Source organism: Prionailurus viverrinus, chromosome B4 (genome assembly GCF_022837055.1).
Source record: "Prionailurus viverrinus isolate Anna chromosome B4, UM_Priviv_1.0, whole genome shotgun sequence".
Classification (NCBI taxonomy): Eukaryota; Metazoa; Chordata; class Mammalia; order Carnivora; family Felidae; genus Prionailurus; species Prionailurus viverrinus.
In genome coordinates this window covers 83,600,554-83,888,911 of record NC_062567.1, presented here as the reverse complement: position 1 = coordinate 83,888,911, position 288,358 = coordinate 83,600,554, and the positions used below count along the sequence as shown (strand labels likewise).

The following is a 288,358-nucleotide window of genomic DNA, read 5'->3' as shown; positions in this document are numbered from 1 at the left end:
TTAATATATTTTGAGACAAACCAAAATAAACTTAAAAAACTCTCATGTTCCTGATTCATGTCATTTATGTAGAACTATATTAGGGAGTAGTGATTAAGTGCATATTGCTTTGAACTACAATCCTTGGTTCGAATCTTGGCTCAACTCTTGCTAGTGGAATGGCTTCAAATTATATAACTTCTTTATATCCCAGTTTTCTCATCTATAAATGATATACGAATTGTACATATTAGGAGGGAGGAACCAAGATGGCAGAACAGCATGGAAGTTTTTTTGCATCTCCCATCCCTGAAATGCAGCCAGATCAACACTAAACCATCTTGCACACCTAGAAAACTGATTTGAGGATTGACACAACAATCTGCACAACCTGAACCACAGAACTTGTCAGGTACACAGTACAGAGAAGTGAACTGGAGGAGGGAGAAGCTGCAGAGGGCAGGGAGCTGTTTTGGCTTATGGAGAGAGGACAGAGATGGGGGTAGAATATGGGAAAAGCACCCCCCCCCCAACCAAAAGCAGCTGGAGAGAAAGTAGAAAAGTGGAAACAGCCACAGGGACTCAACAAAAAATGGAGAAAGGAGAAAGGAGAGGGTTTAAATTCCATTAAGACTCTATAAACAGGGGGAGCAGAGAGTATGAAACTCCATAGCTGGATACCTAACAGTGCTTTGGTGGGAAGGGTGAATCCCCAGGAGTAGAGAGCGAGGTCTGAGGGGTCCACAGGCCACACGAGGAGTGGTAGTTTCTCTGCTGGTAGGACATTTGATAGAGGCTGTATGGTCTCCCCAGAGGCAAAGGTCTCAGCAGACCCTGGAGAACAACCACATTGGCTGGTGTTGGAACAGGTATGTTAAGGGGGAAGCCTGGTGCCAGATGTGTGTTGTAATTTTCCATAAACCCTGAAACGCTGCAACAACAAGATCCTGCAAACTTTTTCTGGGGCGGGTTGGCATCTTGCCACAGTCTGTGGGCATCTGCAGGAGCACAGTCTTGTGAACATTCCTGGGGGCCACCCAGCACCTGGCCATTGCTCAGCAAGACTCTCCCCCAGAGGGTCTGAGCGGGTCAAAGCCACAGTCCCTCAAGTGAGAGGTTGGGAAACACAGCTGTATCTGAGATAAAGCTCAGGAGGGAGGTGCCACCTGGTAGTCTAATGCCTTGGTCACAGAGCTTGTAGAAGTGGGGAGTGGATGGAAGCCAGAGACAAAAGAAGGGTGCTTGATTGACAGTTTGGGAGAAAACAGAGTTCCTTCTAGAGACTGGGTAGCTGGATGACACCATTTTCACCCCTCCTATGCATGCACATACATGCCTACATGCACCACAACAATCCATCCCAGTAAGCTAAGCAGCGCCATCTAGTGGAGAATGGAGCCATTACACTAAGCCCTGCCCAACTGGGCGAACAGCACTCTTGACTAACACAAGTCTCTCCCTCTGCTTAGTTTAAGGACTGTAAAGTGCTCCATAGCTTGATGTCTACAGGCAACCAGATGTAATTTCAATTGTATTTCATTCTGTTTGGTGGTCCTTTTATTCATTTTTTTTCCTTTTCCTTTTCTTATTCTTGAATACAGAAAGAGAAAAATTCATTTTTATTTTCCATTTTTATTAAAAAATTTTTTTCTTTAATTTCTTCTACTATTTTTTTTAATTCTTTGTAAATTTTTTTAAATGCTATTTTATTTTCATCATTTATTTCATTCTATTTTATTGTGTTCATTTTTTTCAGATTTTCAAACGTTTTCCTTTTTTTCTTTTTTCTTTTCTTATCTTTCCTTCTTTTTTTCTCTAATCTATCAAATTTCTTTCAACAACCAGACCTTGGGGCGCCTGGGTGGCGCAGTCGGTTAAGCGTCCGACTTCAGCCAGGTCACGATCTCGCGGTCCGTGAGTTTGAGCCCCACGTCGGGCTCTGGGCTGATGGCTCAGAGCCTGGAGCCTGTTTCCGATTCTGTGTCTCCTTCTCTCTCTGCCCCTCCCCCGTTCATGCTCTGTCTCTCTCTGTCCCAAAAATAAATAAACGTTGAAAAAAAAAATTAAAAAAAAAAAAGATAAAAACAACCAGACCAAAACACATCTAGGACCTAACATCTTTTATCTGATTTTTTTGTGTTTTTAATTTTTTAATTTTAATTTTTTTGTTTTTACTTATTCCTTTTCTTCCTTCAAAATGACAAAACGAAGGAATTCTCCCCAAAAGAAAGAACAGGAAAAATGATAGCCAGGGACTTAACACAGATACAAGCAACATGTCTGACCCAGAATTTAGAATCACTGGGGTTGAAAGTAGATTAAAATCCCTTTCTGTGGAGATAAAACAAATAAAAGCTAGTCAGGATGAAATTAAAAAAATGCTAAAACTGAACTGCAGTCTTGAACAGATGCCATGCTGGCAAGGATGGATGAGGCAGAGCAGCAAATCAGTGATACTGAGAACAAACTTACAGAGAATAATGAAGCAGAAAACAAGAGGGAGACTAAGGTAAAAGAGCATGAAATAAAAATTAGAGTACTCAGTGACTCATTGTAAAGGAATAACATCAGAATCATAGGGGTCTCAGAAGTTGAAGAGAGAGAGAGGGGTAGAAAATTCATGTGAGCAAATCATAGAGGAAAACTTTCCTAACCTGTGGAAAGACACAGACATCAAAATCCATGAAGCACAGAGAACTCCCATTAGATTCAACAAAAACTGACCAACAACAAGGCATATCATAGTTAAATTCATAAAATTCTCAGGCAAGGAAAGAAAGAAAAAAGTCCTTAACCTACAAGGGAAGACAGACCAGGTTCACAGCAGACCTATCCACACAGAAACTTGGCAGGCCAGAAAGGAGTGGCAGGATATATTCAGTGTGCTGGATCAGAAAAAATATGCAGCTAAGAATTCTTTATCCAGAAAGGCTGTCATTCAAAATAGAAGGAGAGATAAAAAGTTTCCCAGACAAATAAAAAGTAAAGGAGCTCATGACCATTAAACCAGCCCTGCAAGAATTTTAAGGGTGACTCTCTGAGGGGAGAAGTGATGAAAAAAAAAAGAAACCAAAAGACCAAAAGCAACAAAGACTAGATAGGACCAGAGAACACTACTAGAAACTCTAACCCTACAGGCAACATAATGGCAATTCATATCTTTCAGTACTCACTGTAAACATTTTGACAAATGTTGACTGTAAACATTTTGACAAAATACAGCATCTTTTCTTGATAAAAACCCTCAAGAAAGTAGGGATAGAAGGATCATACCTCAAGATCATAAAAGCCATATATGAAAGACCCACTGCTAATATCATCCACACTGGGGAGAAACTTAGAGCTTTACCCCTAAGGTCAGAAACACAACAGGGATGTCCACTCTCACCACTGTTATTTGCCATAGTATTTGAAGTCTTAGCTTGAGCAATCAGACAACACAAAGGAATAAAAGCCATCCATATTGGTCAGGAGGAAGTCAAACTTTCCCTCTTCACAGTTGACATGATACTGTATATGGAAAACTCAAAAGATTCCACCAAAAACCTGCTAGAATTGATTCATGGATTCAGCAAAGTCGCAGGATATAAAATCAATGAATAGAAATTGGTTGCATTCCTATACACCAATAATGAATTGACAGAAAGATAAATCAAGGAATTGATCCCATTTACAGTTGCACAAAAACCTGTAAACTACCTACGAAGAAACATAATCAAAGATGTGAAAAAATGACACTGAAAACTATAGAAAGCTTATGAAAAAAATTGAAGAAGACACAAAAAAATGGAAAAAGATTCCATGTTCATGGATTGGAAGAACACATATTGTTAAAATGTCGCTACTACCCAAAGCAATCTACATATTCAATGTAATCCCTATCAAAATAACACCAGCATTCTTCACAGAGCTAGAACAAGCAATCCTAACATTTGTACAGAACCAGAAAATACCCCGAATAGCCAAAACAATCTTGAAAAACAAAACCAAAGATGGAGGCATCACACTCCTAGACTTCAAGACACATTACAAAGCTGTAATCATCAAGACAGTATGGTACTGGCACAAAAACAGATACGCAGATCAATGGAACAGAATAGAGAACCCAGAAATGGACCCACAAACATATGGCTAACTAATCTTTGACAAAGCAGGAAAAAATATCCAATGGAATAAAGACAATCTCTTCAGCAAATGGTGCTGGGAAAACTGGACAGCGACACGCAGAAAAATAAACCTGGTCCACTTCTTATACCATACACAAAAATAAACTCAAAATGGATGCAAGACCTAAATGCAAGACCAAAATGGAAGTCATCAAAATCCTAGAGGAGAAAGCAGGCAAAAACCTCTTTGACCTCAGCCACAGCAACTTCTTACTCAACATGTCTCCAGAGGGAAGGGAAACAAAAGCAAAAATGAATTATTGGGACCTCAACAAAATAAAAAGCTTCTGCACAGGTAAGGAAACAATGAACAAAACTGAAAGGCAACCGACGGAATGAGAGAAGATATATGCAAATGACATCAGATAAAGGGTTGGTATCTAAAATCTATAAAGAACTTATCAAACTCGACACCTAAAAAACAAATAATCAGGTGACGAAATGGGCAAAAGACATGAGTAGACACTTCTCCAAAGAAGACATCCAGATGGTGAACAGACACATAAAAAAAATGCTCAACATCACTCATCATCAGAGTAATACAAATCAAAACCACAGGGGCGCCTGGGTGGCTTAGTCGGTTAAGCGTCCAACTTCGGCTCAGGTCATGATCTCACGGTCCGTGAGTTCGAGCCCCGCGTCGGGCTCTGTGCTGACAGCTCAGAGCCTGGAGCCTGTTTCAGATTCTGTGTCTCCCTCTCTCTCTGACCCTCCCCTGTTCACGCTCTGTCTCTCTCTGTCTCGAAAATAAATAAACGTTAAAAAAAATAAAAAAAAAACACAATTAGATACCACCTCACACCTGTCAGAATGGCTAACATTAACAACTCAGGCAACAACAGATGCCTGGCAAGAATGCAGAGAAAGAGGATCTCTTTTGCATTGTCGGTGGGAATGCAAACTGATGCAGCCACTCTGGAAAACAGTATGGAAGTTCCTCAAAAAATTAAAAATAGAATTACCTTATGACCCAGCAATTGCACTAGTAGGTATTTACTCAAGGGATAAGGTGTGCCGTTTCAAAGGAGCACATGCACTCCAATGTTTATAGTAGTGCTATCGACAAAAGCCAAAGTATGGAAAGAGCCCAAATGTCCATCGATGGATGAATGGATAAAGAAAATGTGGTATATATACAATGGAGTATCACTCAGCAATCAAAAAGAATGAAATCTTGCCATTTGTAACTATGTGAATGGAACTGGAGGGTATTATGCTAAGTGAAATTAGTCAGTCAGGGAAAGAGAAATATCATATGACTCCACTCATATGAGGAATTTAAGATACTAAACAGATGAACATAAGGGAGGAAAAGCAAAAAGAATATAAAAGCAGGGAGGAGGACAAAATATAAAAGACTCTGAAATATGGAGAACAAACAGAGGTCTGCTGGAGGGCTTGTGGGGGATGGGTGGGCTAAAATAGGTAAGGGGCATGAAGGAATCTACTCCTGAAACCATTGCTGCACTATATGCTAACTAACTTGGATGTAAATTAAACAATAAATTAAAAAAAAGAATTGTACAAATTATATATGATTATTATGAAAGCAAAAGGAGTTAATATGAGTAAACTACTAATAATAGTAAGCACCTAATACATGCTATATGAGTATTTGTTATTATACATCAATGCTACACATATTTCAAAATTAAAATTGCAAGATATGTGCATACATTTTGATAACAGTAGGACTTCTAGGGATCAAATGCTGAATTTGACTCATTTACAAATCTCCCAGTCCATTAGAAAATTGAGAGATAAAATCTTCTCAAATATAAAAGGAAATTAATTCAGGACCTTATAAGCAATAATATTAATTTTATATAGTGTTAAAACTTCAAATAATCTTATTAACCATTAATCACATAAATAACTTAGTATCACCTTTAATTATTCAGAAATAGATTTCTGATCTTTAAATGAGCTATTAGCTTATTGTCTACAAGTTAACATACTCTTAAATAATCTGTTTGTACCAAAATTTAATTTATTGTACATACAAGTCAAATGTGCAGAATTTATTTTTTTTAATTTTTTAATGTTTTATTTATTTTTGGGAGAAAGAGACAGAGAGAGAGAGAGAGAGAGAGAGCGGGAGTGAGAGAGAGGGAGACACAGAATGGTAAGCAGGCTCCAGGCCCTGAGCTGTCACTACGGAGCCCGACGTGGGGCTCAAACTCACAAAGTGTGAGATCCTGACTTGAGCCCAAGACGGTCGCTCAACTGACTGAGCCACTCAGGCACCCCCAAATGTGCAGAATTTAAAATTTTGGTCTCACTTTGTTGAGCAAAAGGCTCAGTTGCATTTACCGTTATCTGAAGCTATAAATATAAACCTGTACACATGGAAGACTACTTAACACACTTCCCTAAAGAAGGGCTTCCTTAAACATCTGGGTTTTTAAATTCAGAGGAACATCCCTTGAATTATTTTGTATACCTCTCAGGGTTTGCTCTTTTTTCATACATACAGGAAAAATATTAGGAAACAGCTGGAAATGATGAAAGCAGAAAACAGAAACCAGACGTGGAAAAGGCCCACTGAAGCAGTGCTTTGTTCCCCTGCCGCTGCAGGGAACATAACCGATCATAAATGAAGAGCAGGAAGAGAAGTAAGACAGGGTAGAGATAATAAAGGTTTACACAAAGCCTAGTCAGCTGGTAGAGTATTGACTGCGGCACACTCCAGAGCAGAAACCCATGTACATATAGGCTCATTGGCATAATAGACACTAGGGATCTGAACCACCATTTGACACGGGATCAGAGAAAACGTTAGCCGTAGGTTTTTAAGACATACTGGTTTCACTTGCAGGCAGAAATAAGTCCTATGTAACCCTACTGGAGGAGATGATTAGTGTGTTAATTCACTCACTTATACTCATGCGTTTATTTTCAAAGATCTGGCCAAAGAAGGGAGCTTGAAAGTTAGTAAATCTTTATTGTTCCGGTATTTTATGAAAGTGAGGCATTTTAACAATGATTTTCTTGTTTTTATTCTTTAAAATTATTCAAATTGCACACATTTTAAAGGGTCACAACAGGATTCATTAATACCACCTAATTATTTCCTTAACTTAGAGTTCTTGAAGACGAACGTACTAATTTTCTAACTGCTAACGCAAACCTCTCTTCATTATATAACCCAATAAATTGTTTTAAATATCTGTTATGAATATAGCAATGTGTTGTGAGCTGAGCATACGTGATGACTAGAACAGACACTGTAGCTACTCACGCCGTATTTAAAATGTAAGGGTAAAGGAAACAAAACCAGTGTTAAAAGCAAAGTGTTATGAATATAATGACATACAGGGAAGGAGAACACTGTAACCAGGGAACCTGGTCTAGTCAAAAGTAGGTCTCCGTAAGTGAGTTATTAACCATCACTAGGTTTATTTTTAAGATTATGTTTGATAAGTAATGTACTTAAAACAGTTTCTGGAATATATTAAGAGTTCAATAAACATTTCTTTGTATTAGTTTTACTATTTGTCAAGCTCTGAAGCTTTTATAAAAATGGAAGTTTCTGCAAGGCATATTAGAACAGTGTTAAGAAGGAAACTCTCTGATATTTTAACTTGGTTCCCAGAAGTAGTATGTAAGAAAACGTTGTAACTTCACTTAGAAAATAAGAAGGGCAGGGGCACCTGGGTGGCTCAGTCCGTTAAGCATTGGACTTTGGCTCAGGTCATGATCTCGTGGTTTATGAGTTCAAGCCCCGTGTAGGCCTCTGTACTGACAGCTCAGGGCCTGGGCCCTGCTTTGGATTCTGTGCCTCCCTCTCTCTCTGCTTCTTCCATTCACACTCTGTCTCTCTCAAAAATAAATAAACATTAAAAAGAAGAAGAAAATAGGAAGGGCATATGCAGTGTTTGGTGCCAAACTTACCACTTTGCTATATATAGATAACCACATATTTCTTAGCACAAGTTTATTGCTGGGGTTCCTGAGTTATACTTTTGTAATGTGATGCTCTCATACATCTTAACTCACTTCCTACAGGTCTCTTTGAAAGTTTATAGATGAAGTAGTCTCATTAAGCCACTTTCTGAATCTCTTCCTAATTCTTAGTGAATTGGCTCAACATTTCATTTCAGCGAACATGGCTACAAACTTCAGTGATGTTGAATCTGGCCAGGCAGCTTTTAATATGGGTTTTGTCTTAACTTCAGCAATCAGAAAGCTACACGCATAAATCCTAAATTGCCAGAGCAAGCAGAACCAATATTGTATTTAGAAATTAAATTCAAAATATCAATTGTAGAAAACTATGGCTTGATTTTATTAATTTAATATCCACATGAGGAGGAATATCTTTTTTTTTCTTAAAGACTAAAACCTCAAATATAGACAGAGCTGAATTGTCTAGGAATGCCATAGGCAAAATGTGTATTACATGCTTGGATCAGTTATTAAAATTAAGGAGTGGGCCCATTGGGTTTGATCTCAGGGATAAATGGAAACCAATGTTTAAGTTTCACCATAATTCTACTTCTCATATCTAATTCAGAAGGCTTATTCTATGAAAATGAAACAACTATGTTTTAAAAGGGAAAAATGTTGAATCAGATAGCTCCAATTATGGAAATGAACCAATTAAATCTCATATCTTACTAGGGCCCAATCGTGTTTGTTATCTAAGACTAATTATATTAATGAGACTGTTAAAACATAATTTAAATTATCACAATATATTCTTTGATGATTTAATTGAATTATTATTTTATGATTTAATGGAATGTTCAGCAATAAACTATAAAATTATATCACTAGGTACTACAAAAAGAAATACCTCCAAATTGGTTCCAAAACATCTGTATGCAATAAAATGGTTCAACTCAATCTGCTTTGTATGCTGCATACATTTGATTGTACCATTAAAATATCAAAATGGATTTTTCATATTCAGATGCATGAATGATTAAGCATGGAGAATAGGAAGGTTTTTGTTCATTAGATTAAATTATAGATACGGAAAAAATTCCATTGAATTAGTTGTAAAAGTTTTATATTGCTGACAGTTTTCTTAGAACTGTATTTAGATAATTACAAAAATTAATTTGCTTCAAAATATTGCCTTTTTAATAGTGTTAAAGATTTTCTGAATTATTTTTTTGGTCAATAAATTAATTCAATCTCCTGCAAGAAATTCTAGAAATCATGTGTTTTAATAAAAAGTTCAGCTTCTCAGAGACTTTGCTGCTTATTGTAGGCTATTGTCTCTTGATGGGCTTAATAATTACCTTCTGGTATTCATGCATCTTACTATGTGGAAGCTGCTTTCTTGCTCTACAAGTTCTGTAGGCTGTTCCTTTGGTGGGCTAGAAGTGGTAATTTCCACTACAAGGAAGGAAATGCTTTTTGTTTTCTTTTTTCCAGGTAAAATGTAGTAAAGACTGCATTCTGGAGCAAGAGAAACTGAGTACAAAATGTTTTGGAGGTGTTTTGAAGTCCAGGATGCTTAGAGTTTCCTAAAATACATGAAAGTGGAAACTTAACATCATATTTTATCTCAAAAAAGGTGTCATTATCTTTTGTAGACATATGTCTTTGCAGTCAATCTTAATAACAGACTCATTATTGTTGTTGTTTTTGTTACTTTATCCCCATTGTGATCATGGTGATGCATCCTACAACATATTTTGATATATCATTTTATATTTTCTTACTGATGCACTGAATTACTTATGACGGCTTTTAAATTTTGGAGATATTTTTCAAAATTCTTCTATTATTATGGTTATTTTCAAATGTAAAGAGAACAGAATATCCAGGAACTGTGAGAAAATTTCAATATGTGTAATGACAATACCAGAAGCAGAAAAAAAGAACAGAGCTAAGAAATACCTGAAATATTAATGGTCAGGAACTTTTCAAAAATAATCACAGACATAAAATGATAGAGCCAGGAATCTTAAAGAATACCAAGCCGAAAACATAAAAACCAAAACAAAACCAACTAACAACTGACTAACCAACCAATTAAACAAACAAAAAAACCCCGACCTACTCCTAGGTATATCATATTCAAACTGTAAAACTCAAAGATATAAAGAACATCTTGAAAGAAGTAAGAGAGAAAAAAATCATGCTACCTCTAGAGGAACAAAAATCAGGATTACATAGGACTTATAGTCAGACACCATACCAGGAAGAAGATGCTTCAATAAAATATTTAAAGTATTGAAAAGAATTTTAAAAATGCTTACCTATTATTCTGTATCTAACAAGATCTTCCATCAAAAGTAAAGAAGAAATGCTTTCTCAGATGAACCAAAACTGATGGAATTCATTGATAGCAGAATTTCTCTGGGAAAAAAATTCTTTTCAATACTTTAAATAAACAAACTAAAACAGGCTCTTGAGGGAAAAAGAAAATAATCTAATTTAGGACCTACATAAAGACGGGAAAACTCTTTGTCAATAGTGTTCTATACTGATATAAATAAATGATCAAAAAATTTAATAAGTGAAGAGACAAATCTTCAGTGCAAAAGAATTACAAATAATTTACATAGATACTCCATCATAAGGGAAAGGGAGACTAACTTCTCACTTCTTAAGTGTGGGTAATGCTTAGTGATGTCCGTCCAAGAGTATAGTATGGGAAATGGTAATGAGTAACTTTAAAGCAGAGAAACCTGGCAAATCTTACGTCATCCAGGTGATCAAGGTCAACATCAGTAGTTATAAATCATGTTGATAGAATATTCTCTTGATATAATGTGATAAAAGTGGCACTTTGCTTCTGTGATCCTTCTCCCTACATTCCCAAAACTCAGCCTAATAATGAGAATAATACTAGAAAATTCCAATAGAGGGTCATCCTATAAAATTCTGACCAATAAGCCTCAAAACTGTCAAAATCATGAAAAAAAAGGAAAATTTGTGCAAAATATTACAGCCTAAAGTAGTCTAAGGAGACATGAAAATTAAATATATTGTGCATTCCTGAATGAGTGTCCTGGAACAGAAAAAGGGCATTAGGTAAAAAAAAAAAAAAAAAAAAAAAAAGACATCTGAATAAAAAATGAATTTTGTTAATAATGTATCAATGTTGGCTCATTAATTAAAATATAGGTACTATGCTAATGTAAGATATCAACAATAATTGAAATTACCTGGGTATGGAGTAGATAGGAACCATTTGTATTATCTTCATTTTTTTCCCTGGAAACATAAAAGTGTTCTAAAAATAAATTCTTTTTTTTTTTTTTAATTTTTTTAATGTTTATTTATTTTTGAGACAGAGAGAGACAGAGCATGAACGGGGGAGGGGCAGAGAGAGAGGCAGACACAGAATCTGAAACAGGCTCCAGGCTCTGAGCAGTCAGCACAGAGCCCGACGCGGGGCTCCAACTCACATACCGCAAGATCGTGACCTGAGCCGAAGTCGGACGCTTAACTGACTGAGCCACCCAGGCGCCCCAAAATAAATTCTTTTAAAAAATAAAACCCACTTCTGACCGTGTCATTTTCTATGTAAAATAAAAATTTGGAAGTTATCAGGTACTCTAAGAAATATTGATGTCAATTACCATAGACTATGGTTGTCATGCACTCTGGTCTATATTTTCAATAAGTTGTTTCCTGTGTTGTTGATTTTAGTCATTCTTACAGGTGTGAGGTGATATCTCATTGTAGTTTTGATTTGTATTTCTCTGATAATAAGTGATGTTGAGCATCTTTCCATGTGTCTGTTAGCCATGTAGATGTCTTCTTTGGAAAATGTCTATTCATGTCTTCTGCCCATTTTTTAATTGGATTATTTGTTTTTTTGGTGTTGAGTTTGATAAGTTCTTTATATATTTTGGATACTAACCCTATATCAGATATGTCATTTGCAAGTTCTTCTCCCATTCCATAGGTTGTCTCTTAGTTTTGTTGATTCTTTCCTTCTCCATGCAGAAACATTTTATTTTGATGAAGTCCCCATAGCTTATTTTTCCTTTTGTTTCCCTTGCCTCAGGAGATGTATCTAGCAAGAAGCTGCTATGGCCAATGTCAAAGATATTGCTGCCTGTGTTTTTTCTAGGATTTTAATGGTTTCATGTCTTACATTTAGGTTTTTCATCCATTTTGAGTTTATGTTTGCATATGGTATAAAAAAGTGGTCCAATTTCACTCATTTGCATGTTGCTGTCCAGTTTTCCCAACACCATTTGTTGAAGACTCTTTCCCACTGCACATTCTTTCCTGCTTTGTTGAAGATTAACAGACCATATAGTTGTGGGTTCATTTCTGGATTTTTCCATTCTTTCCCATTTATATATGTCTATTTTTATGTCAGTAGCATATTGTTTTATCACTATAGCTTTGTAATATACCTTGAAATCCAGAGATGTGATGCCTCCAGCTTTGATATTCTTTTTCAAGTATGCTTTGGCTATTTGGTGTCTTTTTTTTATGTTTATTTTTGAGAGAGGGAGAGAGAGAGAGAGAGAGAGAGAGAGAGAGCACGCAAATGGGGGAAAGGCAGAGAGAGAGGAGACCCAGAATCTGAAGCATGTTCTAGGCTCTGAGCTGTCAGTACAGAGCCTGACACAGGGCTCAAGCCCAGGAGCCATGAGATCATAACCTGAGCCAAAGTCGGATACTTAATGGACTGAGCCACCTAGCACTATATCTTATGAGATATTATCTCACACCTGTCAGAATGGCTAAAATCAACAACACAAGGATGTGGAGAAAGGAGAACCCTCCTGTACTGTTGGTGGGAATGCAAACTGGTACAGCCACTCTACAAAATAGCATGGAGATTCCTCAAAAAGTCAAAAATAGAACTACTCTATGATCCAGCAATTGTACTGCTAGGTATTTACCCAAAGAATACAAAAATACTAATTCAAAGGGATACATGCACCCCAATGTTTATAGCAGCATTATTTATAATACTCAAACTGTAGAAATAGCTCAATGTCCATCCATTGATAAATGCATAAAGAAGATGTGGTGTGTGTGTGTGTGTGTGTGTGTGTGTGTGTGTGTGTGTATACCATCCTTGATTCAATCAATTCTTCTGGCTTTGTTGTTTCCCAGAGTTGGCTCAAAATAAATCCTGGGTGTATGAGGAGGTAACATTGTAAAATGGTCAAGATTCTAATCTCTGGATTTCAATTGTCTGCATTTAAATTCTAGCTTCACTTCTAACTTGTGACTGAAGTAAACTGTTGAATATACCAGAGCCTAGTTTTCTAATCTGTACAATGGGGGTAATAATAGTACCTACTTAATAAGCTGATGGGATTTAATAGTATGATGCATGTAAAGCATTTAGAACTATTCCTAAAACAGATTCTATGTTACTTATGAACATTAATCCTCATCTAATGCTTCATTGTTCTAAAAACTGTGCCTAAGTTATCTCAGATTAGTAAATGTTGTTTTTAACCATATTTTCCTTCAAACACCTTGACTATGACTACCCTACACCCCAAATGCCTGTTTTATTGGACTGTTTCTATGTTTCTTATCGCTGAACTGCTATCATTGCAGATAATGATATGTATATTTTTTCTTATATACTTGGCTTTTGGCTTCTGTCAGTGTTCTAAAACTCACCATACTCTCATGTACTCTGGTGATGACACCTTCAAACATTCAACAAATCAAGTCTCAACTATGTGCCAGGCACTGTATCAGATATTTAACTACATGTGCCTTAAATCATTAAAAAAAAAAAAAAAACAATTCATGACCTGAGGACAAAGTCAATCTCATTAATCATACACTTTTATCCTGAATAGTCTACTTCATAGACAGCATATAAAATCTCTTGCCATTCAATACTTTCCTCTCATGTAAAATTCACAGAAAGTGTTTGTGAGTTTTTTTAACTAAAGTTTCAAAATTTATTTGAAATCTATTTATTTGGAATCTGTATCCATTCTTTTTTTTTCCTAATTACCTTGGCCTGATTCTTTATCATTTTATTTGTTGCCTAGGTCATCAAACAAATTTAAATGTGGTAATAAACTCAAAGAGGCATTAAATAAACAAACATATGCACACTCACCATTTCATCAAGTCAAACCTAGACTGTGAAATATTATTTTGGTTTTCAGATAAAAATAAAATAAATTCATTCAGTTAAGGCTGTTAAACACCCATTTGATTCTTGTATAAATATATTTTAGGGGCTTCTGGGTGGCTCAGTTGATTGAGCATCAGACTCTTGACTTCAGCTAAATTTATGGTCTCACGGTTTGTGGGATCAAGTCCCATGTCAGGCCCTAGGCAGACAGCATGGGGCCTACTTAGGATTCTTTCTCTCTCCCTCTCTCTCTGTTCCCTCCTCCCCTGCTCATACACTGTCTCTCTCTCTCTCTCAAAAAATAAACTTTTAGTAAGTAAGTAAGTAAATAAATAAATAAATAAATAAATAAATAGTACTTTATATTTAAAGCATACATTCATATAAATAGCTAATAATTGGGGGGCCTGGGTGGCTCAGTCGGTCGGGCTTCTGACCTCGACTCAGGTTATGATCTCACAATGCGTGGGTTTGAGCCCCTATTCAGCTTCTGTGCTGACAGCTCAGAGCCTGGGGCCTGCTTTAGATTGTGTGTCTCCCTCTCTCTCTGCCCCTCCCCTGCTCATGCTCTGTCTCTCTCTGTCTCTCTCTCTCTCTCTCTCAAAAATAAGTAAACATTAAAAAAAAGTTCTACATAGCTAATAATTTATAATGTATATTAATTTTTGTATAATTTGTTCAACTGAAGACAAAATTCACCTCACATCTTTATCCTGTCTATTATTTTCATTTTTATTTGGAATATCATTTTCTCCATTCATATAAGTAGGCTTATTTCGTAATTTGCTAAGACAAGATAATCTTGTCATGGGATCAAGTTTTGTCACATTTTTGTCCTTTCAGTGCCTCGTGACTCTTCTGGCACCTAACAGTTACACCAGTAGGATATTCTTTAATTAATTAATTAATTTTTTATTTTTACTCTTCACTTATAGTGACTCAACCTTCGTCTGTGGCTTTTTGTTCTTAAAAATAAATATTAAACGACACTAGGGGGACTTGGGTGGCTCTGTCAGCTGAGCGCCCAACTTTGGCTCAGGTCATGATCTCACGGTTCGTGAGTTCAAGCCCCGCATTGCGCTTGCTGCTGTCAGTGCGGTGGCTGCTTCAGATCCTCTGTCTCTCTCTCTGCCTCTCCCCTTATCGTGCCCTCCCGCAAAAAAAGTACTGCTTTTAAACAAACAAGAGACAAAATCGTGAATTGCTTATGCAGCCAAAGTAAGTTGCATTTTGCCAGTGTCTGAAGTTTATGATTTTTGACATACCATTTATGCTAAACTCCAGTCATAACTGTTCGTGGTAAAAACCATGATCCCATTCTGGTTGTTTTTTTTTTTTAACATTTATTTATTTTTGGGACAGAGAGAGACAGAGCATGAACGGGGGAGGGGCAGAGAGAGAGGGAGACACAGAATCGGAAACAGGCTCCAGACTCTGAGCCATCAGCCCAGAGCCCGACGCGGGGCTCGAACTCACTGACCGCGAGATCGTGACCTGGCTGAAGTCCGACGCCCAACCGACTGCGCCACCCAGGCGCCCCCCATTCTGGTTTTAATGGATGCTCCAGGAGAATTAAGTTGTGGTTTAAAATGTCCAACAACTGAAAATTTTAGGTGGAGGTGAATTCTTTTTCTCTTAACCTTTAAAATCAACTTGAGTTATAATTTATATAAAATCTATTTTTAGTATAAACTTTGATGAGTTTTGATAAAAGTATACCCTCAAGTAACCATCACTGTTATCAAGACATAAATATTTCCATTATCTCCCAAATCCCCTTGTGTTCCTTTGCGGTCAAACAGCTTCAGGCAATAATCTGTTTTCTGTCACTATATATTAGTTTGCTTGCTTGATAATTTCAGATTTATTCTGACTGTTACATGTATCAATAGGTTACTTCTTTCTGAGTAGTATTCTCTTGTATCAAGGTACCGTTATCTGTTTATTTAATCACCTATCGATGAGTGTTTTGGTGGTTACCAATTTGAGGCTATTATGAATAAAGCTGCTTTGAATATTCATATAGAAGTATATCTGACAGTATATGGTTTCATTTCTCTTGGGTAAATACCAAGGTATGATATTGCTGGATCATACTGGAAATGTATATTTAACTTTACAAAATAACAAGCTTTACAGAATAACAGCATGTCACATTCAAACCGGTGATGTATGAAAGTTTTAACTGATCCATCTACATCCTTGCTGAAACTTAGTGTTGTCCATTACTTAAATTTAGCTATTATAATGGGTTTATATCTAGTTGTAGTTTTAATTTGCATTTCCCTAATGACTGATTATATTGAGGGTAGCCTAATTTGCTTATTGGCTAGTTGTATATTGTCTTTGAGAAGTTTTTTTTTTTTTTTCCCAAATATTTTGCACATTTGTAATTGGGTTTTTAAATTGAGACTGAGTTATAGAAGGTCTCAAAATACCCTGGATATAAGTCCTTTCTCAGATATATGCAGTTGAATTTTCGATCTAAGTCTGAGAATTGGCTTTTCATTTTTAGAAAATTGTCCTTAAAGAACAGGGGTACTTTATTTGATTAAGTTCAATTCATCAATTTCATCTTTCTTGAACTTTGCTTTTCCTTTTATCATCTCTAAGAAATCTGTGTGTGTACTCCAAGGCCATGAAGATTTTTTCTTATATTATTTTTCAATATATTTTATAGATTTAATTTTATATGTAGGTCTATGAACCATCTCAAGATTTTGTGTGTGTGCTAAGAGTCAAGAATTACTTTTTCTTAAAGATAGCTAATTGTTTCAGGGAGCCTAGGTGGCTCAGTTGGTTCTCATGGTTTGTGGGTTGGATCCCCATGTGGGGCTCTGTGATGACAGCTCGGAGCCTGGAGCCTGCTTCGGATTCTTTGTCTCCCTCTCTCTCTGCCCATCCCCAACTTGTGCTCTGTCTCTGTCTCTGTCTCTGTCTCTGTCTCTCTCAAGAATAAATAAACATTAAAAAAAAATTAGAAAAGAAAAAGAGAGCTAATTGTTTCAGCACTATCCGATGAAAAGACGATCTCTCCCCCCCCACCCTCCACCCCCACCCCCCGTCCCCCACATTGAATTGTCTTGCTGTGTTTATAAAAAAAGGAATTAAGCAGGGGCACCTGGGTGGCTCAGTCAGTTAAGTGTCCTACTTTGGCTCAGGTCATGATCTCACAGCTTGTGAGTTCAAGCCCCACATTGACTCTGTGCTGACAGCTCAGAACTCAGAGCCCAGAGAGTGCTTCAAATTCTGTTTCCCTCTCTCTCTCTCTGCCCCTACCCTGCTTGCACTCTGTCTCTGTCTCTGTCTCTGTCTCTGTCTCTGTATCTCTCTCTCTCTCCAAAACAAATAAACATTAAAAAAAAAGAATGCATTAAATGTATAGATCAATTTGGGGATATTTGACATTTTAATATTGAAATTTTCAATTCATAAACATAGGATATCTCTTAATATATTTAGGTCTTTAGTCTCATCAATGTTTTATAATTTCCAGTGTTTTATTCTTCATATATTTTGTTAAATAAGTTCATAATATCTTTTTTTTACTTTTCTGACACTATTATAATTGGCATTTTTATAAATTATTTTGATTGTTTTTACTTTTTATAGATATACAGCCAAATTTACTCATTAGCTCTTATAGCTCTGAGTTTTCTTGTGATATTCTATGTAAATAACTGCAAATTCGCTTGTTCCTTACCAATTTGTATAGATCTTATTTCCTTTTCTTAACCCATTGTCTTTTTTTTTTTTTTAGGACTTCTAGTACAATGTTGAATAAAAGTGATCAGAAAGTATTTTGTCTTATTTCTGGTCTTAGAAGAAAAACATCTTACCTATAATCATTAAGTTGGATATTAGCTATGTTCTGTATAGATGCTCTTCACCAGGTTGAGGAAGTTCCTTATGAATGGATGCTGAATTCTGATGAAATGTTTGTCCTGTATCTAATGATATAATCATAATTTTTCTCCTTTATTCTGTTAATATAAGAAGTCACAGTGATTATTTTTTGAATATTAAACAAACCTTGCATTCTCTCAATCTCTGGATTCTCTCTCATCAGAATTCATGTATCTCCTTGTCTTGATGAGCTCCAGAAACTATTCCTTTGCCTAGTTTTGTGGAGTCTCAAGCCACCCATCTGTAGTTTAGCACCTAAAGACCTAAGGAATTCCCTATCAAGAGTTCTTTCCTGATGTGGCTTCCTCCTCTCTAGTACTCTACCAACAAATTTCCGCTTCCATGGGCTCCCCAAGTTCTCAACTCTGTCTCCTCAATTCAGTGACAGCATCATGCTCAGCTTGGGTTCTCTCTCTACAAGAAGGGAAACCATATTTGTTTCCCTTCTCTCAGAGAAGAAAAGTCCTGGGCCTCTTGTTGACCAATGTATAAAACAGTTAGTTTGTTCATTTAGTGTATCTATTTTTGTAGTAGTATATGATTGGAATGCAAATACAGTACTAGTTACCTCAGCCTGTCCAGAAACCTAATTTCATTGTAACATTTAAAGAGACTGTTTTTGTTTTTCTCTGTGTTAGGTTTATTTTTATTTTTTTTAAATATGAAATTTATTGTCAAATTGATTTCCCTATAACACCCAGTGCTCATCCCAACAGGTGCCCTCCTCAATACCCATTGCCCACCCTCCCCTCCCTCCCACCCCCCCATCAACCCTCAGTTTGTTCTCAGTTTTTAAGAGTCTCTTAGGTTTGGCTCCCTCCCTCTCTAACTTCTTTTATTTTTTTCCTTCCCCTCCCCCATGGTCTTCTGTTAAGTTTCTCAGGATCCACATAAGAGTGAAACCATATGGTATCTGTCTTTCTCTGTATGACTTATTTCACTTATCACAACACTCTCCAGTTCCATCCACGTTGCTACAAAAGGCCATATTTTATTCTTTCTCATTGCCACGTAGTATTCCATTGTGTATATAAACCACAATTTCTTTATCCATTCATCAGTTGATGGACATTTAGGCTTAAAGAGGCTGTTTTTAAATGGAAAATGTACTCCTTTTGGGAAACTTTTTCTCACCTTATAGAAAAAATAAGCCCAGACTAATAAATGAACTATTGTTAGAGTTCCTATTCTGATCTACCAAATTGTATTCCTCTGATATTTCAAAAAGGCTAGTTAAGAAAATTTACATATGTTCAACTGACTCCTCAAATCTTACTAGGTGTTTATTTGGAGAGTTGTTCCAACTCTAGTTTGACTAAAACAAGTAAAAAGTGAAACATATCAAATGACTAGATATCATTCCTACCAAAATACTTAGAATTTTAACTGTATTTCATGGAATATATATTTGTTGGCCTATTTCCTTCATAATCTAAGTGCATGTGTCACGACATGTCATTCATTTAATACATGCTCATTACTGTCTTTTTTTTTCTTTAAAGAGTTGCAGACACACCTTGGATATTTACTATTGGAAGATGAGAGTAAGATTTGTCTTACTATAAATGTTTATTTTGAGGGAGGGTGCCTGGGTGGCTCAGTTAGTTGAGCGTCCAACTTCGGCTAAGGTTATGATCTCACTGTCCATGGGTTTGAGCCCTATGTTGGGCTCTGTGCTGACAGCTCAGAGCCTGGAATCTGCTTCAGATTCTGTGTCTCCCTCTCTCTCTGCCCCTCCCCTGCTCATGCTCTGTCTGTCTCTGTCTCTCAAAAATGAATAAACATTAAACAAAAATTAAAAATGTATATATAACCATAAAACTCCCTTAAAAATGTTTATTTTTTTATTTTTTTATAGAAATGACAACAATTTCAATGGTGGAAAAGTAAACTCTATGGTTTTATCTTTCTTCTATCAGGAAAATGAACTTCATTTTACCACTGTAAAAAACTAAATAGGATGAAAATGAAATTGAATTATTAGGGTAATACCATTTTCAAAATAATATGCTATCTAAAATGTAATATATTTTAGTAGAAAGACAATTTAATGAATAAAGCATTCATCCTTTAATGAAATTGGTAAATCTACCAAATATTTGTGATTTCCATTCAAGAAGATTCCATCTGAGGTAACATAAAAGCCTCTCTATCTCAATGTACTCATTACTAATTTTTAAGAAAAAAAATACTTCTCATGTTTATAATTGGAATGTAATTTTCTTTTGTGAGGTAAAAGTCATTTTACTACATAAAAGTTTGACACAAGTTTACAAGCAGGTGTGTTTAATATTTATTTTGGAATTGTTTGAATTTATGAAAAATTACAGAAATGACAAATTTTTATTAGATAATTTAATAAGGAAGATTACTAAATATCTTTTGGTAGAGATTTTTTAAATAAAACATAGTATGATATACAGCTGCAAAAATTGATGCACTCTGACAATAGATTTTCAAAAATACCATTAATTTAAAAAGGGGTTGCAAAAAGATATTTGCAGTGTGGTATAATTATATAATTTATCAGATATCACACAACCATGTCATATCTTAGTATATGTACTTACATATACTATATGTGTATATTACACATAAGAATGCTATGATGGCTAGTCACCAAATTAATGGTAGTGGTTGCCTCTTGGGAGGGACAAGGTTATGTGGATGAATAAAAGCAACCACGTCTTTATCAGTTATATTTTATTTCTCAAAAATTAAAATAAATAATTAAACATATATCTTAAAATTATACAGGTAGATATACAAATGTTTATTATAAACTGTTCTACTTTTATGGTGATTCAAAAGTGTTCCTATAACATCTGCTTTTAGATAAGTAGATATTAAAGAAATTAAGTCATTTTTTTTCAAAATTGTTTTAAATTAAAATTTGAGATTGTAATACTTGCTGGTTTATGAAATACCTTTTAATACATCAAAATTGTGGATAGTTATTGTTATTTGTAAGACTATGATAAAAGAATTTCTATGGCAATATGTTTTAAATTATATATAATACATACTTAATATTTTAATTATGCTGGTGAAAATAAATTTTTGATAGGGAAAGATTCTGTTAATATATCAGAAGATATATGTAATTTGAGAAAGATTTTAAATTAAAACAAGGAAAAAGCACTCCAAATAACTTCAAATGCAGTCTCCAAAAGAGACACTTAGAATTACAACTTCCTAATAATTATCAAACGTTACATTTACTATCAGTTATTTCTTAATGCCATGTTTTAGGAACTATATCTATAACATATATAATTATCTCATTCTCTCAACAACTCTACGAAGTATTCCCAATTGACAGCCCAGAGAGGAAACTGGGGCAGAAAGACTTTAACTAATTAGCTGTGAGTTAGAAGTTATTATGTAGTAGAACCAGTATTTTATTTAAGTCTTTTAGAAACTGATATCATGCTCTCAAATACTATACTCTATTGCCCATTAAAATCCATTCAAACAAACAAACAAAAAACCAACACATATTCAACACGTACCGAGCCTAACTGAGAGAAACCATTTATTATGGTCTTCCATGTTTCCTCTTTTCTCAAACCTCAGGAGGAAAATACTGCTTGTGGTAACTATTCCCTTGATTTTCCTTACAGTATTATTGCATTTGTTTCCCTAAACCTTAAATAGCTTAGCCTTATTTGATATTTTGCATGAATTAAGACATTCCTATGTGTTCCTCTATGATTTGTTTACTTAGGGTTCAATTTTATATTCAATCATAATGATGCATGAATCTACAATTAATTTTCAATAGACAAAAATTATATATTTTCACTTTAAAAATTGTTGCTAATGTTAAAAACATTTTTATATATATCTCCTATTCATGTGTACAATTTTTTATAGTGTACTTATCCAGGAGTAGAATTTCTATCATCATATAGGGATATTCAACTTTAAAAGATAATGCCAACCAATTTTCTATTGTAGTAGAATCATTTTCACTCAAAACACAATTTTTAACCTTACAGCTGATCTTCATAAAAATTAGGAACATAAAGAAATTTATTCAAGTGACTTATCCTCTGACCTATTATCTACTTCTGTTTCTCTTGATGTAAACTATAATTTATTGTGGCTTTTATATAACCCATGTTTAATATGAATGTTGATGTCCTCTGAATTATCTTAGTCCAGTCTAGCAAGTACCCTGGAATGTTCATTGCTTATTTACCTCAATGCATGAATTAAGTACATAATTTTCTATATGGATAACTTCAGAGATATAAGAAACATGCTGGTATTTCCTAGATTCCCTCTATTCCAATGGCTGAAGTCTAAAATTATAATATCTATAACTGAAACTTTGATTAATATTAGTACAGAAACCCAGAGATGTTGAATGAAATATAATATTAGCATTAAAAGGAAAGAGCTGTAAGTGCTTGTCTTTGGAAATGCAAGCAGTAGAAAATTAGTGTCCATAGAAGGAAAATTGACAACACCTTGAGGATGAGTTTTGAGAAATTAACATGGACTTAGCTTATGTTTATGCTCAATATCTGTACTGAGATTGAGGGTGTTAAAAATCAATATTTGTCCCTGTATTTTATTATATGACATGTCTTATTACTAAAATTTATATATTTCCCCATGTTCTCTCCATTGCTGGTCTGTTCAGGAAGCAATGTGATATATAATCTCTTAAAATGGAAAAAAAAAACACACTGAAAAAAGATTTCCTGGATTTAATTTTCATGGGGGCAAGCAACTATGGGACTGAAAAATGTTATATCTTGCAATGCATTAAACAAAAATAATGACTTATAAATGAATAATTTAGGAACAAAAGCTGACAAGAAAAAGGAATTATTTGAAGGGAGAAGAGACTTGCTTACTTTTCACAAATGATTGAAAAAAGTTTTTAAATTATTTATGCTTACAAAAATAAATATAATTATATTTGAATACTTCCATAAACTATAATTGTTTCTTTTATTATCATTATCATGTCTTTTTTTTCCTGTTTGCCTTTAACATTTTCATTATATCATTGATTTGTAGCAATTTGATTACGATGTGCTCTGGTGTTATTTTCTATCTTTATTCTGCTTGACATTCAATGAGTTTCTTGAAACTCTGGGACTACAGTTTTATAAAGGGAATTTTCAACTATTAGTTCTTCACATGTTTATGACCCAATCACTCTGTTCACTTACTTTGGCACTTGGGTTCCATGTACATTCAACTGCTTGACATTGTCCCATGGATCATGTTGTTCATTTATTTCAATTTCTTTTCTCTTTATGTTCAATGTGTTTAATTGCCACTACCCTCTCTTCAAATTTACTCATCTTTTCATTTGAAGTGTCTAATATGCTGTTAGGTACATCCAGTGAATTTGTCATTTAAAAAATTATACTTTTCATCTCTAGAATTTCTCATTGACCATCTCAGCTTCTATTTCTCTGTTTATATCCTGTTAGTTCCTTCATTGTGTTTGGCTTTACATCCTTAAATATATTTTCAATAGGTGTTTTAAATTTGGTAATTCTAAAATTTCTGGCATTTCTAGCATCTTTGTACTTACTGAGTTTTTTCTTTTTTTCCTGGTTATGGGTCACATTTTCTTCTTCTTTCATTCTCTAATAATTTTTATGGACATTAAGGATGTTATAGTTTTTGTTTTTCAAAATTTTGCTTTCTTGTTAGAGTATTAAATTAATTTACCTCCAGATCACTTTGATCCTTTATAGGCTTCTTTTTAAGCTGGGTTAGGATGAATCTAGAGTAGTCTTTATCCTAGGACTAGATTCGACTTTTTCTCAAAGTATTTACCTTTCTGTGGCATATTCAAACTTCTTATCATGCCCAAGACATCTCTCCACTTTCATTAATTGAAGATCAAATATCTCACAACCTCATGTGAGCTTTGGCATTTGTCCAATTTACAGTTTTCCAATAGTTGTTCTTTCTGCAGCAAATGTTGTTTTAATGGCAAGTTGTTCTCTGGCCTCTTGAAGCCTTGACCTGAGCATGAGCAGCTTAGTATATTATGGGAGATTCAAGGGAATCCCTATAAAATTTCTGGAACTTTAAAAAAAGAAATATCCTCTCTCTGTCTCTAGTACTCTATTTCACAAATCCCAACTGATTCAAAGCCTCAAACTCCAATATCTTTCTCTCATCATAAAACCATCATGTTCTGAACTTGCCTTTCTTATATGACAGTTTGGATGTGGTAAGGTCCCCTCCCTAAGGAGAGAAAAAAAAAAAAGAACCTCAAGGCAACCTGGCTATTCGCACGTCCATGACAACATCCCTCATGGTCTTGTAACGTGAGACCACTTAATCAGACTGAATGTTTGTGTGTTACCATATGTGAAAGACAAAGAAATAGAAAATGTATAAAAAACTATGACACATGGCATTCAGGGCTCAGTTCTTCAGGTACAAACCCGACTGAGCAGTGCCGGCAAGAATAAAGTTGCTTCCTGGGCAGAAAAGCCTTGGTGTCACCACTCTCTGTGTGAGAATCCTGCTATACAGACAGCACTACAGAAAGCCAGAACAACTGTCTGACTTCATGTCAAAAACTGTGATGAGTCTGGGATTCACCCTACTTGCAGGCTAATCAGTTAACTTGCCATAGTGGGTGCTGGCAGAAGAGACTAGTCCCCCTAGGTCAGAGACAAAAGACTGTTACTCATGGTATAGCAGGGATAATGATTTTAATGTTCATGTGTCTCTTATCCTGCACACTAATGGGTATAACCCAGAGGTAGGCCAAGGTGGTCACTACACATGCAGTGAGTTTGTGCTAGAACCAAAGAACTATGAGCCCTCAAACCTCAATCTTTTTTTTTTTTTTGAAGATTTATTTATTTCTGAGAGAGTAGAAGCAGGGGAGGGGCAGAGAAGTGGACAGAGTATCCGAAGTGGGCTCTGTGCTGACAGGCTGACAGCAGCAAGCCCGACGTGGGGCTTCAACTCATGAACAGTGAAATCATGACCTAAGCTGAAGTCGGATGCACAACTGACTGAGCCACCCAGGTGTCCTGAAAACCTCGATCTTTTATATGGGGTTGTAAGCAAACTTGCACAATCTTTGCCCAGATAGGAGAAAGGGTATTTGTTACACAAGTATACTTGAAAAGGATTGAGACCAAAGCTGTTAATATCTTTGTTGATGACATGTGCAGTATTGTGAGACACCCATGGGGGACTAACTCCCAACATTTGCCTTGTTTTGTTTTTATTAGGCAACACCATCCCGTGCTGCCTGTTGATCAAATCTGAAAACCATATTTCATAAGTCATAATTTATCCACTTTTATAACTGTTTATACAGAGAAACCAGTCAGGAAATAGTCACATCAAAGAGGAAGTCCGGTTAATATTGCTTTGAGGTTAGCATTTTAAAATAAGGTTAAATGTGGTTCCGATAATAAGTCTTTTGAAAAATATAACAGGTTGCAAGATATCCCAGCTGTAGTCTTCTCACATGAATTAAAAGTTTAAATCTATTTCTTTTTTTTTTAATATGGAATGTATTGTCAAATTGGTTTCCATACAACACCCAGTGCTCATCCCAAAAGGTGCCCTCCTCAATACCCATCACCCACTCTCCCCTCCCTCCCACCCCCCATCAACCCTCAGTTTGTTCTGTTTTTAAGAGTCTCTTATGCTTTGGCTCCCTCCCTCTCTAACCTCTTTTTTTTTAATTTTAAAAATAAATACAAATGTAACGTATGTACACACACACATATATATGTACACATATATTATTCTTTATTAGATGTTTGCTAATTATGGTTAGAGGCAGGAGGTCTGTTATAGATCCACTAAAATTCTAATTAAAACAAAAAACTCTTTCCTTTCACAGAATATGCCTAATGCCCAGAATTTCTTACCTTTTCTAAACAGTTTAGCCTATCTGTACTTTAAAGCCAAACTTAAATGTGACTTTCTTTTTACAACCCATAGCTTTGAATCTTCAGTTTAAGCCAGACTATAAAATCCTCAGGTGAATCTCATAGATGCTACATCTGAAAATTACAGATCTTTGTGATAAAGAATCTCTACTAGATGCTAAAGAGCAATATTGCATTTTAGAAGTAATACAGAGAATGTGTGGAGAGATGATTAAGGGCAGTGAGAGATCTGAAGGCATGAGTTGATAAGGAACTGCAGTGCTGGAATTAGGTCAACAGTCATGAAAATGTAGTTAGAGGTGAGTGACAATGTGAATGGATATTTAATAAAGGAGAATCAACCGGGCCTAAGGGTTGCTTATATGTAGGCAATAAGTGAGAGAAAAGACTATACGGTGACTATGAGGTTTTACCAGGGTCCCTAGGCAGATACTACTTTGTCCAGCCATAATCCCTTCCCAATGTCTATTACAAATTAATATTTTAATTTGATGTATTTGATGTTTTCTTTTTCCCATTTAATTTTAAATGATGATAATCCTAGGTACATGCTGAAGCAACCTCCACACATTACTGAGTGGGAATAAATAGGGCAGAGACAACTTAGTAACATTTTGACTCCCTCTTTATTCCCAATGAATAATCATGCCAGCTGAAGGAAGTTGATATGGTCAAGCACCACCGAGTTACTCACAAATATAATGGAGCTATCAGCTTTCATCCCAGTACCCTTATTTATAAACTCCTAAAACCCAGCCCTATACCTTTCCTCTTTTTCCTTTTGTCCCTCAATGTTCACTTCTCAGCATTTCTCCCATTAACATTCACAGGATAATAGACTAAATTAAATTGTGTTAATCCTGCTCTCCATAAAAAAAAAAATCAATCTTATTTGCATTCCTTGAACTGGTTGTAGAGATTCTGAATTAATGTCGCCTGTTAGAAATTTCTAGAAGCCTTATATAGCATATATGAAATCACAAGGAACAGGTTGACAAGCAAGTTCTTATAATGACAGGCTGCTGAATATAATTCCCAGAAAGTTAAATATTCCCCACACATTATATCACTTCTAATCCCCTTTAAACACCCACCATACTTCCCATACTCTCTTGCCCTTGAACAATTAAAAAGCAAAAATATTTCTAGTTGCCACAAAGATTTTGGTCAGATGACCAGTTTTACCTTAAGCCTTACGCACAGTGTAAAGACCAAACAAGTGCCTAAAGTTAGTGATTTTCAAAAGACTTTAAGCCAGAAACTACCTATTTGAATTACATAAAATATGAAAGTCCTAAATGAAAAAAAAATATGAAATAGGCAAATGGAGAATATTTGGAATAGTTTTGAAAACAATGTTCTTATTACACAGCTCATGCCAACTATTCAAGCTTCACTGTAAAGTAAAATATCTAGGCAGCTTTAGGAAAATCACTTCCTAAATACCTCGAGAAAAGTACCTGTACTGTTGCCCAACATCCTCCAGAGTGTATGTTTTCAAGAAATTAAGTACAAAAGCAGTGTTAGGGCAGAGAGGCTTTTCTGAAACCTGTAATCAGTAGGCTCTTTGGCCACAGAGCCCAGGCACCAACTCTGTAGTAGTCAAAAATTATCTGTGCTTAGGAGAAAAAAGAAACAACTATTTAGTCTTCTCCCAGTTGTATAGATAATACTACAAAAATTGCATTAGAATCAAAAATAAACTTAATTGTATGCCTAAATCTTATGTCTTGTCTAAGAACCAAAACACCAATTTTCTTGACACTATTACAGAACCAAAAGGAAAAAAATAACATCTAAGGGTGACTAACAAATGACAAAAAAAAAATAAAGAAACAATAAAAGCGGTACTAAACTTTCAAAAGGTTAAAAGTTAGTCAACAATTGTATAGCATGAGTAGCTTACTTTTACTCCTTAATACTTTAGTGAAGGGTTTATCCAGATAATCCCTATTTTCTCTTTACGCTCTAAAATGCTTTGACATTGCATAACTAGGAAAATTGCATTTCAGCTAGGAAATAAATTCAGAATAAGGCATGATTTTGGCTACAAGTTCATTTTAACTTGACTCAATAAAATTTTGACAGTCTTGTATCAGTGATACTAATTAATGCTCTTATTCTCAGTTAAAATATTTTCTTTAAGTAATATATGACAGGAATAAAGTAATTAATCATTTTAATTTGATATATGATATTAAATTTAAACTATAATCTTGTTTGTTTTTTTTTTTTAATTTTTTTCAACGTTTATTTATTTTTGGGACAGAGAGAGACAGAGCATGAACAGGGGAGGGGCAGAGAGAGAGGGAGACACAGAATCGGAAACAGGCTCCAGGCTCTGAGCCATCAGCCCAAGAGCCCGACGCGGGGCTCGAACTCTCGGACCGCGAGTTCGTGACCTGGCTGAAGTCGGATGCTTAACCGACTGCGCCACCCAGGCGCCCCTATAATCTTGTTTTCAACAAAACTCCTTAAGTGCCACCTCTTCTATTCTTTTCTATTGCCACTTGAGTTCATTTTCTAAGAATAGACACTATGACATAGAACCACATTACTTTATAAACAACTTTAACACAGTTTTCAAAATATATTGCTTTGACTCAAACATAAAGCTAGCTTTACACATGTACACATAAAGCTAGCTTTGTTTTATGATGAAGTGTCAAATTCAAGGGCTCCCTGCAGAAATGTAAATAAATGTTATAAGGGAAGTATTACTTAATCATTGTGAATATATAATATTCTTCCCTTTATGTTTCCTTGGATATAAGAATTATTTCAAACAGTTGTCATTTCTAACTTAAGTAAGCATACAGTCCTGGAAGACAAGGAATGGAAAATTTTTCTTATAACTGAAAGGTGCCGTTGAAAAGTATACATGAATCACAAAAAGAGATAAAGTAATTTGCACTGTTTTACTGATTAACAAGTAGATTTGTTGCTATATTGGTTTATCTAAAGTTTTCTCAACGTTTTTTTTTTTTTTTTTTTTTTTTTTTTTATTTTTGGGACAGAGAGAGACAGAGCATGAACGGGGGAGGGGCAGAGAGAGAGGGAGACACAGAATTGGAAACAGGCTCCAGGCTCCGAGCCATGGGCCCAGAGCCTGACGCGGGGCTCGAACTCCCGGACCGCGAGATCGTGACCTGGCTGAAGTCGGACACTTAACCGACTGCGCCACCCAGGCGCCCCGATTTATCTAAAGTTTTCTAGAAAAATTATGATCTGGCATAATTAATTTTCTAAGAAACATTGTTTTGAAAATATCAGTAAGTGTACATCCTACAAAATATATTACTGTTAGATAATAGTATAAATAACTAAAAGTATTATATATATATATATATACATATATATATAGTTTTATCACTACTAATATATATACATATGTGTATATAAAAGTTTAGAAGCAGGTGGCTAAGGCTCAAGAATCAGATACATGTAAAGAAATGAACAAGATTGGAGTCTATAGTGCATGGAGTCCCAGAAAAAACAAAAAAGAAAGAAAACTTGAAAAGGAAAACTTCAAAAGAAAGTAGTTAATATTGAAGAGAGATGGGATTAAAAATCTAGAATGTTTAGATGGTCAGACTCTTCATAGTAAAGCTATCCATGCAACACATTAAGGCTCTTTTAAAAGCTATCCATGTAACACATTAAGGCTCTTTTAAAAAGGCTAAGCAACTGAAAAAAAAAAATGTTTACAAGGTAAAGTTCTGGGTAAAGTTCTGTATAATACATACTTGCAACCAAAGAAGTTGGTAACAAGTTGGTAAAAAGTACCAATGAACCCTTTTCTCCATTTGTTATAAAAACAAACAAAACAAGACTCAGAAAATCCTCAACAGATAAATTCATAATAACATTGAATAAAGAGACTAGTCTCTTAGTAATTGTTATGAGACTAGTTTTAGAAAATAGGGAACAAAAGAGAAATATACATCTACATAAATATTTGGATTTTTGTGTGAAAAAGTAGATAGAAACATCTTCAATGGCCGGTTGGAGAGGCAATATTTATAATGCTGTTTATTAAATGCTTAAATGATGCTAATATATGCAAACACATGTGTATTAGCTTAGACTAGAGAAGTCCACATAAACAAATAACCCCAAGTCCCAGTAGCTTAACCCAACAAAGATTTATTTTTTGCTCACATAATATGTCTTTCTTGAATCAATGTGGCCTCTGCTATACATAGTGATCCAGATATATAGGATAAAATCGTTTTGTTATCTTGACATTGCACTATCTAAAATATGCAGCCTCTGTGGCTGCTGGAGGCTCTTGTATTAGCATTAAACACTTTGTCCCAGAAGGGCATACTTTATTTACACATACATTTCACTGACCAGAACTGATTATTTGATCCTACATTAACAAAAACAAACAAGTATAATCTCCCCATGTACTCAAGAGAGAACAATGGACATAGGTATGTATTAAGGTCTCTAACATGATAACCACACTGACATTAATTCATTAACAGTGGGGAAAAGAATATCCAATCCCAGCAGTTGTGTATGTGGGCTGATAAATTCAGAAGCTGGAAATCCAATTTGTTTTGGATCATGGTTTCAAACATAGCCACTTTTTAAGGGCAATAAGAAACATATAGAACACATTATTTTTTAAACACAGAAAAGATTAATATTCTCTAACTATAAATGTCATTACTTTCAGGAATACTGCATCTCATCAGGTCTTTTTCTTTTTTTCTTTCTTTCTTTCTTTCTTTCTTTCTTTCTTTCTTTCTTTCTTTCTTTCTTTCCTTCTTTCCTTCCTTCCTTCCTTCCTTCCTTCCTTCCTTCCTTCCTTCCTTTTCTTGTAATCATCTACACTCACTGATAGCTCAAACTCATGACCCTCATATCAAGAGTCACACGCTCTACCAATTGAGCCAGTCAGGTGTCTTTTTCAAGTTGGAATATTACAATACATGTGTTTCTATATATAACTAATGCTTTAGGTTTTCTAATGTCATTTTGAATGGACATGATTTATAATGCCTGGCTTAAACATACAGTTTTGACACTATAGTGAATAGTTCAGTTAGAATAACTTATTAGAAACAACTACCAAAAACAAAACACAAAACAGAAAAAAACAAGAAGGAGCAGGAGGAGGAGAAGAAGAAGAACAAGAAGGAGAAAAAAGAAAAAGAAAGAGATTTTAATAAAATCAGGCACTTTGGACAATGGCTCTTAGATCTTGGGGGAAAAAAAAACTGACTAAGAGCAACCAAGACAAATGTTGTTAAGCAATTTAAAAAGCCAAATAAAAAATATATGTATATTTTATTACCACTATCTCTCAATGTAACTCAATCCAATCTGGATATTAGACATACTTTTTAATGTTATACTAATGAAAAATATAAACCAAATAATTCCTTAATCTTCCATAGGCAAAGAGAAATTTAATAATTTAACATATTTTTTTTTAATTTTTTGACTTCTTTCCAGTTCATAAACATAATTTTGACTAAATACTTAAAACTAAATGTTTATATGGTTACACTTCACATATATACTGCAAAAATAAAGTTCTCTGAAAGTAAAACAGAACTAATCTAATGTTTCTACGAAACAGGTGTATTTTCAGATTCAAATTTTGCTTTGCTAAGTTTATAGGATAATTGTTCTAACTTGTTCCCTCTAATGTCGACTTCAAGATTACAGTTCACATTGTCATAAAATTTCCTTCTTCATATTAAGGAATTCTCTTAGATGAACATATTTGTTTGGATATATAAACTCTTATTCTGACCTGATACTTTCAGTAGGAGATGATCTGTGTCCACTTTTCTTTCTTCATTTTCCCTGGAGCATCTGAGCAGAAAGGGTGTTGCTACTGTTCGCGGATTGTTGGTTTTTGATGGGAGTTCTTGCTGTCCATAATCTAATTGAAGAATTTGAAAATCCCCCTGGACATAAGTCCTGGAAGGGACCATGGGTGGTAGATACTTGCAAGATACACATAGATATGACCAAGTTAAGTCCTGGAACCTTCAAGTAAACGTTTACAAGATTTCTATCAGAGTTGCCAAAAACTGTTAACTGGCTGTTAACCAAACAGGCCTTAAGCAGCAGTATGATTAACACTACCGCATTTGTGAAGGTTGGCTGGCAACACTGTTCAGAGATTTGGCTGATAAGGCTACAGCAAGGCCAAATGGGTACAGAAATTTTACTATTTCCACATTAGGTATAACTTACTAATTTACTGTTTACTCCCTAACTAGCACTCAATCTCCTTGAGAATTGAGATTTAGCCCGAAAAACTGTTGGGCACTTGAAGTTTATTACCAATTTCATCTCTAACATTTTATGAATTTGTGACCTCTGGATTATGCCTGTTATAATGGTGAATTTTATGGTGTCCACACATTTAGTCAAACATTTTACTCTTGGTGTACTGTATGGGTCATTTCTGGAAAAGATCACCATTTACAGACTGAATAAAGCAGATTGCTATTCCTAGTATGAGTAAGTCTAATCCAGTCAATCAAGGAGTTGGAAAGAAAAAAAAAAAGGGTGAGAAGAAACTTCTGCCTGCTTGCTTTAGGTGGGACATTGGTATCTTTCTGCCTTTGTATACAAACTGAAAAGTCAGCTCTTCTTGGGTTTTAAGTCTTCCAGCTTTCAGGTTAGAATTTACACCATTATCTATCCTGGGTCTCCAGCTCACCACCTGCAGATTTGGAGATTTCTCAGCTTCCATATTTGCATGAGCCATATCCTCATAATAAATCTCTTTGCATATATATTGGTTCTGTGTCTTTGGAGAACCTGAGGAACACACCCATATATTACATTACAAAAAATATAATGGCAGTATATGGACTCTGAACAACAACAGTGCAAATGTTCATATGAAATATAGAGGCATGCTCACTCTCTTTTTTTTTTTTAAGTTTATTTATTTTTGACAGAGAGAGAGGCAGAGAATGAGCAGGGGAGAGGCAGAGAGAGATGGAGACACAGACTCCAAAGCAGTCTCCAGGCTCTGAGTTGTCAGCACAGAGCCTGACACGGGGCTCGAACTCACAGACTGCGAGGTCATGACCTGACCTGAATGAAGTCGGATGCTCAACCAACTGAGCCACCCAGGCGCCCCTATCTTTTGATTCTTAACAAGTAGGAGCGTAGACTAAAAAGCACAGTTACATGATAATCTCCAAATGTGGTCTTTTCTGTGCAAAACATCCTTGTATGGAAATATGTGCTGAAATGTTTGAAAACTTTGTACCAAACATGGATTTTGCACATTGATCATAGGTCAATGATTTCTGTAATTATTTGCGTCAAGCTTAAGTCTAATTTTTAAGTTTATTTTCCAGACTATGAATCAAGAAGTAAGGGTCTCTTCTGGAGGATTTCCATTATTGTTTATCATAAGTCTCAAGGAGAGCTGAGAGATAGGCTCTGATGTGATTATTGGCTGCTCTGTCAACATAGAAAGATCTGATATGGCAGAGGAGCAAAGGGATGAAGTGTTCACCATTGATCATGAAGATCATATCTAAGGAACCAGGTATGGCCCAGAATAAGATCATGAAGAGTGTACCAGGTGTACCAAGACTTATTTTTGTACTCTGGGAATTACTACCCTTGTCCTATATTAATTTAAATGTTTGCTTTTTATGTATGTATGTATGTATTTACAGAGACAGCACATATGAGTGGCAGAGAGGCAGAGAGGAGAGAGAGAATCCTAAAAAGCCTCCATGCTGCTAATGTAGAGCATGATGCAGGGCTCAAACTCGTGACCTTGGTAGATCACGACCTTAAGTGAAATCAAGAGTAGTATGCTTAACCGACTGAGATCCAGGCGCCTCCTTCCTTGTCGTATATTTATGTTCTGATCATCAGAACTGGTTTCCCTAATGTGTAGGGTTCTTTCTTACTCAAGGGCTTAAAGTTCATACGTCAGAATTTTGAAAAATAGCATGTATAAGGGACTAGTTGAAGCAGGTAGTCATAGAAAAGCAAAACTCTTAATGGAGTCACTTGCATTTAACAAGTAGGGAAGCTTAGTTTGTATACATTCAAACATGATCTGAGCTACTACTAAAATAGTAAAAGAAAAAAAGAAGGAGCATGGAGAGGAGATGAATCAAAGGTGGGTAATGTAATCCATTGTTACTTAAATTAAAAATGTAACCTCTCATTCACTTCCGTGTGTCTCTCCCGTGACCAAATGATCTGACTCCCTGTTGTCAGGTGCTGAGGAAAAGAAGAATGTGTGGGCTTCCATTTATTTCCTCCTTTCATCACTCAAAAGCTGCTCTTTCTGGTTCCTCTATTGTTGGGCAGAAGGTAGAGGGAAAAGTAAAGTAAAAGGGCACAATATTACATGAAAAGTATTATTTGCTCTTTCATCAGGGGTCTCTGTGTATCATGGATTCAGATATTTGTTCTTTTGTAGGTATTTTAATAATGACATTTCCATTATAAAGCCTCCCATTTGCTCTTCCCTTCTCTGGATGGCTATTTATAACTCCTTATCAGGGCCTAGCATCTTATAATGAAACCTGTATAATTTCTTTTAATAGGATCATTCACAACTCATTACATTGTCCCGAACAAGGCTAACCTGAAGAGTCATCCAGTAATACTGCAAAGTCATAAATTAGTGTGCAATTGTTAAATCAATGGTGAAATTAAGTATAAATGGAAGGCAATTGATAGATTTTGAAACACAAAGAGTATTAATACAGGAATTTCACATGCCGGTCAATTTTATATAACATACGATATTTTCTTTGGGGTTTATTTCTTATGTAGCTGATTTTGTTGAAATTGGTGCCTAAAAAAATTAAGACATAAAATGATAACATTAGTTAAGTAAGAAGTAGTTCTGCAATCTGTACTGTAATAAGACACCCCACTAAACAACACTTTTCCACAGGAATATTTGAGAGATGCCATTAGGCAAAACATAACTATGATTGTGGGAATAGTAAACCACAATTACAAGTCCAATGTGTAATTTGCTAATTGAAAGAATGTTCAACAATTGTTGATAACAATTAAAAGTCATCAATTCGATTCTAACAAACACTCAAGAAAATAATTACAGAAAGGAAGGATGGTGTGATAAATTGATACAATACATTTTGGGTACAGAAAAATTAGGTCAAAATTAGACCTTTCATAGCTCTGCCAAGATCAAACATGTCTGGGTCCTGAGTATTAAAAATGACCATCACTTGGCACCACCTCAACTATTTCTTTGAAAATATATACCTTTATACAAAGTTACACTAATTAGATTTTTTCTGCTAGGAAATGGGATTTAAGGACAAAACTTGAATCTGTCAAACTCTGATGAGCACTGGACCCATAAAGTTATATAGTTCTGAGACAAAAGTCTACCTCATGACAATTCAAACAAGGTATATAAAAAAATCTATGGAAAACTAAAGACTTGCACCTTAAAGAAGGAGGGTGGTCTACAGAAAGGAGGATGGAGCATCCTCAGAAAAGAGAAGGAGACTGAGAGACTTCTTGTATGGATTTCTAGTTCCTGTGAAATCTAAATATGATTTTTTAATAGGTTTGATATTCTTAAATTAGGTATTCCTTTTCTTCAGTAAGTTTCAGTATATTTCTTGCAGGTAATATACCCTATGACATCTCAAAAGATAATGAAAACAGGAGACTGAGGAATTAGGTAAAGAATTAAAGAAGTAGTTTTCACAGATTTTATGTAAAGTAATAATAAAATGAATTTCATAAGAGTAGTCTCACCAAAGCCTCATTCAATATGACTTCTCCTTCATTGACATTGAGTTTGACATCTTTGAATAAAGATTTTGTAATTGAACACTCTGGAACTGATAATACATCTATAATCATTTCAAATAAAATGCTATTTTTAAATCATTAAGATTTTTGAATATTCTGTACTTTGGTGCTTTGTTACAAGAAAATTCCATAAGGCCTTACCTTTTTTTTTTTGAGAGAAAAAAATTGTCTTTGTAATTTGACCCTTTAATGTGCTACATTTTCTTATTTAACTGAGTTAAAATCTGTTTGTAGAATAAAGTCATGCTAAAAGACTTGGTATTTAGAGCCTATATGAAATGCTCATGGGTCACTTTTAAATTTTCTAATGAAACTTACATATGTGGATGTGTTCTATCTGTCTGCTATCAATCATTTTATGTATAGTCATGTGATTTAACACAATGTGACTGATGAAATCTCTCAAGAGCAGATGTAACTGACAGGACCTAAATTGATGTTTTATGAAAATGTACCCTGGATATGCCTGAAAAGATGTCTTTGATATGGCATCAGGCATTAACATGATATCTTTATAACTTATGACTTAAAAGGTTATATCTCTAGAGAAGGAACGAACTCAAAATAGCAGGAATGGTTTAATTCTTTCCTGATGCTCTCATCTTGACTCTTATTAATTTCTTTCCTTCTATAGAGGAAAATGAACCTCTACAAAAACAATCATTTGAATTCACCTATTCCTTTCTGTTCTGATTACTTACATGATATTCTAGATATTCTATACCTCAGACAGATAAAAGTGAATTAGTACCTTATTGGTCTTCTAAGTCCTGCATATTTCCTGACTCATATATTCTATATAACAAATATAGACATTCAGCAATACCCTGATTATACCTCCCATCACAAAACCTACAGAGATTTTCTCCATGAGTATCCAGGAATAAAAATAAGGGAAACAGGCCTATAGGAAGACATTCACATACCTCAGTAGATATCAAGAATGGTGGGGGCAGAGGGGAAATCTATCTATGTGTATTTTGAAACTGAATTAAGCCATGATTATGTAACAGAAAGGCATATTTTCTTTCAGGAAGAAATTTTATTTCAGGAAGGCAAATATCATTAAACAAGGGGATTCTTTTTCTCTTGAAAATCTCCATCGATTTTGATAAGAAAGTGAGGGCCTGGATATGAGTTTGAGAATGTAGAGAGCTGAATTCTTCTAAATGTTAGATTTGAATGAAGTCAAAGTTCATAAAAACATCTCAGGGGGGAATGCAAGGGTCTGAGCCTGAGAAACATGGCAAGAGACTATCTAAAGGAAATCTAAAGCAAAGAAAAAATTACAGGAGTATGAAAATTAATAACAGGTATATAAAATATTTTTTTATAAATTCATACATGCTTTTGTGAAAAGGTTCATTTTCATTGTTTAACATACAATGTGTAGTGCCCACTTTACAACTGTACAGAAATTATTCATCCATTCCACTACTGATGGATGTTTGGGTTGTTTCTACTTTGAAATTGCTATTAGTAAAACTGCTATGAACATTCTTGGACATATCTTTTCGTGGACATTAATACTATTTTTTGGAAATATATTTTGGAATAGACTTGTAGGTGTTAGGGGATATATTTAGCTTCAAGAGATACTTTCAGACAGTTTTCCAAAGTGGTTGCAGCAATTTAGATTCCAACTAACAGTTTAAGAATATTCCATCTACTCCACCTCCTCATCAACACTTGGTAATGTCAGACTTCAGACTGACATTTCACACGAGAATGATGATGCGGAACTCTTTTTGTTTATTTATTGGTCATTTTGAAACCCACATTTCCAAAATGCCTGTTAAGTACTCCATCTATTTTTCTTTATTTTTTTATGTTTATTTATTTTGAGGAGGAGAGAGCATGAGCAGAGGAGGAGTAGAGAGAGGGTGAGAGAGAGAATTCCAAGTAGACTCCAGACTGTCAGCCCCCCCCCCTGTGATGTGGGGCTCAAACCCACAAACCATGAGATCATGGTCTGGCCAAAACCAAGAGTCAGCCACTAAACTGACTGAGGTACGTAGGCATCCCACTTCACCTATTTTTAAAGAAGTTGGTTATATTAAAAACATTCATCAGAGTTTTTCATACATTTTGGATATGAGATCTTTTTCAGATTTATGAACTGCTAACTGCTAACATCTTCTCCCAGCCTGTAATTTACATTTATCTTAATTTCCTTAATGGTAACTTTCGATAGACAGTTGTGCTTAACTTTATCGAAGGCTAATTTATCGTATTTCTTGTTATTGATTTTGTATCCTAAGAAATCTTTGTCTACATCCAAGACATAAATATTCTCGTGTATATTCATTTAAAAGTTTTTTATTTTTTTAAATTTTTTGTCTTACCTCTTAGAGCAGGATCTATGTGCTAGATCAAATTGGTTTTTGTTTGTCAAAGTAGGAGATGTACAATTGGTCCAGCACTAATTTTGGGAAAGGATCAACTTTCCACATTGGATTACAGTCATAAATCAGGCAATAATGTGTATGTGTGAATCTGTTTCTCTGTACACCATTCTGCTGTACTTCCCCATTTTATCTGAACTTGTATTTATATTTGTCTTATGATTATAACTTTATAATAAGTGTTAGTATCAGCTAGTATAATAATACCTTTGCTCCTTCTCTTCTACAATGTTACCTTGACTATTCTAAGTCTTTAGTATTTCCATATAAAATAGAAAGCCAGGTCTCTCTCTGCCCCTCTCTCTCTCTCTCTCTCTCTCTCTCACACACACACACACACACACACACACACACACAAACACATACACACACCTATCAAATTTTGATGGATATTACATAGAAAAAATGAAGCTATTTAGGTAGAAACATTAATATATTGACTTTTTAAATAAAAAAATCATGCTAGATTCTTCTTTTTGTTTAGATAATCATTGATCTCTCATGTTAATGTTTTATAATTGTCAATGTGGATTCTTTCATACCTTTCATTATATATATATATATATATATATATATATATATATATATATACAGTTAGTACATATATTTGATCTATTGCACATTTATATTTTTAAGATACATTATTTTTAGTTGCTACTTTATAGACATTCATTTAAAAATATTAACTTTATGTCAAGAAATGTTGCAAAACTTACTTATTCTTTCTCAGTGATTTTGATTCTTTGGATTTTCCATATACACAATCATACCATATTAAATATGAGAAAGAATTGCTTTCATGTGTGGAGAAAATCATATACTTTTCCTTTTATTCTCTTAGAGAATCACATTAAATAATTTTTGAAATGTAAAACAATTTTCATTCCTAGAATAAATATAATTTGATCATGTATAGTATCCTTTTATAATTTGATTTATTCTGTTTGTTAATAGTTTGTTAATGATATTTGTCTCAAGGGTCATCAGAGGTATATAGCCTCATTTGCCTTTCTTTTAATGCCTAAGGTTTTGGTATTCATTTATGCTTATCTCATAATTGTTATTTTTTTGTATGCTCTGAAAAACTCTGAAAAATTTTATTAATTTATCCTTTAATACTTGAATGGATTCCATGCCGAAGCCATCTTACCTGGAATATCCTTTTTGTGAAGGTTTATAATTATGGATTCATTGTTTTAGCATATATATGATTCTTTATATTTTCTATTTCTTCATGTGCTAGTTCAGTTAAAATAGTTTTCTAGTGATTTCATCTTAACTTTCAATATATACAATTTATATTTTCCTTTTTTCCTATAATTGGATGTTATGAATATATCAACTTTGATAACTTTTCAAAGAACAAATTTAACTTTATTGATTTCTGTTTTTAAATGTATTCATTCCTTTATTTGTTATTTCTGTTTTTTGCCTTCTATTTCAGGTTTAATTTCTTTTACTTTTTTAGCACTTTGAATTGGTGACTTAGATATTTATTTAAAAATTTACTTCTCTGATATACGCATTTAAAGCTACAAATTCCCACTTAACACTACTTCAACTGTATTCTACAAGTTCTAACGTTCTATTTTCATTATGGTTCACTTATCGATCAGTGCTTTCTAATATCTTCTGATTTCTTCTTCAAAACATAGATTATGTAGAAAAAATATTGCTTAATTTAAAAATATGTTCTAAGACATATTCTGTAATTGAATTCTAATTAAATTCTACCATGATCAGAGAACATACCCTGTATGAACTGAATTCTTTCAGAATTCTCAAAACTATGTTTATGGCCAGCATATGGCCTGGTTTGCAAAATGTTCCTTGTGCATTTGAAGACGTTGTCTCCATTCTAGATGTGTGTGAACTTTAATATTTTCCCAGCCTTGTGCAACTTTTGAAATCTCTGGTAGCTATTCCAAACACATAGTGGTTGTTCTCTGTTCAGTCTCTTAGAATCACAACTTATATATACAAGAACAGGGGCCAGCCAAGAAGCTAGGCCAAATCTCACACAGACTTATGGGGTTACTTTCCTGCAAATTTCCCTTTAATGGATCCTCACCCCAGAAAGATTCCAAAGCATCAAAGCAGCTCTGGCCTCCAATCTGTGTTTTCTCTATTCAGAAAGACTGATATAACTTGAAATCTCTGCTGTACCCTTATTTCCTGTTTCATAATAATCTGGACAAATGCTCTCCTGAAGAAAGCCTAAGTTATTATAGGGAATCACTGACTGTTCTTCTTCCTTTGCTCCACTAATCTTAGACTTGCCAATTGTCCAAATTATGTAAATAATTATTTCTATATTATGATGATCTTTTATAATTAATAACATAAAGACATTAAGTATGATTCCAGTTATTCCATATTGGTCGTAACTAAAAATATTTTCAAAATTTTTAAGGTAGGAAAATAATAGCATTTTATATGCTTTACAGAAATAATCCAACAGAGTCATATATATGAATGATACAGGGAGAAGTAAAAGTTTTTTGGAGCAAACTATTTGAATAAATAAGAAACACTGAGATGCACTGTATAAGTAAAGTAGTTGGCCTTAGTTATAAGAAAGCATAATTAAAGAGGGTAAATGGACTGAAAGTAGATACACGTTGTAGTGAGAGATTTTCTCAGTGAAATAAGCAGTAATGTCACAAGTTTGATGTGATAATGGGAAAGGAAGTGCTGTAGTTTGATGAAAGAGAATAAATTATAAAATAATTAACTAACAAGTGAAAATGTGAGTGCCCAAATTCAATGCAGTCTAACTGCCAGAAACTTATGGGCTCAACTGGTTTTGATTGTGAATTTAAGATGAAAGCCGTCCACATATTTTTCTCAGCTATGTTAACCTGCATTAGGTACATATGAAGAGTAGAATTTTAGGTTTAACCAGGACTTTGTTTAACCTTGTCAGTACTATGAAGCTAGAAAGAATTTGAGAGCTTTCTGTAACGAGGTGATTATGATTTTCCATGTGGTGTAAGATAGGTAAGGAAGGAAGTAAGAATATGAAGTAGGTCATAGACAGTGAAAACTAGAAAGGATTTAAGGATTGAAGAAGGTCCAGATTCATTTTAAGGATTAAGTTGGAGTATTTAGAGGATATGAGCTGGAAAATGGGAGGTAATGATCAGAATACGGCATTTTAAATTGAGATACACTCTGCATCTCTCCTTGTCTCCTGAATTCACTAGAGTCATGGTATATACAGGTGATTTAGGCAGGAGATGTGTGTGTGTGTGTAAAAAGAAATTAAAGGCCAAAGTTTTATAGCTGGGCACATGTGGTGGGGAACAAAAACAGCCCAAATGTAACGGCATATGATTGCTAAACTGAAGTAGTTTAACAGAAGCAGGATTTATGAGCCATACGCAATTATAAGAACATATGCCTCTTAGGAATTCTCAGAAATCCTGTGGAGGGCAATGTGTTTTTTAATATTGCTGTAATAAAAGTTTTAGGACACTTTATTTCTATTTTGAAGAGATTCAGTTTAGGTGATATCTGGGGTATATTTGGAATTTCCAATTGATCCATCAAAGTGAGTCAGAGTATTTTGGGATGATAAAGCCCAAATGAAAGAAAAGCTATAATTAAAATAGTGCCTTGCACTTAGTAATTACATCATCTGTCAAATGATGTTTTCTAAAAACTCAGTGAGAAGGGGGCTTATCTTCATCTACTACTCTATGTATGTCTTCACTTACCAAGAACATAAAGTGAATTTTGAATAATCCTGGGAAAATCGTAATCCTGAACATTTTTGCCAGGTTTTATTGAACAGATTTTCAAAATTTCATTACTTAGTAAGATATTTCCATGGTGGTTTTGAGTGATTTTTTTTTGTTATAATAATTAGGATACTATTTGTGTAATATTAGGTTGCAGAGAAAAATGTAGACATGTTGACTAGATTAAATATAAAAGCTTGATTATACTGGTTGCTAAAAGTATAAAATATAAGAAATAGCTTTTAAATCTTTTTTTTAATGGCTATTCATTTTTGAGAAACAGAGAGAGTGATCAGGAGGGAGGAAGAGAGAGAGGGGGAGAGAGGATCCAAAGTGGGTTCTGTACTGATAGCAGTGAGTATGAAGCAGAGAGTGAATTTACGAACTGTGAGACCACGAACTAAGCCAAAGTTGGACGCTCAACTGACTGAGCCAACCAGGTGCCCAAGAAACAATTTTTAAAAAGACAAATAATACACTAGAAATATGTATTTAATATATATAGCAGGCAAAGAACAGCATACCTATATGTACAGTAAATTTCTATAAATTTTTGAGGCGAATGAATATCACATTATAAAACTGAGTAATTTAATGATTACAGGATTTGTGTGTGTGTGAGTGATTTTGAGACTTTAGCCTAATTTTCGTGAATCACAATAATGTTTAGCATTGCTTTATATATGTTTTCTTTGGATTATGTCCCTTACTCATGTACTTTTGAGTTGTTTGTGCTCTTGTCACTAATTTGGAAAGGGTATTTTTACATATGTTGTTAGTATATTTTCAATTTTGTATTATGATGATCTACTCCCATTTGTAACTAATCTTCTAATTTCATTTAGAGTGTTTTTCCTTATAATATAAAGCTGAAATTCAATTCAAATTTCTTTATATGGATATTTTATCTATTTCCATTTATTGAAAAGTCCTTATATTCCCAACTTGTCTGACATGTCATTCAAATATCATACATGTATAGGCTCTCATTTCTATTCTGTGGATCAGTTTGTCTATCCTGGGGCCTTACCAAACTGTGCTACTTAGAATAGGTTCATAACCGGTCTTGACATGTTATAAGCCCTAACTCCCTTCTCTTCATTTTAGAAGTATACTAGTTACCCAAGAAAAACTATAATACTTATTAAAGAATACATGTACCAGAGTATCTACAGAAACACTATGCCCAACAGCAAAAACCAAGAAACAATCTAAATGCACAAAAATTCATGAAGAGTAAACTGGAAGACTCAGTCAGTGGACTATTATACAGTAGTCAGAATGAATGAATTAGAGACATATGCAAATACAATGGTTAATTTTATGTATCAATGTGACTAGGCTATGTTGCCCACTGGTTTTGTCAACAAACACTATGCTAGATATTACTGTGAAGGTGTTCCGTAGGTATGATTAGAATTTACAATCACTTTAAGTAAATTTCCCAGAGATTTCCCAGAGAAGAAAAGCTTCTGCCTCAAGACTATAAAATAGAAATCCTGCCTGAGTTCAGCCTGCCCCTGGCCTATGGATTTCAGAGTCAATACTACAAATTCAACTCTTATCTCAATTTCCAGCCAGCCAGCCTGCCTTACAAATTTCTGATTTCTGTCCCCATAATCACATGAGCCAATTCCTTAAAATAAATCTCTCCCTCCCTCTTAATATATCCTATTGGTTCTGTTTCTCTGGAGAACATTGAAAAATATATGTAATAAATCTTAGAAATATAATATTTATGAGTAAAAGGAAAGAATCTGATGACTCACAAAAGAAGAAATGCAAATGACTGATAAATTTAAGAAAAAATACCTCACTAGGTTTTTTTTTTTTAAATGAGATAAATCTAACAATAAAAGAACATTATTTTCTCACACAAGAGTAAGACAAAACACAACAAAAACAACTACAAAAAACTCCACACAAACAAAACATGATGTTCAATACCATTTACTAGTGTTATAAAATCAGGAAAATGGAGAAAAGAAATAGTTCTGACCATTGCAAGGCATACTGTGAATTATTACAATTTTATTGAGAATGATTCTGGCATCATCTATTAACATTAGAAACCATCTTATATTTTGAGCTAACAACTCAACTCCTGAAAATCTATTAAAATAAAAAACAAGACAATGGTTGAATACAATATATTTACTTTATCTGCTCTGTTATATTAAGTTAAAATCACTTAAAAAGTGGGGGTTAGGATGGTAAGGGAGGTAGTAGCAAGATTATTTATGGTTTTCTTATACATTTGTGTATTTTAGACAAGTGGCACTAAGAATTAACTTGAAATTAAAAGTAATAAGAATTATATACTGAATTACTAAAATATATAAACTGAATATTTAAGGAAATTAGTCTAATTAACTATTAATTTGTTATTGAATAATAATATATTCAAATATGTTCAAATAAATTTTGATGATCTCCCCTACCAATAAAACCTTTAGAAAGTATTCCCATATACCATATTTTTATTTATTTTTTATATTTTTATTTTTCTCTTTACATTATTTTTTAATTTAATTTAATTTAATTTTTTTATTTTTTTCCATATATGAAGTTTATTGTCAAATTGGTTTCCATTCAACACCCAGTGCTCATCCCAAAAGGTGCCCTCCTTAATACCCATCACCCACCCTCTCCTCCCTCCCACCCCCCATCAATCTTCAGTTTGTTCTCAGTTTTTAAGACTCTCTTTACATTATTTAAAAATTGTTAGTCCCCCTGAACATCCCATTGTTCTCTTTTATTTCAATTTTAGAATAAAACAGTCTCTGAACTGAGGAGAAAAAAGCAGAAATAAGATGAAAAATTACAGTTTGCTCAGATTGGGTAACACAGCTACCAACAGGCACCTTATAATTCAGATGTGTTCTGTTTTCTCTAAATCAACACAAAACATTTTAAGCTGTCATAAACATTGTCTTCAATGCTCATCCATCTTAATGCAAATTTTTTTGCTAAACCTATTTGAATAATATTTAAGAAAATATTTATTTTAAATACCTGGATTTACATAGGAGCTTGAACAGAGAATAATTAGATGCATTATTTTTAAAGTTATTCAAATATTTCCTTTAAGTAGATTCCCTTAAAGATTACCTTTCAGTAGATTTCCTTTAAGTATGTTTTAATTTGTATATATTCAATTTATTTCAGTTATTGGGAAAACATCTCTAGTTTTTAATATTGAAACCGTATTAGCCCTGATCTTCATTTTAGTGACTAAAAGAATCCCTCTAAAATAATTATTTAAATGTAAAAACCTGTTTGAAAATGGAAAATATGAACAATATCCTTGCATTTGTCTCAGCTCTGAAAGTTATAAAAAAAATTATACATAGTGAAGATAAACAATGTAAAGGGATTGAGAACAAGTCTTCCCAAGAAAGTACCATTTTGGCATGTGGACTACTGTTTTTATTATTATTATTTTTTGAGAGAGAGAGAGTGCGGGGGAGGAGAAGAGAGAAAAGGGGACAGAGGATCTGAAGCAGGCTCCATGCTGACAGTAGCAAGCCTGATGTGGGGCTCAAACTCAGGAACTGTGAGATCATGACCTGAGCCAAAGTCCCCACTCAACCAACTGAGCCACCCACATGCCCTAGCATGTAAGATATTTTGTGCTGAAGGCAATCAAGACCCAGCAGATTCAAGTGACACCTTTACCTCTCCATTAACTGCTTACAAGAATTTAGATGGGGGGGCATGTGGGTGGCTCAGTTGGTTAAGCACCCAACTCTTGGTTTTGGTTCAAGTGATGTTCTCATAGTTTGTGGGTTTAGCCCCACATCAGGCTCTGCACTGTAAGAAGCCTGCTTAGGATTCTCTCTCTCTCTCCCTGCCTCTGCACCTCCCCTACACTACTGTCTCTGTCTCTCTCAAATAAATAAATAACTTAAAAACAACAACAAAAAAAGAATTTAGATGGAGGGCCTAACCAAGGAAGAAAACAATCACCAGAGATAAGTACAAAGAATATGGGCTAGGTGTGATAAACTGGGGTGGGGGTAGGGAGGCTCAGCAGGGCCTGGAGACCAAATTCCTTTTTGTTTCACATTGTCTTTGTATAGAATGACAAATATTTGTTTACCAAACATTTGTTCTTCTAGTTTTCCTGAGAATTATTATCCTCCCCTTCCAAGTCTCAGACCCTACTACCTGCCATCTCCTTAGCTCAGAATACCACATTAGAAAAAGAATTGCACATAGACCTTCAATGCCTGAGTATCTAATATTCTTTGGGGCTCCATATGAATGTAATTAAATTTGTTTTTTTCTTCTGTAACTGTGTCCTTTGTTAATTTGATTATTATACCAGCCAAAGAGTGAAGAAGAATAAGGAAAAAAATTTTCCTCCTTAACACTTCAAATAATTTTTGAAAAGTTGTGAATTATAATATTGTTAAATAAGATGGTTCAATTATGTAATTAGTAACAGGTTAAACAATATATTTATAGCATCCACCTATATCACTGTTTTGCCTAAACATGCTTTTCACTATGAAAATGTTGATTATTATATAGATGATATATAGGTGAGTGAATGTTTCAAATAAAGAATAAATTATACATTTTTGATGTCATATGTTAACAGTTTGATTAGGAAAACACTGATCTGTGCCTAACATAAGTGAATAAACCTTTAAAAAAAAAACATACCTAAGGGGTGCCTGGGTGGCTCAGTTGGTTAATCATTCAACTCTTGCTTTCGGCTCAGGTCATGAACTCATGGTTAAATAGATCAAGCCCCATATCAGGCTCTGTGCTAACAGCTCACAGACCCTGCTTGGAAATTTCTCTCTCCCTCTCTCTGCCCCTTCCCTGCTTGCCTGTGCACTCTCTCTCTCTCTCTTTCTCTTTCCCTCTCTCTAAATAAATAAATAAATTTTAAAAATAAAATAAAAAATTACAAATAGAAAATACAATAGGGGGGCACCTGGGTGGCTCAGTCGGTTAGGCGGCCAACTTTGGCTCTGGTCATGGTCTTGTGGTTGGTGAGTTCCAGCCCTGTGTAGTAAGGCTCTGGTCTGACAGTTTGGATCCTGGAGCCTGCTTCGAATTTTGTGTGTCCCTCTTTGTCTCACCCTCCCCCACTGTGCTCTATCAAAATAAATAAACATTAAAAAATCAAAAAATATATACAATAGAGACCTTGTGTTTGAGTTGAAACATTGTTGCTTTCAACTGACTGCCAAAGACAAGACTGATGGCACAATAGATACATTCCTACCTTAGAATTTGTAGAAATTGGCTCTTCTCTGCCTGATTATCTTTTTTTTTTTTTGATGTTTATTTTTGAGAGAGGGTGAGCAGGGGGGGCGGGCAGAGAGGGAATGGAACAGAGGACCCAAAGCAAGTTCCGCACTGACAGCAGTGAACACGACGTGGGGCTCCAACTTACAAACCGTGAGATCATGACCCGAGCCAAAGTCAGTTGCTCAACCGACGGAGCCACCCAGGTGCCCCTCTGCCTTATTATCTTATGGGCAATTTGCTATGCATAATTCTGCTACCTTACCTTCAAACATCTAGAATCTTCTTCAACTCTTGAAAATCACACATAGAAGAATGTATGTGCAAACTGTGTGTGTGTTTACATTAAGAAATTAAATTTATAATGGTTCTAAAATTATTTAGAAGATTTGGGGGGTAAGAGCTATATAAACACAAAACACTGTAAACAATTACAAGCCTGGTGTTCTTTTCATCTAACACTTTCCCCCTGCTAGAGACAGTCAATTTAGGAAATTGAACAATTAGACTCACATACTGACAAATTAGATAGCTGGTTGTACCTTGAAGAAAGGTTGTTTTCTATGCCTTGTTTCAGCTTGATAATCCAGAGTCAATGGCATAAAATGCTATGAAATTTTATCCTGAAGGTCACATTCCAAACTTTTATGAAATTAAACCAATCGTTCAAATGGAAAAAAAGTAGGTTTCTGAACAAATAGCTTTGGCTTCCTGCAAATCTCATGAGAATTTGTTCATGCTGACTCCTTATCTTAACATGTAACACAATCGCCAATTAGTGTCAAAGTTACTGGAGCCATCACATTATCAACTACATTAACCTTATGTACCGGTTCAAGGAAAATGCAATTATTCTTCTTCTAAACTAATCACTAATTTCAAAGTTATTATTAACTAATTTAATCTTTAAATTGGTATAACCTATCCAACTTTGTATTAAATTTATTGCTGAAAGAAAAGGAAGAGAATTTGGATATATGTGTTAAAACCAAAGCAAGTGGAAAATAGGATTATCTTAAATTCAGTTGCAGAGAAACCATGCTTTTAACCTTGTCCAGGTCAGAACCATTGGAAGAAAAAAAAAAAAAAGACATTATTCATGTCACTAAAGACTAGCGTAATTTTTCTAATTCCCTGGCATATTAATGACCAACAATGAGTGAACCCCTTAAGTACCTCATTTATTGTCTTAAATATGAAAATGTTTTAGAGATTAGAGACAAAATTGTTTGAATTAATTAACTGAACTGGTGCTCAAGGGATCTAGTACAAGATTTTCAGACAAAAGCTGGGAATTTACAATAATGACATTTCTTTCATGGTTAGAAAATATAACACCATTGGGATTTGGAGGCACTCTTAACATTTTAGCTGATGTCTGTTGAGGGCTTAAGAACCCTCTGAAACCATTTATTTTATTCATTGGAGACTTCTCTCAATTACATTATAAAAGGCATCACATTAAAATAGCCATGAGGCCCACAAATTTCATCATATAAGTGGAATCGGATAACTGGCACAATGAAAATTCAGAATGCAAATAGAAGCTATTAAAGTAATAGCATCATTTAAAAAAAATCTTTTTGCAGGAAAGGTAATGTGTAGGAAGATAAAAACAGAATGGTGTTGTACATGGTTAGCTTAATCACATTTTCATTTCTCTTGTGGGTTATCAGTTGCAAATGAGACTTCCCTGTGCTTAAGAATCCATCCATATGGTGATTTTTTTTTCCTGCTGGCATGACAAAAGAATTTGAAAAAGTATTCAGTTTAACCTGGATTACATAAATACCCAAAAATGTAAACTTCAAGGTTAGACTAAAGTATGCATTTATTGATTCATTTATCTAGCTACTTATAACATATTTCCCCCATTCCCTATATTCAGCTATGGATTTATCCATCCATCCATCCATCCATCCATCCATCCATCCCCTATTTTCTCCAAACTGATCAACCTATACTACATAAGCCAAAATCTATAGCATATCTGATATCTGTATTTTTTCTAACAAATGACCTATTTAGAAGTGCTCACAGTTAAAACACAATATGCCTTATATGACCCAATTTGGTAAAAATTCCTCAAGCATTTATTTACATGTACCATTCCCCACCCTGTAATCATAGCCTTATCATCTTTCTTTACATGCCAAAATCTAAAGTTCAAAACCTGTGAGACTCCAAACATCAAATTTGTTCCAATTTTAATAGTTTATGGAGATTTAATTTACATAAATTCTACATATTTAAAGTATAACATTTGTTAAGTATTGACAAGTACATCTAACCATAAAAACATCACCACAATTAAGATAATGAACATATCCATTACTCCAAAGTTTCCTCATGAACCTCTACAATCCTTCCCTAGAATCGTATCCCACCCCGTTCCTAGGCAATTTCTGATTTGTTTTCTGTTCCTATAGATTATTTTACATTTCCTAGACACTGATTTAATAGAATCATACATATGCATTCTTTTGCCTTGCTTCTTTCAATCAGCATAATTAACTTGAGAAATAGATCCATGTTGTAGATTGTATCAATAGTTCATTATTTTTATTACTGACTAGCATTCCATTGTGTACATATATGATAGTTCATTTATCTATTTAGCTACTGGTAGACATGGGCTGTTCTCAGGGTTTGTTATGCTGTGAACATTCCATATACGCTTTTATTTTACTCCTATAACTTTAGTTTTCCATTTAAGTATAAGATTTATTTTGAAATATATTAATTGATGAATATGATGTCAGGAATATACCAAGTGTCTTTTTTTCTTGTATATTCAATTGCATAAACCAATTATTTCAGCAATATATTTTAAGACTCATTTCTCTATCAAATTGCCTTTATTCCTTTGCTTAAATTCAGTTGATCATATATGCATATGATTCTGTTCTATTTATCTATCTATCTATCTATCTATCTATCTATCATGTATCTATCTTTGTACCAGCATCACACTATCTTAAATACTGCAGCTCTACATTAAATCTTTAAAGCAGGTAATACTAGTTCTCCACCTTTGTTTTTTTAATTTTCAAAGTTGTTTTAACTACTATGTATACTTAGCTTCTCTGTATTAATTTTAGATTCGGTTTAAGAGTTTGCAACAAAAAGTCTCTTAATTTGAGTGAAATTGCATTGAATCTATAGATCAATCTCAGGAGAATTTACATCTTAGTTACTGTGTCCTCTCATCCATAAATATGTATATATCACTATTTATTTAGGTCTTTAATTTCCTTCAGCAATGTTTTTATAATTTTCAGCATTCAGTCTTTCATATCTTTTGTCATAATGGAGTTCTAAATACTCCATATACTTTTGTACTCTTGTAAATGTAATTACTTTTAATATGAATCTTTTGCTGTTGCTAAAGTATAAAGACATAATGGATTTTATATATTAACTTGTATAATTTTTATATATTCACTTACTAATTCTAGTAATCTTTTATAGATTTCCAACAGATTTTAATGATCATTTTGCACATGAATAAACACATTTCCTTCTTTTCAATATGGATATTTTAAAATTCATTTTGTTGCCTGATTGCACTGACAAAGCCAGCCAGTATAATGTTGAACAGCAATGGTAGGAACAGACATCCTTGATTTGTTTCTGGGTGGGAATATTCATTGTTGCACCATTAAGTATAATGTTAACTATAAGTTTCATTTGTTTGTTTGTTTATAGAAGTCATTTAGCAGAGAAGGAAGTTCTCCACTCTTCTTCCTTGGCTAAATGTTTTTTTTTTGTTTGTTTTTGTTTTTGTTTTTAAATCAGGAATGGACTTTGGGTTTTTTTACATGCTTTTTCTACATAAATCAACATGGTTATATAGCTTTGCTTTTGTAATTTGTAAATGTATCTTGCTATAAGATTTTTTTTTGGACTTCAAATCAAACTTTCATTTCTGGGATAAACTACACTTAATTGTATTTATAGTATTCTTTTTATATAATGTTGAGTTCCATTTGCTAAACTTTTGAAAAATATTTTCTTGTAGTATCTTTATCTGGTTTTGGTATTATGGTCTCACAGAATAACATGCGAATTATTCTCTCTTTTTTAGTTGCCTTAAAAATTGTAGAAACCATCTGTACCTAGAATTTTCCTTGTGGGGAGGTTTTTAAAAGTGAAATAGGGGCGCCTGGGTGGCGCAGTTGGTTAAGCGTCCGACTTCAGCCAGGTCACGATCTCGCGGTTCGTGAGTTCGAGCCCCGCGTCAGGCTCTGGGCGGCAGGCTCTGGGCTGATGGCTCAGAGCCTGGAGCCAGTTTCCGATTCTGTGTCTCCCTCTCTCTCTGCCCCTCCCCCGTTCATGCTCTGTCTCTCTCTGTCCCAAAAATAAATAAACGTTGAAAAAAAAAATTAAAAAAAAAAGTGAAATAAATTATTTCAGGAGCGCCTGGGTGGCTCAGTCAGTTAGTTAAGCGTCCAACTTCAGCTCAGGTCATGATCTTGCAGTCTGTGAGTTCGAGCCCCGCATTGGGCTCTGTGCTGACAGCTCAGAGCCTGGAGCCTGTTTCAGATTCTGGGTCTCCCTCTCTCTCTGACCCTCCCCCGTTCATGCTCTGTCTCTCTCTGTCTCAAAAATAAATAGACGTTAAAAAATGTACAATGAAATAAATTATTTCATAGAGATTAAGCCCAGATTATTTCTTTTTGAATGACTGTTGCTAGTTTACATCCTTTTGGGGATTTATTGATTTCATTTCAGTTGTCAAATTTATTGGCATGAAGTTGTTCTCATTATTTTCTTATACTTTTAATATCTACAGAATCTGTAATGCTATCACCTCTAATTAAAGAGACTGGTATTTTGTGTTTTGCCTAATGTTTTCCTGATCTATCTGCCCAGATGTTATCAGTTTTATTGATGTTCTCAAACCACCTGCTTTTGATTTCATTAGTTTTTCATACTCACCCTCCCTCCTGCTTTCTGTCTTTATGGACCTAAATATCCTGCATATTTTATATGCATGCAGCTATATAATACACGGCCTTTTGTCTGGCTTATTTCACTTAGCATATTTTTGAGTTCATAAAACATGTGTCAGTACTTCATTCCTCTTTATGGCTGAATAATATTCCATTGTGTAAATATACCATATTTTGTTTATCCATTTCTCCAATGATAGAGAATTGGGGTTCTTTCCACTTTTTGGCTATGTGTGAATAGTGCTGCTATTTCCATGCATGTATAAGTACTTGCACCTGGTTTAAATTCTTTTAGGTATATAGCTAAAAAGTAGAATTTCTGGGTCATAAGTTTATTTTATGCTTAGCTGCCTGAGGAACCACCAATCTGTTTCCACAATGGCTGTACCATTATACATTTCCATCAGCAATGAACAAGAGTTCAAATTTCTATACTTTCATATAAATATCTGTTATTATCCATTTCTTAAAATTATTATTATAGTCATTCTAGGAAATATGAAGTAGTATCTTATTGTGGGTTTTGATTTGTATTTCTCTAAGGACTAATCATCTTCTGATATCCCTGTTGGCACTTGTACATCTTCTTTGGGGAAATTTCCACTCAATTCTTTGTTCATCTTTAATGTGGGTTGTCTTTTTGTTATTGAGTTGTAAATTGTTCATCATATATTTTGGATACTCAATCCCTATCAGATACATGACTTGCAAATATTTTTGCAGTTCTATGAACTGTCAAGTCACATTTGTGATAGTGCGATCCTGTGATGCACAGTTTTTTTTTTATTTTGATGAAGTCCAATTTACCGATTCATTTTTTTCTCATGCTTTTGTGTCATGTCTAAGACTTAATTGACAAATTCAATATTTTATACAACTCTATCGTACTAAAATTGCTGGAATTTTCCTCCTCCCTCTCCTTCTCCTTCTTCTTCTGTATAAAACAGCATGGCTGATTCATGTTCTGTATTCCACAGTATGTTTTTCTCTGTGTCTATGACTGTACTGATACACTGTTTCTGGAAAGAAGCAATTATGACAGAATCCTAAAGCTGAAACCAAGAGAAGATTAATAAAATAATATAATAATATCCATTTAATCATTTAGTATGTTAAATTTAAAATGCCCACTTTCTATAATCCAGAAATCCTATTTTTAGAGATTCATAAAGAACATAAAAGTTCTAATCCATAAAGATATATTAATGGGATTCATTGCAGCAATGTTTATTATAGGAAAATGATAAATGAAGACTGCCTAAGTAGTGGATATCGTGGAACAAAGTACACTAAAAATGAAAAATAGTGTAGTTTTCAAATAGAATAGACCTATATGTGTTGAAATGGAAATACATAAAAATTTTATTGAAGAGTTAAGAAAAAACAACTTGCATTATTCTCAGAAGTTATAAAAGGCTATCTAAAATTAAAATCTTCCTATTTCAAAAATCTTCCATGTCAAAACATGACAAAATTTTGGATAAGGCATAAATGCTTATTTTTTAAGAAATTTAGCTGAGTTAGCAATAATATAGAACTCCCTGGGATCAAAACAATGAGTGAAATAAAAATCATAAGAAGTTAAGAAGGAGCTGGTGTCCAAAGGGATGTATCAGTCTAATAAAGAAGAAACTGGGATTTTAGATATTGTAGATACAATGAGAGTGATCAGACACTAAAAACAGCAAGATTAGAATTTCAAGAACTTCAGATAATGTAATTAATAATCTATAAAATAACTACATTAAGGTATTTAAAATATTGAATTGAAAAATTAGAATAAGCCACTACCAAAAAACAGACAAACAAACAAACAGATATTAAACAAAACAAAAGAGGGGCACCTGGGTGGCTCAGTTGGTTAAGCATCCAACTTGGGCTCGGGTCATAAACTCACGGTTGGTGAGTTTGAGCCTTGTGTTGGGCTCTGTGATGACAGTTCAGAGCCTGGAGCCTACTTGGGATTCTGTGTCTCCTCCTCTCTCTGCCCCTCCACCACTCACACTCTGTCTCTATTTCTCTCTCAAAAATAAACATTAGAAAAATTAAAAATAAATATTACAAATGAATCTTCCCCAAATCAAAATTAAAATTAGTGAGTTAGAAAAAAAACTTTCCATATTATCCATATTTTGATCATTTTAAAACCTGAGGGAATATTTAAGAAGATTGAAAAACATTACAAACAACAAATTAAAAGTAGCTAGGAAAAGGAAAAAAATACTTTTATAGGGAAAATATAAGACTGATAGCTGACTTACATGAAGTGATAGAAGCAAGAAGACAGTGGAAGAATGTTGTTAAAATGATCAATGAAAAATTCTGCCAACTTAGAATTCCTTGACATGGTCCTTGGAAAGGACCATGAGAGAAAATGTTAACATACTGATAGGATGTCTCTATAAAGATTGGGAAAACTGATGGCCTTCACTAAATGAATGAACAAGTCTAGAAATACAATATTAAATAGCAGAGAAAGCAAGTCAAAAGGTCGAGAGGTGGAGAAATGGTAAAATAGGACGCCTGAAAATCAACCAGCTATGTTCTGCAGAAATTCTGAAGGAAAGTCAGTGTACCAACACAATAAGGGATGATATGGTAAGATGGCACTAGCAAAATTCAGAAGCTCAGGGATGGCTATATTCTGCATGCCAGGGTTAACAGTAGGAGATTACAATAGGCTCTCTGACTATAGTGGTAGAATCTCAAAGTTATAGAATCCAGGTGCTATTGCTTAAACATCAGAATTACAGTTGGTACATTTATTATAATGAGCAGCAAGATCAGAGGGGCTGTCATGGATGTGTGATCTGTAGACAATAACAGCACTGCTTAATTGCACAAGGTATTCCTAGAGGCAAGAGAGATGTGCAGCTGCCAACTGTATTGCTAAATGCATGCAATCAAAAGAACCAGGGATGCATGACCAGGAAGCTGAGCCAATTCTCAAACCATAAAGTCTTTAAATGGGAGAGCATATCTTGATAAGGAAGTACCCTACAATTTAACAGTAAGTATATTCAATAGTAATCTCTCAGTCATTTCCAAATGGGACCTATTTACTTGATGAGATGGTTAATTCTATGAGTTCACTTGGTTAGGCCACAGTAGCCAGATCTATGTTACAACATTACTCTAAATGTTTCTGCGAAGTTGTTTTTTAGATGAGATTAACATTTAAATCAGTAGACTTTGAGGAAAGCAGATTAACCTCCATAATTTGGGTGGATTAGTTGCAGCCCAAAAGAATCAGTCAAATGTCTTGACAGAAAAAGACTGATCTCCTGGAAGAAGAGGGAATTCTGCCAGCAGACAGTCTTTGGACTTGAACTGCAACACTAGCTCTTCTCTGAGTTGTCAGCTTGCCAGCCTACCCTGCAGATTTTGGACTTGCCAGCCTCCATAATCACATACACCAATTGCCATTCTTTAAATCAGTTTCTCTCTCTCTCTCTCTCTCTCTCTCTCTCTCTCTCTCTCTCTCTCGTGAATACATTTGGGAAACTGGAGAATCCTGATTAATATATTTGGGAAATTCTTCACTGGGAGAACAGAGTACCAAACCTTTCAATGATTATTGGACATGAGGTCTGAACTGATACTGAAGGACCAAAAGTTCCACCATGACCTTTCATTAAAGCAGAAATAATTAGTAGACAAGGTAACACATGAAATCTTGGGATCAAGATTTGTCTTAGAGTTTGTCTATTAGGTCCATGGACCTAACCAGTGGTTGTTTCCTCAGGCCCATGATACATGATTATTATGAACATACTTGCTAGTTGGCAGAACGTTCATATTCACTCCTTGAGCAGTGGTGTAATAGACACTGTAAGTGGAAAGGCCAGGCAAAAACCTCTGAAACTACTCCCCTTCCCCTCTTTTTGCCTTTTTGCGAAATGATACTGCTTACCTTGGGATGATAGTTATGCTGGGAGGCGGGAGGTAAATGGCAGGAATTACAATCTCTCAAAGACTTAAAAACTGAAGGATGATGGTTCCTGCCCTATAATTCGCTATCTAGACTCCACCAGAAAACAAATAAATCATGGTGGCTGAACAGTGAACTACCACAAACTTAAACAATTAGTGGTTCCAGAGCCATATATACACTCTATCTTCCTCTCCTCTAATGTAATTCCAAGGTATCTGGACAACCAGAACACTCTACTGAATATCAAAATTGTCAATTGTATTAATGATACTATGTTAAACAAACTGAATAATTAGGAATTGGAAAACATATTGGAGGCCTTGGTAAGGATATATACTTTAGAGGGTGGTAGATAAACTCTATGGATAGTTAGGGGCTTGCCACATTAGTGAAGTTTTTATGAGTCATCCTGATGTGTCTACATCATTGTATCTCATGACAGCATCCAAGTCTCAACTGATACCACATTATTTAACTGATACAGTTTAAAATTGCAAAGTATTAGCACCAGAAAAGACATTAGAGATCATGTTGTCTTTTTCTCTCATATTTGGACTTAGCCTAGAGATTAAAATATTGGTTTATAATCCCGCAATTAATTTATTGAATAGCGAAGGCCAGAAATGAATGTATGTCATCTGACTCCCAATCCTGTGCTTTTTCGACTACACCACACTGTGTCCTATTCATGTGGGATTTGTCCCATACCCAAACAAATTCTTACTGAACAGTAAAATAACTACTAACATATTATTACCAGAAGAGAGAGGGGAAAAATTTAGATGGAGAAAGATGAGTTTGCCATGAAGGGATAAGTAATGTGAACCCTGGAGGAATGTGATGCAAGACAATATGTTAGGATGAAAGATAAATAAATATATCAGTCAGTCAGTCAGTCAAATATGTAATGTGTTAGCTGATGATAAGTTCTATGGAGGAAAATAAACAGATCAAGAACATACCAAACATACCAAAGGGTATTTTGCAATTTAAGTAAAATGTACAGATAAGGTTTCACTTTGATGGTGATGTTTAAGAAAAGACCAAAATATAATAATAATAATAATAATAATAATAATAATAATAATAATAAATAACAACAACAGAATGAAGAACCAATGATAACTTAGGAATGAGCATTCTAAGTAGAGAGGATTAGGCAGAGCAGGGAGAAAGCCCTAAAGCAGAGGTATCTACAGTATGTCCTTGGACATCCAAGAACACAGAAGATGTAAGTAAATTGGGAGAGGAATACTGGAAAATGACAGAAGAGAAGGAAAAACATGCCAGATCCTGCAGGAGCTTATAGACCAAAGTAAAGATTTACTTTTTACATGAGACTATAATGGGGGAAAGGTTTTAAAAGTGAATATCATTATTTCACCCTTCAGAATAAATTGTAGAAGGAAAGGGCTGAAGAAGGAGACCAGTTATGTGACAACTGTTACCTTCCAGGTAGAGAAAAAGATGATGACCGGGAATCAGGTAGTGGCAGTGCTAGAGGTGAGAAAATCTGAATACAGACTGGGTACATCTTTCAAGTAGTGATGGCATCATTTGCTGTGTGAGGTGTAGAAGATGATTCCAAGAGTTTGGCGCTGAAGAACAGGAAAGATAGAATTGATACTAACTGAAATCGAAAAACCCACAGGAAGAGCAGCTTAGGGAATAAATAACAGAAAGTCAGTTTGGGGCATTTTAGTATTACCATGTCTGTGGGACACTCAAGTAGAAACTTTGAGCAGGCAAAATGATAATTAGACAAATCAGTGAAGATGAAGCCCAATTAAAATATCAATGAGATAGCATTTCCATTCTAGAGAACTGAAAAAAAGAAAATCCAACAATTCCCAACTTGCTCTTCATGATCAAGAATTCCATTCTTTTGGCTGAAATATAATAAAATAAAAATTAAACAGGGGCAAACTTGAAAAGTAAAAACTTTTCAAATGTGAACAAAATTCAATTCTTAATTATATCAAAATAGCTGATATCATTTTATAAAGAGAAATGCAAAAATTTATTTTCAAGTACATTTATTTGAGCAAAAAGAAATGTTTCAAAGAATGTACATGAAATGTACATTATTGGTTACTTCAAGATGGTAGAGTCATGGAATTGGAGACAGTAAGACTATTTTTTTTATTTGGTCTGTGACTACATTAATAGAATAGTTTTTAATCATTTAGGAGCATTTTGGATAATAAGGTAGATTTAAAAACCCTGTATTTGTAACATAATCACATAAAAAATTAAAATAATTTATATTTGTTGTGCTCCCCCCTTTTTAAAAAGTTTATTTATTTATTTTGAGAGAGAAAGAGAGAGCAAGCAGGGGAGGGGCAGAGAGAGAGAGGGAGAGAGAGAATCCCAAGCAGGCTCTACACCACCAGTCCAGAGCCCGATGTGGGGCTCAAACTCAGGAACCACAAGATCATGACCTGAGCCTAAACCAAGAGTTGGATGGTTAACCAACCGAGCACTCCTACTGTGCTCCCCTTGACTAGAATATAATTGAAATAAATTGCAAACAAAACAATACTAAATATTGCTTGTAATTCATGTGACTAGCAAAACTCACTTCCAAAGATATGTTAGTTACTAGAAGCAAAATGGATTATGTATTCAACATGTTTAGGTGCAAAAAAAGATAGTTATATTCCCAATTATCTATAATTGTTTTCTTTCTTCCCCCAAAGAAATAAAACTTAAATTTCATTGAATAATGCCCACTGAGCACCTAGATCCAAAAGGATTTTTTGGTAAAGAATCCATTGTATTAGATGTATCACAAGAACTACCTTAGTCACAAGAAGACAAATTCAACAATATTATATATTAAATGTAAGAAAGGAAACAAATTTCACTCTCTTTTTACCTAGACATGAGTGAAGCATTCCACGGCTAGAGTTGAGAGACATTCAGGGTGCTGCTACAAGGCAAATTTTTGGTCCATAGCACTTAGAATTGAATAAAACATCATAGTCTGAGTGATATCTATACATGAAAGGATAAGCCGGGAAGACTCCACCATTTACTTTGAAGAAGTCTGCCAGTCAACAACAAATGCACACCAGGTAAGACTGCATGACTGAGGCTCAATGAAATGATGGCCTATTTTTAGCTTAGCTTTTTTCTTCATTTACAAAGCCATGACTGAGCTTTGTGTTCGTGTTTTTATAAAATGATAGCTAAATAGCACCAGCTAGAGCCAAGAACAGAGAAGGCAAGCATCCCTATATATGTTCCTGCCAGCAATGCCTCTGCTATTCCCATTTTGGACCTATTTTAAATAAATCCTGCCAAATACTCAGAACTGTGCCAGACTAGATAGAGGCTTTTTTATGAACCATTGACCTCTCGGACTCAGGATTATATCCATGAGTGACTAAAGCTCTAAGGCAGCATACCTCCAGTACTATGATGAGTGAAAAGAAATACTCTCATATGTAAAAATCAACAAACTAGAAGATTTAAAAAGCCATTCAGTTCAATCACATTCTAATTTGTATTTTAAGATATGAAGGTAAATATCACACTAGTTTCAAATTTACTTGGCTATATTCTTTGGCTTTGTAAATAGTCATTCTGATCTTATAAATAGGAGAGACTTTCTTATTCTCGCTCAAGAAATTGACCTTCTTAATTATAATGTATTTAATTATATATTAATGTATGTAATGTAATTAATTATAACATATTTCTCCCAATCAATCAGTATTCCAGGATTGGATTCTTTGATCAAATATATTTTCTAAATGAGTCTCTAAAACTGTAGAATAATTCATAAAATATTTGTAATTTATTTAAAAAACATCACTAACATAGTTGACATTTAGATACTTTGTAGTGATTTTTATTAAAAACATTTTTTTTACATTTATTTATTTTTGAGAAAGAGTGAGACAAAGCGTGAGCGGGGGAAGGGCAGAGACAGAAGGAGACACAGAATCTGAAGCAGGCTCCAGGCTCTGAGCAGTCAGCACAGAGCCTAATGCGGGGCTCGAACCCACGAACTGTGAGATCATGACCTGAGCCAAAGTCGGACCCTCAACTGAGCTACCTAGGCGCCCCACTATGTAGTGATTTTTAAAAGAATGGTAACATTTCATTTTAAATAGAATGAAATATTTTATTTTTCCTAAACATATAGATAAAATACATCATTAACTTGATGGTAAATTTTGTTTTTTTTGTTGCAATTTTAGAAGCTTTCTCTATTCTATTTCTCTATTCTATTCTTACTCCTTTGTAAATTCTTAAGTCTGAATCTCTCCTTCAGTAACATTTCATTCAGTGATTATACTTTTTCATGAACTGAGCTATGCAATAGAGTTGCAACTACTACTAAGTTATGATCACTATATTCCAGGAAAGAATAGTCCGATTAGAGAGATGAACACGTAGATAAGTGGCCAAAATCTCAACTGCTTTAATAAACAGTGAGGGACCATAAAATAAAAATGATAAAAATGATACTTATATTCCCAATGATCTATCATTGTTTTCTTTCTTCCCCCAAAGGAATCAAACTTAAATTTCATTGAATAATGCCACTGAGCACCTAAATCCAAAAAGACTTTCTGGTAAAGGATCCATTGTATTCGATGTGTTATAAGAACTACATTAGTTATAAGAAGACAACTTCAACAATATTATATGTTAAATATATATTTTATATTTATATTTTATTATTAATGTAATATATTTAATATATATTTAATATGTTATATATAATATTATGTGATAAATATATATAATGAAATAAAATATTTCATTACCTCAATAAAATAATATGAGTGGCAGGGTATACTATACCATTTGTTTCATCTGCTTCAACAATTTGTTTGGATTCACATGCATTTCTATTTTCTTCCATTAGAATAAAAGAAATTAAGTTAGTTCCCCCTTTCTCCTTTTAGAATGCTATAATGTTACTTGAATTTTGTGGTGAAGAACTCAAATATGATTTTTCAATATTATTCATATTAAAGTAATATTTAGAGCTTAGGCTGGCTGGCAATGGCAATCATATGAGCTAAATATAAAAAGCCTCAAACTCAATCAAACATGTTAAAAGCATCATCATGATTGTTGACAGAGGAGCTAACCAAGAGAACTACTTAGGTTTCAGGTTGATAAGTATATGTAGCCACTAATCTTATATGTCCAAACAGGGGTAATATCTGATTTTTGAGTTGTTGAGTTATAGCAGGAAGGAGGGGCATTAAAAGCAAAATTTAGCTAAACTGAAAACTGTGAAAGATAAGTTACTTAAAGGGAAGTAAAGAAGAGAGACTAGTATTTTTAATAGCAGTGTCTTCCAAAATATACTCTATTTCCAATGAAAATAGAGATGGTATGAAAGAAAGTAGCTTCGTGGTCAAGTAATTTAAATACTGCATTAAACAATTTGAACATTTTTCTTTAGAACATTATAGTAGATACTTGTTACATTAATTTGTAAGAGAGTGATGACTTTGACTATGATGGTAACAAAAAAAAACCTTGTGGTAGGAAATATTGAAATCAACATATTCTTTAAGGTTAAGAAGAATTTCTGAGGGATTGTCTGTATAATATCAGATAAAGAGGAGTATGAAGGATGGCTCCAAGGATTTTTCTCCTAAACACATATGGAAGGATGTGATGTCAATTACAGAGATAAGGAAGATGGACAGGGGAAAAGATATCAGAGACAAAAAAAGTTCAGTTTAGAACATATTAAGTATAAATTGTATATAAAGGACCAAAACAGAGGTGCTGAGTTGTCATGGTTGAGTCTGTTGGTTTGAGTGAAATTTGTGCTACAGAATGAATCTGGGCATCACTGGCAAGTACACAGTATTTAAAGCCATTAGATGGATGAGCTCTCCCTTCTCCCATCCTCCCAGAAATAAGTATAGACAGAGAAGGGAAATACAAGGTCTGAATCCCGAGGCACTCTTAAGGTCATGGACTTGGGAGGAGGAACCTCAGAGAAAACTGAGAAGAATCAAAGAGCTGCTCCTAGATCCAGATGAAGAAAGTGTTTTAGGAAGAATGGAAGATTGAGCTACTGAATGCTAGGGCTAATATTTTGTTCCAGAAAATATAGGTGAGTCTTCTATATTGCAAAAAGAAGGTTGTTTGTTAAAGCAGTCCTTGCAGCTTGCTGTGACATGGCAGAATTTTGTAGGAAGAGCTGGACAACACTGTGAGGAATCACATAAACACAGCTTTCCCTTGTGATTAAGGTGGGGGCGATAGTGCCAATGAAGCTGGCAGAGGGATGGTGTGCTTACAAATCCAGGAAGGAAATAGTCTGTAACAAAGATGGTGTTGAAACAGACCAGAGAGCAATGATTTGGCTTTTGAGACATGTACTAATAAAACATTTTCCCTTTGTGCACTGTGATACCTGTACTTATCTGACTGAATTTTATTAACTTATTCTTTTCTCCCATTCTCAGGAATATTGAAGTTGTCTTCTTATAACTAATGTAGTCCTTATAAGTCCTTCAACAATATTATATGTTATACATACAGGCACATACTTGCACCTGCTTAAGAATCGGAACCTACTGACAGATACACTTTAACTTTGCTAAAGGTAACGGGGAGGGTAAAATTACATAACATTTTTTTTCTCTTGTCAAAGAGAAAGATAAGCTATTTTATGTTTAATTAATATGAAGATCATAGAAATTTGAATATTTTATAATAATTACATATTATATAATAATTATATATCATCCACGTAAGAATCATGAACGATCATTGGAATAACACAACTAAGTAGCTCGAGATTCATCACCATCATACACATGAGGATGTGAAAATGCAAAGATGACAAAATATTTCCATTAAAACAAATACAGTTGTATTACATGATATAAAAACACCTCTAGAAAATAGCATTTCATATGCGGAATAGATATATTTCCTCTTCTCTATAGATATTTATGCTATGTCAACAGAAACCTAATTCTAAAGCACTAGTGCATTCTGTAAATGCTAGGATTTGGTTGTTTTCTGGGGTGTTACAAGTATGAGGTCATTTACCTTTGACAAACATCCTTCAGTCTATGTTCCAAAGTTTAATGACCGGGATTATATATATACATATATAAAAATATATATGTGTGTGTGTGTGTGTGTATGTGTATATATATATAAAATAAATAATATTATGTGATTCTGGGATATATTAGGACATTGGAAATGTCTAGAATCTGGCTTTCTTCCAGAATGAGAAAAATAATTCAGTTCATATTTTTTCTTGCTTTCTTTGAAATATGGCAGGTATTTATAATATATGATCTTGGAAGTAATCAGCATCCTCCTTATACTGTCTGCCTTATACAGACAATTATAACTTTCTAGCTTTTTTATTGATAAGCAAATTTAAAACCATAATTTGTTAGATACTTAACAAAAGTAAGCACATATTTGTTAAATTACTAAATAAATAATATTGGGGGGGGAGTGAGGACTTATGAAAATAACTTCACTTTGTCAACTCACAGTGATGTCCTTTCCCTATTTTAATCTTATTCCTCCCTTTGGAGAGACATAGCCATGGATGTGGCTAAATCTGAGTGGCTTTGAGCTACTCATGCAGAAGTTTCCTTTCTGAATTGTTGTAATGTTCTCTGGTCTGTGGGCTGGCGTGGTGTCGTGATAACCTTATTCCCCATAGAGTTCAAATACTTCCCTTGAGGAAGGCAAGTTTCCCCTACTTTTTCAAAGTTTGTAGGGCTGTTGTTTTGATTTTTAAAAGTTAAAAAAAATGATAGTGCAATGAGAGAAAATACAAATTCAGAATCTTCTGGACACTCTGCTTACATTAGGCATACCCATATAAAGACAAATGTTGATTTTTATATCTTTAAAGTGATGCTTCCTTTTTTCTACCTCTTCAAACCCACGGAGCATAAAGAATATTAAAAAAGTTATCATTTCAGCCGATTTTCATGTTTGCATATACCTCGTTGCCTCCCCCAGTCTCCAGCATAGATTACAGCACTTCTGAACAATGTAAACAGTGCATGCAAGTATGTAAATATAAAAACAATTCTTCTTTTACCCTTCTTCTTGCTCTACTGGTTCTCTTAAAATAAATTTTGAATTAAGAAGATTGTTTTCTACATTCTTGCATCTGAATCTTACTAAATCTAGACTAAATCTCCTCATGGAATCATAATGAGTATGCTAGAATGCTAGAAATGAAGCAAGATTTCTAGAAAAAAAAGAGCTATTTAATATCAACAAAGATGTTCTTTATGATACTTAGTCAATCTCTTGTTAAGATACTGAGAAATCCTGTTCAATCCAAATAAGAGATTAGCTCATTATGTTTCAAAACACATTAAGAGTTCTGAAGCACTTCAAAACTTTTGAGATATTTATGGGACAGCGATTTCTTTTTAGTTTCACTCTAAAATACAAATATAAATCAATATGAATATAAGATTAAATTATCAGCTCTGACCTTCCAGATAACCTAAATGCCTAGTTATCCACCTGTGATGTGGTACAAAGAACAGTGTCTTGCAACTTCTGGGGAAGATGGCAGAGTAGGAAGATTCTCAGCTTACCTGGTCTCATGTCCACCCAGATTAACACACACATAAGTGTAAGTAACATAGAAAACAACCAGCAGACTGGCAGAAAAGACTTTCCACAGCCGGTCAAGAGAAGAGAGCCACACCAAAAACTGTAGGAAGGTCAGGGACATGGTTGGGAACCAAAATAACCCAAAAGACTGTCCCCACGAGGGAAAGATACTGCTAGCACAAGGAAGGGAAGAGGAACAGATGCCCCCATCAGGCATGCTAGGCATGGGGGACCTGCAATGGGAAGACAAATACCCATAACATTTGGCTTTAAAAACCAAATGGTCTTGGGGCATCTGGGTGACTCAGGCAGTTAAGTGTCTGACTTCAGCTCAGGTCATGATCTCATGGTTTGTGAGTTTGAGCCCTGCATCGGGCTCTCTGCTGCCAGCACAGAGCCCATTCAGATCTTCTACCTCCACCCCTGTCGCTCCCCTGTTCATGCTCTCTTTCTAAAAAAATAAGTAAACATTAAAAACAAAAACAAAAAACAGAGGGGCTTATCTTCCTGAGTTCTTACAATCAGTGGGGCTTAACACCTGGAAATTTAAAATCTGTGGGCTCTGATCTAGAAAAGCCAGAGGGTGATAGGAAACTGAGTCTCCACCCTTAAAGAGACAGCATAATAAACAGACCTATTGAGATACAGCATAGAAGGAGCAGTTTGAAAAATGCCTGGGGTATAAGGAATGGAGAATTATGTACTAATCTCGGAACATGTGTTGGAGGAGCAGGTTTCTTTAAGACAATTCTCTAAGAACAAAAGAACTGGCAGGTGCCATTTCCCTTCCCCACCTGTGGGAACCAGCACATTCTTGACTTAGCTTGCTAACAGTGTGCCCCACTCCACACTCTTCTGAGGACACATCCCCTCCAATCCACTCTCAATACTTCTTCAAACAGCTACAGGTCCTGACCATTGCATACCAGGACAAATTTTGCTAACACTGTGCTTCCCTGTGTACTCCTGTAGACCCATCTCCTCCAACATGTCCTAAGTAGGAATCCATCCAAAGCAGCACCACAAGCATAGCAGTGAGCAAGCAGCACTGACAAAAGCCAACAATGCTCTAAAGATAATCACACACACCATTTCTGTTTCAACTCTAGCAGTGCACTGGGGATAGATGGGTAGTCTGACTATAGAACCCACTCACCAGTAGAAGTTTCTCAGGGGACAATGCAAGGAGAGTGTTCTGTAATTCTGTGTGACCACAGCTCTGGAAAATGCCTCAGCTCAACTGAAGCCCATGTCAGCCCCAGACTGGCTCACTAACACCATAGAGACCAATCCCCACCCACAACAGGCAAAGAAAGACATTGCAGATGACTGGAATGAAGGCAAACATGGCTCGGCAACAGCACCAGGATGCACACAAGGCACATAGAAGATACCCCTGAAGCACTAGATTCTGGTGAATAGGGGATAGTGCACTGCAAGGTACTGTAGGACCTCTTCTACATAAGGCCACTACTTTGAGAAGTAGGAGACACAGTTGAATTTCCTGATAAACAGAAACAGACACGAGAGTCAGAAAAAATGAGGAGACAAAGAAATATGTTCCAAATGAAAGAACAGCAAGAGATCTAAATGAATTGGAGATAAGTAATGTGCCTCATAGAGAATTTAAAGTAATGGTCACAAAGATACTGACTCAATTTAAGAAAAGAGTGGAGGATCTCATTGAGACCCTCAACAAGGAGATGGAAAACAACCAGACATGAAGAACTCAATAATTGAAATTAAAAGTATACCAGAGGCAATAAGTAGTAGACTAGAGGAAGCAGAAGAATGGGTCAGAAACCTGAAATAAAGGAATAGAAAACAACCGATAGTAGAGACAAAAAATAAAATATGAAAATAGATTAAGGGAACTTAGTGACACCATCAAGCATAAAAACATTCTTATTATAGGGATCCCAGAAGGAGAAGAGGGGAAAAAAAGGGGCAGAAATGTAGTTAAAGAAATAATAGTTAAAAACTTCCTGAATCTGGAGAAGGAAACGGAAATCCAGAACCAGGAGGCATAGTGAGCCCCCAACAAAGTCAACTCAAGGAGGTCCACAAAAAGACTCATAATAATTAAAATGGCACAAAGTAGTGATAAAGAGTTTTAAAAACACTAAGAGGAAAGAAAACAGTTATATATGAGGCAAACCATAAGCCTATCAGCTGATTTTTCAGCAGAAATTTGGTGGACCATAAGGGAGTGTGTTGATATACTGAAAATGCTGAAAGAGGTATGCCTGGATGGCTCAGTTAAGCCTCTGACTTTGGCTCAGGTCATAATCTCACATTTCATGGGTTTGAGCCCTGTGGCAGGCTCTGTGCCGTTTGGAGCCTGCTTCAAATTCTGTGTCTCCCTCTCTCTCTTCCCCTCCCCCTGCTCTCACTCTGTTTCTCTCTCTCTCTGAAAAATGAATAAACATTTAAAAAAATTAAAAAAAAAAGAAAGTGCTGAAAGAAAAAACTAATCTATTACCAAGAACATTCTATCCAGCAAGACAATCATTCATAATAGAAGGCAAGATAAAGAGTTTCTGAAACAAAAGATAAAGGAATTAATGACCACTAAACCAGCCCTATAAGGAATGTTAAAGGGGACTTTCTGAGTGAAAAGGAAAGAACATATATAGGAGTAAGAAAAGTAGAAAGCACAAAATCAGTACAATGAAGTATATCTATAAAAATCAGTCAGGGGATTCACAAAATGAAATGATGAAAAGTATGGCACCATACACCTAAAATGTGGAGGGGAGAGAATTTAAGAATGGGTTCAAACTTAAGTGACCATCAACTTAATATTGATTGCTATATACATATGAGATTGTATGGTAACCAGAAATCAAAAACAAGTAATAGATGTGCAAAACATAAAGAGTAAAGAATCCAAGTATGTCACAAAAGCCATAAACACAAGAAAAAGAACAAGAGAATAAAGGAACAGAGAACTACAAAAACAACCATAAAACAATAATGGGAATAAGTATATGCCTATCCATAATCACCTTGCATATAAATGACTATATGCTCTAATCAAAAGACTTAGGGTGACAAAATGGATAAAAAAGCAAGAACTCATATATATGCTGCCTACAAGAGGCTCATTTCAGAACTAAAGACATATGCAGATTGAAAGCGAAGGGATGGTATAACATTCCACATGCCAAAGGAACTGAAAAGAAAGCCAGGGTATCAATAATTATATCAGACAAAATAGACTTTAAAACAAAGGCTGTAGCAAAAGATAAAAGACACTATGTAATCATAAAGGGAATAATCCAACAAGAAATATAATAATTGTAGATATCTATGCACCTAACTTGAAAGCACCCAAATACATAAAGCAGCTAATAACAAACATAAAAAATAATCAATACTAATACAATAATGGTAGGGGACCTTAACACCCCACTTACATCAATGGATAGATCATCCAAACAGAAAATCAAGAAGCAAACAGTTGTTTGATTGGCACATTGGAGAAGGTGGATCTAACAGATATAATCACAATATTCCATCCTAAAATAGGGGAATACACATTCTTCTAAAGGGCACATCAAACACTGTCCAAAACAAAGCATAGGTTAGGACACAACATGAAAATAGAAATCAACCAGAAGAAATAATCTGTAAAGAACACAAATATATGGAGGTTAAATAACATGCCAATAAACAATGAATGGGTCAACCAATAAATCAAAAGGAAAATAAAAAAATACCTGGAGACAAATGAAAATGAAAAAAACAACAGTCCAAAATCTTTGGGATGCAGAAAAAGCTCTTCTAAGAGAGGAGTTTATCACAGCAATACAGGTCTACCTCAAGAAGTAAGAAACATCAAATAAACAAGTTAATCTGATACCTAATGGAACTAGGAGAAGCAGAATAAACAAAACTCCAAACCAGTAGAATAAAGGAAATAATAAAGATTAGAGCAGAAATAAATGAAAGACAAACTAAAAAAAAAAAAATCAGCAGAACAGATCAATGAGAGCAGGAGCTGGTTCTTTGAAAAGTTCCACAAAATTGATAAACGTTTACCCAGAATCATCAAAAATAAAGGGAGAAAGGAAGAAAGAAAAAGAGAGAAAGACAGGGCTGAGACAAAGAAAATCAGACATAAAAGAGGGGAAATAACTACTGACACACAGAAATGCAAGGAGTTATAAGAGAATATTATGAAAAATTATGTGCCAACAAATTGGACAACCTAAAAGAAGGGGATAAATTCTGAGAAACATATAACCTCCCAAAATGAAATCAGGAATAGAAAATTTGAGTAGAAGGATTACCAGGAATGAAATTGAATCAGCAATCAAAAAAAGAAAAGAAAAAAAAGGAAAAGAAAAAGTCCAGGACCACATGGCTTCACAGGTGAATTCTACCAAACATTTAAAGTGCAGTTAATACCTATTCTTCTCAAAGTATTCCAAAAAAAAGAAGAGAAAGAAAAGCTTCCAAATTCATTCTATGAGGGCAGCATTATTCTGATACCAAAACCAGATGAAGACACTACAAGAAAGAATTATAGGCTAATATCTCTGATTAGCATACATGTAAAATACCTCAATAAATATTAGCAAATTAAACCCAATAATACATTAAAAAAATCATTCACCACAATCAAGTGGGATTTTTCCCAGGATTCATGGATGACTCAGTATTTGTAAATCAATCAACATTGTACAACACATCAATTAGAGAAAGGATAGAAACCATATGATCATCAACACATGCAGAAAAAACATTTGACAAAGCACAACCATCTATTCATGATAAAAACCATCAACAAAGTAGGTTTAGAAGGAACATACCTCAACATAATAAAGACCATATTACCCATAGCTGACATCATATTCAATGGTAAAAAACTGAGAGCCTTTCCCTTAAGATCAGGAACAAGACAAAGATGTTCACTCACCCCACCTTTATTCAACATAGTAGTGGGAGTCCTACACGGAGCAATCAAACAAAAAGAAAGATAAGACATCCAAATTGGTAAGAAGTAAAACATTCACTATTTGTAGATGAAAAAATATTATATAGAGAAAACCCTAAGATTCCACCAAAAAAACTACTACAACTGATAAATTAATCCAGTAAAGTCTCAGGATACAAAATCAGTATACAGAAATCTGTTGCATTTCTATACTGTAATAATGAATTATCAGAAAGAGAAATTAAGATAATAACCCCATTTACAATTGCATCAACAATAACAAAATACTGAGGAATAAACTTAACCAAGGAGGTTAAAGACCTGCACTCTGAAAACTATCAAACAGTGATAAAATAAATTGAAGATGATACAAACAAATGCTCACAGACTGGGAGAACCAATATTGTTAAAATCTCCATACTACTCAAAGCAATCCACAGATTTCATGAATTCCCTATCAAATACCAATAGCATTTTTTATAGAATTGGAATAACCCTAACATTTGTATGGAACCACACAAGATACCAATAGCCAAAGCAATCTTGAAACAGAAGAACCAAAGTGGAGCTATCACAATCCAGATTTCAGAATATACCACAAAGCTCTAGTAATCAAAAAAGTATGGTACTGACAAAAAATGGACACCTAGATCAACAGAAGGTGCCCAGAAATAAACCTACAATTATATGGTCAATTAATCTATGACAAAGGAGGCAAGAATATGCACTGAGAAAATGACAGTCTCTTCAACAAGTTTGAGTAAGTTTGAGAAAATGGATGGCAACAAGCAAAAGAATGAAATGGGAACACTTCCTTATGCCATACACAAAAATAAATTCAAATAAAGACCTAAATGTGACAAATGAAATCATTAAAATCCTAGAAGACGGCACAGGCAGTAATTTTTCTGACTTCAGCCATAGCAACATTTTTCTAGATATGTCTCCTAAGGCAAGGGAATCACAAGCAAAAAGAAGCTATTGGGACTACATCAAAGTAAAAAGATTCTGCACAGCAAAGGAAACAATCAACAAAGCTAAAAGACAACTTACCGAATGGGAGAAGTTATTTGCAAATAATATATCTGATAAGGGATTAGTATCCAAAATATATAAAGAACTTACACAACTCAACCCTACCCCCTGAATAATCCAATTAGAAAAATGGGCAGAAGACATGAATAGACGTTTCTCCAAAGAAAACACACAGATGGCCAGCAGACATGAAAATATGCTCAACATCACTGATTATCAGGAAAATGCAAACAAAACTACATTGACATTATCACCTCACACCTGTCAGAATGGCTAAAATCAAAACATAAGAAACAAGTGTTGGTGAGGATGTGGAGAAAAAGCAACCCTTGTGCCCTGTTGGTGGGAATAAAAACTTATGCAGCCACTGCAGAAAACAGTATGGAGGTTCCTCAAAAATTAAAACAAGAATTACCATATGATCCAGTAATTCCACTACTGGGTATTTATCCAAAGAATATGAAAACACTAATTTGAGAAGATATATACAAGCCTATGTTTATTGTAGCATTATTTATAACCATGAAAATACGGAAGCAACCTAAAAGTGCACAAATAGATGAATGTTTAAATAAGATGTGATAGACACACACACACACACACACACACACACACACACACACACATACGTGTGGACATACTGGAATATTACTCAGCTATGAAAAAGAATGGAATTGTTCCATTTGCAACAACATGAATGAATCTAGAGAGTAAATGCTGTGTGAAATCAGTCAGTCAGAGAAAGACAAATACCAAAAGATCTCACTCATATTTGGAATTTAAGAAACAAAACAAACAATGAAGAAAAGAGATAAACCCATAAAACAAAAACAGATCTTAACTATTGAGAACAAACTGGTGGCTACCAGATGGGAGGTGGTTGGAATGATGGGTAAAATAGGTTAAGGAAATTAATAGCACACTTACTGTGATGAGCACTGAGTAATGTATACAACTGTTGAATCACTATATTATATGCCTGAAGGTAATACAACCATGTACGTTGATTATACAGGGATTAAAAATAAATAAATAAAATATAGAGCAAAACATAGAACGATGTCTCACAGTTGTTAAGTATTGATTCTTGCCTTGTACTGGTGCATTCACTAGTTGCATCTTTTTTTTAAATTCTGTTCCCTTACCCTACATTAATGACATAATAATGACCTTACACGGATGTTCTGAGGATTGAGTCAGAAAATACCTGTAAAATGAAAACTTTGTATAGCTAGTACTATGTAGAAGACAATTAACACATTTTGTCATACAGTCATTGAATGAGTGCTAAGTGTAATTTTTTTTCAAATTTCTCTTTGCTATCATGAAAGATATTAGCTGATTTAACTAAAATATTGTCTCATGCAGGTACTTTTGCATTCTTAAAATGATCTCTGATGAAATACAGAAGCTATATAACATGCTTAACTTTGCATTTATAGTACAGCACAACCCAAATAAATATGAAGAGTAATTTATTGATTGAACAATTTCTTGAGCACCTGCCTTTATTAACCCCTATAAACACTGGAACTAAAAGCCCTAGGTACCCATTAATCTTGCATTTAAGAGCAGAGATTAGATAATAAATAATCAAATTAATATAGTAATTTCAGAGAGGATTAGGTACTATGTGGTGAATCACTGAGACTAATGAGCTAGACAAAAACTAAAAATAATGAGAACTATTTATGTTTAAGCAATCTTAGAAGGCGTCTTTGATATGGTGACATTTGAAGTGAGACTTTAATGGTGATGTCAAGATCTGTGGCATTACTACCATTACTGTAATTTTTTATTACAGATGGTTATTCACTGATATAGAATAGAATGAAAATTATAGTGGCCATTTAAGCCCCAAAGTGTTGGTAAGTCATAATTTGGAATAAGCAGTATTTTGCAACCATAGAATGCTCTGGCAAGGAGGCCATTACTTTTTCTGCTCATGTGAAAGGATTTATTTTAGATTTCCACAATTATGTACTAATGACCTTGGTTCTCCAATCTCAGCTCTTTGCAATAGATTTTTTTGTTGTTGTTGTTTCTTTTGTTTCACATTATATGCGTTGTATAGTTTTTCTCTCAAAAACCCCTGCAGAACGTGGACATTTACAAAAGGAATTATCCTCCGGGGACAGAGCAAAGTTATTTCTTTGACCAGCACTATGAGAGTCTCATAAGACATTATTGAGCACCTAATTTTTTTTTTCTTAACATCTATGCTTTTCAAAATAACCACTCCAGTGGGCCAGGTTGTAGTATTTATAATTTTGAGAGCTTTAACTGACTGTGTAATGTGGTATATGCTATATGAGAATCATGGATGAAACTTCTCTGTGGCATTAATACAACTTCAAACAGCAAACTACTAATGGTGATGCATCTTTCACCTGCAGATCATTTCTTGGCCAGTGATAGTTACACTCATGATAAAGTATTCTGTTTATTAGCCTTGGCAAGGGTGTATTAGCTTTCTAGGTAACATTTTATGTTTTATTTTTCTATGACACATTAATTTAACAGTGTATTTGGGGGTCAAGGCAATCCATTTACATTTCTAAACCTAGTATTATAAATGATAATTTATAAAGTTATTATTGGTGGAATAAGCTGATTTCCCAAATAGGTCTCATAAATATATAAGCACTCAGATTAACTATTAATTTTTAAAGTAACATTCCTTTTATAGTCATACCTTCATTGTTCTCCTGTACAGTGACTCAGCTGAAACAATAAATAAACTGAGATATGATTATAGTATTCGCACCATAATCTAACTTATTCCTATATGGTCTAAAGTATTTTTGTACCTTTAATTTAAAATCTGTAAAACTGCTTAATAATCATTCTCTTTCTCGAAAGCAAATAAACTAAAGAGGAAAATTAATGATTAATGTAATGTGAGATTTTGATATAAATTTCTAGTTTTTCTCAGAAAGGAAAGTGTGAAAATTCTTGGGATAAGAGAATAACATCTTTCACAACAGTATCTTTTAACATCTGCTTTTTGTTCATCCTTTCCTACATATCACACACATTCTTGTTCAGTACTCTTTTACTGGAGTTGTGTGTTTATTTTTAGGTCTTTTTTTTAAACTTTGCTTTTAAGTTTTATGCCTTGCAAATACTTAAAGTTTACTTTTAGTATAGTCTTTGACAACTGACTCCCCAGAAAAGCTTCTTCCTGTAACAATATACCCGAAGATATTTGTAGCTACTAACTGAGTCAGTTAGCCTTTTTTATCATGGGTTCCCTCACCTCTTTTATAAAGATATCATATTTAACTAGGGGTGAAAATTAGGGATAATTTACATAAAGTCTCAGAATAAAGAAGGCATTCAATAAATAGTTACTATCTCGATTATTAGAAGCAAAGTATGTGGAAAATGGAAGTTGAATTTTACTTAAGTGACTTTGTGGCAAATTAACTTGCATTATAAATGAAGAGGTGTTTTTAGTATGCAGATTCTGAAATAAATATCTGTAGTTTCTTAGGCTGCACCAAAGGCAAACTATTTTAAGATGAAGAATTTCTTCTGTTCAAAGATGACTTTTCAAACATTTAAATATTGACATTGGTTCAGGAGCACTGGAAGGAAGCATCACTGGAGACATCAATGGTGCCTCCATTTCCTCCAGTCTAATCTTTAAATATTTACAAGCAATTAAAGAATTTAAAATTTAAAAAAGAAAAAAATATTTTTAACAATGTGTATCACTTAGTTTACTCTATTTTTGTATTACTGCTTATTGTTAATACCTCAAACAGTTAAAATTTCTGGATCTTTTTCTCTGATGATTTATAAAAGTAATTTTCCAAGAGAACTCTAGAGCTAACTTCATTTTCCTATGGGGTGCAGGGTCTATGCAGCAATATATAGATGAGTGTGTATGTGTATACTTATTTATTATTTACATGACATTAACTATAAATAATATATATATTTTCATTAGGGTGATTCTCAGCAAAATATCTGATGGAGGCAGCCCTTGTAATTTTGCATCTCTTTTGCAGTATTAGGACTCTCAATATCAGTTAACTGATGGGACAGATTGAAGCAATGGAAACAGTAAAAAAATTAAATGACATATAAATGGGGAACAGGTGATAAAAAAAAGAACATACGAGTAAGCAAGGTCTAGATTAGGGAATATTTTAGATTCCATGACAAGGATATCTACTTATTGTGTTGCAGATGATGGTATATCGTATTGTAATATTTGAAGGGGGTTGACAATATAAATGTCTTTTTTTTCCATTACTACCCCAAAATGCATGGCTGCTTTATTAATACTCAGGCAAATTCTTTTGGGAAATAATTTTTTTTTAACTATCTCATGTGAAGTTGCTAATGGAATAGTTCCTTTTAAAGAGATATTTGTAATTTAACAGGAAGTTACTAGATAACAATGTCTTTCCTCAAAGGAACCATATCTATTGACTGGTGGTGGTCAACATAAAAGAAATGTAGGATTATTATATGAGACAAAACATCTTCTCTTCTTTCACCCCTCAACTCAAGCCCATCCCTGCCTCATTCCATGTCTACCCTTCTGATGTACCCAGAAGGTGGGTTCCACTCTAGTGACCACTAGGAGTCCTTCACTGGTTGCCCAAGATGCTCTGCTCTCTGTGTATCAATCTCTAACTTCTTCCTAGGTCAAGCCACATCACAGGTGATTATTTTATTGGGCATCAGTGTGGGAGGTGGTCACTTCATAGCAGCTTCTGCATGGAGCTTTCAGCCAGATCAAAGAGCTGGTCTCCTTTGCCCGTTCCCAAGGTCTTTCTAAGGGTGAAGAACAGGATCAAGGCATTTCTCATGCAATCTGTTGTGAGCCACAAATCCCGGCTTCTAAGAAAATTTGCACTTAACCCAGATACATTTTTGTTTTGAGTTTTATTACTTATGTTCTTTAGAGGAGAATAAATGTATTTAAATGTTTATAAGACCAATACTATTTTCTCCTGACATTAATTACAAATAAACTTCAGAGGTTTTACATTTTAAAAGACTCAATTTTATTATATGATTAGGTTTTGTTTGTTTGTTTTTAATAATGTGTGAGGCCAGTAGATTAACCAGATTATGCTCCACAGGAGGGACCAGGAGTCAAACTATTCTTCAAGGATATCAGGAATATGCTAATCAGAGGAACAGCACATCACTAAGAATACCAGTGATGGCTCTTCAGTAAAACCAGAGCTAATAATACGCATTGATTGAGCTTAACATAATGGAAGTCACAAGGATAATGAGACTCCAAAGTTTTGGTCCAGGTGGTGGCATTTTACTTCCACAAGTCAGGGGACTACAATGACTGTAACAATGAGCATGATCAGAACAACACCCAAGATGCCTGACTCACAAAGAGTTGTAGAGATGGTTAGAATAGCTTGAAGTTCAGAGAGGGAAAATAGATAAGCAAGCAACCAGGTTATTGCCTAAAGTCTATAAACCATACAAAGCAAGAATGGAATTACAAAAGAATGTGGGAAATCATCCTTGTAAAAAGTGAACATCTGGGGGCGCCTGGGTGGCGCAGTCAGTTAAGCGTCAGACTTCAGCCAGGTCACGATCTCGCGGTCCGTGAGTTCAAGCCCCGCGTCAGGCTCTGGGCTGATGGCTCAGAGCCTGGAGCCTGTTTCCGATTCTGTGTCTCCCTCTCTCTCTGCCCCTCCCCCGTTCATGCTCTGTCTCTCTCTGTCCCAAAAAGAAATAAACGTTGAAAAAAAAAGTGAACATCTGTTTCTCAATTCCTCAACCTAAGCCCACTTTCAGATCTGAGAATCCATTTTCATCAATAAATAAAAAACTAACATTCTATCAGATGAGTGACAAGAGTAGTGCTATTATTACTGATTTGAAGAATGGAGAAAAGGTGGTTCCTATTGTATATCTGTTTAACTTGGCTTTCTGGTCCCTGAAAAAATGGTTGGCTCCTACCTCGTAAAGAATATTTTTAGCTCAACAAGGGGAAGTTGATTCTTATTATTCATGGATTCATTCCATATTTGCAAATTTGTCTTTTCATTAAAATGTATTTGTAACCCCCAAATTCATACTTTTGGCATTTTTGCAGTCATTTATGGACATGCACAGAATGGTGAAAAATTTGCGTCAGCCAACAAATGTGTTACTGAGTTTAAGCAAGATGACACTCAGGGCACCTGGGTGGCTCAGTCAGTTAAGTGTCCAAATCCTGATTTCAGCTCAGGTCATGATTTCAGAGTTTGTGAGATCGAGCCCCGTGTTGGATCCTGCACTGACAGCATGGAGTCTGCTTGGGATTCCTTCTCTCCCTCACTCTGTGCCCCTCCCCTGTTTGCATATGTGTGCTCTCTTTCAAAATAAATTAATCAACCTAAAAATTTAATAAGATGACACTACCTTGTTTTAGCTTTCATACTGTAATAAGTATTCTTTTTGTGGTTTATTTAGTATTGTATATATATTTTTAATTTTTGATTTCATTGTTTAAAATAATCCCTAAGCATAGCAGTAGTGTTTAGTGTTCCTAGCTACAAAGAAGACTATGTAATGATATGCTTTATGGAGAAGATATATGTGCTAGATAAGCTTCATTCAAGTATGAACTATAGTGCTGTTGGCTATGAGTTCAAGATAAATGTGTCAATAGTATATATTAAATAAATTATCTTTAAAAAGAAATACACATAAAATAATATATGTATTTATTGGTTGATAAAAATGTCATGACCAGAGGCTCACAGAAACTTAACCCTATATTTCTCCTAGGAGTGATGGTTTAGCATCACTTATTCAGTGTTCATGGTGACTTTATAGACCTTAACTGCTATGCATATCAGGAATTGACTATAGTAAGTTTTGGTCTCAGTCACTGTGCCAAGAAATGGCATTTTTGCCAAAGCAGACTAATGTGGCCTGAGCTACATGATTTAGCCACTGATTTGGCAAATACGTTATTATTTATATTCTAACAAAAAATGGAGGGGGGATCAGAAATGGTGCATTCAGTTGGAAGAGACAGCAATTTTCAATTACAGTTCTGTTGTGCAACTATGTCACTTCCCTACTCCCCATCCCATCTTCTCTGAATATGGTACAAAGAGATAATGGTCACTTAGAAACCTCACAAACCATAACACTGATTATAACATAACAATAAAACAACACGTTAGGCTGACTGGGCAAGTCCAGCAAGCAAGGCAAGTATCCTAGAAGTCTTCTTAAGAACAGATGGTGGAAGGTTAATCCTATGAAATTTCAAGTACCTGCTACTATAGCAAATTTTTAGATGTTTAGTGGTGAGGAGTATGCCTAGATATTCCTTCTAAAATCATCAACAATAACAACAACAAAGCACTGCTTCATTTAATATCTTCATTACAAGTTAATAATAATTGTGTCTTATGCAACTCTTTGGGTTCTGGACACAATAGAGTCCACACTTTGGAATATACCAGCTAAAAAAGTTGGCCACATGTGAGAAAGGCTTAGAATAGGAAAAAAAATGTACAATTTAAGTATAGAACACAGTACAATACTTGGAACATACTAACCACGTCCCTGCTGTGTGGGACGTGACAGAATTAGGAAAGGATAATGTGTTCAATAGCAAGCCCCAATGGGAGAATTATACTTAAATCCTCTAGAGTTAGAGGGCAAGGCCATTTCATCTGCAGTGGAGAATTATTTGCATAACTCATGGTACACCAAAAGGTCCTGTATGCAGAACTTCTAGTTTTTAGGCGGTTTTTATCGGGCCTATCAAGTTTCATATTTGCAAGGGCCCCATGGCAGTCTATAGATCCAGGGTCAGGGACAAACCAGATAAAAACAAAACAAAAAAACTATGGGTAGGAGGCAGAAGTAGATCATGAATAGCCCAGAAGAGCATGGCACCTACCATGGTTTTACCCGCCTCCACTTGTACCTATGGCTGAATGGCAGGTCTCATAGGACCATAGGAAAAAGTTAGAAAAAGCCCGAGATTGTGGGAAATAAGTTTAAGAGTTCTGTATGCTTGCATCAATGGGTTAACAAGGCTTAGGGTGGAAAGCCACCACAGGGCCAAAGCACCCAAGGCCAATCATTAAGACAAAGCAAAGAGGCCAAAAGCTGCCATAGGGAAAAAATACCCAAGGTTAGTCATCAAGTGAAACAAGGCTTAGGGCAGAAAGCCGCCTCCACAGGATGAAACATCCTAGAACAGTAAGAGGAGGCAAGCCACTATGGGGGCAAAAGTGCCCAAGGTTAGCTAGTGAAAAGGGTGCCTTGTTAGCCTTGAGGCAGCATGCTCCAGCCACCTTAAACTATGGAGATAACAGCTACTTGGCTGTATCGCCTACAGAGAAACACTGTCCTTCTGGCATCGGGCACATCAGTATATCATTGTGCTTTAATCTCAACTTCAAACGCCACTCACCCTGTAAGCCCTTTGCTTCTTACACACACAAATTAATGGCCATTATCTTATTGTTTTCTTCTGCACATTCACCACGTATGTAAAACCCTGCAAACTCAATAAAAAGAAATGAAACCCCTGTTTGGGCTCTTGTCTCCTCCCAGACATTAGCCTCTCTTCTATTCAATTCTGCATCTGCTTCTTGCTGTACAAGAGAGAACTCCAGATTCAAAGTCTGCAACACAAGATTGGTTTGTTGTTGAATTACCTGGGGTACAAGCCCAAAATAGATGGCAGCTGTATTGCTGTCATATTCAGGGGAGGCCCTAAAAGATAACTAAGATGAAAAAGTTTCCTAGTGGGCAGAGCTGTAAGTGGCACATATAATTTGAAAAGAAGATGTGGACAAACCAGATAAAAAAACTATGAGTTTTTTCCATACACATATACACACACACATACATACATACATACATACATACATACATACAATGGAATATTTCTCAGCCATCACAAAGAACAAAATCTTGCCATTTGCAGTGACATGGAAGGATCTAGAGTATTATGCTATGAAATAAGTCAGTAAGAGAAATACAAATAATGTATGATTTCACTGATATATGTAATTTAAGAAGCAAAACATATAGAAGAAGGGAAAAAAGAGAAGGAAGCAAACCATAAAAGCCTCTTAACTATAGGGAACTGGGGGTTGCTGTGAGGGATGGACTAAAAGGGTGATGGGTATTAAGGAGAACATTTGCTGTGTTGAGCACCGAGTATTTCATGTAAGCTATTGAATCACTAAATTCTACTCCTGAAACCAAAAAAAAAAAAAGAAAAAGGAAATCGAATTTGATATTCATTTATATAAAGTTTAAATAGGTAAAAAATGAAATCATTTTGGGGTTATTGGGAAAAGCTTTTAAAAATCAAGACAAAGATCATCACAAAGTCAAGATGGTGATTAACTAAAGACAGAGGGATGTAACTGAATGCAATTAACTAGGTGTTCATTTTATAAATATTCTTTGACTATATGTATATATGTGTTATGCACTCTCTGCATGATTATTTCTCTATAAAAATTACACTAGATGATAACAAAATTTTAGAGACTATGTTTTCAGTCATGTTAAAAATTCTTGAAATATAATACTGAAAGAAAATATGATATAATTAATAAAAAACAGGTTGTAAGAAACAATTTACTCTGGAGTTTGTAATATGAAAATAACCCCACTTAATCACTTTTTATTGGGAAAATATCAAAAATTACACACACACAAACACACACACACATACACACACACAGAGGCAGAGACAGAGAGAGAAAACAGTACATTTGAAAAACAAACAAAAGACAAGCATAATCTTAAGAACCAAAAGTTCAAAACAAGAGTGGCACAAAATGTTAATAGTGAAGCTGGGGATTTTTTCCCTCCTTTTACAAAATACAATATTACACACTTTTGTTTCTTATCATTGTTTTGTTATCTAATAATACTCATGCTCTATCTACTTATTAGAAAACTGACTCCACACACAGGCTTTCTCATACCTACCACAAACTGAAATTACATAACATTCAGGGGTATCAGCCATGGTCTCAGCATGGTTCATGTGATTATTTCCTGGGGCAGGTACCTGAAACTTGGACCCTCAGGGAATTGGACCATTTGATGTGACAATTGTGCAATTTTGAAGTAATCCCCTCTGAGAACAGTACAGGGAAAATTTTCACTGTGGATAAAATGAGTTGATGGGCTCCCTGGAGGTAAGAGGAGATAGGAAGGAAAGATTAAGATCTTTAAAAGATGTAATAAAATCAAACTTTACCCATTGCCTTGTTTTGCTAGAAACTGTTTTCTATTGACCATCAAATCTGGCTTCTGAACCAGGCAGAGGAATTAAAATCTACTCTAATTCTTTTCAACATATTCATGTCCCTTCACTGGAATGGCACCTTAAAATGCTAGTTTAAAATATAGCAACGGTGGGGCACCTGGGTGGCTCAGTCGGTTAAGCATCTGACTTTGGCTCAAGTCATGATCTCATGGTTTGTGAGTTTGAGACCTGCATCAGGCTCTGTGCTGACAGCTCAGAGCCTGGAGCCTGCTTTGGATTCTGTGACTCCCCCTCTCTCTCTCTGCGCCTCCCATGCTCATGCTCTGTCTCTGCCTCTCAATAATAAATAAACATTAAAAATTAAAAAAAAAATAGCCATGGTAAAGGAAGCATATATGTTGGGACAAAGAAGGAAAGAAAGTAAATGACATGAATGCTGATCCTTCAAGTCTCTTCTCATGTCTGCACCCAAAGACGGTTTTGACTCAGACATTCTCCATTCCAAAGGGTAGAGGGGACAGCAGCTACATAAAGATCCATTTTTACCAAGACTATGACCTGACTTCCGCTTGCTTCTTCTGTACATTTCTCAGAAAATTTGTAGAGTCCAACATATCACTGGGGAAGATGTGTAACCTATTAGCCACAAACTCAATCAGTGCTCTCCCTGCTTATTATACTTTTACCCTTCCCCTTGAAATTTTTCATATGTATGGCTTATTTTTCTCTAAGACCCATTAAAAATGTAAACAGAAATAATAAGAAATGAGAGTCTCCTTTTTTTTTTAAATAAAGAACCCTCTATGCATAGATGTGTGACAATCATATTTATAGTGGATAACAAAGCATAATCTTCTCATTACCCCTGCCAGGGGCTTCATCCCAAGCATGGCTGATTGATTCAGGGATGAATATCAGACCTAGGGTTATACATCACACCCAGGCCCAGTAATTCGATTATTTCTTCTCAGAATTTGAACTTCAGAGGTCTGCACTCTGAGGCTAGCTTGTGCGGGAGTGCCAATACCTGGTGCTGACGTTCCAAAAATGTCTAGATGCCTATCTTTCTCCAGTCTTCAGTTATTCAGAGTCCTGAGCATGTTTTGGTGGAGAAGGCTACTGGAAGTCACCAAGCAAAGTCACCTACTAAAGAGGTCTCTAATCTCTTAGAATTGGGTCAAGGCTAGAGTGGTCTCAGCTAGAACTCCATGGTGGACTAAAAGGGGCTGCAGCTGGAAATTATCAGTCAATGGTGCTCCTGTCAATGAAAATATTTTTTTATTAACTTGATAACACTGAAAATATGACTATGACCCTCCCTAATATATTTTAACTTGCATCTTTAACCTCATCAAGATATTTTTAGTGAGTTGTTGTTGTTATTGTGTCTTGTGTCTTCCATGAATCTTCAAAAAAATTTTAATAATCCAACCTTTAGCATATATTAGAGTTCAAATTTCATCATTTTACTATGTTGTAATATTTTCCACTATATATTGTTCTTTCATGTTATTCATCTACTTTATTTCCACAATTTCTGGAATAACATTTTTATAAATTTAAATTTATTTTTTAAAAAGCATTTATTGAAAAAAAATCATTTATTGAGATTATTCTCAAAAATACTACAAGAATGCTTTGTTTTCTGAATACTTGAGTATCCAAAAATGTATTTTACCCTCTTTTGAATGACATCACAGCTAGGTAATTTATTTTTAAATCAATGGCAATTTGTTACAATAGTCCAATATTGGTTCAGTGATTTTTGTTATTTTCAATATTGCATCTGAAAAGACTGATGATTTTCTAATTCTCTTTCCTGAGTATATCATGTTGTTGTCTATCTAGAGGCTTTGGCTTTTATTTTTATTGATTCTCCACTTCAACTATTTTGCTAGGGCACCACAAAATCTAGCATATAGAATACTTTGTATGTACAGAGTGTTATAAAGGCTTTCTATAAAAATCAATTCATTTAATTCTTCAAAAATGCTCTCTCAGCTAGACATAGCAATTCATTTTTTATAGATAAAAAATTGAGACACTGAGACATTAAGTAATTTTCTAAAGCTCCTAAATTAGTAAACAGTAGGAAAAGAAATTTAAACATGTTATTTATCAGGTTTTGGAGTCTGTGTTCCTTGACCACAGCAATACTCAGTCTCTGGACTGTGTTTCTTGATCCTCCTTCATAAATGTCTTGTATTCATTTTTTGACTATTTAAGTTCAGTGAGGGATTGCTCCATCATCAGGTGAGTCTGCCTGATGAGATCTATAGTTAGTTGTGGATTAGTAAGCAGTAGTAGAAGAGGAGGGAGCCTTCTTTGTTCTTAAATTTTATAGAATTCAGCTTGGGAAGCTCTGACCTCTGGTTTGAGGCTCATAGGGGACAACATGGATATACACAGAAATAAGAAGGGAGGAAGACTTCTCAGTACAAACTATACCCATCTCCAATCCTGTCAGCATTCGTAGAAACAGTACAGGAGGACATAAACAAGTTAGCAGTGCCAGCCCAGCCCAACCCAACGGCATAACCATAGTCATCTGAGTTATTTCCCCAATGGAGGGATTAGTGCTTTACCCATCTGGCTCCATTCAGGACTTTTATCTATATTCAGCTTTGTTTCTCCTCTCTGGCCTCTCTACCCTTTATATCCACATTTGTCCCCAAGACCATCATTTATCACCTAAAGAGTCAGAACTTCAGCACTATCCTGGTTTTTTTCCAGTTTCCACCAGTGGCTTATCATAGTCTGTATGCCTCTAACACGGTAAGGGAAAAGGAAGAATTTAGGTTTATGTATTCCTCCCCAAATCCCCCCATCACTCATTGCTCCTCACATGCAGTTTTGGGTGTAACAGCTTTGAATTCTCTAACTTTGCATAATGATTTATAACTTAACTTATTTTTGCAGGAACATTTTATTTTTAAAGTATACTGGCTATAAAGAGTAAGCCCCAAGCATTGTATTATACTTTTAAGAATATAGTTTTCCCATTAAAACAAAGTTATTCATTTTGTAAAAATTTACTGCAAATAGTGGCTATATAAATCCAAGGCAACAGAAAAAGTACAATCCCGAAATATTCTGTAGTTCTAGGTACATAATATTTCCACTTGATTGTGGAATGTGGTGTTTTGTTTTTACTTTCCTATACTGTTTCTCAGGAGGCCCTATTCTTCCCTGGGGTAATTTTTAGCACAACAAGAAAAGAAAAATGTCCCTCCACTCCAAGTCTAAGGCTTGCTGTGCTTGATTACCTATCAATCTCAGGAGCTTTAGTTCCTGAGCCTCACTGATGTGAGTTCGGTTTTCAGTAGCTTTTAGGTAATCCTACTATGTGATCTATCTGGTAGTTGAGCGGTATTTTAGAGAAGAAACTATCCTTCCCTCAAAGAGAGCCCCAGGCCTCATTTTTCATTCCTTATTGAAGAATGCCTTTAAGTTTTCTTTCTTCTTGCTTTGGATACGTATTTTGGATACAGGAGTCATTTTAGTATTTGGGCTTAACACAAACTCTCAAGGTGCTTCGATAGCGAATGAACAATCACTGTAATTGTGGCAGTTCTCCATGTGATTTCCTTCTGTTCTTGTGCACATTACATGTGTTCCAAAACAAATGCATCTGACCAGCACTGGATACTAACTTCAACATAGAAGATAACAGATAAATTCATTTTTTTCTCCATATTTAGTACTTCCATTTACATTTGGATTTCAAATTTTTCATCTGAGCAAGACAAAAAAATCACTCAATTTACTGTGTCCCACTTTGAAATTGTCTGTTTCTGGTGTTTACTTTCTGGTATTTACTTATGACTCTTTCTAAATATTAGAAATTCATATGTAAATGTTCATGCAATATAGAATACATGATGTTTAAACATAAAATGTATAATATGCAACAAATACAAAACATAATACAAATATTGTAATATAGCATATGTTGCATTTGTTATATATCGAACACACATATATTAATGCTTGAAATCTGAAATAATAGGTAGCACTTTTGAAGAACAGAAATACAGAGGCTGAATGTTGGTCAATTATACATAGGAGAGCAGAGTAGCAAAAAAATAAACACGAGTTTTAATAAAATTTTTGAGGATGAACTGAGTTGTAAACATAGAACAAAAACAAGGAGAAAGTTCCAAGAGAAGGAATAGCAAATTGAAGGCACTGACATGTGAAACAGCACCACAGTGGCTTAAAAACTGAGTCTAATTAAGCTAGGTCACTGAACAATTTGACATTCCTGTTACATATTCCATACAGGATCCATCCTGTGATAGGAACCAGGATGAAATAGATGTTTGCTTAGGTCAGATCAAGTGATAATTTTCTGAAAAAAAAATGTTTTTGACAATGAATTAACTTTATTGAATGAAAACTACATTGAACTATTGTAAATTTGCTTTAAGTATAAATATCTGTTTTTAAATACTAAAGATTAAGATTTTGTTGTAAGGTCTTAATTTCCTGTCAATGGCTGGTAAAGTGAGTAAATCACCTAACCCCAAGGATAAAATATAGTCTCTTAACACAACAATAGAGACGCAAACTAAATATGGTTAATATGATTTTTATCTATGTTTGATAGAGATTTTCTATTCTAAGAATTTATACTTTCATGTCTCCTTGTTAGGGTTCACATTCTTAATTTTTCTCAATGAATTTGTTCAAAGGTGAATTTAAGTACACTGCACTATTACATTGTTAAGTAGTGCTTATTCAAAAATCTTAAAATTGTGATGCCTTTTTTATTAGTTACATTAGGAACAAATTGCCTGCCTTCTTTATGTGGTGATGTGGTAAGTGGACATCAAAGCATATCTTGGGAATAATCTGTCTTGTACCACAAGCTACTCCTCATAAGCACACAATCAAAGCAAATACCTCTGATTGCAGTGAGTGTCCCTGGTTATCTATCACTGGCCTGTTTCTCTATATAAACATAGGATCTCCCTATGTGCCCCATATAAACTCCCATAAATCCTGTATATGAGCTCAACTGTTCATCTATTTTATTAGAGAACCACGTGTTTTATCCACTGGTATAGTAATATTCTGCTTTTGTTTGGGGGAAAATAATTTTGTTTTATGGTACGTAACAATTTTCTACTTTATTTCAGTACAACTTTCAACATACAGTCTACTACTTTTCAAGATATTTGAAGACCTAAAACAAAATTTCTATTGACTCCTTGCAAACAGTAAAGTTTAAGTAAAATGCTTATATTCTTATTTGAAAACAAAAATCAGGTAAAAAAAAAGGTGGGTGCAAGTTCTTCTCTCTGTTGCAATCTCACTCCAGATTTACTATTCCTTTTCTTCTTTGTATCTGTCCTTCTTTTCTTCATTATTTTCCATAGTGTCTTCTTCATCTTCAACAATCCCATCCCCTTGGTATTTCTCATGAGTCCACTTTGGACTGCTACCTGATTTTTTGAAGTTAAAGCACCCTCTGCCATGTTGAAAAGTACCATGACCTCTTCCTCTTTTGGCCCAATAATCCACACCATCATCTCTGTCATCATGAAAGGTTCCTCGTGGTCGGCTAACTCCTCCAAAATCTGAGTATTCTTTCAGTTCGTGGTGAGTTTTAAACTCTTCTTCTCTTTCCTTCTTACTCTCCTTTTCTTCTTGAAAACTGGGAGAAGGTGATGCTGAAGATGATGAGGATCGAGAATGATATTGCTTTCTACTTTTATGTTTACTGTCATCTTTGTAAGATTTGTATTCCTTGTAATCTTTTGGAATCTTTTCCTGCTTTCTCGATCCACTGGATTCCCTGGAGTCCTTGGAATCCCCCGTTCTTTCTTTCTTTCTTTTCTCCAATGATCAATGTCATGCCAAAGATCAGGAGAATCACACCTTAATTTTTTATCTCCCTTTTGATTTTCTTCTTTAAAAACTCTATCTTCTCCTGCTAAATGAGTATGCTTCCTCAGGGCACTTGGAGAGATGTCAATTCTCCTGTGTATCTCAGGGCTCTTTTGCCTGGCACTATATTCTTCAGTGGCTTTCTGATATGAAGTGAACCTCTCGTTTAGAGTCACTGCAGCTGATTTGAAGTATTGCTTTTTAACATGATGAACCAAGGACACAATGTGTTGAATAAATGACTCTGAAGTGCTTTTGATAGCCTGTGGCAACTTAATGTGGTCAAAGATGGTTTGGAATTCTTGTTCTTTCTTGACAGAATGCACAAGTGTACTAGCAAGTAGCCTGTCTTTAGTCAAGGAAGCAGGTCTGTTAGAATCATCAAGTGGAACGGGTGCCATTTTGAGTTTGACTTCAGCTCAATGAGAATCACTGGCTATCATTTTGATCCTAAGTGGGCTCTCCTCTCTGAAGGTAGACTTTTCTCATGCATCCAGATTCTTGTGTACAGGGGGATTGTAATCAAAGAGGTCTTTGAGCTTTTCAGACTTTACCTGCTCAAGTGACTGAGTTTCTTTCTTTTACTGTTGTTCTCTCAGCATTTTTGTCGTCTTCCTTGTGCTTATCTTTTGCAGCTCTAGGCCTTTCCACTACGTAGCCAGTCTCTTTAAGTTTATAGTTTTTTTTCTTCTCTAAATCCATCACTTTCTCTATTGCCTTTCAGTGAAACTGTGGACTTGTACTTGGGTCCTTCCTCTTCAGTATTCTGGTGAGATGTAGTAGCATTTTTTTTACCCTGATCTGCAAGGACTGACGTCCTCAACTGTCTATAGTCCTCTGTCTCCTCTATGTCATCCCCTTCTGAATCATTAAACTTTTGTTTTCCAGACTCTTTACCACTAAAGTAATCTAGAGCTTCCTGATCTTCCCATTCTCCCTCTGCCCTCCCTTTCTCTGATCCTTTCTCCTTTGGAGCCTCTTTATCCCTGGTATTACCCCTATCAAGAAGGAATACTCTAGACTCTTCATCTGTGAACCTTTTTAAGAATTTTCCTGTCTTTGCAGTTTCCTGATCTACACCATCAGGATAAAATGAAGAATGTCCCCTAGCTTCATCTCTTAGAGCATTCTGTGGTGTCATTGTCCTTGCAGGGCTTCTTCGTGAAGGGATATGATGAATTGGACTATTCTGAGAAGGACTGTACCAACTAGATCCATTTCCAACAGAACCAGACCCAGACCTTTCAGGACTATGCTGAATGGAATGTGAATGCTGAGAGGGGGTGTTTTTTGTTGTTGTTGTTTTGTTTTGTTTTGTTTTGTTTTTTTGCAGAGTGAACTGTACTGAACATGGGAGCATCAGAGCAAGATGAACTCTGACTAGGTGGTGTAGTGATCGTTGAAGGACTATGAGGAGATCTGGGACTATTATCATAAGCTGAAAGGCCAAGCCAAGTATCACCAGATGTGGCTGATGATTTATGAAACTTATCAATAGATTCAGATGGATCATGTTCAAATGTATTTTTTGGTTCCTCCTGTGATTTACTTTTCAAAGGATTCTCATCTTGGGGCTCCCCTTCAGCTTTTTTGGTTTGTTTCTCCTGAGACCCTTGTCTTTTAGAGATAGGAGATTTGCTATATGGGGATGAAGAACAAGAAGAGGATGATCTTGGAGACCTAGAAGATCTATATGACTGGTGAGATATGCGTCAGGATCTTTGAGAAGAAACGAATCTTTTTTTTTGGACTCCTGGAACGTGAATGACCTCATCTAGGACTCCTAGAGTGTCTTCTATTCCAGACAGGTCTATAACCACCTCGATGGTATCTAACTCCTCCTTGATAATACCCTCTGCCCCTTCCTCTGTACCCATAAGGCCGTCTCATTCCTCTATTATTTCTGTAATCTCGACGATAATCTCTAGAATAAATACGATCTCTACTATGAGATCTTGAGTATGTCCTGGAACGAGACCTAGAACTGTATCTCTTCTTTCTAGAATGTGATCTTGATCTTGATCAAGAACTAGAACGTGATCTAGACTTTGATCTCGAAGAATGTGATCTAGATTTGGAGCGACACTTTCCTTTCTCCTTGGGTTTTATGCAGGATTAAGCACTCAGGTGAAGTCTTTGAGATGTTAAAATTCTTCCTGGAGAAAACGTTCTGAGAAATTAAACTCTGAATTCAAATTCCTGAAATGCTGAAAGCACGGTTCCTGGGGACTTATCTCCACTGCAACTACACAGTGGCCATTTCCCAACTCAAGCACAGGAGGAAAACGATAGAGGTATCTTCAATGCATTAGTTCATTTCCGTCACTTCCGATTTTTCTGGGAAAAATATTTTTTTACTGGAATCCAAGTTGAAAGGATTCATTGAGCAGAAACATAGAAGCCTTGACACTTTCTACACAAAAGTACTATTAAAAAAACAATTTATGGACAGAAACTCAGTCATTTTTCTTGATTACTCATCTCAGTTATATTATTGTTTATTCAGCATTAGAACTGTCTTGGAAATATGTATATTATCAAATGGAGTTAAGATTGCTTCTTTCTGTTCACTGAATGGGCAAATTATTCAGTAGCTGCCAATATTGATGCATTACAATGTAATAGTCATATCCAAATTGCAAGATGACGACATTAATTAGACCAAATTTCTAACTTTTGAATTAAAAAAAATAATATAGATCTCTTAAATGCAATGCAGTTACTAATGTTCATGCTATGTTACTTTAAAAAACAGCTTTGCTGCTGACCTCTCAGAATAAAAGGAATGAATAAATTAAGTTGGGATGCCTTAAAATAGGGAGAAATAACTACACTCAGGGGCACCATGACATGGAGAAGGAACAACAATAACCAAAAAGACAATTTATTAGCACCAAAATAAGAGGTATTATTTATCCTATGGTAAAATAACCATGCTCATACTTAGGCATTTATCAAATATCTACCTACTGTATGCTGTACGTTCTTTAAAATAGAATGTGAGATTTGGGGCTGTGTAGAAGTCGGAGCATGCCCTCCGTCACCATATTTTTTTATTACAAGATTGAGAAAATAGACACTTAAGATGCTTTGACTGATTGTGTCTCAGGACACCACAGCTTTGTTTGGAGGTCATTTCTTACTGAATTTCTTACTACTGTGTTTTGAATATTTATTTCCTTATCTCGTTATCATTTTGTTCTTTATAATGGGATTTATACATTTATCTAAATGCCTGCGCTCTGTAAATACCTATCTTGTTATTTTTCTCTACAGCTCCTTGTATGTCAAGGGTTCCTAGAAAATACGTTATTGTTGCACAGTAAAGTCTTATATTTTAGAATTATACCTTCAATTCAGAGTTAGAGAGCTTTTTTCCCTGTTCTGGCAGGGCAGCCGATTCAGAGTGTCCGATAGAAAATTATAGCCATTCATCAATGAAGGCGAGGGAGTCATCTTTTATTGTAAAACCTTAGGCTTCTGGATGACTGTAAACTATCATAGACAGAATTACTCTCATTGTACTCCTTGGAGGCCTCTTGCTTTTCAGAAAAGAAAAACAGAGATAGTAAAGTTTGTTTGTTTCTTAACCACGGTCTACCTGGAGACTCCAAATATGCCCTTACTTCAGACTTCTAGATTTTAGGCCCTTCTCCTCAGACAGAGGCCTTTCTGAGAGATTGTGATTAAATTGTGGGATTCAAATTGGTATGATTTACACTGTAATCTCATCTAGTGGTGAAGTTACAAGTGGTTTAGGCCCAGGGATGGCGTTAGTTTATGAATAGATGTGATGATTTTTTACTGGGAGACTAAACAGGCAAGACAGAGGGTTTCCTGTTGCTTCTGTTTTTATATTCTTTTCTTCTCTTTGCACTAGTTGAGCTAGTATTACAAGGCAACTTATCTATAGAGACCAGAAAACCAAAATGAACCACACAAGCTTCCTGCACTTGCAACAGAGAAGATACTGTCCATTTTCTGTAAGAGTTCTGGTACGACAACCCAACCCTTTGATTCCTTTAATTGGGCTGGTAAAATAAAAAGAAAAGTTAATGGCTTTGCTCAGAATGATTGAAACATTATTGCCTCATGTTCTACGTTTCTCACCATATCTTCCTTCCTCACCACAACTATTTTTATTCCCAAATTTTTGCAAGTCTAGAGTTTTAGCACCTGTAGGAACAAATAAATTGTACCATCATGATTGAAGAGAAAGATCGTTAATAAATAAATAAGTAAATAGCAACTCATAATTCACTCAAATATTATGCCTAGAGAGGTATGTCCTCTTTCAAAACAATTTTTTAAACTGTATATAAAAACTCATTTTATTTCGGGTTAGAAAATTCCTAAAGTGAAGAGGCAACATCGTTTATTAATAAACCTAAGGGATATAATTTTACTGCTAATAACAATATTACCATATGTCATAAACGATACCTTAAATTTAACAGTCAATTTTTCCAATCCTGTACTCCAGAGCCATCAGGGAATAAAGCTCAGTAAAACCAGAATGGGAGAGAAGGACACCAAAAAGTAACTGCCTGGTATGTAACTGACCAAGAAAACAAACTTAAGCTAACTGCAACACAAAATTCCTCAGAAATTCAATTGAGATAAATAGCATTTGTGGATGTTATTTATCAAGAGATGACAGGTAACACACTTTCTCAGGTATTAGAAAACTTTCCACTGTGTATTTGGCCTAAGCCACACATATCAATTTAAGATTTGTTCTTTCTTATAGGTGTTTTTCAGAGAAGAAAAACCTTTTCAAACATTTATTCAACAAACGTATATTGAGCACATATTATGTGTCAAGAACTGTTTGAAGTGCAGGATGCTCAACTAAGAGCAAAACAGACACCCAACCCTACCTTTAGAGAGTTACATTCTAGAAGATGTAATAACTGTATTTTTCACGTACATGGACAATTACATAAGGTTATGGATTTATTGTCTCATTTCGACTATGGAAAACAGATTATTATACATAAGTTGATATTTCTACTAGTTCTAAACATTTTTCATTCCTATTTCTCTTTATTATTAACACCATTGTAAGCAATATTATCTTAAAATGCTTCTTGTATATTGTGGACTGTTTAAATTCTTTATGAAACAAGGTGAACTAAAATATACAAACAAAAATCAGTGTGAGCAATATTGGAGAATCAAACTAAATAAAAACTACTGAAAATTTAGACTTCTCATAACCTTAGGCATTAACATTTTGAAACTACATGAATATATATTTAAATCAAAGACGCAGGATGATTTATGATAGAAAGCTCTATCACCACAGAAGTTAAGAGGACTGTGATTTAATTATTTCTCTTTCACTGGTTTTATATGTAATGATTTAAAGAGCATGACCTCTCTAAGCCACAAATTATAAAAACCTATTTTATCAAATGGAATGTATACATTTTATATAACTTTTCAGTTAATTCCATATGCTAATCAATTAACAATTAATTTGCTTTCATTAGGTATAAGGATTTCCCCAAGTTTCTTCCAAATCTTGCTAATTGTCTATTACACTTAATTTTATTTATTATTAACCAAAAGCATTATTTATAAGATAAATATGATTTTTACCCTCATATGACAGATGAATGAACTGGGGTCAAGGGAAGCTAAGTCACCTGAGCGAGCTAGATTTGAACATAGACAAATAACACAGCTGAAAGACTTAATCACTACATAGCTACAATATTTACTCTGTATGAAATGTGAAAAAAAAAACATAGGTGTTAGTATACTTGTGTGGAGATGTAAGAAAAAAAACAAAGTTTAATGCAATAAGTGAAAAACGGGCATTAAAAGTTTAGTCCAAATGGAATTTAGAGCAAGAAGAAAACATCTCTTTGAACATTACTGAAAGGAGCTTCAAGAAGTTGGGGTACAGAATGAGTTTCCTCAGCAAGTTGAGAGATTATTAAGGGAGCAATATTGTACGATCACAGTTATTAGAACTGTAAGATCTTTGAAAGACTACCTGTAGTAGGTACAAAAATGGCCTTTCAAAGCTGCCCATGCCCTTATTCCTGGAACCTGTCAATATATTATATTACTTGCCAAAAAGGGCGCTGTAGATGTGTGATTAAGCATTTAGATATTGAGATAGGGATATATCCTGGATTATCCAAGTGTGCCCAGTCTAATCTCTTGAATCCTTAAAATGAGAAAAACTTTCACATACAGAGTCAGAAAGAGATGACAAGACAAGAAACTGTAGAGATTCAAAGCTGGAGATGAATTTGGACAGGATTTGCTGGCCTTGAAGATGGTGGAAGGAGGGCACAAGCAAAGGCATCTGGTGGACAACAGAGAACGATGCTTCCACAAGGAAACAGGGACTTCAGTTCTGTAACAGCAAAGAACTGAATTCTGCCAATAATTTGAATGAACAAAGAAACACATCTTCCCCTAGAGCTTCCAGAAAGGAATGTAGCCATCTAACACATTTGCTTTTAACCCATGTCTGACTTCTGACCTAAACAATTATTAAAAAAAAAAAATTGCATTGTTTTAAGCCCCTGAATTGGTGATAATTTATTATGGCAGCAACACAAAACTAATACATCATTTGAAAAGAATCTCTGTACCTACACAAGCAAATTATGTGTCCCTTCTAAATTTTTTTAATGTTTATTTATTTAGATGGGGTGGGGGAGAGAGACAGAGACAGAGTGCGAGTGGGGGAGGAGGAGAGAGAGGGAGACACAGAATCTGAGCTGTCAGCACAGAGCTCAATGTGGGGCTCAAACTCACGAACCATGAGATCATGACCTGAGCCAAAGTCAGACGCTTAACCGACTGAGCCACCCAGGCACCCCTGTGTCCCTTCTATTTGTAAGGTATTATATCTTAGATATGTTAGGAGAGATTTTTACATATAACATAGCTGGAAAATGGCAGTTACATCTGAAAAATCCCAGAATGACAAGTATTCATCATGATTTTTAAGACTCTTTGGAAAACAGATTCCAACTCTGTGTCAACTAATATATTCTAGGAGATAAAATTCTTATTAGAAAAGCTTAAGTCTGGGGGCCCCTGGGTGGCTCAGTCGGTTAAGCTTCCGACCCTTGATTTTAGCTCAGGTCATGATTTCATGGTTCATGAGATTGAGGCCTACTTGGGGCTGTGTGCAGACAGTGTGGTATCTGCTTGGGATTCTCTCTCTCTCTCTCTCTCTCTCTCTCTCTCTCTCTTTCTCTCTCTCTCTCTCTCAAAATAAATAAACATTAAAAAAGAAGAAGAGGAGGGGCGCCTGGGTGGCGCAGTCGGTTAAGAGTCCGACTTCAGCCAGGTCATGATCTCGCGGTCCGTGAGTTCAAGCCCCGCGTCAGGCTCTGGGCTGATGGCTCAGAGCCTGGAGCCTGTTTCCGATTCTGTGTCTCCCTCTCTCTCTGCCCCTCCCCCGTTCATGCTCTGTCTCTCTCTGTCCCAAAAATAAATAAACGTTGAAAAAAAAAAATTAAGAAAAAAGAAGAAGAGGAGTGCCTAGGTGGCTCAGTTGGTTAAACATCCAACTCTTGATTTTGGCTCAGGTCATATCTCACAGCTCGTGAGTTCGAGCTCCACATCGGGCTCTGCACTGACAGTGTGGTACCTGCTTGGGATCATCTCTCTCTCTCTCCCTCTCTCTGACCCCCACCCTCCCTTTCATTCTCTTTCTCTCTCTCTCACCCTCTCAAAATAAATAAATAAAACTTAAAAAAAAAAGAAGAAAAAAAATCTTACATCTCAGTAAAAAAGGATTTCAATTTTGTATAATTAAATTTTTCATAAAATTATAGAATGTTTGAGCTAGAGGAAAACTTGAAGATAATCATAATCATCTCTTTAAAGTTATATATGAGGGTGCAGAGGGTACAATTTGTATTGTACATGTAAGCTTTAGTTTTTTCCAATTTGAGGAAAGATTTTGGGATAAGTTTTCACATTCAAAAATCTACTTTTCGGGGCACCTGGGTGGCGCAGTTAAGTGTCCGACTTCAGCCAGGTCACGATCTCGCGGTCCGTGAGTTCGAGCCCCGCGTCAGGCTCTGGGCTGATGGCTCAGAGCCTGGAGCCTGTTTCCGATTCTGTGTCTCCCTCTCTCTGTGCCCCTCCCCCGTTCATGCTCTGTCTCTCTCTGTCCCAAAAATAAATAAACGTTGGAAAAAAAAATTTAAAAAAAAATCTACTTTTCTTTGGTGTCCATATTTGTTTATATTCTATTATCAGGTTATATTGAGAACTACAACACCAACCTCAAAAGGGTCTTCTCCGCCCATGAATCCATAGGCTGTTTAAAGAATCAAATGCTAAAGTGTGAACCTGAGCTCCACCAGAGAAAGCTATTTTGATGATTTATTATGAACATGATTCATTATATCATCACTAAGATGGGAACAACAACATGTATTACAAGGGATACATGGCCAGCACTCCTCACACCATATTTTAGAAACCTTAAACCCAAATTGTGACAGGTAGGTATAAAGAGAATTGATTTAAGCTTCTTTAAAAATGTAAATGCATTCATAACTTTAAGTCTGCACATATATTCCACCCCTGACTTGGACTTCTAAGCCGTTTCTATTTTCTTTTGAACCTTTATTTATGGAATTTCCATACTTATTTTATGTAAGTGGTACAGTTTTGTTGTTGGATACACAACTGTATCTCCAGGAAACTTACATATATGGGAAAAGAGCTTAGTAAATCATCTTTGACATATAATAAAATCTTTATAGAAGAACAACGAAAAGACAAATGGTTATCAACATACTTTTTTGTCTTAGTCTTCCTCATATCACTGATACCAAGTCTAAAACTTATTCCTTGTTTCCTCCAGCCTATACATGGAATGAGTACTACGGAAAGGTAGGTAGGACATGGCATTCCAATTCTAGGAATCTTGAAACTCATTATTCCCATTAATTAAGGTTGGTCTTTGACATAAAACCAGATTGGAATCCAGCTGTAAATCACTTACACACTCCTAACTGCAACGCTTTTTGAGAGAATTGGGTCAGGAAAAGTTCTTAATGATAATTTAGGTTCAAAGTCCTTGGTGTTATGGTCAAAGTCACTATAAGTATATAAGATTGCTTCCTATTTTAGGCAGTATTTCTCTTTGAATAGAAGACCTGTGTTTTTATTTTAAACTAATCACAGTGATTTATAGATGCTGTGAATTATCTCTGCAACAGAATTAGATAGTGACTTTATAGTGACACTTGATGCTTCTTAAATTTTCTAAAGTAGGTCATAAATCAGATAACCTTACAGAAACTTTTAGCCCTTAGAATCACAGTACTGCAAAAAATATATATACAACTTGTCTGTTCCTCTACTACTATTATTTATTTGTATAGCCAACTAATTGTCAAAATGTTCTGAGAGACAGAGAGACAGAGAGAAAGACAAGGGGAGAGAAAAATCAGTTTCTTCCAAAAGAGTTAGATCTATCATCTTTGTAATTGATAAATGAATTCAAAAGGCAATTTGCAGCTCGAGAAAGTTTGATGTTGCTGATGATTGTGGTGCCATTTAATGATGATGACAATGATTATGATGACAGTAACGATGGATATTGTTCAAGGAATGCTTGTGCTAGGCCAGGCTTTCTCATACTTTATCTCATGTGACAGACCATTCACCAATGGGAAAATATGGTAGGAAGGAATAATTTTGATTATGAAGATAAAACAATATCTAAAACTCTTAAAATGTGAGACAATACAAATGCTATAGATAATCCCTGGAGGAAATTCCACTAATTCCATTAATAAAAGCTATATTAGTTTTGCTTGTAAAACAAACTCTTCCATTGGTGAAGAGAAAAAGAAAAAGTAAAATCATGTTAAATATTTTATCTAAAATGGAAGTTATCAGGAGTAATGCAATTTTTAAAGTGATTTGGGAAATCATGGTTATAAAATCACAGATTTTAATAATACAAACACATGCATGGTTTCCAAATTTTTGCTAAAGACACAAATCAGAGGAGGATAAAAGGAAGCAAAGAAGCCTCAAAGGCAGACAACTTCAGGTGGAGACTTGATAGAGTGGCAGGTATTACACATATCCTTCTGCCATAATATCTGAAAAGCAAAGACTATAAGCACACATGAACCACCTGTTTATCAGGCATTGGACAACACCCTTGCTTTCTGTGGGGGGTCACCACCCAAATTGTGACATGGGGATTGGAGCCTAAAAGTCAAGTCTAACTAGTAGATGCTCAGGGGCTGGGGCTGCTGACTGTGCTGGAATTTGGAAGAAAGGACACCAGAGGTGAAGGAGTTGGGCAGATAAGCAGATCTAGAGCACTGCACAGGGTCTCCTTTAAGGCTCTGCCTAGATACTAACCTGTGCATGCACTGAGGGAGATTTGGGAGGCCAGGCAGCGAAGAGCTAACGAGGGCAGTGTGATGAATGCTTATTCTGGAGGCATCATCTTGTGGGGAGATTATGGACATGGGAATAGCCAAAGTGGAGACACCTCATTGAACATCAGGACATTCTACTGGAACCTGAGAAGGGGGTTTTAGAAGTAGGGCATCTCTAGCCCTTAAGTAAAGAATAGACTTGATCCTACCTAACAATGCCTGAAACCAAGGTTTGCTGGCATCAGCTGATCTGACTTTTGCTAGAATAAAACTTGATACAATTTTTAGATGGATGCAACAAAATTAAAATATAGTACCTGCGTTCTTCAGGATAGAATTAAAATTACTAGCCATGGCCACTTAGGAAAACAGATGCTAAGATAGAGACTCAAGGAAACCTACTTGAAGATTCTGTGGCAAAATTCCCATGTGTGGAGAATTTATCAAGTATCAGTAGGAGAAATACAGTTCTCTCTCTCTCTCTCTCTCTCTCTCTCTCTGTCTTTGTCTCTCTCTCTCTCTCTCTCTCTCTAACTATGACGTTAGAACAAAAGACTATGACCATATATATAATTTATATAGAAGTGATATAGAAGACTTTTGAATTTTGAATTTTCTTATTTTAGCTATTTTCTTTTTAGAATGATCAGAGGGTTGCATAATAAATAGTGATTTACCAAGACCCAATAAGGCAGGGTTTTTATTGTTTGGTTGGTTTTTGTTTTTGTTTTGTTTTGTTTTTGGTATTTAGTCCTTTTTGGGTACTTCTGCATCTTTAATCATGCCATTTTGTGATAAAAATTAACCCCCACTCTTACTATGTAATTTCATTTTCTCAGGTTATAGTCCACATTTACAATTAAATATAAAGCTGTAATTATCCAAATTTATCCAACACAATATAAGTGTTCTGGGAACTCTGACATACATAAGATGGGCACTGTGGAGAAAGGATATATGCCCCTTTTCAACTGAATCAGGAATGACTGGACACTTACACCTGTGCTTTAACTGAAAGTTTCGAAGATCAGGGAAAATCAAACACTTTAAGATGAAGATATTGATTTAAATATGATATGCTTCAAAAGATAAGTATTCAAATCTATTCTTTCTAATATCTTATTTTGTGGGATATGTGCTATTTATGGTGATGGACGAATTTGGTTAGTTACTGAAGAAGGAATCAACATATAAACAGTGGCCCCTGTAGTACATCATTGTAATTATTCTTTCTTTGAGCTGAACTTTAGATGATGAGATTTTTAAAAAAATTTAGTTACTGTGAACTAAATCTTTTCTTTGTCAATACTCTTTCTCCCAGGAACCTAGGGAAGGGTCAAATGATACACAACCATGTTTGCGGGTTATCCATTTGTGTATGTGTGCATGTATGTATTTGCATGTAAAGGTTTAGGGAAGTAATGACAGAATGGAAATTGGTACTGGTAACAACTATTCAACACATAAAACAAGAAAACATTTCTCACCAAGATATCTGATTATCCCTTTGTTTAAAATGTCAAAATCTTTATAAAAGGGGTTACACATTCAGAGCATTGTAAATCCTAGTGAAGAATCCTAATGAAGTCTGATTACTTGTTAACATGTGATTTGTTTCAATAAATTTACAAATCTATCAAATGCCAAAAAAGATTTACCTTGAAGTGTGGTGGATTTGTGATCATAGAACATTCCTGAAGGTCAAAGACTTTGTTTCCCAAGAGGTCCATTTGGAAGGGGCTTGTCTAATTCCCTACTCTTGCAGATAACTTTCCTCCAGGGACATCTCCAGGAAAACAACAACAACAACAACAACAACAACAACAACAAAAGGTAGTAAAAGGAAGAAGAGAAGCACTAAAATCTTCAGTGAAGTCTCCACTGTGGATGTGAAACACACTTTTTTTTAAATTTATTTTTTAATGTTTATTATATTTGAGAGAGAGAGAGATACAGAGAGCAAGCAGGGAAGGGGCAGAGAGAGAGGGAGACACAGAATCAGAAGCAGGCTCCAGGCTCGGAGCTGTCAGCACAGAGCCCAATGAGGGGCTTGAACTCACAGACTACAAGATCATGACCTGAGCTGTAGTCAGATGCTTAACCTACTGAACCCCCCAGGCACCCCCCCACCCCCCGTTTTTTTTTTTTTTTTTTTTTTAGAGGAGAGAGTGAGCGAGCACAGGAGGAACCTGATCCCACCACCATGGGATCATGACCTGAGCTGAAATCAAGAGTTAGATGCTCAACCAACTGAGCCATCTAGGTGGCCCACGACTGTGGATTTGAAATAAAGTAGCAGTTGGGTGAGTCCCTCATACTTACATGAAACCTGTTTAAGTTACCTTGGACTTCATAAACAGGGCCAGGTTAGGTGAAAAAAAAAGATTTTTGCCTTCATTTCCAACTTCAAAATAAATGGATTCATTTGTTAACCCATATTTGTATTCCCTTAAGTTTTTTATTTAAAAAAATGTTTTAAGTTTATTTATTTATTTTGAGAGAGAGATAGTGTTCACAAGCATGAGGGAGAGGCAGGGAGACAGAGAATCCCAAGCAGTTTCTGTGCCTTCAGTGCAGAGCCCTATGCAGGCTTGAACTCATGAACCATGAGACCATAACCTGAGCCAAAATCAAGAGTATGATGCTTAACTGACTGAGCCACCCAAGTGCCCCAAGTATTCCCATAAATTCAATTTCAATACTGACGTTTTTATCTCACTATAGTTAGAAATAAAATATGCAATATCCAATACTGCTGAACTATCATGAAAAATATATCAAAAACCAATGTAACTGACAATTTTTAAAGCTATAAGGAAATTATCTTTAAAATGCTCCCAAATCACTTTTCAAATATTAGGTCATTTTATTTTGTATTCATACACACACACACACACACACACACACACACACACACACAGTGTAAATATAGACTTTTACATGCAAAAGACTATGACATTTGAACTGTAGAATATGAATATATTTTAATTCATTGTTAACTTTATTTTATAATGTTTCAAAGTGGCAGGTGAAAGTACAACATACTTGTCTTTGAGAATTGAAAAGTGGTCAAAATATACTGTTTTTACTATAATGTCTTATTAAAGATTATTAAAATAGTATTATTTGATGGTTAATCAAACCTCTGGAAAAATGAAATTTGATCTATTTTTTTTTCAGCAAGTGGTTCATTTAAAGATAGTTCTTTTTCTAGCTCTGTCCTAATTAAATCTTTTTCTAGTTCTGCCCTAATTAGAGGCAATATCATTTTCCAAAAACAAACAAATGAATGGGTTGCTTAGAAGTATAGACCAACCATGGGGGAATAAGAAAATATTGGCTTAGTAAATCTATGAAAATTAAAATAATTGAGTTACTTTTTTATGTAACTGAGTTACTTTAATATTAATCATTCATATTTAACCTACCGTGCTTGTTTGCCATATGCCAGTGAACCTAACCCAAAGGTGCCAAAAATTACCATTGATCAATACCTTGAAATTACAGCATTTGAGCTTTAACTTTTAATTCTGCTGTATTGTACTCTGTATTCTATGATTATAATTTGTGGAATTATTAATTCTGGAAACAGACCAATGTTATTCAGATCCCTTGTAGAATTTTAAAAGTTAACCCTTTCTACTTATAGAGACCATAAAATGGAAGGAACTTCTGTTTTGGATCATAGTGAGCTAATGCCCCTTTATTTACAAAAGGACGTGGAAGGGACTAACAAAATATACAGTATGGAACATTCAGATCCTTAGATATTTAATACTTCCTCATGATGAAATAAGACAAAAGCAAATTAAGACTATAGCCAATACACTTAATTAGGAATAATCTTCTGTAGTAGAAAAAGCACTGAATGTGCGATGTCGAGATTAGTAGGCTCTTCACCAATTTTTTGCTTCATTTTGGTACATCGCTTAACTGACTAAAACTTTAGTTTGTTTGGGATGCCTGGTGACCTAGTTGGGCAAGCATCCATCTCTCGATTTTGATTCAGGCCATGATCTCACGATGTGTGAGATTGAGCCCTGCATCAGGCTCCACACTGACATTGTGGATCCTGCCTGGGATTCTGTCTCTCCCTCTCTCTCTGCCCTTCTCTCACTCTCTCACACACTTGCTTTCTCTCTCTTAAATAAAGTAAACTTAAAAAAAAAAACACTTTAGTTTACTTACTTATAAATTAATACTGTTAGCCTGGCTTTAAGATACACTTTTACTCTGAAATTCTAGGCCCCTTGTTAAAAATTTATCATAAACATTTGATACTACTGACTTGATTTTTTTTCACTGCTATAAATAATCTTTCAAGTGCATATTATTTAGGTGACAATTCAGTGCAAATGCATATAAGCTTTCTCTTGGTTACCCCAACAATAGACATACCAAGTGGTTAATTAGTTCTCCTCTGCGCCTAGGGTTAACACATGGGATTTTATATGGAGCATGAAATTGTTGCTTTTCTCTGTAACTTACAACAAAGAGGCTTAATTTTGGAATTATGTTGGGAATTCTTAGAAGGCTTATCCTTACAATGCATGGATTACAAAGAAAAAAACATTTACAGAAATGTAAAGATCACTGGTGTGGTATACTTCAAATACTCCACACAACCAGAACACAGAAGAGACTCCAGATAGAGACCTCCAACTATACAAGAGAGGTACGTTTACATTCAAGTAGAATGATCAAAGATCCAGGGTTACCTAGGACCACTCTCACTGCATGCCTGTCATTCCAATGTAATTCTTAATAGTGCCCCCTTTCATTCTCAAAAGTGTCCTTTGGTTGATAAAGAAATATATATATATATATATATATATATATATATATATATATACACACACACACACACACACATATACATATATATACATACACACACATACATACACACACATACTATCTCTATATAATTTAAAAAAAGTTATTTCCATCATATCTTTAATAATTCATTTCAATATGAAATGCCCCACAGACTTTATGCAAACTCCTCAACTACTGCCCTTCCTTTGTTTAGTTTTTACTCTGATTCCTTAAGATTATACTGTTACAGCATTGATGTTTCTTTGCAGTTTCCTCTTCAATTTTTTGGCAATTACAAAAGAAGTGGAATCTCTAATTTATTCCTAGAACAGTGCTAAATGTACAAACTTTATCACAACCTACAAGATATGAAATTAAGTTTGCTTGAGAGTTTTATGAATACCTTCTTGTAACATAGCTTTAAAAAGAACATGTGTTTATGCTCAAATTAAGTTTATTTAATTTTCCAGTTTCTTAAAAACTGGATGGAGAGGCTACTAATAACTCCATTCTGTAGGTTGTTCTCCCAACACTGTCCATTCAATATATTTAAAAAAATTATAGGGGCGCCTGGGTGGCGCAGTCGGTTAAGCGTCCGACTTCAGCCAGGTCACGATCTCGCGGTCCGTGAGTTCGAGCCCCGCGTCAGGCTCTGGGCTGATGGCTCAGAGCCTGGAGCCTGTTTCCGATTCTGTGTCTCCCTCTCTCTGTGCCCCTCCCCCGTTCATGCTCTGTCTCTCTCTGTCCCAAAAATAAATAAACGTTGAAAAAAAAAATTAAAAAAAAAATAAATAAATAAAAATAAAAATTGTAAAACAAACTGGATGGAAAGTTTCTGAAAGTACTTTACTTAAATGTAACTTCACAGTACTTGGCAAATATATGCATTATTAGCTAGAGTGGGTTAGGAATATTACATCAAAAGTTAAACTCAAAGGCTTCCATGAAGATAGGGTACTCCTGCTAGGTAAAAAGCTCTTAATTAATAAATCCCTTTTGTCTTCTAACCTTAGAGATGGATGAGTAGTTACTACAGCATCAGACTTTGCCTCACTGTCTAGGCAAGATAAATGTTTATAATGTGCTTTGGCATGGAAGTAGGTGTAATGGCTAAAAGCTTAACATTGAAATTGAGAAAATTAATTCAAATCTTGGCTCAGTTGCTTTTAAGCTAATTTGGTTTTGTGCATGTTATAAAAAAAATCTTCAAATGGCTCCATTTCATCAGTTAGAGAAAGACAGATACATGATTTCATTCATATGTGGAATTTGAGAAACACAACAGATGAGTATGGAGGAATGGAAGGAAAAATAAGATACAAAACAAGAGAAGGAGGCAAACCATAACAGATTCTTAAATACAGAGAACAAATAGCATTGCTAGAGGGGAGATGGGTAGGGGAATGTTTCAAATGAGTGATGGGCATTAAGAAGGGTATATCTGGGGCTGAACACTGGATGTCACACGTAAGAGATGAATCACTAGGTTCTAGTCCTGAAACCAAGACTACACTGAATATTAACTATCTTGATTTTAAATTAAATAAATGTAAGTGATAATGGTGATGATGACGATGACGATGACGACGACGATGATGGCAATGACAACCAGCCTCACAGGGATATTGTGAAAAAAAAAAGTTATTGCATGGAATTTACTGAGCATACTGTTTGAGACAAATTACTAGCTAATAAATAGTAGTTATATTGTTGATTACTAGGACATTCCTGGCTCTGAAAAAAAAATGAAACATTTTAAAAGGCAGGCTCTTGGGGAGGGTGAATGAATAGGCAGAGCACAGAGGATTTTTAGGGCAATGAAGTACTCTGTATGATTCTATAATGATGGATATATCTCATTATTCATTTGTCTAAACCCACAGAATATACGCCACCATGAGTGAACTGTAATGTAAGCTTTGGCCTTTGGGTGACTGTGATGAGTCAACGTAGGTTTACAAAATGTACCACTGTCGTGGGGGATGTTGAATATGGGGAGGGTATGCGTATGTGGGAACAGGAGATATATGGGAAATCTCTGTACCTTCCTCTCAGTTTTGTTGAGAACCTAAACATGCTCTAAAAATTAGCCTTAATTTTAAAAAAGGCAGGTACTTAACAAAAAAACAATAGTTGCATATTAATATGCCTTAGTGAAGTAGCAAGTAAGGTGCAAGTGGAAAGTGAATTTATGGAGTGGTTTCATAAATAAAGAAGAAACACAAACTTTGTAAAAATTAACTGTATTTTAAAAATAATTGTGAATATTTATAGATCTAATGCTGCTTGTTTTACTATATCGAAAAGAATGTGATCTTTGTGAATGGCTACCCAACAAAATACTTAGAACTATAATTATATATCTTTAACTTTTTTGATGTGTTTTGCTAATTTGAATAATATAGGTATGTATGTCATGTTCGTACTTAATTTTTATTAATTTTTAAGTATTTTCACATACTTCAGCATTTTAACATGCAGTTTGAGTATTATATTTTTCGTGCATACCACTGGTATACATTTATTACTATCCCTACTATTGTAGGAATTATTGTAGAATTTTGTACACTTAGGTCTTGAGGTTTGCAGTCTATAGAAGTAGGTAATGTGACAGTGCTTGAAATATAGGAGAAAACAGACAAAAATAATACAGTTTTCTGTGTATATCCACCCAAAGTATATTTATATTAAGTACATCAATGCACATTAGTATATACCATCATCATTAGTATATACCATTTATTCTTTAAACATATCTGATTGTTTTATAATACACTTTATATTAAAAGCATTGATGTATATTTTTATATGTAAAATTTAAAATTAGATTATTGTACTCCTTCACATGAGACTGGAAACATATTTGAAAATGTAGTATTGAATCTCCAGCCAACAAATGCTATAGGGAAATTGTTCTAATTAGTACTGGGCTTTTAAACTCACCTGACTTTTTTCTATATTGGGCACTGTAAAGGAAAGAAAGCATGCAGTACAAAGTAGCATTATGATAGTCTGAATAAGGAAACACAATAAAAATTATTAATGGTGTCAATCACATGAACCAGTAGTTTAGTTCCTCCTAGGCTGCGGACTCAAAGTATCCATATCTCATATAAGTTAACCTGCTTCCTAAATGACATTATCGTGAATATGTTGACCACCAAAGAGAAAACATTTCCTTTCCTTCTACAAAGTTTTATTTACCAAATGTTATGGTGGAAACAAAAATAGGCAGAGCTAGCTGGCTTAAAAGTTAAATTATCCAAACATATTCAACAATATAATAATCATTAAATATAAAAAATAGAGCTTTGTCTAGGAAATTCATAAATGGTGCATGCATTTGCACATTATCCATATAATAATAATAAGTAAAACACCAGTTTTGGCATGTTAAATCTTGGTTACATTTGTAGGGCTGCTGACAGTAATGACTCTATCTTTGGCTCTCCATCTTACTCATGTTCAGCAGATGACCTCTTTTGGGTCTATGTGTTCCAGTCCCCATGGATATTAAGACATATACCTTAGAAATGCCTGCCAAGGCCAGGATGGGGGGAGGCATGTTTTGGCCTCCCATAAATCTGTGAGAGAAAACATAGTCTTTCCCCTTCCTGATGCATAGGTGGTGGTTCCACAAGATCTAATTACAGGTTACCTGTCAATTAGTCACATGCAAGCCCTTTGAAATGCATGTGAATCCTTTGATGTCACTACAGTACCCCTCCATGTGTCCCTTGCTCTGTAAAATCTGTGGACTGTGTTCTAGATCTGTGAAGAATAAATGCACAGCTGAATCACTGTCCACCTGATCCTATCAGTAAATTACCCTGAGTAAACTGTGTGGAGTCACATCTTTGTTTTCTAATCTTAAAATGCCTCCTCAGTGGCACAGGGGATGGGCGGGGGTGGGGGAGAATACTTTACTGTCCCTTCTCCACCTTCTAACACATGGATGTCTAAAAAAACACCCTGGCGAGACTACGTGCAATAATTACCTTACAGTGTTGTTGTAAGGGTTCGGGGAAAACATAGGGTTACTGCCCAGTGAAATAATAATTTAAATTTGATTTGAAATATCATTTATTTTATACTATAGTCTCATGATCTGGGATTTGGGCTACTCCTATGCATCAGTGCATAGGGATTATAATCATGTTAGCCCTCCTTCTGATTTTATTTTATGCTTGTTTTAACTTTTACTTATTTTCATGCTCTTTAAAACAAGGATTTTCTATAATATATTTGATATATGATCCCTAAAATCCATCCATCCATCCATCCATCCATCCATCCACACTGCTTGTCTGTGTGTTTTCCATCTAGCAATTACTAAGCTATAGAATACCTCTGGGTTCTAAATTTGATTCACTAAACACTGGCTTTAAGATGACTCCATGTTTTGATGTGTATATTTATTTGCTTCTAACTCATTTTTATTTTTTTGTTATTATTATTATTGTTATTTAATTTTAGAGAGAATGTAAGAAGGGGAGAGAGGCAGAGGGAGTGAGAGAAAGAATCTCAAGCAGGCTTAATGTTCAGCATGGAGCCCAGTGCAGGGCTCTATCCCATGACCCATTGGATCACGACTTGAGCCGAAATCAAGAGTTGGACACTCAACCAAATGAGCCACCCAGACACCCAGCTTGTACTACTTTTTAAATATAAGCCCTCCACATTCTACCTTCCTATCTTTCTTTCATTCTACCTCTGAACATACCCTTTTTCATTCTTCATTTTGCTCACTTTGGCTTTTCTTTCACATTTTATTCATCATTCTCTATTTACTTGCCCCTTTCTAGTATTTCCTACCTCAATCTCCAGTTGCTTTGATAGCTATATAATCTATCATATTATAACTTAAACCAATTAGTCTGTGGCTTCCTGCCCTCTGCTATAAACAGAGGATAGTACCCTCAGGGGAAAACATATGCATGTTAATATCAACCAATGCATTTTCCTTCATTTAGAGGTCAAACCCCCTCCCTTTTCAGCTTAATTTTATTCACTCTTTAGTACTTTTAAGTATTTCTATATGTTTAAAATTCAAATGTGAAACTCTGTCAAGACTTTAAAATTATCATCTGAAGATATGCTAGCCTTATTCAAACAACCTTACCTTTATAAATATTCTAACATCAATTTATTTTTTTAACTATATTTTTTATTAACTAAGTAGAGATGCTGGGTATATTACTATGGACACTAATCTAAATAAAGCCTAGTTTGGTGGCAACTACTCTAATTTCAGATTCAATTTAAAAGAAGAGAAACTTTTATTTATGATTGAATCACTCTATTTGTGGCTGCAAATTTTATATAATGCCAATGATTTTTAAAAATTAAAACAGTGTTACATTTTATAGAATTTAACCAGCTTTATAAAAAGCTTTTTACCAAATTTTTAGTCTGAAGACAGCAGAAGGTATTTTTGTGTTATAGGGATACAGCCTAAATTTTAGTCTTTAATGTTTATAATAAAAGTTATTTACTAGGAGAAAACAGGTGATATTTATTGTGTTTTCTGAATCATATTTTTCTCAATATCATGAGAAAGAAAACTTGGTAATTTTAATTTAGCTATATTATAACTTGTCTTATAATCTGTCCATTATTCTACTTCAGGTCAGTTTTGGAAAACATAAGAAAAACAAAAAAAACAGTGTTATGTGACTACTGGAAAACAAAATAAACTTTCTGAAATGTTAGGTTTTGATGAAATAAAACAGCTGATTACAATAAATCCAATAAATCACTCAGATACTTAGAGATTTTAAAATAGCAGTTGTATTTTTAAACATAAAAAATAGGAGTTTTATTTAGTTCTTTGTCAATAACCATTATTAACCTGACTTAGATTGGCAAACAATGTTTTCTAAATTTATTTCCTAGGAGAAGAGTTAAGATTACAGAGCAGCAAGAAGACCCTGAGCTTGTCTCATTCCTAAAATGCAGCTAGATCAGCACCAAACCATTTTGAGCACCTAGGAAATTGATCTGAAGATTAACACCACAATCACATAACTTGAGCCACAGAATATGACAGGTATGTGGTATGGAGATGTGAACTCTATGAGAGAAAATCTGTGGAGGGTAGAGAGTTCTTTTCACAGAGAGAGGACAGAGAAAGAGAATGGGGGAGAGTGCCGCACATTGGGATCGTGCAAGAAAAGCACTCCCCCCCAAAGTAGCTGGAGAGAAAGAGGGAGAAAGAATGAAAACACTCATCGGAGGCCATACAGCCTGTCCATAGGCAAAGGTCCCAGCGGACCTGGAGAGCAGCCATGTTTGCAGGTATTAGGACAAACATGCCAGAGTGTGGTGCAACCTGGTGTTGGCTGTGTGTTGTGATTTGTCATACTCTCTGAACCTCTGCTGGTGGGAGATTGCACGAACACTTTCTGGGGCAAGCTGGCACCTGGTTATTGCTCACAATATCCTCCCCCTGAGAGTCGGTGCAGGTCCAAGCCACAGGGTCTCTGAAATCTGGGGTGTTGAAACACCACTCCATCTGAGACAAAACTATGGAGAGAGGTGCCACCTAGCAGGTGGAAAATTTGGACCAAGGGTAAATGAAGGGAGTGGATGGAGACCTGAGATGAACAAGGTGTGCTTGATTGCTGATTGGTGAGAGGGCAAAGGACACTGGGGAGCTGGGTAAAAGCCCTTTCCACCTCTCCCACATATGTGCATGCACATGAGCACACTAATCCACCCCAGTAAGCTAAGCAGTGCCACCTAGTGGAGAGTGGAGCCATTACACCAAGCCCTGCCCAACTGCACTCCAAGCACATCCCCCAGAAGACCAGCACAAGTCACTCCACTTGTTTAGCATATGGACTATAGAGGGCTTCATAGTTTCAGTTCTAAGGGGAAATGGATGTAACTTCATTCAGGTGTCATTCTGTTTGCTGGTTCATTTAGTCATTGTTGGGTTTTTTTGTTTGGTTTGTTTTGTTTTTTGCTTCTGTTTTTGCTTAAATTATTTTCTTTTTTTCTTTCTCTTTCTTGGACACAGAAAGAGAAACATTAATTTTTTTTGTTATTTTCTTTTTAAAATGTTTACTTCTATTTCATTTTCTATGTTATTCTATTATATATATATATATATATATATATATATATAAATTTTAAAAGTTTTTCTTACATTTTTTTCTTTCATTTTTTTTTCCCTCTATTCTATCAAGCTACTTTCAACAAACAGACCGAAACACACCTAGGATCTAGCTTCCAAATTTGATCCTTTTTGTTTTATTTTAATTTTTTTAATTTTTATTTTACTAATTTTTTTCTTCTTCCAAAATGACAAAATGAAGGAATTCACCTCAAAAGAAAGAACAGGAAGAATTGACAGCCAGGGACTTAACACAGATATAAGTAAGATGTCTGAACGAGAATTTAGAAGCACAATAACAAGAATACTAGCTGGGGTTGAAGAAAGCAAAAAAGACACCAGAGAAGCAATTTCTGCAGAGATAAAATAAATAAAATCTGGTCAGTCGAAATTAAAAATGCTATAAGATACAATCTAGAATAGATTCCATGACAGCAAGGATGGGCAAAGCACAGCACTGAATCAGTGATTAGAAGACAAAATTATGGAGAATACTGAAGCAGAAAAAAAGAAGGAAACAAAGGCAAAAGATCATGATAGAAGACTTAGCGTATGCAGTGACTTATTAAAAAGGAATAACATATGAATCACAGGAGTCCCAGAAGAGGAAGAGAGATATAAAAAAGAGAAGTGTTATGTGAGCAAATTAGAGAAAACTTTCCTCATGTGGGAAGGACACAGACATCAAAATCCAAGAAACACAGAGAACTCCAATTAGATTCAACAAAAAACAACCATCACCAAGGCATATCATAATCAATTTCACAAAATACACAGACAAAGAAAGGATTATGAAAACAGCAAGAGAAAAAAAATCCATAACCTATAAGGGATAGGTCTGTTCGCAGCAGACCTATCCACAGAAACTTGGCAAGCCAGAAAGCAGTGGCAGGATATATTCAGTGTGCTGAATTGAAAAAATATGCAGCCAAGAATTCTCTATCCAACAAGGCTGTCATTCAAAATAGAAGGAGAGATAAAAGTTTCCCAGATAATCAAAAACTAAGGAGTTTGTGACCACTAAACCAGCACTGCAAGAAATTTTAAAGGGGATTCTCTGAGGGGAGAAAAGATGAAAAAAAAAAAAAAGAAAAAGAAAAAAAATAAATAGAGACCAAAAGGAACAAAGACTAGAAAGGACCAGAGAACACCACCAGAAACTCCAATTCTACAGGCAATACAATGGCACTAAATTCATCTTTCAGTACTCACTCTAAATGTCAATGGACTAAATGCTCCAATCAAAAAATATAGGGTGTGAGATTGGATAAGAAAACAAGACCAATCTATGTGCTGCTTACAAGAGACTCATTTTAGACCTAAAGACACTTTCAGATTGAAAGTAAGGCGATGGAGAACCATCTATCATGCTAATGGTTGTCAAAAGAAAGCTGGAATAGCCATACTTATATTAGACAAACTAGATTTTAAAATAAAGACTATATATAATAAGAGATGAGGAAGGGCATTATATCATAATTAAGGGGTCTAGCCACCAAGAAGATCTAATAATTGTAAACATTTATGATACCAACATGAGTGAACCCAAATATATAAATCAATTAATCACAAACATATAGAAATTCATTGATAATAATACCATAATAGTAGGGGACTTCAATACCTGAGCTACGACAAAGGACAGATCATCTAAGCAGAAAATCAATAAGGAATTAAGGGCTCTGAATGACACACTGCACCAGGTGGACTTAACAGATACATTAACATTTCATCCTAAAGCAGCAGAATAAACATTTTTCTTGAGTTCACACGGAACATTCTCTAGAATAGATCACACTCTGGGACACAAATCAGCCCTCAACAAATACAAAAAGATCGAGATCATACCTTGCATATTTTCAGACCACAACGCTATGAAACTCAAAATCAACCACAAGAAAAAATCTGGAAAGACAGAAATACTTGGAGGTTAACTATATTTCCTAAAATTTCTGTTTTTTTTAATGTTTATTCATTTTTGAGAGAGAGGAAGACACAGCATGAGTGAGACAAGGGGCAGAGAGAGAGGGAGACACAGAATCTAAAGCAGGCTCCAGCCTCTGAGCTGCCAGCACAGAGCCCCATGCGGTGCTCAAACTCATGAACTGTGAGATCATGACCTGAGCCAAAGTTGGATGCTTAACCGACTGAACCACCCAGGCCCCCCATAAACATCCTGTTTTATAGTGCTGGTCTGAATGCAATTCAAAGTGTAAATCTATGATCTGTGAACAAGGACAATGGGGAAATTCTTCTATTAGATAATATGCATATATTTTTATCAGGAGACATTTAATAGATCTGTATCTTTAAGCATTGTGATTAGTAAATATTGTTTCACTGGTCCCTAAAGGATACAGTAATGTTGTTTTTTCAAGTTCTTCTATTAAAATAACTATTCTTAAAAATTTCAATTATTGGTATTATCATGTGTGTTTTCTCACAGGCTGATAGAGAAGTACACCTTTTGAAAAAGCAATAAATTGATTATATACATTTGAATGTATTAATGTTTCACCAAATGAGCTATGAAAACATTAGTGGGTTTTTTTTTTGTTTCTATTCCCTCATTCCCCTTGAGTTGTTTTCACAATTGTATATGCTACACAGAAGCTACCACAGGAGTAAGATGTCAGTGTACATAATCAATAATTAGCAAACAAGAGAAAAATGCATAGTTGGAATATGAAAAGTCATTTTATGATGACAGATATACAGAGGTAATTTGTACAGATAAGCTTATGGTCAGGTATCTAGTTTTCTAAATTTTATTGACTTATGGAGGGTTTTAAAGAGAAAGCATAGATGAATCTTGAAGAAGATATTCAACATTTAGGCAGTTGTCCTGAATTTCTGAAAGTCAAGGTAATAGCTTTTAGTCCACATTCTCCCATGGTCTTGATAACTATACTTATTTGAATTTCCCTTACTTTGCTTTTAGAGATCTCTGTGGATAACTAAGATAAATCAGAAATTATAATGTAATAAGGACCTTAAAAAAGCATGAGTGCAAGGGAATTATCTATAAGAAGAGAAAAACTCATTCTAGATGTGACATTCACCACTATGACTTTTATAGTTTGAATAATATTTTTTAAATATTGCTGACATGGTATACTTCAGGTAGGTGATATATACTAGAAGATGCTGTAAGTTCACAAAGAGAAGAATCTTCCATAGAAATCCAAGCTAGAATAGTAAGAATGAGGGAACAATTCACATTCAATATGTGAAGTTCTATGCCTAAAGCTTTATATAAGTTACTTTTTATAATGCCCCCAACATTTACACTAGCTTAAAATGACATATTATCTCTTATTATGTTATGTTTCCCATAAAAAAACAACATGGATATGTTGCCTATAGTGCAATATTTCCTCAGTAAATGATAATTTCAACCAAATAGTTAGGTAAGTTCATCACCAAATGCAAAAAAGTAATATACTTTGTTATTGATTGTTCAGCATATATCCCCCAATTGTCCTTATTATGTACAGTGTTTGAGACTCATTGAAGGTGAAGATATTGCTACCATTTATTTTTATCCACATGCCCTTTTTCTACACACAGAATAAGTAGAGGACCACAAAAACTAGTATGGAACTGTAACTTCCTGTGGTAAACTGCGCTGGACTAATTAAACTAGTGAACCACAGAGAATTCTTTCAACTAGTCTGAAAAGTAAGATTTATTTCACGCAGATCCCTGAGGTATTTTAACCATATTTATTATATCTAATGTTATTTAATATTAATATCATTCTTTTCAATATAGGAATACAATACTCCGTAAATGTAGAAGACTCTTAAGAGAATCTTAATACGATCAGGGTTAGGCAGAAGTAAATAAAATAATAGGATGTCGGGAAGAATTCTTCAAGGTAGGGTATAGGGTCCCTTTATATGTACTTATTAAGTTGCATTCAGTAAAGTTCAGGGTCTACAGTGGATTAGAAGAGTTCTCAATATAGAGGCTCTATACTTGCAAAATCTGGGTATAACTGTTATTGCAAAAACCCAGGACATAGGGCAGTAATCAGAAAACAATTTTATTTTTGCTTCCACTGTTCCTTTAAGGCATGAATTTGTCTGGTTTTAACTTGATTTCAATGATAATAAGCGCTGTCCTCAAGACTTTTCTGATCCCTTTTATTTTAAAAAGCAAATAAGCAACTAAAGGAAACAAAAATCTGTTGAATTCCTGAGGCACAGTGTATGTTCAATATTTCTGAAGTCTAGATACTAGTAATCAAACTATACAGGTAATTTAAGAGCAAGTTTCTTCCCTCCTCCATTCGCTCTAGCCAGCTGTAGGCTGGTACCTGCAGTACTTTGGACAACTCTCTTTCCTCTTTCCTGGGAGGAGAGTACCTAGGGCTGAGAGGTACACAGCTAAAGACAGGATGTGAATCCAATCAGTCTGGTTCTAAAATCCATGAATTTAAGCACTACACTATGTTGTCTACTTAAAAATACTTGAAAGAATTTGCTTAAAAGTTTTTAATAACAGGGGATTTGAATCTAATTCTGCCAAGTACTCTCCAGCCTCATTATACTATTTATGAGGCACACTTTCAGGGTAGCCATACGATTTCTAATTCTCTAGCTATGGTTTCACAAGAGATCAGAGACACACAAGAGGGTCCCCAAATTTTATAATAAATATGGATTTGAGAAAGTGATCACAGTCACTTTGAAAATGGCAAGTAACTGAGAATTAGAGCTCACCTATGTTTTATGAGACTTAGTGCTAGGAAAATGAAACCTTTTTTACTAAACAAGTAAAAATTAGACTTAAAAGCAAACATATAGAATGCATAAGAATTGGTATGAGTTGCAAAAGAGACTCAGATACAAGTTCTTCTCACCTTTCAAAAATGTTCTTTTTTTTCTTTCTTTCTTCACTTCAGTGGGTGGAGGACACTAAGCTGGACTCTTACACTCAATTTGAAGCTTAGTATTGATCAACTTCCAGTGAAGACACAATGCTTACATGTCTCTGTCAACTTCTATTCAACTTACGTCTAGTGACGGAAATGTCAGTTTGGACTGGCAACCTTATAGAACAAAATTTTGAGGTAATTGCTGCTTTCCATTTATCGCTGTTCACCCATTCTGGGTGGCCCAACACCTTAACCATGAAATTATAAGAACTGATGCGCAAGGTACTACCATACATGAAGTAACCAATGAATGGAATTATTTTTATGAATATATGCTCTTTTATCACAGATTTCCTTGTATTCTTATTTGCATAATTCAAGATTGGTCCATTATGACATTTGTTTTCTTGTCTAGTTCCCTACTGAGATTCCAAAAGCTGGGAAATCACACATAGCCTTGTCAAATACAATTAGAATATGGAATACAAAATATGGCACACATTTTGTACCAAAAAGTTTTATACCAGAAAATGAGGTAGCAGGAGAAAACAGTTCTAAGTAACATGAAAACTGCTACTTATTTTATAACTCATTATTCTTAAGAACAGATTCATATTAAGTATTATAATTCACTTTTGATAGTTCTGTAAGAACAATATAAGATCCATAAAACAAAGAGTGTTAGATTTATGGAGACAACAGTGCACAAAATGTTTAATAAATACTGTTAAGATAGAAAGGCTTTTAAATGAGAAGCAAACTTATTTTCAAGTCAGTAATAAGACAAAAAATGCTTACACCCTTGTGAAATATACTATGAAATAGAGACTTAACTTGCTTAATAAAAAAAAAAACTGAATTTGTTTCTGCTAATAATATTGTACAGCATAGGGAAATGCAAAGTAACTCCACAAAAGAATCAAAAAGAAAATAGATTTTGTTAACATAGGACCAAAAGAAGATACACACCAGATAAGTAAGAAAGAGATCACATAGAACATAAAAAGATTAAATAATGGCATTCTTTGAAACTGCAGACCCATAAATCTGCATTCAGTCATAGTCCATATATTATTCTTATATTTGCAATACTATCAACTAAGAATACAAATAATAATTTGTAAAAGGGTTTACAGCATCCCATTTGCCTTGCTTCAATTGCTTGGGAATGAGAATATGAAAGAAATGGAAATTGAAAAGAGAATATAAAAGTTTAATCTACAAACACTCTCAAAGGGAAAAGCTACAAAGTTATCATAGTTCAAAAATTAAAATTAATGAAAACAAGTTAAAAACAGCAACACAATCCAAATGGCATATAATTCAAATCAAGTCATCATGTAAAACATTTTAAAATTACATGTGTACATAAGGAAAGCTTAGCTAGAATTAAAAATCAAATATATTTCAGTGAAGTTAGGTAATATATTAATCACTCTGGAGATGGAAGTAGTGAGATTTGTTACTATTTATTTCACTTTTCTGACATTCCAAAAGATGAAATTGACCTTGCTCTGAGCCAAACATTAGAAATACTAGAAATACTCGTTTGCCTGCTAGGGAAGAAACATTACTAGCACTTTCAGTGCCATTTTTCTTTTGTTTTATTTTGTTTCAGCACATTGTGTTTAAAAGAGAGGGTTTTATACTACAAGGGAAGGCAATGGTTTGTGGTTTGCCTTCACTTTTATTAAGATCCAATTTAGCATTTCTAGTAGATTGCTTTTGACAAGCAGCTACTTAAACTTGTAATTTGTCATTTATTGACAAGATTTGCATATTTGCAAAATTTTCTCTTTTGCACAGTTTTGTTATATTTTATTACTAATTCTCATTTCTGTGTTGGATTTATTACATAATAAAAAGTTTAGGAAATTAAAAAACGAACATCTAAGAAGAAAAATAAAGAGACATGTTATCCCCTTGAAGAGACAATAAACTATATTCTTGTAAAATAAACAGAAATATAAGGCAACAAGATGGGTTCTATAACTAAACCTCTGCTATGCGTCATGCATAATGGAGTATCTCTGTCCGTTGACATAATCATTGAATATAACTGTTTTAAATGCAAGTTCTTTGACAAGTAGTATCCCTCAAGATATTCTATCAGAGAGAATGGCTAACTAAAGACTATACTTCTTTTAAACTAATGTTACCAATTCTGAATAAATACTTTTAAAGTTTATGTTCCAATGTAGTGTCACACAACACTGAAAATACAGTGCAAGTCTTATAGATATTTAGTTTTAGACTTTTGAAGTCCAGTTAGGATACTATTTTAGTTTTACTAGAAGTGGTCACTCTAAGAATAGGGTCAAATTATTGTTGTGGTAGAATAAGTAATTCAGACTTGGAGATTTGAAAGAGAACTCACTACATGCCAAATGGCCTAACTGCCTGTGCTTTTTATAAACCAGCCCACCTGCCCTTCCATCACCTTCTAATGCCTACTAGATAAAATATAATTCGTGTCCATGATTTCTGAAAGCCAACTCCTTTTTGCCAATCTGAAATTAATGTACTTTTGCTTTCATTGCACTCTATGTATTCTTCCATTGTAACAATTATTAAAATGCTATGTGTCTTAGTCCATTTGGGCTGCTACAACAAAATAGCAAGATTGGGTAGCTTATAAATAACAGAAATGTATTTCTCATAGTTCTGGAGGCTGGAAGTCCAAAATCAGAGTGTCAGCGTGGTCAGGTGAGGGACTCTTTTCCAGGTGGCAGACTGCTGATATCTTGCTGTGTCCTCACATGACAGATGGGACAGGAAGCTCTGTGGGGTGTTTTTCACAAGGCACTAATCCCACCTGTAAGGATCTCCCAAAGTCTCCAACTCCTAATATAATCATGTTGGGGAGTTCAGACTTCAACATATGAATTTTAAGGGGACACAAACATGCAGACCTCAGCACCATATTAAGCCATGTGAAGCTGCCAATAGGCAAACATTTTTGATTTACAAAATAACAACTTTATATGGTTCACTTTGATATATTCTATGGTCAGTGTCAATTAAGTTTTCTATCTATATATCCACTAAACTAAATCCTACTTGGAGGCATACTCAAAGTCTCATTTGTCTTTCTCTACCTTGCACTTGCTAAATGTGTCAAGAGAAATCAGATATATAGCTGAAAAATTAATAAAGGACTATCCACTACCATAATATTTAACAGCAAGTTAGCAATTGATTACTTTTATTTTATAATTATAAACACTAAAATATTCATTGCAAGTTACTTCTGAAAAAAATCAGAGGAAAAATGGAGAGCATCTGAAGCTTTATTCATCTCTTCTCAACATGCACATGCTACTTTTCAATATAGCCTCTACTGCATCCTAAGAATTAAATAATTTCTTCCAATAGCACCCAGCTATTTGGTTATTTTCCAAATAATTCTTCTGTTCTCAAGAGTTCCAAAAGTGTGTTCATTATTCTCTTCTCTTTTTCAAATGTTTCTGCACATTAGGATAAAGAGAATGTAATTTCTACTCCTCTTAATATTTTATAAGTCATGTAAGTCTTTTCTATTAATGGTTTATTCATTTTGCCAGCTGCTTTAAAATGATTGAATCATTTCATGCTTATTTTAAAGCTATCAAAACAAAGCCTAGAATGTTATAAGTTAAAAAGATTCTTCATAATAAAGTAATGTATGTTGCAAATTAATGTATACCTTTTTGAAATCTTTAGAACAAATGTCACATAGTCAATAATCTTGCATACTCTATATAACTAAAGCTAAGTCAAAGGAAACAAGAGAGACACATGGCTAAAGAGTAGAGAAAGTAAACCATTTTAAGAGAAAGCTCCTTCTCTCTTTGAAAATAGAATTATTTAAACTCTTAAAGAGCTTTAAATGAGGAATTGAGTTCCTAAAAGTCTACTTCTGGCATTTTTGCTGACAAATATGTCATTTTAGCTTTACTCCTGTTCTTATTTATGAAAAGTTCAGGACATATATAATTCAATGTTCACTCTTCTCAAAAGGAGTTTCATAATAGCTAATTTATAATAAGTTAAATGAGACATGTACATCTATCTGTCATTCATTTGGGACCCTCTGTCCTTCTTTCTTTTGAGACTTTTATCAGGATATTTTATGTATAACACTTACCTATCCTCATAATAATTTGAACCAAAAACAACAGAAAAGCTAATTACACTAACTATAGCTTTTTAAACATACCATTGATGAATTCATTTAATTCAATGTTTGGTAGGAAATTAATCTAATTCTATTATATAAAATGTTTCTGTCATGTAATATCAAACACTGTATACAAACAATAAATGCTGAAAAGATTGTAAGGAAGAATTCTTTCTTGACATGGATCAAAACAGCACAGCACGATCTACATTATGCTGCTTTGCATACTATTTACTCAAAAGACATGACCTATGTTAAAATTTGAGGCTTATATATTGTATCATTTGTCAGTTATTTGTTATTCACACAGCTATAGTTATTCACTAATAGCATGTGTTATTCACATGCTCTCCAAACATAAATTGAATGCCATAAACAATTAGCAAACACTGAACTATTTTCTCCAAGTGGAAGTACAGGGCTAAATTTCTGGGAGCCTCAGGTCACAACATTTTTGTCAACTGAAATGCCACTTGCATTATATAGATTTTTCAACTTCCTTGTAAAACAAGGCAGTCTCACCAGTATTGAAAATCCACTGTTGTACCTGTTTTCCTGTATAACATGAAGGTATCTCCTGATCTGCAAAATCTGCCTCCTTTGCATGCCATATTGCTTTTTGAAACACAAGAGGCAGACAGCATTGGCCATGACAGTTTAACATTTTCCTGAACCTGGGTAAAGTGAAAAAGTTCTTAGGCTTCTATATCCGGAATGCTGTCCACAGTGTTTTCTGTTTTTTTGGTTTTTTTTTTTTGGTTTTTTTTTTTTTTTTCTGTTTTTTGTTTTTTTTTTTCTTTAATTAATAGGCCTGTTTTTTTTTTTGGACTAATTTTAGGTTTACAGAAAAATAAGTGAAATGTACACTGAGTTCCTATTTGTCTACAGTTTACATTAGGATTCACTCTGTGTTGTACATCCTAAGAGTTTTGACAAGTATCTAATGACATGTATCGACTATTACAGTATCAAATAGAGTAGTTTCCTGGCCTACAAATTCCCCCTCCTTTACCTATCCATCCCTCTTTTCATCTTTCCAAACCTCTAACAACTAGTGATTAATTTACTGTCTCCAGTTTTTCTTTTTCTAGAATGTCATGTTCCTGTAATCATGTAGTATATAACCTTTCCATATTGACTTCTTTCACTTAGCAATATGCATTTAAGTTGCATTCATGTTTTTTTCATGGCTTATAAGCTCTTGCTTTGTTTGTTTGTTTGTTGTTTTATTTGTATTACTGAATAATATTCTATTGCCTGGATGTATCACAGTTTGTTTACCCATGCACTTACAGAAGCACACCTTGTCTACTTCCATATCTTGTAGGATCATATGGAAGAGTGTACTTAGTTTTATAGGAAATTGGCAGAAGTCGTTGCATTATTCTGTATCCCCACCAGCAAGAAATGAGAGTACCTGTTTCTTTACATCCTCACCATTATTTGGTATTGTCAGTATTTTAGATTTAGCTATGCTAATAGGTGTGCAATGGTATCTCATGGTTACTTAGGTTCACAATTTCCTAACAACATGCTTTTTTAAATTGGTTGTCACCTCATGAAAATCCAAATTTAGCCTCTTTTTCATCTCCTCCATAGTTTCATAACACCGTATAGATGTTACTTTAGCACCTTCTAGGGTGGACTTGCACACAGATTGATGAATTTCTTTTTCTTTTGTCTGGATGGACCATATTGTTGATTCACTTGCATTAAACTCAGGGTCAATAGTTTATTAACTCTTGCCTGGATAAAGCTTAATTAACACATACATTTTCTCTAAAAGGCACAACACGGACTTGGAGGAGCACTGGAGAGCACTTCAGCACTGTATTTGGGATTATTTTTGTAAAAACAGCTTTATTTAGGTATTTACAAAGAACAAATTGATGTATAGAGAACTACACATATTCAAGGTACACCATTTGGTGAGTTTGGACATATGCAAATACCTGTGATACCATTACCACAGTCAAGTAAATGGATGTACGACTACATAACTTAGTTTCCTTGTGTCTCTTTGTTTCTCTTATTTTTGGTGTGGTGTGGTGTGGTGTGTGTGTGCTGCGTGCACTAAGAACATGTAACATGATATCTACACTCTAAACAAATTTTGAAGTGCAAAAATCATATTGCTAACTATAGGTACTACATTATACAGCAGATATCTAGAACTTATAGTATTCACCTGGCATAACTAGAACGTTTGACCCACTGAAAAACAATTTCCTGTTTCTCCCATCCCTTAGCTCCTCATAGCAGCGGTTGTTTTCTCTGTTTCTCTGCTTTGATTAAATCACATATCTCATATAAGTGAAATCATGCAGTATCTGTCCTTCTCTGACAAGCTGATTTTAGTTAGCATAATTCCGCCATGTTCATGCATATTATCATATGTGGCAGGAATTCCTTTGTTCTTAAGGCTGAATAATATTCCAATGTATGTATATGCCACATTCTCTTTATCTAATAATCTGTAGATGGACATTTAGGTTGCTTCTATATCTTAAAAAGTATGAATAATACTGCTATGAACATGAGAGAACATATCATTTTAAGATCTGGATTTTAATTTTTTGACTATATACCAAGAAGTTGGATCATTAGATCATAGGGTAATTTAATTTTTAATGTTTTAAGAAACCTCCATACTATAATCCATAGTGGCTATACATTTTACATTCCTACCAATAGCGTACAAGGATCTCAATGTATCCACATCTTTGCCAAACTTATTATCTTGTTTTTAAATACCCACACTAACATTTCATATGATATATGATGTCATATTTCATTGGAATTTTGATTTGTATTTTTCCTGATAATTAATGATTTTCAGCATCTTTTCATATATCTCTTGGTCATCTGTATGTTTTCTTCAGAGAATGGTGTGTTCGAGGCCTTTGCCCAGTTTTTAATTGAGCTAATTTGTTTTGTTTTGTTTACTTTTGAATGGTAGACATTACTTATATATTTTGGATATTGACCCCTTGCCAGATATATGGCTTGCAAATATTTTATCCTATTTTGCAGGTTGCTTTTTCATTCTCTTGTTTCCCCTGTTGTGTAGATTTTTCCGGTTTGATCAAGTCCTACTTATCAACTTTTTGCTTTTGTTGTCTATGCTTTTGGTGTCCTACCCAAGAAATCACTGGCAAGACCAATCTCAAGAAGCTTTCCTCTGTTTTCTTCTAGGAGTCTTACAGTTTGGGGACTTATGTTTGAATCTTTAATCCATTTTGAGTTTGTTTTTGTGTGTGGTGTAAGGTAGGGGTCCAATTTAATTTGTTTTTCCCACATGTCTCTATCCAGTTTTACGACACTATTTGTTGAAGAGACTATTCTTTACCCATTGTTTATAGGATAAAAGTAGCTCAACATAATAAAAAAACATGTATAACAAACTCACAGCTAACATTATACTCAACAGTGAAAAGCTAAAAAGCTTTTCCTTTAAGATCAGGAAAAACAAGGATGACCACTCTTCCCACTTCTATTTAACATACTACTTGAAGTCCTAGCCAGAGAAATTAATAAGAAAAAGAAATGTAAAAAGTCCAATCAAAAAGGCAGAAGTAAAATTACATGTTTGTGGATGATATAATTTTGTATTTAGAAAATCCTAAAGAAAACATACACACACTTATTTAGAACTAATACATAAATTCATTTTTTAAACTTTATTTATTTATGCTGAGAGTGAGAGAGAGAGCGCGCGATCCAGCATGAGCAGGGGAGGAGCAGAGACAGAGGAAAAGAGAAAGAATCCCAAGCAGGCTGCATGGTGTTAGCACAGAAATCAATGTGAGGCTCTATCCCACAAACCGTGAGATTATGACCTGAGTTGAAATCAAGAGTCAGACTTTAACCAACTGAGCCACTAAGGTACCCCATAAGCTCAGAGCCTGGAGGCTGCTTCAGATTCTGTGTCTCCCTCTCTCTCTCTCTTTCTTTTTCCTCCCCCACTCATGCTCTGTCTCTCTCTGTCTCTCAAAAATAAATAAACATTAAAAACAATAATATTATTGTGCTCCTCTACACTAAAAACCACACAAAGAAGAAATTAAGAAAACAATGTAGTGGCACTAAATAGAATGGAAAGACATTTGTTTATAACATAAAAGCTGAAATAAAAAGGCAAAAATTTGTGCCATGTTTGACCTGAGCTGGGAATGCTCACATCAGAAAACTGAAATTTAGCACTGCTGTGCACATATCTATAATGACTATAAAAGAGCTGCATGTATTGAGACTTTGGGTTTACAGACCCATTTTAGCTAGCAAAACAATTAGCAAATACAGACTTTGTAAATAATGAGTATCAATTGCATATTCTTAGGGCTCATGTGATAGCATAAATTGTGTACCAAAAATTCTTAATACATGATCAAACACTATTTGAACTATGTAGAATTTGTAATCAAAGTCATTTGAATGCAAAATGCTTAAATTGGTGACTTACCTGTTTTTTACTGCTTCTTTCAGCAAAATCCCTCTTGGTCTCTCTAATATCTTACATTCTTCCCAAAATGGAACTTCTCAAAACTAAAATGCTTCAAAATCCTAAAAGAGGGTTCAAAAGAAAAGATTATCAGGCAATCCAGTTATTGGTAGAGAGACTTTTTTTAAACATTTTTTAACAGTTATTCATTTTTGAGAGTGAGAGAGACAGAGCATGGGCAGGGGAGGGGCAGAGAGAGTGGGAGGCACAGAACCAGAAGCAGGCTCCAGGCTCTGAGCTCTAGGCACAGAGCCTGACGCAGAATTCGAACTCATGGACCTCGAGATCATGACCTGAGCTAATATCAGCCACTTAACTGACTGAGCCACCCAGGTGCCCTGGGAGACATATTTGAAGAGAGGGCTTGAAGTTTCTGAAATTAGAAACATTTTAATATACTGGAAAATTGGGGGCGCCTGGGTGGCGCAGTCGGTTGAGCGTCCGACTTCAGCCAGGTCATGATCTCGCGGTCCGGGAGTTCGAGCCCCGCGTCAGGCTCTGGGCTGATGGCTCAGAGCCTGGAGCCTGTTTCGGATTCTGTGTCTCCCTCTCTCTCTGCCCCTCCCCCGTTCATGCTCTGTCTCTCTCTGTCCCAAAAATAAAATAAAAAAACGTTGAAAAAAAAAATTAAAAAAAAATATACTGGAAAATTGTACTTCAGTTATTTATAGTATGAGAGGGTGATTTTCTTATGTTACCACATTTGGGCACCATTATTTTTAGAATACCCTTTTTTCTTTTGTTGATTTGTCTATTTTCTTTCTTTTACTTTTCAGATTCATAATATGGTAACTGCAAAATACATTTATCATTGAATACATACTGTTGAATATATCAACTCCTGTTATTTGTATTAACAGGAATGTTAAAAAGTTAGGACAATATTTAATTGCTATTTGAAAATTTCCCCACCTAAAGCTCACATGTAAAAAAAAAAAAGTTCTATACTTTAAAAAATAAAATAAAATGCTGTGGTTACCTTACTAAATAGCCCTTCATGAACATGAGATTGGGCGATATTTAATTGTAGACTAAAGTAATATCATGTGGTATAAAATGTCAGTGATTAATGTATGTGATCCTTAATGTCCATAGAAAATTGTTTAATTTGTTTTTATTGAATACACACAGTCACACACACATGACACAAAAATGCATCTTCTTGAATCTAAATATTAACATGTTTTACATACATAATTGATGTAGGATAAATATAACCCTCAGATTGTCATTTACATTTATGAAAATGTGTGTGTGTGTGTGTGTGTATGTGTTAAAGCAATAATTACTGGTTGACAATGTTGCTGTTTACATTTTAACTAAAATTTTAAATATTCCAATCCAAGCTGTATGCAGCAAGTTTACATTCAATCTGATGATTTGGAACCATTTTTTTAATGTGATGCAATTTGAAGGAAATTTAATAAAGCAAAATTTTCTTCCAAGTGTAGAATGTTAGAAAATTGCTGACAGTGCCCATAAAACATCTGGCAAGGCTGTTGAATAAATATCTTTTTTTTTCAGGTAGTTCAATATATTTCTAAAACCAAAACAAAACAAATAAAGCAACAGCCACACCACAAAACAAGTCATTGATTCAATTACATCAAAATATTTACTAGCACACTAAAACGCTGCAATGAATCTAAGCCATGAATATTTAATATGGATTCTAAATTAAGTACTGACTTTTCACATTCATTTTTTCTGATATATTGTGGACTCTTACTCTATTTTCTCACCTCACTGGCATACCTCTTCTTATCACGTGACTAATTAACATGTGATGAGTACAATCTTTTTTTGTTGTTGTTAGATCCTGCTGTTATCTATAATTCCACATGGATTGAATGGTCCTAGCAACTGAAAATCATGACTTTATACTCAAATATTTTCTTAAAAGGAATTATTTTTCATTTAAATTCTCATTTAAAAAGTTTGCCACATAAACCTTATTCTCATTACTGGAGTTTCATATTATAAGAACTGTGACTTACGAGACACTCCGAATGACACAAAAATCAAATATTGGTTTATTTTAACGTTAAACATAAAAATTCCAGTAATAGTTAAAATACTATTCTCATAGCCACTGTTTCACACCCCTTCTAACTAAAGGCAGACCTTCTCATTAATCCTGACTAGTGTTACAAGAGGTTTTCGTAGTCATTGCATTTGCATATTATTTTAATTACCCAAATCAGTTTTTGTGTGTGTGTGAACATCAGATTACCATAAGCTACAAATTTAAAATACAGTTACTTCCATTTGGTAGTTATATCTGTCTTAACAATTTAATTAAAATTTCATTTCAAAGCCATTCAGTTTTGAAATTTTTTAGAAAATATTTTTTTAATGTATGTGTATGCATAGTAGGCAAGAATCTTTTAAAATGGGGGCAAGGAATATACAGGAGACTTGCACAGGCTATGTCTTGGTCACTGATGTATGTGTGTGCGACAAATGTGATATTCCAATAATAATTAAGGTAATGTAGAAAAGTACTGAACATATGTATAAAAAATAGCTTATATTGCTTGAGAAATCTTGCTGAAGTTTCTGACTGCACAGACCTGGGGAACAGCGTAAGATGGTGTGATATTTGATGCATAACATGATTACCAAAATTTGGAAAACAGCAAGAATGTTCATTGGTTGCAGAAAGTTCTCCCATAGATATATATTCTTTGCAAAGCAAAAATCTCTGAAAAATACAAGACGACTCCAAAACTAGTTTTATTTCAGAACAAAAACCAAATTTTTTTCATGAGAAGACTATCTAAACCAACTTTCCACAAGTTTTAAGACAAGTTTCTTCATGATTACAACCTTAGTAAAAGGCTTATAAGGTGATAAATCAGACATGTAAATAATAATAGGCTTTAAAGGGATAGTTAGAGAAGGCAATAGGAGGCTTTTACTTCATATATAAAAACAAACATATTAAATATAACCAAAAAAGGAATATTACAGTGTAGTCTGAATTTGAGATTCTAACTTTTCTATAAAAATGAATTCGTTTTTATGGATACTGAAAAGATAGAGCTTTGGTTCTTAAAATTCCAAATTTAAATAATTATTTTTAGTCAATTTAACTTGATTTTAATGTCCAAAATGTATTCTGATATTTGCAAATCAAATCCACAATGAAATATTACCTCAGGGACACCTGGGTCACTCACTTGGTTAAGAGTCTGACTCTTGACTTCAGCTCAGGTCATGCATGATTCTCATGGTTTGTGAGATAGAGCCCCATGTCGAGCTCTACACTGACATTCCAGAGCCGGCTTGGAATTATCTCTTTCTCTGTCTCTCTCCTCTCTCTCTCCTTTCTCTCTCTCTCTCTCCTCTCTCTCTCCTCTCTCTCTCCTTTCTCTCTCTCTCTGTCTCTCTCTCCCTCCCTCCCTCTCTGCCCCTCCCTCCCTCCCTCCCTCTCTCCCCTTCCCCCCCTTGTGCTCTGTCTCTCTCCAAATAAATAAACATTTAAAAAAAATATTACCTCATATCTGCTAGGATGGATATTATTTTAAAAAATAACAACTGTCACAGAGGATGTAGAGAAACTAAAACTATTAGTGAGAAAACAAGATTGTACAGCTAGGATGGAAAACAGTGTGGAAGTTCATCAAAAAATTAAAAAAAAAAAGAACTATTATATGATCCAGCAACCCCACTTCTGGATGTACTCAAAGTAACTGAAATCAGGATGTTGAAGATATATCTGCACTCCCATGTTCACTGAAGCATTATCTGTAACTGGAGATAAGAAAGCAACCTAAATATCCATTGATGGATGAATAGAGAAAGCGAATATGGTGCATACAATGGAATATATTTCAGTCCTAGAAAAAGAGAAATCTTGTCATTTGCAACAACCTGGATGAACCTAGAGGACACTATGCTCAGTGAAATAAGCCAGTCACAGAAGGGCAAATATTACATGATTTTACTTATATGAGGTATCTGAAATAATCAAACTCATAAATGCAGAGAGGAGAATGATGGTTTCCAGGGACTACATGAAAGAGGAAATGTGAAATTTATGCCTTTATACCAATAGGTATAAAGTTCCAGTTATGCAAGATGAATAAATTCTAGATATTCGCTGTAAAATGTATTGCTGAATTTAATGGTACTGTATGGCACACAGACAAATTTCAGGTTAAGTGTTCTTCCCACAATAAAAATACCATATCTGAAAAACATATTTACCTCAAAGTTCCCCAAAGTTTTTTTTTCCAGAAATATTTTGCTTACTTAATACATTAATGTAGTTTTCAAAGTTGTCACTCTTTTCAATGTCTTGGTGCATTTAAAACCTCAGAGTTACGTGAGAAGATTGACATGAGCTAAGACATCATAGAAATTTTATTGAACCTTGTAAATTTTATTAGGGAAGCACTTTTGGAGTAAAAGTTGCATCAGCACTTTCATTTCCATCCCCATTTTTAACATCTATAAAACTTAAGAACTCTACCTTGCTGTTCAGTGTCTCATGCTTGAAAGAAATCTCATGCCCTATCTTAACTTCTGGTTTTGTTTTACCTACAGTGGGAAGAAAAATGGTCACTTAATATGCCTTTGCATATAAATCACTTTATATATTCATTAAATAATGTGACATAGCATGCTTGGAAGAGTTTGTTTTCTATGCAATTGAGAAATTCATATGAAAAAGTTGACTGTCCTATATGTACAATATAGATTACCACTCACATTCCAATTACCTAAGGGTTCAGAATAGTTCCATATTTCATTTTATATACATACAGTGTAGTTTGTAAGTCTGAGAAATCACATTCTGTACCGACAGGGTACATATACATGAATACAACTTAAAAAAACTATACAAAGAGATGAAAATTCTCATAAAAGTTAAAAAAAAACTAGTAGTTAAAAAGTACAATATGGATAAATCATTTTTCTACTTAGAGCAATAAATGACATAAAAATATTTTTTTCCTGGTTCTAGGTGGACTGCCTTTGTTTGTGTCATGTTTATTGTTGTGTCTGTGTGCACCATTTTATGTCCAGGGATGCCTAATGCAAGGAAAACACGTTGCTCCCTCTGAATTTATGTAATTCCACTAAATGTTATTTTATTCAAAAGCTTTTTCTGACCATTCTAAATCCATCGTTAGCCACCCACCATCACTGACTGTTACCTTAACAAGTCCAACTTTTTATTTAAGAGAGAGCAAGAATATGAGTGGGGGAGGAGCAGACAGAGAGAGGGAGAGAGAGATAATCCCAAGCAGGCTCCATGCTATCAGCACAGAGCCCAACATGCAGCTTGATCACAAGAACAATGAGATCATGACCTGAACCAAAATCAAGAGTCCAACGCTTTAACCGACTGGGCCACTCCAATGCCCCCCATGTCCAACTTTTTAAAAATTGTACCTGTCATCAGCCTAAATGTGAAATATTTGTTAACTTAGAATTTGTTTCCTTCCAGTAAGTAGTAAATCCAAATAAAGAAGAAACATTTCCTATTTTGTTCAGTGCTGTATTTGCAGGACGTAGAACAGAATACATGAGTGTACTGTTATATCACGTTCAAAGTTACTATTGTCAGAGAAAGACAAATACCATGATTTCACTCAAATGAGGAATTTAAGAAACAAAACAGATAAACATATGGGATGGAGGAAAAAAAGAAAGAAAGAGAGGAAAACAAACCATAAGTGACTCTTAAACATAGAAAACAAACTAAAAGTTGATGGAGCAAGGTGGGTAGGGGATGGGCTAGATGGGTGATGGATATTAAGGAGGACACTTACAATGTTGAGCATTGGGTGTTGTATGTAAGTGATGAATCACTGAATCCTACTCCTGAAAGCACTATTGCAGTGTAGGTCAACTAACTAGAATTTAAATAAAATTTTGAAAAGAAAAAACCCCAAAAAACCAAGGTCACTACTGAGCAAAACATTTTAGGCCAGGCAAACCAGCGGAGACCATAGAGATGGATAAAGTGTAGCTCATAAAATTCAATAGTGTACCTTGGGAACTATGGGAAAATCCCATACACAAATACTGATAACATAATTTAACCAGGGGTTTTAATTACTTATCAATATATTTAAGAAGTATCAAGCATCATTGTGTGTAACCCTGTGATGAGCTCTGAACAATACTGACATGAGTCCTTCCCACTGTATATAGATTATAAGTGGAGATGTACAAAGTCTAAATAATAAATAAATAAATAGATAAACAATGCAATCAAGGAAACAGATGGTTAAGAATATAGAAACAGGGGTGGTATTGAAATTAATATAGTAATAGTAGTTAGAGTTTGCTCTTTTTTATTATTTTAAAGAGAGACAGAGAGCAAGTGGGGGCGAGTGGCACAGGGAAGAAGAGAATATCTGAAGCACACTCATGCTCAGTCCAGAGCTCATTGTGGGGCTTCATCCCAGACCTTGGGATACTGACCTGAGCTGAAATCAAGAGTTGGACACCCAACTCACTGAGCCACCCAGGCACTACTGGAGTTGGCTCTTTTTAAAGTACAACAACTAGAAATCAAAATGATGTGAAGGATACAGCTATGTTGGGGAAAGAGCATTATAGGTCAATGCAGTAGCATCTATGAAGGCCCTAATATGAGAAATACATGGAATATTTAGAGTCTTTTATAAAGACATTTCAAATGACAGTATGAAACAAGAGAGGGAAGAGAAGATTTGAAAAGTATAGAGGTTCAGTTGGGTAATTGATTTTATGTTACATACATTTGGGCGTCCACAAAGAGTTTATAAAAAAATATGAAGTCATATTTTTAAAAGTTCATGCTAACTTCCATATACAAATAGTATTGGAATGGGAAAGATGGATGTAGAGATAATTTACAAGGGGATTAGGACAGTCCAAGTGGTGGCCTGGCTTAGAATGGTGCCAGATGGTAAGAAGAGGGTATCTGTTGAGATACAATTCTCCCTGGACCTCTCCTATTGCTGCACACCTTGTATTGGCTTTTGTTCTGGATTTTCTTTTCAAATATGTCTGTATAGCAGACAACTTGGGAAGAGAGAAATAGTTTCCCTTAGGACACAGGGAAGATTTCACTGCAAGAATGTGAGAGAAGAACAGACTAAAAAAAAAAAAAAATAAAAAATAAAAAAAAAAAAGGGGCGCCTGGGTGGCGCAGTTGGTTAAGCGTCCGACTTCAGCCAGGTCACGATCTCATGGTCCGTGAGTTCGAGCCCCGCGTCGGGCTCTGGGCTGATGGCTCAGAGCCTGGAGCCTGTTTCCGATTCTGTGTCTCCCCCTCTCTCTGCCCCTCCCCCGTTCATGCTCTGTCTCTCTCTGTCCCCAAAATAAATAAATGTAAAAAAAAAAAAAAAAAAAAGAACAGACTATACAGAGAGAGAAAAATCTAGACATCTTCAAAGAGTCCATCTCAAGTATTCAGTTGAGTACTGTTCAGTGCATGAACTATTAGAAGACAATGAAAGAACCCCATGAAAAAAAACTGAAGGGAACAACGTCTGAAGCTCACAGAGAAATGAGAATATTACCAGGTTCCATAAGCCAGACTGGAAAACTTCATAACTCTATTAGGAGGAGAAATGACAATCATTTGAAACTGGCCAAAAAATAAAACAGATAGAATTTTTAGACAAGGACACTACAAAACACTTTGATCACTTTATTCCACATTTTCAAGAAGGTTGAATATATTTTTAATGTGTACAGCCATGTGGAAAATATTTAAAAAATCTCATTTCTATAAAAGTGTTACATGTTATTTAAAAATGTGCTGTAAAAGACTGAGATATTAGACATTGCAGAATAAAAGATTAGTAGTGATATTGAAAACATAGCAAAAAAATGCTACCCAAAATAGTACAGAAGGAAACTTTTTAGAAAAAATTAAAAGAGCTTCAGTGTAGCAAGTGGTCAAATATTTGTGAATTGGAGTACTGAGAAGGAGGAGGTAGTTTAAAAAATTTAAAGAAATGATAACCATTTTTTTTTTAGAATTCAAGAAAACTATAAACCTACCAAACCAAGAAGCTCATCAAACCAAAGCAAGGAGATCATGAAGAAAACTACACAGTATTGAAGAGTACTTCCTATTTCCTCCTCTCCCCAGCCCCTGGCACCCACCATTCCACTTTGTGTTTCCATGAGTTTGAATATTTTAAATATCTCATGTAAGTGGAATCACGGAGATTTAGCTTCTGTGACTGGTTTATTTTACTTAGCAAAATGTTCTTAAGGTTCACCCAGTTGTTGCAAATGACGAGGTTTCTTTATTAAAACCAAATAACAGGGGCGCCTGGGTGGCGCAGTCGGTTAAGCGTCCGACTTCAGCCAGGTCACGATCTCACGGTCCGTGAGTTCGAGCCCCGCGTCGGCTCTGGGCTGATGGCTCGGAGCCTGGAGCCTGTTTCCAATTCTGTGTCTCCCTCTCTCTCTGCCCCTCCCCCGTTCATGCTCTGTCTCTCTCTGTCCCCCCCCAAAAATAAATAAACGTTGAAAAAAAAATTAAAAAAAAAAACAAAAAAAAACCCCAAATAACATTCCATTGTATTTATAGACCACATTCTCTTTATTCATCCATCAACAGATGTACAGATTATTTCCACATCTTGGCTATTGTGATTAATACAATAATGAACATGGGAGTGCAGATATCTCTTCAAGATCCTAATTTAAATTATTTGGGTATACCCAGAAGGATTGCTGGATCATACAATGGCTCTATTTTAAAATTTTTGAGAACCCTCCATATTGTTTTCCACGGTGGCAGCACCATTTTGCATTTCTACCAACAGTGCACAAGTGTTCCCTTTTCTCCACATCCTCACCAACACCTGTTGTCTCTGCCTCTCTCTGTTTTTAAATGGCCATCCTAACAGTTGTGAGGTAATATATTACCATGATTTTGTTTTTCATTCCCCTGATGAATAGTGAAGTTAAGCATCTTTTCATACATATTTTGGCTATTAGCATGTTTCCTTTGAAAAATGTCTATTCAAGTTCATTTAGTCTATTTCATTTATCAAATACCATAAGAATCTGATTGTAGCACATTAGAGCATTTATCATGTTAAATCACAAGAATTTAATGACATGGATCTTTTTTTCATCTAGGAGTTCCTCAAGATCAGATGCTGTATCATAGGCAACTTTGTATTTCCAGTGCCTTGTTCAATGCCTGACACAAAGCAATTCATTAATAAAAAAGTACTGAACTAATGAATAAAACTGATTATGAAAGTGATTTGCATATACCTAAGGGTAACCTGATATTATGTAGCAGCTTACTGATATATTATTTCCTGACTATTCAGTAATACCTTAATAATGACCAGTGAGAACTTCATTTGTTCTCTGGATGCATAAAATGATTACACACTACTTGGCATTTTTTTGTTACTGTGTTAAAAATCTTTAGTTGATAGCATTATTTTAAATATTCAGAGAAGTTGCTTTTAGAATTAGTTTTATTTAACCAGTGGCAATAACTTTGCTGCCAGGTATCCTAAATTATGTGACAAGTTAATTTTAAACACAGATCTGTCAATCTTTCTAAATTAAGTTTAGGATCAAGGAGAGTGGGAAGGGTCAATCCAGTGGATTTGCTTTGAGGTAGAGGAACTGCCTGTGGGGAACTAATTAAAGAAAAGAAGAATTTCAACCTCATCTCCCCTCATCCTCCACCCCACTCCATGTTAGGCTTGGGGCATCCTGAAGTCTTTCATGGATAGTGTAATGAGCAGGGCTTTGAGACTTACACTCTGTTCTAGCAACTGCTGGCTGTGTGACCTTAAACAAAGTATTGAGACCTTCTGAACTTCAGTTACCACTTTTTAAAAGCAAATGACTTCCCATAGTTTTTTTGGTGTTTTTTTTTTGTTTTTGTTTTTTTTTTTTTGGAGAAATGAAGGAAATAGAGCATATAACATACACTGTATAAAATGCCACTCAAAAAATAGAAATGTAGTTTCTTAATTTTGTTTGACTTCCTTTAAGAGTAAAAGTTAAATATTCCTAAAAGAGATAAGATAAATTAGGGATAAAAGATTAAAACTTTAAAAAATCTATGGGTGCCTGGGTGTCTCAGTTGGTGAAGCATCCAACTTCGGGTCAGTTCATGATCTCAAGGTTGGTGAGTTTGAGCCCCACACTCTCTGCTGTCAGCACAGAGCTCACTTGGGCTCCTCTGTCTCCCTCTCTCTCTCCCTCTCTCTGCCCCTCCCTTGCTCAAGTGCGCTCGCTCTTGCTCGCTCGCTCTCTCAGAAATAAACACTTAAAAAAACCCAAAAATCAATTTTCAAAAATAAACACTTAAAAAACCTAAAAATATATATCTAAAATATTAATATAAAAGGCAAATGATCCAAATCTACCACAGAGAGTTAAAGAAAGCCTTTGGTTTAAATTAAAAGTAACTCAAATATAATTTTGTTTCCAGAAATCCAAAGTAGTACATCTTGAGAGTCATTTCATCAAGCATTCCTCCAAAAGATTAAAACAGGACATTTCTCTGAGAACAGTTCAGATGCTCTAATTAAAAAAAAATCTTAAAAGTCAGAAAACTCAATTCTCACCTTTTGTTCCCACTGAAAATTTGTATGTTTGAATGAAACAATTTCCTATTTTTACCATCTTTATGAAGAGTGGAACAAGAATCAAAAGCAAAAAGTAACAGCTCATCTTTCCTTCAAAGAAAGCTTTAGCAATTTACCACACAGCCATTAAGTAGCTGTCTGAATATGTCCCAGATGACATGTATATAAGTGTACCTATCTACATGCACATATGAATGAACATGTGTGCATGCATATATGTATATAAATATATATTATAAAACCTATTTCATAGACAATATCTTATTTATTTACTCATTTTAACTTTAGAACCTAATAGAGTGAGCTGGGCATGTAAAGTTGTATCAATATGTTTAAAATGGTTTTCATAGTAGATACAGAAAGCTGATAAACTGTCATTCTGGACTTAGCTGGGGAATTCTGACCCTAACAATTTCCAGCCAAAATTAAAAGCCTAGATTTTCTTTAATGCACACAACTGAGCTAATTGTTTAAGAATGAGTTTTCTTAGTCGATGCTAATTGACTTCCTATCAAGTAATAATATTTGAAAAGCATGCAAATGATTACTATATCTCAACACGTTTTTCCGATAATTTTAATGTGTGGAAATTGGTTGGTAATCAGTCTGATAGAGCTTTCAACTTAAGGTTGGTGGTATAGGCTGTCCTGATTAGTATTCTGCTATTCTTGTTGTTTAAAAATAGTTTATGCTCAAACATTCATTTCTGAATGAGGACTATGACAATTTAATTAAAGTTTAAACTCTAATAGCTGTTGAAGATCATACATAATCCAATTACTTTTTATTCAATTAATTTAATAGCAAACCACTTTGCGATAATTACTGCTAATCCCCTGATTTTTTTCTTCTCAGCTGTTTATCAATGGCCTGTGAGATATCTTAGAGGAAATCATATTGGGACATAATTATCAGCAGTCCCAGCTGGAATTAATGACTAAATAATATTTAATTACCATGAATCTCTATCTCTATAATAGTTAGAAATAGAAATAGTAGTAATGTAAACAGACTTGCATTTAGTTGAATTTTATTTTTTTCTTTTTAATTTTTTTTCATATTTTCAAGAATCTCCTTTATTTCTTTAGACATATAAAAGTTACTTTATATTCCCTGATAATTCTAATACCTGAGATATCAATGGACTCTGTTGTTTATACTGGCTGTCATGGTGGATGCTTTCTATGTGGTGTCTGTGAAAAAAAATTTTTAACTTGGAGTTGCTCATTTTCCTTAGAATTTGACCTGTATGAAATCCTTGAGACCAGGTGAAGGTATATTCCTTCAGAGCAATGATTCTCAATCAGGGACAATGTTTCTGCCACGACTACCCCTCGGGACATTTGGCAATATCTTGAGGCATTTTAGTGGTCATAAGTGAGTGGGTGGATAGAAGCCAGGGATGTTGCTTGACATCACATATGCATAGGACAGCTCCTGCCTTCCCCAAGACTCCCCAGTGTCATTACTGCTTTGCAGAGGATGTGTTTGCTTCTGCCAGCTGACGGAGACCTTCTAATTTTAAAGATTTGGGATTGTTTGATTTAACACCATCAATAGCCCAACTTCAAAACCGGTGAAAATGGTATTAAAATAGCATGTCGGGATGAGGTGAGGTCACAGCACCTAACATTTCATATACGAATAGACAAATTGGGCAAGAATAGCCAAGGAAAAAGCTCTCCTTACTTACAACATAATTTGAAATTTTATGTATATTAAAAAGATAGAGTCTTACTTCAGTTTCCCTTTGTTTTATTTTTAATGAAATTCAGAACAGTTTCCCAGGTCTAAAAATAATGTATATTAATTTTGAAAATTATATCATGTACTACTAATCACTATTAAATGTTCATTCATTTTTTCCAATCTCTATGTACATGTTTATTATGATTTAAAAGAATTAAGGTCATGTATTATTCACAATTCTATCTTGCTTTTTGCCCTTTGTCAAAAACATTGATGCCATTGAGTATGCCTCCACAATATTATTTTAAAGCTGCATAAAACTTAATTTTACAGGTGATGATATTACCAATCTTCTACTTTTGCATATTAGGCTGTTTCAAAATGTTTTTGCTCTTAAAAAAATCGCTATTCCTCTGCATATGTTTTATGTGCACTGTTATTTTTTTTTCCTTGAGGCAGGACTACTGTATCAAAGATTGTATTTTAATAATTTTAACACATATTTAAAATTACCCTTTGGAAATGTACCAATGTATACTCCCATAACATTGTATGAAAGGCCAGAGCTGTAAATACTAGTCATTAATTTTATGTCTAACAGTAATTTCTGTTACTATATTCCATGACATTAGCATTAACACAATTACTATATTTGCTATATCCCGAGTGCCTGTGTAATTGTGTAACAGAAACAACCGAATCACATCTTTGTATTACATTATTTTGGGAAACATTTTTCTATAAATCTTAGGCTAAGTTATGCTATCATGAAAAAAACATTGAGCTCCAAACCTGATGGCTTGTGCAATAATATTTACTTCTGCTAAGTCTATTAAATATCTACTTCACCCAGAGCTTGGCTAGAGGGAGGCCCAAATCTGGAATATTGTCAGGCTTATAACTGAAAAAAAGAGAGACATAATGATACCATGCAAAGACTCTAAAGGCTACTTGACATTTTCACATGACACTTGTCCACACATTCAAACCCAAAGTTAGTAATTTGTCTAAGCCTCGCATCTTTGAACCTGTAAATATAAATCTCCCATAGGGAAGGTTCAAATAGAATAAACAGTAAATATTTTGACAATACCGTAATCTAGTACATGTAGTTCATAGAATCTGAAGAAAACTTTCTCTAATATTATTTACTTCAGTGCCCAACTCATTTAGATAAATGGAATTTTGATCCAATGGTTGACAGCTTATCAAACAGATCGACTGAATGGAATTAGTAATTAAGAGAGCCCTGCTGAAGTTTCTTCTGTGATATGTATCTAAATTGGGAATTTTCACAAATATATATTGCAGTTATATTTCATTGGAAAATAAATGAGAGTCATATTAACAATATTTTTATATGGAATTCCTGCTTTGATTAAATAAATTAGTTTTTTAAAGTAATAAAACCAAATAGAGACCCACACATATGTTAACACACACATATACATACACATACCATAGATATATGTATACATATAATTATGTGATATATACACAAAATTTCCTAGTTCTAATATATCTGACTTCTTAAGTAATATAAATCTCATTTGAGCGAATGACCCTTTTAGTCCTCCTAAGTAGTAAGTGAATGTGAGAAGTATTTCACTACTGAGAAAAGAACACTAGAAGAGGAAGAAAATAAGAATGTTGCCCTACTTCTGATGGGAAGAGATAAGGCTGTTAAAAAATGAATTGCAAGATGATTAAGACCTCTAAGTTAGGTCTAAGGTGGTTGTTCATCACATTCTACTTAAAGAATGTTCTGATACCAAACATACTTTTTCAGCACTCCCCAAACAGAAGCCTTGAAGGAAACTCTACTCAGCTGAATCAGGATCCATGAAGAATGTTACCTCTTTTCAACTATTACTAGCTTAGGCAAACATAAGAAAGTTAGTATTCAACACCCAGATATAGTACTAATTTTCCCTCACATGAGCCTCTGAACTATACATTTCCACACAGTGATCATGTTCCTGACAAGCAAAGTCTATGTCTAGTTGTGCCAACAATTTCTAACGCAATATAGACAACCTAAAAGAAAGAAACTGGCAACAGAAGACTGAGAAGCTGTGTATCATGTAGAATAAAGAAGTGGTGATCACAACATAGCATATAGAGAAGTTGAATCATTATGTTGTACACCTGAAACTAATGTACCATTGTGTGTCAACTATACTCACATAAAGGCTAAAAAAAAAGTGTACAATCTAGATATAACAGCAATCTAGCCAGTGTGTGTTATCCTACTAAAGAAATAACTTGGACTGGGCTACTTAGATATTGTGCTATAGTTATCTTTCCTTGGTTTCTAGGAAGATAAATACAAATTTTAGACAAGAATATGTGAATTCCTTTGATGTACAACCAAAGACTTAGACTAGCTGGTCAGTGGCAGGTTTAGGCTAACTGGTTGACCAATGATATAGCTCAGATTCTATCTTGACAGTCACTGTTTTATTATGTCATTGAATCCCAACATCTCTAATTCTTCCTTAGACTAACAACTTACTAGCTTTAGAATTTTTGATTGTGCACATTTTGATAACCTTAGAAAATGTAGAAACTTAGGGGGAAGGTTAATGTACTTATTACCATTTTTTAAAAGAAATATTTAATCTATGTGAATGTTACCACTATGGATGAGTAAACAGCCCCTCATCTACATCATTATTTATGAAACCAACACTTGCTTGAAATTCACACTAGGAGTAACAGAAACATTTACCTGAAATTTTATCATTTATAATTTTTCTTGATTTTTAATTATATGTTATTTATGGAAATACACATACACCACTAACCTTAATCACCCTCTGCCTCTTAATATAAGTAGCAACTACATCATCCTTCTTCCTAATGGCCTCAAAAATCCATTTTTTTCATAGAAGAATCAATATAAAATGATACCTTTTACAGATCATTTTCTATTTTAGTTAAGCTATGCACCTATCACTGATCATACTATTATTTATTTTTTATATATTGTTTCTAAAAACTCATATTTGGGCACAGAAGATGTCTTAGTCTCTTCAGGCTGCTCTAACAGAACAACACAGACTGAGTGGCCTATAAACAACAGAAATTTATTTTCACATTTCTTGAAGTTAGAAGTTACTATGAGGGTGCTAGGATGGTCCAGTGAGTGTGCTCTTCTGGTTTGTAGACTTCTAGCTGTATCCTAAAAAGCCTATTCATGAAGGCTTGCCCTCATGATCTAATCACCTCACAAAGGCCACACCTTCTAATACCATTACGTTGGATATTAGAATTTCAGTATATGAATTTGGGGGGGAACACATTCAGACCAGAGCAGTGGGTATGTATAGTCATTATATAAGATCAAAATGTAGGTCTTTGGGGATACCTGGGTGGCTCAGTCAGTTAAGAATCCAACTTTAGCTCAGGTCATGATCTCACGGTTCGTGGGTTTGAGCCCCACGTCTGGCTCTGTGCTGACAGCTCACAGCCTGGAGCCTGCTTCAGGTTCTGTGTCTCCATGTCTCTCTGCCTCTCCAGCTTGCACTCCCTCTGTCTCTCTCTCAAAAAATAAACATTTAAAAAAATGTAGGTGTTTTGTTGTTGTTGCTGTTGTTTACTTTGTAAACACTCGTTATGAGCACTTTAAGAGCATTATGTTATTCAATCCTCAGAACAAACATTTGAATCAAGTGTTTCTATCATCCTCATTTTTCATATAAGGAAATAAAATTTCAAATAAGTTAAATAACTTGCAGCAGAACTGAGAGATACTACTAGATAAGTCTGATGCCAGAAAGTGCTCTTTATGACTGGACAAGGACACTTTTTGTGCATTTTAGGAGATTTTTATACTCAATCCATTTTTTTCCATCCTCAGTGTGTCCCAAAGACCTGAATCCACACACATTCAGGAATTATTATTTAAACATATTACTTTCCAGGACCAATTATATACATTATATGGTCTGAACATAGCACAATTCTGTCAAATATTAATATTTATCAAGTTATTTGCAGAGGTGCATGCACATTTATCTAGAGTGAAGGACGAATGGGAAAAAAAGCTACTCTAGACTCATTCTAAACAATTTAAGAATAGAGATATAAGTGCCATTTTCAGATGTACCATCTCATTTTCATGTTTCAAATACATACTAATACCATTTTTGATAGTGCAAGTGGAAAGTAAAATTGCATCATGCAAATGGAAAGTGTAGATTTTTTAAAGCAAAATTGTATGAATTTTTAATCCAGGATATTCACTATCAGCTATGTGCTATAGGGCACCTCATTCAATTTTCTGAAGCTTCAATATCTTAATAGAATGAGAATTAAAATACCTACATTCAAAGATTATACTAAGGATTAAAGAAAAAGATTATATTAAGGATTTAAAAAAATATAGAGAGATACCCATACATAGTAAGAAATCAGCATTATTTTTTGCCCATTTTTAAAAATCTAATGGAAAACAGTACAATTTTCCCATTGAAATTTGTCTTCATGCAGAAAAAGTATGACCAGATACTTAATGTTAATTTGCCTTTTATTTGAGTCTAACTGCCCCTTACTTTTCCAAAACATTAAGAATGTTAATTCAACCTCTGGGAAAGGCAATTGCTTAGAAATGACCATTTCCCCTTGAATGGTGGGTTCAAGAAAGGATCATAGATTTTTGGATTTTAATGGCTTCCAACAATATTTAAGACACTTCAAAGTAACTTTAAAGTTAGTGGTAATTAACACAATTACAAACTTATTTCATGTTTATCTGCCCCAAACGATTTTATTAAAGCAATTCTTACATATTTTTTCACACACTATTTCATCTCAAAAAAAAAATCCTTGAGCAAATACTTTACCTTATGGTTATCAAGCCTTACTTTAAACTTCAAATAGTTAGTTGACATTTCAGAATTGACTGAGAAAGAGTGGTGATGTGCATTCTGAAAAGAAAAGAGAAAAGAAAAGAAAAGAGTAAAGAAAAAAAAAAGAAAAGAAAAGAACAACAACAAAACACTAGTCTCAGAGACTAAAATACAACAAACCTAACAATTAAACAGTGATCACACCAGGGAAATGAGGTGGCAAAGTGTCAATGACATATATTACTTTTGCCTACATGCACTGCCACCTCCTCAGTGAGAATCAATTGTATTTGTCCCAATGATTTCAGACTTCATAAAATGACTTAATTTGCCCAATGAAATAAGAATCGAAGTAACGTGTATCTTGAGCAGGAGATTTAAAAGCTAGCTCATGTTTCGCATTTTAGGTTTCCTCTGCAATGACCATCAACAAAATTCCAGAAGGAAGCTATTCATTTGTGCTGGGTTCTGCAGAGAAGAAGATATGGAACAGACCATAAGCCAGTCAATGACAGACATATAATAGGAAATAAACATTTGTTGCTATAGTTCTTTACTATATAAAGGTTGCTGTTCAAACATAGAGCAATCTAAACTATTCCTGCTAACACAAAGATGTGATAGAAATTAGAATAAAACATGAAATTAGTATAAAATATGAAATATGAAATAGTTTTAAAGAACTGAAATTTAGATACCATTAAGTATTTACTAGAGATCCATTAAAGTAGATCAAATTGTATAATAGGCTTGAGAGTATCTCTCTAAAGCAAGCAAGCAAGCAATATATTTGGGTTGTAAATTTTTATTAATAAGTATTTATAAAGTACTTAAGGCTAGGTGAAATCTATTACCTTAAGTTGTATAAATACCACCCTTATAATTTTGCATTACTTAATTATTGAACAATTTACTATGGGATAATTCAATTATTGGTTCATCAACATTTGATATGAATTACCAAAATTGGAAATAAGTCAAGGTTAGATGTATTGCAGATAAAATTTATATATTTTAGTGATTTCCCCCTAATATCTGGAGCTTTATAAACAAAATATATAGCTGGGTATGAGTCCTACAGAACTAGGAACTGGTTATCACTTGCATAATACGGTGAAATATATCTCATTACATACCTCAATTTCCTTACCAAAACCAATCTATCCAGTAGAATTTGTTAGTATATGTAAGCTTTTGATATTGTGCTAATTTCTGGATAAGCAATAATAAATAAATCTAACTCTTGTGTTAACCTCACAGGACTTAGAATATAAAAGCAAGAGACAAAAAAAAAAGTAAATGCATAAATATATAATTAAAATTGCATTCTGAGGAGATGATTTTTAGGTCAGAACCTGAAGGGTGAGGAGCATGGAAAGAAAAGTGTGGAATATCCTCTTAGAAGAAAAAATAACATCTGAGAAAGACCTCAGGAGGTAATGAACTTGTGATGTTCTAGAAAAAAAAAATGCAATGGCCATTAAGAGGTGCCTAAGCAGGAGGAAATGTTATCTTTGGATTTTTTTTAAACTACTTGGAGTAATATATCAAAGAATTTGATGGGCAGAAAGGGTATGCTGGCCAGTCTTTATCACATTATAAGATACAAACACCCACAACTTCAGTGGCAAACAGTAAGCATTTATTACTCACTAATGGATCTCTGTCAGCAGGACAGCTGGAGCAGTTCTGAGTCTTCCTGCCTACTGAGTTAAGATCTACACATCTCATACTCTTGGGGTGTATGTATGGGAGCATCAGGTATATGGGGCATGCATTTCCCATGGTGGGCCCAGAAGTTCCCACAGAGGTAATCAGAAACAACTGATTCTACTTAAGGCATAGGCTTGCAACCTGCACCAGCTCATTTCATACTATATCCCATCAGCCGAGGAACATCACATGGACAAGGCCAACATCCATGGTGTAGGAAAGTACACTCGATCCACAGAAGAGGGGTAGGAAATGAGGGAGTCCAAATGCTGGACTTATCTAGGTAAAGCTACGTTTTGTTGCTTATAATATTTACCAAAAAAAAAAAAATTCAAATTCTGCAAAAGAGCAAAACTGAACAGTAATAAATCTACCGTAAAATTCAAGTTAGAGGTGTTATGGTAAAAAATGGGCATATTTGAAAGTAATGTTACCTAATATTTAATAATTTACTATATCCAGGCAATATTTATGTACTTTACTTTTACTAATTCATCTGACTCTCAAAACTACCTATGATTAGATTTGAAATTTGAGATTTAGAGCGGCTAGGTGGTTTTTCCAATATTATAGCTTATAAGCAGAAGAGATAAATTTTAAAGTCAGGCAGCCTCTGTAGAACTCAAAGTTGTAACAACTAGTTAGGGATATTGGAAACATTAAATAAGTGAAGTATATAAAGTGGTTAATTGAGTGCATACCACAGAGTAAATACTAAATAAATGTTATCATTATTAATATTTAAGAAAGGAAAGTGATGATTTGAAAATCATAATCCCTGACGTCAGTGAATTTTCAAATTTAAATGAGGCAAGGTGGTAATATATGGAGCATATTTAAAACATAAGTTAAAAAAGAAAAGACATCTAATCTTGGTCATACAGGTATTATTAACTCTATGTGAGGAATACAAACTTGAGGTCTGAAAAGCTGATGAAATGGGCTTAGGATCACAGTTTATACGTGCAGAACTTTGATTTAACTTTAGTATAAGCAGAATTGAAGTCCAGGGTTCTTTCTACAGCTTTATGCTATATATCTATTACAAGCAGATTGTCACAAAAGAAGACAGAACACACACACACACACACACACACACACACACACACACAAATGCAGATCCACAAAACTTATTTACCCTTATCTGCTCAGGAATGTGCTCAATAAATATTACTTAAATAGATGAGTTAAGGAATGAATCAATCCTTAGGCTTTAATTTTGCAGGTATAAGATCAGTTGACTTATGTGTAGGTTATACATTTATTTATTCTTTGGGTGGAAAAATGTAGTAAACACAGGCAGAAAGCAGAATGTATCTGAAAGTGAGCAGCTTTGATGTCTCAAATGGTCTGAAGAAGGTGTTTTCCTGCTTCCAACTCCAGTGAGGATTTTTACTCTTTTGAATTGCCATATAGACTACAGATCGATTCGTACATTGTATATATTCCTCTGATGTCAGAGCATACACTAGAGATCATTCTGCCCAAATTTATCTCTTATAGATAATAATCAACTGAGAAAGTTTTGATACCATTGTATGCATGGGTGGGTGTAAGAAACAGTGCAAATGGAAGGTATAATTGCTAGAAATGATGATGCCCTATTTAGAAAGTTATAGCATGTTATTAAAATAAATTTATACTAAGGTGAGTTAAAATATAAGTTGTGTTCATGCTAGAAAACAACACTGGAGTATTATTTTCACACTTGTTTGATCCTTTTAAGTTGGCACCTGGTCAATCATGGATGAAAAAGGATATGGATACCTTGAAAAATATCATCTAGAGTAAGGACACACTGTTGGCATTACAATTAGGGATAAGTATCAACTTAGTAACATCTTAAATTTGGATAATTTCATGGGTCCAGGAAGATATCCTGTATTTGTGGTATCTCAAGCTAATATGATTTTGACTCTTCTTTGAGAAAAATAAAGACACAACAATAAGCCAACAAAAAGAAATACAAGGTAGACAAATTGGCAAGGAAGAAGTAAAACTTAAACTATTTGTATATGACATGATACTAGAAAACCCAAAGGACTCCATCAAAAAAAAAAACAAAAACTGCTGAAACTAATACACAAATTCAGTAAAGTTTCAGGATACAAAATCAAGATCAACCTGTTGCATTTCTATACACCAAAAATGAAGCAGCAGAAAGAGGAATCAAGGAATCAATCCTATTTATAATTGCACCAAAAACCATAAGATACCTAGGAATAAACCTAACCAAATAGGTGAAAGATCCGTACTTTGAAAACTGTACAACACTGATGAAATAAGTTGGAGACGACACAAAGAAATGGAAAGACATTCCATGCTCATGGATTGGAAGAACAAATATTGTTGAAATGTCTGTATTACTCAAGCAATCTACACATTTAATGCAGTTCCTATCAAGATACCAAAAAGCATTTTTCACAGAGCTAGAACAAACAATCCTAAAATTTGCATGGAACCACAAAAAACCTCGAAGAGCCAAGGCAATCCTGCAAAGGAAAAGCAAAGCTGGAGTCATCACAGTGCTGAACTTCATGTTATATTACAAAGTTGTACTGATTGAGACAGTATGGTGCTGGCACAAAAACAGACACATAGATCAATGGAACAGAACAGAAACCCAGAAATAGACCCACAACTATACGGTCAACTAACCTTCAACAAAGCAGGAAAGAATATCCAATGGAAAAAAAAACAGTCTCTTCAACAAATGGTGTTGGGAAAATTGGACAGCAACATGCAAAAGAATGAAACTGAACCACTTTCTTATACCATACACAAAAATAAATTCAAAATAGATGAAAGATCTAAATGTAACATAAGAAACCATCAAAATTCTAGAGAACACAGGCAGCAACCTCTTTAAACTCAGCCATAGTAACTTTTTTTTTAAATTTTATTTATTTACTTTGAGAGTGACAGAGACAGAAAGAGACAGATCAAGGGAGGGGCAGAGAGAGAGAGACAGACAGAGAGAGAGAGAGAGAGAGAGAGATGGAGAACCTCAAGCAGGCTCCACATTGTCTGCACAGAGACCAACATGAGGCTTTAACTCACGAAACTGTGAGACCCAATCAAGAGTTGGGTGCTCAACCAACTAAGCCATCCAGGCACCCCAATTGCAACTTCTTACTAGATACATCACTGGAGGCAAGGGAAACAAAACCAAAAATGAACCATTGGGACTTCATCAAGATAAAATCTTCTGCACAGCAAAAGATACAATCAACAAAACAAAAAGGTAACATATGGAATGGGAGAAGATATTTGCAAATGATATATTCAATAAGGGGTTAATATCAAAAATATATAAAGAACTTACACAACTCAACACTCAAAAAACGAATAATTCCGTTAAGAAATAGCCAGAAGACACAAATAGACATTTCTCCAAAGAAGATATCCAGATGGCCGAGAGATGAAAAGATGTTCAACATCACTGATCTTCAGGGAAATGTAAATCAAAACTACAATGCGATATCACATCATACTAGTCAGAATGGCTAAAATCAACAACATGAGAAACAACAAGTGCTGACAAGCATGTGGAGAAAATGAAACCTTCTTGCACTATTGGTGGGAATGCAAACTGGTGCGGCCACTCTGGAAAACAGTATGGGGGTTACTCAAAAAGTTAAAAATAGAACTACCCTACAATCCAGCAATTTCACTATTAGGTATTTACCTAAAGAATACAAAAACACGAATTCAAAGGGATACATGCACCCTGATGTTTATAGCAACATTATCTCCAACAACCAAATGATGGAAACAGCCAAAGAGTCCATCAACTGATGAATGGACACAGATGTGGTATATATATACAATGGAATGTTACTCAGCTATAAAAGGAATGGAATCTTGCCATTTGCAATGATGTGGATGGAGCTAGAAAGTATTTTGCTAAGCAAAATAAGTCAGCCAGAGAAAGACAAATATCGTATGGAACTTAACAAAACAAGCAAAGGAAAAAGGAGAGAGAGAGAAACACACCAAGAGATAGACTCTTCACTGTAAAGAGCAAACTGATGGTTACCAGAGGGAAGTGAGTAGGGGGATGGATTAAATAAGTGATGGGGATTAAGGAGTACACTTGTTGTGATGATGTAAGTGAAACTAATATTATACTGTGTGTCATATAACTGGAATTTATATTTTTTATTTCTTTTTTTCACATTTATTTATTTTGAGAGAGAGAGAGAGAGAGAGAGAGAGAGAGAGAGAACACAAGTGCAAGCAAACAGGGGAGGGACAGAGAGAAAGAGGGAGAGAATCCCAAGCAGGCTCAGCGCTGTCACCACAGATGGGCTCGATCTCACAAACCATGAGATCATGACCTGAGCCAAAACCAAGGGTCAGACACTTAACCAAATGAGGCACCCACACATCCCTAACTGGAATGTGAATGAATGAATGAATGAATGAATGAATAAATAAAAGAATACTATGAAAAAAGAAAAAAAATCATGAATATAATGGTATTTACATTATATAGAATTAGAAAGTCAATTGGAAAATTATAAGTATGTTACCTTTTTTACAAACATAAGTTTCATAAATATGTATGAGTACATGGACAATGCAAGCACCCTTTCCAGGGCCACATAAAGTGTCCTGCCAAGGATGGCCTGAATTTAAGCTTTATTTGCTCATGGTAAATGCACCCCTCTCAATAAAAGATATCCATCAACAATGTCCAAACACATTCTTCTGTTCTTGGGATCAGATGAGAGGTTGGAATAGATACAGAACATGAGTTCTATAAATCTGACCAATATTCCTGAGGTTGAGAAGAGTTTTCATGTAGATATGCAGTGCTGACTAAAGAGTTAAGGAAGATGTGATATAAGCCTTGCCCTGAATATATTTTTATCCAACCGTGTGTGCTTTAACAAACAAAGGGCATGGCATTTGGGTTGTTTGTGGAGCTACATTCCTGGCACTAGTACAAGATTCCTTCTTTCAGAACACTGCGTTTTTGCAGACGTTATTGATTTGCTTATTGTTGTTGATAAGCAAGACAGCTCAGGAATTCAGAGTCGTGTAGAGTCATTTGCATTTGAGAATTAGTCAAGATGTAATTGTTTTTACTTCTGATATCACATTATTAAATATTGTTCTTCATATTTAGTGTCTTCCCCCTCCACTCCTCTACACCCTTGAGGTCTCAGGAGGATAAATGTATATTTGACATTGATTTTGATCAAATGGCTTTTGCCCTGGGTAGTATTAGATGGCTAGGTCAGTGCAGCAATTATACAACAGTATTCCCCAAGAGGACCTTTCATCTACTTGTAATATAAAATCAATAATGTCTAAACAAGGTCTGAGATGGCATTTTAATGTTTTCCAGAGAACATTTAGACATCTGAGCTGTCTCAGAAGTGGTTTCAAGGTCCATTTCAAAAAGTGGAAATAAAAATGTTCTCTATGTCTTATCTGTACCCTGAAAACATACCTTTCTAAGTAGTTAAGAAACAAATTTACCTAAATGTAGTGTTATAGTCTGTACTAAGACACTTCAAGGAAATTATGGTTTGTATTTGCTATTATAAACTAAGACATGCCACTATTTTTGCAAGACAATATTGTTTATAGAGATAAATACATAATTAAAAATCCATAATTTTCCACCACCAATTTTGAAATCTATTTCATTGAGATGCAGTAAACTGATAGGATATTTGATTAGTATTTAATTTGCATCAAACTTTCAAAGTTTAAAATGTGAACTTTATTCAAATATTCACTGACAGCTTTTATAATTTCTACAAGTTTTTTTATAAACGTGAATTATTCTCTGCTACGCATTGCATAAATCCAGGTTATATATGAGGAAAAAAGTTCTACTTTTCATATGATAAAACCTAAGGAAACAATTTCCTTTGCTATCTATATTCATAATTACTTAAAGAGAAATACTTTCCCCTTTCTTGAAACCACTTCCTTTCATTTCACTAGAACTAAAGAACCTGAGACCTCAGTGATTAATGTAGGCACCAGTTCCATCACTGGTTAGCAATTTTCCTGAATTAAGCACAGGAACCTAGAAGGCTGCCTAGGAAGTAAACTTGAAATATGCTTAGAAGGTATATCAAGCCAGTGACCTTTCACTGAGTAGGGTTAAACTGACAAATGGTATAAAGGGTACAAAACTCCTCTGAGAAGCCCTTCATTTTAGTCTGTGTAATCAAAAGACCCAATTAATGCTTCCACTAATGCAATATTCATGGTTCTATGTAAGCAGGTCAGCTTGTTAAACTAACTTACCTCTACCAAGCACATCATTACATGACAAACCAGTGAAGAGATAAAAGTCAGCCAGCTACTCCTGTATGTTGCTACTGAATCAACTAAATACCTGGCATATCCCAAAGGAATCACTTCTCTCTTTTCATAAAGAAATACTACGTGAAAGTTACTATAATCCTTTACTATTACTGTATGACTCTATTTATGAGACTTATGATAAATTTCTCAATTACTAATAATTTAAATTCCTAAAGCTACTCAAAATCCTTATGTACTTGCTTCTGTCATACTATAAAGGTCATCATATTCTTGATTTACTTTGCTCTTTAAATTATTTGCAATTTGTAGAGACCAATGATTAAGATCTTCTCAGACCTATAGGTCAGAAAATTTTGAAAAAATATGACAATACCAAAAATGTTACTTTTAAGCTTTTAGCATTTCCAAAGTGCCTATATAATCTCAGCCAAGAATTTAGGGAGTGAAAATGCCCATATCAGTACTATTTTTGTATAAACTGAATTAATATTTTAATTATAAACCATCAAGTTGGTTAGTTTCTATCCACTAGAACTCTTATTTTGTAGCTACCAGAGCCTATTAAGCAATTTGGATTTAGCCTTAACTTTCTATTCATTCAAGGACATGCCTGTACTTCTGTAACTGAAAGTTTCTAGAACCATTTTTAATTGTCTTAGGGAATAATTACCAAGATATCCCAAAACTGATCTATCCATCAATATGTATCTATTTACCATATATCGATTATGCCATAGCAACTGTTCTGCTGGAATAAATCAATATCTGTTTATCATGTATTCTCTCTTAATTTCTCCCTCTAATCTATTATTGCCTCTTTGTATGCAGCTGTCTCTTGTTCTTTGAAGGATACTGTTGGATAATCAGACTATATCTGCAATGCTGTGCTTGATATAAGTACCATAATTTTTGAAGGACTTTAAAAAATAATCTGGAGTTTGATAATAATACTCACATGCTGCAATTCACCAAATAGGCATATAATACAATGTTTCTACGGAAACTAAGGATAAAAATAGCCCAAAGTTCACTTAAAGCACAATAATTGAAAAGTTGTCAATTTTGTTAGAACGAACTTCAGTGGGGCTCAAAAACTTAATCACAAGTATTCAGAGCAATGCAGGAAAGAGGATTTGATTCAGTAAAAGTTAAAGATTCAAACTGTAACTACATAGCAATGTGTCAAGATTCATAAATAATATTTGAATTTGCAAATTATTTCAAATAAAATTCAAATTTAATAATACTTAGAAGTGAGCCAAGCACCAAAAAAATTGGAAAAGACTGACAAAACCCTGCATAGGTACCAACAGAGACTAAATGTTCCTTGCTTATGAAACTTCTACGCAGCCAACATTTCTATGCCATCAAACAGTATTATAGCATAAGCAGTTGCAAAGTATTTAAAAGATCTATGGTTCAAGCAATATGTTTATCACTTTCTATGCTATTTTAAGTGTTGAGTAGAAATGGCATACTTCCAAAGTTTTAGCAATGCACTCATTGACAAACATGCAGTGGATGATAAGTTACTTTCTATTTAGGGTTATACTACATGTTGTCAATTACTGTGTTAGAGATCCTATTTTGAAAGCAAGTAACACCAACACATGGAGGACATATAAAAATACCCTATAGCAGGGGCACCTGCGTGGCTCAGTTGGTTAAGCATCCGACTCTTGATTTTAGCTCAGGTAATGATCTCACTGTTGTAAGATCAAGCCCTGTGCCCGGCTCTGCACTGAGCACAGAGCCTGCTTGGGATTCTCTCTCTCCCTCTCTCTCTGTCCCTCCCCAACTCACATTCTCTTTGTCTCTCTCAAAATACATAAATAAATTTAAAGAATACCCTGGAACAAACAACAAAAACAAAAAAAAAACTGGAATGACATTACATAATGCACAGAATTTAATCTAGACCCCAATACATTTTTATTCATTAAATTTGCCCCTGTGAAAGACCCGCCCTGGCCAGAAGAGCTTTGAAATAATAAGTTGGTACAAAAATACCGGGAGAGAAGAGGTGGGTCATATAAGTCAGACAAAATGTGTGCCAATTTTCTCTCATGTAAGATGAGAATGCTCGTAGAATCATGTTGAGGCAAGAATCACGAAGTGTGTGGGGTCCACATGCCATTGGATGAAAGGATGCACCTACCTGGTCTAGAAAGCTTTCTTTCTAAAGAAATTCATGAGTAAATTGAACAAAAGACCAGTCCTAGTTGATCACTGAATTGTAGGGTTTCCTAATCAATTTCATTACGATCCAGGGGTTGCTGTTCTTGGCCAAATTAAGCAGTCAGAAAAGAAATGGGCAGAAATTGTTGGATTTTAGATTTCTGTCAATGTATTACAATCCTTTGTTTTCTGTGGATGATCCAGGAAGAAATTCAGCATCTGGGAACAAAATAAAGCAAGTTTCTGCATCTGATTTATAAAAATGTATATGGCTAGAATTCTGTAACAATACTAGGCTTTGTCAAGAATTTTATTGAGGGATCAAATATGTTAATGGTCTTGAAGTATCAGAATACCATGAAATGGCTTCTAAAGAGTCGCCAGAGAGTTTAGAGATTAGAAAATTATGATACTGACTACCTTGAGCAAGAAACTATTCTTCCTTGAACATAGTATTCGATTGCAATGTCAAATAGAAAAATATGATGATGTGACATCATGTACCTACAGCAGACTGACGAGATACTTCTAACAGTGAACACTATTATAAAGAAAATAGTGTAGTATAAATAGCTTTTCCCATATTATACTCTTTGTTCTATCATGTGAACTTTGGTTCTTACAGATCTAACAGTTTAGGGGATGTAGAAAAAAACAAGAGAGATTCATTGTGTTTTTAGTACATCCAGGGAACACAGATTCAGATTTGGCCAGCTAGATTTCTGGATTTTTTTATGTATCATTTCTACCCTGATAGATGACTATGATATACTTTGCTTCTTGGATATATATGAATAAATTTATGTTCCTGGCCAGCAGTTTCTGGATGCATTCTTTAGGATTTATCAGCTCCAGCTACAAGTACAGAAATATGAGCTAAGAGCCATAAAACCTCTTATATATATCTAATGCCACCTTCTCTAAAAATTTTTCTTGATAACCTTCCATTTTGTTTACTCTGCAAGTACATTACTCTCCTTTCCATTTTCACTCCACTTATGTGAAATATGATGAAATATGATTATTATGATGCTTAATTATCTTCAGGTATGATGTTCTTTCTGGTCTTAATACTTGAAATTCGTTGGGGGTGGGGGAAAGGCAACATATCTTTCTCTAATGTATACCTTAAAGTACTTAAGGTACTTTAAGGTCTACTAGTCTGTAGACACCTTACATGCATCAATTGAAAATCGTGAACGTGGCAGTTGTGCAACCTGGTATGATCTAAATAGTTACCTAAATGCTGCATGGAATGTATTCTCTGATAACACGACCATAACTCCAAGTATCTAAATAAAGCATAAGACTTTTATGAATAATAGAGATACTGAGTTATATACAGCCACAAGGCATATTTTAGAAATGTCAAGCTGATATCTTACATAGTTTTGAATATCCTGTCCTCACATCTGGTAAGACTGACGTTTACAAAGGGAACTTGTGATATTACTAAATTCACTAGATATGTAAGAATCGATACATTCTATAACAAAATACACTCAATTTTAGAACATAAAAATATAATTGGTTCAAATGTAGTTACAAATTATTTACTAATATTTTAAGTCAACTTCTTATTCATATATGAATGCACTGTTAGGTATTTTGTATCTTATTTTGCATCTTATGTCTTTCCAAAAGCAAAAACTCTAACATAAATCGAACAAGAGCTGGAGAATACAAATCAGTTAATTTTATTGAGTCTGTCAGTGACCCAAGTCCACACAGTATAATGTGTTGAGAATTTTAGAGACCTCAAAAGAGGATGAAAGTATCCTGTATACGGAACAGATGTGAATCTTAAGGAGCCAGAAGACAGACCGTGGTAGTCACAATAATGCCCCCCCTAAAGATGTCCGTGCCTTAATCCCAGAACCAGCAAATATGTTATGTTACTTGGAAAAGGAAAATTACAGGTGCTGATCTACTGAACTTAAGATAGGGATATTATCCACAATTATTTGGATGGGTTTAATGTAGCCGCGAAGGTCCATAAAAGTGGAAAAGTGAGGCTTAGAAGTAATGGGATATGAGAAGGACTCAGCTCACCTTTGTTAACTTTGAAGATAAAGAACTACAGGCATCCTCTAGAAGCTGGAAAATATGAGGAAATAAATCATACCCGGATCCCACAGAGAGGAAACACACTGGCAAACACCTTGATTTTAGCCCAGTAAGATCTGTATTGGACTTTTAACTCACACAGCTGTAAAAATAATAGACTGTGTTGTCTAAGCCACAAATGTGTGGAAATGTTACAGCAGTCATAATAAATTAATACACAAGTCAAAGAACTGACCTGGAACCAGGGGAGTGGCAGACACCTGCAAGGAGCAGGAGTTCAAGCATTAACTCACTCAAGCATCAACTCACCAGGTAGATGCCACTGGAGCCTATATAAGGTGGCAAAAATTTCAGCTGTATTTTGTTAAACACATTACTCAAGGCCGAGTGTGGGACAGCATGGAAATCTGAAGCCCCAAGCTTCTACAGACACACAGGGATTTGTACCTACCTGCAGGCCTTTTTTTTTTTCCCCATTCCCCACAAGCTTTACAGGCAGTCACATGGAAGATCAAAAAGAACACCAAGAAACTTGTTCTTGTAGTACTGGCTAACGAAAGGGAAAAGCAGCCACTGATGAAATTCTGCCAAGATCCAAAACCCCTATCTCTGCTAGGGAAGGAAAAAGTTAATGTGAAGGAGGAAGAACAAAATCTGCCACCTTAGAAGGCTGGTGGAAACCCCTTGGAACTGAATGTTGTTTTTAAGAAATGTTTTTAAAGATAAAGACATATCTGAATTAAAATGAAGAATGAAAAGATGTGCCATACAGAGAAACAAAACAAAAGCAGAACAAGGCATCTAAAATAAGAGGGAGTAGATTTCAGAACAAGGAATATAATCAGAGAAAAAGAGGGAATTGCATAATAATACACAAATTTTCTAAGCAGACATGGCAACCATTAAGTGTGTTTGCACCTGACAATAGCACCATAAAACAAATTAGGCAAAATTGATACATCTGAAAGAAAACAAAATAGACAAATTCACAACTATAGTTGCAGGATTCAACACTCTCAGTAATTGATAGAACCAGGAAAAGGAAAATCAGTAAGGATATAGGTGACCTGAGCAATACTACTTACCTACTCTATCTAATTGACTCTACCTAATTGACAGTTATGGAAAACTCACCACCACCAGAAAATATGTTTTCTATCACGACAGATGTATATTCACCAAAATAAGGCAAAAATCCAAATCTTCATATATTTAAAAGAATAAAAATCATGCCACCTATGTTATCATAACAAATTACTAGTTATAGATCAGTTACAGAAATAAGTTTGGACAATTAGCAAAAATATTTGGAAATATAGAATTTTTAAAAAACAACATGAATAAATGAGAAAGATTGAAAGAAAATTTTAAAAAAGATTTTTAAATAAAAAATTAAAATAAAACATTTCAAAAATTTTAATAAAGCTGACATACTTAGAGGGAAATTTATAGCATTCAATGTTTATATGATGAAAAAAAAAGAGATTAGGTTGGTAACCTTAATGTGTACCTTAAGAAACTAAAGAAGAGCAATAAAACAAAACAAAAATAAATAATAAAAATCACTACAGAAATTATTAAAATTAAACCCAAAACAACCAACACCAATCAAAACAAAGCTTATTTAAAAAAATGAAGATTCATCTTTGAAAAGATGATTAAAGTGGACATAACAATGAATAAAGTGGGTACAGCCATAGTGACACTGACCAAGTAAAAATAAGAAGACACAAATTGCCAATATTGGAATGAAAATTGGGATAGCACTACAGTCTGTATGATGCTAAATGAAGTAAGAGAATGAAAAAAATACCATATGACCTCATTTATATGGAGAATCTAAAAAAAAAACAAAAAAAACTGAATCCCTCCAAATAAAAAAACAAGAAAGCAAACAAACAAACAAAAACAGAAAACCAAAAATCCCTCCAAAAAACAAGCTCCTATATTTGAGGAACAGGGCTTGGTAGAGGTAGAGATTGGGGGTGGGCCAAATGGGTAAAATAAATCAAAAAGGAGAAATTTCCAGTTATAAAATAAATAAGTCATAGGGGCATAATGTATAGCATGAAAACTATAGTTAATAATATCGAATGTACACTTGAAAGCTTCTAAGTGAATATATTTTAAAAGTTCCCTTCAAAAGAAAAATATTTTGTTACTGTGTACAGTAAAGGATGTAACTAGAGTTATGTGGTGATCATTTTGCAATATATACAAATATTGAATCATTATATCATACAGCTAAAGCTAATATAATATTGTATGTCAATTATACCTCAAAAAAATGAATCAAAATTTCAGGGGAAGACAAGTTGCGATGGAGATTTTGCAAAACGGATTAAATGGGTTACAAATGTATGATATAACGTCACTGAAGTAGATGAGGAAGAAAGTAATTGACCAAAATCATTTTGGAGTAATGTTTTGTCTAGATAATATAAGGTAAAGACAAATGTATACTCTGGATGATAATTTTTTTTCTCATAAGGCTATAATTTCTCAATTCTTAAAGTAACATATGTATATTAAGGTTGAACAAATGAGTAAATAGGTTATATATAATGAGAGCCCCATTTCTCTCTCTCTCTCTCTCTCTCTCTCTCTCTCTCTCTCTCTCTCTCTCTCAGAGAAAGAGTTACAAATAACTAAGGAGGAATTCTTTAATGCACACTGTAGTTTTGGGTTAGAGATGGAGATGTCAATACAAACTAACATGTACCTTATAGATTATAGGTAAATACAGAAATGCATACAATCATTTGTTTGGAAATGAGCTAACATGCTTACTGTGCTTGCTTTATACATATCCACAAAATCTTTTATATACTTCCCACTAAGAGGTGAAACTTAATTTTCCTCCCTTTGTATACAGGCTGGACTTAGTTATTCACTTCTAAAGAACATAGAATGGAAAGGAAAATATTAACTTTTCATTGGAGAAACCTGGCATAGACCACTTTAACCATGAGGTTTACTTCAATATCTTGAGTAATAACTCATGTTCATATCATGTACTCCCTGATAGGATGTGATAAGAAGGGCATTTCTCTTATGTGGTATTTTTCTCCCAAATCCATAGCCTTAGTCCAATCATGTGAAAACATTAGACAAACTCAAATCGAGGGACATTCTACATAACCTCTTAACCCTATGTGCTAAAAGTATGAAAAACAAGGAAAGATAGAGCTGTCACAAATTGGAGAAGGGGTGACAAATAAACATAGAAAAAAATCCCCCTGGAATACAAAAAACATCAGTGGAAAACTGGTGAAATCGAAATACAGTCTGAGTTCATAGTATTTAATCAATATTAATTTCTTAGTTTTGAGAAAAGTACCATTGTTATAGAAGATTTTGACATTCTGGCAGGTTGGGTAAAATGTACATAGGAAACCTTGTACTATCTTAGGAAGTCTACTGCATATCTAAAATTCTTCCAACATAGGGGTGCCTTGGTGGCTCAGCTGGTTAAGGGTCTGACTTCGGCTCAGGTCATGATCTAGCAGTTTGTGAGTTCCAGCGCCACATCGGGCTCTGTGCTGACAGCTCAAAGCCTGGAGCCTGCTTAGGATTCTGTGTCTCTCTTTCTCCCCTCCCCCACTCACGTGTTTTCTCAATCTCTCTCTCTCTCTCTCTCTCTCTCTCTCTCTCTCTCTTTCTCTCTCTCAAAAATAAACATTAAAAATTTAAATTTAAAATTCTTCCAACATAAAATTAAAAAGAAAAAGTGGTTTCAGATAGTCTATGATGACATTCATGTGTAAAGAGAAATAATATCAAAATAACAAACCAAAGTCATAAACACTTGTCCTAGGCATTTAAAAGTATAACCTCATCACAATGCTAAACCAACTATTGCCGCAATAATAGTAAGCATGCAGAAGATTTTAATTTCGTATGAGAAGACTAATATTGCATTAAAAAATACATGTATCTTCAGTGTTATCAGACTATATGGTGTGATAGATTTGACACGGTCAATTCATTTATATTCATATGATCATCACCTCTTTAAATGTTGAGAAAAAGTAAGATTAGGTCACTGACATGCAAAAAAACCTGTTGGCCTATTTTCACAGCTAAACAGGTTTTAAATAGATTAAAATATTACAGGGAGAGTATAATAATTACAATCTGTGATGGCCATCTTGAGTGCACACCGTACTCACAAAAGATAATTTTAAAACTAAAATATCTTGTCTAATTTATAAAATATTTTACTGAATATTTTTAAACTGAGACACAATCACGACTACTCTAACAATGGAAAAATTTTAAATAATTTATGTTAAACAGTTTTTAAAGGACTAGAAATATAGTTTAAAGCTTAGATAATAATACTTTAAAACACCATAGTATATAAATACTGGTGGGAGAATGATTTTTATTAAATTTTCACCAGTAAAAACATATATAAATGTGTGTACAACCTAGTTAATTTTCTACAGGAGATAAATAATGACCTGTTTTTATTAATCATGACCTTTTAAAAAAATCATGCACTTTTGTTTTTTCTTTCTATGGTGAGGATGACATACTAATTTCTCGAATATTTTCAGATACCTTGGACTGGTATATTTATGTTGTTCTCTAATATTTCATATTAAAATAAAACATTCCTGCAACATTATATTTAAAATTAAAGTAAGTAGAATTAGAGAACTACAAATACGTACTCAATATTTACTTGGTGGCAAAGGATAGGTCAGTCTGTCTTAGAGAACTGAATCTCCCTTATCTTTCTGACTCACAGAACGGAATATTATTTACTTGAAACCCCTTCATAGACATTCTAAGGGGTTGAATTGTATTTCCCTAATTACATATATTGAAATCCTAATCCATAGTACCTCAGAATGTGGATTATATGGAAACAGGGTTGTGGCAAATGTAATGAGTTAAGACGAGGTCATACTAGAGCATGCTGGATGAGCATCTAACCCAATATGGCTAATGTCCTCATAAAAAGGGGAATTTGGACATAGTCATGCATACAGAGAGAATGCCATGTGAAGATGAAGGCCGATCTCAGGGATCTACAGGGCGGTTAAGGAATGCCAAAGCTGCCAGCACACCACCAGATGCCAGGTGGGGGCCTGGAACAGATTCCTTCTCAAAGCCCTCAGAAGGCAGCAACCCTGTTGACATTAAATCTCAAACTTCTAGGCTCCAGAAGTCTGAGAAAATACATTTCTATCATTTAAGCCACCCAATTTGAGGCAGTCTGTTACAACAACCCTAGCAAACTATCACAGATGTTTTCAGCCTCGCTCTGTTCCTGAGCCAAGGCTGACCAGGACATACAGTAGATTTAGAGACATTATCAGGAAGTCTGTTTCGAAAGGAGAGTTGTTGAACAGCCCCAGTATTCCAAATACTTAGAGCATCAGTATTACTGCTAAATTACAATGTATCCTTAACCCTACCACCACCTTGTAAAGTTCATGTGATAGAGATTTTAATGCCTAATTTGACTTGGTTACCCTAATATATACTAAATCTGCACTCATCTTAGAAAATAATACTGGTTTCTTCCTTGTCTCCAGTGAGTTAAAATCAACAATATCCATCATGCCCATAAGCGGAGCTGAAAATTTATATAGAGAGGCTTCCAAAACAATTTAATTACTGGTAGCTAATGATGACATCTGTATATGACCATCTGTATAAAACAGATAGGATTTTATGATGCCAGAAGCATTTGTTGAATGAAAGAATGGTATCAAGAGGCAAGGAAAATACATCGGATCCTCAATGTTATTCTTTAAATTATGTATTGAACATTTTCTGTATGTATCACACAGGTGCATTATATATCTTTAGGTGTTGTGTCTATGCATTTAAGATATGAAACCTTAGTTGTGTTATAAAACTTGTTTCTGTGATGTAAGGTATAAACAACTCTATTTTTTTAAAACCAGAATAGTATCCCTTGTTTTCCCTTGGCAGAATAAAACAATAATCAGCTGGGACTATATATCAGGGGTTGGCAATCTGTGGACCACCACATGTTTAATTTGGGTCACTGCCTAGTTTTATAATTAAAGGTTTAATAGAACACAGACACGCCCATTTGTTTGTGTATTGTCTGAGTCTGTTTCTGGGATATAACCACAGAGCTGAATAGTTACCACAGAGAATGCATGGCTTGAAAAGTCAAAAATATTTATATATACTCCCTGGCTCTTTACAGATATAGTTTGCCAACCTCTGCTATATATTATTGCATCAATATTGATTCTCTCACTCCACAGGGCCAATTTTTACCTCTGTTTCAAAGTACTGTGGTTAATAGAGCAGGTCCTTAGTCATAGTAACTGATAAATTCTAACTCAGCACGTGTTGCCATATTACCTGGTCAAATTATTACTATTTTTTAAATTTGATTCATCATTTGAAACTGAAGAAAAACTTATAGTATTTAGTTATATGGTCTTGGTAAAAACTAAATGAAAGTACCCATGTAAAAACATTACACAAATGCCTGACACTCAGTAAATACTCATTAAATATTCATTTTTATTAATAAATATTAACTCAAATTTAGTTTCCTTCATGAAACCTTCCTTCACTACCTATGTCCAATTTTCTGGGAAGTTTTGTAATCTTGACTTTTAAGTCATCTACTTTTTAGTCACCTAGTTTTCATCTAATTATTTCGCTGCATTAATAATGTCTAGCTATTAAGCTTCTTGAACACATGATCTATAATAAAAATGAAAATTCAAACTCCCCACCAAAACAATTAAGGAAAAGAAGAAACAGAACAACTGGTGAACTTTTATCCAGGAAAAACAATAGGAAGAGAATCCTTATTTCAATTGCAAAATGTCTGGTTGGTATTGGATAATTGAGATGACGTATTTACTAACTTCTATGATAGAAATTTCAAGGATATAAAAAAAGGGCTCATAAAAAGTTGAGTTCAAAGGAAAAGAGGACTTTTCTGTTTAAAAAGTTCATGTCATTGGTATGTTTCATTGCAAACATCTCCCATGTAAAAAATTCAATATTGAAAACATGCTGGGATAAAATAATTTTCTAATTAAGAGGCTCAAAAAAATCAAACAATAAAAATGTTAAACTAGCTTCGAGTCATCTGAATGTCTTAGTTAGTTAAGCATCTGGCTCCTGATTTCGGCTCAGGTCCATGATCTTACAGCTTGTCAGATCAAGCCCCTCTTGGGCTCTTTGCTGACAGCGCAGAGCCTGCCTGTGATTCTCTCTCTCTCTCTCTCTCTCTCTCTCTCTCTCTCTCTCTGCCCCCCCCCCCTCATGTGTACATGGCCACACTCTCTCTCAAAAGACAATGTTAAACTAGCTTAAGAGTTAGTTAATCCATAAATATTTTTAGCCTAATATGATCAAATGTTGATCATATTAATTATGTCATAATTATATAGTTTCTATAATGTTAATCAAAAACTGAAATGTCTGGAATAAAGGCTAATCATTTCATGTAAACATTGATGTAAAAATAATATTGAATTTTCTGGTTAAAAGGTTAATATATCATCAATGTAAAAAGTCTGTCCTCAGATTAATTTTCCCCAGAATATACAAAATATTATTTTCCCAATTTCCCTATTCCAAAAGGGAGAATGCTCCTACTTTACATTTTCAAGAGAATCTGACTTTATGTCGGAGCACATGTGTGGAAACTGACAGACTGAACATACATTCAGACATGTTGTGATAGGAAGAAAAAAGGTGGAGGAATTTCAAATTTAGTGAACAGAGAAATATAATTTCCTTGTGGAAAATGTGGTATCAGAAATAATATTTTTAATCATCTATTCTACTTCATATATTTATCAATTTGAGTATATTTAAGCTCACATAAACATACATAATTAAGTCTCTATGGGTATTTAAAATGACAAATTGCCATTCCAATCCACTTGGTTATATTTTTTAATATTTATTTATTTTGAGAGAGTACATGCATGAGCAGGCCAGGAGCAGAGAGAGAGGGAGAGAGAGAGAATTCTAAGCAGCATCCAAGTTGTCAGCCTAGAGCCTGATGCAGGCCTTAATCTCACAAAGCAGGAGAGCGGAACTGAGCCAAAATCAAGAGTCAAACGCTTAACTAACAGAGCCACACAGGTGCTCTCCAATCCCTTTAATTCTTTTTTTTTTTATTTTATTTTTTATTTTTTATTTTTCAACGTTTTATTTTATTTTTGGGACAGAGAGAGACAGAGCATGAACGGGGGAGGGACAGAGAGAGAGGGAGACACAGAATCGGAAATAGGCTCCAGGCTCCGAGCCATCAGCCCAGAGCCTGACGCGGGGCTCAAACTCACGGACAGCGAGATCGTGACCTGGCTGAAGTCGGACGCTTAACCGACTGCGCCACCCAGGCGCCCCATAATTCTTTAATACTGAAATATATTTCATCTCACTCATAATGATAAAATAATCTTAATTTCAGTCACACCGTATCTATAACACATCATCTCGGCATTTTATTTCCTGCCTGTCTATTTTCAAAAGACAGGTTAATTGTCACTTAGTCTCTTCCACTTACATTAAAACTACCATGTCATGCATAAAAAAATACACTAAATATGACTAAGCGAAAGGAAAATTTACATTTTTCTCCTGTTACCACAACATTAAATCCACAGCATAACAAGATACATGGAATTCAAAAATTCAACCCTAAAAAAGAGAGGCTATTTTATATATATTAAAAATTAATAAAATTAAAAGTTAGCACAGATGTGACTAGTTAGTGGATCCAAATTTCCCCTCCCAGCTCTAATAGTAGTTTTTTATCCCTCTAAAATAATTGTAGGGAGCCTACAATTTTATCCAGGACAAATTAGTGGGTACTGAAATTATCCTCCCACCATAAAACTACACAAAAAACAAACAAGAAAACTAGAAAAATTTACAAACCAGCTGCTCTCAGGCATTGTACAAGAGACAGCATGAAGCTGTTTCCCTAGGGTCTTACAAATCAGAGAAACACTACATCAACATCAGCCTTCTGCCTTAGAAACCCTTTCCACAGAGTAGTGCAGGGAAGTAAACCTAAAGAACAGCAGTGGTGGAGGAAACAGTGGACGGGCCATTGGGCACGAAAGATAGCTGAACTATATAAAGCAAACGTGTCTAGCTGTGCCAACAGTAACAAAATTCAGTACTTTTTAAAGGAAGATAACACAATCCAGACTCTCAGCAATATGGCATCTACTATGTCAAGCATAAAATCAAAGTTTATATTCTATACAAAAACAAAACAAGACAAAACAAAATGAAACCAAAAAGTGACAATAGTCAGGAAAACAGTGAGACAAATAAAATGAAGGATGACACGGATGTTAGAATCAGCAGGTACATAATTAAAACAGCATTATAAATAGGCTTTTGGATTTTAATTGTTTATTTCTTTAAATTTATTTTATTTATTTTTTTGAGACTGAGAGAGCATGAGTGGGGGAGAAGGACGGGGAGAGGGGGCTCAGCATGGAGCCTGACCCGGGACTTGATCCCATGACCCTAGGATCATGACCTGAACTGAAATCAAGAGGCTCAACAAACTGAGCCACCCAAGTACCACAACATTATAAATAGATTTAATGAATTAAGGGGAAGGTGGAGATTATGAATAAAAATATAGGAAATATTAACAGTGAAACAGAAACTATTAAAAGGCATTGAATGAAAATTCTACATGGAAAAAAACACAATAAAAATGTCACTAGATAGATGAATGAACTCAGTGAAAAATCAGAAACTCATGAGAAATGACCAGTTAATTTGAAAACTGGTTAGGGGGCGCCCAGGTGGCTCAGTCGGTTGAGCATCCGACTTCAGCTTAGGTCATGATCTCACAGTTCATGAGTTCGAGCCCCATGTCGGTCTCTGTGCTGACAGCTCAGAGCCTGGAGCCTGCTTCAGATTCTGTGTTTCCCTCTCTCTCTCTGCCCCTAACCCTCTGGCATTCTGTCTCTGTCTCTCTCAAAAATAAATAAAAAAAAGAAAGAAAACTGGTTAATATATGGTATTCAAACTGAAGGTCAAAGATTTGAAGGAAGGAAGGAAGGAAGGAAGGAAAGAAAGAAAGAAAGAAAGAAAGAAAGAAAGAAAGAAACCAAAAGAAAGAAGAAAAATGAGGCGAGGCGAGAGGAGAGGGGAGGGGAAGAGAGGGGAAGGGAGGGGAAGGGAGAGGAAGGGAAGGGAAGGGAAGGGAAGGGAAGGGAAGAGAAGGGAAGGGAAGCTGTCTCATTGACCTACAGGAAGGGAGGGGAAGGGAGGGGAAGGGAGGGGAAGGGAGGGGAAGGGAGGGGAAGGGAAGGGAAGGGAAGGGAAGGGAAGGGAAGGGAAGGGAAGGGAAGGGAAGGGAAGGGAAGGGAAGGGAAGGGAAGGGAAGCTGCCTCATTGACCTACAGGATTATACCCAGATGTCAAATATCTTGTAATTTGAGTTCCACAGGAGAGAGAGATTGATGCAATAATGACCCCAAATTACAACATATAACTTTAATAGTACAAAGATAAGAAAGGGCTACGTGGAAACACACAGTTTTATGGCTCTTGTGTGGCTTGTAAAATGATAAAATATAATTTGAATATTTGTCTATGATAAGATCATGATATATACTGAAATCCCTAAAGCAATCACACACATACACACAAAATCTGTATAGCTAAAATAATGTATAGCAAAGATAATGGGAATATGAAAACTAGCAATAAGACAGGAATGCAGAAACAGAAGAAACTACAAACATATAAATGAAGATGATAAATGTAAATTGACTAAACACTCAAATTAAAAGTCACTAAAAATGTTTAAAAAGAATACTTCTTTTTTAACTGTGGTAAGAATATCTTACATGACATCTACCTTAATAGATTTTTAAATGTATGATAATGCATAAGTGTAGGTATGATGTTGTACAGCCGATCTCTAGAACCTACTCATCTTGTATAATGACATTTTATATTCATAGAACACCAACCCCTGTTGCTCCCTCCTCCCTCTAACCCCTTCCCTCCAACCCATGACAATCACTATTATATTCTGTAAATAATTTAACTATTTTAGATATATAAGTGAAATCACGCAGCATTTGCTCTTCTGAGATTGGCTTATTTCACTTAGCATCCTCAAGATTTATGTATCATGTCACATATGACAAGATTCCCTTTTTTAAAGACTGTATAATAATACACCATTCTATACATATGGCACATTTTCTTAATTCACATATCCATCGATGGACATTTAGGTGGTTTTCAAATCCTAGCTATTGTGAAAGGTGCAGCAGTGAACATGGGAATGCAAATATTTCTTCAAAATCCTGATTTTAATTTCTCTGGATACATACCCAGAAGTGAGATTACTGGATCATATGGTAGTTCCTTTAAAAAAAGTGTTCTGACTATCCTCTTTGCCACAGTGATTGCACCATTCCTACCAGTGTGCAAGGGTTCCAACTACTCTGTACCTTCAACAAATTTGTTATCTTTGGATTTATTTTTATAACACTCATCCTAATAGGTATGAGGTGATATCTCATGGTTTTGATTTGCATTCCCTTGATGAACAGTGATATGGAGTATCTTTTCATATACCTGCTGGCCATTTGTATGTCTTCTTTGAAAAAAAATGTCTATTCAAGTCTCTTCTTCATGTTTTAATGAGGTTATTTGTTTTGTTTTTTCTGAGTAGTAAGATTTAATTATATATTTTCAATATTAGCCCTTACATCAGATACATGGCTTGCAAATATTTTCTCACAGTCCAATAGGTCATCTTTTCATTCTGTTAATGATACCCTTTGGTTTGCCAAAGGTTTTTAGTTGATGTAATCACACTTGCTGTGCAGAAGAATGAAACTGGACCCTTATTTTACACCATGCACAAATATTACCACAAAATAGATTAAAGACTTAAATGTAAGGCATATAACTGTATAACTCCTAGAAGGAAACAAGGGAAAAGCTTCATGACATTGACCTAAGCCATGATTCTTGGAAATGACAACAAAAGCACAGGCAACAAAAGCAATATGAGACACATTTTTTAAGTATTAAAGTCCCAATCAGATTTATTTATATTAAAAGGGTAAAATATTCAAACTATGGAAACACTAAACATAAGAAGGCTGTGTAACTCTACACCAAATACACTTCGACCAACAGTTTAATACCAGTGATAAGAGGTAAGCCCTAATAATAAAAAGGGTGAGTTATCAAGAAGACAATGCAAGTCTAGAAATGTATATAGTAGCAATTCAGATATGTGAAACAAAACCTAAAAGACCTAAAGGGAGAGATACAATCACTATTTTAGTTAACTATTTTGGAATTTCTTCCTTTAGTAATTGATAGAATGTGCAGACGAGTAAGGATGAAGAAGATTTGAAAAATACTATCAATCATCTTAATTAATTGAAACTTACAGACACACTGCCAACACTTGCAGCATATACTTTTTAAAGAGCATGTTAAACATTAACCAAGACAGAATATATGCTTGATCATACAGTCTTAATAGATGTCACAGGATTTCATTACACAGAGTATGTTCTTTTACCACGACTGAACTAAAATTAAAATCAGTAACATAATGTCTTTAGGTAAGCCCCCAAATATTTGAAAATTCAGTAACACATTGGTAGATAGAATTGAAAATTTCCTTGGGGCTCAGGCAGTTAAGCATCAGAATCTTCTTGGTCTAGGCTTAGGTTATGATCTCACAGTTTGTGAGTTCTAGCCCCACATTGGGCTCTGTGCTGACAGTGCAGAGCCTGTTTGGGATTCTCTCTCCCTCTCTCTTTGGCCCTCTTCCCCTTGTACTCTTTCTTTCAAAAATAAATAAATAAGCATAAAAAAGTAAAAAAAAAAATAAATTTAAAAATTCCTTAAAATACTTACAGAATATATACAATCAGAAATAAAAAATCTAAATAGTACGATGTCTGCTCCAAAATTTTTCATTTAAAAAGCTTCTCACAAAGAAAATGTCAGTCTAATGGCTTCACTGGTGAGTTTTACTCATATTTGCTAAATATGCAAGAAAAATATAATACTAAGCTCACAAAACTCTTTCATATTTATAGGAAAATAAACTCCTCAACTTGTTTTTCATCAGTGAAATTCTGATAGTAATAATAATGACAATGACATTTTATTTTATTTATTTTTTATTTATTTTTTTTTTCAACGTTTATTTATTTTTGGGACAGAGAGAGACAGAGCATGAACGGGGGAGGGGCAGAGAGAGAGGGAGACACAGAATCGGAAACAGGCTCCAGGCTCCGAGCCATCAGCCTGACGCGGGGCTCGAACTCACGAACCGCGAGATCGTGACCTGGCTGAAGTCGGACACTTAACCGACTGCGCCACCCAGGCGCCCCGACAATGACATTTAAAAAAATTTTTTTTCAACGTTTTTTATTTATTTTTGGGACAGAGAGAGACAGAGCATGAACGGGAGAGGGGCAGAGAGAGAGGGAGACACAGAATCGGAAACAGGCTCCAGGCTCCGAGCCATCAGCCCAGAGCCCGACGCGGGGCTCGAACTCACGGACGGCGAGATCGTGACCTGGCTGAAGTCCGACGCTTAACCGACTGCGCCACCCAGGCGCCCCGACAATGACATTTTAAAAAGAGAAAATGAGTAAAGTCTCTTATGAATGTACAAAAAATATTCATCAAATATTGGCATTAATTCATCAATATAACATAAATAACACATCATGAACAAGAGGCATTTATCCTAGGAAAGCAATGTTGGTTCTAAATTTAAAATATATTAAATATATTTTAAATGTTCAATATATTCATAACATGAATGGAATAAAGGAAAAAAGCCACATGATCATCTCAACAGATACAGAGATAGCATTAAACACAATTAAACAATAATTTATGATAAAAATAAAATCTCTCTGCAACTAGCAAGAGAAGGAGATTCTTCAATCTACAAAAGGGCATCCATAAAAAAAAAAAAACTACAAGTATTATTATGGTAGACAGAATATTGCCTCATGTCCTAATACTTCAACCCTGTGAATACATTACCTTGTATAGCAAAAGAGAGTTTATAAATATAATTAATAATAATTAAAACTTTGAGAATGGAAGATTATCCTTGATAAACTGAGTAGGGTAAATCTAAGAATACAAGTCCTTAAAAGTAGAGAGTATTTCCTAGTTGTAGTCAGAAAGAGAACCAGAGAGATGCAACATGCCATTGCAAACTTGGAAGCTATAAGAAAGACGCCAAAATATGGATTGCCTCCAGGACCCAAATAATGCAAGGATATGGATTTTTCCCTAGAGCCTCAAGAAAAGAATGCAGTATATTGACACTGATTTTAAACCAATGAGACTTGTGTTGGGTTTTTAACCTACAGAACTGTTAAGATAATAAATTTGTACAGTTATAAGCCACGAAAATTTATGATAACTTGTTATGACAGCATGAGAAAATTACTATACTCATAATCCATAAATGTTAACAGTGGCCAGTCTTTTCCCTGTGTTCTAAAAAAAAAAAAAAAGCAAGGATTTGTCTACTCACCACTTCTATCCAACATTTTACTAAATTCCATATTCATTGCCCAAAGGCAAAGGAAAGGAGTAACATGCATAATTTGGAAAGAGGAAACATCATTTTCATATGACAATTGATGGTCTACATAGCCTTTTGTCTCAAACTTCCCCCCAAACTACCAGACACAGTAGGAGACAATAAGTGAATTTAGAAAAGTTCAACATTCAAAATGAATTTAATTTTTATATAAAGAAAGCAGCTGAGTAATTAAGTGAAAGTAGTATCATCATTAGCAATATCACATAACCTGACATAATTAGGGATGTATTTAGTGAAATATACTTAAGATCTATACATTAAAGTGACAAGATATTGCTGAGAGATATTGAAAATACCAAAGTAGGGGTGCCCGGGTGGCTCAGTCTGTTAAGCCACTGGATTCGGCTCAGGTCATGATCTCACGGTTCGTGGGTTTGAGCCCTGCATCAGGTTCTGTGCTGACAGCTCAGAGCCTGGAGCCTGCTTCAGATTCTGTTTCCCTCTCTCTGCCCCTCCCCCACTTGTGCTCTGTCTCTCCTCTCTCTCTCTCTCTCTCTCTCTCTCTCTCTCTCTCTCTCAGAAATAAATAAAATGTAAAAAAAATGTTTTTTAAAAAAGAAAATACCAAAGTAAGTGGTAAGCTATATCATATTCTCTGATTAAAAGCCTCAATATTGCTAAGGTATCTATTTTCTATGAAATAATCTATAGATTCAACAAAATCCCAATCAAAACACAAGGAAGTTTTAAAATACTTATCACCAAGGTGATTTTAAAGTTTATTTGGACATGCAAAGAACCTAACACAACATCTGAGGTTTTACATGGGCTTATTTCAAAAATTATTGTAATGCTAGAGTAATCACATAGGGTGGTACTGACATAAAAAAAAACAAAATAGGTTAATGGAGCTAATGAAGCTGAATTGACAATCCAAGGATAGATCAGCATTTATAGAATCATTTACGAGACAGAACACAGAAAGCATGAACAATAATATAAAACAACAAAAAATTTCAAATCATACTATATAGTATTTTGAAGCTTCTCCTCATTAAACGTCACATTCTTGGGGTGCCTGGGTGGCTCAGTCGGTTGAGCATCCGACTTTGACTCAGGTCACGATCTCACGGTTCGTGAGTTTGAGCCCCCCATCGAGCTCCATGCTGACTGCTCAGAGCCTGGAGCCTGCTTTGGATTCTGGGTCTCCCTTTCTGTCTGCTCCTCCCCTGTTCACGCTCTCTCTCTCTCAAAAATAAATAAACATTTAAAAAATTAAAAGGAAGTCACATTCTTTATAAGTGTGTCATTAAAAGTGTGTCAATAAATGGCACACCTTGGGAAAAAAGTTTATTTTACTTCTATCAGAAACTAACATCTAGAGTATCTGGTTGTGATAGATACTCCCTCAAGGCAGATATATGAATGGGGAATAAGCACATGAAATAGTGTTTTACAGTGTGTACATCATCAGGGAGTACCAACTAAAAATGCAATGAGATATTGTTATATACCCAGAGAATGGCTATAATTATTTAAAAAATAACAGACAACACTAAATGTTGGTGATGATACAGAACATCCAGAACTTTGATACACTGCTGATGTATGCACATTTTCCCACTTGGGAAAAGAATTTGGCAGATTTTTATAAGTTACAAATACATATACTCTATAACACAACTATTTGCTTCTAGGTACTTATCCAAGAAAATTCAAATACAAGGTTCTAATATGTACAAAAATTAAATAATATCATTTCTATTCATCATAGTCACAATCTGGCAACGACACAACTCAGTATGTTAAGGAGCATGATAAACAAATTGTAGACTTTTAAAATGAATATTATTTGTCAGTGAAAAGGAATGAACTATGGACACATAAAACATCATGAAGGAATCACAAAGATATGCAGAGAGAAAGAAGCCAGGCGCATACACATACACACACACAAATATATTTTGATAGTAAGAAAAATGGTTTCCTTCAGGTGATAAGAAAGAGGGCTTTCTGGTGATAATCACAAAGTCCTTTCCTTTACTAAATATTTGTTAATGGGGGATGGGTTACACTGGTATATGCATCTTTCCAAAATATTTTGGGCTATATATTTAATATCTGTGCATTTTATTGTATGTAATAATAATTTTTTTAACATGGAAAATTATATCACTAGAAATGATACTAATTCCTGTGGCTGACCTTGACTTCTAGGCAAGCTGGCGTAATTTCATTTTTCCTCTAGATTTAGAAACATTTGTCCTGGAGAACACTGCTCAAAGACCCACCCTCTGCCTCCCTGTTTCTTTGAGGTGATGGTGGATAGTGCTTTGTGTTAGGTATTTTCCTCCTTTCAGCTCCCCCCTTGCTGAATGTGAGAAGGGAGCCATGGAGTTTCATATTTAAATTCATGCTTTCGTGCCATTTTTTCCAGTATCAATCACGTATTATCACACTGAGATCTCTTCCAGTTATCTTCCTTCCCTTTCCTTCCATAACATCTCTGGGACAAGAAACACTTAATGTTTCATTTCCATGAATGCTTCTTACATTTTTCTGATCTGCTAATACTCCCTCTCTATCACCTCCCCTACCACACCTTGCCAAACATACCTAATATACTCCGACCAGAGACATGAATTGCTGAGCCATGACATACAAAGCCTACATAATATCACCATGTTCTATAATTTACAAAGGCATGTTCATTCTTACTTCTTACTTGACATTTATAACAACTTAAGTACTGCTTTAATGGATTAAGCAATAGTTTCTCACAAGCTTGCTTGGACCAAATTCAGAGAAGTAGTAAGCAGAAGATCCTGGGTTTAAGAAAAATTGAGGGACAATTGGAGAAGGTAAAACATAAACTTTTACTTCCAATAAAAAAATCATACTCGGGGCACCTGGGTGGCTCAGTCAGTTGAACGTCCAACTTCGGCTCAGGTCATGATCTCACGGTTCATGGGTTCGAGCCCCACGTTGGGCTCTGTGCTGACAGCTCAGAGCCTGGAGCCTGCTTTGGATTCTGTGTCTCCCTCTCTCTCTGCCCCTCCCCCACTCATGCTCGCTGGATCTCTCTCTCGCTCTTAAAAAAATAAACATAAAATTAAAAGAAAAAAGAAAAATTGTTCTCAACAGCCAAACATAATGAATAATAAGAAAATAACACATGCTGCCTAATACTTTTGACATAAAATCCAGAACACTTTATGTTGGCTGACATAAGTAGTTGTGGTTAGCCTAGAAATAAATCAGTTAGACGATTAAAGGCAGTTATGTAATCCTATGGCACAGGTGAATTGCAAGTTAGATCCTACAGCTCCAGCAGATTTTGAGCCTGTGTTTTCCCCTTAGATCTCCTGGAATTATCTCATATATTCTTAGTTTGACTCAACAACCTTTTATTCTCAAGGTGATATCTCATATACTTTCTTTGCCTAATCATTTATTTCTCCCTTTGTTTGTATTTTCACACAACATTCTTTGCCTTGGATAACACCCTTACTCATGTTAGTCCTGTCACAGTGACTTTGCAGGACATAAATGAAACTCTCTTTCTTTTCCGACAAGTAGATTGCTTGAATAGTGTGTAAGATTGCAGATTTAAAACAATAAGTTCCAGCTATCAATTATCAATTTTATTATACTCTTCAAAATGGAATTAGAGTTTGGTTCAGAAAATCACCTCCACCTAAACTTAAGGAATGAAGGATCATATGGTTTTATGTAAATTTTAATACATAAGGCTATGTGTGTCAAAAGGTAAAATGTAAGACCATTGTAACAGAAGCCTAAAAGTGAAAAAAGGATTTGATTTAGTTTTTTGAAACAATGGAGGAAGGTATATAGGCAGAATAAATTACCTGACCAATTACATTCAATGATTGATTTTATTCTTAATTGCTTCATTATAAAACTAGAAAGTTGAATTTTTAGACAATATCTAAGGGCTCTTTTAATTCAGAAGGTATATAGTTCAGGGGGCACCGCGTAGCTCAGTCAGTTAAGTGTCCAACTCGTGACCTCAGCTCGGGTCATGATCTCACAGTTCGTGAATTTGAGCCCTGAATTAGGCTCTGCGCTGACAGCATGGAGCCTGCTTGGGATTCTGTCTCTCCCTCTGTCCCTTTCCTGCTTACACACACACACACACACACACACACACACACACTCAAAATAAATAAATAAACTTTAAAAAAACACCAAAAGATATAGAGTTTGATTTCATGTAATACTTTACTTTCATTCTATTGATAAATACAAGAAAACCACTACCTTCATTCATCTATTACTTTGAGTTAATTTTTCCTTTCCTGGTTAACCTAACAACTCAATTGAGAACATAAAAGCTTGGTGCAGTTATACAAATTCATGCATAAAAAATGAGATTAAGGGCAATAACTATCCTTTGAAAAACCTGAGATGATAAAACAGATATATGCAAAATAGCATGAGGGTGAACCAAATGAGACTTTAAGACTTTTTCTTTGTATCAAGAATTATTAACAAGTTCAACAGTGGTTTATAGAATAATGTGCTAGAATTTCATGTTCTCTCCTTAAAAGTATCCTATTTCCTAAAAAGTTAGTATTTTTGTTTGTTAATTTGTTGCTTTTGTTGCTTAAACATTACACTCTTTGAGATTCAATCAGGATTAGGCTACATAGTATGTTCCTGTAATTCCGTTACTATCCAGTGAAGTACGGCTTGCCTTTGCTTAAGGCTTTCTGACTTTGGTTCAACATCAGTTTTAACTTTTATTACAAAATGTTGCACTTGACCACGTGTTTTCTATTGCTAACCATTCAAAGGCTGCATATATCAAATAAAAGCCATTTTGCTTTTCCCTTCTTGAAATCAATATTTTAAGTGTGTTTATACAGCAGTAATTATTTCTCCTTTGATAATTTGATAATTGGTTAATTCGATAAACTGAACATCAAGTTCTTCCAAGGGCCCTAACATCATTGTATTTGCATCGAACAGAGCTACCCATGTACTTATTTTAATACTAAGAAATACTGTTATGGGGCGCCTGGGTGGCTCAGTCAGCTGGGCATCTGACTTCAACTCAGGTCAACATCTCATGGTTTATGAGTTCAAGCCCCCGCGTTCGGCTCTGTGCTGACAGCTCAGAGCCTGGAGCCTGCTTCAGATTCTGTATCTCCCTCTCTCTCTCTGCCCTCCCCCACTCACATTCCGTCTCTGTCTTTCTCTCGAGAGTAAACATTAAAAAGCATTTATAAAAAAAAAAAAGAAAAAAAAGAAAAAAATACTGTTATAAAGAATTTGCATAACTTTCTTCATGGTTTGCTTTGCTTAAAATTTTTCTCTAACAGTAACATATTATCAAGCTTTGTTAATTGGGAGGACTTTCATCTGAAGTGTTGAATGTAAAATACACTCAGCAGTAGCTATGGATAGCAATTTCTGAAGGGTTTCATTGTTTTAAGACTGGGTTAAATTCTAAGCAAGGCCTACCACACAACCCATGGAAATACACTAGGTTAGAGCACTCCATTTGCCTCCATATTAAAGGAATGACTAACCATTAGAGTGAATAAGACATTGAGAAAATTCTACAGAACACAGTGGAAAACATTTTTTCTAGCTTCCATGAGATTTAGAAATTACTCGTTATTATAGAGTTTAATCACTCTCATTCTTCACAGAGACAACTGCAAATGACTTTGGCCATAAAATCATCTTTCATCTTTAAAATTCCAGTTACCTTCTTGAATTTGCTACTTTTATCCATTACTGAAACTAGATGCCAATGAAAAATTACTTAATTTAAATAAATTTCTACCAAAATCAAAGTGAATAATTTTTCATCACTGCTTTATGTGTATGTACAATTATTTAGATACAATTATTGGTACGGTGTCCATTATAAATAGAAAAAGTAAATCACACAATTGAATAGCCAAATAGTTTTAAAAGTAACCTTTTGAAAGTCACAATCTCGGGGTGCCTGGGTGGCTCAGTCGGTTGGGCGTCCGACTTCAGCTCAGGTCATGATCTCGCGGTCCGTGAGTTCAAACCCCGCATCGGGCTCTGGGCTGACAGCTCAGAGCCTGGAGCCTGTTTCGGATTCTGTGTCTCCCTCTCTCTCTGACCCTCCCCTGCTCATGCTCTGTCTCTCTCTGTCTCAAAAATAAATAAATGTTAAAAAAAAAAATTAAAAAAAAAAGAAAGTCACAATCTCAATTACCAAATGTTTGCTCTAGCTTTTTTCCTCCTTGAAGCAAAATAATCCAAGTAAAATAATCTCTTCTCTGAATGTTTTGTACATTTAGACTCAGAAGTTTTCTCCATTATTCTTCTAAATATGGAAAAAGACAAACCAGATTTCCCTTATGTCCTATCTGGTTTATCTGAGTGAAGTTGGTCTATGTACAGAAGCCATCCTATTCTCATATATAATATGCATACAGGAAGTTGTGACAACGCTATATGTTAGATTTCATAGGAAATATAAACAACAGGTGTGAAGTTACATTTGTTTATGAAATAGACACAATTAGAAATGTTACATTTTCTTGTGCTTCCAGAATATTCCTATGAATCATAGAAATCAAAGCATTGCAATGTACTGAAGATCCTAAATATTAATTACAATGATTATAATTACATTATAGTTTAGAAAACACCCTTTCAGGGAGAACTTTATTTTATATTCAATGTGCATGAAGCATTTCAAAATAATTTCATGCAGACATATGAAAGATGAAATAGAGACTAACATGTTTTGTATCAGTTTGCTAGGACTGCCATAACACAATGCCAGTCTGGTGGCTTAAACACAAAAATTCATTTTCTCACAATTTTAGAGGCTGGAAGTGTAGGCTCAAAGGGTCATTAGGTTTGGTTTCTTCCTTAGTCTCTCTTTGCTTAGCTTGCAGATACCCACCCATATATGTGGCCATTTTTCTGTGCCTGCACATCCCTGGGGTCTCTTCCTCATATTGAATTAGTACCCACCCATATGACCTCATTTATCCTTAATTACTTCTTAAAAGGCTCTGTCTCCACCACCGGTAAATAGGTACTAGGGGTTAGAATGTCAACATATGAACTTTGAGGGGACACAATTGAGTCCATAAACATGTTTTTAATGACTATCACAGCTACAAGGCAAGATTTTTCTTTACGTGTAGTTGGTGTAATAACAGAAGTTTAGGTATTTCCATCTTGTTGTGAGGACACCCAGATGCCTCCTATACCTCAAGATAGATGGCTGATGACAGTTGTGCTCTTGTCCTCATGGCTCTTTTTTTCTCTTTATTTGGGTAATCTAGCCTCTTCTCACATTAGCACTTTAAACACAGTACAACTTCTCACCACTGATTTGCCAAGTCACCTGAGTTACATATGGTTTGTTTCTGAGAGCTCTCATTCCTTTTATTATGGAGTTGAAATTTACATTTTGTAAAACTAACCATTTTTCAATGAACAACTCAGTGGCATTAAGTACAATCACAATGTTGTCCAACCACCATTTTTATGTAAACATTCTCTTCACCCCAAAAGGAAATACCTTACATAGTAAGCACCTACTCTACATTCGTCCTTCTCCTATAACCTGGTAACCACCAATTCGCTTTTTGTCTCTATGGATTCACATTGTCTGTGTATTTCATATAAAAAGAATTATACAATATATGAACTGTTACAGCTAGCTTCTTTCACTTAGGTTTTGAGGTTCACTGATGTTGTAATAGTTATCAGGACTTCATTCTTTTTTATCACTGATTATTATCATATTGTACGTACATATCCGAATGTATTTATCATTTCACTGTTGAAAAACATTTGGGTTGTTTCCACTTCTAGGCTATTATGAATAGTGCTTCTGTGACATGCATGTACATATATTTGAGTACCTATTTTCAGTTCTTTTGGGTATTCAAATAGAAGTGGAAGTTCTGGATTATATGTTAATTCTATATTTAACTTCATTTAAAAATTTTTAATGTTTATTCATTTTTGAGAGGGAGTGCGAGTGGGGGAGGATCAGAGAGAGAGGGAGACACAGTATCCAAAGTAGGCTCCAGGCTCTGAGCTGTCGGCACAGAGCCTGATGTGGGGCTCGAACTCACAAACTGTGAGATCATGACCCAAGCCAAAGTCGGAAGCTTAACCGACTGAGCCACCCAGGTGGTTCTTGAAGAACCATTAAACTTTTTCCTCAGGGGATGAACTATTCTACATTCACACCAGGAAATTATGATGCTTACACATTCTCCATATCCTTGCCAACATCTAACACTTTCCTGTTTTGTTGTTGTTGTTATATACCCATCCTAGCAGATATGAAGGGTTATTTGTCATTTACATTTCCATAATTATGTCAAACATTTTCACATGTTTATTGACAATTTATCTTCTTTAGAGAAACATGTTCAGGTCCTTTGCTCATCTTTTTCTTTTGTTTTAATTGGGATATTTGTGTTGTTGAGTGGTAAGTATTCTTTATATATATTGTAACTACACCCTTATCAAATATATGATTTGTAAATATTTTCTTCTGTTCTGTAGATTTTCTTTTCACTTTCTTTAATGTTCTTTGATGCACAAAAACGTATCATTTTGATGAAGTTCAATGTATTTTTTTCTTTTGTTCCTTGTGCTTTTGGTGTCATAATTAAGAATCCATAGTCAAATCCATGGTTATGAAGACTTCTGTGTTTTCTTTCTAACAGTTTAATAGGTTTAGTGGCATCTGTGTGGCTCAGTCGGTTAAGTCTTGATTTTGACTCAGGTCATGATCTCACAGTTTTAAGACTGACCCTGCATGGATCTCAGCATGGAGCACAGAGCCTGCCTGGGATTCTTTCTCTCTCCCTCTCTCTTGGCTCCTCCCCCCACTCCTAGTCACTCTCTGTCTCTCAAAATAAAATGAACATTAAAAAAAAAAAGCTTAATAGGTTTAGTGGTCATATTTAGGTCATTGACACTTTTTAAAACAATTTTGGGGGGCACCTGGGTGGCTCAGTTGGTTAAGCATCTTGATTTCAGCTCAGGTCATTATCTCGTGGTTTGTGAGACTGAGCCCCATGTTAGTCTCTGTGCTACCAGTGCAGAGCCTGCTTGGGAGACTTTCTCTCCCTCTCTCTCTCTCTGTACCCCCGACCACTCTCTCTCTCAAAATAAATAAAAACTTTAATAAAATTGTATGTGGCATCAATGGTTTGTTTTCATCATCTTGCATGTGAAAGTCCAGTTGTCCCAACACCATTTCTTGAAGAAAGTACACTTTCCCCATTGAAGGCCATGGTACTCTTGAAAATAATTGGCTGTAGACATATGGCTTTATTTCTGGACTCTCGATTCTGTTCCATTAGAGTATATGTCTATCCTCTTCATACTACACTATTTTGATTAGTGTATCTTTAGTAGTAATTTAAAATCAGGAAGTTTAAGTCTTACAGCTTTGCTCCTCTTTTTCAGTACTGTGTGGCTATTTGGAACCCTGTGTAATTCCACCTGAATTTGAGTGTCACCTTTTCCATGTCTGCAAAAAAGGTTCTTGAAATGTTGATGGATGTTATATTGTATCTGTAGATTGCTTTGGGGGAATACTGTCTTCCTAACAATAAATCTTCCAATCCATGAACACGAGCTGCTTTTCATTCATTTAGATCTTCCTTAATTTCTTTCAATAATGTTTTATAATTTGCAGAGTGTATGCCATCACCTTCTTGGTTAAGGCATTTTATTCTTTAGGTTTCCTTTGTGAATGGACTGTGTTGATCTTATCATCTGCAACTTTGCTGAATTCATTTATTAGTTCTAGCAGCTTTTTTTTGTGGATTATTTTGAGGATTTTCTACATGTAGGACTGTGTCACCTGCAAATGAAGATAGTTTTAGCTCTCCCTTTCTAATGTGATTTTCATATATATATATATATATATATATATATATATATATATATATATATAGTGGCTTATTGCTCTGCCTAGACTCATTAGAAGGTTAAATAGAAGCAGTGAAAGCAAGGCATCCCCATCTTGCTCCTGATATTAGAGGAAAAGCATTCAGTTTTCACCACTAAATATGATGTTAGCTGTGATTTTTTCCCAATTTTCCAAGTTCTCCTTTATCAGTGTCAGATTTTGTGAAATGTTTTTCTGCATCAATTGTGATGCCATGTAGTTTTTTTTAACCTTTCAGTCTATTAATAATTGCTTTTCTTATGTTGAATAACCTGCATTCTTGGTATAAATTCCACCTTGTCATAGTATATAATTCAGGTAATATGCTGTTGGACTAATTTTTTTCAAGTATTTTGTTGTGGATATTTGCATCTATATTTATAAAGATATTGATCTATTCATCTATAATACTCTTACGGTGTCTTTATCTTGCTTTGGTATCAGGGTAATACTGGCCTCAAAGAATGAGTTAGGAAGTTCTCTCTCCTAATTTTGAAAAAACTTTGAATAGGAGTGGGTTACTTTTTCTTAAAAAGTTTGGTAGGATTCACCAGTGAAGTAATATGGTCCCGATATCTTTTACTGAAAGGTGTTTTTGCTTTATTATTTTTTTTTTTAAATTACTGATCTAATCTCTTTAATTGTTATAGTTGTGTTCTGATTTGTATATATATATTTTTTGAGTCAGTTTGGTAATTTGTGTGTTTGTGAAAACTTCCCCATATAGGTTATCTAATTTTTGGTATATAATTATTCCTACAGTTGTCTTGAAACTGTATTTGTATCTGTAACATTGATGGTAATTCCCCCACCTTATATTCTGATTTTAGTTACTTGTATCTTTTTTTTTTCCTTTGTTAGTCTAGCTAAAGGTTTGTTACTCTTTTTTTACATTTTCGAAGAATCAACTCTTGGTTTTGTTGATTCTCTTTTTTGTTCTTTTTTTTTATTGTGTATCTATGCTCCGATCTTCATTATTTCCTTTCTTCTCCTAGCTTTGGATTTGGTTTGTTCTTTTTTAGCTACTGAAGATGTAAAGTTGGATTGTCGATTTGAATTTTTTCTTCTTTTTATTTTTTGTTACTATAAATGTTCCTCTACCCATTGCTTTCACCGCATCCCATGAATTTTGGTATGCTGTGTTTTCCTTTTTATTTTTCTCAAAGTATTTACTATTTTCCCATGATTTCTTTTTCTTTTTTTTTTTTTTTTGCCCCCCTGGTTGTTTAAAAGTATATCATTTAATTTATAAATATTTAAGGATGTTTCTAATTATCTTTGCTTTATTGATTTCTAGCTTAATCACACTGTGCTTAGAGAGCATTGTCATGATTTAAATAGCTTTAGTTATCTTGATACCTGCTTAGGAGCCCAATGTATGGTCAATTTTGGTAACCATTCCACGTGCACTCAAGTAAAACTGTATGCTGCTGTTCTTTGACTCAGTGCTTTCCATGTTTTCTTAAATTGTTAGATTTACTGGTTCTGTGCCTTCCAAATCTGTATTTTTATTGATGTTCTGATTGTTCTAATAATCACAGCAAGGGATGTGTTAGAAACATCCATTAAGTCTGTAAATTTGTTCTTCTAGTTATACCTAAATTATATCTTATGTATTCTACTGGCTATGTTTTTAGATGCATGCATGTTTAGAATTGTTGTATATATCCAATAGGTATTAACAGATTTATCAAATAAAGTATTTCTCTGGGTCTAATAGTAATTCATAGTTTTTACCTGCTTTTAGCACAGTGACACCTTTATTACTCATATTTCCATGCTATAGTCTTTTAAAGTTCAGAGTTCTTATGTTTATTTATCTAGCTGGGATTGGGGGATGGGGCAAGCATATGGTGCTCTACTACTCCATCATTTTAATTCCTCCTCAGAGTTCTTATGTTTAAAGTATGCCTCTTATGCATCTATTTGACAGATTTGGAGTAGTCACTTTCTGCTGCTAAGGCTTCCACTAGAGATGCAAGAAAAAAGTGTCCTCATGCTTTGTGTCTGTCTGAGTGTGGCAGTCAAGATTGAATGGGGCAATACAGGGGGGAAAATAATGCAATAAAATATTTTAATAAAGCATGTCTCTTGTGAGCAATGTAGTTTTTTTTTTTTTAAGTTGGACAATTTTTTTAAGTGGATAATTTAGCCCATTTTAAATTAAAGTAATTACCTTATTATCCAAGTAAATAACAAAGTAATTACTGGATGATAATTACGTAATATAATTGTGTTTATATTCAACACTGCAATATCCCACACACCACACCCTACAGGAAGACCACATGAGGATGAACATTTACTATTTACAGGAGCTGTGCCAACAGAATGCCAACTTAGCCTCTGCGGCTCCAGGCTAGGCTAAGAACCAGCTTTGTTTCAAAGTGCAGTTTCCCTGTGAGGGTGACTGCAGGTTAGTGGCACAGGGCTCTGGGTTTCAGGTCAAGAAAGCAGACATGCATCTTAGTCTAGATGCCTATCCCCTGCCAGCATTATGTCTTAAATTGTATTTCTTGTTCATATACACTTTTTCTTGTTTTGGGTTTCATTTGTTTACTATTTTAAGCACCACAACGGCCATTCTGGATTCATTGACGTTTGACAGAAATACCTTCTCTCTTATTTTTATGTATGTATTCTTCATTTCTTTTTTTTCCTTTTCTGTACTTCTGTCTGAATATTTTTTTTTACCCACTTACGTACTGCCTACAATATTTTTCCTTCTGCTTTATCCATCGTTAAGCCAAAATAAGAATTTTTAATTCCCATTGTTGATTTTATTGTTATTGTTGTTTTATTGTTGTAGAAACAGTAAATCTACTACAGGAAAGAAACAAATGAGTTTATCTTAATATATCATTCTCTGTTAAAATTCTCCAAGTTGCTATCTGTTCTCTGGAACTATTAATCACAGTAATTTGACAGTCTATGTGTACTAATTCTATAATTGGTCACACCAATGGTCTATTTGTCTTGTATACTTTAATTATTGCCTTTTCATTCCTTCCCTCTCATTTGGGCTTGTATAGTGGCATATCTGTTAATTTTATATTGAATAAAGGACATTTTAACTAAAGAATTACAGTCCCTACATAATATTAATTTCATCAAGAAACCATTAATTTATTATGTTACATGCTATTCCATTATATCCAGCTGACTTTTTTCTTTACATTTTTTGTGTTTTACAGAATTACAGGTTATATCTCTTCATCATTTAATCATATAATAATTTCTGTTTTTTTACTGTTGCCATTGAGCAATCAGCCATCAAGTAATTTGTAAATCCAACCAAAGTATTCTCTTTGGTTATTTCTTTTTCAATTAAGTGTGCATTTTTTTTAAATAAACATCTGTTGATGTTTATGAAAAGTGATTTTTTTTTAAATATATAGTAGAGGGAGTGCCTGGGTGGCTCAGTCACTTAAGCATCTGACCTTGGTTATGGTCATGATCTCACCCTTTTTGAGTTCAAGCCCCCTGCTGGGCTCGCTGTTGTTGGCAGTCCCACAGTCCACTTTGAATACTCTGTATCCCTCTGCCCTCCCCCATTATGCTCTCTCCCTTTCTCTCAAAAATAAACAAATATTTAAAAAATGGTTAAAATGTTAAATTAAGGTAAATAAATAAAAATAAATTAGCAAATATAAACCTAGCTGTTATAAAACTAGTCATATAATAAGGTAATTGTGAACAAAAAATTACACAATACAGGAAAGTATGTATAATCATCTTATCACATAATACTGTATATGTCCAATATAATAAGGAATATTGATATTTCTATATCAAGCAGAAATGTGATCAGATGCATAGGTTTCTTTTTATTTTCTACTTCTATGTTCTTCATGGCTAATATCTAGCCTTCACACTTAGATGAAAACATGGATCCAGGCCACAGGTAACAGAAAATAGAAGAGAAATTCTATTAACTCACAGACAATGCAAGCTAACTACAAATCATATTCTGGATCAGAGTTATAAAGTTAATTTACGTTAAAAATATTCTGGATCAGACTCATGAAGTTATTATTATGTTTAAAAGAGCATAATGGTAAAGACCAAAAATACATGGCAATGGAAATCCTCATTTGGCATACCGTTTTAATCAGTATTGGTAGTTTTAACATTTTCAAGGTCTCTTTTCTTTATTTCCTGCATTAGAGTTACAGTTTCATTATCCGATGTCTCTCTCTCTCTGTGTCTCAATATTATTTGCCTCTTTTCTTGAAGCCCATGCTGCCTCTTGGGCTGGTCAGATTCCAGAGTAATGACTTGTAATCTCCTGGGTGGGAGTTCCAGCACCAGAAGTCTAATGGGGAAAGAAGCCTATGAGTATATTAAAAATATTTTCTTTATCCTCTTGTGATATCATGTTTCTCCCCTCAGGTTCAGAGGATGACATTCTATTCTATTTTTCAGGAACACAGATTATCTTAGATATATGTACGCTTTCATACTTTAATAGAAAAACTTAAAACATTCACAGATTTTATACCCACTGTATATTCTTTTAATTCAAATTACTATAGAAAACTCAAGTCTCCTACTTTATATATATATATATATATATATATATATATATATATATATATATATATAGGGAGAGAGTGCACAAGCAGGGGAGAGGGTTAGAGGAAGAGGGAGAGAACCTTAAGCAGGCTCTACACTCAGCCCTGAGCCCGATGCAGGGCTTGATCCCACTACCCTAGAATCATGACCTAAGCTGAAATTAAGAGTCAGATGCTCAACTGACTGAGGCACCCAGGTACCCCTCAAGGCTCCTACTTTAAAGGCAAGTTCCTCAAATATTCCCTGTAACCTATTTTTTCTCAGTTACCATTTTTTTTCTTATATATCAATCTTATTCTCAGCAACTAGGTACTCTTATACGATAACACGTGGTTAAGAATTTTCTAACACTGAGATGTTTTTCATCTTTTCTTATACCTTCAGTGAAGTTATTCTAATAGGAAGTTATCATAGAGTATATTAGGCAAGGTTGTCTTGCTGCCATTTTAATCAAGGAATGAATGCATATATATATATATATATACACACACACACACACACACACACACACACACATATATAGTTTATGTCTATGACATTTTTAAAATATTGGTTTTGGGTTTCTCAATAAATTCATATTTTATATATAATTTTTATTTTTTATTTGTATTTTCTTTTACTTTTGGATAGGATATTTTATTATTTTTTTATTTTATTATTAGTTTTTTATTTATTTAATATGAAATTTATTGCCAAATTGGTTTCCATATAACACCCAGTGCTCATGCCAACAGGTGCCCTCCTCAATGCCCATCACCCACTTTCCCCTCCCTCTCACACCCATCAACCCTCAGTTTGTTCTCAGTTTTTAAGAGTCTCTTATGGTTTCCCTCTTTCCCTCTCTGTAACTTTTTTTCCCCTTCCCCTTCTACCTTATATATAATTTTTAATCACCATTTCATTGGATTAGATTGCTGCATGTATAAACATATTCAATTAAATAGCTTCTGTTTTTCTCAGCTTGATCATATATCAAAATTTTATTTTTGAAAGATAGCAACCTTCATGAATAATCTTTGTAGTATTCATGCTATGAAGTAAGGGCTCTCATATGTTTTTCTATCAAAATTTACCTTAGTCAAATTTCAAAATATGACCAATATTCTCTTTCTTGCCACTTGATGACAATTGCTATTTCTGAGAGCTCCCAATTTTATGCTTCTGTTTTTCCCATAACGTATACATATTATGTGAAATATAAAATTTTCCTTAAATAAATTTCTAATTTTCCTATGTGTACCTTCTGAGTATAATGTAGGAGAGGTTGCAATTATTGATTAATGTGTTAAATGGGAAACATATGGTCAAAATAGGTGAAAGATTGGACAACTTCAACAGAGAACTAGATTCTATAAAAAATAATTCAGTGAAGACAGTGACATCACCAAAATGGTACAGTAGAAGATGTCAGCTTCCATCTCCCTACAGAGCATAATTAGACAGCTATCCATGAGCAAAGTTCTGGGAGAGACTCAGGGGTCCACTTAAAAAGTTTTAACAACACAGTAAAGCAAAAACACCTGAGGATAAGTTCACAAGGGTAGGACGAACAGTTTCATTTGCCTTCATCATCTCCTGCCCCAGGCCAGCTCTATTTTTCACCAAAACAGAACTCCCAAGACTGAGAGGGCTTCCCTCAGCAGGAAAAGGAGATCAACTTGAGAAAACAGTTTCCTCAACTTCTCAGTGCTCTGCACAAAGTATCTGCTTTGGTCTCAACTCTCTCAAAGACCAGGAAAACTAAACAGCTGGAAACAAGGAACGAACACAGGGGCAAACAGTATCAGCCATATGGCAGGAGTGACAATGGTCCGTCCCAGTAGCCTGTACTGCAGAGGATCATGGCAACCTTTGTCACTTGAGGAGCTCAACAGCCCTTGTGGACAGTTGCAACACCCAGCTTTCATCATTGAGGACTTCTCTTCATAGACCCCAGACTGACCCACAGAGGACCCTCACTACTTTCTCCACTGAGAAAACCAACAGCCAACATAGCCACCATGGACCCTTTGCAGATTTTGCTACTGAAGTTTTTCACCACAGGCTTTCCTGTTTGTAGACACCAGCTGCCTGAGACCTTCCTCACTCCACACAGCTTCTTGTGGACCTGGTACCAGCCCTGACTCCTGTCACTGGCCAGTACCAATGTGTGTGTCTGCAGCTAGTCCCTAAAGCAATGTACGTACAAGCCACTGGCCCTCACTTCTATCACCAGCATCAAACTCTATGTTCACACCAGAAGATAGCACCTCCAGCTACTCAGACGCATGCAGACAGTCCACACCCCGCAGCTGCTTGGGTTCCCAGGCCAACCCTGACTCCTTTAGTGGACTGCACTAATATGCGTGCTTGCAGCTAACCCCAGGGGCCATGCACCTACATGCTGCCTGATCTAACTCTCCTCACTGGTCCCAACCATCATGCATGTGCCTGTGGCTAGCCCCTGCAGTCATGCAAGTATATGCCAACATACAGAAACCCCACAGCTGCTTGTGTGCCTGCAGTTGATTCTGACCTCTGTTGTTGGGTCCAGCCATTGACACGATGTGTGTGTCTATACTGGCCCTTTCTTTTCTTTTTTTTTTTTAAACGTTAATTTTTTTTTGGGACAGAGAGAGACAGAGCATGAACGGGGAGGGCCAGAGAGAGAGGGAGACACAGAATCAGAAACAGGCTCCAGGCTCTGAGCCATCAGCCCAGAGCCGACGTGGGGCTCAAACTCACAGACCGCGAGATCGTGACCTGGCTGAAGTCGGATGCTTAACCGACTGCGCCACGCAGGCGCCCCAATATACTGGCCCTTTCTACCACATAAGATACCTTCATTCAGCCATCACAGCAGCATCCAACGCCAGTAGAATGCATGTTCTTCTCTGCATATGGATACCTTCTCCAGGATACATTATATATTAGGTCACAAGACAGGTCTCAGCAAATTTTAAAAGACTGAAATCAGGGGCAACTGGGTGGCTCAATCAGTTAAGCATCCAACTCCTGATTTAGGCTCAGGTCATGACCTCATGGTTAGTGATTTTGAGCCCCAGTCATTCTCTGTGCTGACAGTGCAGAGTCTGTTTGGGATTCTCTCTCTCCCTCTTTCTGCCCCTCCCCTGCTTACACCTGCGCACTCTCACTCGCTCTCTCTCTCTCTCTCTCTCTCTCTCTCAAAATAAATAAATAAACATTAAAAAAAAGGCTGAAATCAAACCAAGTATCTTTTCATCACAATGGTATGAAGCTAGAAATTAGTAGCAGGAGGAAAACTATAAAATTCACAAATATGTGGAAATTAAAGAACGCACTCCTGAACAACTGATTTAAAGATGAAATCAAAACAAAAACAAAATACACACACACACACACACACACACACACACATATATATATGGAAGCAGAGCATATCAAAATTTACAGGATGCATGAAAACAATGAAGGAAGATTATGAGAATAAATGCCTACATTAAGAACAAAAGATCTCAAACAACCTAACTATACACCTCAAGGAAGTAGAAAAAGAAAAACCAAGCCTAAATTTAGAGAAAGAGAGGAGGTAACAGAGCAGAAATAAACAAAATAGAGATTACAAAATCAATAATAACATCAACAAAACTGAATTGGTTTTTTGAAAAGATTAACAAAACTGATACATGTTTTGCTAGATTTACCAAGGAAAAAAGAAAGAAGAATAAAATATATAAAATTATTTTAAAAAAGGAAACATTACAACTGACACTACAGAAATGTAAAGGATCATTTGAAACTAATGTGAATAATTACATGCCTATAAATTGGAAAACCTAGAAGAAATCTTTAAGTTCCTAGAAACATAGAATAGAACAAGTAAAATCATGAAAAAAATAGAAAAATCTTAACAGAGAAATAATAAGTGAGGAGATAGAAACAGTAATCAGAAATCTCCTAACAAAGAAAGGCCCAGGATCAGATGGCTTCATAGATAAATTTTACCAAACAATCATGGAAGAATTAACATCAATTCTACTTACACTTACAAAAAATTGAAGAAGCATCCCCCACCAACTCATTTTACAAGGCCAGTATTATGCAGATACCAAACCCAGAAAAGAATACTGTAAGTAAAGGAAACTTGAGGACAGTATCTTTATAGAGAGGTATAGGATGTAAAATCTTTAACAAAATACTAGCAAACCAAATTCAATAGCACGTTAAAAGGACAATATATATACTGGAATTCATCCCTGGGATGCAGGGATGTTTCAACATAGGACAGTCAACAAATGTGACATATGACATTAATGGAATGAAAGACAAAAATCATATGATCATCTCAAGAGATGCGGAAAAGAAATTTGACAAAATTCAACATCCTTTCATGATATAAACTCTCAACAAACTATGTATAGGAGAAATATACCTCAACATAAGAAGGGCCATATATGAGAAGCCCACAGCTAATGTCATACTCAATGGTAAAGAGCTGAAAACTTTCCATCTAAGATCAGGAACAAGATAAGAGAACCTATTATCATAATTTCCATTCAACGTCGTACTGTAAGTCCTAATTAGGCAAGAAAAAGAAATAAAAGGCATACAAATCAGAAAAAAAATAAAACTGTCTCTATTTTATGATGACATGATCTTCTATATAGATGCCCTCTAATGACTCCATCAAAACATTCTTTGACCTAATCAACAAATTCAATAATGTATAAGGATAGAAAGTCAGGATACAAAAATTAGCTGCATATTGTATACACTAACAGTAAACTATGTAAATAAGAAATTAAAAAACTATCCCATTCACAGTAGCATCAAAAACAATAAAATATTAGGAATAAGTTTAATCAAGAAAGTGAAAGGTCTACAGCCTGAAAACTATAAGATATTGCTGAAAAAAACTGAGGACACAAATACATGGAAAGATATTCTATGTTCATGGACTGGAAAAATTAATATTGTTAAAATATCCATATTATCCAAGGCAATCTATAGATTCAATGCAATCCCTACCAAAATTCCAATGGTATTTTTCAATGAATAGAAAAAGCAATTCTAAAATTCCTATGGAACCACAGAGACTCTGAATAGCCAACAGAATTCTGAGAAGAAACAAACATGGAGGCATCATGCTTCCTGATTTCAAACTATATTACAAAGTTATAATAATCAAAACAATATGGCACTGGTATAAAATAGATACATAACCCGAAGGAACAGAAAACAGAGTCCAGAAATTAACTCATACATATATGGTCAACTGATATTTGTCAAATGAGCCAAGAATACTCAGTGGGGAAAGGATAGTCTATTCAATAAATGGGAAAACTGAATCTATCCACATGCAAAAGAATAAAATTGAACCCAATTCTCACACCACTCACAAAAATGAACTCAAAGTAGAATAAGGACTTAAACATAAGACCTGAAAATGTATACTCCTAGAAGAAAACATAGGTAAAGAGCTTCATGAATTTTTGTGTACGACATGAAAGGAGCAAGCAACAAAACCAAAAATCAACAAGTAGGATCACATCAAACTAAATTCACAAAATGAAAGGCAACCTACAGAATGGGAAAAAAAATTGTAACCATATATCTGGTAAGGTTAATATCCAAAATATACTTTTAAAAACTGATAAAAACAATGCAAAAATGTTTGTTAATGTCAAAGAAACAATCTAGTTTAAAAAAGGGCAGAAGACTTAAATAGATATTTTCCAAAAGATGACATAACTAATAACCAATAGGCACATAAATAAGTGTTCAACATCACTAATTATTGGGGAAACGCAAATCAAAACAATAATGAGATACGACCTCACACCTATAATGAAATAAAAGCGACAAAAATGCTGAAGATAAAGAGAAAAAGAACACTTGCACACCCCTGGGGGGAATATAAATTGGTACAGCCACTGTAAAAAACCAGTCTGAAAGTTTCCCCCAAAATTAAAAATAAAACTACCATATGACCCAGCAATTGCACTGCGTATATATCCAGAGGAACTGAAATCACTCTATTGAAGGGATTCCCATGTTCATTACAGTATTATTCACAATAACCAAGACACAGAAACAACCTAAGTGCTAACTGATGGATGAATAAATAAAATGTGGTACATATACGGAAGAGAATATTATTCAGCCATAAAAAGAAGGAAATTTTGCCATTTGTGACAACACAGATAGACCATGAGGGCAATATGCTACATGAAATAAGTCAGAGAAAGACAAATACTGTATAATCTCACTTATTATGTGGAATCTAAAAACATTAAATGATAGAGAGCAGAATTAATTAGCATGTCATTGGGCTGCCTCTTAGAAAAAAACAAAACAAAACAAAAAAAAAACACCACCCAAGATTTGGAGCTGGAGAAGCAGTCCATATTCTCACCATACATATCTGGAGTAGAACTTCCATCATACTGAACTGAGGAGAGAGGGAGAGGGTTGTGGCTCAAATGCCATAGGTTCTGTGTTCCTATGAGAAGTTGTAAGTGTTAAATACATGTATTTCCATGTGCTCTGTGCTCTCAGGACAATTTCCACAATTAAAAAAATACAACGTTCATCAGTTTTCATTGTATTTCTGGGGAGCAGGTTTCTGGAGCTTGTCATACTACCATTCCAGCAAGTTCCTTGCTTCTTAAATACAAATTATATGGAAACTCAAGTGAAGGAAAGCAAGCCATCAATAAGAAAATGAAATAAACAAATCTTTGAGTTTCACATAAAGTCAAATTTAAGGTGGATACAGACCTATACAAGCTGTTAAAAATAGCATAAAGTACATGGTACAACTGTCCCTACTCTACATGTCTTTTAAATATACATAGCACTTGAAGTTTTATGTTCTGCATTTGTAATCTGACTATGGTGTTGAATTTTTCAATTATAATTTTTATGCTGCATTGTAACACTGAGAAAGAATGATATAAAACTTTTAAGTCATAACTTGTATTTTGAAAATACCTCAATAGTAAAGAGTACACAGATGAGGTGTTAGAATGGGAAGTTTAGAGGAGGCATTGAATCAACCTGTGACAATCATACATAAAAATTTTTGTTGTTTATTTTTTTGATATTGTATCTTATCATCCTCAACTATATATCACAAAAACTGAGATAGTATTTAAATTTATTGATAATTTCCTCAATCAGGGAAATGCTTCTATTTTAAGAAAATCCAATAAATATGACGGAAATACTAGTCAAAAGACCTAAAGTGAGACATATATCAGATTCGTTGTTTTCATCTTCATCTTTAAACCTAACTGGGTGGTTTGTTGTCTTAATATCAAATAATGTATATAAATTTTTCAAGTCCTTAATACTTTCTTTAAATTGGGAAACTCTAAATAGGAGTCTCTGAACTAATCGGAAGTACTGAAATTTTACTTCTAATAAAACATGTCTCTTCTCATTATTTTTGAGTCAAGAGTCAACTGGAATCATCTCTAATCAACAGGCTCACTACTGTGAATGTTTCGGTTGCACCTGTGTTTTCTCAGCTTTCCCTTCTGCATACCATATCATTATATCAACTCTCAACAAGCGAGCGTCTTTTGGAATCTAATAAAAATATAATTACTTTTATGCACAACTTGTTTTCTAGTTCTTTAGTGAAAAAGGTTATCATATTAGACTCAGATTTAGTCTGATATTTTCAGTTTCTAAATTACACTACTACTCTCACCTCCCTTTAGAATATGAACTTTGACAATAATTGGCAAAAGTATTAATAATGACTTCCAGAGAAGTACACACAAATCTCATGAAAATTGGATGATGGAGGAGATAAAGAACTCTGCTAAGTCATCCATAGCTTTGTAACTCTGATTGAAAATCTTCAACTAGAAAGTATTCTGTTCAGTGACAGCAAACCATTTCATTTTTAAAATTTCTATAAGATCATAATTCTACTACGCATTCTTTCATGTGTCATATTTGTAATGTATTTTTTAATATCAAAAATAACAATTCTTTTTAGAAGTGGATTAGAAAGATACCAGTTCTGAGATAACTTATTTTTAGCAACCATCCTTATATTATAAAAGACTTAAGGTCAAAATTCTGTCAACATACCTTTATCTATAATAGCAATAATTTTTTTTTAATTTTTATTCCCTACACTGGTAACTAATAGAGCATGTCAACTTGAGGTACTTGTAAGTGACAGGAAGTTTCTAATTCACAAACCACATGTCACACTAGACAATCAGAACTTGACCTACAGATAATCTACCCCAACCTCTTAATTTTACTATTTAAGAAGTTGAGCCTTAGAGGGTGAATGTGATATGCCCACCGTGCTTTCCAGTAGGGCTTTTCTAGAAAACAAGTTACCTCATTCCACTCCACTGTTCTTTCCTTCACATCGTTTTGCCTATATTATGAACAACTTTCCCAAGTGCAATTAAAAAATATAGGTAGACGTACTTTTCTAAATATTTCTTGCCTAATTCAACGTTTCAGAATCCTTAACAGCCTACATTTTGCAACATTATGAGCAGCCACCTCACATTCGTATTAATGTAAAACTCATCTGTACCTGCAAGCCTACAGCTATTGCTTACCTGCACCGTGCTATCTCCACACCATATATTGGCATTTGCTTTTCCTGGACAATCTGAATTGTCTATTAAGAGAACATGAACTCAGTGAATAATCTTAAAACTCTCTGCTTCCTTTCTTTGTCTAGATAGGATTTTTAACACATTCTCATTTTATTTAGACAAATGAAAATATTACAACATGTTGCTATTTGCTCTTCTCAGATTACTTTGTCATTGCCATCCTAGGATCTTTGCTTCTATGTAGGATTTCAAATGTAATTTCCACAGCTGGTACTGTAGAACTGAAAGAACGATTTAGATCATATTCTGCTTTGATATTCCAATGGGTTATAATATAAGGTAATATCTATGTTCAACTTAAAAACTGGTATACATAAATTGGGAACATCACTTAAAAAATTCTATTGGTGGCCAACCTACACAGTACCACTTTTCATTTCATTTTTTGGAGATTGACATCATTGCTTAAAAAGGTAAACTGATGATTTTTTACTTCCTTTTCCATATGCCCACCCCATATTAAAACCTATCTTTTTGCAAATCCCATTTCTTTAGACCTGAGATAGGTACAGAGAAATTATGAGTTAACTAGATAGAGGATTTAGTTTTATACTTGTGATATAAAATATTTACGTAAAAGTTAAACAATGGGAAGAACATGAAGAAGGCTTAAATCTCATGTTGTGTTTACTCTATTATTGTCACTGAGGCCAATGGAGCATATTAATTCATCCTTTCAACATCTATTGAACATGTACAATATATAATACTCAATAACCTAACAGTACACAAACATGAATTATAAAAGATCACTGCTTTTATGAAAATAACTACATATTTTCAAAAATGATGTATAAGAAATGTCTAACAATAATTTATTGAGGTTCATTTTTGAGAATGAGTGAACAGTAAATAAGAATATGTTATCTGAAGGGCACCTGGGTGGTTCAGTTGGTTGAGTGTCTAACCCTTGATTTCAGCTCAGGTCATGATCCCAGGCTTGTGGGATCAAACCCATGTTGGTTTCTGTGTTGCACGTGGAGCCTGCTTAAGATTCTCTTTCTCTTTCTCTCTTTCTCTTTCTCTCTTTCTCTCTTTCTTTCCTTTCTTTCTTTCCTTCTTTTCTTTCCTTCTTTCTTTCCCCCTCCTTCCCTCTCCCTCTCTCCCACTCAGTACCTCTCCCCAACCCTCACAGGAACTCTCTGTCTCAAATAGAAAAAAAAAAGAGTATGTTACCTGAAAACTAACATACCATTGATTAATATGAACTGAGCATTTATGATATGCCACACTCTTTGCCTGCATTAATCAGTATATTTTTTTTTCTAAAAAGACTACTTTTTAAGAGCAGCTTTAGGTTTACAACAAAGTTAGGAGAAAGAGATTTCTCACACATGCATATCCTCTCCTTATAAACATCAACAACCAGAATAGTACTTTTTACCAAGGATGAACCTATACAGACACATCATAATCGCCCAAAGTCCATAGTTTAATTTGGTTCAATATTGGTACTATGGTATTATGGCCTATTTTTTTAAATTCAGGTTTTCTTTTTTTTACATGTTTCTTATTTTTGAGAGACAGCATGAGCAGGGGAACAGCAGGGGGGCACAGAGGATCCTCAGTGGGCTCTGTGCTGACAATAGTGAGGCCATCAAGATCATGATCTGAACTGGAGTCGGATGTTCAACCAACTGAGCCACCCAGGTGACCCTCAGGTTGTTTGTTTTCTAATTGTTGAGTTTTACAAGATACTTGTAGAGTTCAAATAATAGCCTTATATCAGGTATGTATTTTGCAAATATTTTCTCCCAGTCTGTGGGTTGTATGCTAAATGTCTTTATACGGACTTTTGTAAAGCAGAGTTTTAAATTTTGATAACATCCATTTTATCAATTACTTCTTTCATGGATTGTGTCTTCTGTGTTATATTTAAAAGACATCACCATACCTAAGCTGATGCAGGTTTTCTCCAATTTATCTTCTAGGAGTTTTATATTTAAATTTAGGTCTATGATCTGTGTTGAGTTAATTTTTGTGAAAGTTGTAGGGTCTTCAAGTTCATTCTTGCATGAAAATATCAAGTTGTTTTGTCACCATTTACTAAAGAGAGTACTTTTTAAAAATCTTTTTTAATGTTTATTTATTCTTGAGAGACAGAGAGAGACAGAGCACAAGTGGGGGAAGGGCAGAGAGAGAGAGGGAGAAACAGAATCTGAAGCAGGCTCCAGGCTCTGAGCTGTCAGTACAGAACCAACACGGGGCTTGAACCCACAAATTGCGAGATCATTACCTGAGCCAAAGACAGATGCTTAACCGACTGAGCCACTCCATTGTATTGCCTTTGCTCCTTTGGCAAAGATCGTTGATTACATTTTCGGGGGTCCATTTCTGGGCTTTCTATTCTCTTCCATTAATCTATTTGTCTGTTCTTTGCTAATACCATATTGTCTTCATTCCTGTAGCTTTATAGTAAGTCTTAAAGTAGGATAGTGTCAGTCTATCTACTTTCTGGGATTTTGATTGACTATTTGATTTTGATTGACTGAATCTATGGATCAAGTTGGAAAAAACTGACATCTTGACAATATTGAATCTTCCTATCTGTGAACGTGGAATATCTGTTTATCCAGTTCTTCTATTTCTTTCATCAAAGTCTTGTTGTTTTTCCCCATATAGATTTTATACATATTTTGTTAGATTCATACCTAAGTATTTCATTTTGGGAGGTGCTAATATAAACAGTGTTTTTAATTTCAAATTCCACTTGTTTATTATTGGTATATAGGAAAGCAACTGACTTTTACATATTAACCTTGTAACCTGCAATTTTGCTAGGATTTCTCATTCTACCTGTAGAACTCTTTGTCCAAAATGAGTTTCAAGAGGACATTTACCAATTTGTGAAACAGATGAGAAGAGAGTTGCTTTGGTTAGGAGGCTTAGAGAGATGGTATCTATCTATCTATCTATCTATCTATCTATTTATTTATGAGAGAGAGAGAGAGAGAGAGAGAGAGAGAGAGAGAAATGGGGAGGGCAGCAAGAGAGCGGGAATCCTATGCAAGCTCTGTACCTCAGCACAGAGCCAGATGTATGGCCTGACCTCATGACAAGAGCCAAAATCAGTAGAATGCTTAGCCAACTGAGAGTGACCCAGGCACCCCTAGAGAGGTGCTATTTCTTATACTTTCAAATATTTTATATTCAAACACACATTACAATTCCAAGATGAATAACAGATTCACTGATTGTCATTTTCTCATTAAAATCATAACTAATTTCTAATTTATAGAAGACTGATAATAAACTTGCCCATTTACAAGCCTTCATCAATATCCACATATTCATATTACTACTTTTGTTTTCTTAAAATTACCACAGTTTTAATTCTGAAACCCAAGGCAATTATAAGTGTTTTTCATCAAATATTTGTAGTTTCTCCCTGAAATGTTCCATATTTATAGACAGCGTAAGCACAGGTAAGGGAGTGGAACAGTTCTGAATTCAAATTTATTTTATATTCCATAGGTTAGCTCTGTGGCATTGGAAAAGGAGGTGAATTTATGTATTGAACATTTACTATGTGGTAGGTATTGTGTTAAACATTATATATACTATATTTCATCTTGAACATACATTTGTAAAGCAAATATTATTTTTCTGAGTGTATATCTAATGAGGATAAAACTTAAGAGAAACTGAATGGTTTGTCAAAACAATAAAATCAATAGTAGGACAATTTAGAATTTAGTCTATATTTGAGCCACTCTAGAGACTGCTCATTATTTACCACATGCAGCAATTACTTAACTTTATGAAATATTGTGTAGTAATAGGATTTGTTATAGGACTATTTTGTAGTCTTATAAATTAGCATATGTTAATGAACCATATAGATAATATGGGCTCAGCAAATGATGCCTCCTCAGCACTTCATCCTCTCTCTCCTGTTGTGTCTGCCCTTTCTAATACCCTCTTTTAAAAAAGGCTTAAAGGGGTGCCTGGGTGGCTCAGTCGACTGAGCATCAGACTTCGGCTCAGGTCATGATCTCGCGGTCTGTGAGTTTGAGCCCCATGTCGGGCTCTGTGCTGACAGCTCAGAGCCTGGAGCCTGCTTTGGATTCTGTGTCTCCCACTCTCTCTGCCCCTCCCCCACTCATGCTCTTTCTCTCTCTCTGTCAAAAATAAATAACCATTAAAAAAATTTTTTTAAAAAGGTTTATGGCCAGTACTTCAATTAATAAAATTTCAAGTTACTTGATATATGTCTAAAACTAGGATGTGATAAAAAAAAAAACAACAAGCATATAGATGATTAGAGATGTTTGTCAGTATCCCAAAACCATAAAATATACAAAATCTAATCTCTGTTATTTCCAGTTAAATATAACAATAAACCACATACATATATTTCCATTCAAAATGAACACTTTTTCATTTTCATTTTACTTTGTTGAATCACAAAGAAACTGTGGTAATGACCCATTTCCCACTACCAAGTAAATTTTGGAGTTACAGAGCAAGAACTTTATAAAACATATTTTTGGACACATGAATTAAGCAACAAAAAAAATCTATGAACTTATTTAAGAATATAAAAGAATATCCTATTTTGTGAAACATGATTACTGGTATCTTTTTCCTTATTTCCCTGCTTTTAATGTCAGTTTCCTGAGTTAAAATCACTACTAGAAAAAAAAAACATTTAGTGGAATTTTTAATAAAACTGCTTTAGAGTTAATTTTGGAAGAGCTTTTTCTTCTATAAGGAGTGCTATACATACTTTTATTCTTTTCTACAGCAGAAAGGTTTGCAGAGCAGCAAGATTTAAGACAAATACCAGTGATCATTTTGGTTTGTCTGAATTTATTTTGCTCAAGCAATTTCTGAAATTGCTTTTGTGGATTTATATTTCATTTTAATTGAGACAAAATGAGCAGTGTCAAGTGAAATATTGATTGCTTTTTAAATATGCTGACAGGGAAATACATCTTATTAGATAGTTGCTGGATTTACTTTTTAAATGGACCTGTGTCTGTAATAAAGCATTTAAAATATATTGACTAAATATTAAATATCTATCAAGAACTTTTAAAATGTGGATTTATAACATCTCATTTTAATTAAAACACTTCTAATTTTACTTGAGAGAACAAGAAATTTCATTGGTTTCTCTTAATATTTTTGTCTGTATATTTCATTTCTCTGTAATTGCAGTAAGATACAGCTGTTCTCATTTAATTAATTTACTCCTAGGAAAACATATATGACTTATGTAAGTAACTAAATAAGAATAAATGTCTGAAATTTGCATTTTCTGGCACTTTATTAGAAGCGACTTCTGTATTTTAACATATAACTCAGTTACTCAAAACTGATTCCTAGTCATGTTTTCAAGCAACGGTTATGTTATATAAAGCTATAATTCCTCTTATTAGTTAAAACCTAGGGTGGAGACTGTAATAGGATTCAACCTTCTTGAATTTCACTTCTGACAAAGATGATTATAATTACTCAGGAAAGTAACTGCCTGAACAACTGCTGCTGAGGGCTGCCTTTTTGTTCAGAAAAGCTCTAAGGTAATTATTCTTATTGTGCCTTCCGTAACGGAGAACATAGAAATCAACAATAAAGAAATTAATTTCAACAAAGATCCCAGATTTTAGGTTTCCTGCCTGATTTGAGGTTATTTTAAATATTTTTTACAGTACCAACAATGAGGAATGTCAAGGGAGTCCCTCAGATACGAGTAGTGGTCTCCAGGAGCAGTGGCCTCATTGCTGTTGAACAGCGAGGTAAGGGTTAGCTGTCTTCACTCAATGATATTTTGGTTCATTGCTATCTCTGTATCCATTCTTTTGTTTTACTAATTTCTTAATCAATAAGAAGGTTCTCAGCTGGCTGGTTCAGTAGGTTAAGTGGCTGACACTTGACTTCGGCTCAGGTCATGATCTCACGGTTAGTGAAATCGAGCCCCAAGTGTCAGGCTCGGCACTGACAGCACAGGTCCTGCTCAGGATTCTGTCTCTCTGCCCCTTTCCTGCTCATGAATGTGTTTTCTCTCTCTTGTCTCAAAATGAAAAAAAAATTAAAAAAGGAAGGTTCTTACCTGTTCTGCACTTTTAAATTTTCATAGACGGATCTCCAGGATAACAGACTGTCTTCACCGTGGTTTTGATAGGAGAATGAAAGCATTACCACCAAGGGAATAAGGTTTTGACAACATTATTTTGGTCAAAGAAATCTTTTTTCTTTCCCCCTCCAAAGCATATCATAACATAGTGCAGAGTTCCTTTACCTAACCATTATGTCTATCCTTCACCTTTCTTCTATGTAAACACTGAAACTTCCAGCACATACACTTTACCCAGAAAGCAACACTATCACTATACTACTCTGGAGGGGAAAGTGCCTATATAGAGATGGTCATAGACACACAATAAAAGCCAATGACATTATGAGAACAAATTATCTCATATTCATAGTTATGTCATATACCTCATAAGGAATGCAGTTATGCTGAAACTCTCATGGAGCTACTATTACAAATTAAATGGTATAGTTCCTTTTTCTGTTTCGAATTAAATGGTATAGTTCCTTTTTTTGTTTCTCATTATGTGCAATGCTTATCTTCTATAACTCATCAGCTATCTAACATACTTTCCTTGTTCAGGGCCTTGCTCCTTTCTACAAATGGCTATATCTTTATGGGCAGTCGTCTTTATGTATTTATGTACGTATGTATGTATGTATGTATGTATTTTTAAGGTTTATTTATTTATCTTGAGAGAGACACAGGCAGCATGAGCAGGGGAGAGGCAGATAGAGAGGGACAGAGAGAGAATTCCAAGCAGGCTCTGCACTGCCAGTACAGAGCCCGACATGGGGTTCAAACCCATGAAACCTTGACATCGTGACCTGAGCTGAAACCACGAGTTATGGGCTCAACAAACTATGTTACCCAGGCACCCCTGGTCTGTTATTTTAAAATACGGATCATAGACTCTTTTAATACCAACAGGTACCATGTCTTAGCCTGGATGCATGCTCCCACAAAACCAGTGTGGTGCCAAACTGTCTTTGAAGTCACTAAAAGTGCCAGACTTGAAGTGGCTTAGAAAATGTACTCAGACAGATGATAAATGAATGCAGGGAGAATAGTTTCCTTCTGCACATATTTCAGCAGGTTGGGTAATTTCTCTTTTTTAGGCACATGTTGACCTCAGGAATCTTCTAGGTAAATATGGCAGTCATAGTACTGACCTTATTAATAAATCGCATATTGTAGTGCATATGTCATTAAGTAGCTGAAACAAGATTTGCCCTTCTGTAGACTGAGCATATGGAAAATTCATTGTGACTACTATCCTATACGAATTGTGTTCACGTTATTGTTTCAGCCAAATGTATTTTTTGAAGATTGCCTTATTCTAAAAATTCTGGTCTGAATATGACTTACCTAAGTGAAGGTATCCCGAAATGTGATACGTTGTGGATTGTTGCAAATTTGACGAATTACAGGTATCCTGATAAATGTCCCAGGTAAATCTTCACCCACACCTTTTACTCAGCTCATTTGCAAAGTAAGAAAACTCTGAACTGCTTTAGGTTGGATAGTATTTTACAAAAAATAAATGAACTGATACTATATTTAACAAAGTATTGATCTACTTAACCACCTACATACACATGTGCATACTAAGCGTCTGTAGTTCAGATATTTGGAGAATTTTCTCAGCCAATAGTGGCTCTCCATATCCACATTTACCTCCACATGCAGCATCATCCTGTACACTCCAAGAGAGAAAAACACAATCTTCCTTTTCATCAGTCTTTCTCCACTAAACTGTCCTCACATTACATACACCTGGGACATACATGTTGTTGCAAAACACCTCCCGGTGATACATTGTCTTTTTTATGCCAATGATATATGGGCCTGTTTTATTTTTCCTATTGGGCTGGTTTTTAAATATGAGCTTATTTCCAACCTTAATCAGGTCATGTATTTACAGGAATTTTACATACATATAGTTCAAAAGCTCATGATGAAATTCATTGGTGTACATGTGAGAATCTGTCTTCTCACCCTAAAATGACTATTTCTCCCTTCTATGTTGTTTCATCACTGTCAGAGGCAGGGGCCTGTTGTACGAGATGGGGTGCTTCATATTCCCGGAGGCGGCATTTTGTTCAGGCTGACCCAATGTTCCCAAGTCAGGCTGGATTTGGAGGTATCACACACTCAGCAGGACCTAGCCTGGAGAGGCTGGTGTCCAGGTGAAAGGAGAAAAGACACCAGCAGATCAGGACAGCCTTTAGCTCTAGGCTTTAAGCAATAATGGCTAATGGAGACCTGAAGTTCCATTTATATTCGCTACCTCAGTTTATTCAGAAGGGGGAAAAAATCCACAGTATAACACAACATAACAACAAAACAAAACAAGCAACTTAGCATCAAGATAGAGATCACAATCTGAAGTAAAGACTGTGCTTTCTGTGGATGGTATTCCCTGTGTTAGCATTCTTAGAAATGTAAGTTGGTTGGTAAGCTTTTAGGTCAAGCACAGATCCGTCAGAAGGGAGGAGACACAAACAGGAAGTAAATATAATTTGCTTTTAATGAGTCTTTTGTTCTCAGGCTTCTGACATAAAAAATAAAAAATAAAAGAATTTCCCTTAAGCTAATAAACTTATTTCCTTAAACACATAAAGACCTTTTAAATGATTTTATTCCAAATGTTTCAGAGACATTGTTTATATAATTATGCTTTCGAAATTTGAATGCTTTTGAAATTTTGAAATCTGACCAAAGAACAGATAAAAATTATTAAAATAATTCCTTGCCCAATTAGGTCTAGCACCTAGATTCTCTAAATTTCTATGATCTCTATATTTTCTGAGACCGATTCTTAAGAATGTCCTTTGATTTTATGATATAAGGAAAGCAGAGCCATTATTTGTGTTTGGAAACCAAGAGCCTTAACTTATATGAATTTGATTTAGTCTGTCTATACTCAACCTGCATTCTTCAGGACTATGACAGCCTCCCCATACTGAGTACTGGCTCTTGTTTGCCTCCTGAGTTTTTTCTTCAAACACCTGTCTTCCACCTTTCTTTCTTTTCTTTCTTTTTTCCTTTCTTCCATTCACTTCCTTCCTTCCTCTCTCCCTCCCTCCCTCCTGTCCTTCCTTCCTTCCTTCTCTCATTCCTTCTTTCAACAGTGTTTTTTTTATTTTTTTAATGCTTTGTGTAGTTGTTTCCTAGGGCTAAATCAAGCAAAGCCTTCTCATAAAAATTAAGAGTGACAGTCCCTTCATCAAGATCAAAGATCAGAGTCACTAAACTGTTTCTCTTTTCCTAGAAACTACTGCAGTTTGTACATTTTGTTCCACATATTGGCTAACTGAAAGGAAGAGAGATTAATTTTACCAGCTATCTAAGCTGCACATCATCACTCCTCTGACTGTAGACAAAGAACTTACTTCAGAGAAATTTAAATTAAAAGCAGAGATTACAATCTTTGATAAACTTGTAAAATAAATGTTTGCGTAAAAATAAAAATGTTAATAATAAGTACTTAAGTCCTTTTTGAACTTGAATGCAAACTTTGAGGTTAATGACTATTTAAAATTCTCCAGGCCTACGACAGAAAATTTAAAGTAAAATATTAAAAAGGTCTTACTTGATAGCAATTGAACCACAGGAGTTTAGTCATTTGAATATACAACTTGAAACTCAAACATCTTTTTTTTTTTAAACCTATGATTTTCTTTCTTAAACATTTCAATGTTTCACATAGAGTTGACCAGCATAGGCATAAAAGGTTTAAAATTGCTGCTTGTTCGGAACTAGCTTGAAATGTATTTGCTTCAATACTATACTAAGGAGGCCATAGCTGAACAAAGCACATTTATTTTAAGGCATTCTATTTCAAGGATATATTCTAATTTTAAAAAATCCAGGAAAACATGCAATGAAACAAGACATTAAATACATGCATTTTGTACAAAAGGTTAAAAGCACTGAACAAGAACCTGCAGAGAAAGTATACCTAGAGGGAGATATTTTGCCAACATTTTTGAGATGAAGGTCAACTATATTACATTTTGCTTAAAGGCTTCAATAAGTCTAAATTTAAAACAAATTCTCATTTACCTTAAAAATTAAGTTTTACACAAATGAATGACAATACCATTCAATCAAATAGTACTTACTGACTGTATCCTATAAATAAACCAGTGTTCAATGGATCATAAAAAATGTTTAAAAAAAAAGTGCCTTGCCCTTAAGGAGCTTACAATACAGTAGCTAAAATATAAAATAGAACATAACACTGTGATAAAAATTACGTTAGAGATTATGTTAGGAAGCAGTAAGTAGTACAGGTCAGAAAAATAAATTACAGAGTCAGACTAAGGAAAACACTGAGCAACAAGTTAAAAAAAATTTACTAGCGTCCAGGAGCCTTTATGAGACACTGATGACTTAGTGGAGAGAGAAATGACAATATTTAAGGTATGTGTTTTGGAAAAAGATTCAGAAGCTATGTAGGTTATATAGGGAAGAGCTGAAATTGGAAGCAGGAAGGAAATATATGAAAACATGGCCCAAATCCAGGAAAATATAACGAGAGCCTGAATTAAGTTGGCATCAGTGTGACTGGAAAAACAGATATCTGAGACAATAGACATAGATTCGAATGGCCATGGAAACTGGAAGTAGATGGCAGCAAAAATGAAGAGTGTAAAATGTCTTACACTGATGCAGTAGGTGGGGAAGCTGTTAAATGAAATACAAACACATAAAGCAAACTGTTTTGAGGTAAGTTTACAGTTGACTTTTAGAAATATTAAATGTCTAGGCAAAGGAAATCAATCTGAAATGTAAATCCACAGCCCAGACAGGAAGGAATGGCGCATCTCCATTGTAGTTTTTGCACAAAGGAAATGTGTGTATCATCAGGTGATCTATGTTCAGTTCTCTCCTTTAATGTCAGAAGGAAGAACAACACACAAAGCTATACCTACATGACCCCCAGGGAAGTAGACAAAACCACTTAGAGGGGCGCCTGGGTGGTGCAGTCGGTTAAGCGTCCGACTTCAGCCAGGTCACGATCTCGCGGTCCGTGAGTTCGAGCCCCACGTCAGGCTCTGGGCTGATGGCTCGGAGCCTGGAGCCTGTTTCTGATTCTGTGTCTCCCTCTCTCTCTGTCCCTCCCCCGTTCATGCTCTGTCTCTCTCTGTCCCAAAAATAAATAAAAACGTTGAAAAAAAATAAAAAAAAAAAAAAACCACTTAGAGCACTAAAATCATTTAAGGTAAGCCTTTCAAAAAGGTTTCCATAGTCTTCCATTATGAGGGTAATTAGAATGGTTTAAGAAAATGTCTATGCAAGTGCTTCTTCAAATGTGGCTCCAAGACTATCTGGATCAGAATATCCTGGAGCAATTCTTACAAATGCAGACTGCTGGGATACCAGTCAAACTTCAAGAAAGAGGATTTGTGATGTGTGGATTTTTAACAATCATTTCTTTGCTGTCATAGTCACATCAATTTGAGAACCACTGGAAGGTATCACAGAGCACGAATTCTGGATTTTGGAACAAGATTGTAATAAAAATTCTTCATTTTACTGGCTTTCTGATCTTGTGGATGTTACTTAACTTGTGCAAACTATTTTTTATATGCAAAACCAATACACAAAATGACTCCCAACTTCACGGGACTGTGTGTAGATTAAATGAAATAATACTTTAAAAGTTCAGAAGAAAGAAATCATGATGATATTTTCATCATTATGCTTGATGCATAACAAGTCTTTGATATTATTTATCAAAAGAATGAATAAAGGAAGGAGTGAATAAATAAAGGGACAGATAAGTAATAAAAGTATATATAACTTACTATAAAGTGCAAGCTCTTATGATAAGGGCTATATGACGATGACGATGATGATAATAATGATGGCGGTGGTGATAACATGAAATTAGCCAAAATAATGAAGGAAATTCATATTCAACTACTATGTTCAATATCTTCTACTCACCAAATAATGAGCTTATTCCTTTTCTATGTGTTATCTTATTTAATTTTCACAGCATTGTGAGAAGAACAATGTCATATTTATCTTACAAATTGAGTAACTGAAGTTCAAAGGATTTGGTGGATTTTTTTCAGACTTAAGCCATCAGTATGTGGCAGGATAGTTTCTAATGCTGATCATGAAACGAACATAATGTTTTTTCCACCAATAGTCACTGGGGACTGGCATGCACCTAAAATAATCCACCGAATTTCTTCTGGTTATCTCACTCAGACCAGAATCATGTACTTTCTTTTTACCTCCATGTTATTCTATATTATTATTCACCCAACTGTCCTATTTCATCCAAACCCTAAGAGATGGCTTATCAAACAAACAAAAAAATGTAATTTACCTTTTACTTTATAGAGGGAATAATTCTAAAATATCATCCATCCACCCATCTGTCCATCCATCCATCATTTATCACCCTGTGTATGTCAAGCTCCAGCAGAATATTTTGCATAGTATAGCTCCTGAAACAATATGTACTGATTAAGGTTGAACTAGATTTTATTGCCTTCAATCACAGGAAGTGCCAGTTGATTGGGATAGTTTCTAATAACATCCTGGTTTAAAAGAGGAAATTCTTTGGGAACAAGTAGCATCTGTATATGTCTCTCAAACTGCCCTTTATCAATGGCTGCTACCTAATTCTCCTTTCATAAAATCATAAAATATGAACAATTAGTTGAAATATATTATCAAAGATATCAGGCTTATTTTTAAAGATATACAAGCATAAAAAAGCAAAAGTTTGTTTTTCCATACTAGTTTTTAAACAGAAACTAAACTTTATAATGAATTTAAATATTCCGATAATATAAAAAGTATTTTCCTATCCTGTTAGTTTAATCTTCCCAAAGCAAGAAGGGACACTGGGTGGCTCAGTTGGTTGACGGCCCGACTTTGGCTCAGATCATGATCTCATGGTTCATGGGTTCGAGCCCTGTGTCGGGCTCTGTTCTGATAGTTCAAAGCCTGGAACCTGCTTTGGATTGTGTTCCCCTCTCTCTGCTCCTCCCCTGCTGGTGCTCTGTCTCTGTCTCTCAAAAATAAATAAATGTTAAATTTTTTTTTTAATCTTACCAAGGCAAAGTTTTTAAGGCATATTTTATTTTATTGCAGCATGTGAATTTTTTGGTAGTGTTTCCTTTAATTATTTTCAGCTTTACAAAACCTGCACTATTCTTTACTGGGACATTTATGAGACTTTAAAATTGATTTTTATCTCCTTGACCATTGGAACATATTTCCAGTACAGAGAAAGGCCTTTAATAAATTATATGTTTTGCAGAAATAATCATTGACTCATTTTTACGGAAAAAAAAGGTTATCAATTGAGACACAATTACATTAAAGATAAATAATTCTCTGTATAGATTTTATGGTACTTAACAAAAAAGAATATAGATAATAAAATCCAATACTTAAGTTACACCTATAGTGTTCCAGACAATTTTTAAAGTATTTCATAATATCTTATTTAATCTTCTTAACCCTCTCTTAGTCTAAGGTGCTCTTATTCATTTTATTGTAAAAAAAAAAGAGAGAAACACATAAAAGGTGTCTTTTTAAATACATTTCACAGTTAGACAGGAGTTCTAGCTTTTAAGGTGCAAAGAAATGAACTTAACGTCTCCATAAGAAATAAGAATTTTATTGGACAGTATGCTTAAAACAACTATTTTAGGGCTCTGTCAATTACATTAAGTCTAGACAGGTTAAAAATTTTTAAAAAGTGATATAAAATCACTGAGACATACTATTTAAAATGTCAAGATTTCAATAAATGTTTATGAGACATGCAAAGAAACAAAGCAGTCTACTGTATACTCAGTTTAAAAATATATTAGTCAATCAAAACAATCATAAGTGGGCCTAGAGGTTAAATTTATCATGAAAAAACCTCTGAGCAGCTACTATAAACATGTTCAAGGAATTAAACCATATTTAAATAACTGAAGAAAAATAAAATTACAGTGACATTAAAAGGGACTTAATAGATGGAAACTATTAAAAAACACATAAAAATTACAGTTGAAAGGACAATACCTAAAGTGAAAAAAATTCACTAGACTCAGTATCAGATTGGGATAGCAGGAAAAGAATCAGTGACATTAAAAAGATATTAACAGAAACTACACATTCTTAAAGTCACAGAGAAAAAGGAGAGAAGGTAAGTAACAACCTTAAAAACTAAAGAAACATCAAGAAAACAGAGTAGAAGGTAATTTGTTCCAACTCTTTTTATGAGCCCAGTATTATTCTGATACCAAAGTAAGATAAAGACATTGCAAGAAAGAAAGAAAACTGTGTTTCGATATCACGCATGAACATAAACTCCCAAATCTTTAACAAAACATTAGCTAACCACATCTAGTCATGTAGAAAAAAATAACACATCATCACCAAGTGGTATCTATTCCAAAGCTGGTGTGACACCCAGAAACCAATTAATGTAATACATTATTTTAATAGAAGACCTAACCCACATAAGCATTTTAATAGATGCAAAAGAAAGAAAGAAAGAAAGAAAGAAAGAAAGAAAGAAAGAAAGAAAGAAAGAAAACCCTCGTTTGAAAAATCCAACACCTATTTTTAATAAAAAGTCTCAACATACTGGGCATAGAAGGAGATTTCTTTAACTTGATTATGGGTATCAGTGGAAAATCCAGGCCAACATCACAGGAAATTATGAAAGACTGGATGCTGTTACTCTAATATCAGAACAAGGAAAGTAATATTATGAAGTGGATATTTCTAGTCCATCTTACTTATGAGAACACTGAGGATTTATAGTTTAAGTAACATTTCTGGGCTTGCAAAACTTGCAACTGTAAGAACCATGATTCAAACTCAGATTTGATTCTGAAGTCCATATGCTCACTCACCATGAGGCATTGTTTTGCCCTTGCATCTCTGTGGTTTAGTCGTGCACAGTCCAAACCAATTAGAACAGTAGTTCTTACTATAGCATAACATCTACAATTACACATTTAGGTGGCTGGAAACAACTATAGAGATTTACCTTCCATAAAAATGTGCATCATTTTCAACTATGGAACTTCCATTTTAGTTTTAGTCTTCAGTTCTCCTTATCTTTTCATTAACATTTCCTTTAACAATGATTTTAGACTTTAAATCTCCTCCCAAATCCTTTCTTATTTTCAGTAGATAACCTTTATCCTTCACCACTCCTGTTACTTCATCCAAACCAATCCTTAGACACCTTCAAGTATCTTATCACAGAATACTTTGTACATAACCTGTTCTTAAGTATGTGCACACAATGTCGTATTTTCTTGCCTTTTCTGGGATTTTGCTCATCAATCATTTCCTTTCCATCACTCTTTGTATCACTTCTAGCTCCCTTCCTTCAGTCATTAAACATGATCAATCTTCCCATCCTTAAAATCCCTCCTTTATCTCCCCGTCCCTCTCTACTCTGTAATCCATTCTATACAAAGTAAAATGGATCCTCCAGGCTTCTAATGGATTCATTCAAGCTCACCATAGTGACAAAGAATAGAAAGGGGTTGGAAAGCATGCTACATCACTCCTCCTGGACCCCCTTCACAAGCCAGTTCCTTCCCTCGTTTTGCACATCTCAGTACATGACAGCATCATCTACCCCACTGCTCAGACCAAAACTCCAGGTGTCATTCCTTTTTTAAAAAACGTTTTAATGTTTATTTATTTTTGAGAGAGAGAGAGAGAGAGCACACAAGTAGGGGAGGGGCAGAGAGAGAGGGAGACACAGAATCTGAAGCAGGCTCCAGGCTCTGAGCTGTCAGCACAGAGCCCGACGCAGGGCTTGAACTCACAAACTGTGAGATCATGACCCGAGCCGAAGTCGGACACCCAACTGACTGAGCCACCCAGGCGCCCCTCAGGTGCCATTCCTAATTAGTTTGGATCCCTTAAGATCAATATTCAATCCATTACCACTGCTGCTGGCTTTACCTCCAAAATAAGTTCATAATCTAGTAACTTCTCACCATTTCCTGTTTCATTACTAGACCAACTTATCATCCTCTCTCACCTGAGCTATTTTAAGAGTCTTCTCTCTAGCTTTGTTTCACTTTTTTTCTTACAATAATCTATTTTCCACATAAAAACCACATTCCTTTTTCTGAAGTATGTATCAGATCGCCCTCTTCCTGCTTCAACCCTTTCTATGACTTTTCATAGTATATGGAGCACAGCATAAACCCCTTATTCAGGCCTACAAAACACTCTACTGTACCTTGTACACATAATACGATAATATAACTTTATATTACCTCAACTGTGTGCCTAAATTCAACCACTAAAATCAACTCCACATTAAGTTACCTCTGGCCATTCTGTCTCTCTTATTGTAACTGATATTTCCATGGCTCACCTGTTATCATCCACTCTACCTCAGATGTCAACCATTAAAGAAAGCTCTTTCTGTTTTTGATACATTAGTTTCCATTCATCTACTTACTACAACTCCCTATTGCATTCTCCTGTGTTTTTTTTCTTTTAGACCTTCTCAGTATCTGAAATTCTAATTTCATGTTTTATTTACATTTGTGTTAATATCTTGCCCCACCAGAACATATGACACGTGAAGGAAGAAACTATCTTTTTACAAGCTGATAAATCCTCCAACATCTAAAACAATATCTAACACACAGCAGGTTCTTAGTATTTGTTGGATGAGTGAATAAATTAATTGTAACTACTCCTGTGTACCTATTACTATGAAAACTCTAAACATTCAGTGAGCTAAACCACGTAAATCATCATGCAAATAGTATGTGATATATGACTGTTTAGTTAATGGCCACACTATCATTGGAATTTGTATTGATTACTAATTTTTAATTACATTATATTTTGTGAGAATATAGAAATAACTGGCACTTAAATATTTTTTTAAATATTACTATGTTTCTTCTTAAGTAATTAAATTATAAATATGAAACTTTTGTGATAATATTCTCTTTTACTCAGTAATATTTAATACTTACAGTGTACTAAAAATGATAAAAGGTATTAAGAATTCAAAAATTAACCAACCATATCTAGTCTTGAAGAACTGAGATTATAAAGTGTCATTCAGAGAAAAAAATGCCATTTGCATTAATATATGATAATTACTATGCTGTAGATGTATTCAAGGCAGTGGGTTTGAGTTCAAGCTTGATAGACCTTCCAAATACTTATCCCCAGCCTCAATTTCCTCATTTGTAAAATTAATTTTTGATTATATTAAAGAACTATCCCAGTTCTAAATATTATATACTAATTAATGGCCCATAAATTAGTATTGTACACTTATTTTAAATAAAGAAGATATTCTGTCACAACTATTTCCATTTATTCTTTCAAAATTGTAGGAGGATTTTTGTTTTGTTCCATTTCTGCATTAATTTTGGCATAAAGTTGCATGTAGAATAGTTATCTACCATGCCTTTTATTTTTACCACAGGTCAAAAAATACCAATATTCACTACAGTAGACAGATTGTATTTATGCTCTCATTTCTTTTCCAGGTCAAAATATCTCCCTCTGGTGAATATTACTGCTTTGCTATGTAGGATTACAATAAGATGTCAATCTGTGAAATTTGGCAGTACATGAATTCACTGTGGGGAATCTCATAGATTAAAGAGCACCCTTTGTTTAATATCTTTGTTCCCTCAACAGAGCTGTAGGATTAATTGGCAAGCTGAATCATTTACAAAAGCCAAGCATTTTTTCAGTATAATGGCAGGAGGGATCAGATAAATTATAAACTATATCTCTGAAATTTTCAAATCAGTAGCCAAGCAAACTCTGACAGCTATTTAATTTTAGTGTCCATTCTCAATTACAGTCCTAGTAACTGGAAAAGAGGGCTTTGCTATTTTGAATCAATTTTCCTCTAGTTGTAGATTTTAAAAAGCAAAATGTTTACTAAGATAAAATCAAGATGATAATTTTCCATTATTTTCTTGATAGAAGTGCCCTTAAAAATAGTAAATTCAATTAATGGTTTAAAGTATGACTTCTTAAGAAGGTTCACTTCACTAATTGGTTATTAGGACTCTTTAACATTGATGACAATGATGCATATTGTAAATCTCTAGTATAATCACTAAAATATGGTTAAATATGTGTCACCTACAAGTTGGAGGTAGAAAAAAAGGAAATGATAATATTTGTATGATCTAAAAGTCATTAGGACAAGACAAACAGATAATATAGCTTAAAAAACTTGAGACAAATAGAAAATGAATAGTATGATGGTAGATCTTAAAAAAAAAAACCCGTATTATTCAAATCAAAAAGAAACATGCACCAAGTAAAAGTTTAAGATTGCCAAAATCAGATAAAAAGTTATTTCAATTTCAATAGCTTAGACACTTCTATAAGGGTACTCAGAATGACTTAAAGAAACATGTGCAAATGTTAATAAAAAGGAACTGGTGTATTTATATTATACCAGGTCAATTTTAGGTAAGGGATCTTTAGCACAAATAAAGAGGAACACTTCATAATAGTAAAAAGGTTATTCCAACAGGAAAGGATCATAAATTCTCTTGGTATATCTCCCAGAGTTAATCCAGTGTTGGGACTGTTGATTCTCACCATGGGTATATAGCAAGAAAGGTCAATGTTGGGGCATTGGGCTGGACATGTACAGGTTCAAGGCTGGAGGGGCCAGTTATAGTTAAGTTCAAGTCCAGGAGTGCAGGCAAGTGACAGGATAAAGGACCAATTCTGGGCCCATAAGTGGCTTCAGGGTCCCGGCTGTTGACATGATCTTCTATGCCACTTCTATGGCTGTGGCATGGTCCTCCTACTGGCATGTACATGGTGGTGGTAGCTAATGCTGAGCCACTGGGCATGGGCATGCAGACAGCCAAAAGAGGGGTGGTGGCTAGCCCCAAGAGTCCATTTGGTGGTGGGGATCTGCTGCAGGGGATCTTGGCTGGCATTTTGTACTTGCACAGCCACAGAGGCCTCTGCTGGCTCCCAGTATGGGTCCGAGGCTCCACAGTGGGGAATATGTACAGGAGTAAACAGGGAGGGTCTCAAGTAGCTAGCCTCTGCTAACAGATACCTGCAAAAACCATGAAATTTGCAAGGGATCCACAGCAGCTGTGCCAGCCCTTGGTTTCTTCAGTGGCAAAAGCTGGTGAGGTCACCTGCAAAGCAGGCCACTAGCAACCACTGTCAGCCTTACTATGTGGCTGATACTGATAATTCCTGTTTTTCTTCCTTATTCTCAGCCATTTCTATACATCTCAGCTTTTCTGGGCTCTGGGTGAGATGAAGCTGAATTGTTCTTCATGTGGTGCCACCAAAGGCTAGGAAAGCTGGTAACTCACCCTGTTCTGCCTTTCCTGATGAAGAAATCTCTTTCTAGCTGGAGTTTCCTGTTGGTGCTGAGCTATGCTGGCTTCGGGGGTTAGATGATACAGACAAAATGAAGCTGTTCTTCCTTCCTTTTGTGCATAATGATTTTCAGGTTTGTGTCCCACTATGTTACTGAGGTTCCTTAAGTAGACTCCAGACCTCTCCCAGAGAGCTGTTTTGTTCACACACAGCTGTCTAGTTGTTGATCTTTTGCGGGGGGAAGAAGGCTGGGGTCTCCTACTCTGCCATCTTGGTGACAACACTCCTACTACCATCAATTCTTACTCAAGATTTTCTTAAAAGGAATGGTTGCCAAATATTCAATAATCAAAAACAAATATATTGTCAAAATATACTGTCATGTCATTTACTTTTTCTCTTCAATCTTCCGCTGCACATAAAAGATTGAATTTGAAGATATAAGGGTAAAAAGTTTGTTATTTAGCTAAACAATGCAAGAGTTTATATTAAAATTCAAACTTTTCGGGGCGCCTGGGTGGCTCAGTCGGTTAAGTGTCCGACTTCGGCTCAGGTCATGATCTCGCGGTTCGTGAGTTCGAGCCCCGTGTCGGGCTCTTTGCTGATGGCTTGGAGCCTGGAGCCTGCTTCGGATTCTGTGTCTCCTTCTCTCTCTGCCCCTCACTGACTTGTGCTCTGTCTCTCAAAAATAAATAAATGTAAAAAAAAATTTAAAAAAAAAATAAAAATAAAATTCAAACTTTTCATAATATAGATCACTAATAATTTTACACATTTTTTTTCTAAAATGACTCAACATAGAAAAGGTTGTAATTATAACTGATAGCATTTCATGATGGAAAGCTACAAAAAATATAACATTTTTCAAAGAACATGTTCTTGATATTGATAAATTTAGCAATGCTTTCAAGTTTATATAGTACCCATTAGAATTCAAATTCAGTAATTGTGAGTTGACATGAGTTGGTGTATTTACTTAACATGGACATAGTTTTGAAACCAATACAGTTTGCTTTAAAGTCAAATCAATTACTCTAAAAATTAACTAGGTTTTATAAAAATGAGTTTTAAAGAAAAATTATTTTTATGCTCTATCCAAGTTTTGGCCAACTTTTAGGCATGTTTTGAAATATCGGAGTATGTAAAACTACTTTTTCAACCATAACTTATATTAACGCTAAATACAGAGCAATTTTTCTCATTTAAATATACCTTCTGAACTGATAGGTGTTGTTTCAAATACATCTTCAATTCCTAAGTATAAAAAGAACTGCAAAATATCTCATTGATGTTTTTAATATTTATTATAAGTTGAAATGTCAACATTTTGTATTTATTGGTTTAAATAAAATATATTATTAAAATTAATTCACGTGTATTTTTTCTTCTTTTAGTTTTGATAATGAAACTACGCTCACATTAAACACTCATGTGGTTTTCATTATATTTCTACTGAACACCACTACTGTTGATTATTTTGTCTGGTCAGAGACAGAATGTGTCTGTGAAGTATTTTGATTCATGTATATAATTTGAAAACAAACTATCCCCAATGATAGCCTATATCATACTGCTAATTCACAAGCTATTCATTTACCAATGAAAATCATTTCTAACATTTATTTCACTTACCACCAAAGTCAGGTGCCGAAGGAAATCAGGATGGCTAAAGTATGGGTGGGAACTATTAATACCCACCCATGTGGGTATAATCTACCCATGTGGTCTTCCTATGAAATGCTAATAATCTCTGGAATCAGAATTTCTGACTTGTATAACTCATGCTCCTATAGTTTAAACTAACACACATGTACAAATATTACTGTCTCTACAGAAATATTTTAAGTAATTTATAGATATTCTAACTACTGTGGCCCCACTTAAAACCCTGTGGGGGTGCCTGGGTGGCTCAGTCAGTTAAATGCCCAACTCTTCTTGACTTTGGCTCAAGTCATGATCTCACAGTTCATGAGATTGTGCACTGCTGACAGTGCAGAGCCTGCTTGGGATTTTCTCTATCCCTCTCTCTCTGTCCCTCCCCTGCTTGCTCGATCTCTCTCTCTCAAAATAAACATTGAAAAATAAAACCCTGTGATTTATTGTGGTGAGTACCAGCAATAAAATTATATGTGTGTTTATAACTGCTTACCCAATGTGAATCACTACATAAAAGTACCAGGGTCTGAGTTTAAAAGACAATTTTTAAACCAAATGTTTTAAAACAGAAATTTTCTACCACACTTCTCTTTAGAAGGGATGTTAAGAATACATATAGTCTTATATTCTCTTTAATTGTGCCAATATAAATAGGTAAATAAATTTATTTGTTGTATAATATGCCTGTACTACTTTTATGACAGATGATATAGCACAAAAACTTCACATGCAAATATTTTAGAAGAAATTTCTAACAGGTCAAAAATGTGTCCTTTGATTCTGAGTTTCTTAGGTTCCCCCAATTTTTCTCCAAATACATATTAAATATGTGATCTCTTATTTCCCTGTTGATTTTATTCTTAAAAATGATGATTTAAAATCATTTGATGAACTTTTTATTTTAGAATTATTTTAGATTTACAAAAATTTGCAAAGATAGTACAGATTTCCTATATACCTTATATTTAATTTTCTCTAATATTAGTATGGTACATTAATTATAATTAATGAACCAATGGTAGTACCTTGTGGTTAACTAAAGTCCATACTTCCTTCAGATTTTGTTAGTTTTTACTCAATATCCTGTTTCTGGTCCAGGAGACCATCTAGGATACCACATTACATTTAGTTGTCATGTATCCTTTGGTTTTTCTTGGCTGGGATGGTTTCTGAGAATTTCCTTGCTTTTCATGACCTTGATAGTTTTCAGAAGTACTGATGAGATATTTTGCTAAATGCCATTCTATTGGGATTTGTCTGATGTTTCCTCATGATTAGACTGGGGTTATGTGTGTTTTGGAGGAAGACAACAGAGGTACAGCAAAACTGTGAACACATCATATCAAGAGTATATGCGATCAATAAAACATTTCACTAACATATACTTTTATCATATGGGAAGTATATGGCAGACTTTTTTTTTTTTTTGGTCAGGTTTCTCCACTGTAAAGTTACTTTTTTTCTCCCTTCCACTACTTTATCCTTCAAAAGCAAGTCACTAAAAGTAAACTACACTTAATGGATTCGTAATTATGTTCCACTATTTTAAAGAGGGCAGTGCAACTACATAATGTACTTAAATTCTTTTGTATAAAAGGTTTTTTTAACAAGAAAGTAAATTTTCTCAACTGGACTGTAAGTTCCTTGAGGTCAATATATGAAGACCTTCTCCTGGCACCAGCATGGCCTATATAAAGACTAAGTTGACCGATTAATATTTATAAAATGAGAAATGAGAAAACTACCAGCCTTTGTGGATGATAAAAGTAGGCTCTTCTTTCATCATAAGAAAAAAGGAGTACTATGTGTTTCCTTGTGTATAATATCTGAAGAATGGAAAATTTATGGTTGTCAAAAACTAATTTCCTTCTACACTTTCTAATGCACTGTCATAAGGCAAAACTTTTAGAAGAGTAGACAACAACCGTGATGGTTGATTCTTTTTTATCTTTTTTGAATCTAGACACTGTTCAAAATTGAAGAAATAAGTATATGACATTTGCTAAACAGTCAGCTTACTTGATGAAAGGACGGAGTAACATGGGCATTGGGTGAGTATGAGACTCAAACAAAAATACACTTTCCTGTGGGTTATAAACATACATTTCCTCTTCTACAATAACATCTATGAGAAGTGATAGACAAGAAAGTCTGACATGTAGAAAGATTTCCTAATTTTTCTATACTTGCTTTAGAATTAATATACTCAAAGTGTTTTCTATAATTTCATTTCACCTAAATGAATTTTTAATATGTAATCACAAGGCTTAAATACTTGCTAAACTGTAAGAATCTTTAAAGAATTTATAGTTCGATTTTTCTCTTTGGAGATTTTAATTCTCTCAGGTTTTCCAAAAAGACAGAGACTGACCTGAGTGAGTTGAGTGGAGTAACTGAAAAGCAAAGTGGGCAAATCGGGATGTGCAAAGATGTAAGTATTGCTTTTCACAAAAACATTTTGTTATAGTTAGTAAACTATTCTATAGAGCTACAGATAAAAACCTACATACTTCACTCTACTGATTAAATTATAAACTTTCTCCTTATTAATTGTATGTTTAACATTTACAATTACCAAATTATTTTTGTTAAAATCTCCATTATATTTTACTTGGTATAAATGTTTATTTATTTTGAGAGAGAAAGAGTGCGAGCACACGTGAGGGGAAAGGGCAGAGAGCAAGAGAGAGAGAATCCCAAGCAGGCTCTGCACTGTCAGCACAGGGCTCCATTCCATGTACCATAAGATTGTGACCTGAGCCGAAATCAAGAGAGAGACACTTAAATGACTTAGCCACCCAGCCCCTCCATTATTTATTTATTTATTTATTTATTTATTTATTTATTTATTTATTTATTTATTTATTTTTGAGAGAGAGACAGAGAGATCTAGTGTGAGCAGAGAAGGGGCAGAGAGGAAAACACAGAATCCAAAGCAGGCTCTAGGCTCTGAAGTGTCAGCACAGAGCCCGATGCATTGCTCGAACTAGGGAATGCGAGATCATGACCTGAGCTGAAGTCAGACACTTAACGGACTGAGCCACCCAGGCATCCTTAATATATTTTAAACCATAGCAAAATTGAATTAAAACCTAGGTAAAGTAGTACCATGTAACAATTAACCAGATTACTACTATAATTACAAATGACTATCTCTAAAATCATTTGCTTTGATAGGAAGAAAAAAAAGAAAAGAAAAAAAAAACAGCAGCACTTTATTTAATCTTTTATTGAATACCGGTCTTTGTGGATCAGACTTTCATTTCTTTTGGCCTTGTGCAGATCTCCCCTGCATTAAAGATTCTCATTGATTTCAAAGGAACTGAACTGCAAGGTAGGGAGTAAAATGAAAAACTGAACCTGTCTAATTTTTCTGCTTTTGTCAGATATTTACTTTCTACATTTGTTCTTCTCTTTGTCAGGACATCTCCAAAGGAAATGCATTATGTCAGAAGGGTCCTCTCTTGCTTGACCTCTCAAATGCATGATTTTCCAAAGGCAGTAATTTGTGCTAAGAGGAACGAAAGGTAGATCTCAAGAACTTTAAGTTTCAAATAACATTTGATATTTCACACTGACCTACAGTGGTAAATGACCATATCAGTTGGAAAGAAATAAAGGAAGCATTGTCTACATGCTCACTCTATTCAATTCACTTAGAAATCCCTTCATCTCAAGTCAAGAGTTAGCACTCATCAGATTTCTTCACTGATACACACGTGGTAAGAACATGCTTTGCAATTTCAATATAAGTGCATGTGTGTGCCTGCCATGTTAGTATTTATGGTGTCTTAGCTCCCTAGACCATGGCTGTCCACGCATCAGAGAAGACCTTAAGCTGACTGGTGATTTATAAAAAACAAAACAAAAAAAAAAACAAAAACAAAAAAAATCTTTAGAAGAACATCTGAATAGCAACTAACACAGCAACCTATGGGAGGAGAACTAAACATAAAAATCTCTGGAGTGGGCCTCTTTGTCTAAATCATAGTCAACAAACTATGGTCACAGGAAAAATCCAGTCTAACACCTGCTTTTGTATAGTTCATATGCTGATATATATGCCATATATACCTATTTATCTTTTTGATGGTTGAAAAAGTTGAATATTTTTGACATATAAAAAATATGTGAACTTCAACTTTCACTGTTCAAAAATAAAGTTTTATTGGAACAAAACCAAGTGCACTCATTTATATGGTGTCTATGACTGCTTTTGCACTTCAAGGTTGCATTTGCAACAGAGGCTATATGGCTTGCAAAGCCTAAAGTATTTACTACCTGGATATTTACAGAAAAAAGTGGTCAACCTCTGGTGTAAACCCTTCACATCCACTCTCTTTTAATTGTGCCAAATATATTCTCAATTCACTATGATGTATCATGAAAATGTATTTGATAGATTCCAGAACTCTGCTCTACCTGTATACTCAAGTCAAGGTATAATAAAATACTTACCTTCATTGTTCGTATGTTATTGTATATCTAGGAAGGAAGGCCAATGAGGCAACTGGGTATGGAGAGGACAAATTTAAAATAATAAAGAGTGAGAATAAAGAAAAAAACAGGTCAGGTAATTCTGGGAGGTGATAAAAATAAGATATGTTCATTATTCTTACTTCACACTAAAGGCTATTCTAAATATTTTCTATAACTATTGATTCATTGAAGACTTATTATAACTTATGAGGTATTTACTAGCATTGGTCCATTTTAGAAATGGGAAAACTGAAATAGAGAAAATAGAGCATGTCCATATCACACAACCAAGAGGTGGTAAAGCTAGGAGTCAAATCCAGTAAGTCTCGTCTTGACCATTTGTCACTTTGCCTGATTAAGGAGAAAACCTAGAACCACCATTTATAGCTATATGATCTTAAAGAGTTAAGTATGCTCTCTGAATACCATCTTTATGATTTATATGAAAAATGTGAATTAAAGTAACCTTGTAGATTTGAAAGAAAATAAGAAATTTCCAAGAAGTTAAGGTAACTAAAACACATAAAGCACTTGTCCCAGGCACTGTCAGATAGCACACATTTATTTATTTTTTAAAAATTTTTTTTCAAAGTTTATTTATTTTTGGGACAGATAGAGACAGAGCATGAACGGGGGAGGGGCAGAGAGAGAGGGAGACACAGAATCGGAAACAGGTTCCAGGCTCTGAGCCATAAGCCCAGAGCCTGACGCAGGGCTCGAACTCCCGGACCGCGAGATCGTGACCTGGCTGAAGTCAGATGCTTAACCGACTGCGCCACCCAGGCGCCCCCAGATAGCACACATTTAATATAATTAGCTTTTTTGTCATAGGTTTTATCAGCATCAGTGACACCACATTTTAAAGACAAATATTCACGGAAATGCAAAGAAACAGATATCAGACCCTGGAACCTATAAGTAGAGAGGAAAAGATCAAAGACATAGAAGAAAACCATGTCTACTTGGTGAGACAGATGTGTAATCAAGTAATTAATTATGATAGCACATTGACAATGCAGACATTTACAAAATGCTATGGAAAGGAAGAAAAAGAAAGGTCTTATTTTTACCTTTAAAGAATGGAGAAAACTTCTCAAAGTTGAAACTAAAATGTACTGAAGTTTGAATGAATGTTTGCCAGGCAGATAAGATTAGAAAGAATAATCTAGGCAGAAAGAACCTAATTTCCTAATTTCTAAATGGAAGAGGGCAACAGTGTGTGTTTAAAAATGTAGAGCAGTCTGATATCTCTATCATGTGGATGGTGATCAGACAATAGAAAAGAGACCGTGAGATGATTCCTAGAATATACACAGGTAGAGATTTTGAAAGATCAACACCAGACTTAATGATGTGGAATTTATGTAGACTTTGTGGAGCCATTACGGAAATTTTGTCAGGAATGTGGTATTATCAAATTTTTCATCCTAAAGAACACTTTTAGTGAGGAGGATAAATTGCAGGATGCTGGTTCCATAAGGGAAAGTTGTCAGTAAAGATGTCACTGCAATATTCTGAAGAAAGCATGTATGGTGTGACGTTAGAAAAAAGAAAATAGTGATACCTCAGAAGATATTTAGAATCCATTTTGACTGGTTGTGGTGTTCCAATCCCTCTTCTAAGGTGGAGCCAGGGAGAGATGCCCTTTTGTACTGGGGAACATCCAGATGGTTTGTAAAGGCCTTGGGGCAAGTGAATACTGTGGAAAATATTCCTGACTTTAAGATTAGACCTAGGTAGGGGCACTGGGTGGCTCAGTTGGTTAAGCGTCCAACTTCAGCTCACGTCATGATCTCATAGCTCCTGAGTTGGAGCCCCGCCTCGGGCTCTGGGCTGACGGCTCAGAGCCTGGAACCTGTTTCAGATTCTGTGTCTCCCTCTCTGCCCCTCCCCTGCTCATGCTCTGTCTCTCTCCCTCTGTCTCTCTCTCAAAAATAAACATTAAAAAAATCTTTTTAAAAAAAATTAGATGTAGGTAACAATTGGAAATTGTACCAAACGTAGAAGCCAAGTTTAAAAAGGGGAGGTAAGAGAGGTATGTAAATGTGAAATACGTGAACTGAAATGACCAACATTTCATAAAAATATATGGAAATACTTAACAAATGTGAATATTTATAAGGAAAACCAATTTCTAGAGGAATACAAATCCCTAATCAAAATGCATTTTATTTACCTTTGTAAATAAATGTTGGGACTAGTATTACAGACACTGAAAAATTACACAGTGGGTTGAATATAATTAACTAAACTCTCTTTGGACCCAGAATGAGTACAGCTTTTCATTCCATTACAGGCTATTCGTTTATTTCATTTGCCCTATTTTAGGAGGTCATCTGACTGTGGGGATTGGCCTTCCCATCATGATCACTGTGGAAAGCTACATTCAAAGGGTAAGTTAAAAAAGTGATCCTGATAATCACATAACCAGCCAAACGACAATTCTTTTAAAACCCTATACCACAAAAAGTTATGGCCCTTATTGAAGAGAACTGGAGGAAAGTTGTTGATTTTTTTCACTTGCCCCTTTAAATATCTTTGTTTCATGAAGTCTGAACAACTATGAAGCCAAATGTGTGTGTGTGTGTGTGTGTGTGTGTGTGTGTGTGTGTTTCTGAACAAAATAGTTAGAATACACAATTGGGTTTGACTTTATAAGCCTATACTAATTAAGCCTGCTTCAAAAGGGATATTGTATGTAAGCACTGTGTTCACATATAACATGAAGGCAAGAAAAAAGATAATAATTTAGGTTAATTAGTGTATAGTCAACTGTTGTTTAGTGTTGAATCTAAACAGGACTTTAAAACATACTACTGTGTGCACCTGGGTGGCTGAGCCATCCGACTTGTTTTCAGCTCAGGTCATTATCTCATGGTTTCATGGGTTCAAGCCCCACGTCGGGCTCCATGCTGGCAATGTGGAGCCTTCTTGGGAATCTCTCTCTCTCTGCCCCTCCCCATTCATGCTGTCTCTGTCTCTCACAAAATAAATAAATAAATAATTAAAAAAAATAAAGCATACTACTGGATCATATGTAGAATTGAGACCCATAAAATATTTCATACTGAACTGTATTTTCTTCATAAATGCAATTGCTTTTTACACCGTAATAAAAACACATAATATAAAGTTAGTCATTTAAAGAGTTAAATTCAGTGGTGTTTAGGACATTCGCTATGCTCTCCAAGCTTCACCACTATCTCATTAAGAAATTTTTCTTCACTCCAAAAAAAAAAAAAATCTGTTATTAAGCAGTCACGCTCTATTCCCCTATCCCCTAGCATCCGGCAAGTCCTGATTCATTTCTGTCTTGGGGATCTGCGTATTTTATATGCTTCATGTAAGTTAAATTATATAGTATGTGAACTTTTGTGTCTGCCTTCTTTCACTTGCCATGATGTTTTGAAGGTTTATCTATGTTTACATTCACCAGTACTTCATTCATTTGTATGGTTAAATAATATTCTATTACATGGATATACTATCTATTATTGATCCATTCACCAGTTTATGGAATTTGGGTTGCCATCTTTTGGCTATTGTAAATAGTGTTGCTATGAACATCTTTTAAACATTTTAATTGAACACCTGTTTTCATGTATTTTGGTTATATATCTAGGAGAATTGATGGGTCATATGGAAAGCCTATGTTTAACATATAGAGGAACGGACAAACTGTTTTCCAAGGTGGCTGCACCATTTTAAATTCCCACCAGAAATGTATAAGGCTTCCAAGTTCTCTACATCCCAGCAGCACTTGAAGCTCCTCTTTGTCAAGAGATCACTTATGAAATCTCAAGTTCCTAGGTTATGTTATGTGCTGTAATAAGCTTATTTATAATACATGACAATCACAGCAAAAGAAAAATAAAAATTATTTAATACATAAAGCACTGATACCTGTTTGGGATTGTTATGTCTTCGTGGATATCTCACTTCTTTTTATGAATTGCATTAATTATTCCATTATTAAATATACCCAGACTGTCCTCTATAGCAAAGGGCTACACTCCAGGAAAAATACCTCACAGATTCTTATCCCTTCTGGGGAAGACATTTCTCTTATGCTAGCCCCTCTCACTTTCCAATCTCACCTCAGGAAGGGAAGGAAATAAAGCTAAGAAACATTTCCAAAGGGCACAGTACATATACTGAGGCCCATGAAACGGCTGATATTTAATCAAAAGATTAGAGAACACTTCTCTCTCCACACACCTTATCAGCACATCAACAGAATTCCAGAATAAAGAGTGGGTTGCCGATAAAAGAGTTCAAGATTACAACTGCAGAGGAGTTATTAGAAAATCTGAAGGTCAAAAGACAGAAAGACATTAGAAGAATTTCAAGCCTCCAGCAGCTACAAAACCAAAAAAAAATTGAACATAACCCAAATCCTGGCCTGATTAACATAAAACCTCATACTAAGTGTCTCTTTATCTCAGTTCCTACTACCTTATATGTCTTCTCCAGGTTTCAACAAGATATGCTTTTCTTATTCTCTTGCCAGAGTTACAAGGAGATCTTTATTGGTTTTTGCCATAAAACCTGGTGAAATTACTGTTAATTATGTAAGGGGTAAAAATGCACACAGGACCAGTTTAAAACCAGCACTTTAATGAAAACTTTTGGAAATAGGTAACTTCCCCCCTTATAATGGATGTAAATACCAATATACTTCCTTAAAAATGAAAAAAAGAAGTAAAAATGGAAAAATCCTGAGCACCAGTCACCTCACACACAGTAAAAAAACAGAGTTTTATATATATATATATATATATATATATATATATATATATATATATATATATGTTTTTTTTTTAATGTTTATTTACTTTTGACAGACAGGGCATGAGTGGGGGAGGGGCAGAGAGAGAGGGAGACACAGAATCTGAAGCAGGTTGCAGGCTCCGAGCTGTCAGCACAGAGCCCGACGCGGGGCTTGAACTCACAGACCGTGAGATCATGACCTGAGCCAAAGTGGGACGCTCAACCGACTGAGCCACCCAGGCGCCCCTAACCATCATATTAAGAAAAGTGAAAGAGGGGCGCCTGGGTGGTGCAGTCGGTTAAGTGTCCGACTTCAGCCAGGTCACGATCTCGCGGTCCGCGAGTTCGAGCCCCGCGTCGGGCTCTGGGCTGATGGCTCAGAGCCTGGAGCCTGTTTCCGATTCTGTGTCTCCCTCTCTCTCTGCCCTTCCCCCGTTCATGCTCTGTCTCTCTCTGTCCCAAAAATAAATAAACGTTGAAAAAAAAAAAGGAAAGTGAAAGAAATTTATGAATAAGATCTGACAACATTTTTATTTGAATTTGGAGTTGCTATTCACAAAATATCATTTACTTTGAAAAATCTACTGAAGGCCATGTTTTACTAATATTTGAAATCCTAATAACTGAATACTGAAAGCTTCAAACACAAACACACACAAAAAAGCATCATTTTCATAATAAAGCTTGAAAAGAGTTATAAAACTCACATTCGAATATAGGTCATATATTTATATGCTTAAAATTCACAGAGATGTATATAAAATATACATTTGAATATGGGTATATATTCATTAGTGCACCGGTTCAGGCTCCTCTTTTCGGGGGTGGGGAGGAGGCAAGGTGATATGAATGGGGAAGGGGTACAGAGGACAGAGCTCTATTGCCTTCATTGACTCCTCAGTACTAAATGCTGAACAAAAACATCAGGAACCAGCACCCACAAACAACATAGATGAGCTTTATCTGGTTTTGCTCTGTTTTAGTTAGACAAGAACTAATGTGTTATTCTTTTTCCTGTGTTCGGGGTGTTTAATGTGAACTATTTCTTCATTGTTAAATAAACAAATTGAGACACTACTATGGACAAAATCATCTCACAATTCTTTGGCAAGATAAGGTACACTATTATCTCATCATAGATTTAACAGCTCAGACAGATAGTAGTGTAAATCCAAGTGTCATTAAACACTGAATTTTTAAGGAATATCCATGCTATATTCTCTGGTGCTAATACACTGTATAAATTCACCATCCTCTTTAATGGCCTTTGCATTTCTCATTTCCATTACACAGTGGGGTAGTATTATTTTTGCAATTCTGTTTGAAATGAAACTTTGGATACTAGAGAAAAAATATGTATGTATTTGCAATTTACATTTTTGCTGTTATTTAAAATAGACATTTAACAGTTAAGCTATTTCCTTCAAGCAAAAAAAAAATCACAATTGCTCTGTTTCTATAGTTCTTCAAATGTAAGTCATGTTCAACCCAAAAAGATTAGCTGAAATTCTATTTTACTTCATAGATACTAATTCAAATGTTCTAGTTTTTATTCCTAAGCTTAAAACTTACTAAATTCTTTTATAGGTATATATAGAATTGTCTTAATTTTTATCCATATTCTCATAATCATGGGCCTACATTTCTAGCTAGCATTGTAGTCTATCAGTATGAAACTGGTATTATCCAAAGCAAATCAAAAAGAAAAAGTGTGGGGGGGTGGGGCTAGGGAACCTGTATGATTCAGTCAATAGAGGTCAGTCTCTTTTGAGAAAGGATTGGGAGCAAATTTGCAGAAGAAAACCAAGACTATCCTTCATACAATGTTTGCTGATGTTGCCACAGTGATTGATACAGAGCCAATTGATCAGGCTACTGACTTCCTGGCTGTAGTCAGAACGTTTCCTATCATGCAAGGGTCAAAGAATATTTCTTTGTGCTTCTAAGGTTGGAGAGCTTTTAGTAAAATTTTCTTACATTTATGGCCTCTATTGGAATCTGCCACAATCACTAAATGAGAACAACATTGTAGCGAGAGGGTATCATATACAAGAACAAAACAAAACAAAACAAAACACTTTCCTAAAGTTTCTTTATCTGTCCTGTAAAAAGATCCTATGGGCTTTCTAGATAGCCCAACAATGATCTTAAATTCTTACAGATATTCTGCTACACATAGTTTATCTGAAGTCATGTAAAGGTGAAGGAAGTAAACATGTCTGTTACATAAATATTTCAAATGTGTTCAGCTGCCTTTCCTCTCATGCATGCATACACATACAATATGACATGAAAGTTTATATTGGGCTTAAAATCTACTTTATTTTCAAGTAATTTCTCAAATACTATAATATTTTTAATTGAAATCAAGTGCATTGCACTATGCTCTAACTTGTATTTAATATTAAATATGACATTAAATGATTGTTACTGGATTAACTGGGATGTCAAATTTAAGCACCCACAGATCTGATCAGGAAACAGCTATATTTGGGGCACCTGGGTGGCTCAGTAGGTTAAGCATCCAACTTTGGCTCAGGTCATGATCTCAGGGTTCATGGATTCGAGACCCACTTCGGGCTCTGTGCTAACAGCTCAGAGCGTGGAGCCTGCTTCAGATTCTGTGTCTCCTTCTCTCTCTGCCCCTATCCCGCTCAACTCTGTCTCTCTCTGCCTCTGAAAAGTGAATAAACATTAATAAAAAAATTTTTTAAAAAATAAAATTTCCAAACAAACCAGTAGCAGATGTTTTCCTCATTTCCAATTGGTGACACAGTCCAATCCTGGAAATAATATAGCTTCATACATTTTTTTTCATTTGCAAATGGTCTCTATTGTTGAACTGGAATCCATTCTTTCCTGTAGGGTCTACTCATATTTCTAATGCCAAAGTGTGAATGATTTATAATAAGCAAGGACAGGGGTGTTACTCTACAGCTGTTCTCACTTATTAGAAGCACGGTGCATGTAAGAAAAAATACCAACCTTGGACAATACCTTTGCCTCCCCTACAGCCCTTGATCCATTATTACCAATGAGCCATTGTGCAGATTCTGCTCCTGTAAGCAATCTGTTCTAGTTATAATCATGGGCATTCTGTTCCCTAACAAGAATACTATGCCCATTCCCTCCAGCAACTGGTTATGTTATTCACAACAGTTATTTTTTATGATGCAATCTCCTGAAAATATTGCTTGGTTAAAACAAGAAAATGAACAGATATTTAAATTGTTGATCCTTATTTGCAGCTGCATCATGGATTAGAAATAAAATCAATACACTGTTATATAGGAGCATCTAGTAAAAGGATGCCCGAAGTATGTAAACAAACATGAATCAACTACCAAAAGATTACTTGAGACATGGGAAATATTGCCTCATAATTATAGGATAGTTTATGTTGAACCATGATAAAATGAAAGTAAAAGAAATAAACTCTATACATTTTCAGAGAGGAGATAAAATTCCTTTTTTTTTTTTAAATCCGTAAGGAGGGAAAATGGGGGGAAAGGACATAAAACACATTGTTCACCATGTATGTAAAATTTGTTTTGACTTCAATAGAACATTTTAAAATTATGGTTTCCTAAAGACTCTAGAAAATGTGTTGTGATGTACTGCTTTGTATTTGTGTACTGATAGACAAATATATTATTATAATTTTTATAATTATTATAATTATTATAATTATTAAAGACGTTAAAGGGCTAGACAAGGTTCAAGGACTGGGCCAGTCTTCACTGGTCTCCTGTGTTTCTCCATGTTTTATAGCAAACATTTTGTCCTTCACTATCTCTTTAAGAATGTTTATATAGCAACCATCATTGGGAGATAGAGATAGTGTCCCTTTCCAAGCCAAGGACAGGCTACTTACTGCACAGTGTATTAAAGGCAATGTTTCCCCTCTGGACCAAAGGGCTACTGCCCATTATAATTTCTGGGTTCCCTAAGCTTGGTGTTCCTCTCCTATAAGGAAACATATCATATATGCAGACATCACATGGTCCTTTTCAGGTTATGCTGTAAGAAGTAGAATTTAGAGAATCAATGCAAAAGCACTGATATTTTGGCCATTGTTATTTATGTAAATAAACTTGATTTCATCTTTGATCCAAGAGTCCTACATCTTCCATCAACACCTATGAGAATGTGGCAGTCTGACTTGGCAGCTTGAAAATAGAGTAACATTTCAGAACCTTCATAGTTTTTGACAGTCAATGCCCAGAAGGAGGGAAAGTTTACCATTAGGGTTACAAACAGGAGGTATGATTGTATCACATTTTGGATTTGGGGGACACCATGGAGATATTATTAGCTTAGTATGGGTGAGCTATGTCTAGCTAAATCATATTTTTTCATAAGAAAATACATATGTGCTAGTGATTCTTTTAAGTACATATTTTATTGCATTTTACCTTTTCCATGTTAACCCTCTAAGCAGAGTAGTCCAAAGTCCTCTAATAGCCAAAATGAAATCAATAGAAGTTCACTTTGTCTTTAGCCCTGTAACTTTTTAGAATTAGAAAAAAAAATGGGGCGCCTGGGTGGCTCAGTCAGTTGAGCACCCGACTTCGGCTCAGGTCATGATCTCGCGGTCCATGAGTTCGAGCCCTGCATCGGGCTCTGTGCTGACTGCTCAGAGCCTGGAGCCTGTTCCAGATTCTGTGTCTCCCTCTCTCTCTGACCCTCCCCCGTTCATGCTCTGTCTCTCTCTGTCTCAAAAATTAATAAACATTAAAAAAAAAGAAAAAAAAACATGATATTAAGACAAAGGCTATAGAAGAGAAATCTGCTGTCTCTACTTTAAGGGAAGATATACAAGGAAAAGCCGTGGTGATTTAGTAGTAGTTCACTTAGATTTATCAGGCTTATTTATTGAGATACTACACAATTTCTGCACCCAACCTGACAGGAAAATTACATCCTTGTAATCCTGGAGTTTAGAAAATTTTATAATTAAATATTTGTAGTCCTGTATCATACTGAGTCTGCATACTAATACAGCAAGGTAGACATATCAATTTCGTAAATGACCAAGTTGAGACTCAGACAGGTTAAGGAGACATGTTTAAGGCTTTTTAAAATTTTCTGAATGAAGGGGACAAGGTGTGGCCTCAGTTCAGTTGGACCTCAATTATCATGCATCTTGCCACCACTGAACACTTCTCTCTATAAGAAGAGTGAGAGCAGAGGGCAGCAGTGGCTGATTCAGAAGGCTTTTTTTGCCAGATTCAAGGCAGTATTGCAGTGGCAACAGCAGCTGTCTCACAGCCTCACAGGTACATTCAATATCAACATATGCAATGTCCTGCATGTGGGCATCTGGCTCCTCCACAAAAATCATATATCACGAAGTAAAATGTCCATTTCAGTATTGTAGGTTAAATAGCGGACCTCATGAGCATACTTAATGTTCCAGGGACTCCTTAAAATACTTTAAACATATGTATTTATTTTATTTTTTAATTTTTTAAATAAAAAAAATTATTTTTCAGAGAGAGAAACAGAGAGAGTGAATGGGGGAGAGACAGAGAGAGAATCCCAGGTAGGCTCTGCACTGTCAGCGCAGAGCCCAATCCGGGGCTTAAACTCACAAACTTAACCATGAGATCATGACCTGAGCCAAAAGCAAGAGTCAGAGGCTTAACCAACTAAGCCACCCAGGAGTCCCTAAAAATATTTACTTTAGAGAGAGAGAGCACACACAAGCTGGGGAAAGGGGCAAGGGAAAGAGAGAGAGAACCTTAAGCAAGCTCCATGCTCAGTGCCAAGCGTGATGCAGGGCTCGAACCCACGGCCCTGGGATCATGACCTGAACCGAATTCAAGAGTCTGAAGCTCAACCAAGTGAGCCACCCAGGTTCCCTTCCCTAAAATACCTCTCTGAGGTCCTGACCTTTCCATAATTGTTGGGTAGATTAAAAACAGAAATAGAATCTTGCTACTCTCATTATGACTGTAGTTTTAGTGCTTAGTTCCAGGAGTTCGAGAAACAAGGAGTCACATCTGTGGTTTTTCCTGCCTTCTCCAGTTGATTATGAGCCTTTAAGAATGGGGTCAATGTCTTAGCTGTTTCCATTTTCCCAGACCTCATTTCAGTGCTTGTCATATAATAGCTCCTAAATGTTTAATGAATTAATGATTGAGTTAGTGATTAACAGTAAGTGAAATACATAAAAAATGAATCAAAAAAGAAAGTAAATTATGAGAGAGAATATGAACAATGGAAAGGATTATCTATTGCCAGTAAAGATGTTAAATGTAGAAAACTAGGAAGCAGCTGTTTCCTATAAACTCCAAGCTTAATAAGCTTCCTGTAACCCCAGAGTTAGAGTTAAAAATTTTAATAGTTTTTAAACTATTCATTGAACAATAATTTAGCAATATTTTTAGTAGTATTTAATTATTTGATTATTAATTAAAAATTATTAATTAATGATAGTAATTTGTAAACCTTTCAACTATTGGTTGAAAGGAAATGCAAAAAGATAAAGGCCAAGGCAGAAAAGGAATATTAAGTTACTACATTTTCTTGCTTCATGAGTCACTGATCAGGTTTTGCAATGCAGGAGATTTTCTTAATGACATGATTACATTACATAATTCATTCCTTTTTTTTTTTTCAATTAGCAAGTCTTTTAGCAAACGTAGATTGGGCAGCTACTCTGTGCTATGAGCTGATATAAAGGGGTTATACTATGTGATTATACAGAGATAAGTAAAATAGTTCCAGTCATGAATTATTCCAAAGTCTATTGGATTAGAAAGACACGAAAGCAAACAGTAATAATACCGTATGTTGGACAATGAATAGGATATGGGTAAAGAAAAGTGGTACCAGTGCATCCTGGTGGATCAGAAAAGGCTTCCACATAAGATCATGCTGACGATGCGTCGCTGTTTTCACAACAGAAAACATCTGTTTTAAGCTGACCTGATCTGTCCACCGACACAAGTTTTTACCTAAATATATTCCGTTCTCCACTAGAGACTCCATTCACAAATAATTACAATCACTTTAACCCCTTCTTGTCCTCCAGTTCAATGGAGGACACGCATGTTCAAATGCATGTTCAAATCTATTTTATCTTTGTAGTTCTTACAAATGTGTATGTGGTGGGAGGGAGAAAAGATGCAGTAGGAATTATAACTGACCTAAAAAAGAAAGAAAAATGCCCTAAGGTTTAATGGTTTATTTAAATCTGAACATCTACTAAATCTAAAATAATTAATTTCTCTTAAAAATGGCTCATATAAATTCTATACGATAGATTAGACCACTGCTCTTCAAACTAATCTTTGCAAGTCTAGACAATTATCAAGTGTGTTTGGAAAGTCAATGCTGAGAATAATTGGTGGCAGGGAGAGCTGGTAAGTTCTGGCCTCCTCATCTTCTTTGACTTAAGTGCTCCCTCCTCTTATCTATCTTCTACATTTTAATATCACTTTTTAAGATTTCATAAAAATAAATATTCAATGATCTCCAAAGCTTGAACTTGCTTTAGTCTTCAGAGAGGACCCTCCTCCATTATTACACATTACTGAAAATATTTCTAACACTAACATACAAGCAAGGAATATGGACTTTATAATGAACTTTGTTAACTACCTTTGAGTAATTAAGTAGTGACAATAATAGGACCTCAAATATGTGTTTGTGTATAATGCTAAAGTAACTCCCATGTTTGTTTCTGTTGTATTCCAATTATTCTATAATATGCTGACACGTCACTTTTCCACATGCTACATACCAGTTCTAATAGCAAATAAACCAAATCTAATTCAATTCTTTCCATTCAATTCTGACCATGTAGTATAACTTGGCACTTGGTCAGAAAGAATGAAATGCATGATGACACACATTTTCTAATTTGTGAAATCTCAGAGAAATATCAGGTCATATTATGCAATAATTGTAGGGGAAAATGTAGTTTTCTCATTAGTAGTCAATGTTATACTATTAATGTGCTTTTAATTGTTTTTATTTAATAGAACTATCAAAAATATATAGCACTGCACAGCAAAAGAAAACATCAACAAAGTAAAACAATAGCCTACAGAATGGAAATAAGTATTTTCTAACCATATATCTGATAAGGGTTAACATCAAAAAATAAAAATAAAAAAACCCTCATACAATGCAGTAATAAAAAACAAATAACCCAACTAAAAAATGGGCAAAAGACTTGAACGGACATTTCTCCATAGGAGGCACAAGAGTCTTATAGGTAAAAAGATGCTCAACATCATTAGTCATTGGGGAAATGCAATTAAAACTACAGTGAAACATCACCTCATCCCTATTTGAATGATCAGCCTGAAAAAAACAAGAGATAACAAATGTTGGCAGAAATGTGGAGAACAGGGAACTTTGTGCACTACTGGTGGGATTGTAAATTGATACAGCCACTGTGGAAAACAGTATGGAGGATTCTCAAAAAATTAAAATCAGAATATTGTTAGCAATTCTCCTTCCGGAATATATCTAAATGAAATGAAAACTCCAACTCACAAAGATATTTGTAACCGCATGTTCATAGCACCATTATTTACAATAGCAAAGATACAGAAACAAGAAAAGTGTCCATCAATGGATGAATAAATAAAGAAGTTGTGAGGGATGTGTATGTGTATATGTGTGTATAAAATGAAACATTATATAGCCATTAAAATGAAGAAATCCTACCACAAACAACAACATGGATAGAACTTAAAGGCATTGTGCTAAATAAGTCAGAGGAAGACAGATACTGTATAATCTCAGTTATATGTGGCATCTAATTATAAACCTCATAGGAAAGGAGATCAGACCTGTGGTTATCAGAGGTTGGGGGAAGATTTCAAGGAAGGTGGTCAAAAGGTACAAAGTTCGAGTTGCAAGATAAACAAGTACTAGGGATGTAATGTAAAACATGGTAACTATAGCTAACACTGCTGTGTAATATATAGGAAAGTAATTAAGAGAGTAGATCCCAAGAGTTCTCATCTCAAAGAGATAGTTTTTCTTTTTCTTTTCTTTTTACTTTATCCGTATGAGAAGATGGATGTTGGCTGAACTTATTATGGTAATCTTTTCACAATATACATAAATCAAACCATCATGCTGTGTGCCTTAAACTTACATAGTGATATATGTCAATTATTTCTCAATAAAACTGGAAAGCATGTATAACAAAAGGAGAAGCAATCTGAAACAAAACAAAACAAAATCCACTAGTTTCCAGTGTAGTTTACTCACAGGGAAAAGAAAACCAAAGTTATTTTTATTTCGTAAAACATTGTTTAGGTTGAAATTTTGACTTTTCCATTCTTAGTATATGATATATCTGTTTGAGAATCACAAGATTTCTTCTTATATAATAGAATAAATTTCCTCCTTAAAATGAAACGTTCTTGTTGACTAAAGGAATATATTTTGGAAAGATGGAGAAAATCTCCCATTTCTAAGATGCTATCATGTAAAGTATTTAAAAAGCTAAATGTAACTGTGATTTTGGGAGCAATGGTAAGGTAATTTACATTTATGCATGTACACCAGGCTTATTAGTTGTATGCTTCCTGCTTTATAACAGAAGCTGAATATTTTAAAGACCAGGAGGTTTGTTTTTCAGAGACTGTATCATAGCAAGTGTTGCTATTCTTTGAAACGCAATATATAACTTTATCGCCTTAATGACTCCTCACAGAATCAGTCCAAGAATCTCATCAACCTTCCTCCTAAACTGTTGCCTTAATACCCATGGGACACTGTTTAAGTAAATGCTAAAAATAAAAAATAAAATTAGGCCTTTAACCACTCATCATTCGCTCACATGAAAAACTTCCAAATAATTGCTAAATCTGTAATTTTTAAACATGCCATTACATTTTACCTGAGTCAAAATTGTTTTTAAATTTTAATTTTGGATTTATATATGTTCAATTTTAGGATAACACTCAATAGCTCTTCAAAGCCACTATCTTCCATTTCTTTACTTCGTTCTAGGCAAATTGATCAGTGGTGTTTTGAGGATTGGCTGTGTGCCCAGTTTCCACAAATGCCAAAGACTTCTGTGCACCAAGTTAATTAAAATTGACTGCTTGTTTTAGGCAGAAGAAACAGGCAGAATGCCGGATAGTTCTAAAGAGTGATTGAACAATTTAAGCAAACAGAATAACCTGCCTTCAAGCTAAAGAATAAAAATAGTTTATTATGTTGCCTTTGCTAAAAAAAAATCCTTTAAAACTGTTGGCTTTATGTGAAAAAATATGATATATATGCCTGAATCAAATTGAAAATGCTATACTAGTCATAAAAAAACATTAAAAAATATGTAAACCATCACTTTTTATAAAAACTAGACTTTTTGTTGACCCATGTTTTAAGAAATTTGCTTAGATTACAAATATATGCTAAATTTATTTTACTGTCTATAATAAAAAGTTTATTTTCCAGTATTATGCACATATATGTACTCAATTAACATCTAATTGCTGGAGCTCAGGAAAAAATACAGCACAAATTTTCTTAAACACAGTAACAGTATTTGGAGATAGAATTGAGTTTTAAATAATAATCTGGTCTAAATGCTTGTGGAAATCTAGATTTTATTGCATTAAAGAAAGTTATCAACTTAAATATTTAATGTATAATGTTAACACAGCTTAATGAGCTAAAACTTGACTCTATAACCATAGCCTGGTAACTTTTTAGGCAGGAAATGGAATGCTGCTAACTAACATGTAATGAGAGCCTCTTAACTGGCAAGAACATACCACATATAGTATATTCAATGTATACTATTGCTTTTAATTCTTATGTTAACAATATGAAATAGATATGTATATATGTATTTTACAGATGATGAAACAGAAATAAGAGAGGGTAAGAAAATCCCTAAATGTAAGGCAACTATTAGGATTAATTAATTTGGATTAATTAAATCTATTTTAATTATTTCATTATTCTGAGTTTTGATTAGTCCCTTAAGTTTGCTCAATCTGTTCTTTTCAAATCGTTTAACTGCTGGATATGTAGAATGAATTTTTATTTGGAACTCTTTCAAGATCCAAGGAGTTTAAACATGAGCTTGAATCAAAACTATACAATCATGCATTAATACTCATGCATTTTCCTCAAAGAAAGTTACCTTCAGCATACACTCAAGTTCACATACATGCCAGCCAAATTTGATTTTCTGATTTCCATGAGAAGATTAACTTAGTTGCTACATATTATGAAAGGGTGGAGGACTCACAATAACTGGGTACCCAAAAGTTACACAGTCTTACATTAATAGAAGAAAATTAACTTTTGAGAAAAACAAGTCAATAATCTCAAAAGGCATGAGATTTTGAAGTCCTTTTATTTGAAAGTTAATTGCCTAACATATCTCAACAGGGCATACTTCAATTAGCTGTCTCTATATTATACTCTTACCTTGCACAACTGAGTTTTTGAGATAGGGTACTGGAGCAGTACATGAGGTTAGCTTATGGGCAGTTGGGGGCTGGAAGTCTTCATTATCTTTTCCTCTGGTCACATCTCAGCCCAATGCAGCTTGATTTGCCTTTCCACTACTGAAACTGCCCTACTTGAAGCCAAGTGCTTCCTAATTGTCAGTTCCTTTTTCACCTATTCATCAAGTATTTTGAGCACATTTTGTTGCAAAATACTATGCTAGGTAAAGGATATGCATTGTTGAATAATAAAGATGATAATTATGATAATGTTGATGTTATCTAGCCAAAATCTTTAGGAATATACTTGAAGTCAAACAAATTAAGTTTAATTTCACTGGGTACTGTTAAGAACTTAATTCAAGGAAATGTGGAAATTTCCCCCTAAGGGGGAATCTGAAGTGACTTCTTACAGGGTTTGAGATTTTCTCCAATGGTTATAAAGAGAAATTAAGGAATTCTGTTAAGATCTGTTAAGAAGTGTGGCCAATTTGGATATTTTGTATTTTAACAATTATCTAGGAGGTAGAAAAAACTAAAAAGGGATTAGAGTTATCACCAGTAAAGAAGCAGTAATCACTCATTTTGGTTAGAAGGGCTTGTTATAGAGATATGAAGGGCCATGTCTCTGTCTTATTCCTTTCAAGGTCACAGAGCGACCTTGTCTACATCTTCCACTGAGAAAGATTTATTTTCTCCAATTATCACCTGACAGTTTCTCAATAATTACTAATAAAGTTTTCCAGCTGTTTACTATATTGCTAGCATCATTCTGAGCACTTTATTGTGTTAAGTACTTTGATGTTCACAAAAACCTATAAGGTAAGTATAGCTGTTATTCTAGTTTACAAATGGAGAAGATGAGATAGAAGAGGAACAAGCAATTTGCCCAAGGTCATACAGCTATTAAGTAACAGAACTAGACCTGCAGTCTTCTGAATGCTACAAACACCAAGGCTACCATCTTGAAAACTAAAAATTCTGTGGCATGTTACATTACACTGGAAGAGTTGACTTTGTTCACTACCTTTCTTATTAAAATTCCTTTCCTTGGCTTTTGTGACATCATTCTTCCTTGGTTCTTCCCTCATACCACTCCTGTTTAATCTTGACTTGTTTCTCTTTCAGCCTGTTTTTGAATACAGATAATCCTATGATTCATTTATTAGTTCTTATCTCTCCCCACTGTATGTATTCTCCACAAGCAAAAGTATGCCCATAGTTTCACCTCCTCTATAAGTGCCAATGATACTTAAAGTTTTATCTTCACTTCTCTTGTCTCCCCTAATTGTAAACAATTTTAATTACCTAGATATTTCACATGCTGACAGTGAAATTAATTTATCTCTACTTCTACTACTACTAATGTAACTCAGGCCAAATAATCTCACTTAGGCTATTTCAAGTATCTTATTACTGACCTTCCAACTCCAGTGTTTCCCATTCCCTACCTGTCTTTTTCTTTATGTTCTCTTTGCATTATATATAATAGAACCTATCTAAAACTTAAAGCCAAAAATATTTCTTTCACACAATAAAATTTATAATAATGTCAAAGCAAATGAAATACTTGGTATAAATCCACAAAGACTTATATGGAATCTGTATTCTAGAAACAATAAAATACTATGAAAGAAATTAAAGAAGATTTAATAGAAAGAGTCATAACCTGTACATGTATTGGAAACTCAGTGCACTAAAGATATCAATTATCCCCAAGTTGATTTATAGATTGAGTCTTCTATAGTAAACCTTAACATCAGTAAGAATGACTCCTCTCACTTCACTCTTCTTTTTCAAAACTGTTTTAGTTTATTCTAAAATTTATATGGAAGAGCAAACGACCTATGCCTATGTGTTTCCTTCTACCAATACCACACTGTATTGGTTAGCTACATAGTAAGCCTTAATATCAGTAAGAATTATTCCTCCCACTTTACTCTAGATCCGTGGAACAAAATAGAAATAGGTCCACACAATATGCCCAAACTGATTTCTGATAAAGATGTAAAAGCAATTCAATGTAGGATGGATAACTTTTTCATCAAATAATGCTAAAGCAACTGGACATCCAAAGGTTAAAAACATCTCACCTTACATTTTATACAAAATTAATTCAATATCCATCATAGCCTTAAATGTAAAACATAAAACTGTAAGAATTTAGAGTCAAAAATAGAAAATAACCCTCAGGATCTAGAATTAGGTGAAGAGTTCTTAGACTTAACATTAAAAACATTACCTATAAAAGGAAAAATATTGATTCCTTGAACCTGTCCAAAAATTAAAAACTTCTTGTCAAAGGTAATTTAAAGAGCATGAAAAGACAAGTTACAGACTTGGAGAAAAAATGTGAAAACCATGTATCTGACAAAAAGTTAGTATCCAGAATACAAAAAGAACTTTCAAAGTTCAACAGTAAAAATATAACACATCAATTAGAAAATGGGCAAAATACATGAACAGACACTTCACCAAAATATACACAAATACAAAATAAGCACATTTAAAGATATCCAATTCCAGGGCACCTGGGTGGCTCAGTCAGTAAAATATCCGACTTCAGTTCAGGTCATGATCTCACAGCTCGTGAGTTCGCGCCCCACTTGAGGCTCTGTGCAGACAACTTAGAGCCTGGAGCCTACTTCAGATTCTGTGTCTCCCTCTCTCTCTGCTCCTCCCCCATTTGTGCTCTGTCTCTCTCAAAAAAAAAATAAACATTAAAAAAAATTTTTTAAGATATCCAATACCATTAGCCATAGTGAAATGCTAAAATCACACTGATATATTATCAGTACACACCTATCACAGAATAGCTAAAATTAAAAAAAAAAGCGACAACACCAAATGCTGGCAAGGATGTAGAGACACTGGACACATACATTGTTGGTGAGAATGTAAAATGGTGTGGATATTCTGCAAAATAGGCAGTTTTGTTAAAACTCCACAGGTAAGTATCATCTGACCCAGGATTTATCCCAAGAAAATGAAAAGTCAATCACATTCATGCAAAAACCTTTGCACAAATGTTTATAGCAACTTTATTCATAACAGCCAAAATAGGAAATAACCCAAATGCCCCTCAATGAGTAAAAGGTTAAACAAACTTTGGTATATCTGCACCATGGAAAACTAATCAGCAATTATAAGGAATGAATAAGGCCAAAGTAGCAACTTAGATATATATTAAGGGACGCATGATGACTGAAAAAATTTAAATTTAAAAGATTACATACGATTCCATTTATGCAACATTCTTAAAATAACAAAATTATAAAAATGGAGAACAGATTAGTAGTTGCCACATTTCAGGGATGGTTGGGGTGGAGAAGGGGCAGATGTAGCTATAAAGGAATAGCACTGGGGGACCTGTGTGTTGAAACACTTTTGTATCTTGACTGTGGTGGTGATCACATAAATCTACACATGTGATAAAATTGCCAGAAACACACACACACAAAAATGGCGAACTCATCAAGAGCTCCATGGGTGAAGAGCACATGGAGCTTCTCCATGGTTTTTATGTTGTTGTTGCAACTTTTGGTGAATCCATAATTAAAGTAAAATTAAAACAATATTATCTCCCTTTTCCAGCATAAAATGTTTCATTGACTTCACACTGCTTTCATGAAAAATATCTAATCTTCCTAATTTTGCTCATGCTATGAAGCTTTACCTTTTGCCCAGATTTAACTCAGCCCCTTGGCACTCTGGTAGTCAACTGTCCAAAACACACAAGCAAACACAAAATTTTCTTTGAACATAAACTTTACTATTATCTCCAGTTCTAATGCTTAACGACCCCTCCCACATCCCTCAGCTCCAAGATTTGTTATTTTCACTTACTCTTCCTTCATACCAATTCAGGCATCATTTCTTCCACAAACAATATGTGACCCTACAGAACCAGATTAAGTACCAGTCCTATAATTTCTTACCATTTTGCATACATATTGTTGGCCACCAAGAATCTAGATATCTTTTTCTTTATTATTACTTTTTTAATTGGGAGTAGGGGCATTATTCCCATCATCAATCTTGGTATGGAACAGCCCACTGGCACCATATATAATGTAAATGCCAGTTTCTCACTTTCCCAGGTCCTTCTTGCAATACTGTAGGCTTATTAAGTAGTGTCCCAGGGGTTCTCACAATCAGAAGCATCCTCCTAAGACATCAGATGCTAGTGACACAAAGAAATAGGGAGCTGATAAAAACTCTCTGGAGCCTGCAGATGTTGCCACAATATAGGGTAGCAACTTGCTCTTGCAGAGATGTGGAGGTAACAGGACTTCAGGCAGAACCCCCTCTTACTGGGCCTTTTTTTTTTCTCCTCCAGTGTTTGTAACCTCAAACCTGTATTTCCACCTTTCTTTCATTCTTCAGTGTTTATTCAGTATTCTTTCTGATAAATTTATTCTAGGATTAAAAGGATCAAAATTAGTGTCTAGTGCTTGCAACTGAGAAATCTGACCCATATAATACAGTAATTTAGTTGAGTATGGTTTTGCCTACAGCCCTATCAGGACTGTAAAATCCCTCATTACAAGGGCTTGGAGTATAACACCATGGCTAGCACAGCTCCATAAATCTAGCAGGAACAAAGTAAACACTGAGTAATATAAACAAATGAATTCCTCATATACAACACTTTCAAATCTGCTACCCCCTACTCTAGTCCTTTCTCTAGAGAAGCCTGACATGTTGATGCCATTCTAGTTGTACAGCTTGCCTTTACCCACATCACATTGCCAAAATTCTTCCATGCCCCACACTCAAATAAATATTTCTTTCCTTCAGTTCCTCTGTACCCTACAATCACTTGCCATTTCAACACATCCTTTCCCCCTGACATACTGTTATGGCTCTACTCATCAGCATTTCTCCAGTCTAATCACTTGCAGTCCATAATTTACATGGAACTAAATTAAAACTGAATTTTGATCACATCATTTTTTCTGCTTAAAAGTATTCAGTGAGTTCCCAGTGGTAAAAGATAAAATCTAAACTTTCTGAAGTAGTGTTCTATCTCTGTATAGTCTGCCTCTTTCCTACACCTGTCCCTCTCACACATCAACAAGCACTCTGTATTACAATGGCCTTTGCTAATAGACTTCCACCTTCCTGTACATACTAGTCCCTTTCATGTCTCAATGGCTTTTAACAGCAATTTTCCATTGTGTTAAATACCTTCCTCCATGTCCATCTTAGACATGTAATCCAATTATCAAACTCATTAATCACTCTCTCTGAAATGTCATCTTTAGTACTATTAGGCAGTTTGTCATTTATTATCATGCTTCCTCTTCATCACTATTGTAATGTGATTTTTTAACTGATGGCATTAGTCAAGTGACAAGTACATAGCTGGTACTCAATAAGTATTATACAGTTAAGCACCAAAGGAAAAAATAAATCAATACATTTTTGAGAATGATAATGGATTACATCTCTATGTATATGGCATATGTATAAAACTTCAGAAACTTTAAAATTTTCTCAATTCATGAGAACATATAGTTCCCATTTCAGTATGGAGAATAATCATACCATTGGTGTAGTCAACATTCTATCTTAATATCTCCTTACTCAAATGAAGATTATCTTCAGTGTTATGTTATTGGAGGAAACATTTTGCCCAAACACTGAAAAAAGAGTAGATATATCCTACAAAGTCTGAGAGATGGAAAAGAACTTAGAAATCTTCAAATCCAAACCCTTTATTCTAATATGAGAATACATGAAAATATTCTAGATCATTCTTATATTAAATTTGAGTTTATTCATATTATTCACATTAAGAGACTGAACCATCCAAATACAACCACCTGCACATTGATTTAAAGTATTTCTTATGAAAACTCCTCCACTCTCACCAGAAAGAATATCTGCAGGAGAAATTAAAGGAGGCTCATACAACTCCCCAGTATTCTATAACACTGTCCTTCTCCCAGATGCAAAAGCACCCACTGATAAGGAAGCTGAAGGAACCTCCATGTTCCCATGAACCCACACATTATCCCTACCCCTCACTTCCCACACTAGGCTAAAATGCTAGCTTGTACCTAGGGAAAAGTGCCTAGCTGACCATTTTTCTGAGAAAAGTTTACAGCACGAAATTATGAATCATCTTTTCTGAAAAGACCATCAGAACTAATTTTATCATGTCTTATATATTTTTATCTCATTCGCAACCAGAAAACCAAGTCTCCCTGATATTCCATCACTAATCCAACACTTTTATTCTTTTCAGCCTCTGCATGCTGATGTTTTGCCTAGTCTCATTGTCATAGTGGATCTCATGAATCCTTTCCACAATGCCCCCTGTAACTCACACACTGTCAATCATCAACAATACCATCTAAGCCCTTAAGCTCTTTTCTCAGTATTTCCTTCACTCCCTCATTTTTATGGAAATTGTGGCTACCCTTCAATGACAGTGCATGTCTTGCAACCCTTTCTCTAGTGGCTCTCCACTGCTCATGTCCCAACTACTTTAAATCATATGCCCTCATATTTTATCATCTATTTCTCTTTGTTTCAGTCACCTGTACATTCTTTTGGGGCATATTTATAACTGCCTTAAAATACCTTCTACTAGTTCCACAGTTTTTTTTTCTTCTGGTTATGCATTATGATTTCCTGTTTTTATGCCTGTTAATTTTGTGTTGGAAGCATGCCATTGTGAGTTTTACATTTGGGGTGCTTCATTTTGTTCTGGCATGCAGTTACGTTTCATGGAATCTTATTTTTTTTTTTTTGATGCTTATTTTAAGATTTGTTATGGTAAATCCAAAGCAGTCATGAGGGCTAATTTAAACCACTAGTAAGACAACACTCTTCGTATTCTTTCCCATGTCCCATTTATTTATGATGTCTCTCTTTCTGACTCATGAGAACACAGTCTAGCTAGACTCCTGTGAGTTCCTAGAATTGTTTTACCTACTACATACAGCTGAGTTTCTATTCTTTCCCCAGTTTTGTGTAGTTTCTTCACATGCATGTGGCTATCAGTACTCAAAGACTCAAGAGGAACTCCCTATATATACCTCCAGGGCTTGCTCTGTAACAACCTCTTTTCCCTGAATTAGAGCCATCTTTTATCCCCAGATACTGATCTCTGTCTACATAATTCAGCAGGACCACGTGGCTGTAATTATGCCTATCTTTACTATGTTAGGACCCCCAAAATGGTCTCTAGGTAACAAACTGACACAATCCTCAAAGTAATTTGTCTCCCTTCTTTAAAAGATTATAATCCTGTATTACATGGTACCCAATTTTGAAAGCTTTAGTCCTATATATGTATTTTGTCTTGTTCTAGTTGTATATCTAGTCCCTGTTACTTACTCTTGCCTAGAAGTCTCTATTAGTGTGTTTGTTTTAATTTTCACACTTTCGAGTTTTTCATTTTTTGTTTTCGTTATTAACTTGCATTATGACTGCAATATATGAACTTTATATTGCATATCTTTCAATAATATGATATGCTTTTAAGGGCTAATGTCGGGTCAGTTTCACTGAATATATCACGTAAGCTTGGCATGCATAAGTACTCTTTAAACTCAGAAAGCAATATTCGTTATTTGTTTTAAGCATTTCGTCAATAGTATTTCTTTCCACATTTTCAATAATTTGAAAAAAAACATGCCTTTGCCTTTATATTTTGCTAAGAAATGTGGTATCTGTTCATATAATAGTAAAATATTTCTCATCATTTCATCATCAGTTTTGTGTTACAATATGATGCTGTATCAAAGTATTTAACAGCTTAAAATTATAAAATATTTTGATTCAAAAGTAAATTTAAAAATCTCTGCTTTTAAAATGGTCAGTCCACACCACTTAATGCAGTTGCTGATGAAGGAATATTTCTAAGGTGTTATTTGCTGCTTTCCATTTAAGTTTAGTTATCTTTCTCCTTTTTTCTATCACCTTTTTAAAAATTTTTTTTAATATTTATTTATTTTTGAGAGAGAGTGAGAGAGAGCAAGCGAGCGAGCAAGACAGAGAGAGAGAGAGAGAGAGCATGAGCAGGGGAGTGGTAGAGAGAACCAGAGACACAGAAAGAATATGAAGCAGGTCCAGGCTCTGAGCTGTCAGCACAGAGCCCGACGCAGGGTTCCAACTCATGAACGTGAGATCTGACCTGAGCCAAAGTCAGACACTCAACTGACTGAGCCATCCAGGAGCCCCTCTGTCACCTTTTAAATTGAGTTTTTCTTCCTTTTTTTCTATATATCTCAGAATCTTTAAAATTAATTTTAGTCTTTCATTCTTAATTTGTTTACATGTATACTTATCAAATCTAAAAAAGCTAAATAAATATTTCTACTTACATCCAGAACAACGCAAAGATCTTGGACCACTTAACTCCAATTAATCCTACCTACCTCATTATTATTATTCAGTATCTTTGTCCATTTATTTTTACTTTCACATTAAGACAATATTATTAATGTGTTATGAATTCAAAGTTCACTTCAATGTAGCATGTGTATCAATTTATTTGCTACCATCCCTTCTTGCATATCATCAATTTCTTCAGGGATCATATTCCTTCTTTCTCAGTTATGTTTAGAAATTTCTTCAGGGGGCGCCTGGGTGGCGCAGTCGGTTAAGCGTCCGACTTCAGCCAGGTCACGATCTCGCAGTCCGTGAGTTCGAGCCCCGCGTCAGGCTCTGGGCTGATGGCCAGAGCCTGGAGCCTGTTTCCATTTCTGTGTCTCCCTCTCTCTCTGCCCCTCCCCTGTTCATGCTCTGTGTCTCTCTGTCCCAAAAATAAATAAACGTTGAAAAAAAATTAAAAAAAAAAAAGAAATTTCTTCAGTATGGTTCTATGGATGGAAAATATGTTTGTCTGAAAATGGTTTCATTTTGCTTTCATGCTAGAAAGGCAGCTTTTTTGATTAGACAACTTTTAACAATGATCATTCCACTTTATTTCAGGATTCTATCTTTAGTATTGATAAATCTAATGTTACTGTATTTATAATTGATTCTTAGATAATCTGAAATCTGACTCATTTTTCTGTCTGGATAATTGTAAAACTTCCCTTGGTAACTGTTCAGTAGTCTAATTGTAACAAGTCTAGGTATCATTTTTTTTTTCTTAATTGGGCCCATATTTTCTTTAGCATCCTAACTCAAAATTTTTTATCAATTTTGAAAATTTTCACTTTCTATTTCTTTATTTCCTGGCACCCTTTAAGTTTTTCTTTCTGGAATTCTATTTACATGAAACTAGAACTTTCTCCATGTCCTTTCAGTTGTCTTTTTAAATATTTTTAAAGCTCTTTGTCATTACAATGCGTTTCCAAATAATTTCTTCAGATCTACTAGGTGGTTAACTCATTTTTTCAGCCACATCTAATCTATTTAAATATATTTTAATTGCATTCAATTTATTTTCATTTCTAGAAGTTCTCATCTATTCTTTCCAAATTTTCTGATATTGTATAGTATATATTTTTATTACTCATATTTTGATTAATTTATATATATCTACTTCCATTTTATGACATTAATATTTTATATATGAGATTTCCAATATCTGAAGTTCTTATAGATTTAAAGTTTGCTGCTGGATTTTTGTTTGATCCTTCCTATCATCTTCCATGATTGCTTATTTCTTATGAGTTTTAAGTTAAACTATTAATTTGTAGTCAGCAGGGTTTAACTGTTAGAATTTTGGTTTTAAATTGTGTTTTTCAAGGTGCTTTAAATTGCTTCTTCCTTGAAGAACCATGCATCCAGGAATATCTGTTGTTAATTCCCTTTTTTGTTAATTTTTTTTTGTTAACTTCCTTTTTTGAACTTAATTTCCTTGCATTTATAGGGAATTTAAATCCAAATGAAAATATTTCAAGAAGGCAGAGCTTTTCTTATAAATTCTCCTAAAAATTTTTGGGACGAGCTATCTTCCTATGCCTAAGGTCAGATTTTATATTTTATTTTTACACTGATGTGGCTGTTTAAAAGTCACATGTTTATGTAGGAGTCCCAGTTCCAGCTCCCCAATTGATATAGATCCAAACCTGATTTTCTAGAAAAGTCAGTGCCAACCCCTCAAGTAAAATAAAGTGGAAACAGAAAAATTTAATGCTGGCTGAAGCTGACTCTACGGTCGTCTTGGGAGCATTTACAGATCTTTCTAACCTAAGAATCTGGACTCCACAGGTTCAAACCTAAGATCCTATTGCTGAAACTTCAACCTCTTTCATAGGTGGGCTGCTGTCATTGTGAGCATTTACGCAGCTTTCTCCAGTTATTGGTGCCTATCTGCTCCAAGGAGGCAGTCTCTCTGCAGGTTCTCTACAGTTCCTTAAAGGCAAACTACCCTTGCTGGTTTCTCCACGGTAGGCTCATGATGGGCCAGTCAGATAGCTAGGTTCCATTCTCGATTCAGTTTTAGGCAGGCTCTGTGTGCCTGAGCCTTTTAGACTCTTGTACATCTGTGGACTCTGGGGTAAGACAAAGTTTCTTGCTCCCTCCCAACAGTAGCACATCTTTTCTTTACAGGATCTTGGGTTCAAGTGGATTATCTTGTTATCTTCCTGGGACAGATGATTTTTACCTCTCTCTTTTCCTTAGAAGCAGTGGGTTTGAAGCAAGAATTCTTGAGGCAGACACTAGAGGCAGAATACTTTGCTTCTGTCCTCCCTCTGGACTGGATCTTCCCCTGGGGCTGGAAATCTATCTGTCCCTCCTCCAACAGTTTAAGAAATTTTCTTTGTATCAGAGAAGAATCCAGAAAATTAGGCCAGGTTTTTTCTGTCACTCACTCGTTGGCAGCCATTCCCCATCTGTACACCTGCTCCACTATAGAAGGCTCTCTCTGGTCTCTTGTCCTGTCTCCAGTCTTTCTCAGAAATACCTGGTGCTGGTTGGTGGAAATGAATTTCAAAGTGGGTGGGCCCTCTATAAGAACCTGGACTAAACATGGTTTTAACAATTCAGGATAAAACCCTCCTCTATTGAACTTGCTCATTTTAAAAATGCTTATTTTTAATGGATAAGTAATTCTAGATAGGTTTTCTCTCAACAAATAGAACAAATCTGTGAGTGACTCATAAGCATTTGTTATTAATAAACATTACAGAAGATCTTTCTTTGAAAAAAAAATTGTCCATTTATAATAATATACAATGGAAGCAGAACTCTTCCAAGGGGCAATGGCAAATTTAAAATTAATTTTTGAAATCTTTTATATCTATCTCTTTCTGCAGAATGTTCAACAGAGATGAGCCACGAGCCCAGTTGCCAATGCATTTAAATATAAATGTTGTTACATTCAGAATCACAGAATGCCAGACTTGAAAGGGAATTCAAATCATATCTAGGCCAGCATTTTCACTTTTATAAATTAGGAAGGTGTGGCTTAGATAAGGTAAATTTTCTTTAGGAACACAAAAGACTAATTAATACTGTAGCACAAACTGTAACTGATATTTCCTGTTGCTACTTTAGAACTCTTTCTGCAACTCCATGATACCTCTTCTATTGAAATGTTAGCATGTAATGAATGAAGACTGTGTCTCAAGACAGGCACTTCTCTTCCCCCAGGATGGATTTAAAGGAGAACTTTAAAAGGCCTTTACTGGGGCGCCTGGGTGGCGCAGTCGGTTAAGCGTCCGACTTCAGCCAGGTCACGATCTCGCGGTCCGTGAGTTCGAGCCCCGTGTCGGGCTCTGGGCTGATGGCTCAGAGCTTGGAGCCTGTTTCCGATTCTGTGTCTCCCTCTCTCTCTGCCCCTCCCCCGTTCATGCTCTGTCTCTCTCTGTCCCAAAAATAAATAAACGTTGAAAAAAAAATTAAAAAAAAAAAATAAAAGGCCTTTACTTAAATTCCCATTTAACTTCCTACAATGTCATTTCATCCAAACACTGTATGTTAAAAGGCAAATGTTATTCTAACTGCTTTTCATTATCTTCTGTACTCTATAGTTCACACATTGTTGAATGTAAGGGCTTGCATAAAAATATGATTCATTGTTTATTTTTAAGTCATTAATACCTAGGTCAACATAGAAATATCATGGTAAATTTTGATTTTCACTATTATTCTGTGTTGTGATAAAGCCAAAAAAGGAGGAGGAGGAGGAGGAGGAGGAGGAGGAGGAGGAGGAGGAAAGGAGAGTGATGTTAAAACACAAAGCAAACAAACAAAAACAAGAATCTAACAGTTTATTATAAACAGACTTTCCCATACTTGTTGCATTGGTTCTTGGTTTGAATTATACAATAATCTCTGTACAGAGACTGGAGGAAATGAGAGAATAACACACTAAAGACTAAGACTCATCAGCACATATACTTCTCTGGGCTACACCAGTTTTGACACAATATTAATAGCATGTGGTTCTGTCCCCATGAGCTTTTTGCTAGAATTACAGTTCCATTCTCCTCTAGTTCAAAATGCCCAGAACATTGAGGCAACCCAGAACTACCTTCTTTATGTCTCTCATTTTTTGGCTTTCAGATTACTGGGGAGACTAATGTTTGGCTAACTGCCCTACAAACCACTATAGGCTTTGCTGCCATCATTATAGCTATTCCTGACTTTGGGATATAGCTGTCTCACTCAAAAGGTTTTTCTTCCTTGGTGGTGCGAGGTAAGAGAAGTCTGTGTCCCAGAAAACCAAGCTGGCAACAGTGCTGTTGTTTTGACAAAATGCCCTCTGTATTCCTGCTGGAGGAATAAAAATCATGTATTTTAAATCTCTTTAACTTAGCCACAAGTATACAATGAAATAGGACATAAAACCAAAACGCTTAGAAGGGGAAAGACTTCCACTTAGGATAAGAAATAAAACATGCAACTACCTTCCATATTTTCTCTAGGTATATAATACAGTATCGGAATTTCCTCTCTCAGAATGCAAGAGGAGATTTGAAGATGCAATGTATCTTCGTCACTTAGACTAAGACTTAACTTTGTCCTGAATAAGACAGAGAAGTATTTGGAATTCAGGATATCATTTTAGAAGGAACCATTCTTCAAGGAATGCACTATCGACTTCTTACAGTGTTCCTCACTGTTGCTTTCTAGCCACAACAGCAAGAAAACTCTACTTTCGCCAAGCACATCATATCAGAAAAAGGAGGGATGAATTAGGGATGACATTTATTATATGGTATTATCTTCCTTCCCCATATGGCCCATTCAGAGAAGAAAGGAACTTAGTTGTCTCAATTGCTATGTTGATCATTTTGGCAAAACAAACAAACAAAAAAAACCCCAACTTTGTAATGCTAAATAAAAAGACAGTCTTTTATCTAGGTGTCTGGGATTAGCAAAGTGTCTATCATTTACCTTTTTATAACACATTTTATCACATGATAAATGTGATAAATTTATTCTATGCAAGTGTATAATACCATCAACAATATTATGTAAAACCTTCTCCATACCAAGATAATCCAGTCTGTATAACATAATGGAACATAAAGAATGCTTTTAAAAAGAATCCTTTTAAAAGTCTCATATCAACATCTCATATGCACATGCAGTTGTTCATTCTGATCACTCAATACCATCTCAATGACTTTCCAGAGCAGGTGCTCAATACATTTTTATTGGATTTTTCTTCAGTAAAGCCCATCTCACATATAACCATGTCCTTCCTGCTGCTTTGCTGCTGGGCAATCATCTTCCTTGCCAAGCTCAGCCAGTCTCTCACTGGCTGTTTCTTTGTTTCCCACAGAGTTACGAGAAATGTCAGTTCTCTGAGTCTGGGTGGTACAATTCCTCCTCCCTATCCCTTATTTCTCTTTAGCGAAACCCTCAAACAGCCCTGGGTTTCCATTCATTTCTATGAGTCTGACAGCCCTTGGAGCAAAGGAGGAAAATCTCAGAGACATGTATATTCACAACCATAGGGCCTCATACCTCAGAAATGAATTATTATACCCAAAATCTACTTCCAGTGTTTTGAGTTTTTTGTTTTTTGTGTTTTCCCTATACCAGAATAAGAGTATGATTTAGTAACAGGGAGTTCAAAGTGATGAATATACTGGGCATTAGTTTATGCAGTGCCTGTCATTTTGTATTATTTTAATATCCATTTAATGGGTTTTTTTTTTGTTTAAATTGATGTAATTGTTCAATATGTCTATTTCTAGGCCCTCTAATTTAGGCTCTAATATCTGGATAACAATAATTAAATTTTAACTAGCATTAGCTACTGACTTTTTCTTACATGTGCTTTTATTCTTATACAATAAATCATATAAATATTTATAACTTGTGGACTCTGAATTGAAAAAAAAAAGCAAACTTTTAGTCTTTGTCATCTAGCCATTTCATAACATATAGCATTCTTTTATGTTCCTATCTTATAGAAGAGTATAGAGAACCATCCAAATACTCTCCAGAGTAGAGAACCTAGGTTTCTAGTTTCATAATCTCATTAATCAGGTGTTGCTAGTAGAGAAATCAAAGATCACTCACTTAGTCTAAGCATATAAGATAAAAGTTAACGTCTGAGTTTTGGAATAAGATTTTACAGAAGAGGTGATATTTGAGCTGGATTTAAATTCCAAATGATATGAAAGGGGAACTTCTATGAACAGATACACAGTGTTTATGATATTTTGGGAGAAATCATTTAGGACTACTCTGTGGGAGCAGCTTACTTTATGTAGTCAGAATATAAGGCTACAAAATACTTTGGCCCCAGATACTGAAGAAACATAAAAATCACAAAGGAACTTGTAACAGTAGAGTCACAATAAATCTCTGTTTCACAAACATTTTTTTTTCTTTGTAGAAGAAAGATGGGGATAGGAGACACAAAATTTAGGGAGGCCAATTAAGAGCATATTGTATTAGAAAGGCACAAAAAGAGAAAACACTAATTTCAGAGGTAATTAGGAGAGAAAGCCAATTCAGGAAACTGTTTCTTGTAATTGATAGGTTTCCAAGAATTGTTAATTAATTAAAAAGAGAGAATAAAGGAAATGAAAGAGACAGAGAAATCTCTAATGTGTGTTTTTTAAAGGCAATGATGTAATTAATGAAGATAATAATACAAACAGTAGTGCTAGTTGTGGAAATACTTAACGATATAACAAAGACTAAACTAAATGATGTCACCACCATTTATTAAGTGACATTGAATAAGTCATGTAATGTTTATAAGGTTTAATTTACCTCTAATCAGGATAGGACTACCTGGCGTATAAGTCAAATGAAATAAAATATCTCCATTTCAGAAATTGCGAAACAAGTTTAAGATCACTTCTCTAGTAAATATAGAACTAACTGCGTGCTAGATCCAACTGCAGTTCTCCATTCCCTGGCTTCTTCCCAGAGAATGTGGATCTACTCTGGCCTGGGACCACTAAGAGAGCTTCTTTAGAGCCCATTTGCGTACAACCATACCTTTTCTAATGAGATCCGAATCACAACTGTGGGGTCCAAAGGAGACTCCTTCCAAGTTTATTCATTCCTTAGGTACTCTCCTCAGCCCTAGTTCTTTAGAACTCTCTTTACTCTTTACAGGTAATCCTCCTGTTATAGTTCATAACTTTATATTGACATGTGGCTTCTGTCTCCTGAGTGGACTCTGACTGATAGGTCCATTTTACTATGAGTAAATTGTGGCACAGGAATGTTAATTGATTTGCCTAAGTTCACACAACTAGTAATTGATAGAATCACTTTTCAAACTGAAACAATCTGGTTCCACATCTGTAGCTGCTGTTTGTAAAAAAGCAGGAGTGAACTAGATATTTGGCATACTGAATTACAGATATCTACGAGGTATCTCGATGAAAGGAAAAACTCACTATTTTTCTTTCTCTTTATTCTACTTACCACTCTACTCTCCACACTTCTGGTCACTAACTGAAAGGAAAACACTTGTTTCTTTCACTCACTACTCACAGAATATTTCTGACACCAGATCATGGATGTTTTTTTTTTTTTTCCCCCACACACAACTCTGCAGTTCTCCATGGACATCTCTATGACTCAATTCTGAACTATCTACCTGGAGTTAGCATCAGATCTTACAGGTTAAGGGTGCATTCCCATAAGACTATTCTCTCTGTCTCAGATGCCAATCACAAGACCAGGCTGTCATTTGTGACTCTGACTGCTTAAGTGTAAATCAGAAATTTCCTTTTCAGGCTGGATGATTTGAGGGATCAGTTTACCGAACTCAGGAAAACAGTTTACTTACTACATCTTCAGCTTATTAACAACCACATGAAAGAGATCCCCAAGGCCAGGTGTGGGAGGGTGCAAACTGGGCTTCCTTGTCGTTTCTCAGCTCATCACCCTCTAGGGCCTCTATGTGCTTCCCAACCCAGAAGTTCTCCAAATTCACAGTTCAGGGATTTTTGCAGAGGCCTCATTACGTAGGCAAAGTCGATGAAATCATCAGCCATTAGTGATGATTCAGTCTCCTGGCCCTCACCCGGCCCCAAAGGCCAGGGGTAAGTTCTGAAAATTACAACTCTCTAATCACAAGGTTACTTCCTCGGGCAATCAGCCCACATCCTATGATGGTCTAGAGGCTTTCCAAAAATCATCTCATTAACATAAACACAGGTGTGGTTGAAAGAGGCTTTTTATGTATACAAGAGACACTACTTTCACCTTCATGGCTTTGGAGCTATTTCAGGAACATGGACAACAGATCAAATATTACTAAGAAAAGATGCTCCTGTTGCTCTTACCACTTAGGAAATTATAAGAATTTTAGAAAACTGTCCACCAGGAACAAGGATGAAGACCAAATATATACTGCTTATTATAAATCACGGTATCACACTGGATTACATTCATAACAATCATTTGACAATTATACTGTACAAATTAAGAGAGGTAAAGGGGATCTATGGATCTAGATAGTATAAGCAAATGCATCTATCATTCCAAAAGAAGGTTTGAAGAAGTGGTTGCAAAAAGAGTGAGCCACATGTTGGAGATGTCCACATGCACATTCCATTTGGCTTTTAAAGTATTCAACTGCATGGTTTCTTAAAACTTTCTAAATAGCATCCAACATTTAAAAATCAGGATATTTCACACAATAATCGAGTTTTTAGCTTCTGTGAAAAAAAATTAGAAAATTACAACTTCAGAGGCACCTGCTCAAAATAGTCAACAAAATTAACATTAATTACTCCATACCATTTTGTTAGTTGTAGGCAATTTCTTTGCCTATTTGTTACCTATCTTGGTTTATTAAAATAATAATTCTGTGACAACATAGCTTGTCTATGTTTCTTCCATTGTTTCTCAGTACCTAGAGCTATTCTGAATATATATTACCTCAATAACTTGTTTTCACATAATTTTTAAAAAAGTAGAGGCAAAAGTCAATTTGTTGTGAGTTAAAAGCAAGGCAATGAAGGTACTGAGTATATTGCTAAAAATAGCCCACCAAAAAGCTTTTTACTTCACAGAAAAAAATTTTTAAAAACTAAAAATTGTATTGTATACCTATATATGTATGAAATCTGATATGTAAAATATTTTAGTATTTTTTAAAAGTTAATACTACACATTAGCAAGTAAGGTAGGTAATAAACATACTTATTCTTGAGTTTTAATAAATGTTTTGAAAGAGTATCTAACACAAAGTAAACAGCAGATTCTCATGATTATTGATATATTAGTAAAAACCTATGAAAAAAGACATACAATCTAAACAGGCACTCCATTTTTGGTTGATGTTTTACTGAAATTAAATTACACACACACCCACAAACACACACACACACAGGCACATGTGCACCAACCACCAACAAAACACATTCTAAAGTCATTACACTTATTCCAGGGTATAAATTGAATTTTAAGTATTAAAAAAGAAGAAGAAAAATCATATATTTGTTAGTTCACTTTTTTTGAAATTTTCAACGGTTTTATTCTTGGAAAATGCTACATGACAAATACCGAATAATTTTCAGTATACTTCCAATTCTCTCATTTTAATAATCTTTTCACACTGTGGATTATATCACCTGTTTTAATCTTACTATTCCTCTTCTAAAACCGTTTTGCCCTACTCCAAAATATTGGAACTCAATGCTTTTAAAGATAAGATCTTCAAAATGAAAGATTATGTCATATGCTTATTCTATAAAGTGCTTTGCATCTCAAATGATGCTCTTATTTATATATAGTAACATAAAAATATACTAATAAAACCAAATAAAGAAACTATGTGGATCAAGCCCAGTACCAAGCTTAGCATGGAGCCTACTTAAGATTGATTCTCTCTCTCTCGCCTCTCTCTCTCTCTCTTCCCCCCTTCCTCCCTCTCATTCTTTCTCTCTCTCTCACTCTGCCCCTCTCTCACTTGCTCTATACTCCTCCTCTCTCTCAAACAAAAAGTAAAATTAAAAAAATAACAAAATGGAGTCCCAGAGGCCAGAAGGGAGAGTGCTCACTTTGTAGCACTCACTGCAGTCCTTTGCAGACCCAACAGGAAGAGGCCTAATTTACTACTCCAGCAGAAGGAAGGGAGATTTTCTTTTTGCCCAGCCAATGAGAGATTGTCACAACTCAGCCAATGAAAGACCACTACGCTGTGAACTTCCACTTTCTCCAATGGACTTTCTGTTTGTAACTTTCCCTCTCAACACTGCACCTTCCTGTATAGAAGAGTGTTTCCATCCTTTGTTCTCTGGACTTGCCTAAGGCTTTTGCTATAGCTTGTTTGAACCAAATTTCAATTCCTCTGCTACTCCTAAATAGACCCATTTTGCTAGTAAAACGGTTGTTTTATTTTCAAGGTCAACAAACCTTATGTATGTAAATAAGTCACTGACTAAATAAATATGAATTCTACACTTGCTAAATGATATTCCTGATTTCTTTCTTTCTTTTTTTGGGGGGGGAAGAGAGAGCTCAAGTGAAAGGGGCAGAGGGAAAAAGAGAGAGAATTTTAAGCTTCATGCTCAGCACAGAGCCTGACACTGGGCTGATCCCATGACCCTGGGATCATGACTTGAGCTGAAATCGGATACTCAACCAACTGAGCCACCCAAGCGCCCCGATATTCCTGATTTCTCAATTCTAATTTAATAGATGAATTCATAGGTACAGAATTTAAATCCACGAACCTCATTTATACTGAAGAGACTATTTATTGCCAGTCTTCAGTTAAAATTATTTTCTAGCCAAGTAAAAATCTATTTTTTAAATGTTTTTAAATTAGTTATTTGTTGTAACAATTCAAATTTTTAATTTAATCTTTTATGTTTTCTTCTTATCTTTGTACTACTGTTCTGTCCATATTTCTTTCCAACATTTCATTTATTTTTATAAATATTTTATAAACCCTACAATCTCTCCTTAGATTTCTGGCCTGCATTTACCTCTTTAAAATCTAGACTCATCTAACATCTATTTGTTTGGGAATAAATATGTTTCTATGTAGCAACTATCTCAACTTTTCCATGTAGTTCACTCTTTTGATCTGCTGCATAAAGGTTGTGTTTCCCTATGTTTATGGGGATGGGGATACACGGTTGTGATTAACAAATGCAAAAGTCCAATACTGCATATAGTCAATCAACTTAAAAATTAATTTTGAATATCTTCTGTGTGTTTTAATAATGAAATTTACTAATTTAATAATAGATCATCACATCAGCCTAAATCTATGATAACCATAAGGATGCTAGGCATGCTTCTGGCTCCTGTTCTCTTTTCCAATAGTAAAGACAGATTTAGAAATACTACACTTAATCTCTCTCATATCATATAGCAACATATGTAAAAGTATAGACTATTGATAGTATAACCAGATATATAGAAATGTCTAATACATAACTGAATTGCATAAATGAGTACAGTGTATAGTTAAATGCATAAAAATGTATGTAGCGTAGAGTAACATGGACCTAATTATGGAATTATTATTAGAAACCTTCAAGAGTGTTTTCTTTAAATCAGGTCTTTGGTTTAAGTGCCTTACATATATTCAGAAATTTAGTGCAGTAGAAACTCTATAAGGCAAGTATTCTTATTATCATACCTGGATGAAAACTGAGGAAATCTAAGAATAGGGAGATTAAGTAAATTGGCCAAGGTCTCTCAGTAAATAAATTATGGTGCTAAGATTCAAATTCAGGCAGTTTGACTCCAGCATTTGTCCTCTTAAATGTTATGCTATACCATGGCATAATTTAGAAAATATAATCTCACTTCACTGATCTATGGCAGACATATTTTAGGCATAAACAACAATTAACTATGAAAATACTAATATCTACATTGAGGAATTTACATAGAGTTTCATGTTCATCATCCCTAATGAACTTCAATTTAGGATGAATACGTAGCTGCTGAATGAAGCTGAAGTTACAATGACATCAGTGATATAATTTATATATGTGTGTGTATATATATATATTTATAGCATTATTATATTCATTTTTGCTAAATATCTTAGAAAAGATAAAAGTTTACTGTCACATAGTCAGTACTGAAAATAATTCCAAATTCTGAGGAAATTTTTCCCACTCTTAGTCATGGGAAAAGCCACTGCTGAGCTTCTATGCAGCTTCTTTTTGTGTCTTGCAAAAAGATGAATGAGATGCAAGTCAATGTTACTTTCATTCATAGTTGAAAGACTGATATCATTTGGCCTATTTGCTCTATCATCATAAAGCAGAGATGAGAACTGTGATAGAATTCACATCTTCGAGAGAGGCTTATGAGCCTTACTTCAAAGAAGGTTATTCTCTAGACCAGACAACACTGTAGAATGTGAAACAAGGTAATACTCCGTCTATTTCTATTCATTGTAAATCTTATCTTATTCCCTTACATGAGGCTGTTGTACAGTATGGTATGGCTCTGTAATTCAGACTGTGTGTGAGGTTACAGGAAACAAAAGAGTGCTTAGTAAACTTTCATTCTTTAATTTCACTCCTTTGTACTTTGCCCTCCACAGGAAACAGATTCTAAATATATTTCAGTGACTCTAATTTCCCAGCCTTGACTTAGAATACACTTGATATCTTCAAAATTCTTTTCGTTTGTAACATCAAAATTGATGTTATAGATACTTAAAGATCTCTTATTTAAATCATTTATGAAATCAGATAGGGTAAGTTGGGTGCCTTTTCAGTACCTGTATAAGTGCATAGGCATTTGTTTATATATGATATTTTTCACAGCAGACCTCTCTCCCATCCCATTTCCAGCACAACAGTTATACACCCTTTTGCTATGCCTTTCATAAATCTGTAGCAGTAGTTGGTATTTTTAAGAAATGTGCAATGTAACAAAAGCCAGAAGTCATATACGCACTGATAAGAGTATATTTTTTTCCTAACATCAAAGAATGCTGAATGAATTATAAAGTAAATATTTATTCAACATTTAAGAAAAGCTGTGCTTTCAACTTGCACCAATTCATCATTTGAAAGCAAGGTAACAATCTCCTTGAGCTTGATGGAAAGAAGCCTTTGCCTTCTTTTAAGATTCTCTGTTATTTAGGATTTGTATTTTTCCTCATAATCACCTTCCCCTTTTTGAACAGTACTTACAAATATAACATGCAGTGCATCTGAGTCAAAATTCCTGTTCCAACATTTATTAGTCATGGTAATACTGAGAAAATTATCTAACATTTCTGAGAATTTATTTCCTCTTCTCGTAATAAGATTTATACTACCTACCTCACAGAATTGCAAAAAGAAAACAAGTTAGAATACTAAAAATATTTAGTAGAGTACTTAGCACATATTGCCCTATTTATATGGCAGCAAATGCTACTTTATTTGCTTTTGACACAGTAAGGTCTCAAATGACTTTAATCAACAGCTAGTCCAATCAAAGGCAAAATCAAAAACAAAAACAAAATAATTTTTAGCTTATTACAATCATACTTCTTTTGATTTGGCTATCTAAAAACCTGCTCAGACACTAACTTTTGGGTAAAATGAGGAAGATATTTTCCTTCCAAAATAAGACAAAGAAATCATTTATAAATATACAGTCAAAATAAATAAATAACCAATGACAGTTATAAAGTTTAAAGTTAATCTAGAAAAGTTTTTTTTTATCTTATGCTAATGACAATATAAATAACCAATGATAGTTATAAAGTTTAAAGTTAGTCTAGAGGTTTTCTTATCTTCACATATGACAATGAAGGGGTGGTATTGTTTACAAAAAGATGTGTATTCTAAAATAAATGTCATTCACATAAATTGTACTACAATTTTTTTAATGTTTGGGTTTATTACAGAATATTAGAAATATTACAGAGAACTGGGGCAATAGCTGACCCATCCACTTACATAAAATGATTTAAGTACAGAACTTACTTTGAGATCCTAAAAATGTAATTTCCATATTGAAATACATATGTTTTAAGTCTGGCATTATGATACCATATCTTCTTACTTATATATTTATCAACATGTTTACTAGATGCTATCAAATATTGGAAGACTAAAAAAAAAATTCAGAATTTAGTATCCTTTCATTTTGCCAGAGAAAGCTACAAACTCAGGGTGAAAATCCATTTAACACAGATATCAATTACCAGAAGGAAAAAAAAAAACAAAACATTAATTCTAGAGTGTCTGAAGAACTTGATTTTCAGCAGAATCCATTTACAATCCTCAAAGTGACACTGACTCCATTAGAGGCCAAGTGTAAGTAAAGGATCAAGCTTAACAGAAGTGCTTAAAGAGCCATAAATCAGGAAGAGCTTGAAAGTGAGGGGATTATTAAGGTTAACTGTTGTAAGATAAGGAGGTGAGAAACCTTGACAGAGCAACAAGATAGTTATCACTGCTTTAAGGTAAAAATCATTACTTTAGAAGGGGAATTTAATTTGTTCCTAAATAAAAGAAGATTGATTTTCGTTTTCATTTTGTAGGTTTTATTTTCCTATTGAAATTCCAAGCTGGGGATTGAGGGTGGTGGGAAGGATAGAAATACTGATGCATTGAAAACAGCTTGTTAAGAGAAATGCATAAGTGTGCATTTGTTTCTGTGACCATTAAGAACTGAAAAATGTAAGTCCCCAAACATTCAGCAACCTATTTTCATTTAATTTACATCACTGTTATATTTGCAACACTAGAAGTTTTCACGAACCATGGAAAATTAATAGAAGACAGATAAACCTAGGAAACTGCCAACCTTTTGCATACAAGTTTACCTGAACTCGGTTATTTTGCTAATGTAAGTAATTACTGATAATAGCAAAATGGTAGCAATAAGATCTTCAGATGTGTTTTATATCTATCTTAAAAGAAATTAGGAGACAATTTTCAAGGTAGGGATCAGGATTCAAATAGCTCTTTCCTAATTAAGTGGGAACAGTTCTCAATTGCTTTGGTAGAATCCAATCTTCAAAGCATAATGAAGCTAAATTGACAGAAAAACCCATACATAGAAAAATATAACTACAGTGGATAAATACCAAGTCAGCAAAATCTACCATATAAATAGCTCTTCTCTCTCTCCAGCTTTTAAAGTGACGATTGCAACTTGGGGCAAGGTTCAGTTCAATTTTGTTTCTTAAGTTGTACAATAAAAATGATATCCCTTCTGCACCTACTATGGGCTAGGTGCTTTATTAGGCACTGAAAATACAAATATGAATGTATTTTCTGTTCTTAAGAAAGTCACAGTTTATAAACATGTTAAATACTGTATGGCTTTCTATAGAATGGGTGTTATAATACAGATAGAACACTGAATTATCTTTAAATGAACATAATTAGTCAATTTCTTAATTTTTCCCTTACCACCACCTTCAGCAAAGGTTTAATAATACAGCAGAGAGTAAAAAATTAAGTGTAATAGTAGCCAGTGGCTTTCCAAAAATTCTGCAATTGCTTTGAACTGCATATGGAAGAATCAACAAATCTTTAACTTTTCATAACTGACTTATCGTTTCATGGTACTGCTATGCTATATCAAAACACCTCCACCCCAAACACCTGTTCTGTAGAATATGTTGTTTGCCTAAGCTTCACATCCATTTCGAAGAATGTCACAGTATGCCGGTTCAACCATTGCTGCAGAAATGTCAGTTGTGTCAATTATCAAACATTATATGGTAACTTCATTTATATCCTAAAAGGTCAGGGCTTTTGATTCACTACCAGGTTGATCCTCTTTAGAAGAATCCTCCAATACTTCAGGGTTATAGTTAAATCAGAAGAGGGTTGAAATTCAGAGAGAGATTTATAGCCTACATAGGCTACCACAAAGCCCACCCTCAGATACCAGGGAACTGGTGGGATGCTGGAATTAATTTTCTTGTTAAGTTTATAGCCAGTTATCTTATAGCCAATTTATCTTACATCTTTGCCATTTTTGAGCATCCTGCAATGTGACAGCCCTCAGGTCATCATCATATTCCACTTTGCTCCTCTCCTCTGCCCTTACTCCTATTTTTTCCCTGCGCTATAACTCATGCTCTCTGAAAACTTCATTCTATGGAGAGCAATTTTCCCTAAATCCTCAGGCTCTTCATTCTTGTTTTTAGTTGAAAAATGGCTTGTTGATGAGGAAATGACTTTCCACGAAGTCTTTTCAAGTCCTACATCCAATGGACACTAAATTTGTGACCTAGATTTCTATACTTTGATGCCTTCCAAGCTCTTTCACTTATTTACTTATAGTGGGAAGTGGCTAAATGCTGGGTTTCTGAGACTTAGTACACTGTACTGACAATGCGCCTTCCCCATCTTTGTCTTGAACTATGTCACTTCTTCTAAGACAGTAAAGACTTTCTAGCTTTTATAGTGTTTTCACACGTCACCTACCATCCTGACTCAGCAATTCCTTTTCCAATTATCTCCAAATATCTCCTCTTCATAACATTTTGGCCACCAGTGTTCCTTCCTTCTCATTCTGGGACTTGATAATAACTTGAAATAATAATTTCAGACTCTTGTCTTTTTAGTTATCTAACTCTGTTATTATCCAACTTCCAGTATTCCTCTACTTCCTTCTTACCTAACAGACCCTTTAGTTTCTTTCATTTGTAGATCAAATTTAATAACCCAACAGCTTACCCAATATCTTGTCAATATTCTTAGCTCACTTTTCCAACATATTTCTATTCATCCACTTGGACAAAAAAATCATTCATCTGTGAATTTGACTGCGTTCTCTTTTCTGTCCCTAGGTTACTATAGCAACCAGCCTCAAACTGACCTCCAATGATCCATGGTTTTGGCATGCAGCCTCCTACACTGGACCAGGATTGACCAGTGTGCAAAACAGAATATGGTAAAGGTGTAGTATGGAACTTCCAAGATTAGGTTATAGAAGACACTGTTAACTTCTGATTCTCTGTCTGTGTCTCACTTTCATGACTTACTCTAGGGGAAGCAATGCTGTGAGCAACCATATGGAGCCTCTTTTTTTTTTTTTTTTTGGAGCCTCTTTTAACAGTCATGCCAGTGAGCTTGGAGTTGAATACTTCAGCCCATAGGACATCTTTACAAATTACAGCCTGATTGCAGCCTCATGACAGACCTTGAGCAAGAACTATAAAGCTAACCTGCTCAGAAATAACCGATCCATAGTAATAGCTTGTTACTTTAAGCTAGTAAGTGTGAGGGTAATTTGTTATATAGCAATAGATAATAGAGCTGCTGAGCCCTGTTAGGGAAAAAATAGATAATTATAAAGACTTGTGTTAAATTCTTGTGTCTTTACTTTCCATTCTGTGTTTCAATATTGTGTATTGAGTATATTTTCTTAAGTTTCTGCACTCTTATCAAACTTCCAAACTCTACCTCTGCTATGTCTTTAATTAAATACCTTAGACTATTCCAATATCTTATAAATCTTGGTTAGATGTATAAAATATATTAAATATAGCCCTAGTCAATTTTCTGCTATTAAAGATACATTGATACATTATATAATATATGCTACATACATGTATGTAACTATCTTTCAACGTTTTCTTTTCTTTTGGTTTCTTCCAGTTGACATTTAATTATGCCCACTTCATACCCCACAGCTTCCCTTAATTCTAATTCTTTATTCAGTTAAAGCTTTAGCTAAGAATTGACCTTTCAAGTCAAACTTTCAGAACGAATTATTCATACTTTTCGCTCATTATTTCCTCTTTTCACATTATTTCTCATCAATGGCAATTTCGTTTCTGTTCGTAGTATTCCATTAAATTCTTCTCACCACAATCATTAGTTGGTTATTTTTTATGAATGATAGGAATATATCCTTTGTAAAATAATCTTATTTAGCTTGATTTCTTCCATTGATTCCATAATGCCATACTATATTCTTTTTTTTTTCCATTTAATTCTCTGAACTTGGATTCTGTCTCTTTTGTTGTTGCTGTTGATCCCTTTTATAAAACAAATACTTGGTAGAAAATTTCCATTTGCTGAAATCCTCTTATGTATGTGAGTAAAACATAATTATGACAACTTTACTAGTCCTTAAGTGCTTTAGAAATAGATTTCTATGGATTATTATTGAAAACATAAACTAAAAAGTTATTTACATTAGTTAGTGTAAGGAAATGAATATTTCCTGGACATAAGGAGGTTTTTTAAATGTTTATTTAATTTTTGAGAGAGACAGCATGAGCAGGGGAGAGGCAGAGACAGAGGGGGAAAGACGATCTGAAGCAGGCTCTGTGCTGGGAGCAGAGAGCCCGATGCAGGGCTGAAACTCTTGAACCAAACCATGAGATCATAACCTGAGCCAAAGTCAGATGCACCTGAACCATCCAGTGTCCCAAGCATAAAGAGTATTTCTATAAAGTGTTAAGAAGCTAAGAATACTTTGAAAGCAGAGATGACACTTAGTAAAATTATCCATATGCTTTAATTAAATAATCAGTCAAGGGAAATGACAAATAGAGAGAAAGTGAATAGAGAGTATCCTCCCTTGACTCATCTATGTAGACTGACAAACCAACTTTCTATCACTACCTTATATCCTCGCTATAAGACTGAGTCAACAAAAAACAAGACAGAAAAGCTTCTCATACAACTTTGCCTCATATGTTTTCACTCTTATGTGGATCCTGAGAAACTTAAAAGAAACCCATGAGGGAGGGGAAGGAAAAAAACAACAAAAACAAAAGGTTAGAGTGGGAGAGAGAGCCAAAGCATAAGAGACTCTTAAAAACTGAGAACAAACTGAGGGTTGATGGGGGGTGGAAGGGAGGGGAAGGTAGGTGATGGGCACTGAAGAGGGCATCTTTTGGGATGAGCGCTGGGTGTTGTATGGAAACTAATTTGACAATAAATTTCATAAAAAAAAGAATTAGTTCTAGAAATATATTACTTTTTAAACTCCAGCTTTTAAAAGAGCTCTCTGTGATCCCGATATTTTGCCAAAATAGTTGGAGTTCCCTCCTGCTAAACACAGAACATCTGAGTATATACCGTTTTATCATCTGCTCTAATCCAAAGATTTGCAAATTCTCATTTTATGGTGTCCTTAAAATCCTAGTAATTTTTCCACGGCAGGCCCTAAGTCAAAAGTAATTATGTAAAAGCAATATAATAGTAGTAGTCAGGGTAGTATATGAGAGATGTTGCTGTTCTTTTCTTGAATATCTAAAATATATTAGGAGGTACTGACCAAGACTGTCTTAACATTCCCCTCAGGTTGACTAGACATAAGACAGGTTTCTTTCTGACTATAGAGTCTGACTCCGCTTTACTTGGAGCATTTACTTTAGAAAACTTGCAATGGTAAGGTTTTTCTGCCTCTTTAAGATAGAAATCTTCTCCTAGCCTCTTGTCAATTTTATAAGCCAGGAATGTCTTTCTCAAGTACCTGGAAGCCATCTTTTTAAAATGTAATCATCAGAAAGACAGTGCCCCTATCTCCCAGGCTGCACTGGGGGAGAAGAGCCTAATGTCATTATCCATCAGTTAGAAAACATGGATGGCCTAATCACATTGACCAATCTCCCCACTAACGTCCTTCAGTACCTTTCCACTAGCTTACCGTTAACAGTTAAAAACTCTCCTGCATTTTGCTTCAGCAGAGTTGAGTTCAGTCTCTCCCCTGTTACAGTGGTATTCTATACACTTACTGGGTGCCATTTCTCTTTGGCAGCACACCTATGAGGTGTCCTGGGGGACCCCTCAGTGTACCTTGGGAAACCATCATTCTAATCTAATCATGGGTCTAAGAAGTAGGAAAAAGCAAGAATAGTAAAACAAACAAAAATAAGAATATTTTCATAAAATACCTCCCTTCCCATTCCCTTCCCTGTCTCTTTTCTCTCAAATTTTACCTCACCTAACCCCAGTTTTAAAACCAACCGCTATAGAGGAAAGGTAGGAAATATGATTGGGACTCTGGAATTCTATTCAAAACAAAGGACATTTTTTCTTCTACCCATTTCTCAAAGTGTTCTGTGCCTCAGGATTCTCCCCTTGGCTCATTTCTCACCCAACAAAATCTCTCTAAACTATTTCATACCAAAACTGCTGTACCTTCAGTTACTATCAATCAGTTATTTTAAATGGGGTAGGATGATACAACTTCTACTGGGAAGGGGTAAACTTACATCAAATCCTTCAAAGGGCATTTCCAAATTACATGATCCTTCCCACTGCCCAATACTCAATATATTCACCCACAGCAGATTCTTTCTTTCTAATGGAGAATAATTTTTATTGTGAGTTACTGCCATGGAAAGGGATATTTTAGAAAGAACATTGGGAACTGTTGCATTCTGGTGACTCTCAAGTGGGTTTCTATGCCTAAAGCTCTTTTCCTGACATCCAAACATGGATTTCCACTGGTCTGTGGACATTTGACAAATACTTCAAAATCAACATATCAGAAGTAAAAATAGTATTTTCTCACCCAAATTAATTCTGCATCTTATATTCCTAGGACAATGAATAGCACTGGGTCAAATTGATTCTACTTCCTAAGAAACTTTGCATATAATTACCTATCTTCACGTGCAGCGCTGCTACTCAAGGTCAGGTTGCTCACTTGGATTTTTGTAGGTCTTATTGTTCTATCATCCTTTAAATATTAAATTAGTTTAATTATGCTAAAAAAAACCATGTAACATTCCACATGAAAACTGCCCACAGAAGTTTAAAGCAGCCTTGTTCATAAATGCCCAAACTTGGAAGTAACCAAGATGTCCTATGCTAGGTAAATAAATAAATAAACTGTGCTACATTCACACAATGGAATATTGCTTCTCACGAAAAAGAAATGAACTATCAAGCCATAGAAAAACATAGAGGAAACTTAAATCCATATTACTAAATGAAAAAAAGCCAATCTGAAAAGGTTACATACTATATGATCATAACTATATGACATTCTTGAAATGGCAAAACTATGGGAACCATAAAACGATCAATGGCTGTGAGGGATTGAATAGGGAATAGGCAGAGCATAGAGGATTTCTAGGATACGGAAAATATTCTATATGATATGACAATGGACATATGTCATTATACATTTGTCCAAGTTCACAGGATGTATAACACTAGTGTATAACATAATGTGAACTATGGACTTTGGGTGATTATGATGTATCCATGCAGATTCATGAATTGTAACAAGTACTTCTCTCTGGCAAGGGATGTTGATAATAGGGGAGGGTATGTACATGTGTGGGCAGGGGATATATGGGAAATCTCTCTACCTCTCAGTTTTGTTGTGAAAACAAAACTGCTCTAAAAAATAAAAGCCTTAAATCACCTAACATAAACTTCATGATCCTTAACTATTTTTAAGTGCATAGTTCATTAATGTTAAATACAGTGACATTGTTGTGCAACAGGATCTCTAAAACTTTTTCATCCTAGAAAATTGAAACTACTGCTTACTCATTAAACAACTCTCCATTTCTCCCTAACCCAGGCCCTGGTAACCCCTCCTCTACTGTTTCTATCAATCTGACTACTTTATTTTTTTTTTTTATAAATTTTTTTTTCAACGTTTATTTATTTTTGGGACAGAGAGAGACAGAGCATGAACGGGGGAGGGGCAGAGAGAGAGGGAGACACAGAATCGGAAACAGGCTCCAGGCTCTGAGCCATCAGCCCAGAGCCTGACGCGGGGCTCGAACTCACGGACCGCGAGATCGTGACCTGGCTGAAGTCGGACGCTTAACCGACTGCGCCACCCAGGCGCCCCTCAATCTGACTACTTTAGATACTTCAGATAAGTAGAACCATATGGTATTTACCTTTTTGTAACTGTCTTATTTCACTTAACATAATGTCCTCAAGGGTCATTCATATTTTAGAATGTGATATCATGTCCTTTCTTTTTAAGGTTGAATAATATTCCATCATATGAACATAGCACATTTTGTTTATCTCTTTTAACTTTTTTTCAACACAGAAGTGTGAATCAATTTTATAAAAGGTAAATGTAATGATAACATTCCCTTGCTTAACATCTTTAGTAGCATCCTTTGACATTTAGATCATCTTCAGTAAAGTTGATACGTAATTAATTAGTAATTTCATCTGTTTTTTTCTTATTCATGCAGCCTCATCTTTCACCCTTTCTCCTTAACTTGTCTTCTTCATCACCCATAATTTTTTCATAGTGAACTTCTTTTAATTCTGTTAAGATTTGTTTTAAGTAAACTCTACACCCAACATGAGCCTTGAACTTATGACACCGAGATCAAGGGTTGCATGCTCTATCAACTGAGCCAGTCAGGTGTCCCCATGGTGAACGACCTCTAGATTCCCAAACTTCTGAAGATTACACTCATTCCTTGGCTCTGATTTATATTGTCCTCCTTGTCATAAATACGCTAGTTTTGTTTAATAAATTCCTACTCATCTTTCATATTATACACTAAGTGTTAATATCTTTTGGAACTTTTTTATAACCACCTTTGACTGTGTCACGTGCTCTTGGTATACATTCTTATACCACTCAATGTGGTCTTGTTTCAGTGATTTTCACACATTACTACAACATTCTATCCTATTCTATCTCTCTCAATAGGTAATACACGCTGTGAAGATAGCAATAGCAACTACATTTTTCATTATCTTATTCTAAAAAGCTAAAAACATCGCGCTTACTAAATGGTCAGTGAATAAGCTAAATATCAAATAAATTAAACAATGAGTGAGGACTCAGCCCAGTTATTTTTTATAAGCTGTATTTTTAAAAAATGAAATAAATTACATTGCACTCATTTTTTAAAACATGAGATATTAGGAATGAAATTTTTGTGATACAATCTACAAAGCTGTTCAACAATGTTTGAAGCAAGTGTTTGTAATTAAACAGAAACTCAAATCACCAGAATTTTCCATTACATAAGCACTGAAGTAAGAATTCAGCAGCAATGCAAAGTTGAGATGATACATTAACAAATTACTGATGTCTTGCTCTAATTCCCTGGCCCCTTAGGCTTTCAGAACATGTATTTCCTTAGCAGGTGAATACTAAGAGTACTAGAAACTCAGAAACAAATACAAATTCCTTTTTATCTGGTTCTGTCTTCATAAGCTCATTTCACAATTAAATCCTTGATAGTTTTCATTAAGTCCAAGTATTTATCTTCATATGCTTCCAGCCACGTTGGCTTACTTGCAATTTTCAGTCAGTCTTACTGACCTCCTAGAAAATGAAATTCTACCCAAGACTCCAGATCCATGGCTGAAATGGCATCATATTTTGCCCAGTTTCACTTACACTGACTTACTGCCTAGGTACTGGGATCTTTATATATCTTCTATACTTGACAACCCATTACAGCAACATGCACTTGCCTGCCCACCTTAATACCATCTGCCACTATATTCACCTGCATCCTTACTCCACTTACTTGTTTAGAGATTTATTGATTTATTTATTCAATGAATCCTTCTTGAGTGCTTACCTTGAATGAAGCACAAACGTAAAACCGTGACAAATGACTTGAAAGAGCGTTAGTATAAAGTATAGTGAACTTCACAGAGGATAAAATCTGGAACCATATGGTCTAGATTTGAATCCCAGATTTGGCACTTCTGAGTTGTGTACACTTGGGCAGTTTACTTAAGTGTTCTCTTCTTCTGATTCTTTATTTGATGTCGTCAAGCCTCCAAGGAAAGAGGTTGTATAAGCCTGCAGACATCTTACAGCTAACCAGGATACTTCTTTTAAAGTTTGTAATCATCTCCATCTGAGAATTCTGTGAGAGAGCAGCATGCCTAAAGATGAATTTATCTAATGGGAAAAACTTACCTATTTCTTAAGAGCAACAGATGGGGACACAACGGGCACCCTGTATTAGTGGCAGAGAATAAGAACAGCTCAGGGAACATGGAGCTTCATGAAAAAGGAAGTAAGAAAGTTAGCATCAAAGTCTCTATGTGATTTCCGAGCTATCTGAGTTCACCTTTTCTGCTTAGGTTTAGAGAAGAGGCAAGAGAATCCAACCTGCCCCCCACATCTACTGTGTTCATAAAATCCCAGTGCGTTCACTCCAAACACACATTCTTTTGTGTTTGCAGTCATGAAAACTCGAGAGCCTGCTGAAGAGGCAGTGGAAGGGACTAGAGTATCAACTGACATCACAACAACATGAGATTATCCTTTCCTTAGTCCTTAGCCAAACACGGAACTCGTAGGGTTGACAAAAAATAAATAAAAGGCAGAGCAGCTCAGGGAGCAACAGACATAGGTCCTTCACTTAAAAATGTCCCAGCCAATTTCCCCTGAAGAATCTAGGGCAGCTGGATAAATAAGTAGAAACACATCTACAATGACTTCGAAATCCACAGATTCAACAAAATTGGCTTTTGCCTCATCCACTTTATGGCTTAGTTCCCCGACGCTTTAGGGAAGGAAGCAAGGACAGGACACCTGACACCACATGTGGCTATTTAAATTTCCATTAAGTGAAATCATATAGAATAAAAAATTGAAGTCCTCAATTAATTATTTTTATAGAATTAAAAACTGAGTCTTGAACAGCTGACTCTTGAACAATGTAAGCATTAGGGGCACTGACCCCTATTGAGCTGAAAATCCACATACAACTTCTTCACTCCCCAAAAACTTAATTACTAACGGCCTACAGTTGGCCAGAAGGCTTACCAATAGCATCAACAATCAATTAACACATATTTTGTAGATGTATTATATACTGTATTCTTACAATGAAGTAAGCTACAGAAAAAATCTTATTAAGAAAGTCATAAGAAAGAGAAAATACATTTACAGTGCTGTACTATATTTATGGAAAAAAATCTGTGCATGAGTGAACCCACATAATTCAAACCCAAGTTGTTAAAGGGTCAACTGGACTTAACAGCACATGTAGCTAGTGGCTACCTATTAGCCCAGATGTACAGAATATTTATATCATTGCAGAAAGTTCTACTGAACAATATCATCTAGATACAGCAATTCTATTCCCAGGCATCTACCTTGGAGAAACCCACATACATAATTCAAGAGACAACTATAAGAATGTTTATACCAGATGCGTTTGTAATGGGAAAATACTAGAAACTGCCCAAATGCCCATCAAGAGGAGAATTTACAAACTCTATCATATGCATACAGTGGGATACTATACAACATTGAAAATTAATAGTAGGTATACACATTAGTGTGGATGAATATCACATAATGTTAGGTTAAATAAAAAGGCCACAAAAGAACCATGTAACAGTTAAAACCAAACAACATGCTGTTTAGGATAAGTATTTGGTAAACTTGCAGAGAAAAACAAGGGAATGAGCAACACAAAATTCAGGACACTGATTTCTTATAGATAATAGGAAGAAGTGATCAGGAAGGTGTGCAATAGGGATACCAACATTATTGGGAATTATTCTATTTCTGAAGCAAGGTCATGGGGATGATGGTACTTACTATTGTACTTCTGTTCACATTTTCACAACTCTAAAGTCAGAACGGTCTTACAATCACTGTTAGCATGTAGCAGTTGTGAGATGGTTGTTTTTGCCTTAGAAATATCTTATCCAAAATGATTTCTCTATGTTTTTCTTTTTATACATGCATAAAAATGATATGTCAAGAATCTGTCTAAACCTAAAGATCTCTTTTAATACATATTTAAAACTCCTAAGTTGAAAAAAAAATAAAATTTAAGAACAAAAATGACCGAAATTTAAGGGGCACCTGAGTGGCCCAGCCTGTTAAGCGTCCGACTTTGATCAGGTCATAATCTTGTGGTTTGTGAATTCGAGCCCTGTGTCGGGCTCTGTGCTGACAGCTCGGAGCCTGGAGTCTGCTTTGGATTCTGCGTCTCCCTCTCTTTCTGCCCCTCCCTCACTCACGCTCTCTCTCTCACACATAAACATTAAAAATTTGTTTAAATGACTGAAACTTAAAATTCAACACTAATCTTCTCAAAACAGAAATATTGCTACTGTGCATACAGAAAAGTACATATCCCAATTCATAAAAATGACCATTTACACTTGAACCCCACTACATTGCCTAAATTTAATATGGTCTTTAAACTGGTGGATGAGGTGAGGTGAGCATTGACAAAGTGGATTAAAGTGATCTTTTAATAATAACCTATGAATTGTGAGAAAAATATTCTAAAATGGCAAGAAAACAAAATAGAGAATTTGTAGTATCTTCTAGTGGGTTAAAATGTCCTAGAAGTTATCAAGTAAGTACAAGACAGTTTATCCAAAGAAAGCCATATTTCTCACAGTCTTATAAGAAAAGATCAATAACTTTCATGACTTAAAAGTTACAGGTCTCAGGTGTTCATTACAGCTGTAGCTGATCTATCCCATGATTACATTTCCTTTCGAAGAATGCATGTTCCTAGTCTTTGTTAGACACCCAAATAGAGAAATTTTATCGTTTCCTTGGAGGACTGCTTCTTGCATAGTAGAATGCAGCATTTACAAAAGCTTAAAGAGATTTCTTGGAGTAAATAGAACTTCCCAGCCCAAGTAATGTTCACAAAAGTCATTATATAGAATATTTTTGCAAGTGGGTGACATGAGTGTTATATCAGCACAAAAGAGACAGTTTGGGGACAGAAATTTTCAAATCTCATTTCCTTAGGCAAACATGGTGCAGACTTGAATGTACTTTTTCAAAAACATGGGTGGAGTTTCATTAAATTAATTCATAGGAATACATACAATTCAACTTCAGCACTATAGAATTCAGCATTAAAAGGAGATACAAGAATTTCAATTTCTTACCTATCATTTTCATTTGAAAATAAAACCTTAAAAGAGTATTTATTAATTTATTGCAAGGGCCAAAAAGCAGACAAAAGTTTGTCTTTCATTCAGCACTGTTATCTACTAAAACCACATTTTAGGTCCTCCAAAGCATGATTACTACCCTTGTTTGTCTTGACCCATTTTGTGCAAATGTTCTTGCTTTCGCTTTTTTCTCCTTCCTCAAAACCCTGAAGGCTGCTTTGGCTGGCTTTCACATGCCAAAAGGTTAATATGCTAATTAATATTAAACATTCATACTTGGTAAGTCTGAGAATACCTCCCCCACCTGCAAAGGTAAATATCTCCATTCTCATTGCTAAGTTTTTGTTGTTGTTTTTTCTTTCTTTCTTCCTTCCTTTCCCTCCCTCCTCCCTCCCTCCCTCCCTCCCTCCCTTCCTTCCTTCCTTCCTTCCTTCCTTCCTTCCTTAGACTGTAGACAGTTTGGAGAATCCACCAAGATATGGCTTCCTAACATTCATTGAAGAGTTCCTTCAGCAACAATTTCTCATTCATTACAAGTAGTAGAGAAGTAGTTATGTATTCTAGAGTATCTGATACTCTGGTATCAACAACCTTACAGTGGAAGATAAATGGTCATGAGCAAAGAATTCCTACATAGGATGAGAATTTCTGAATTTCCCTTGAGATTTAAAGATTTATTGGGGTGTAACCTTCCCTATTCCTCCAAATAGGGCAGAGAAGTTATTTGAAAGGAGTTAAAAGAAAGAAGGCATGGTCTGAAGGTGACAGGGTTGGTCCACAAAAATGACTAGGGACAGCACTGCAAACAATTTACTAGAATTTGAAATCAGAAGCCAGCAAGATATTTGTTCTCTCAGTAGAGACAAGGGGAGGCAATCCTGAAAATCAAACCAGTAATTTATGTCTCAGAGAACAGACTGATCTAAATCTAACCATTTAACAACCCCCTGTACCCCCCCCACCCCACCCCCCACCCCACCCCCCAGTGTCATAGAATTGTATAAGCCAGGCACTCAAGTGATCCCAGGGAGAAGGTAGAGTGGGCTGGGAATTTTTAAACCTAAACAACTGAAAAGAATCCTGGAATTTGATTTAGTTTTCCTGGAAATTACTAAATTAAGTTTTGGGCAGCAGGTTGAAACAAATGTGAGAAAAATATGAAGTCCAGTATAAATCAAAGCAGACAGTTCTGATTTTTGCACATCAGAATGTGTGGCTTATGAAAATTATAAACACTGAGCCCTGCATGTGACTTGGCCAGTTGCAGTATGATGAATACCTTTTGAACTGTTATTCTGGGGTAGCATGAGTGCATATAGAATATCCAATAATCTTATTGCCCTTGGCTTCTAGTGAATTTACAGTAAGCTAATCCCCCAAACTTTCTTCAAATGATTTTTAACAAGAACTTCTACATGTATTCATATATTTTTTGTTTGTTTGCTTATTTTTTTAGAGAGAGAGAGAGAGCACTAGCCAGGGAGAAGGGCAGAGAGAGAGAGTCTTAAGCAGTTTCCACACTGATTTTTTCTGGGCTCTCAATTCAGTTTCATTGATCAATATGTCCATGTGCGGAGCTCAATCCCACAACCCTGGGATCATGACCTGAGCCGAAAAAAGACACTCAACTGACTGAGCCACTCAGGCATCCCTACTTGCATATTTTTAAAAACATAATTATGTGAGCTTGTATTTCCCACTCTGGCCATTAAAATGAACAAACAAAGAACCCCTGCATGGTATGTCATGGAAAACACATGAGAACGAAAATTCAACAAACCTGGGTTTGAATCCCACTTGGTTAAAGAAAGAAATATTATGCAAATTATGTAACTTATCTTGGACAACTCTGTATGAAGCAAATATTGTTTTACTTTCTCCTCTCCATTCTTCAGGCCATTTTAAATTTGATTCTTTATTAGAACAAGATATTTGAGATTTTTTATTTTAGTTATCAGTCGTCTAAATCTATAAAATAAGTGCACATGATCAGTGTTTTGTTTACTCATTATTAATTTCTTTAATTTTCCCTTGAAGATGGAACACTAAAATTGTTTCAAGGCAGCCCCATCTTAACATGTGTGTTCCCAGTCTCCCTTATAGCGATGAATGAGCACGTGACACTGGGCAGCCTTATTAGTGGTGTGTGGGTGTTTGATAAAGCTTCTGCTTTCCTGATTAAAGGAGGCACTGATTATTGTTGCTGTTGGCCCCCTTCCATTTCTCTTTTTTTTAACATTTATTCATTTTTGAGAGTAAGAGAGACAGAGCATGAGTGGGGGAGGGGCAGAGAGAGAGGGAGACACAGAATCTGAAGCAGGTTCCAGGCTCCGAGCCCTCAGCACAGAGCCCTACACGAGGCTCAAACTCACAAACCGTGAGATCATGACCTGGCCCGAAGTCAGACACTTAACCGCCTGAGCCACCCAGGCGCCCCTGCCCCCCTTCCATTTCTAATTCCTGTATTGAACACAGATTTGGTATCTGAAGCTGCAGCAGCCATCTTTTGATAATGGCATAGATAACAAAATTACATTTTCAGGAAATGGAATAGAGAGAGGCAGAGCCTCGGTTCTTAGTAACCCAACTGAACAATTATAAAAACTCTGGTGCATTTTTCACAGATATAGAAAAAACAAAGTCCTAAATTTGTACGGAAATACAAAAGAACCCAAATAGCAAAATCAATCTTGAGAAAGAACAAAGCTAAATAAATATATCACACTTCCTGATGCCAAACTATATTACAGAGCTACAGTAATCAAAACAGTATGGTGTTGCCATAAAAACACACAAATCAATGAAATGTAATAGAGAGCCCAGAAATAAATCCATGCATACATGGATTATACATTTTTCACAAATTAGCCAAGAATATATATACAATGGAGAAAGGAATGTCTCTTGAGTAAATCATGTGGGAAAACTGGATAGCCAGATGGAAAAGGATGAAATTGGGTCCCAGCTTATACTACACATAAAAATGAACTCAAAATATATTAAAGACTTGCATATAATACCTGAAATCATAACACTCCTAGATGAAAACAGAGTGAATAAATTCCTAGACACTGGTCTTTGAAATATTTTTTTGGGTTTGACACCAAAAGCAAAGATAATAAAAGAAAACAAACAAGTAGACCTACACCAAACTTACCAAGCTTCTGGTCAGCAGAAGAAACCACCAACAAAATGAAGACAACCTATGCAATAGGACAAAAGATTTGCAAGCCACATTTTTGACAGGAGATTAATATTCATAATTTAGGAGAACTCCTACAACTCAATAGCAAATAATAATAATTAGTAATATGCCAATTAAAAACTTGGCAAAAAATCCCTGAATAAACACTTTTCCAAAGAAGATACACAAATGGCCAACAGGTACATTAAAGGTACTCAATATCACTAATCATCAGGGAAATACAAAAGAAAGCAAAAAAAAACACAAAAAACATAAGACCATGATGGGGTATCACATCACACCTGCTGGTAACCCTAGCATCCAAAAAGATAAGAGATAACAAGCGCTGGCATGGATGGAGAGAAAAGGGAACCCTCCTGCACTGCACTTGAACTAGTGTAGCCACTATAGAAAACAGTATGGAAATTCCTCAAATTAAAAATACAAATATCATACAATCATGTAATCCCACTTCTAGTTATATACCCAAAGAAAATGAAATAACTATCTTGAAAAGATATCTACACTACTATGTTTCATAGTAGCATCATTTACAATAGCCAAGTTATGGAAACAACCTAAGCATGTGTCAATAGATGAAAGGATAAAAATGTGATATTTATACGGAATATTATTCAGCCTTCAAAAAGAAGGAAATCCTGTCATTTGCAACAGTGTGAATGAACCTGGAGGGCATTATGCCAAGTGAAATAAGCCAGACAAAAAAAGACAGATACCACATGGTAATATTCACATGAGAAGGAAAACAGGGAAGGGAAGGGAAGGGAAGGGAAGGGAAGGGAAGGGAAGGGAAGGGAAGGGAAGGGAAGGGAAGAAGCCAGACAGAGAAAGATGGATACCACATGATAACACTTATATGAGAAAAAAAAGAAGGAAGAGAAGGAAAGGAAGAGGAGGGGAGGGGAGAAAGGAAAAGGGAAGAAAGGAAAGAAAGAACAGAAAATGAATAAAGAATAGAAAAGTGTTTGCCAGGAGCTGGGGTAGAGGAAATTGAAAGAGGTCAGTAAAAGGGTACAAATTTTCAATTATAAGATTGAATAAGACCTCAGTAATATATAATATGGTGACTGTAATTGATAACACTATATTATATTATTGAAATCTGCTAAGAAAGTAGAACTTAAGGTAAATATGTAAGATGAAGAATGTATTAACTCGATGGGGGAATCCTTTTGCAATGTATGCATATAACCAATTATCATGTCGTACACTTTAGATAACTCACAATCTTGTCAATTATATCCCAACGAAGCTGAAAAACTACTCCTGTTTGCCACCAGCTTAATGGCAATTAGTATTATTGTATTATTTTTTAGAATAAACCCAAAGGCTATTGTGGGGGAATTAGTGCCAAAAGGCACCAGGATCATCAAAATCTGCATTGCTCTGTTGCAAAGACAGCCAGAGCTGCCTGTTTCTTCCTTATACGCTGCAGTATGGTTTGAATTATACATACAGAAGTGGATAGGGTATGAACCGGACTTACTGGGTCTGTACCCAGAAATTAACTTTTCAGCTTTAGAATGGGAATAAATAAGGCAAACTTTGGAATGCTCAGTTGCCAAAATCATTTTCTGTACAATCTCTGATTTTATGCTGTATTACCTATAGCAGGGATTAATTACTGGATTTTCCTTTCTGGGATATGAGAATAAAGATGAGTAGTTTAAACAGGACAAAAAAAAGCAAAAAAAAAAAAAAAAAAAAAAAAAACCTCTAGCAAATGCGTAACTCCAAATTTCTCAAAAGAAAAATAAACTCCTATTTCTTTAGGCTACAGTGAGATGTGTTTTGTTATTGCAATTAAGCACAATGCATACTAAATAGTAATATGCCACCTGTGTCTTAATCCAAGCAACTACTATCAATATTAAACCATATACGAATAACAATAGGGCTTTATGGCATGCTTATAAAAACATTCTTTAGCCTGGGAATTTATTATTCAGCACATCCTATGTAACATTGTTAAACGATTTATAAATACATGTAACTCAAACGCCCAATTGTTAGATTTTGGCATAAGATAGTCCCATATAAAACTCTTACTTTTAAAATTTTTTAAATATTTAATCAAACAATAATAAGAGCATATAAAATTTAAAGTTTTAAAAGAAGGAAGTAGGCCCTTACACCCATCAGGGTACATACCTTCAAAAAAGCAAAAAGTGCACCTGGGTGGCTCAGTCCATTAAGTGTCTGACTCGGTTTCAGCTCAGGTCATGATTTCATGGTTTGTGAGATCCAGCCCAGTGTCAGATTGACAGCAAAGAGCCTGCTTGGGTTCTGTCTCTCCCTCTCTCTCTGCCCCTCCCAAGCTCATGTGCATACTGTCTCTCTCAAAATAAGGAAATAAATTTAAAAAAATAGTAAGTGTTGGGTGAGGATGTGGAGACACTGGAATGCTTGCATACTATTAATGGGAATATAAAACGGTGCACCCACTATGGAAAACAGCATGCAAGTCCCTCAAAAAACTGAAGAATTACCACATGATTGAGCAATTCTACGTTGGGATACGTGCCCCCCCCCAAAAAAATGAAAGAAGACACTAAAATAATTATTTGTATAGCTACTTTCACAGTAGCATCATTTCCAATAACCAAAAGGTAGAAATAATCTAAATGTCCACTGGTAGACAAATGAATAAGCAAAATATGTTATACACATTCAATGCAAATTATATAGCCTTACTTTTAAGAAAGAAAGGGAATTCTAAAGAATGCTACAACACGGATAAACCTTGAGGACATTATGCTAAATGAAATAATCCAGTCACAAAAAGACAAATACTTTATGATTAAACTTACATGAAGTACACAGAGAAGTCAAATTCATAGGGACAAAAAGTAGAATAGAATCATGGTTGCCAGTGACTGAGGAAAAGGAGAAATGGGTGTTTATTTAGTGGATATGGAATCATAAGATGAAAGAGTTCTGGAAGTTGGTTGCACAACAATGTGAATGAACTTAACTACTACTGAACTATACACTTAAAAATAATTGAGATGGTAGAGGGGACGCCTGGGTGGCTCGGCTCAGGCTATGATCTCGCAGGTCGTGGGTTTAAGCCCCGTGTCAGGCTCTGCACTGACAGCTCAGAGCCTGGAGCCTGCTTTGGATTCTGTGTCTCCCTCTCTCTCTCTGCCCCTATCCCATCCACACTCTGTCTCTGTCTCTCTCTCAAATAAACAAACATTAAAAAATTGAAAACAATAATTGATATGGTAAATTTTATGTTAAGTGTTTTGGGCCACTTTAAAAATTGAAAAAATAATTGCTGGAGCCTAAATCCCTGAATTCTTCCTCAAAAATGACCCAAGTCCCTGCTTCTCTTTTCTCTATTTTTCTCAAAACTGTGTGTGTATACATATAATTAACTCACCATTTAATACTTATTCTGACCGTTTATGTGTTATTTACTGCTGATTCAAGTAATGATTCATGATCACTTTCCCTATATTCAGTAAACTAAATTATTTTTACTTCCTTGCATACCATGGTTTTCATTCACTTATAATCATGTTAAATATCATTGTTCCTTTTTAAACATGATATTCTGTATTTCCTCTGATATGTCATTCTCTTTGATTGAAAGGACCAATTTTACTTAGGAAGTAGAATATTTGTTTGAAATAAATTATCTTTCATGAAAATAAAATGTAAATAATCACCCAGGAAATTCTCCAATTTTCTTCTTGCATTCAATGTTAAAACTATAACACAGAAGGAAAAAAAGTCCACAAAATGAAGGTCACCAAATATAGTCAGTTAAAAAATCAATGAATGAATACAATTCAATCTTAAAATGTTTAAGGACAATTATTTTAAAATAATGATGAATGCTTAATGCTTGAATTGGTTTTTCATGCATATATAGTGACATCTAATATTTCATTTTCCTAAATTCCTTATGGTTTGTATGAGAAAAGTCACTGCCTTGAAACTGATACCCAGATCAGACACAGTACTAGTCTACCTGGAAAACAAAACACAAAAACAAAAAAAAACCTAATCTTTCACACTGAGCCAATTCAATACCTGAACATTTAAGACTTCTTTCCAAATTTTAATTTTATGATAAATTTGAACAAAAAGATGTGAGATTCTGTTTTTGCATGTTTACATTCTATTAGTACGATTAATAGTGATTAAATAAAATTTGACTGTTTAAATTGTCTATTATTTGTCTTCTCTGAAAATATTATTTTTATACATTTCAAACATATCTAACATCATTTATTTATTTATTTTTCTTTTTACCATTTGTTTAATTTTGAGAGACACAAAGAGACAGAGCACAAGCAGGGGAGTGGCAAACAGAGAGGGAGACACAGAATCCAAAGCAGGCTCCAGGCTCTGAGCCGTCAGCACAGATCCCAACATGGGGCTTGAACCCATGAACCACGAGATCATGACCTGAGCTGAAGTCTGACACTTAACCCACTGAGCCACCCAGATGCCCCTAACATCATTCATTTATTAAGACAGCATATTAAAATTTTGCAGTAAAATTATTTAAATTATAATTAGTATTCATATTGTAATTTTGTGTACAGAAATTTTCTATATGTATAAATGTTAGATATACATTTCAAAAAAATGATACCATCTTAATTTTAATTTGGTAAGAAACAAGCCTTACAAGATCAGAAATTTGGTTTTAAACAACATCTAAATATTTATTTTTACACATCTGTTTGGGTTGAGAAACATACTAATTTGATATAGTTTCTTGTTAAATATCTGCCACACAGAGTTTGCAAAAATAGATTTTTTAAAAAGTAAGTATATATATATTTTTAAGGAATACCTCAACCTTCATTCCTGCTGAATGAACACAAAATTAACTCAGAGGAATTACTTTATTTGGGCATACTAAAATATACCTATATAGGTGGGTATAATCATATCTAAACACAGATAGGTAGGTATAATCATATTTAACAACTAAACAGATAAACTAAAACTATTTTTCACCTTGCCCAAAGATACGTTGTTTTACAAAGAAATCCCTTCAAATGTTTTTTTCAGATTTAACTTAAAGTATTTATATTTCTTTCATACACAATGCTATGGTCTAAATATTTGTTTCCTCCCTTCCACCCCCCCCCCCCCCACACACACACACAAAAACTCTTATGTTCAAACTCAATCCTCAATATGATGTTACTTGGAGGTGGAGTCGTTAGGAGGTGATTGAGGGATGAGGGTGACCCAATGAATGGGATTAATGACTTATTGAAAGAGATGTCAGAGAGCCCCCTTGCCCCTTCTGCCACATGAGGACACAGGGAGAACACAAGGTCTCACGAGACACAGCATCTGCCAGTGCCTTCATCCTGGACTTCCTAGCCTCCAGAATTGTGCGGAAGCTATTTGTTGTTGAAGTCATTCCATCTATAATATTTTGCTATAGCAGCCAGAACTCAGACATGCAACTTTCTGACAATACATGACTTGTGCTAAACATAAATACGAATAAAAATTATACATTTTCCAGTATAAATAAGCAAATTGTATATGACTTTAAACCTCAGCTAAAAAAATAATAAAATAAATGCCAGGGTCAGTGGCAGATGATCAAGACTCTTCCTAACTTTGCCATTTCTCTGTAGTTTTGCTGAAGATATGTCATCATTTATGTTTAAGTTATTAATTTTATACTAAGAGGATTGGAGCATATATATCCTCTTAATTTCCTTAGAAAACCAACATACCATATGTTTATCATGTTTTGCAAGTTTCAGATGACTTAATGTGAGTATACATGACAATGATAAGAGTATTAGGAATACTGGATTTATCTAGAGATCTGCCTAAAACATCCAATCATAATGCTTTCATTAAATGGTAAATGATGTAATTCAGTACAGAAATAAACTTAGCTTTATGTGTTTTATATTCATACAACAATAATACTGATCTCCTCCTGAAGTTCATTGCTTGAGTCTTCTTAATTCTTTGGCTTCCTTCTGTCCTTTTCATATGGCTTCCTAAACCACTGTGTTTTAATAGATTCTCTTTCCCTGACAGAGAAACCTGGCCTGTATGTTAAGATTAGACCTCCCACTGCTGTGCATAAGTTAATAACTAGAATAGTAAAGAAGCATTTCAACTGAATATACTCAAGGCAGCACTAAAAACCTGGATGAAAGTCTTTCATATCTTATCCCTTTTTGAGAAAGTTGAGTGGTTTTTGTTTGTTATATCAAAGAGGAAAAAGAGACCTCAGGGTGCTTGGGTGGCTCAGTCGGTTAAGCGTCTGACTCTTGACTTAGTCTCAGGTCATGATCTCAAGTTTCATGAGTTCAAGCCCCACGTTGGGTTCTGCCCTTTAAGTGCAAAGCCTGCTTGGGATTCTCTCTCTCCCTCTTTCTCTGCCCCTTCTCTGCTTGTACACATGCACGTGCTTTCTCTCTCTGAAAATAAACAAACATTAAAACAAAGAAAGGCTTGAATTTCACTAATGTATAAGCAGGCCAACACAATTGAAATACAATACGATTCCTAAATTTAGCAACGTAGGAGCTCAGAGCCAGCCGTAATTGTGAAAATGCTAGCTGCAGGGAATGTATAACAATCTTTGACAGGGCTCTGCTCTCCAGGGATTTTAAGATTTACTTTAAATATTAAGGGACAAAGACACCCTAGCTGGCATCTGGCTACAAGTGCAAGACTTTTATTTGTCTTGAAACTATTTTCCAAGGTGTTTTAAGAACTGAGAATTCTTAGCTAAAACTAAATATTGATAATCTGTTCAACCATCTTTTGTTTCCAAAAGGGACACTAAAATTTACTCTTTTTTTTCTTTATGAAAGTATTCACCCTTTCTTTTCTTTTTTTTTTTTGTCAATACTTATTTTTTTTATTATTATTTTTTTTATGAAATTTATTGACAAATTGGTTTCCATACAACACCCAGTGCTCATCCCAAATGATGCCCTCCTCAATACCCATCACCCACCCTCTCCTCCCTCCCACCCCCCATCAACCCTCAGTTTGTCCTCAGTTTTTAAGTCTCTTATGCTTTGGCTCTCTCCCATTCTAACCTCTTTTTTTTTTTTTTTCCTTCCCCTCCCCCATGGGTTCCTGTGAAGTTTCTCAGGATCCACATAAGAGTGAAACCATATGGTATCTGTCTTTCTCTGTATGGCTTATTTCACTTAGCATCACACTCTCCAGTTCCATCCACGTTGCTACAAAAGGCCATATTTCATTTTTTCTCATTGCCACGTAATATTCCATTGTGTATATAAACCACAATTTCTTTATCCATTCATCAGTTGATGGACATTTAGGCTCTTTCCATAATTTGGCTATTGTTGAGAGTGCTGCTATGAACATTGGGGTACAAGTGGCCCTATGCATCAGTGCTCCTGTATCCCTTGGATAAATTCCTAGCAGTGCTATTGCTGGGTCATAGGGTAGGTCTATTTTTAATTTTCTGAGGAACCTCCACACTGCTTTCCAGAGCGGCTGCACCAATTTGCATTCCCACCAAAAGTGCAAGAGGGTTCCCGTTTCTCCACATCCTCGCCAGCATCTATAGTCTCCTGATTTGTTCATTTTGGCCACTCTGACTGGCGTGAGGTGATACCTGAGTGTGGTTTTGATTTGTATTTCCCTGATAAGGAGTGACGCTGAACATCTTTTCATGTGCCTGTTGGCCATCCGGATGTCTTCTTTAGAGAAGTGTCTACTCATGTTTTCTGCCCATTTCTTCACTGGGTTATTTGTTTTTTGGGTGTGGAGTTTGGTGAGCTCTTTATAGATTTTGGATACTAGCCCTTTGTCCGATATGTCATTTGCGAATATCTTTTCCCATTCCGTTGGTTGCCTTTTAGTTTTGTTGGTTGTTTCCTTTGCTGTGCAGAAGCTTTTGATCTTCATAAGGTCCCAGTAATTCACTTTTGCTTTTAATTCCCTTGCCTTTGGGGATGTGTCGAGTAAGAGATTGCTACGGCTGAGGTCAGAGAGGTCTTTTCCTGCTTTCTCCTCTAAGGTTTTGATGGTTTCCTGTCTCACATTTAGGTCCTTTATCCATTTTGAGTTTATTTTTGTGAATGGTGTGAGAAAGTGGTCTAGTTTCAACCTTCTGCATGTTGCTGTCCAGTTCTCCCAGCACCATTTGTTAAAGAGGCTGTCTTTTTTCCATTGGATGTTCTTTCCTGCTTTGTCAAAGATGAGTTGGCCATACGTTTGTGGGTCTAGTTCTGGGGTTTCTATTCTATTCCATTGGTCTATGTGTCTGTTTTGGTGCCAATACCATGCTGTCTTGATGATGACAGCTTTGTAGTAGAGGCTAAAGTCTGGGATTGTGATGCCTCCTGCTTTGGTCTTCTTCTTCAAAATTCCTTTGGCTATTCGGGGCCTTTTGTGGTTCCATATGAATTTTAGGATTGCTTGTTCTAGTTTTGAGAAGAAGGCTGGTGCAATTTTGATTGGGATTGCATTGAATGTGTAGATAGCTTTGGGTAGTATTGACATTTTGACAATATTTATTTTTCCAATCCATGAGCAGGGAATGTCTTTCCATTTCTTTAAATCTTCTTCAATTTCCTTCATAAGCTTTCTATAATTTTCAGCATACAGATCCTTTACATCTTTGGTTAGATTTATTCCTAGGTATTTTATGCTTCTTGGTGCAATTGTGAATGGGATCAGTTTCTTTATTTGTCTTTCTGTTGCTTCATTGTTAGTGTATAAGAATGCAACTGATTTCTGTACATTGATTTTGTATCCTGCAACTTTGCTGAATTCATGTATCAGTTCCAGCAGACTTTTGCTAGAGTCTATCGGATTTTCCATGTATAATATCATGTCATCTGCAAAAAGCGAAAGCTTGACTTCATCTTTGCCAATTTTGATGCCTTTGATTTCCTTTTGTTGTCTGATTGCTGATGCTAGAACTTCCAGCACTATGTTAAACAGCAGCGGTGAGAGTGGGCATCCTTGTCGTGTTCCTGATCTCAGGGAAAAAGCTCTCAGTTTTTCCCCATTGAGGATGATGTTAGCTGTGGGCTTTTCATAAATGGCTTTTATGATCTTTAAGTATGTTCCTTCTCTCCCGACTGTCTCAAGGGTTTTTATTAAGAAAGGGTGCTGGATTTTGTCGAAGGCCTTTTCTGCATCGATTGACAGGATCATATGGTTCTTCTCTTTTTTTTTGTTAATGTGATGTATCACGTTGATTGATTTGCGAATGTTGAACCAGCCCTGCATCCCAGGAATGAATCCCACTTGATCATGGTGAATAATTCTTTTTATATGCCGTTGAATTCGATTTGCTAGTACCTTATTGAGAATTTTTGCATCCATATTCATCAGGGATATTGGCCTGTAGTTCTCTTTTTTTACTGGGTCTCTGTCTGGTTTAGGAATCAAAGTAATACTGGCTTCATAGAATGAGTCTGGAAGTTTTCCTTCCCTTTCTATTTCTTGGAATAGCTTGAGAAGGATAGGTATTATCTCTGCTTTAAACGTCTGGTAGAACTCCCCTGGGAAGCCATCTGGTCCTGGACTCTTATTTGTTGGGAGATTTTTGATAACCGATTCAATTTCTTCACTGGTTATGGGTCTGTTCAAGCTTTCTATTTCCTCCTGATTGAGTTTTGGAAGAGTGTGGTTGTTCAGGAATTTGTCCATTTCTTCCAGGTTGTCCAGTTTGTTGGCATATAATTTTTCATAGTATTCCCTGATAATTGTTTGTATTTCTGAGGGATTGGTTGTAATAATTCCATTTTCATTCATGATTTTATCTATTTGGGTCATCTCCCTTTTCTTTTTGAGAAGCCTGGCTAGAGGTTTGTCAATTTTGTTTATTTTTTCAAAAAACCAACTCTTGGTTTCGTTGATCTGCTCTACAGTTTTTTTAGTTTCTATATTGTTTATTTCTGCCCTGATCTTTATTATTTCTCTTCTTCTGCTGGGCTTAGGCTGCCTTTGCTGTTCTGCTTCTAGTTCCTTTAGGTGTGCTGTTAGATTTTGTATTTGGGATTTTTCTTGTTTCTTGAGATAGGCCTGGATTGCAATGTATTTTCCTCTCAGGACTGCCTTTGCTGCGTCCCAAAGCGTTTGGATTGTTGTATTTTCATTTTCGTTTGTTTCCATATATTTTTTAATTTCTTCTCTAATTGCCTGGTTGACCCACTCATTCGTTAGTAGGGTGTTTTTTAACCTCCATGCTTTTGGAGGTTTTCCAGACTTTTTTCTGTGGTTGATTTCAAGCTTCATAGCATTGTGGTCTGAAAGTAAGCATGGTATAATTTCAATTCTTGTAAACTTATGAAGGGCTGTTTTGTGACCCAGTATATGATCTATCTTGGAGAATGTTCCATGTGCACTCGAGAAGAAAGTATATTCTGTTGCTTTGGGATGCAGAGTTCTAAATATATCTGTCAAGTCCATCTGATCCAATGTCTCATTCAGGGCCCTTGTTTCTTTATTGACCGTGTGTCTAGATGATCTATCCGTTTCTGTAAGTGGTGTATTAAAGTCCCCTGCAATTACCACATTCTTATCAATAAGGTTGCTTATGTTGATGAGTAATTGTTTTATATATTTGGGGGCTCCGGTATTCGGTGCATAGACATTTATAATTGTTAGCTCTTCCTGATGGATAGACCCTGTAACTATTATATAATGTCCTTCTTCATCTCTTGTTACAGCCTTTAATTTAAAGTCTAGTTTGTCTGATATAAGTATGGCTACTCCAGCTTTCTTTTGGCTTCCAGTCGCATGATAAATAGTTCTCCATCCCCTCACTCTCAATCTAAAGGTGTCCTCAGGTCTAAAATGAGTCTCTTGTAGACAGCAAATAGATGGGTCTTGTTTTTTTATCCATTCTGATACCCTATGTCTTTTGGTTGGCGCATTTAATCCATTTACATTCAGTGTTATTATAGAAAGATACGGGTTTAGAGTCATTGTGATGTCTGTATGTTTTATGCTTATAGTGATGTCTCTGGGACTTTGTCTCACAGGGTCCCCCTTAGGATCTCTTGTAGGGCTGGTTTGTGGTGACAAATTCCTTCAGTTTTTGTTTGTTTGGGAAGACCTTTATCTCTCCTTCTATTCTAAATGACAGACTTGCTGGATAAAGGATTCTTGGCTGCATATTTTTTCTGTCTAGCACCCTGAAAATCTCGTGCCAATTCTTTCTGGCCTGCCAAGTTTCAAAAGAGAGATCAGTCACGAGTCTTATAGGTCTCCCTTTATATGTGAGGGCACGTTTACCCCTTGCTGCTTTCAGAATTTTCTCTTTATCCTTGTATTTTGCCAGTTTCACTATGATATGTCGTGCAGAAGATCGATTCAAGTTACGTCTGAAGGGAGTTCTCTGTGCCTCTTGGATTTCAATGCCTTTTTCCTTCCCCAGTTCAGGGAAGTTCTCAGCTATGATTTCTTCAAGTACCCCTTCAGCACCTTTCCCTCTCTCTTCCTCCTCTGGGATACCAATTATGCGTATATTATTTCTTTTTAGTGTATCACTTAATTCTCTAATTTTCCCCTCATACTCCTGGATTTTTTTATCTCTCTTTTTCTCAGCTTCCTCTTTTTCCATAACTTTATCTTCTAGTTCACCTATTCTCTCCTCTGCCTCTTCAAGCCGAGCCGTGGTGGTTTCCATTTTGTTATGCATTTCGTTTAAAGCGTTTTTCAGCTCCTCGTGACTGTTCCTTAGTCCCTTGATCTCTGTAGCAAGAGATTCTCTGCTGTCCTGTATACTGTTTTCAAGCCCAGCGATTAATTTTATGACTATTATTCTAAATTCACTTTCTGTTATGTTATTTAAGTCCTTTTTGATCAGCTCATTAGCTGTTGTTATTTCCTGGAGATTCTTCTGAGGGGAATTCTTCCGCTTGGTCATTTTGGATAGTCCCTGGCGTGGTGAGGACCTGCAGGGCACTTCCCCTGTGCTGTGGTGTATAACTGGAGTTGGTGGGCGGGGCCGCAGTCAGACCTGATGTCTGCCCCCAGCCCACCGCTGGGGCCACAGTCAGACTGGTGTGTGCCTTCTATTCCCCTCTCCTAGGGGCGGGATTCACTGTGGGGTGGTGTGGCTCGTCTGGGCTACTTGCACCCTGCCAGGCTTGTGATGCTGGGGATCTGGCGTATTAGCTGGGGTGGGTAGGCAAGGTGCTCGGGGGCAGGAGGGGCAGGCTTAGCTCGCTTCTCCTTAGGTGATCCACTTCAGGAGGGGCCCTGTGGCAGCGGGAGGGAGTCAGATCCGCTGCCGGAGGTTTGGCTCCGCCGAAGCGCAGAGTTGGGTGTTTGCGCGGAGCGAGCAAGGTCCCTGGCAGGAACCAGTTCCCTTTGGGATTTCGGCTGGGGGATGGGCGGGGGAGATGGCGCTGGCGAGCGCCTTTGTTCCCCACCAAACTGAGCTCTGTTGTCAGGGGGCTCAGCAGCTCTCCCTCCCTTTGTCCTCCAGCCTTCCCGCTTTCCGAGCAGAGCTGTTAACTTATGACCTCCCAGACGCTAAGTCGCGCTTGCTGTCGGAACACAGTCCATCAGGCCCCTCCGCTTTTGCCAGCCAGACTCGGGGGCTCTGCTTGGCCGGCAAGCCGCCCCTCCGCCCCGGCTCCCTCCCGCCAGTCCGTGGAGCGCGCACCGCCTCGCCGCCCTTCCTACTCTCTTCCGTGGGCCTCTCGTCTGAGTTTGGCTCCGGCGACTCCATTCTGCTAATCCTCTGGTGGTTTTCTGGGTTATTTAGGCAGATGTAGATGGAATCTAAGTGATCAGCAGGACGTGCGGTGAGCCCAGCGTCCTCCTAAGCCGCCATCTTGCCCAATCAGCACCCTTTCTTTTCCAAAACACTTTTATTTGCTTTTACTCAGATGCGCTTTTGGAAACAGTAAGAAAAAAACTCCATGAGAGTAATAGAGGAGCAGCAGTAAGAGGGGATTAAGACTGCAGTTAAGGTTTGGAATAAGACGCTGAGCCAAAACCATCCAGTTTGAAAATACTAGTCTATGACAGTGCAGTCCTGGAACATTTGAAAGTCAATTATTCCAAAGATTCAAATATATTAGGCTCACCATGAATTTTAGTGATCAGTTCTTCCTAAAATGAAAAATCCTATTAGTCTAATAGTAGACTATTAGTAGGGTTGAAGAATAACCCACTGCTTTGAGTTGTAGAAGTATTATCAATCAAATAAAGCTTGTTGGCTTTATTTCTTGAATTTGAGCCTCTTGTTTTTGTATTTAATAATTACGGTTTATATAACATGCAACATTCTCTCAACTCTATATTTACATTTTGGTAACTTTGTTTCCATTGATCCACTGAAAATAATTTACTTATTTTGTCATTGTTTTATTTAGACTGAGACTGCTTACTGTTTACAGGTTATACAGACACTTTCCACAGAACTATATTCCTTAAATGCACTGCATAAGTAAAACCCCGTTTCTCTGAGGCACAACCTCTAGAAATTAATTTCTTAAACATCATCACCCTCCCTGAAAGGACTGCACCATCATAATTCCCTCCTGGCGGAAAAAGAAGACAACAGTATTCCTTCCTTCGTGATCCAAAGAAATCTTTCCCTGTGGGTCCTAGGTTTATGGCAGCAGAAAAGAGAAGAGGGGGCTAGGGTGATAGAGGTAACAGAGCTGGCTCATTCACCTGTTGATATGCTGCCTCTTTTCCAGATTCCTTTATAATGAAGCTTTCTTGATTCCTCTTAACCTTAAACTTGCACTTCCAGTTGCCAATGCTGGGCAGTGAAAGTCCCACTCCAGTATCTTATTCCTGCTTTATAAAGAAAGTGTAAACTCTTGATAGAATAATCTGCAAATATTCACCATTAGTTATTTTAAATATTGCCCACGGACAATATGTATGCAACTCAATTGCTATCAGACATTCATTAAACTACTTTATAGAGTAAATATTATAGCATTTTGGAAAATATAACCATTTTAAAAGATAATAGCCAAAACTTCTCTTACAGAATTTTCCTCCCTTTCCTTTCCTATTTTTTCTGTGTTACCTGTCTGTATTTCTTCTCACACCCACAACAGACATACACACTTTATTCTAAATACAGAGATGATGCTGTTTTCTACTTTTTTGACAAAAAACTACTGTCAAAGGGCAGAAAGGAAAACACACTGTCAAAGAACTATTTCTGTAGGATGATTCCTCTAGGGACATATTTTAACATCAGTCATACTAGGAAGAAAGCATTAATTCAAAAGAACACTTTTAAATCTGGAGGTGTGCACAGAGCATATATATGCAGAATATATAAAACTTATATATGTTGATATGAACTTCTGTAAGATCTAAAATTTATGGTTTGATCAGAATTTCCATGTTTCATTACTGTGGAGGCCATTTCAATCATATGAAGATTAACTTTAAGGTCATATATTTCTTTAATAATATACATATTTAGGAAATTCTGGTGGGAACGTCAGATTTGTGTTAAAATACTATCTCTAATTATCTAGAGATAGTAAGTCAGAACCAAGCAAAATTCACCATTTTACAAGTTTAACTCAATTTTACTGACTCCAAATATGATTTAAAAATAACTCTAGGGTTTTAGCTCTTTTTTCACTATGTGTAGAGAGATAACCATAAAAACAACTGATCCTCTTATTTAGTAATCAAGACAATTTCTTCAAATTATCCTCATGAATAAAGACTATGATTTGAATATGTTTTCAGAACAAAGTAATATTAAGAAATCTTATTTATTCCTCTCTGAATCTCTATGGAAGCAAATAATTTAACTGCTAGATGATTGATAAGTATCCCCATTACAACAGAGTATTATTACTGTAGTATTTGCTATAGAGGAAGATATTGCAAATATATTTTGTTTTTATCTCAGACATCTTCACAAAAAACAATTTTAAATTTTACATATCTATATAGGTATATGTGTTTACATGCATGTATAAATGCATATACCTGTATATCTATATACATTCATGTAAATGGTATTTTCTTAATTTCTCTAACACTTCATTAGTGTACATAAATGCAACATATTTCTGTACATTAATTTTGAATCCTGTGACTTTGCTGAATTCATTTATCAGTTCTAGTTTTTGGTGAAGTCTTTAGGGTTTTCTATATATAGTAGCATGTCATCTGCAAACAGTGGAAATTTTAACTCTTCCTTACCTTTAGATACCTTTTATTTCTTTTTCTTGTCTAATTGCTGCACCTAGGACTTCAGTACTATATTGAATAAAAGTGAGAGTGGGTACACTTGTCTTGTCCTGGTCTTAGAGGAAAAGCTCTCAGTCTTTCACCATTGAGGATGATGTTAGCTCTAGGTTTTTAATATATGGCCTTTATTATGTTGAGGTATGTTCCTTCTAAATCTGCTTTCTTGAACGTTTTTATTATGAATGGATGCTGTACTTTGTCAAATGCTTTTCTTTTGCATCTGTTGAGATGATTATATTTTTTATCCTTCTTCTTATTGATATACTTATCATGTTCATTTGTTTGTGAATATTGAACCACTCTTGTATCCCTGGAAAAAAATCCCACTTGGTCATGAGGAATTGATTTGGCTTGCTAATATTGCTAATATTCATCAAAGTCAGTGGCTTGTAATTTTGTTTTGTTTTTTTGTAGTGTCTTTGGTTTTAGTATCAGGTTAATGCTGGACTTGTAGAATGAACTTGGAAGTGTTCTTTCTTCTTCTGTTTCTTGGAATAGTTTGAGAAGAATATGTTTTGACTTTTCTTTAAGTGTTTGGTAGAATTCACTTGGGAAGTCAGTGGTCTTGGGCTTTTGTTTAATGGACATTTTTGATTACTTGTTCAATTTCATTGCTGGTAATTCATCTGTTCAAATTTTCCATTTGTTCCTGATTTTGTGTGGGAAGGTTCTATGTTTCTAGGAATTTATCAATTTCTTCTAAGTTGTCCAATTTATTAGCATATAATTTTTCATAACATTCTCTTATAATCCTTTGAATTTCTTTGGTGTTGGTTGTTATTTATCCTCCATAATTTCTGATTTTATTTATTTAAGTCCTCTTTTTCTTGATGAGTCTTGCTAGAGGTTTATCAATTTTGTTGATCTTTTCAAAGAACTAGCTCCTGGTTTCACTGATGTTTTATTGTGTTTTGGTCACTATTTCATTTATTTCTGCTCTAATCCCTATTATTTCCTTCCTTCTACTGCCTTTGGGCTTTGCTTTTATCTTGCCTCTGAGGTATGCCTGTATTGCTATATATTTACCTCTTAGAACAGTTTTTGCTGCATCCCAAAGATTTGGGACTACTGTGTTTTCATTTTCATTTGTCTCCATGTACTTTTTATTTCCTCTTCGATTTACTGGTTGACCCATTTACTGTTTACCAGCATGCTATTTAACCTGCACGTTTCTATGTTATTTCCGATTTTTTTCTTATGATTGATTTCTAGTTTTATACCGTGTGGTCAGAAAAGATGCATGATATGATATGTGATATACATACACACTCACAGACACCTATGCAGGTCATATGATTTCTGTGGCAACTATTCACCTCTGCCATTATAGCATGAAAGCAGCCACAGACAGTATATAAATGAATGAACTGGCTGCATGCAATAAAACATTATCTATAAAAACAGGTGGGAGGCTGCATTGGGCTATTAGTTTCCTAGAGCTACTGTAACACATCACCACACATTTGGTGGCTTAAAACAATGAGTTATGCTCTCATAGTTGCCTGGCCCATTGGGCTGAAATCAAGGTGTCAGCAGGGTTGATTCTTTCTGGGCATTCAAGAAGAATCACTTCCATGCCTCTCCTAGCTTCTCTTAGTTGCTGGCAGTCCTTGGCATTTCTTTGCTTCTAGATATAACTCGCCAATCTCTGTTTCCATTGTCGCATAGTATTCTCCTTGTGTCTCTTCTTACAAAGATAATACTCATACTGGATTTGGTCTCAACCTAGGTTTAGAGTAGTCAGAATATTTTTCATTTCACATTCTACCTCAAAATGTAACCAGCCCATCAAATGAAGGAGAATATTTCTTCTTTCTTTGTATATAAGCTGAACTTTTGACATATTTTGACAGTATACTATGGAAGTTAGATTGTGTAACTTTTAAGGCCGGATTTTAAGAACTATGTTCATGAAAAAATAGATGTCTTAAAATCCTCTGTGATAAAAATCATTGCCAGGTGCTGATTTAAAGTTACAGTTTTTCATACAACTAGTTAAGTGTTTACCTTCTATTTTCTGAAATAATCTATGTAAAATTGAAAAATAATTTTTTAAATACTGAAATGAGTTCACTGTCGGTGCAATATGGGACAGATATATGTTTAATTTTGATCAATCTTGTATGTGTAATTGGAAATGTATTCTTTTTCCCCCTAAAGCGCAATGCCTTTTGTATTTCCATTAGCTTATTTTGGTTAAATGTTTTTCAAATTTATTATACTTTACTAATATATCATCTGCTTGTTCTATTAACTATTGAGAGGTGCTAAAGCCTCCCAATCTGTTTATAGATTTCTTTATGTCTCCTTTTAGTCGTGTCAATTTTGTTATACATGTATTTTTCCAACTTAATTGAGATATAGTTTATATCAGTTAACTGCACTAACTTTAGAGGACAATTTGATAATTTGACATATGCATGCACCTACAAAACCATCACCAAAATCATAAACATGTAGCTCACTCCTAAGTTTCCTCATGCCCCTTTGTAATTTCTCCCTCCTATCTTTCCCCAACTCCCCACTCTAGTTGTTCAAGCAGACACTCTACAGATTTCTGCCACTATAGATTTCTTTGCATTGCCAGGGATTTACATAAAATTTCTCATATACTATTAAACACAGTTTATAATTCACTTAGTCAAACAACCTTAAAACGATGCCATTTTAATTTCAGTTATTTGCTTAGATTCTCTTTTATTGATGTTTCATGAACATATTATTTAAATACATTTTTATTTTATAACTTCAAACTTAATTCATATGCCATAATTGTCTTATTAAAAGCTCAAAGAACTCTCTTAAATATGGTCTAAGTATACTTGATATAAAATATTTTATTCATGTATATATTCTTAGGAAATTGTTTTATTTCCTATCATTGTCATATTACTTAATGATTTTGAGAGTTAAGATAAAACTGAAATGTAAAAAAGAAAAAAACCTTAATGGATTATTTTCCTTTAGCTTTAACCACTTTTCTAAAGAATGAATTATTTTGAAGGAAATTTTTTTAAGTTTTTAATTTTTGTGAATTCTTTGTAAAAAACATTTAAAGAAATTTAGAAATGGATGATGATAGCAACATGGGGGATATAAACCTGTGTCCTCAGTTTTCAGTATGGAAGAGCTCGCAAATCCACTACTGTAGTTCAGATTGGACCTTTTATAGGGAGGAACTGGAGGGTACTTTATCTTTCAGTTAGATGTGCAATAAAGAATTTTCTTTCTTTTTCCAAAATTTCTTACATGGAAAGTATTTTAAGTCCTGTCTATCCTCTGAAATTTTAATATTATGGTTAAATTGAATACTTC

At 35.0% G+C, this 288,358-nt stretch overlaps 1 non-coding gene and 1 pseudogene across 1 annotated transcript; one reads left to right on the top strand and one right to left on the bottom strand.

Annotated features, from left to right (window-relative positions):
* Positions 1 to 86,101: 86,101 nt before the first annotated feature.
* On the bottom strand, positions 86,102 to 208,756 carry LOC125170642 (bcl-2-associated transcription factor 1-like; annotated as a pseudogene).
* LOC125171437 (small nucleolar RNA SNORA31) lies at positions 178,493 to 178,626 on the top strand. Its single transcript, XR_007154341.1, has one exon. It is a non-coding gene; the product is annotated as a small nucleolar RNA SNORA31 (small nucleolar RNA).
* Positions 208,757 to 288,358: the final 79,602 nt, after the last annotated feature.